Source organism: Anas platyrhynchos, chromosome 37, assembly GCF_047663525.1.
Source record: "Anas platyrhynchos isolate ZD024472 breed Pekin duck chromosome 37, IASCAAS_PekinDuck_T2T, whole genome shotgun sequence".
NCBI lineage: Eukaryota > Metazoa > Chordata > Aves > Anseriformes > Anatidae > Anas > Anas platyrhynchos.
The window spans coordinates 3,639,493-3,868,752 of NC_092625.1; the positions used below are offsets into that span (position 1 = coordinate 3,639,493).

Consider the following 229,260-nt stretch of genomic DNA (forward strand, 5'->3'; position numbering starts at 1 on the left):
TGTTATAGGTGTTACAGATGTTACAGGTGTTATAGGTGTTACAGATGTTATAGATGTTACAGGTGTTTACAGGTGTCACAGGTGCGCAGCCTAGAAATAAACGCGTTAAAAGGATTAAAGACTCTATAGAGATTTATAAGCAAATATTCAGATCTCAGCCAAAGGCGTCCCAATGGGGGGGGAAGAGAGGCTCAGCCCGTCGACTGATCCCAGGAGTCAGGAGGTCCTAAGGATGTTGTATGTCCTCGGGATGGTATCTCCCCTGACGGTGGTATCTTCCCTAACATCCCCTCTCTCTTGGGCCAATTTATATTATTTTCTATCTTCTAGGTGGAGCTTGAGTGGCTCTAGTCAAGCATATCTTAGTTATGATTGGTGTAAAGTTTTCCCGTCTCCGTTTAAAGTAATAGGCTCCGAGAAATTCAGGGCGCATGCTCAGTGGGGGGTGGTCGCACCTTGGAGGCGGGTAGCTTTTGGGATGGAGGTGTGTTTTGGTATTATAATGATATTATAATGAGCAAAAAGTACACTAGGGTACAGCATTTGTCAAAAGATGGCAGGTCTTTGGCTTAGGGTGGCAAAAAGTGCAGCTTTGTGCACAAGAACAATCGAGGCCCCACCTGATTACAGAGCCTAGCCGTGGTGTCTCCACTCCACTCCACGCTCCGTGGTGTTCCTTAGAGCTAGCACACCAAGTTTCCCCAGCGCGATAGCATCTAAGGTTGGGAGCCTAGGGAACGCTCAGGTAATGCAGTTATGCCCTACCCTGAAAGCCTCTTCAATGCTGTACCTTTTTCTTAAAAGCGTGAATGTTAATTTTATTTTCCTAGTTACTTCAGGCATTTACACCACAGAATCCACCCCGTGACTATAGTCACTCAAGCTTCACGACAGTTGGAATATGTCGGGGATATCACATACATTCTCGGAATGAGGTTTATCGAGTGTATGTACATTGTGTAGTGATGCTAAACGTTTCATCATAAACCAGAGTTTAGCATTCAAACTAATTGTCAGTATAAAACATAACACAGTATTAGCAGAACAATAACAGGGTGAAGCATCTTGTTGAAGATTCCCTTGGCAGCTGGCGATCATCCAAACAAAGTGTCCCACCAACGGTGTCTCTCATCTCTCTTCACTCTTTCCATCACTCGATGTATTTCTTGTGCATCATGATGGACAGTAATCAGAGTCTTTTGTCCATTTTCTCGGACTTGTGTCATCAGCTGCTTCAGGTCCTCATGTACCAGCAATTTCTTCACCAAGGTGAGGTTCATTCCAATAGGAGTAGGCAGCAGTTCATGAAGCAGAATATAATTAGATGCAATAAGTTGATAAGAAGTGACAGGAGCTGAGTATTTAAAATCACATCCTAGAATTTTGGTAAAATTGCAAACACAAACATTAGAGTGATTACTGGTATCTACCACTGTATCATCTACGACTATAGAATCACAATGAGTTCTCATACAAACACAACCTTTCCCAATATATACAAGTACAATTTTAAGGGTTTCATTAGGATGTATCTCAAAGTGGCAAATGTTTTGCTCAGTGTCAAGACAAATGTCTTGAGATTCCAGCGTGTTACTTTCACAGATGAAACCTTTTTGTTCACGCACAATGCATGCATTTACATCGTTTGCCACTTTCCTCCCTTTTGATGGGCCCATACTTTATGCTCTTTAGGATAAAGTATAGTTCCATTGTGATTGAGTCCTAATGCAATGATTGGATCTACATTGTATATGGTGGCATTACTTATAGTAAGTATAAAGGCAACAAAACCATCAGAGGAACTACAACATAATTGTTTGGAGGTAATCGAGACCCAGACTAAAGTAAGACCTGATTTGAGAGATACTGAATTAGAGAAGGGGGAGATACTATTCATAGATGGTTCCTCCAGAGTAGTGGAGGGAAAAAGAAAATCAGGGTATGCCATAATTAATAAACACCTGGAATCTGTGGAATCAGGCCCCCTGAGTCCATCATGGTCAGCTCAGGCTTGCGAGCTGTATGCCCTACACAGGGCCCTGGAACTATTGAAGGGAAAAAGTGGAACTATATATACAGATTCTAAATATGCATATGGAGTGGTTCACACCTTTGGAAAGATTTGGGAGGAAAGAGGTTTAATGAATACTCAAGGGAAGAATCTTATACATCAAGAATTAATAAGGAAAATTTTAAAAGCATTAAGGGAACCTAAAGAAATAGCAGTAGTACATGTAAGAGGGCACCAAAAAGGATTGGAATACCACACTAGGGGAAATAATCTAGCAGATAAAGAAGCTCAGGAAGCAGCTTTAAGAATTCAGGCTGCTAAAATTAATATAGAACAGGAAGAAGAAAGACAAGAAGAAGAAAAAGAAGAAGAAGAAAAGAGGTTCACTCCTGAAGAACGAACAAAACTGGAGAAAATAGGTGCTAAATTAGAGCGAGGAAAATGGACATTGCCAGACGGGCGAGAGATGTTACCGAAGGCTTATGCAAGACAAATATTGGAACGTTTGCATACACAAACACACTGGGGTACAAGAGCATTAAGTAATCATTTCCTTAAACAATTTGGTTGTATAGGGGTTTTTGAAATAGCAAAGCAAGTCACACAAGGTTGTTTAACTTGTCAGAAAATAAATAAGAAAATATTCCGACAGGCGGCAGCGGGAGGAAGAAAAACAGCATATCGGCCTTTTGAGAGAGTACAAGTTGATTTTACCGAATTGCCTAAAGTAGGGAGGATCAAGTATTTATTGGTAATTGTGGATCATTTAACACAATGGGTAGAAGCTTATCCTGTGGCACGAGCTACGGCACAAGTGGTGACAAAAATTTTATTGGAACACCTGATACCTAGATACGGGATAATCCAGTACATTGATTCTGACCAAGGCACACACTTTACTTCTAAAATAATAAAATTATTATGTCAATCATTAGGTATTCAGTGGGAATATCATACTCCGTGGCACCCACAAAGCTCAGGGAAAGTAGAGAGAATGAATCAAACCATAAAACAGCAATTGGCTAAATTGATGGTTGAGACACAAATGCCTTGGACTCGATGTTTACCATTGGCACTTTTAAACATAAGAACTAAATCACACAGTGAGACTGGATTATCACCATATGAAATGTTATATGGTATGCCTTATTCACAGGGAATGCCTCTGGGAGACAATGTAGTTGAGGATCGTAGTATCCAGAAATATATAATTACTATTGGGAAAAGGTTGCGAGAACTAAGAGAAATTGGAATACTGGTTCAAACACCACCTTTAGGATTTGCCATCCATAAAATACAACCAGGGGATGAGGTCTTCATAAAAACTTGGAAAGAAGAATCTTTACAGCCCCAGTGGGAGGGACCGTACCTTGTTTTACTTACCACTGAAACAGCTGTGAGAACAGCAGAAAGGGGTTGGACCCATGCATCCAGAGTAAAAGGACCAATAAATACCAAAACTTGGAGGGTTGAGTCCGCTCCTGGGGAACTGAAGTTAAAACTAAAAAGAACTAATGTTCCAGAAATAGGGCACACTCTACATGAAATACCAGAAGAAGGGGACAAGCAAGCCTGCAATGAAGAAAGGTGAGAAGGCAAGACCGGGGCAGGACTCTCCACTGCGGTGTGTATGGTCTACCGAGGGAGGCAACCCCTACGGGTATTGACTGCCAAGTGTGAGGGCCTCTACCGGACTTCTCCCGCACTGAAATCAAGCTGTCCCAGAGAAAGAAACAAATGAGCAAACGGAAAATGTATGTATATAGTAAGAATTTTGTTTTTTTTTTTAACCTATTGTAATTAGTTTTCCAGGAGCTGAACCACCCTCAAAGGCTGAACAGTGACACGACTTTAAATAGATTCTGGAGGTGGATCCAACCCCAAGGCATTTCTCACACCTTTACGATACTCTCTGGACGACGCGGAAGGATGTTATACTTCCTGGTACTATTCTTACAAGGGCAATTAAGCCATGGAAATAATTTTTTCATTTTGGGGGAGGAAGTGGCTAAGGCTTTTAATCTTAGCAATTGCTGGGTTTGTGGGGGACCAGGAGGAGCTGAAAGTTGGCCTTGGGTAGCTGGCCCAGTCGAACCTAAGTGGTGGGTTAGTAATTTGAGTGAAGTTCATAATGGAACACAGTTCTGGAAAGAGGAGGAGGACCCGTGGCAATTGCATTCATCAGAAAAAGGTATCTATTGTTTAAACCGAACAGGAACAGTAAAAGTAGGAGAAAGCATTTGTAAATGGACTCTGTCCCCTGGATATGAATGTACTGATCCTGAATGTGGACCTAGAAACTGTACAGCAAGTAAAGGGAAATGGAATACCACACATGTCCAGCTGAAAAATGGGACTTGGCTGAGATGCTCATCTAAGGAATTTTTTGGGCCTGGGTGTAAAGCCATGGCAAGAGCACAATCAAAAGGACAATTCGACGTTCAAATCTTGAGTTGTCAGCGTGATAACACCACTAGTGAACAGCATGTGGTAAAAGTCTACCGCTGGAGGTGGCAAAATGAGAACGGGACACAAGTTTTTTTTAAACATTTCTGGTCAGCTCGTAATATGACAAATCGTGAAGGAGAAATTAGTTGTAATTGTGAGTGGGAATCTAGTGTGGGGGCTTGGAAGTGTATATATACAAGTATTAATGAGGCAAACATTGTAACGGGGCCACTTGGTAATGAGAACACCTTGTATTTTCAGGCCCCAAGGAATAAAAAGGGTTGGGATGGTCCTTTTCCAAATGGGGTGTGGGCTTTAAGAGGACATTATTGGATATGTGGCAAACGGGCCTACAAAAGGCTACCAAAAGATTGGTCAGGAGTATGCTACGTGGGATACATAATGTTGGGAATTGGCATAATTGTTCGATCTAAGCTTAATTGGGCGATGTGGGAGTCATTGCCGTGGGAGCTTCTCACAGTTCCTCTGGCAGCTTGGTAAGCTAAGTTTTGGGGTCCGGGGGGGGGCTTTGGGGTCATTTTGGGGTCTGTGGGATTTGGGGGGAGCACGTGGGGGGGGGGGGGGGAGGTTTGGAGGTCCTGGGGAGCTGCAGGGGGTCCCTAAGGTGGTGGGGGGATGGAGGGCCTTAGGGGTGCCCCTGGCCCTGTTTTGGGGTCCCCAGGGTTTGGGGTGCCCCCGTGGGATGGCCCTGACCCCGTTTTGGGGTCCCTAAATTGTGGGGTGACCCCAGGGGCTGGGGACGGGGCTGGTCTGGGGTCCCTAAGGTGGGGGAGTGTCCATGGGGGAGCTCATTTTGGGGTCCCCAGGGTTTGGGGTGACCCCATAGGGTTGACCCCATCCCCATTTTGGGGTCCTTGGGGGTCTCCAGGGGGTCTCTTACGGGTGGGGTGTTGCGATGCACGGACGAAAGCACGACAGACACCAGCAGAGTCAGATCATGCTTCACCATTTTATTGCCCGAATAGCCCAACTTTTATAGTGAACTTTACAGGGGCGGACAGTGTTTCACACAAGATTATTGGTCAAAAGCACTCACAGTTATAAGAAAATAACACCACCTGCAAGAAAAGAACCCCCCTTTTGATTAGAAGTCAGGAAAACAACCCCCTTTGTGATTAGCGGTCACGTAGGCCTAGTCCTTGAGGCCAGCTGCTGCTAACAATATTTTCTGAGTTCCTTAATTGGGCGATGTGGGAGTCATTGCCGTGGGAGCTTCTCACAGTTCCTCTGGCAGCTTGGTTTGCTCAGCTACAGCAGGCCCTGAGATTTCTGAGGCCTACCCCTGGTTGCTGAAAGCAAGCTTAGATGGAACAATTGTTCCACGGGCACATGTTCAGATCCTGTATGCCAATTCCCAACAGTGGGGGGCACCTTAGGGTTGCCCCCGGTCCTGTTTTGGGGTCCCCAAATCCCCCCCAGGGTCCCTAGGGGGTCCTATAGGGTTGTCCTCGTCCCCTTTTGGGGTCCCCAATTTGCGGGGTGACCCCATAGGAATGGCTCTGGGGTGGTTTTGGGGTCCCAAGGGGTCCTCAGGGTGGGGGAGGGTCCTTAGGGTCGCCCCCAGCCCAATTTTGGGGTCCCCAAATCCCTCCCTGGGGTATAGGGGGACCCTGTAGGGTTCCCCTGGCCGCCTTTTTGGGGTCCCTAAATTGTGGGGTGACCCCATAGGATTGGGCCAGGTCCCTTTTGGGGTTCCTGGGCGTCCCTAAGGGGTGGGGGGGACTCTTAGGGTTGCCCCCAGCCCCATTTTGGGGTCCCTAGGATTTGGGGTGCCCCCTTGGGATGGCCCCGACCCCGTTTTGGGGTCCCTAAATTGTGGGGTGACCCTATAGGATTGGGCCAGGTCCCTTTTAGGGTCCCAGGTGGCCCTCAGGGGGTCCCTAAGGGGCTGGGGGGGGCTCCTTAGGGTTGCCCCCCCCCCCCATTTTGGGCTCGTGGGGGGGGTGTTTGGGGCATCCCCAAGCTGTGGAGTGACCCCATAGAGCCCCCCCATTTTGGGGTCGCAGGGGGTCCCTAAAATTCAGAGTGTCCCCACAAGGTTCTCCCCCTCCCCATTTTAGGGCCCTGGGGGGGGTCCCCAGGATATGGGGTGGCCCCATGGGGTTTCCCCCCCCATTTTGGGGTCCCTCACTGTTTTTTTCCCACCCCCCCCAAGGAGCCGCCGCCGCTCCCCCCCAGCTCAGCCGCCGTGGGGGGAGACACCCCGGCCAGCCCCCTCCCCCCCGAGCCCAAGGGCTCCGAGGCGCCGCCGACCACTCCAGAACTCCCCCCGCTGGAGGTGAGACCCCCCACTGACCCCCCCTCTCCCCACAGGTCTTGGCTGACTGAGCCCCCCCCGGTGCCTCTGCAACCCCTTCCATTGCTGTTTGCCCCGCTCCCAGTAAAGGCGTTTGCACCGCAGCGACCCCCCCGCCTCATCTGTGCCCCCCCCTCCCAAAAATTTGGGGGGGTTGGGGCTGTTTTCGGGGCCCCCCCACCCTAAAAAAAAAAAAAACAACTCACAAGGTTTCAGGGGGGGAGCATCGTTTATGTACAGCGGTGGGGGGGCAAATTGGGGGACCCCTGGGAGAAAACCCACTTGGGTGGGGGGGACCCCAAAACGCCACCCCAGAATTATTTAGGGTGGGGGGGACCCCAAAAAGCATCCCCCCCCAAGTCATTTAGGGTGGGGGGGGGTCCCAAAAAGCCCCCCCCAACACATTTGGGGTCCTGGGGGGGTCCCAAACAGCGGGATTTGGGGGATTTCTCCCCAAAATTTGGGGTTTGGGGGGGGCATAGGAATCAGAAATTACTTTTTTTAGGGGATTTTCCCCCGAATTTGAAAAGGGGGGGATGTGAAACTGTAGGTTTTGGGCGATTTCTCCCCCAAAATTAAGGTTTCTTGGGTTTGGAGGGGGGGGGGGTGTGTGTGTGTCCCAAAGTGAGGGTCATGAGCGGGTTTCTGGGGGATTTCCCCAAATTCTCCTGGGGGGGTTCATTTGAGGCCCCCCCCTCGAGTTTTTATGGGGGCAGGGGGGGTGTCAAGGTCTCAATGGGGGGGGCTCCTTTGGTCCCCCTTCGATAGTTTGGGGGGGTAGGGGTCACTTGTGGCCCCCTTGAAATATTTCATGGTGGGGGGGGTCTCATTTAAGGCCCCCCCCCAAAATATTTTCTTGGGGGGGCCTCATTTGGACCCCCCCTCCATTTCTTTTTTTTTGGTGGGGGCTCATTTGACGCCCCCCCCGAACATGTTTTTTGTGGGGGGGGGTCTCATTGGGGCCCCCCCTCAACTTTTTTATGATGGGGGATCCCAATTTCCAAAGTTCAAACCTTTGTACGTGGAGCGGGGCCCTTATCCTATTACGGCCAGACCGCCCAAGGAGCCCACCAACACCTCTGTGTCTGGGACCCGGACAGACCAAGGGGCCGGCTCTATCAATCGCCAAAAGCCAAAGCTCAAACCCAGGCTCCCGACACCGCGGCCCCGTCCACAGTGAGCCCAGCTTTGATTGCCCGGAGCTGCAAGAATGCCGTCAGAGGTGGCAAAACAGGTGCGTGATCCACATCCCTGTTCCTTTGGGGGCTCAAGCCTTGGAGGCAAGTAGTTCTGGGGACAGCGGGGCCTCTCCAACGAGATCTCAGTTTTGAGCCGGGGGTTGGCTCGATCCAAGCAGAACCTTGGGCTCCTCCATGGCTAGCCTCAAGTCCCTCCAGTTCCCTTCTGTTGCCACGCAGACACACCTCCACGTCACACCCACGTCCCATTTGGAAAAGGACCATGCCATCCTTCTTTATTTATAGGAGCGTGAAAATACAGTGTTCTCGTTACCGAGTGGTCCTGTTACAATGTCTGCCCCATTTGTACTCGTATCTGCACACCTCCAAGCTCCCGCATCGGATTCCCGCTTACAAGTACAATCAAGTTTTCCTTGGCGGCCTGTCATATTACGAGCTGACCAGGAATGTTTAAAGAACACTCACCTCCCGCTCTCATCCTGCCATCTCCAGCGGTAGACCCTTACCACGTGCTGTTCCTTAGTGGTGTTATCACGCTGACGGCTCAAGATCTGAGCGTCAGATTGTCCCCCTGCTTGTGCTCTTGCCACGGTTTCACAGCCAGATCCCAAAAATGGTGCGAATGGTGCTAAGCTGAGGCAGGGGAGGTTTGGGCTGGACATCAGGAAGAGGTTCTTCACCGAGAGGGTGGTCACACACTGGAACAGGCTCCCCAGGGACACAGTCACTGCACCGAGCCTGTCTGAATTCAAGAAGCCATTGCACTGTGCACTTAGTCACAGGGTCTACATTTTTGGGTAGACCTGTGCGGTGCCAGGTGCGGAGTTGGACTTGATGATCCTTATGGGTCCCTTCCAACTTGGGACATTCTGTGATTCCATTGCCATTATCCTTTTCTGATTTCTACAGTCCTATCATTCTAATTTCTACAATTCTACAATCCCAGTTTCTACAATTCTTACGATTCTACAATTACCTGTGATACGTTGATGTCCTCCCCCCAGCACAGAGGTGCTTGGGCAGGCAGCAGCCTGTTGGTGCCGGCGTCACCGTGGGCAACAGCCAGCACTGCCCGCGTCACTGTGATGTCACAATGCAATGACACATACGTCACAGTGGCAGGACCATATAAAAGGGGCTGCGCGACGGGTCCTGCACCAGAGGTACCGAGACGTTCGGGCAGGATGAGCTCAAAGATGGCTGATGCCAGCAAGGAGCAAGCTGCTCGCACGAGGCGTACCGCATTAGACTGTTGGGAGAGCAGTGCGATGGAGCACGTCCCCGCGATACGAGGCGTCACTGACCAAGGTGCGAGCACCCCCAGCACTACAGGAGCGCGGCTGACCCCCGTCTGGAGCTTTCTGTGGGGAGGACCTGGCTCCGTGGTCAACTCGGGGGGGGGTCTGCGTTTGGGGACGGAGATGTGACGGCTTTTTTCCTCTGCCACCAAAACGCGGGGGTGCAGGTGCTGGAAGGCTGGCAGCCACCAGAAGCAGCACGGGACCTGATTTTCTTTGCCTTCCAGAGCGATCATCTGTCTGGGATGCAGTGTCAGCCTACATCCGGGAGCACCTCCAGCAGCGCCAGGTGGGTTGGCCCCTACGTCGCCCTTGTTCCCCACCCCAAAAGCAGGAAACTCACCCCAAAAGGCCCCACCAAGAGACCAATAGGTATCGCACAAGTGCGGTGTTGCTTCTGGTAGGCGGTGTGGCATCTCAGGGCTGACCCCAGTCGCTGGAAGCCCCTGGGTCCCCTCAGCCTGGCTCCCAACAGCGGGAAGTGCACAGCAGGGCCCGAAGCACCGTTCCCGGATGGGACCGCCTCCAGCTGATCCTTAACCTTCGGCCCTTCCGTTCTCTGCCACTTGCAGGGCATCCGAATTCCCACTCTTGGCTGCTTTGACGTCGTTTCCAAACGGGTCGAGGATGGGAACAAGTCCCTGACGGTGCAGTGGCCCACGTTCCGCCTGGCCAGGAACCTCGTTGTCGCCCACAACCTCACAGCCGACAAGGAGTACCTGCCAGGTAAGAGGGTGCAGGAATCCCTTGCTGCATGGATCTCAGGTGCTTCTCAGAAGCAAAGCGTTGCCTGCACAGAGCAGGTCCCAAACCGAAGCCTTTCTGGGTGACGACTGCCATGAGCAGCACTGGGGAACGCGGGGAAGGGCCGCTGGTGACCGACTCCATCCCTCTCGTGTCGTTTTCCAGGCCATAAGGAGCTGAAGCCCCTCCAATACCCTGAGGTGGCTGCAGCTGCCTCCATGTCCTGGAAGAAGGTGGAGAGCTGCATCCGAAGCACCACGTCCCTCATCTCTCACAGCCTGGGGAGGGGGGAGAACATCGCCCTCGTCCTGAGGGATGTAGGGGTGCTCGTCATCGAAGGCACGAGAGTGGAAATCAAGTTCTATTATGACTTTTTGGAGAGCCTGTCAGAACAGGAGAGCCTTCAGAAGGCTCTTTTCAAGGTGAGGGTTTTGTTTTCCCCATGGCCTGGGCAGCCTCACATGGGGGCAGCAGCAATGCTTGCCCTTGGCCCACCAAGACCTCTTGGGTTGGAGCTCTTGGCCAGCCTCTTGGGGTGGCCAAGAGCTGCGGTCCTGCCGGCTCCCGCTGCCCTGGGCTCCTCCAGGACCTAGTGGAGGCCAGGCAGAGGACATTTGCCATCTCCTTGCTCCTCCCCTGCAGGTCCCCCAGCTGATGGACATGGTGGTGTCCCGGGTGTCAGCCGTGGCCTCCCTGACCTTCTCTGGCCGTGTCATCGTCTTCCCCAAGTGAGTATGTTTGCGGCTGTGGCCGCTGCTCGGGCTCGGCAGCGTTTGCTCCTTGCCAAATGTCTCCGCGAGCGGGTGAGCGTGGGGAGTGGTGGTGCCCTGGGTCACGCCGATCTCTTCTTTTGCCAGCTTTAAAATGGACAAAGCGCCCCACCTATCACCCAGGGAGCGTCTCAAGGCCCGCAGGGATGACAGGCAGGAGAAGGAACGGGCTGTGTTGTCGTCTTCCAGCCAAGGTGAGAGATACAACGCGGCTGCTGGCTCCTCGTGTGCCACAGCTTCATGCCAGCTCGGCACAGCCTCTTGTCTCCGGGCCTCCAAAATGGAGCCCCCGCGTGTGACGTGCCCAAGGTGCCCAGCCCTGGGTGCTGCAGGAGGTCGGGGATCCGAAACACCCCTAAATTGGCTGTACCCAGCTCCTCTCTCCCAGAACTTGGCCCCCAAACCACGTCACGGCCTAAGATTGAGCCGGCTGAGGCTGCTGCCAAGGAGGGCCGAGGCCCCTGGAGATGGAGGGGAGCACAGCGGCCCCTGGGACAGCGCAGGAGGAGGCCTCAGCACCCGGCGTGTCCCGGGTACAGCAGAGACATGGAAATGTGCTTCTGACATCTCTCCTTGCCAATTCCAGAGAAACAGCCTGAACTGCCACCCTTCCCGGGCACCTTGGACATCATTTATCAAGAAAAAGTGCAGCCCTGGAACAGGAAGGCCCAGCAGAAGAAGGAGCCTTCGTTGAGGTGAGGCTGGAGGCTCCGGGAGGGGGGAGGAGGCTGCCAGGAGCCCCCCACTTCTCAGGGCTGGCCCCTCTGTTTGGGGTCTGCAGCCACGGGCGCTGCATGGGGGGGTACAAGATGGGGCCCCAAAGATGTCGTGCAGGTGGATGAATTCTTTTGGCTTTGTCCTTTCAGCAGGCTGCCGGTGATGCCCAAGCTGCCTCCTGCCATAACGGAGCATTTGCGCAACCAGCTGCAGAAAGGAACTGCGCCCAAAACAGAGCCCAGGAGCAAATCCAAACAAGAGCCCAAAACAGCACCCAAAGAGCAGGTGCAAGACCAGGGCCGGGAAAAGGCTGAAAAATCTGAAAAACATCAGGAGAGCAAGGGCCAAAAAGCAGCAAAAGCCCCTCCTGAAGTCAGGACAGTACCCATCCTGGAAGCCCTGCCTGTGACGGAGCGAGTGAAGCGCCCCAAATCTCAGAAAGCCCCAGGCCCGCTAGAAACACCCATCGTGCCCATGCTGTCCCTGTCGAGATCGGAGGGCAGCATACTTCAGGAGCCCAGCGACGACAGCGGCAGATTCCAGCGAAGGAGCTCCAGCTTCCAAAGTCTGCCGAAGTTACGGGCTGGGAGGTTCTGGTCCGTGCTTCCAGACCGCCCAAAGATGGAGGCATCCAATTGCAAGCCCTCTACTTCTGGCACACAGAAGGACCAGGGGGCCAGACCTGCGCAATGTCAAAAACCAAAGCTCCTACCCAGGCCCTCTACGCCGTTGCCTGTAGGTAAGAAAGCCAGCCTGCTGAAGGAGCCCAGCGACCCCTCTACTTCTCAGACAGCGGCGGACAAGTGGGCCAGCTTCGAGATTCAGCCACGACCAAAGCTCCAATTCGGGCCCTCTCCGCGAATGCCTACACCTAGTAGAACAAGTCCGCCCAAGACGTACAAAATGCCAAAGTTCAAACCTCTGTATGTGGAGCTGTGCCCTTATCCTATTAGAGCCAGACCGCCCAGGGAGCCCAGCGACACCTGTATTTGTGGAACACCGACGGACCAGGGGGCCAGCTCAGAGCATATGCAACCACCAAAGCTCAAACCCAGCATCCCGACGCCGTTGCCTGTAGCTAAGAAAGCCAGCCTGCTGAAGGAGCCCAGCGAGCCCTCTACTACTGGGACAGAGACGGACCAGGAGGCCAGCTCTGTGCATCCTCAGCCGCCAGAGCTCAAACCCAGGCTCTCAGCGCCGCTGCCTGTAGGTAAGAAAGCCAGCCTGCTGAAGGAGCCCAGCGAGCCCTCTACTTCTCAGACAGCGGCGGACAAGTGGGCCAGCTTCGAGATTCAGCCACGACCAAAGCTCCAATTCGGGCCCTCTCCGCGAATGCCTACACCTAGTAGAACAAGTCCGCCCAAGACGTACAAAATGCCAAGGTTCAAACCTTTGTATGTGGAGCTGTGCCCTTATCCTATTAGAGCCAGACCGCCCAGGGGGCCCAGCGACACCTGTATTTGTGGAACACCGACGAACCAGGGGGCCAGCTCTGTGCAACTAGAACAACCAGAGCTCAAACCCAGGCTCTCAACACCGCTGCCTGTAGCTAGTAGAGCAAGCCTGCCCAAGGAGTCCAGCGACCCCTCTACTTCTCAGACACAGACAGACCAGGGGGCCGGCTCTGAGCATCTGCAACCACCAAATCTCCAACTCGGGTCCTCTACGCCGTTGCCTATTAGACCCAGTTTGCCCAAGAAGCGCAAAATGTCGCATGTCAAAGCTTTGTACGTGGAGCGGCGCCCTTATCCTATTACGGCCAGACCGCCCAAGGAGCCCACCAACACCTCTGTGTCTGGGACCCGGACAGACCAAGGGGCCGGCTCTATCAATTGCCAAAAGCCAAAGCTCAAACCCAGGCTCTCGACGCTGCGGCCCAGTCCACAGTGAGCCGAGCTTTGATTGCCCGGAGCTGCAAGAACGCCGTCAGAGGCGGCAAAACAGGTGCGTGATCCACATCCCTGTTCCTTTGGGGGCTCAAGCCTTGGAGGCAAGTAGTTCTGGGGACAGCGGGGCCTCTCCAACGAGATCTCAGTTTTGAGCCGGGGGTTGGCTCGATCCAAGCAGAACCTTGGGCTCCTCCATGGCTAGCCTCAAGTCCCTCCAGTTCCCTTCTGTTGCCACGCAGACACACCAGGCACACACATGCAGACACACGTTATTTGGCAGCATTTAGAAGGCCTAACAAAGCAGGAGGCTGCTCTTGGCCCGAGAGGACAGTGTGTGTTTGCAGCTGGGTGCTGGTTTCTAGGCCGGGTGGGAAGAGAGGGGCTTTGTGGGTGGGCCTGGCAGAGCTGAACCCTGCTGCTGGCCAGGTCTGGGGATGGGGTGAGCAGAGGGAGGGAAACGGCGGGACCTGAAGCCATCCACGGGGTCCGCGTGTGGGCAAAGAGCCCCAAAAACCTGTAGCAGTTTTTGCTCAGAGTCTCACTCCCTTCACAGAAATCCATCTGACAGCAGACTACGAGATACTGGAGGAAAACGCAACGACCTCTTGCCAGAGACGACCAACTCCTCGTCTGTCCACAACGTAGTCTAAACACCATGAGCATGAAGATTTTCCAGCCGTGGCACTGCAATCAGCCCAAACTTGCGCTGGGACAGGGACCATCACAGGGATGATTCCAGCTGAGGGACCTTCTCCACGGCCTCCATGGCCAGGAACCTCCCCTTGCTGGGACAAGAGCTGGGAAGCTGCCCTCAGAGCAACGTGGAAAAAACCTGCACATCCCTGGAGGGGAAAGGAGAGGATGCGACGGCAGCTGGGGAGAAAAAGAGAGCACCATTTCCATCCTGCTGGGCTGCGCTTTCACAACGGAACCTGCCAATTAAAATGATTTTTCAAAGTGCTTCTGCTTGTAAAGTAAAATTCCGTACTGCAGTTGCGGCACTTAAGACTCACTTGGGTTTGAGGGGGATTCTATTGCTCGAGAATTTCAACTTCTGATGGCTAGCCTTGTTTGGGTAAATGCTCATTGGTGGCTTTTGATGGCAAATTACAGGCTTTGATGGTCGGCTTAGTCCAAGTACTGAATGCTTCTGCCCCTGAGCCCCGCGTCTGAAACTCCCAGCACAGCAAAGAATCAGCTACCGTTTGCTGCTAACCCTCTAACCTTGCTTAGCTTTCCGTCTTCCCTTGACATTTCTCTCTGTCTTTTGTTCCCCGGACCTGCTCCTATTTCTTTTTGTTCTGTTTCCTGACTGTGTTTTTGCAGCCCTCTGCACCCTTTCTGATGAGTGCTTTTTACTCATCAGCCCCGAGGGAAGTGGCAGAGTTGAGGGCACAAATCTTTTCCTTCCCTATTTCACCAGCAGCTTTCTTAATGCTCCCCCTGAGGCCTACTGTCATCATTTTGCCTCGACTCCCCCCAAATCCTCATCCCAGTGGCAGAAGGCTCTCTCAAGCACCTCTGGGTGCAGGGGAGGAGCAGCTGGTGGAGGAGCTCTGTTTCTCCCCCCTCAGTTCTCCTGGAAAAGCTCTTCCTCTGTGCTGGCTTCTCCCCTTCTGCCATGGCAGTGCCCCCTCCCCTCCTGCCTCGTCCTGGTGCTTCCCTGCTCGGAGAGATGGAGCAAGGACGTTCTCGTCTTGACACCCTCTCAGACCTCCCTACCTCCTCTTCTCACTGCTGGCCACTTTGGGAGAGCAGAGCGGGAGCAATTTGCTCAGACACCAAGCGATGGGAGAGAAGAAAGGACGAAATAGGCTCTTTCCTCTAGGAAATAGGAAAGGGGTGTTTAGAGCTGGCTTACCTGAACCATCGCTGGAGGACCGGAGCCCAGTCCCTTGCTCTCCACGTGCTGCTGCCTCAGCACCACGGAGGAGATGGGCATCTCCTTTTGGGGGGGTGTGCGCGTGTCTACCTTCTGGGGACAACTTCCAGGCTGCAAAACATTTAAAAAGTCAACCTAAGATTTCCCCTGGGGGGCAGAGGGCGCAAAATGGCTCCGTATCAAGTTCGCCAGCGCTGGGGCTGTGGCTCCAGTGCCAGAATGCTTCCTTCTATGAGCTCACCCGTCACCTTTCGTTCTTAACTGTCCCAGGCCCTACCTTTCCTCAACCCTAACTGCTAACCCAAACTCAAAATAACAACCCCAAATCCAAACCACATGCCTAAACCCAAACCAGAAACCTTAACCACCAACAGGAAGCCCTATCCAGAATCTCAACCCAAAACCCAGTCCTACACCTTCTAACCCCTCCCCTCAGGATACCTGCCATCCCTCAATGCCAAAACAGAACTCGAGCCTTTCACCCGAACCCTTAACCCCATGCATAAACCCCAAACTTAACCCGTATTCTTGCACTCCAACTCTAAATCCTGAAGAAATAGTCACAAACCATAATCCCCAACCCAGAACTTTGCCCCTCAACCCCTTTCCCAAACCACTACCCCTAGCACTAACCTCTGCCCTAACCCTAAACCAGAACCCAAACGCAGGGACCTCTGGGCTGGGAGGTGTCTGGGAGCACAGCTGAGGGGGGACCAGCGCCTGGTGACGCTGGCGACGCTGTCACCCTGCCTGGCCACAGCAGAGCTGTGTCACCCACCCCAACGGCTCCATCGACCACAGCTTCCCCCAGCACCTCCCAGTTGGGGGACCCCAAACTGCTGACACACGAGGGCAGTGCAGCCCTCCAGGGACCCAGGTGGCCTGGGACACCGGGGACAGGGACCTCAGGACACTCACCGATGGTCTGGGGCAGACACCACGTCCTGCCACCACCACCCAGGGCTCCTGCTGTCCCCAGGGACCCCCAGGACCCAGAGAAGGTCCCCACTGCCCCCAGGGAGCCCATCAGCAGCACTGAGGGCAGACCCAGCCATGTGCTGGGCTTTCGGGAAGTTTTTCCCCTCAAAATCACACAACACAGCACACGCCTCTCACCTGCTGAACTTCTTCAACATCGCTTTTTAACCCCAGCGTCACTGCCAACCCAGGCGCAGAGACACCGACGCCACCAGCAGCACGTGGAAATCTCCCCCACCCCCCTATCCCTTCTAGGGAAAATGGTTGCACATCCTGAACGTTTCTCTACGTATTCCTACTGCCAAGCAAAGCCCTGTTCAGTGGAGGCAAAACGGGTCAAGAAAGGGCTTCTCCACTCATTGCTGACTGGGAAAAGCTACAGAAGAGCTGGTGCTGGGTATGGACACGGAGGGCTGGAAATGGCAGAGCCAGCTTTTGCTTTCTGTTTTCCGCCCCCAGAATCACAACTTTTGGCTCCCCAAGGCTGGGGCTGCCCTGCAGGAGCACACGGACGAGCAGCTGTGGCAGCCGGCAAACGCAGCCACAAATAACCCAGGACAAGCAAAAGCGAAGAAAACCACCCTAAGCACAAGGTGACCTCCTTTCGCACCCGCTCCCTCTCTGCCTTTCTCAGCTTTTCACTCCCCAAAACAACAAATGCGGCTTAGCCAGGCACCACAGCCTGCGGCTCAGGACCAAACCCAGCAGATTTGGGTTTTCAGAGGTTTGCAATTCCCCAAACGGTGCCTTCTGCACGCGTTCTAGCGCCCCCCCCCTCAGCCAGAGACCACCCCCGCGGTTATTTCTGGGGGAGGGTAACTGTAAAGGAGAATACAAATGCAAACCAGTGGCACCTCTCTGGCCTCAACATGGCGGCCGCGCGTGTGGGGAAAGCCCCCGTGAGGGGACGCCTCTGCTCACAGCGCTGCCCCCCAGGCCCCACAACCGAAGAGAAGAAGAAAACCGAGAGAAAAACGCGAAAAAGCGGTGAAAACGGGGTAGTGGGCGGGCCGGGGAGGCTGCAGCAGGGCTGCGACGCGTGCCCGAGGCGGCGGCGGGTCTCCAACGCCTCAGCCGCGGCCCGTGAGCGCCGCCATTGGGGAGAGGAGGGAAAGCGGCGGAGGGGGCAGTGGGCGGGAAAACCCTCGCCCCTGATTGGCTGGTGATGGCTGGAGGCGGGCAGTGGCAGCCACTCAGGAAGCGGGGCGGGCAGCAGCCGCACCTTGATTGGCTGAGAGCTGCCGCCTCAGCGAGGGCGGGAAGCCTGAGGCGCCTCCGGAGCCTGGGGACCCCAAAAAAATACCCCCCAAACACCCCCAGGGGCCCCCATCCAAAACCCCTCAGGGCTCCCCCCAAACACCCCCTGGACACCCATCCAAACACTTCCAGTGCGCCCCTAAACACCCCCAGGACCTCCCCAACTCCTTCTAGGGCCCCTTCAGGCACCCCCCCAAAAAACCCAGCCCCCCCCCAACCTCTCGGTGTCCCCAAACCATCCCCAGGACCCTCTCGAATCCCCCCGTGGCTCCTCCAACCCCCCCAAAGGCCCCTGGACTGCCCCACAAACGCCTCCAGACCCCCCCAGCCCTCCCCCACCCCCTCAGGTCCTCCCCCCAACACCCCTGGGGCCCCTTCAGACCCCCTCCAACCGTCCCCAAGACCTCCCCCCTCCCCCCAAGGGTCCCCAAACCTCACCGCTCTCCCAGGCTCCGTCACCAACATGGCCGCCCCCCCTTGGGAAAAGCCCCTTTATTGCCACCGAGCGCGGCCCCTCCCCTGCCTGGAAGCGCTGCGATTGGTGGGGAGAGGGGAGAAGGGGCGGGGCTTGTGCTTGGAGCGCGGAGCCAGAGCCCCGCGGCAGGGGGCGTGGCCCCCGAGGAGGGGCGGGGCTCATGCAGGATCGGACCAATCCGGTGGGAGGGGGGCGTGGGTTCACGTGGCAAGGGGTTGGTAGCAGGGGGCCAGAGGGGTGGTTGCTGTGAGCAGGGGCTGGGAGCTGCCCCGTGGTTGGGAAGGGCCCCGCTGTTTCGCGGAGCTGAGCCACTAAGCGATGTTGTTCTGCGCCTCTGTGAGAGCAGGTTTAAGACAGGGAAAAAACCGCTGCGCCACACAGCAGCTGCGAGAGTGAGAGGAGCGAGGAAGAGCCTTGCAGGCGCCAAGGGCAGTGAAGAGGGAGGGGGAGAGGTGCTCCAGGCATGGAGCAGAAGTCCCCTGCGGCCTGTGGTGAGGCCCGTGGTGAAGCAGGCTGTCCCCCTGCGGCCCATGGAGTAGCACGGGGGAGCAGGTGGCCCTGCAGCGACGGAGGCTGCGGCCTGTGGCAGACCCCTGCCCGAGCAGATTCCGGGCCGGACCTGTAGCCCGTGGAGAGGAGCCCACGCAGGAGCAGGGGGTCTGGCAGGAGCTGCTGCCCGTGGGGGAGCCAGGTTGGAGCAGTCTGCTCCTGAGGGATGGACCCCGTGGTACAGTTCTGGAAGAGCTGCTGCCTGTGGGAAGCCCACGCCGGATCACTTCATCAAGGACTGCATCCCGTGGGTGGCGTTGTAAGTTGCCCCCTTAATTAATTTTCAGAGAGCATTGCATTAATAACAGAAAGGAATTTACTGAGAAAGCAACAGCAAGCAAAACAGCGCTGGGCGGCCGGGGAGTCTCGGCTCCGCCAACGGCGCACACCTCACCCCCGCCAGGGTCCCTTTTTCTGTCTTGGTAATTCCAGGATTACGCAGCACATCCTGGTATGTTCTGCGACTGCGCGCACTGTTGCTAGGGGGTCGTCTCTGTCCCTCTGGTGGTCGTGAAGATGAAGGCCGTAGTCTTCCTCGGCGTTGTGGTTCAACTTCTTTTTTGTTTTTTTTTTGGTCATGTTGGCCCAGCATGAGACAGGAAGGCAGGATGTTGATATGCTACTTTAGTAACTTATCAGGAGATGGTTACATGAGCTTTGCAGCAGTGTCTTTGAACAAAAGAGGCAACTGAGATGCTGAAGGAGAGAAGGGGAGGGGGTGCTCTTTTTTTGTTACATTAAGCAATTTTCATAGTGTCTAGCCAAGTATTAGACAGCTCCTTACTTCAGCAGGAAGTTTTTGCAACTCCCGCTCCTCAAACAGAACTCCTTGTTTTTATGATACAAAAGACAATGAACAAACATTTATTGCGTATTACAGGTGGGACCCCACAACACCGGACGAGAGTGACCGAGAATCATTAGGATCTGGAAAACTGTAATTTTGTTGGTCCAATTGGAGTGGTGGTCCATATCCTCGCCGGGGCCTTCTTCACCCTTGAATGGTGGATCCAAGCTGCTTGCTCCTTAATCTTAATGGCGGTGTGTGTTGTCAGCAATACCTGGTATGGTCCCGTCCACTTTCCTTCCATTTTTCCTCTAGGGGTTGTCCTGAAAAAGTCTTTATATATATGTGTGTATATATATATATATATGTGTATATATATATATGTGTATATATATATATATATATATATATAAAATCCCCGAGCTTAAAGGCGTGGATTGGTTGATCCAACCCTCTAGCCCTGGTCCCTAAAACAAATGTATGTACTTTATATAATTGTTTCTGAAGTTCAGTTATATAAGCATATAAATATTCTGATCCCAACTGCATTAAGTCCTCTCCACTAAATAGAAATTGATACGGCCTTCCATATAAGATTTCAAAGGGGCTCATATTCCCTTTTATTCTAGGTTTAACTCTGATTCTAAGTAATGCTAAAGGGAGGGATTGAGGCCATGACAAATTAGCTTCTTGTCCGATTTTAGCTGTTTGTTGTTTACTTAAATGGTTCATTTTTTCTACCTGTCCACTTGCCTGCGGTCTATAAGGAGTATGCAGTTGCCAATCTATCTTTAGAATCTTACTTATCTGTTGTACCACTTGCGCACAAAACTGTGAAACTATCAGAAGACATTGCTACTAGAATCCCAAAGCACGGCATTATTTCATTTAACAAGACTTTAACCACTTCTCTTGCTTTGTTTGTTCGACAGGGAAAGGCTTCGGGCCTTCCTGAAAATGTGTCAGTCAGAACCAGTAAATAACGATACCCCCCTTTTCTAGGGAGTTCTGAAAAATCAATTTGCCACTGTTGCCCCGGATAATTTCCTTTACCGATTATTCCAAATTTTATTCTCTTCTTGGTATTGGGGTTATTGTGTAAACAAATGTTACAGTGCTGAGTTACTTCTTTTATTGTTGTATATAAATTTTGTCCCACTAATGTCTGACTCCGGCTCTTATGCAATGTGTCAGCTCCCCAATGTGTTTTATTGTGTTCTGTAAGAACTCTGGGCCATGTCAAATTAGAGGGTATTATTACGCGGTTATCTTCTACATATACCCATCCATCTGGTTTCACTTTACCTTTCAAATCTTCAATTAATTTTAAGTCTTCTTTGGTATAATTTGGATATAGTTTGGATTTTACCGTCTGGTATCAAAGACAATGCCTTCACCTCCGTTATTTCAGCTGCCCGCTTAGCCTCTGCCAATTGATTTCCAATTTCAAAATCAGTGTTCCCCTTTTGGTGTCCCCGACAATGCATGATAGCTACCTTTTCTGGTTGTTTTACTGCCTGTAACCATTTTAAAATTTCTTCAGCATGTCTTATCTGTTTTCCCTGAGCGGTCAGCAATCCACATTCTTTCCAAATCGCTCCATGAGCATGTACCACGCCGAATGCATATTTAGAATCTGTCCAACTATTTATTTTCCTTCCCGCTGCTAGTTCCAGTGCTCACGTAAGAGCAATTATCTGTGCTTTCTGGGTGGACGTCCCAGGGGGTAATGGTTTGGACTCGATTACCTGTTGAGTGGTTGTAACGGCGTACCCTGCCTTACGTTGTCCTTGTTTCGCAAAGCTGCTTCCTTCAGTATACCAAGATTCGTCAGCATCTTCTAAAGATTCTTCCTTAGGATCGGGTCGGTTAGAATACCCAGTCTCCATTGTTTCTCTACAGTCGTGGGTGATGGGTTCATCCAGAGTTCCGCTAAGGAAAGAAGCTGGATTTACGATGGTAGTGAGCACAATTTCCACATCATCTTGTTCTACTAATACTGCTTGATATTTTAAAATCATCAATTCTTGTTTAAGTTGTTCAAAGAATTTTTGTGCTTCTCCAGTCCAGACTAACTTTGACTGGTTAATCTTTATCAAATCATATAGAGGCTTTACCATTAGTCCATAATTATAAATCCAAAGGCGACACCAACCTGTCATTCCTAAAAAGGTTCATAGCTCCTTTACCGTTTGGGGTTCTGGAGTGCGGCAAGTGACTGTCTTACGTTCAGTTCAGTTCCTAGTTCTCGTCGTCCTCCCGAAATTTCAAATCCCAACTAGGTCACGCTTTATTGATCCAGCTGGACTTTCTGTCGAGAGACTCGATATCCATTTAAACCCAGAAAATTAAGAAGACTTAGAGTCCATTGAATACAACTCCCTTTAGTCTCAGTAGCTATTAAGAGATCATCTACCTATTGTAACAAAGCCCCTTCAGCGTTCGGAGGCATCCAAGTTTCGAGTTCCCTTGCTAATTGGTTTCCAAAAATAGTGGGGCTATTCTTGAATCCTTGAGGTAGCACTGTCCACGTAAGCTGCGTCTTTCTGCCTGAATCGGGGTTTTCCCATTCAAAGGCAAATAGGTTTTGTCTTTCTGTGGCTAAGGCTAGGCAGAAGAAGGCATCTTTTTAAATCCAGTACGGTAAACCAGACTTGACTATGCTTTAATTTAGTCGGCAAAGTATAAGGGTTTGCCACTACTGGATGTATATCCTCAGTGATTTTATTTATGGCCCTCAAATCCTGAACTAACCTATAGCTTTTTCCATCTGCCTCTTTAATTGGCAATATGGGTGTATTGTATTCTGATTCGCATTCAATCAATAATCCATACTGTATAAATCTATCAATTCTCTCTTTAATTCCTTTCCTATCTTCTGTCCTCAAAGGATATTGCTTAACCTTAACGGGTTTCTCTCCTGGCTTTAATTTAATAATTATTGGGGTCACATTATTAGCTCTTCCAGGGACTTGAGTGGCATCCCGTGGGTGGGATCCCACAGCACAGGGGATGAGAGTGACCGAGAAGGAGCGGCAGAGAAGAAGTGCTGTAGACTGACCATAGCCCCCATTCCCCCGTTCCCCTGCGCCGCTCAGGGGGAGGTGGAGGAAGAGGGTGGATGGGGGTGAAGGTGCTTTTGTTTTTTTTTTTCCTTTGTTTCTCACTTCTCTCGCTTGTTAGTAATCGGCAATAAATCTTACTATCTCCTTATGCTGAGTCTGTTTTGCCCGTTATAATAATTATGACATGATTTTCTTGTCCTTATCTCAACCCTTGAGCCCTTTTCACATATTTTCTCCCCATTCCTCTTTGAGGAGGGGGAGTGAGAGAGCGGCTGTGGTGGAGCTCGGCTGCCCACTCGAGCGGAACCATGACAGGTGTGTCCACACTTCCCCTAATTTTTGCCATTCTTATAATGTATATAAATGGTCACCATTTGTTCACCAAATAACCACAACTGCTAACTTTCCATTAATGCTCTTAGCCTCTGTTGTTATAGCTTCGGACCAAGGCCACTCACCATTCTCTATTATCGTAGAGGCACCTTCTTGAATCACAATTACAATTCATAAGCCATAGAAATAAAACAAGTCTATTAACTAAATTCCTGCTAACTATAGTACTAAATACTCCTGACCGTAATGTCCTCATTTTGTTCAACCGAGCTTTAGTTCAGTTCACCGTCACCTGGCGTTACTTCCCAGGGAGTTCTAGAACTTTCTTCACATGAGAATGGTGAATGCAGGCACTCTCTTGATCTTAATTGCGGTGAATTTTATAAGAAGCACCTGGTATAGTCCTTCCCACTGTGGTTTCAAAGTTTTCTCTAAGCTTGTTACCTCTCAAGCTTTGGCAGTCCTCGTGGGGAAAGCCTCTGGCCATCCTGGAAAGGTATCTGTTAACACCAGTAAATATTGAAATCCCCTTTTCTTGAAAGTTCAAAAAAGTCAATTTGCCACTGTTGCCCAGGCCCATGGCCTTTTCCAGTTTGGCCCAGTTTTGGTTTGGGGGCATTTTGGAGGTTAGGCTGGAAACAAAGATCACATTGTTAAGTCATGTTATATATGGAGTGGTAATTCGTGTTGAGAAAATGGTTGATATTAATAAAGAAGGTGGAGATTTGGGAGTGTGGCCATGGGGGTCAGAAAGCCCAGTGGATGAGATAACATTGGACTCTAAACGATAAGGCCATCAGGAATGTAAAAGAGTTTAGAGGGAACAAAGAAGGGTGATTCAGGAGACTCCACGCAGTCTCAGGTTGCTTGTTCTCCAGCTGTTAAGGCATGTATGTTTCTGGGTGTTTGCTGTTGCTGTTATATGCAAAGTTGTTTGACCAATGAAAAGTTGTTTTTGAAAAGGACAGCTGTGGGGAGAAGGGTATAAGAGAGGAGCCTGCCCTCAAGATAAAAGAAAAAGGCAACGCAATGTAATGAAGTTATGTCATCAATAAAGAAGAAGAAAGAAGGAGGGGCCATGGGCCCCTCTGCTGCCACAGCCATCGCAGGCCTTTGCTGTTGCTCCCCCTGGTGACCTGGACGTGCCTTTTGGCCCAGGACCTATTGGCCTTGAAAAGGAGATGGATGTGCTTTTCTTTGATCCGGGAAGAACGGGATCCATAAGGCCGAAAGAATGGAAAATGGAGACTAAGTTATGGAACTTAAAGGATTGTTTGTTACCTATCCTGATTGTATGTATGTATGTATGCACTGGGAGCACTGGTTGTGCTACTGGTTGCACTGAGGAGGTTACTGGGGAGTTACTGGGGCCACTGAGCAGGCTAATGGGAGCACTGGTTGTGCTACTGGTTGCACTGAGGCGGTTACTGGAGGGCTACTGAGGGCACTGGAGGGCTACTGGGGGCACTGGAGGGCTACTGGTTGCACTGAGGAGGTTACTGGGGAGTTACTGGGAGCACTGGGAGGCTACTGGGGCCACTGAACAGGCTACTGGGAGCACTGGTTGTGCTACTGGTTGCACTGAGGAGGTTACTGGGGAGTTCCTGGGGGCACTGGGAGGCTACTGGGGCCAATGAGCGGGCTACTGGGAGCACTGGTTGTGCTACTGGTTGCACTGAGGAGGTTACTAGGGAGTTACTGGGGGCACTGGGAGGCTACTGGGGCCACTGAGCAGGCTACTGGGAGCACTGGAGGGCTACAGGGAGCACTGGTTGTGCTACTGGTTGCACTGAGGAGGTTACTGGGGAGTTACTGGAGGCACTGGGAGGCTATTGGGGCCACAGAACAGGCTACAGGGAGCACTGGTTGTGCTACTGGTTGCACTGAGGTGGTTACTGGGGAGTTACTGGAGGCACTGGGATGATACTGGGGCCAGTGAGCAGGCTACTGGGAGCACTCTTTGTACTACTGGTTGCACTGAGGAGGTTCCTGGGGAGTTACTGTGAGCACTGGCAGGCTGCTGGGAGCACTGGAGGGCTACTGGGAGCACTGGTTGTGCTACTGGTTACAGTGAGGAGGTTACTGGGGAGTTCCTGGGGGCATTGGGAGGCTGCTAGGGCCACTGAGCAGGCTACTGGGAGCACTGGAGGGCTACTGGGATCACTGGTTGTGCTACTGGTTACAGTGAGGAGATTACTGGGGAGTTCCTGGGGGCACTGGGAGGCTACTGCGGCCACTGAGCAGGCTACTGGGAGCACTGGTTGTGCTACTGGTTGCACTGAGGAGGTTACTGGGGAGTTACTGGGAGCACTGGGAGGCTACTGGGAGCACTGGTTGTGCTACTGGTTGCACTGAGGAGGTTACTGGGGAGTTACTGGGAACACTGGGAGGCTACTGCGGCCACTGAACAGGCTACTGGGAGCACTGGAGGGCTACTGGGAGCACTGGTTGTGGTACTGGTTGCACTGAGGTTACTGGGGAGTTACTGGGGCCACTGAACAGTCTACTGAGAGCACTGGTTGTCCTACTGGTTGCACTGAGGAGGTTACTGGGGAGTTACTGGGGGCACTGGGAGGCTGCTGGGAGCACTTGCAGGCTACTGGGAGCACTGGTTGTGCTACTGGTTGCACTGAGGAGGTTACTGGGGAGTTACTGGGGGCACTGGGAGGCTACTGGGGCCACAGAGCGGGCTACTGGGAGCACTGGTTGTGCTACTGGTTGCACTGAGGCGGTTACTGGCGAATTAATGGGGGCACTGGGAGGCTACTGAGGCCACTGAGCAGGCTACTGGTTGCACTGAGGAGGTTACTGGGGAGTTACTGGAGGCACTGGGATGATACTGGGGCCACTGAGCAGGCTACTGGGAGCACTGGTTGTGCTACTGGTTGCACTGCGGAGGTTACTGGGGTGTTACTGGGAACACTGGGAGGCTACTGGGGCCACTGAACGGGCTACTGGGAGCACTGTTTGTGCTACTGGTTGCACTGAGGAGGTTACTGGGGGCACTGGGAGGCTACAGGGGCCACTGAGCGGGCTACTGGGAGCACTGGTTGTGCTACGGGTCGCACTGAGGAGGGTTCTGGGGAGTTATTGGGGGCACTGGGAGGCCACTGGGGGCACTGAACATGCTACTGGGAGCACTGGAGGGCTACTGGGAGCACTGGTTGTGCTCCTGGTTTCCCTTAGGAGGTTACTGGGGAGTTACTGGGAGCACTGGGAACCTACTGGGGCCACTGAGCAGGCTACTCGGAGCACTGGAGGGCTACTTCGAGCACTGGTTGTGCTACTGGTTGCACTGCAGAGGTTACTAGGGAGTTACTGGGAGCACTGGGAGGCCACTGGGGGCACTGAGCAGGCTACTGGGAGGACTGGAGGGCTACTGGGAGCACTGGTTGTGCTACTGGTTGCACTGAGGAGGTTACTGGGGAGTTACTGGGAGCATTGGGAGGCTACTGGGAGCACTGGAGGGCTACTGGGACCACTGGTTGTGCTACTGGTTGCACTGAGGAGGTTACTGGGGAGTTACTGGGAGCATTGGGAGGCTACTGGGAGCACTGGAGGGCTACTGGGACCACTGGTTGTGCTACTGGTTGCACTGAGGAGGTTTCTGGGGAGTTACTGGGGGCACTGGGAACCTACTGGGGCCACTGAGCAGGCTACTGGGAGCACTGGTTTTGCTACTTGTTGAACTGAGGAGGTTACTGGGGAGTTACTAGGAGCACTGGGAGGCTAGTGGGAGCACTGGAGGGCTACTAGGAGCACAGGTTGTGGTACTGGTTGCACTGCGGAGGTTACTGGGGAGTTACTGGGAGCACTGGGAGGCCACTGGGGGCACTGAGCAGGCTACTGTGAGCACTGGAGGGCTACTGGGAGCACTGATTGTGCTGCTGGTTGCACTGCGGAGGTTACTGGGGAGTTACTGGGAGCACTGGGAACCTACTGGGGCCACTGAGCAGGCTACTGGGAGCACTGGTTGTGCTACTTGTTGAACTGAGGAGGTTACTGGGGAGTTACTGGGAGCACTGGGAGGCTAGTGGGAGCACTGGAGGGCTATTAGGAGCACAGGTTGTGGTACTGGTTGCACTGCGGAGGTTACTGGGGAGTTACTGGGAGCACTGGGAGGCCACTGGGGGCACTGAGCAGGCTACTGGGAGGACTGGAGGGCTACTGGGAGCACTGGTTGTGCTCCTGGTTGCACTGAGGAGGTTACCTGGGAGTTACTGGGAGCACTGGGAGACCACTGGTGGCACTGAGCAGGCTACTGGGAGCACTGGAGGGCTACTGGGAGCACTGGTTGTGGTACTGGTTGCACTGAGGAGGTTACTGGGGAGTTACTGGGAGCATTTGGAGGCTACTGGGAGCACTGGTTGTGCTACTGGTTGCACTGAGGAGGTTACTCGGGACTTACTGTGAGCACTGGGAGGCTACTGGGGCCACTGGGCAGGCTACTAGGAGCACTGGTTGTGCTACTGGTTGAACTGACGAGGTTACTGGGGAGTTACTGGGGGCACTGGGAGGCTACTGGAGCCACTGAGCAGGCTACTGGTTGCACCGAGGTGGTTACTGGGGAGTTACTGGGGGCACTGGGAGGCTACTGGGGCCACAGAGCGGGCTACTGGGAGCACTGGTTGTGCTACTGGTTGCACTGAGGCGGTTACTGGCGAATTAATGGGGGCACTGGGAGGCTACTGAGGCCACTGAGCAGGCTACTGGTTGCACTGAGGAGGTTACTGGGGAGTTACTGGAGGCACTGGGATGATACTGGGGCCACTGAGCAGGCTACTGGGAGCACTGGTTGTGCTACTGGTTGCACTGCGGAGGTTACTGGGGTGTTACTGGGAACACTGGGAGGCTACTGGGGCCACTGAACGGGCTACTGGGAGCACTGTTTGTGCTACTGGTTGCACTGAGGAGGTTACTGGGGGCACTGGGAGGCTACTGGAGCCACTGAGCAGGCTACTGGTTGCACCGAGGTGGTTACTGGGGAGTTACTGGGGGCACTGGGAGGCTAATGGGGCCCCTGAGCGGTCTGCTGGGAGTACTGGTTGTGCTACTGTTTGCACTGTGAAGGTTACTGGGGAGTTACTGGGGGCACTGGGAGGCTATTGGGGCCACTGAGCAGGCTACTGGGAGCACTGGAGTGCTACTGGCAGCACTGGTTGTGCTACTGGTAGCACTGAGGAGGCTACTGGGGAGTTACTGGGGGCACTGGGATGCTACTGGGGCCACTGAGCAGGCTACTGGGAGCACTGGTTGTGCTACTGGTTGCACTGAGGAGGTTTCTGGGAGGCTACTGGGAGCACTGGTTGTGCTACTGGTTGCACTGAGGAGGTTACTGGGGAATTACTGGGGGCACTGGGAGTGCTAATCCCAGGGGGAGGCTAATATGGGGGCGGGGTTAATATGAGGGCGGGGCTAATACACTGGTGGAGCTAATTCAGGGGGTGGGGCTAATCTGGGGGGGTGACAATAACTCAGGGAGTGGCGCTAACCCTAGGGACAAGCTAATCTGGGGTTGCTAATCCAGGGGGCGGGACTAATCTGGGGTTGAGTTTGAGCTAGAGGGCGGGGCTAATCCAGGTCTGAGGTTGATGCGGGGGTGGGGCTAATCCAAGGGTGGGGCTAATGCAGGGGGAGGGGTAATCTAGGGTGGTCAGGGTAATCCAGGGGTAAAATTCAACCTGGGGATGGGATGGGTGGGTGTGGCTAATCCAGGGGGAGGGGCTAATCCAGGGCTGTGGCTAACCCAGGGGCTGGTGCTATTCCGTGGGTGGGGTTAATATGGTGGTGGGGCTAATCTGGGGGCAGGGTTAATCTGGGGAGGTTGGGCTAATCTGGGGGTGAGGTTAACCCAAGGGGCGGGGCTAATCTGAGGGTGAGTTTAATCTGGGGTTGCTAATCCAGGGGTGAGGCTAATCTGGGGGTGAGTTTGACCTAGGGGGTGGGGCTAATCCGGGTCAGAGGTTAACCCAGTGCGTGGGACTAATCCGAGGGTCGACAACAAATTGGCGCCCGAACAGGGACCGGTCTGAACGGGATTTGGACACTGCTGGCAGTGATCCAGGGCCATGGTTGGACGGAATAAGGGAAGCCGGTCCTGCAACGCAGCCCAGGAGGTGGAAGGGACAAGAATCCCCGCACCCGCGTCGGGAAGGTGAAAGGGACGTGGAGTCCCCGCACCCGGGAGAGGATCCCGCCGGTCACGCGTCGCCGAGGTCTGCAGCTCGGAAGGTGGAAGGGAGTCCCCGCAGCCGGGATGAGCCTATATAGGGTCCCGCCGGAAAAGCGCCGCCGAGGTCTTTGCAAAGGCTGCAACCGACGTATATAAAGGTATGAAGAGACAAGTGGCGTATTATTTGCTCAAATGCTTTTTAGAAAAGAGGAGCATTTCAGTTATAGATTGTAAACCGTCCTACTGACCGAGGGTCTTCACCGCGACCGCGTTGTTTTCGCTGTGGGATCCCGGGACATAGGAAACGAGAGTGCAAAACGAAATCAGTGTGGTGTCAGAACTGCCAATCCAATACGCACAACACAGCGACCTGTCGGCGTGGTGCGTCGGGAAACGGCCGGAGCAGCGGGAAGGACCTCCGACCGGCCACCGGAGGGAGCCTCGGCTTGGACTTGGCAACAGCAGTAGATGTAACGCTATTGGACTCTAAACCCACCAGGGTAAGGACAGGAGTTATGGGACCAGTTACTGTCAATGGTGAAACTGCAAATTGAGGCATTGTTGGACACTGGCGCAGATGTGACAATAATCAGCGCGCAAACTTGGCCACCGCATTGGCCTACATTCGAATCCAGTACCACTGTAGCAGGAGTAGGAGGTATGACTATTGCTCGTCGATCACCAGTACTGCAATGGACAATAGGTGACAAAGTTGTAAAATGCAGTGTATCTGTCTTACCGTTGCCAGATGGAGTACAAGCACTGATAGGGAGAGACATTCTTGCTCTTACGTCAGACCACCATTTATAGGTATGACCATTGCTTGGACTTTCCCAATCCCACTAAAATGGAAAACTGATGAACCTATGTGGGTTGAGCAGTGGCCGCTAAAACGGGAAAGTCTAATACATGCTCACGGACTAGTCCATGGGAGCACTGCAACCTGGTCTACCTAATCCTGCTATGATACCAGAGGGTTGGCATTTATTGATTGTGGATCTGAAAGACTGTTTTTTCGCCGCAACAGCTACTGAAGCACCACTGTCACCCTTTTGCAGAGCTCGGGAGGCTCATGCTATTTATTTTTCACCAGAACGCTAAGGGACTTGCGCGGGCTTACAAACTGTCTAGAGCTGATGCGCAGGCGATAGTAAAAGCTTGCCCAACGTGTAGTCATTACAGTTCGGGAGTGGTAATCGGAATCGGAACAAACCCGAGAGGGATTAAAACCAACGAAGTGTGGCAAATGGACGTCACTCATGTCACAGCATTTGGCAGATTGAGGTATCTGCACGTAACGATAGACACTTATAGTCACATGATTTGGGCTACACCGCAGCCTGGGGAAAAAGTTCGGGATGTACGACGTCATCTTGCCAGTTGTTTTGCAGTAATGGGAGTACCACAAACCATAAAGACAGATAACGGTCCAGCCTATGTTAGTGGGCCACTTAAGCGATTTATGGAACTGTGGGACATTAAGCATATAACTGGTATTCCACATTCACCAACCGGTCAAGCTATAGTAGAAAGGGCTAATGGAACAGTTAAGCAGTACTTGGAAAAGTTTAAAGACATTACAGATGTTAGTGAGAGGGTGGATAAAACCTTATTTGTTCTCAATCATTTGTGTGTATTTGGAGATGACGAGGAACCACCTGCGACACGTCATTACATTAAGTCTGAAAATGATAATAAATGTATTATGAGAGTACTGTACCGAGATAGGAAAACGGGACAATGGCTGGGGCCTGCTGACGTGATTTATATGGGGTGAGGTTATGTGTGTATCTCTTCCCCTACAGGGCCAACCTGGGTGCCTGGTCGATGTGTTAAACCAGCCATTGAAGAAAAGTCATCAAGTATGAATAACAGCAACCATGGCTGATCTAACAGCACAAGGGATTCTGGTTGCGTTATCTTTGACAATGACGGTTGGACGTAATAGTGCCATCCTAAGCAAAATCGATCCTCAAACCAATATGTGGGTCACTTGGGCAAATCAAACCGGACAAAGTTCATTTTGCCTATTCCTCGCTTCTGCGTCTGATCCTTTCGTTGAAATGGTTAAGGGATCATACGCAAAAAATTGTAGTACAAGATAGTTGGTTTGAAGGTTGGTTTAAATCTGGTTTTGGGAACATGGGTGGATGGTTTTTCTTAGCTAAAGAGGGACTTTGCTTTCTACTTATATTGATTATAGTTGCTGCACGTATAATCTTTAACTGCCTAACTAAGAAACTAGAGCAACTCACAGAGAGGGTATTTGTTGCGCAAAATAAAAACGGGGGAATTGTAGAGGAATGGTTAAGTGAAGTAGGACATGTGGATGCTGAGCAGTTGGGAGACAATGGGTTAACCCATGTTCCCTGCAGGTTAAGAAGCATGAGGTGACGCGGCGCACGCTGCACGACCCGCTGAGCTTCTCGGAGCGCTTCAGCGCGGCGGCGCGGGCGGCCTGCGAGGGGCTCATGGCCAAGGACCCCGGCGCCCGCCTGGGCTTCCAGGCCGGGAGCTGTGCCCAGCTCAAGGCGCACCCCGTCTTCGCCGCCGTCAGCTGGGGGCGCCTCGAGGCAGGTAACCCCCCACCCAGGGGTGCTGGGGGGGCTGGGGGTGGGGGTGGTGCAGGAGGGGTCTTTGTGGGTGCTGGAGGAGGGGTATGGGGGCGGTGGGTGCTCCAGGAGGGGTCTTTCTGGGTGCTCCAGAAGGGGTTCACCTGGGGGTTGGGTGCTCCAGAAGGGGTCTGGGGGCAGTGGGTGCCACAGGAGGGGTCCCAGTGGGTGCTGGGTGCTCCAGGAAGGGTCTGGGGGCAGTGGGTGCCACAGGAGGGGTCCCAGTGGGTGCTGGGTGCTCCAGAAAAGGTCTGGGGGCAGTGGGTGCTGCAGGAGGGGTTGGTTTGGGTGGTGGGTATTCTGGAAGGGCTCTTTCTGGGTGCTCCAGAAGGGGTTCACCTGGGCGTTGGGTGCTCTAGAAGGGGTCTGGAGGTGTTGGGTGCTGCAGGAGAGGTCTGGGGGCAGTGGGTGCTCCAGAAGGGGTCTTTCTGGGTGCTCCAGAAGGAGTTCACCTGGGGGTTGGGTGCTGCATAAGGGGTCCCAGTGGGTGCTGGGTGCTCCTGGAGGGGTCTGGGGAGTGGTGGGTGCTGCAGGAGGGGTTGTTTTGGGTGCTGGGTGCTCCAGAATAAGGCTTCATGGGTGCTCCAGCATGGGTTCGTCTGGGTGCTGGGTGCTTCAGAAGGGGTCTGGAGGCAGTGGGTGCTGCAGGAGGCGTCTGGGTGTGGTGGGTGCTCCAAGAGGGGTCTTTCTGGGTGCTCCAGAAGGGGTTCTTGTGGGGATTGGTTGCTCTTGAAGGGGTCTCAGTGGGTGCTGGGTGCTCCAGAAAAGGTTGTTTTGGGTGCTGGGTGCTCCAGAAGGGGTCTTTCTGGGTGCTCCAGAATGGGTTCACCTGGGGGTTGGGTGCTCCAGAAGGGGTCCCAGTGGGTGCTGGGTGCTCCAGGAAGGGTCTGGGGGCAGTGGGTGCCACAGGAGGGGTCCCAGTGGGTGCTGGGTGCTCCAGGAGGGGTCTGGGGGCAGTGGGTGCTGCAGGAGGGGTTGTTTTGGGTGGTGGGTGCTCCAGAATAAGGCTTTCTGGGTGTTCCAGCATGGGTTCACCTGGGTGCGGGGTGCCCCAAAATGGGGTTCCCAGTGGGTGCTGGGTGCTCCAAAACTACCCCTGGGTGGGCATTGGGTGCTGGGGGGCTACTGGGGGCATCACGGGGAGACGGGGGGAGTACTGGGGGTACTGGGGGGCTACTGGGAACACTGGGGGTGTACTGGGGGTAGCAGGGGAGTCCTGGGGGGCTATTGGGGGTACTGGGGTGTACTGGAGGGGTACCTGGGAATACTGGGGGGGTACTGGGGATATCTGGGATTATGGGGGGAGTACCTGGGGGTACTGGGGCGGTACTTGAGGATACTGGGGGGCATCTGGGGATACTGGGAAGTACTGGGGGGGGGGTCCTGGGAATACTGGGGGGTACCTGGGGATACTGGGGGTTATGGGGGGGGTACTTGGGGATACTGGGGGATAGTGGGGGGGTTCCTGGGAATACTGGGGGGTACCTGGGGATACTGGGGATTACTGGGGGGGTACTTGGGGCTACCGGGGGATACTGGGGGGGTTCCTGGGAATACTGGGGGTTACCGGGGGATGCTGTGGGGGTGCTTGGGGGTACTGGGGGTACCAGGGGAGGGGTAGCAGGTTGCCATTGGGGGGTGCCTGGGATGCTCGGGGGGCACCGCTGGAGACCCCCCAAGCCCAGGCTGGGGGTGTCCCCTTTTTCTTTCCCCCCCCAAAAAAAAAAAAAACTTTGCAGGCCTGGTGCCCCCCCCCTTTGTGCCGGACCCCCGTTGGGTGTACGCCAAGGACCTGGGGGATGTGGGGGCCTTCTCGACGGTGCGGGGCGTGGAGCTGGACGATAGGGACGTGGCGCTGTGCGACGCCTTCGCTTCGGGGACCGTCCCCGTGCCCTGGCAGGAGGAGCTGATCGAGACCGGCATCTTCCAGGAGCTCAACGTCTGGGGGGGCCCCGGGCAGCTGCCCCCCGACCTGGACCCCAACGCCGCCCCCCCCAGGAGGAAGCGCTCCTTGGAGAAATGTGGGTGTCTTTGTCCGTGGTAGATTTTTTTTTTAATTTTTTTTTGAATGATAGGAAATGAGGTCAGAAGCTCCTCCCAGGTGGACAGCATGGCTGCTTCTAGGTCACCCAGCCCACCATGCCCAATTGCTGACCCCATGAGCCATGGGGATGGGGAACGGGCCCCCTAAACACACTCCTCATGCCCCCGATGATGGGTTCTAGGTCACCCAATGCCACAACACGCCGCTGGCGTCATTTCCTGACCCAAAAGGATGAAAATCAAGCCAACAACCACTCCCGGCTTCCCCCCATGACCGGTTCTAGGTCTCCCAACCCCTCCCAGCACCCCCCAGCCCCACACCGAGCCCCCTTCCTAGCGGCCAAGGGAGCCCCCAGCAGCGACCCGACGCTCTCCAACATCTGCATGAGGCCGATGGCGTGGAGCAGCCGCCCGGCGCCCATCACCTCGGCCACGCCGGTGAACTGCAGGGGCACCACGGCGCCGCCGCAGAACCCGTAGACCAAAACCAAGGCCAGGAGACCCCCGAAGGACGTCCCCAAGGGCAGCAGCAGCAGCGCCAGCCCCGTCAGCGCCGCCCAAGCGAAGAGGTGGTGGAGCAAAGGGACGGCCAGGCGGGGGGCCAGCCAGCCGGCCAGCACCCGCCCGCCGCCATCGCCTGCCCGGCCTGGTGCTCGGTGCACCCCACCTCGTGGGCGCGGGCCGGCCCGTGGACGTGGGGCACGAAGTAGCCGGCGTCCACCAGCACGAAGGCCAAGGAGTAGCGGAGGAAGGGGCCGTGACGCAGCAGCCGCCACAACCCCCACCGGCCCCGCGCCGGCCCCGGCGACTCCTTGGGGGTCTTGAGAGGCCGCAGCAAGGCGCCGGCCACCAGTAGGTTGAAGGAGATGGCGGCCATCACCAGCAGGGTCCCCCGCCAGCCGTAGGCGTCCAGTAGAAGAGGGACCAGAGCTGCCAGGACCAGCCCCAAAACGCTGGCCCCCGACATGGCCGAGCCAGTGGCCAGCGCGCGCCGCGCCGGGAAGTAGCAATTGAGACCGGCATCTTCCAGGAGCTCAACGTCTGGGGGGACCCCGGGCAGCTGCCCCCCGACCTAGACCCCAACGCCGCCCCCCCCAGGAGGAAGCGCTCCTTGGAGAAATGCGGGTGTCTTTGTCCGTGGTAGATTTTTTTTTTTTTTTTTTTTTTTGGGGGGGGTCAGGCCCAAATTACCAGAATTGGGGGATCAGAAATGGAAGGGGGGGGGCACCCATTTGGGAATCCTAAATGTTGGGGAACCACCCCAGAACCCCCAAAATGTGGCGGGGACACTTTTAGTATCATACATGTGGGGGGGGCTCTTTGGGCAGCTCAAAATTGTCCCCCCACCCCCCACCCCGGGAACTTCAAATGTGGGGGGCTTTGAGAACGCCAAAATTGGGAGTTCGGCCCCAAATCGCAGCCCACCCCCCTCCCCCCCCCGGTCAGCTTGCATCAAAGACACCCCAAAATGGGGGGGGGGGACACAACCCAAAAAAACCTCCAAATCCCCCCCAAAAAACAAACGGAGGGACTCCATCTATTTGGGGGGGGGTTACCCCAAAACCCAAGCTCTGGGGTAGCCCCCCCCAAATGGGAACCCCCCTCTCAAATGTCGCCCCCCCCCCCCCCCCCCCCGACCCCAAGCAGATCTCAGGGATCCCCCAGCTCTGTGCCACCTCCGGGTCCCTCTATTTTACCCCCCCCCTTTACCTCAGGGGGCTTCGTGGCCCCCCCCAACTCAGGGAAACTTTGGGGGGGCCCCGAGCTCCCCCCCCCAACACAATAAAGGTGGTGGATGCTGCAGCGTCTGAGGGGCAGTGTTGGGGTGTCCCCCCCGTGTCCCCAATGTCCCCCCCACCCCCAAAAAATAAAAATCCCTCCCAACCTCACGGTGCCCCCCCGTGTCCTCAATGTCCGCCGTGTGTCCCCGTAACCCCCCCGCCGTCTCCCGACCCCCCCGTGTCCCCAATGTCCTCAGTGTCCCCCTGTCCCCAAAGGTCCCCACGTGTCCCTGTGACCCCCCCATGTCCCCCCCCAATGTCCCCTTGTCCCCTTGTCCCCCCGACGTCCCCCGTTGTCACCCAATGACCCCCGATGACCCCTTATTTCCCCGTGTCCCCCAATGTCCCCCCAGCCCCCCCCGCCCCCCGATGTCCCCGTGTCCCAACATCCCCCGTGTCCCCCCGTGTCCCCTTATGTCCCTTTGTCCCCCCCATGCCCCCGATGCCCCCCAATGTCCCCATGTCCCCCTGATGTCCCCGTGTCCCCTCGCCCCCCCCAGCCCCCCCGAGGCGCGGTGAGCTCTAGGTGTTTATTGGCGTCTAACACTCACTGATGCAGATAAATAGTGGACATTTCTCACCGCCGCCACCGACCGCCGCGCAGGGACCCCCCCGGGACCCCCCCTTGGGGACACCCCCCTTGGGGACACCCCGTTTGGGGACCCCCCTGCTTGGGGGGAGGAGGGAGGGGGGCGCGGGACACCCCGCTGGGACACCGGGGGGGGGGGGGGGGGCACCCATGGGTGGCGGCCCCCCCCCGAGCCCCCCCCGCCTTGTCCCCACGCCCCCCACTCCTTTCCCCTCCCCCCCCCCCCGCGTTATTTTTGCCTCTTTTTTATATTTTTTTACATTTTTTTGTCCGCTCTTCCCCTTTTTTGCTTTGTTTCGCCTTTTTTTTTTTCTTTTTCGGGCGGGTCCCCCCTAAAGTGCGGTCGGGTGCAGGGACGGGGACGGGGGGGGGGCGAAGTGGGGGGGGGGGGCAGGAGGAGGGAGGGGCGGGGGGAGGGGCAGTCAGTAGCAAACGCGGCCACGAAAAGTGCAAACGGGAGGGGGGGGCCGCGGCCGGGGGTGCACGGGGGGGGGCGGGGGGGGTGCTCACACGAGGAGGCGCCTTGCACGAGGGTGGGCTGTGCACGAGGAGGTGGTGCCTTGCACAAGGATGCACCTCGGGTGAGGATGCTCCTTGCACGAGGACGTGTCTGGCATGAGGATTCACCTGGCACAAGGATGAGCCTTGCACGAGGATGCTCCTTGCACGAGGATTCACCTTGCACGAGGATGCTCCTTGCACAAGGATGCTCCTTGCACGAGGATTCACCTTGCAGAAGGACGCATCTTGCACGAAGACGCTCACCGTGCACGAGGAATCACCTTGCACACGAGTGCACCATGCACAAGGATGCACCTTGCACAAGGGCTACCTTGCACGAGGACACACCTCACACAAGGACACACCACGCACGAGGGTTCACCTTGCACAAGGAATCACCTTGCACACGAGTGCACCATGCACAAGGATGCACCTTGCACGAGGACGCACCTCACACGAGGAATCACCTTGCACAAGGCCCACCTCTGCCCACGGCGCCTTGCACAAGCGCTGCCCTCGTGCACGGTCGCCCCTCGCGTGAGGCCGGGGGTGGTGTGAGAGGAGCCGGGCGTGGGCGTGCGCTGCACGAGCGGGGCCTTGCACAAGGGCGCATTGCATAAAGTGGGGCCGGGCGCGGGGCGTGGCGTGGCAGGAGGGTGGTGCTTGCACGGGCCTTGCACGAGGACGCCTCGCACGGGGGGGGGGAGGCTGGAGGGGTGGGGGGCACGGCCGTGCCTTGCACGAGGAAGCACTTTGCACGGCCACGCGTTGCACGAGGACACACCACCCGGCCGTGCCTTGCACGAGGATGTGCCTTGCACGAGGCCGCCCCTTGCACGCCCGCGTTTTGCACGAGGCCGCCCCCGGCCCCTGGAATGTGGCTGCGATGCCGTTAAGGTGCGAAGGGTTTGGGGGGGGGGCCGGGGGGGCCCTGAATTATTGGGGGGGCCCCGATCGTTGGGGGTTGGGGGGCTGTGGGGGGAGGGTGCAAAATCCTGCGGGGGAGGGGGGCTACAAACGAGGAGGGGTCCCTAAAATTCGGGGGGGGGGCGTATTGGGGGAGCCCCTTGTTGGGGGGGGAAGACTTGGTGGGGGGGGCATTACATTGGGGGGGGATCCCGGAATGGGGGCTGAGGGACTGGGGGGTTCCCAGTGCCCCCCCCCCATTCCCAAACTGGTCCCTGTGGCACCGATATTGGGGTCCCCCCTGGGGGGGGGGGGGCTTGTCCTGTGTCCTTGTGGGGGGGGGACCCCATTGTCAGCCCCATATCACCCTGCCCCCCCCATCTCCTATGGCCCCCCCCCCAATTTCCTAAGGGTCTGGAGCCCCCCCTCTTTGGGTGACCCCCCAAAACGCCCCCCTTGTCCTGCCCCCCCCCACTCTGTGCAGGGCAGGACCCCCCCATCCTCAGGGCCCCCCCCATCCTTGGGGCCCCCTCCTCTTCCTTGCCCCCCCCCCATTATCTACAGGACCCCCCCCAGCTTCTTGTCCCCCCCCCCTCCTACAGGGACCCCCCCAATATCTCCGGGGGGGCTCCCCCCCCACATGGGGCCAGCCCCCCCCCCCCATTCCACCCCCCTGCCCCCCCCCACCCCCTCAGGTCCCCCCCCCTTTACGGGGCCGCTCCCCGGCCCCCTCCCCACCGGGAAACCCAAAAGCCGGGGCGGGGGGTGGGGGTGGCGCCCCCCCGGCCCCCCCCCCGCCCCCAGCGCCCCCCCCGCCCCCCAAAAAGGCCTCGGCCTCGGGGAGCACCACGCTGAGCGCCAGGGGCAGGGGGAAGGGGTAGGGGTAGGCGGCCACCAGCCGGGGGGGGCAATAGGGCAGGGAGAAGGCAGCGGGGGGCCGGGGGGGGGCGGTGGTGGTGGTGGTGGCGGTGCCCCCCCCCCGCTTACCCCCCCCCAGCAGGGCCAGGGGGTGCTCCTGCGGCGGGACCCCCGGCTCCTGCCCCCCACTGGGGCCTGGCGGCGGTGGTGGCGGCGTGGGGGGCTTGGGGGCGGCGGTGGGGGGCGCGGGGGGCTCGGGGGGGGCCGGGGTGGGGGCGGCGGGGCTGGGGGGGGCGTGGGGCTCGGCCTCCTCCTTGATGGCGGCGGTGGCGGCGGTGCTGTAGGCGATGACGGTGGGCGGCGGTGGCGGTGGGGGCGGCGGGGGGGGCGGCGGGGGGGGCGACGGCGGTGCCGGGGGGGCCTGGTGGCGCTTGGCGTGCCGGCTGAGCGCCGCCGCCGTCTTGCACACCTTGGCGCAGTGCCCGCAGGCGAAGCGCAGCGAGGGGCGCCGGCCCACCCGGGGGGGCGCCGGGACCACCGCCGGCACCGCCGCCGCCGCCACCGCCGCGGCCTCGTGGCCCCGCTCGTGCTTGCGCAGCTTGCGCAGGGCGCTGAAGGGCTTCCCGCACACCCCGCAGCGGTGCTTCCACTCCCCGCCGCCCGCCCGCGCCCGCGTCCCCGCCGCGGTCCCGGCCTCGGCCTCGTCGGGCTCGCCGCGCGGTGCCCAGCGCAGGGCGCGCAGCTTGCGGCGCCACCGCGCCTTCTTGGCCTTGGGCACGGCGCCGCCCGCCCCGCCGGCCTTGCGCTTGGGCTTGTAGGTGTAGTAGGGCCGCCACAGCCGGTCCTCGGCGTCGCTCGCCTCCTCCTCGCCGCTGTCCCGCGGCCGGGCGGCGGGGCCGGGACGGGGCCGGGAGCTGGGGGTGGTTGTTGGTGGTGGTGGCGGTGGCGGCTGCGCGGTGGTGGCGGCGGTGCCGGCGGGGGGCTGCGGCCGCAGGTCGGTCTCGGAGATGCGGCGCTTGACGATGGCCTCCTCGCCGATGCGCACGGTGATCTGGCAGAGCGGCGCCGCGCGGCCCTCGCCCGCCGTGCCCACGTAGGCCGGCTTGGCCACGTACGTCATGGTGCGGCTGCCGCCGCCGCCAGTACCGCCGCCGGTAGAGCCGCCGGTAGCGCCGGCACCGCGCGTGGCGGGGTCGGTGCTGGGTGCCGCCCCCTCCCCGGCAGCCCGCTGGGCCTCGATGTAATCCCGCAGCACCTGCTTCTTCATCGGCTTGGCCGGCGGCACTACCGGCGGCGGCGTGGGGGCCGGCGGGGCGGTGGTGGCACTGCCGTTGTAGGCGATGACGGAGGCGGCGGTGGCAGCGGGGCCGCTGTGCACGATGACGGAGGCCGAGGGCCGGCCGTAGGCGATGACCGATGCCGGCTCCGGCCGCGGCACTGGGAAGTCGGCGGCGGCGGGGGGCGGCGGCGGGGGCTCGGCGGGCGCCGGGGCGGGCAGGAGGAGGCCGTCGGGCACCAGCCCCTGGCTGTAGGTCTTGTAGGGCCGCTTGTGCGAGCGCATGGGCAGCAGGCGGTAGAGCTTGAGGGCGTTGAGCTTGGGCTTGTAGCCGCCGTTGGGCGTCTTCTCGGAGGAGATGAGGCCGGGGCTGATGCCGTGGAAGGCCTTCTGGTGCGTCTTGAGGTTGTAGTAGGTGACGAAGGTCTCCCAGCAGAAGATGCACTGGTAGCGGCGCTCGCCGGTGTGCCACACCTCGTGCTTGGTGCGGTACTCGGCCAGCGCGAAGACCTTGTCGCAGTAGCGGCACGGGTACTTGCGGCGCCACGAGTGGACGTTGGCGTGCCGCTTGAGGCTGGACAGCGTCATGTAGGAGCGCTGGCACACGGCGCACAGGTACACCACGTGCCCGTCCACCACCTTCACCACGTGCTCCTGCTCCGGCGACAGCTCCAGCGCGCGGTGCCGCAGCAGCAGCGCCTTCTTGCCGGGCGGCCGCGGCGGCGGCGGCGGCGGTGGCGGTGCCACCGGTGGGGGTGGCGGTGGCGACGTGGTGGTGGCGGCGGCGGTGGCGGTGCCGTCGGTGCCGTCCTTGCAGAGCACCTCGTGGGTCTGCAGGCGCTTGATGTGGATGAAGCTCTTGCCGCAGTGGCGGCAGGCGAGGCCGCGGCGGCCGCGGTGCAGCTTGCTGTGCAGCCCCAGCGCCGCCGCCGTGCCGAAGGCCCGGCCGCACAGCCCGCAGCACAGCGCCGGCGATCGTGGCGGTGCCGGCGGGACCGGTGGTGGAGGAGGAGGAGGAGGAGGAGGAGGAGGAGGAGGAGGTGGAGGCGGCGCCACCAGCACCGCCGTGGGTTCGAGCGAGGCCGCTTCGGCCGCCGCCGCCTCTCCCGGCCTCCCGGGGCAGGTGAGATCCACGGGGGCCACCGGCGCCACCCGCGCCTCCGTGGCCTTGCCGGAGGCCGGGGGGCTCCAGGAGCCGTTCATGTCGCGGGGAGGGGGGCCCCCGGCCTCCAGGCCCTGCAGGCAGGGGATGCCGAGGCGGCGCCCCACGGCGCCCAGCTCGCGGGCGGCGGCGGGCGAGGGCACGGCCAGGCGGGCGTTGTAGATGAAGTTGAGGACGTCGGCCAGGACCCCCGCCTGCACCCCCGGCAGCTCCAGCACCTGGGAGGGCGCCCGGGGGGCCTCGGCCAGCGCCTGCCTGAAGAAGGGGCTGGAGGCGGCCAGGACGTTCTGGTGGGCGCGGAATTTGGCGTCGCCGGCGATGATGGTCACGTCACAGAACTGCCCCCGCAGCCGCTGCTCGTTCAGCTCCAGCAGCAGCGCCCGGCTGTGCCCCGCGTCCGACACCTCCACGACCGGAGCCATCCCCGCGGCGCGCACCTGGGGGGGGGGAAACGCGTCAGGGACCCCCACCGCTGGGGGACGGGGAAACCCCCCCAGAAGGGGCTCAGGGATTGGGGGATCCCCCAGAAGGGGATCATGGGTTGGGGAACCCCTAAAAGGGGCTCAGATATTGGGGGACCCCCAGAAGGGGATCAGATTTTGGGGAACCCCCCCCAGAAGGGGATCAGGAGTTCGGGGACCCCTAAAAGGGGCTTAGATGTGGGGGAACCCCTAAAAGGAGCTCAAAGGTTGGGGGACCCCTAAAAGGGGCTCAGATATTGGGGAACCCCCAGAAGGGGATCAGGAGTTGGGGGACCCCCAGAAGGGGCTCAGAGGTTGGGGAACCCCCCCAAAAGGGGCTTAGATGTGGGGGAACCCCTAAAAGGAGCTCAGAGGTTGGGGTTCCTTCTATTGGGGGGCTCAGAGATTGGGGAACCCCCTAAAAGGGGGGCTCAGCTGTCAGGGTCCCCCCTAGAATGGGCTCAGATGTTGGGGTCCCCTCTAGAAGGGGCTCAGAGATTGGGGAACCCCTAAAAGGGGGCTCAGATGTCGGGGTATCCCCTCCTGGGGGGGGGCTCAGATGTTGGGGTCCCTGCTTTGGGGACTCCCGGGGACCTCCATGGGGGTGAGCAGATACCGGGGACCCCCCCGTTTGGGGTGCCTGGATATCGGGGTCCCCTCTGGTGGGGTGCTCAGACGTTGGGGTCCCCGTTTTGGGGACACCCAGGGCCCCCCACGAAGCCCCACGGATCGACACTTGTTAGATTGGGACCCCATCAGCCCCCCAAAATGGGGGTCCCCAGCCCCATGGACTGAAGCCCCCAGCCCCACACCTTGGGGTCCCCCAGCCCCACATTTTGGGGTCCCCCAGCCCCACAGATCACCCCCCCTTGCCCCCACTCCCCCCCACCCTCTCCCCGCCCCCCCCCCCATGCCGTGGGTCAGGCTCTCCCCACACCACACGGCCGGGGGTCCCGTCCCCCCATCCCCCCCCCATCCCCCCCCCGCTGTGGGGCTGCCAGTCCCGGCCCCACAGCGTGTCCCGGCCCCCCCCCGTCCCCATCCCCGTCCCCGTCCCCCCCCCCCGCGGCTCCAAGGAGCATTTTGCGTCCGGGCCTCCCCGGCCGCCGGCTAAAATGGCTGCGGAGCCGCCGCGCCGCCGACCCACGGCACGACCCCACAGCGTGCCCCACAGCGTGCCCCACGGCGTGCCCCACAGCGCGACCCACGGCGCTGGGGCTGCCCCACGGCATCACCCGCGGCACGAGCGATGCTGCGACCCACGGCCTCGTTCACGGCACCGGGGCTGCCCCACGGCCTGCCCTATAGCCTGCCCCACAGCCTGCCCCTATATCCTACCCTATAACCTACCCTATAGCCTGCCCCTATAGCCTGCCCTATAGCCTGCCCCACAGCCTGCCCCACAGCTCACCCCCACGGCACCACCATCCCCAGGGCTGCCCCCCAGCGCCCCCCAGCCCCATGTGCCCCCCCCCCGTCCTGCCCCACACCCCACAGAGCCTCCCAGGCCCCCCAGCTCTGCCCCCCACCCCCCACACGACCCCCGTCCTGCCCCCCAACCCGCGGGGCCCCCATCCCACCCCCTGAGCCCCCCCTTCCTGCCCCACATCCACCCAGGACCCCCCCCAGGCTGCCCCCCCCCCCATCATCCCCTACTCTGCCCCACTGGGCCCTGGGATCCCCCCAAGATCCCCCCAAGATCCCCCGGGATCCCCCCAGGGTCAATGGGATCCCCAGCGCCCCCCCCAGCCCCATGATCCCCCCTCCCCCCAACTCCCAGACCCCAAAGCCATGGGGATCCTCCCCCCCCCGATCCCTGGATCCCAGTGGATCCCAAAGCACCAGCTGGGATCCGGCCCCGCTGCCCCCCCAGGATCCCGGCTGTGCTGCAGCCGGGGCAGCCCCGCAGATCCCCGCGGATCCCTGCAGATTCCCACTGATCCCAGCAGATCCCCAGAGATCCCAGCAGATCCCTGCAGATCCCAGCTCCCCTGAGCAGATCCCCAGCCCGAGGCAATCCCGGACACATCCCCAAGGACCCCCCCCAGCCCCGGGGATCCCAGGAGATCCAGGACCCGCTCCCACCAAGGTCCAGCCCCACGGAGCCCAGGAGATCCCCAGGAGATCCCAGATCCACACCGGCAGTGATCCAGCCCCACAGATCCCAGGGGATCCAGCATCCACCCCACGCCAAGGCCTGAGCCCCACTGATCCCAGAAGATCCCCTCCCTGCTGACATAAAGATCCAGCCCCACAGGTCCCAGCAGATCCCCAGACCTTGGATCCTGCCCTATAGATCCCAGGGGATCCAGCACCCGCCCCACGCCAACATCCAAGCCCTATAGATCCCGGGAGATCCCCTCTCTGCTGCCATGAGGATCCAGCCCCACAGATCCCAGCAGATCCCAGAGCTCAGATCCAGCCCCACAGATCCCAGGGGATCCAGCAGCTGCCCCACATCAACTCCTGAGCCCCACAGATCCTGGGAGATCCCCTCCCTGCTGCGGGGAGGATCTGGCCCCACAGATCCCAGCAGATCCCAGAGCTCGGATCCAGCCCCACAGATCCCAGGGGATCCAGCACCCTCCCCACGCCAAGGCCTGAGCCCCACAGATCCCAGGAGATCCCCTCTCCGCTGCCCCACGGGTCCCAGCAGATCCCGGAGGTGGGATCCAGCAGATCCCAGCGGATCCCAGCTCCATCCCAGCTCCCAAGATCCAACCCTGTGGATCCTGGGATCCGCGCCCCCATCCCACCCCCGCCGCGATCCGGCCCCCGCCCGAGGGATCCCGGGGGATCCGGTGGGGGGTGGGGGCAGGGGGTGGGGAGTGGGGTGCGGCCCTACCTGGTGCGGGGCACGGCCCCCCCCGATCCCAGGAGATCCCGGACGTGCGCAGCGGCCGGATCCCGGCCCCCCCCCCCCTGTGCCGACGGAGCCGGAGCCGCTTTGGCCGCTCGCCCGCCTGGGCCCGGGGCCAGCACCCGCCCGGGGCAGGATCCGGCCCCGCGGGATCCAGGTCCCTGCCCCATAGCGCTATGGGATCTGGTCCCCGTGCCCTGTACTGCTATGGGGATCCAGTTCTGTACCCTATGGTGCCATGGGATCCAGTTCTGTGCCCCATAGTGCTATGGGATCTGGTCCCCGTGCCCCACAGCGCTGTGGGATCTGGTCTCTATGCCCCATAGCACTGCGGGATCCAGCCCCATAGCGCCTATGGGATCTGGTCCCCGTGCCCTGTACTGCTATGGGATCCGGTTCTGTGCCCTGTGGTGCCACGGGATCCAGTTCCGTGCCCCATAGCGCTATGGGATCTGGTCCCCATGCCCCATGGCGCTGTAGGATCTTGTCCCCATGCCCCATAGCGCTATGGGATCTGGTTCTGTGCCCCATAGTTTTATAGGATCTGCTCCCCGTGCCCCATAGCACTGAGGGATCCGGCCCCATAGCGTTATGGGACCTGCTCCCCGTGCCCCATAGCGCCGTGGGTCCTGTCCCCGTACCCCACAGCCCCCCCAGGGCCTGGGCCCTGCACCCCACAGGTGACACCCCCATGCTGGGGGGGGTTGCCATGGTGACGGGGGGGGCCCTACCTGTGAGCGGAGGCCTCATGGACCGGGCGCTGCTGCTCCGGGGGGGTCACGGCCGGGGTCACGGCGTGCTGCGGGGACACCGCGTCAGGGGGGCACCGGGACGGGGGGGATGGGGGAGGGGTCACGGGGGGGTCACAGGGGGTCACGGGGGGTCACGGGGGGGTCATGGGGGGGTCACGGGGGGGTCACGGGGGCGGAGGGACGGAGCCCGTGGGATTTGGGGGCCACCAGTTGGGACCCAGTGGCCCCCAGTCCCCATCTGGTGGCGTGAGCGGGGGTGGCACAACGGGGTGACGTCACAACGGGGGTGACATCACTACCGGGGGTGACGTCATGACTGGGGTGACGTCACAACCATGGATGACGTCACAACCAACGGTGACGTCATGACTGGGGTGACGTCACGACCAGGGGGTGATGTCACGACAGCAGGTGACGTCACGACCAGAGGTGACGTCACAACTGGCGATGACGTCACAACTGAGCGTGACGTCACAACCACGGATGACGTCACAACCAGGGCTGGCACCACGGCTGGGGGTGACGTCACGACGGGGATGACGTCACAACCGTGGGCGATGTCACAAGCACGGTGACGTCACGCCCGGGGGTGACATCACTGCTGGTGATGACGTCACAACTGAGGATGACGTCATGACCGCGGGTGACATCACAACGGGGATGACGTCACCGCCCCGCGCTGACCGGAAGCCCCGGGGCAGGAGGGGGCGTGGCCGTGGCGGCGTGACGTCATCCCGGGGAGTGACGTCACACGGGGGGGAGGGGAGGGGCGGGGAGGGGAGGGGGGGGGTGAGGAGGACCCCGCGCCCCCCCCCCCCGGAACCGGAAGAGCCGCGCGGAGCCCACGGGGGGGGGGGGAGGGGGAGCAGCGGGGTTGCCATGGAGACCGCCCCCCCCTCCCCCCCTCCCTCCCCCCCCCCGCTCCCCCCCCCCCCCCCCCACCTCCATCCGCGGCCGGGGGTCCCCGCGCGTCAACCGCGGCAACGGCGCCTCCGGGGGGGGGGGGGGGGGGAGGGGGCGGGGCGGCTCCGTTCCCATGGCAACGGCCCGCCGCCAATCAGCGAGCGCGCGGCGGGCCCGGCCCCGCCCCCCCCGCCCCGCCCCGCCGCCCAATCAGGGAGCGCGGAGCGGGGCGCGGCGGGGCTCACCTGGCTGCTCATTGGCCGGGCTGGGCGTGACGTCACGGGGCCCCCTTCCGAAGCGCCGCCCCCCTCGGGCAGGGTGGGGGGGGTCTTAAAGGGGCAGGCGGCGACCTAAAGGGGGGGGGAAGGGGAGGGGGCGTCACGGGGGGGGGGGGGCGCGCGCGGGCACGAGGAGGCGCGGGGGCGCGCGCGGGGGCGCGCAGGGGGGGGCGGGGGCGCGCGGAGAGCTCCCGGCCCCGCCCCCGCCCCTTAGGCCCCGGTGACGCAGCAGCCGCCGGGGGCACGCGCGTGTGCAAGGGGGGGGGGGGGAGCGGGGGGGGGCGGGGGGGCGTGCAAGGGGGGGAGGGGCACGGCCACACCGTGCACGCGCGTGTGCAAGAGCTGCTGGGGGGGGGGTTGCACACCCACCGTGCACACCCACGCAGCCCCCGGCGTTGTGTTGCACACGCGGCGTTTGCACACTCCACACCCCGAGTGCACCCGCGTGCTGTGCACACCCGTTGCACACCCACAGTGTGCGCACAGCACCCCGAGCGTGCACGCACACGGCACCTGCAGCGGATGCACGCAGGGTGGGCGTGCAAACAGCACGAGCGTGGACAACACGCGCAGTGCACGCCTGCGGTTTGCACACCCGCACTGTGCACACTCACAGTGCACACTCACAGTGCACACCCACAGCACGCACACACACACACACACGGCGCACACTCACGTGCAATGCACGCCCACAGCACACAGGGGGTTGCACAGGATGCACCCCCCCCCCCCCCAGCCGTTGCACGCCCAAACACGCTGCACACACACACACACACAACGTGCACAAGCCATGCACACGCAGTGCTCACACGCAGGTGCACAACCCCCACACGCTCGTGCACACTCACGCCCCTCCGACCAGCGTGCACGGCCCTGACCTTGAGCACCCACGGGTGCCCGTGAGGCCACAGCGGGGGGTGGGCGTGCAAGCACGTCACACTCAGGCACAAGCGCGTGCACACGGGCCTACAGCCTCGTGCAGAATCACACGGGGCACAACCACACACCAACGTGTGCGCTGCCACACGCGTGTGCAGCAGATGCACACGCGGACACGGTGCACACAACCACACGCGGACGCACACCCACACACAAGCACAACCGCGAGACACACTTGCACGTGGTTGTGCAAATGTCCGTGGGTGCACAACCGCACCCAGGCGTGGACGCGTGACGATTGCACGTGGGTGCACACCCACACGGGGATGCACGACCACGCACGACGCGTGCACGCGGGATCACGCGCAGCAGCTCTTTTGCACGCACACCTGCACGTGCAACCGCACACGAGTGCCACACGCGGATGCACAACTGCACACCGATGCATGACACAAGCACAGGAGGGATTGCACGTGGGCGTGCAACAACCGCACGGAGGTGCACAGCCACACACAGCCGTGCAACACGAGCACGCGGGTGCACAACCGCACGGAGACGTGCACACTCAGCACAGCTGCGCGTGAACGCACAAGCACGTGCGGATGCACCATCAGATACAGGCGTGTGACACACCCACTTGTAGATGCACACCCGCACGCACCCCCCGCACAACCACACCGACACGGGACACAGCCGCACGTGAGCACGGGGCACGGTTGCACGCGGACACACGCACGAGGGTGCACACCCCTTGCACGCCCACCCGCACGGACACACAACCACGGGGACGCACGACACAACCGCGCACGGACACACAACTACACCCGGACTCACACCCGCACACGCCCCCGCACCCAGATACACAACCACGGGCACGCTACAAGCGTGCACAGACACTCGCACGCCCCCCTTGCACACTCAGCCACGGAGATGCCCAACCGCACGGATCGGTGACACAACCACACGCGGACACACACCTGCACGCACACCCCCACGGCCAGACACGCTCACCCCTTGCACGCGCACCCCCCACGGACACACCCCCCCACGCCCCTTGCACGCACACCCCCAGACGGACGCACACCTGCACGCACACCCGCACGGGCGCACACCCACCCCTTGCACACCCCCACACCTGCACGCACCCCCAGCCCTTGCACACCCGCACACCTCTTGCACACCGCACGGTCCCCCTCGCACACCCAAACACCCCCCCTGCACAACCACACCCCCCTTGCACGCACAACCAGAGGCGGGCGCACACCTGCACGCACACCCCCACGGATGCACGCCCACCCCTTGCACACCCCCGCACTTGCACACCCCCCCCTTGCACACCCCCGTGCACACCCCTTGCACCCCCGCACCCCCCTTGCACACTCAACTCCAGCCGGACACACACCTGCACGTGCCCCCCCCTTGCACGCCCCCCCTTGCACACTCACCCACCCTTTGCACGCCCACCCCGTGCACGCCCCCCCCCCAAACCCCCCCTACGCACCCCCCGCCCCCCTCCCGCCCCGCCCCCTTCCCCCCCCACACCGGGGGGGTCCCGGGGGTCGCAGGGGGGGGGGTCCCGGTGTGGGGGGGTCCCGGCTCCCGCTGGTGGCGTTGTGGGGGGGGGGGGGGGGGGGGGGGGGCGCCGGGGCCGCGAGTCCCGGGAGCGGGGGGCGCGGAGGGGGGGGGGGTCCCGGGGTCGGGGGCGGCGGTGCCGTTACCGGGGGCGGCGGCGGGGGGGTCCCGGAGGCCGGGGGGGCGCGGGGGGGGGGCCCGGGGCCGGTCCCCGTGGCGGCGGCGGCGGCGGCGGCGCAAGATGGAGGCGGCGGCGCTGGGCCCGGCGGGCGCCAGGACCCCCCCGCCCCGCTACGGGGGGGGCACGGGGGGACGGGGCCGGGGGCGGGAGCGAGAGGGGAGGGGGCGCCCGGCGGGGGGGGGCACGGGGAGGAGGGGGTGGGGGGGATTTGGGGGGGGGTGGGGGGAGATGGGGGGGGCTGGGGGGGAGATGGGGGGGGACTGGGAGAACTGGGGGGGGAGATGGGGAGAACTGGGGGGGGAACTGGGCAGAACTGGGGGGGACAACTGGGATAACTTGGGGGGGGAACTGGGCAGAACTGGGGGGGAGATGGGGAGAACTGGGGGGGGAACTGGGAGAACTGGGAGCATAACTGGGGGGGACAACTGGGGTAACTGGGGGGAACTGGGCAGAACTGGGAGGGACAACTGGGATAACTGGGGGGGAACTGGGCACAACTGGGGGGGACAACTGGGATAACTGGGGGGGGAACTGGGCACAACTGGGGTAACTGGGAGCATGACTGGGGGGGCAACACTGGGAATAACTGGGGGGACAACTGGGAGTAACTGGGGGGGAACTGGGGAGAACTGGGGGACTGGGGGGGGAACTGGGAATAACTGGGACAACTGGGGGGAGAACGGGGGATAACTGGGGGGGACAACTGGGGTAACTGGGAGCATAACTGGGGGGGACAGCTGGGGACAGCTGGGGTAACTGGGGGGAGAACTGGGAAGAACTGGGGTAACTGGGAGCGTGACTGGGGGGGCAAAATTGGTAATAATTGGGGGGACAACTGGGGGTAACTGGGGATAACTGGGAGTATAACTGGGGGAGCAACTGGGGTAACTGGGGGGAGAACTGGGAATAACCGGGGGGACAACTGGGGCTAACTGGGGACAACTGGGAGCATAACTGGGGGGGACAACTGGGGATAACTGGGGGGGACAACCAGGGGAACTGGGGGGAACTGGGGAGTACGGTGGGGGACAGCTGGGGGTAACTGGCATAACTGGGAGCTTAACTGGGAGGGACAACTGGGAACAACTGGGGGTAACTGGGAATAAACGGGAGGGGACGACTGGGGATAACTGGGGGGAAGGGGCACAACTGGGAGGGGATAACGGGGGGGGAACTGGGAACAACTGGGGACAAGGGGGGTAACTGGCAAGGCACAACTGGGAATAATTGGGGGGACAACTGGGAATAACTGGGAGGGGGAGGGACACCACTGGAGTCAACTGGGGATAACTGGGAGCATAACTGGGAGGGGACAACTGGGGATAAGTGGGGGGCAGAATGGATTTTAACTGGGAACAACTGGGAGGGAGAGACACAGCTGGGGGCACAACTGGAGGGGGCAACTGGAGGTAACTGGGGGCGTAACTGGGGGGGGACAACTGGGGGGCGAGGGCCTAACTGGGCACGCCTGAGGTCACCAGTTTGTGGGGGGGGGACACGACTGGGGGGCAGCGGGGTGCCAGGGGACGGCACCGGGGGACAGGGGGCATGGGGGGGAACTGGGGGGGAACTGGGGACACTGGGGGGGGGGAACTGGGGACAACTGGGGCCCCGTGGGGCCATGGCAGGGCGCTGTCCCCCTGCTCGTCCCCGTGTCCCACTGGGGATGGGGGGGGGGGGCTCGGATCCCCCCCATGGGACGCCCCTAAAGCCCCCCCAGCCCTCCCTCATCTCCCCCTAAATGCCCCCACTCTTCCCCTAAACACCCATTTCTCCCCAAATCCCCCCATTTCTCCCCAAATCCCCCCATTTCTCCCCAAATCCCCTCCATTTCTCCCCAAATCCCCCCCGCTCTTCCCCTAAATCCCCATTTCTCCCCCGTTTCTCCTCAAATCCTCCCCCCCTCTGCCCCCCCAAACCCCTCTTCCTGCCTCAAACCCTTCCTGCTCCCCCCAACCGCCCCCAAATCCCTCCTGACCCCCTGAGTCCCCCCTTTCCCTGACCCTACCCCCCCCTCCTGTCCCTAAATCCCCCTCCTGTCCCTAAAACCCCCCTCCCTGCCCCCAGCCCCCCCTCTTCCCCTCCTGACCCTACAATTACTCCTTGTTCCCCTGAACTGCCCCACTGTTCCCCTACATCCCCCCTCCTGACCCCAAATCCCCCCTCCTGACCCCAAATCCCCCCTCCTGCCCCTAAAATCCCCCTCTCCCTGCCCCTAAAACCCCTCCTCCCACCCCAACCCCCCCTCCTGTCCCTCCCCCCCAGCCCTAAAACCCCCTTCCTGCCCCTAAATCTCCCTTTCTGACCCCAAAACCCTCCTTCTGACCCCAAATCCCCCTTTCTGGACCCAAAACCCCTCCTCCTGCCCCTAAATCCCCCTTTCTGACCCCAAATCCCCCTTTCTGACCCCCTCCCCTCCAGCCCCTCGCCGCCCCCGAGCTCCCCGTGCCCCCCCCCCGGTCTCCCCCCGGACCCCCCCCCCCCCGGCCTAGGCCCGAAGCCGGGGCCTTTCCTGGCGGCGGGGCCGGGCGGGAGGGGCCGGGGCCGGGCGGCGGCGCCAGGCGAGGCCGGGGCCGCGCAGGCCCGGGCGCGGAGCGCGGCTTCGGCAATTTCCGGCAACTTCCGGCCGCCTTCGGCAGCGGGGGGCGGGGCCGAGCCGCTTCGGGCGCCTCATGAATAATTCATCAGCCGCCCCCACCGCCGGGGGGAGGGGGGCCGCGCGCCTTCCCTCCGCCTTCCCCGCGCTCCTTCCGCCGCTCCCCCCCCCCGCGCCGCGCCGCCGAGTGGAACGCGCCGGCCACGCCCCCTTCCCCTGGAGCCCCGCCCCTCGCGCGGGGCGAGGCTATATAAGGCCGCGCCGCCGCCGCCGCCGCTCAGTCGCGCCGGGGAGCGCGCAGCGGCCGGACTCAAAGCGGGGGGGCCCCGCTGGGGGGCTCGGGGCCGTGCGGGGGCGCCGCGGGGTCGGTGCCCTCCCCCCCCCCGCCTTTAAACCCCGTGTCGGGGGTCTCGGTGCGTAGCGGGGGCGGCTCGGGGCCGCGGCCCCCCCCGGAGGCCGGCGCCATGCACGGGGGGCCGCCGTCGGGCGACAGCGCCTGCCCGCTGCGCACCATCAAACGCGTCCAGTTCGGGATCCTCAGCCCCGACGAGATGGTACCGGGGGGCGGGGGGGCCCCCGGGGGGTAGGGGGGGGGGTCCCGGGGGCACCGGGCCGGGAGCGGGGCAGGCCCCGGGGCACCGAGGTGGGGGGGGGCGGGGGGGGGGTAGAGCGGCCCCGCCGCGCGCAGGCAGCGCCCCCAGGGGGCTGAGGGGGGAGCTGCAGGGGGGAAGGGGCTGGGGGGGGGATTTAGGGGGTCTGGGGGGGGTCCTGGATCCGTTCCGGGGTCCTTGGGGGGTCTTTGGGGGGCCTTAAAGGGTCGTTGGGGGGGCCCCAAGGGGCCCCAGGTGCTGTGCAGGGGGGTCCTGGAGGGGTCTTGGGGGGTCCTGGAGGGGTCTTGGGGTGCACAAAGGGGGGTCCTGGACCCCCTCCGGGGTCCCTGGGGGTCTTTGGGGGACCTTGAAGGATCGCTGGGGGGGTCCCTGGGGGCCCGTTGGGGTCAGCAGAGGGGGACGGGGGGGTCCTGGGGGTCTTTGGGGCCACCTGTGGGGCGCTTTGGAGTCGTGGGAGCACCCTGGGGGGTGCTCCTGAGGGGCTTGGGGTGTTATGGGGGGGGGGCAGATCTGTTCTGGGGGTCTTTGGGGGCCCCTAAAGGGTCACTGAGGTGTCCCAGGGGGTCTGCGGAGGGGTCCTGGGGGTGTCCAGGGGGGCTTGGGGTCCCTGGGGGGGTCCCCAGCGGTGCTTTAGGGGCACATTGCATTGCCCCGGCTGGTTTTGGGGTGCCGTGGGGTGGGGGGTCCTTGGGGTGCTGTTGGGGTCCCTGGGGGCCTTTTGGGGGGGGTCCCGGAGCTGTGCCAGGGTTCTGGGGGGGTCTTAGGGGGCTGGGGGGTGGTTGGGGGGTCCACTTGGGGGCATTTTGGGTGCCTGGGGAGGTCCCACAGGGTTTGGGGGGCACTCGGGGGGGGTCCCACAGAGTTTTGGGGGAGTTGTGGGGGTCCTGGGGGGAGATTTGTGGTTTTTGGGGTGTTTTGGGGTCTCTGACGCTGTTTTTTCCCCCCCCCCAGAAGCGGATGTCAGTGACCGAGGGGGGCATCCGGTACCCCGAGACCACCGAGGGGGGGCGGCCCAAGCTGGGGGGGCTGATGGACCCCCGGCAGGGCGTCATCGAGCGCACCGGGCGCTGCCAGACCTGCGCCGGTGAGGGGGGGGCTATGGGGGGGGCAACCCTATTTTTGGGGCGGAATCTTGTTTTTTTTGGTCCAGGGAACCCTGTTTTTTTTTTGGTGGGGAGGGAACCCTGTTTTTTGGGGCTGGGCAGCCCCATTTCTGCAGGGGGGGCATTTTGGGGGAGGGATGCTTCTTTAGAGTGAGTGTTTTTGGCTGGAAAAGCTGCGAATCCTCGGTTTTCCACCCAAAGTTGCCCAATCCCCCACGGACCTACCCTGCCTCCAGTTTTAGGTTGGGAACCTAAAAGGGCGGGGGAGCAACCCCATTTTTTGGGGGAACCCTATTATTTTGGAGGAGGGAGCTCCATTTTCAGGGGGAAGCCTATTTTTGGGGGGGGCAGGAACAACAACACATCTCTGGAGTGAACGTTTTTGGCTGCACAAGCTACAAATCCTCAGTTTTTCCCCCAAAATTGCCAAATCCCCCATGGAACTGTCCTGCCTCCGCTTCTAGATTAGGAACCTAAAAGGGTCCCTGCCCCCCCCCCCCCCCCGACCCCCCAAATCTAATTTGTTTGGGAGTGGCACCTCTCATTTTCAGCTGGAAAAGCTGCAAATCCCCAGTTTTTCCCCCAAAGTTGCCTAATCCCCCCCCAGAACTGCCCTGTCTCCAATTTTAGGTCAGAAACCTAAAAAGGAGGGGACCTCCCTGCCCCCCTAACCCTATTTTGAGGGGGGAAGAACCCCATTTTTTTTTGGTGGGGGACACATTTTTGGAGTGAACATTTTCATCTATAACAGCTGAAAATCCGCAGTTTTCCCCCCAAAGTTGTCTGATCTCCCCCAGAACTGCCCTGCCTCCAATTTTAGGTTGGGAACCTAAAAAGGAGGGGAGCTCCCTGCCCCCCTAAACCCATTTTTTTGGGGGAAGAGCCCCATTTTTGGGGGAGGACACATCTTTGGAGTGAATATTTTTGGCTGGAAAAGCTGAAAATCCCCAGTTTTCTCCCCAAAGTTGCCTGAACTCCCCCAGAACTGCCCTGCCTCCAATTCTAGGTTGGGAACCTAAAAGGGGGGCTCCCCCCAACCCCATTTTGTCCCCCCAACCCAATATTTTATTTTATTTTTTTGGGGGGGCGGGGGGGGACACACACGACACCTTTCCGGAGTTAATATTTGTGGCTGGGAAAGCTGCGAATCCCCATTTTTTCCCCCAAAGTTGCCTGATCCCACGTGGACCTTCCCTGTCCCCGATTTTAGGTTGGGAACCTAAAAGGGGGGCTCCCCCCAACCCCATTTCGTCCCCCCAACCCAATATTTTTTTTTTTTTTTTTTGGGGGGGGGACCTTTCCGGAGTTAATATTTCTGGCTGGGAAAGCTGCGAATCCCCATTTTTTCCCCCAAAGTTGCCTGATCCCCCCATGGACCTTCCCTGCCTCCGATTTTAGGTCGGGAACCTAAAAGGGTCCCCCCCCCCCCAAGCCCCCTGACCCCGTTGTGCCCCCCCCCCCCAGGTAACATGACGGAGTGCCCGGGGCATTTTGGGCACATCGAGCTGGCCAAGCCCGTGTTCCACGTGGGCTTCCTGGGCAAGACGATGAAAATCCTGCGCTGCGTCTGCTTCTTCTGCTCCAAGCTGCTGGTCGACGCGGTGAGAGGGGTTTTGGGGGCAAATCCGGGAGTTTTGGGGAGAAATCCCGGGGTTTGGGGGCGATTCCTGGGGGTTTGGGGGGGGGAAATCGTGGGATTTGGGGGAGATTCTAGAGGTTTCGGGGGTGAATCCGAGGGGTTTGGGGGCAAATCCTGGAACTGGGAGCGATATTCTGGGGTTTTGGGGGCCCGGGTTTGGGGTTTTGGGGGCCCGGGTTTGGGGTTTTGGGGGCCCGGGTTTGGGGTTTTGATATCCGGGGATGTTAGGAGCAAAATCTTGGAGTGTTGGGAGCAGTTTCTGGAGTTTTGGGGTGGATCCTGGAATATTGGGGGTAAATTCCTGGATTTGGGGGGTGATCTCCTGAAGTTTTGGGAGGGGAATCCTGGGATTTTGGGGGTGGTATTGTGAATTTTAGGGGTTAATCCTGGAATTTTGATCATCTGGGATTTTAGGGCCAAAATCTTGGAGTTTTTGGGCCTAAAATCTTGGAGGCAAATCCTGGAGTTTTTTGGGGGATGAACCCTGGAATTTTGGGGGCAAATCCTGGAGGTTTGGAGGGATATCTTTTAGATTTGGGGGGGCAAATCCTGGAACTGGGAGGGGAATCCTGGATTTTGAGGGTGAGATTCTGGAGTTTGGGGGGGAAATCCATGAATTTTTGGTATCCTGGGATTTTGGGGACGAAACCCTGGAGTTTCGGGGGAGAGATCCTGGAGTTTTGGGGGCAAAATCCTGGATTTGGGGGATGATATTCTGGAATTTTGATATCCTGGGATTTTGGGTGGGATCCTGGAATTATTGGGGGCAAAATCCTGGAGTTTTGGGGAGGAAATCATGGGATTTTTGAGGGGGATCCTGGGATTTTGAGGGTGATGTTTTGTAATTTGGAGATGAAATCCTAGAATTAGGGGGGGCAAACCCTGGAGTTTTGGGGGGAGATCCTGGGATTTTGGGTGGAATCCTGGAACTGTCAGGGCAAAATCCTGGGTTTTGGGGATGATATCCCAGAGTTTTGGGGGAAGATATGGAATTTTGGGGGTGATATCTTGGAGTTTTGGGGGTAAATCCTGGAATCTTAAGGGCAATCCTGGAGTTTTGTGGATGAAATCCTGGGCTTTTGGGGGCAAATCGTAGAGTTTTGGGGAGAATATCTTGGGATTCGGGGAGACAAATCCTGGAACTGGGAGAGGAATCCTGGGGTTTTGGTGGCGAATCCTGGGGTTTTGGGGGGAATCGTGGAATTATCAGGTCAAAATCCTGGATTTTGGGGGTGATCTGGAATTTGGGGGCAAATCCTGGAGTTTTGGGGGCAAAATCCTGGGATTTTTGAGGGGAATCCTGGGATTTTGAGGGTGATACCTTGGTGTTTTGGGGGGATCCTGGAACTCTGGGAGGGCAGATACTGGAGTTTTGGGGAGATAACTTGGATTTTTGGGACAAAATCCTGGGATTTTGGGGGGTGAACCTTGGGATTTTTTGTGGGGGCAGATCCTGAGATTTTGAGGGTGATATCATGGAAGTTGGGGGCAGATCTGGGGATTTTGGGGGGCAAATCCTGGAATTTGAGGGGCAAATTGTGGAGTTGTGGGGGCAAAATACTTTGACTTTAGGGCTTAGGAGCAAACTGGAGTTTGGGGAGGGAATCCTGAAATTTGGGGGTGGTATCCTGCAATTTGGGGGCAAATCCTGAAATTTTAGGGGTGAAATCCTGAGGTTCTTGGGGAGGAATCCTAGAATATTGAGGAAGATATCCTGGAATTTTTTTTGGGGGGGGGTAAAATCCTGGAGTTTTTTTGATTTTTTTTTGGAGCAGAAATCCTGGAATTTCCGAAATCCTGGAGCCGTCACCTGGGCTCCATCTCCTCGTCCCCAAACCGAAGGGAGGCAGTGGGGGGGGGGGGGCGGGGGTTCATTCTGTTTCCCCCCCAGCCCCCCTCGATGACCCCGGTGCCGTTTTCTGGCAGAATAACCCCAAAATCAAAGACATCCTGGGCAAGTCGAAGGGGCAGCCCAAAAAGCGGCTGACGCACGTCTACGACCTGTGCAAGGGGAAGAACATCTGCGAGGGCGGCGAGGAGATGGACCACAAATTTGGGGTCGAGCAGCCCGAGGGCGACGAGGACCTGACCAAGGAGAAGGTGGGGACCCCCCCAGGACCCCCCCCATAACGTCCCCCTGCCCCTGGGGGGGGCTGTTAACACCCCCGTTAATGTCCATATTAACGCCCGTATTCGCATTACTTAATGTTTTGGGGCCAAAAATGGTGTTAGTGCAATGATGCCCCAGTTTCCCCATTAAGACCTCGTTAAGGTTCCCCGTTAAGGTCTTAATGGGACCCCGCTGCCCCTCTGTCACCCCGTTAATGTCCCCGTCCCCTGTCACCGCTCTCATCTCCCCGTTATCACCCCATTAATGCTCCCCTGTCCCCGTTAGTGCTCTCTTTTCCCTATTACTGCCCCCGTTACTGCCCTCACCTCCCTGTTACCCCCCCGTTAATGCCCCGTACCCCATAACTGCTCCCTTTACCCCCATTTCCCCATTAACCCTTCCCTTCCCCCCATTACCCCCCCGTTACTCCCCATTTCCCCCATTATCTCTCTTTGTGTCCCCATTTTCCCGTTTCCTCCCTTTATCCCCGTTTCCCTCCATTTCCTGTTACCCCCTTTCTACCCCAATTTCCCCATTATTCCCCCATTATTCCCCCATTATTCCCCCATTATGCCCCCATTAACGCCTTACTTTCTCCCATTACCCCCATTACCTCCCATTTCCCCATTAACACTTTACTCCGACTTTACTCCGACTTTACTCCGACTTTACTCCGACTTTACTCCGACTTTACTCCGACTTTACTCCGACTTTACTCCGACTTTACTCCGACTTTACTCCGACTTTACTCCGACTTTACTCCGACTTTACTCCGACTTTACTCCGACTTTACTCCGACTTTACTCCGACTTTACTCCGACTTTACTCCGACTTTACTCCGACTTTACTCCGACTTTACTCCGACTTTACTCCGACTTTACTCCGACTTTACTCCGACTTTACTCCGACTTTACTCCCCCTTTACTCCCCCTTTACTCCCCCTTTACTCCCCCTTTACTCCCCCTTTACTCCCCCTTTACTCCCCCTTTACTCCCCCTTTAACCCCTTACTTTCTCCCATTTACCCCATTAACCCCTCCATTATCTTCTTTTCTCCCCCATTTACCCCATTAACCCCTCCATTCCCCCTCCATTCCTCCCCATTAACCCCCCCGTTCCCCCTTTCTCCCCCCGTTACTCCCCATTTCCCCCTTCCTTCTCGCCCCTTCCTTCTCGCCCCTTCCTTCTCGCCCCTTCCTTCTCGCCCCTTCCTTCTCGCCCCTTCCTTCTCGCCCCTTCCTTCTCGCCCCTTCCTTCTCGCCCCTTCCTTCTCGCCCCTTCCTTCTCGCCCCTTCCTTCTCGCCCCTTCCTTCTCGCCCCTTCCTTCTCGCCCCTTCCTTCTCGCCCCTTCCTTCTCGCCCCTTCCTTCTCCCCCCTTCCTTCTCCCCCCTTCCTTCTCCCCGTTAACCCCCTCCCCTCCCCGCAGGGCCACGGGGGCTGCGGGCGGTACCAGCCGCGGATCCGGCGCTCGGGGCTGGAGCTGTACGCGGAGTGGAAGCACGTCAACGAGGACTCCCAGGAGAAGAAGATCCTGCTGAGCCCCGAGCGCGTGCACGAGGTGCTGAAGCGCGTGTCGGACGAGGAGTGCTTCGTGCTGGGCATGGACCCCAAATTCGCCCGGCCCGAGTGGATGGTCTGCACTGTGCTGCCCGTGCCCCCCCTCGCCGTGCGCCCCGCCGTCGTCATGCAGGGCTCGGCGCGCAACCAGGTGGGCGTCGGGGTTTTGGGGTCAGGGGGGCTTCAGGGTCGGGGTTTGGGGTCAGGGGTGAGGCTTTTGGGGTTGGGGTGCTTTGGGGTTCAGTATGTTCAGGGCCAGTTTGGGGTTGGGGGAGAGCTTCCACGTGCCCCGCCGTTGTCATGCAGGGCTCGGCGTGCAACCAGGTGGGTTTGGGGGCAGGCTTTGGGGTCAGGGGTCAGGGTTTGGGGTCAGGGGTGAGGCTTTTGGGGTTGGGGTGCTTTGGGGTTCAATATGTTCAGGGCCAGTTTGGGGTTAGGGTCACATTTTGGGATTGGGTTCTGGGGTTCTGTGCCCCCCCTCGCCAATCACCCAACAGTCGTCATGCAGGGCTCAGCCCGCAACCAGGTGGGGGTTTGGAGGTGGGGTTTTGGGGTCAGGGGGCTTTGGGGTGAGGTTTTTGGGGTCGGGGATGCTTTGGGGTTCAATACATTCGGGGCCGGTTTGGGGTTAGTGTTGCAGTTTGGGGTTGGGTTCTGGGGTTCTGTGCTGCCCCTCACTGTGCACCCCACTGTCGTCATGCAGGGCTCAGCACACAACCGGGTGGGCTTGGGGTTTGGGGTGGAGGTTTTGGGGTTAGAGGGCTTAGGTTGGGAGTTTTGGGGTGAGGCTTTTGGGGTCAGGGGCGTTTTGGGGTTTGGGATGTTTAGGGCCAGTTTGGGGTTGGGGGAAGGCTTCTGTGCCACCCTGCTGTCACGCAGGGCTTGGCCCACAACCAGGTGGGCTGGGGGTTGGGGGTTCTTTGGGATTTGGGAGCTTTGAGGTTTGGGGCTTAGAGTTGGGGGTTTTGGGGTCAAGGGCAACGGGGAGCGTTTTGGGGTTTGGGATGTTCAGGGCTGGTTTGTGGCTCAGGATGTTCAGGGCCGTGTTGGGGTTAAGGGGTGTTGGGGTCAGGGACTGTGGGGTGGATGGCTTGGTTTGAGGGTTTTGGGGTTGAGGGTTTTGGGGTTTGGGGCTTGGGTTGAGGGATTTGGGGTTATGGTGCGTTTGGGGCTGGGGGAATACCACTGTTTTGGGGTTGGCGGATGCCAGCATTGGGGCATTTTGGGGGTGAGGGGCTTGGCGTGGAGGCTTTGGGGTCGGGGGTTGGGGACTTTGGGGTTTGGGGCTTGGGTTGAGGGATTTGGGGTTAAGGTGTGTTTGGGGCTGGGGGAATACCAGTGTTCTGGGGGTTGGGGGCTGTTTTGGGGGTGAGGAGCTTGGTGTGGAGGCTTTGGGGTCGGGGCTTTGGGGCTGGGGTCTTTGGGGTTGGGGACACCCGGTTTGGGCTGGGGCTGGCGGAACGCGCGTTGGGGGTTAATTTGCGGTCCCCCTGGGTTTTGGGGCTTTGGGGGACGCAGCCCGGTTTTGGGGTCGGGGGGTGATGCTGACCCCACACCCCGCAGGACGACCTGACGCACAAGCTGGCCGACATCGTGAAGATCAACAACCAGCTGCGGCGCAACGAGCAGAACGGGGCGGCCGCGCACGTCATCGCCGAGGACGTCAAACTGCTGCAGTTCCACGTGGCCACCATGGTGGACAACGAGTTGCCCGGGCTGCCCCGCGTGAGTAGGGGGGGGGGGCAGCTCCTCGAGCCCCCCACGTGGCTACTGAGCCCCCCGTGTGGCCACCGTGGTGGGCGATGAGCTGTATGGGCTGCCCCGTGTGAGCATGGGGGGGGGGGTTCTGGGGTGGGGGCAGGTCCTTGAGCCCATTGTGGGGCTGTGGGACAGGCTACCAGCCCCCCCCCCCATGTGGCCACTGATCCCCTCCAAGTGGCCACCATGGTGGGCAAGGAGATGGTGGGAGGGTCCTGGGGGTTTGGGGTGGGGCCCTGACCCCCCCCCAGATGGCCACCAACCCCCCTGTGTGGCCACTGTCTCCCCCCACATGGCCACCACCCCCCTGATGTGGCCACCAGGACCACCCCGCCTGACCCCTGGAGGTCCCCTGGGGGGCTCTGGGACCCCCATCAGCCCTGTGACCCCCCCCCCCCCCCAGGTGGCCACCAACCCTTCAATTTGGCCACCATGGCAGCAAAGGAGCCACCAGGGCCACCTTGTGTGACCACTGGGGGTCCCTGGGGGTGTCCAGGACCCCCCCTCAGATGGCCACCAATGCCCCCCATGTGGCCATTGAGCCCCCCACATGGCCACAGACCCCCCCCCAAGGTGGCCACCAATGCTCCCCATGTGGCCACTGTTTCCCTGATGTGGCCACTGACCTTCCCCAGGTGGCCACCACCCCCCTGATGCGACCACTGTGGCTGCCCCACCTGACCCCTGGGGGTCCCTTGGGGGGCTCTGGGACCCTCATCAGCCCTGTGACCCCCCCTATCTGGCCACTGACCTACCCCAGGTGGCCACCAACCCCTCCATGTGGCCCCCATGGCAGCCAAGGAGCCCCCGGGACCACCCCGCCTGACCCCTGCTGGTCCCTGCTGGGCACCCAGCCCCCCCCGCAGCCCCCTGACCCCCCTCCTCGTTGCCCCCCCAGGCGATGCAGAAGTCGGGGCGGCCGCTGAAGTCGCTGAAGCAGCGGCTGAAGGGCAAGGAGGGCCGCGTGCGGGGCAACCTGATGGGCAAGCGCGTGGACTTCTCGGCCCGCACCGTCATCACCCCCGACCCCAACCTGGCCATCGACCAGGTGGGCGTCCCCCGCTCCATCGCCGCCAACATGACCTTCGCCGAGATCGTCACCCCCTTCAACATCGACCGGTACGGGGGGGGAAAATGGGGGGGGCGCGGGGGGACATGGGACACTGGGGGGGGACGTATGGGGCAGGTTTATGGGATGGGAGTATTTGTGGGGGAGAGGGATAAGGGGTGGGACAGGGACACGAGGGGATATGGGGGGGGCAGAGAGTGACACGGGAGGGATGTGGGGGGGCAGGGGGGCGCGTATGGGGGATGTGGGGGGCATGGGGGGGACCTGGGGGGCACGGGAGGGTGTTGGGAGGTGTATGGGGTGGGAGCGTTTGTGGGGGAGAGGGATAAGGGGGGGGACAGGGACACGGGGGGGATGGGGGGGGGATGGGGGACGAGGAGGGACATGGGATGGGGACATGGGGGGCATATGGGGTGGGGGGAGGACATATGGGGTGTGGGGGGCATATGGGGGACATGGGGGGGACATAAAGGGTATGAGGGACATGGGGGGGGACAGGGCGTGGGGATACAGGGATGTGGGGGGGTGAAGACGTAGGGACATGGGGGGACATCTGGGGGACAAGGGGGGGCGTATGGGGTATGGGGGGACATGGGAGGGACATATGGGGGACTTATGGGGTGTGGGGGACGTGTAGGGGGGATGGAGATGGGGACACGTGGGGGCCGGGGGTCATGGGAGGGACATGTGGGGGCATGGGGGGACAGGGACACGTGGGGGGGATGGGGGTGGCACAGGGACAGCAGGGGGGACATTGGGGGGACGCGTATGGGGGCAGGGATTCTTCTGGGGGATGGGGGGGCGCAGGACATATGGGGGAAGAGGGGGTTGGGGGAAAAGGGGACACGGGGTGACACGTGGGGACACTGGGGGGCACAAATGGGACATAGGAGTATGGGGGGGACACAGGGACATCTGTGGGGTGTGCGGGGACAGGGATGGAGGGGGGGGACGGGGGGGTCGTTTATGGGACGGGGGGGGTGTAGGGGGGATCCGGGGGGATGTGTGGGGATATGGGGCTGTGTGGGGACACCTGGGGACCCCCCAGTGTCCCCCCCCCCCCCAGGCTGCAGGAGCTGGTGCGGCGGGGGAACAGCCAGTACCCGGGGGCCAAGTACATCATTAGGGACAACGGGGACCGCATCGACCTGCGCTTCCACCCCAAACCCAGCGACCTGCACCTGCAGACCGGCTACAAGGTGCCACGGCCCCAAAACCCGCTGCGGGGTCCGGGGGAGCCCCAGGGGGATTTGGGGGGGGGGGTCAGGAGGCGGTTTAGGGGGTGCTAAAGGTGGTGGGGTTTGGAGGGGAGCGGGGGGTTTGGGGTCGGTCTTTGTGTTGTAGGGCCAGTTCCCTCGTTTTGGGGTTTTTAAAGGAATGAGGGGATTTGGGGAGAAATGTTGGGTTTCAGGGGTCCCACAGAGGTCTGAAATTTAGGGCTTGATCTTTGGGTTCAGGGGGGGAGCTCTGGGTTTGGGGAGTCCTGCTTTGGGGTTTCCTGAGAAGTGGGTGAGCATTTGGGGTGGTGTAATGGGGCTTGGGGTGTTGAAAAACAGCAATTTTAGGGGGGAGCTCCTGGTTTTTAGGGGCAAACCCCTCCAGTTTGGGGTTTGCAGAGAGGTCCAGGAGGCAATTTTGGGGGTTTTAAAGGTGGTGGGGTTTGAAGGGGAGCATTGGGTTTGGGGTGTGGGGGGAGCTTCGTGTGGTTGGGGTCAGTCCTTTTGCTGTAGGGCCGGTTCCTTCATTTTGGGGTTTTTGAAGGATGGCGGGAATTTGGGGAAAAACATTGGGGTTTAGGGGTTCCAGAGAGCTCTGAGTTTTAGGGATCAATTTTCGGGTTTGAGCTCTGAGTTCGGGGGATCCCTGGTTTTGGGGTTTCCTGAGGAGCGGTGAGCGTTTGGGGTGTAGCGGTGGGATTTTGGGTGTCAAAAAGCAGCGGTTTTAGGGAGAAACCCGAGGTTTTAGGGGGAACCCTCCCGGTTTGGGGTTTTTGGGGTGACGCGGGCTGTGTCCCCAGGTGGAGCGGCACATGTGTGACGGGGACATCGTCATCTTCAACCGGCAGCCCACGCTGCACAAGATGTCCATGATGGGGCACCGCGTGCGCATCCTGCCCTGGTCCACCTTCCGCCTCAACCTCAGGTACCCAAACGGCCCCAAAACCCCAAAATGGCCCCGCAGCGACCCCAAAAATGGCTCCAAAATCCCTGAAATGGCCCTGCAGGCCCCAAACGGCTCCATGACGCTAAAACCACACCAAAACCCTAAAATCACCCCACAACTCCCCCAGAATGGCCCCGTGACCCCAAAATGACCCTGCAACTCCCCCCAAAAATGGCTCCATGACCCCAAAACAGCGCCAAAACCCCCAAATGACCACACAACGCCCCCAAAAATGGCCCCAAAATCCCCCAAAATGGCCCTGCAGGCCCCAAACAGCTCCATGACCCTAAAACCACACCAAAACCCTAAAATCACCCCACAACTCCCCCCAAAATGGCCCCGTGACCCCAAATGGCCCCACAACTCCCCCCAAAATGGCCCCATGACCCCAAAACCCCAGAATGACCCCACAACTTTCCCAAAAGTGGCCCTGTGACGCCAAAACAGTTCCAAAACCCCCAAATGACAGCACAACTCCCCCCCAAAATGGCTCCGTGACCCAAAAACCTCCCCAAAACCCTAAAATGACACCACAACTCCCCCCAAAATGGCCCTGCAGCCCCCAAAATGGCTCCCACAAGTCCCCCAAAAATGGCCCTATGGCCCAAAACCCATAAATGACCCCACAACTCCCCCCAAAGTGGCTCTGCAACCCCAAAACGGCCCTGTGACCCCAAACCAGTGCCAAAATACCCAAATGACCACACATCTCCCCCCAAAATGGCCCCAAAATCCCAAAACGGCTCTGCAGCCCCAAAATGGCCCTGTGACCCAAAAACCACCCCAAAATGACCCCACAACTCCCCCAAAAATGTCTCTGGAGACCCAAATGGCTCCTACAACTCCCCCAAAAACGGCCCTATGACCCCAAAACCCCAATATGACCCCACAACTCCCCCAAAAACGGCCCCATGATCCCAAAACAGCCCCAAAACTCCCCCCAAACAGCCCCAAAACTCCCCCAAAAATGGCTCTGAAGCCCCAAAATGGCCCTGTGACCCCAAACCTGCCCCGGTGTCCCCAAACCTGCTGCACGGTAGGTATGCAGTGTCCCTAAATTGTCACCATGTCCCCAGCCCTGCCCCCTGACGGGTTCCTGATGTCCCCAAACCTGCTATATGGCCGATGTCCTATCCCATGTCCCCAAACCTGCTCCTTGACCGGTTGTAATGTCCCCAGACCTGTCCCAGTGTCCCCAGACCAGCCCCACAACAGGTTCCTGGTGTCCCCAAACTTGTCCCAGTGACCCCAAAAGTGCCCCGTGATGGGTACCCAGTGTCCCCAGACCTGCCCTGTGACAGGTCTCCAGCGGCCCTAAACCTCTTTGAAAGTCCTAAACTTGTCCTGCTGTCCCCAAATGTGCCATGTGACGGGTCTTCAGTGTCCCTGAACCTCTTCGAATGTCCCAAATTTGTCCCAGTGCCACCAAACCTGTCCTGCAACGTGTCCCAAACCTTGTCCCCATGCCCCCAAACTCACCCTGTGACATATCCCCAGTGTCCTCAAAGCGGTCCCAATGTCCCCACACCTGTCCCTATGCCCCAAACCCACCCCGTGACGTGTCCCCAAAGCTGCCCCAACGTCCCCAAACTTGTCCCAGAGAACCCAAACCCTAGTGCATCTCCAGTGTCCCCAAACTCATCCCTATGCCCCAAAACCCACGCTGTGACAGGTCCCCAGTGTCCCTAAAACTACTTTAACGTCCCCAAACCCACCCTGTGATGTATCCCCAGTGTCCCCATGTCCCCAGAGCTGCCCCAATGTCCCCAGATTTGTCCCAGAGCCCCAAACCCACCCTGTGACAGGTCCCCAGTGTCCCTAAAACTACTTTAACATCCCCACACCTGTCCCTATGCCCCAAACCCCCCCGTGACGTGTCCCCAGCGTCCCTAAAACCACTTTAACGCCCCCAAACCCCCCCGCGACGCGTCCCCAAGCCCCCCCCCCCAGCTCACCCCCTTTCCCCCGCAGCGTCACCACCCCGTACAACGCGGACTTTGACGGGGACGAGATGAACCTGCACCTGCCGCAGTCGCTGGAGACGCGGGCGGAGATCCAGGAGCTGGCCATGGTGCCGCGCATGATCGTCACCCCGCAGTCCAACCGCCCCGTCATGGGCATCGTGCAGGACACACTCACCGCCGTCCGCAAGTTCACCAAGCGCGACGTCTTCCTCGAGCGCGTGAGCACCCCCGGGATTTGGGGTGGTCCTCGGGGCATTTGGGGTGGACATCGCAGGATTTGGGGTGTCCCTAAATACCTCCTGAGGCTTTAGGGTGGCTTCCGAGGGCTTTAGGGTATCCCCCAGGGGTTTTGTGGTGGCCTCTGAAGGATTTCAGGTGGCCCTCGGTACCCCCTGAGGCTTTAGGGTAGCTTCTGAGGGCTTTGAGGTAGCCCTCAGGGGTTTTGGGGTGGCCCCTGGTGGATTTCAGATGGTCCTCGGTACCTCCTGAGGCTTTAGGGTAGCTTCTAAGGGTTTTGGGGTGGCCTCTGGAGGATTTCAGATGGCTCTCGGTACATGCTGAGACTTTAGGGTAGTTTCTAAGGGTTTTGGGGTGGCCCCTGGAGGGTTTTGGGTAGCTCTTGGTACCCCCTGAGGCTTTAGGGTAGCTTCCAAGGGTTTTGGGGTGGCTCTTGGGGGTTTTGGGGTGGCCCTCCGTACCCCCTGAGGCTTTAGGGTAGCTTCCAAGGGCTTCGAGGTAGCCCTCAGGGGTTTTGGGGTGGCCCCTGGGGGCTTTGGGGTGGTCCTCAGTACCCGCTGAGGCTTTAGGGTAGCTTCCAAGGAATTTGGGATGGGCCCTGAGGCTTTAGGGTAGCTTCCAAGGAATTTGGGGTATCCCTCAGGGGTTTTGGGGTGGTCCCTGGAGGATTTCAGGTGTCTCTCAGTACCCCCTGAGGCTTTAGGGTAGCTTCTGAGGGCTTTGGGGTGGTCCTCAGAGGGTTTGGGGTGGCCACTGAGGCTATAGGGTGGCCCTGTGATGTTTTGGGGTGGCCCCTGGAGGCTTTAGGGTGGACCCAGGGGCTTTAGGGAGCATCTCTGTGTTGTGGCAGGTAGGAATTGGGGATGTGGAGGGACATTCCTGAACTGTAGGGTGTTTTTAGGGCATTTTTGGGAGCACGTTTGGTTATGGCAGAAAGGATTTAGGTTGCTCTGGGGGGCATTCATGATCTCCAGGGTGAATTTAAGGCGTTTTGGGAGCACCTTCATGTTGTGGTATGTAGGATTTGGGGTGCTTTTGGGGCATCCCTGGTCTGTAGGATGTATTTATGGCATTTTGTGAGCACCTTTGTGTTGTAGCAGGTAGGATTTGGGGTTGTTGGAGAGCATCCCAGATCTGTAGGATGTATTTAGGTCATTTTGGGAACACGTTTAGCTATATTAGGTAGGATTTGGGGTGCTTTTGGGGCATCCCAGATCTGTAGGATATATTTAGGGCTTTTTGGGACTGGGTTTGGCTGTGGCAAAAAGGATTTGGCGTGCTTTTGGGGCATCCCTGACCTCTAGGATGCGTTTATGGCATTTTGGGAGCACCTTTGCATTGCGGCAGGTAGGATTTGGGGTGCTTTTGGGCCATCCCAGATCTGTAGGATGTATTTAGGGCTTTTTGGGACTGCGTTTGGCTGTGGCAGGTCGGATTTGGGGTGCTTTGGGGGCGTTCATGACCTACAGGGTGAATTTAGGGCATTTTGGGAGCACCTTTGCATTGCGGCAGGTAGGATTTGGGGTGCTTTTGGGACATTCTAGATCTGTAAGATGCATTTAGGGCATTTTGGGAGCACCTTTGTGTTGTGGCAGGTAGGAATTGGGGTTGTTGGGGGACATCCCTGACCTATAGGATTTATTTAGGGCATTTTGGGGCTACGTTTGGTTATGGCAGGTAAGATTTGGGGTGCTTTGGGGGCATCCCTGACCTCTAGGATGCGTTTATGGCATTTTGGGAGCACCTTTGCATTGCGGCAGGTAGGATTTGTGGTGCTTTTGGGACATCCTAGATCTGTAGGATGTATTTAGGGCATTTTGGGGGCACGTTTGGCTATGTCAGGTAGGATTCAGGGTGCTTTTGGGGCATCCCTGACCTCTAGGATGCATTTAGGGTATTTTGGGGCCACGTTTGGTTATGGCAGGTAAGATTTGGGGTGCTTTGGGGGCATCCTAGATCTGTAGGATGTATTTAGGGCATTTTAGGAGCACCTTTGTGTTGTGGCAGGTAGGATTTGGGGTTGTTGGGGAGCATCCCAGGTCTATAGGATGTATTTAGGTCATTTTGGGGACATGTTTAGCTATAGCAGGTAGGATTTGGAGTGGTTTTGGGGCATCCCTGACCTCTAGGATGTATTTAGGGCTTTTTGGGACTGCGTTTAGCTGTGGCAGAAAGGATTTGGGGTGCTTTGGGGGTATTCATGACCTACAGGGTGAATTTAGGGCATTTTGGGAGCACCTTTGTGTTGTGGCTTGTAGGATTTGGGGTACATTTGGGACATCCCATCCCCTTACAAACACTTGAGGCCGCCACGGCACCACCCCACCAGGCTCCTACCGGGGCGGTGCCGCCCCATGGGGGTATCGGGGTGCCTTTTGGGGCCGCTATAGGGTTTTTCCCCCGCAGGGCGAGGTGATGAACCTGCTGATGTTCCTGTCGACGTGGGACGGGAAGGTGCCGCAGCCCGCCATCCTAAAACCCCGGCCGCTGTGGACGGGGAAACAAATCTTCTCCCTCATCATCCCCGGGCACATCAACTGCATCCGCACACACAGCACCCACCCCGACGACGAGGACAGCGGGCCCTACAAGCACATCTCCCCCGGGGACACCAAGGTGTGGGGCTGGGGGCACCCTGGGGTGCTCGGGGAGGGGGTTGGGGGGGAGCTGAGGGGGGTTGGAGAGGCTTTGGGGGGGTTTTGGGGTGGTTTTGGGGTGGGTGGAAGGAGCAGGGGTTTTGGGGACACCAAGGTGTGGGGCTGGAGGCACCCTTGGGTGCTCGGGAAGGGGTTAGGGGGGAGCTGAGGGGGGTTTGGAGAGGCCCTGGGGGGAGTTTGGGGTGGTTTTGGGGTGGGTGGAAGGAGCAGGGGGCTTCTGTGGGGTTGTGGGTACGAGACTGGGGTGGGTGGTGGGTGCTGTAGGGGGACTGGGTGGGAGGTGGGGACGGTCTGGGGGGATTTGGGGTGGTTGGGGGAATATGAGGGTGGTCTGGGGGGTTCGGGGTGGCTCTAGGGGTTGTTGGGGGGATGCAGGAATGGTCTCGGGGGAGTCTGGGGGAATGTAGGGACGGATTGGGGTGGCTCTGGGGTGGTTGTGGGGCATGGGAATGGTCTTGGGGGGCTTTGGGGGCTTTTGGGGTAGCTCTGGGGTGGCTGTGGGGACAGTCTGTGGGGTTTGGAGCGGCTCTGGGGCTGTTGTGGGGACATAGGGCTGGTTCTGGGGGTGGTTTTGGGGACATGGGGACAGCCTGGGGGGTTTTGGGGTGGTTGGGGGAACATGGGGAAGGTCTGGGGGGCTTTTGGGGTGGCTTTTGGGGGGGATTTAGGGTGGCTCTGGGGAGCTGCAGGGTTTCGGTTTGGAAGCGCCGAGCGGATGAAGGGATCCCGAGGGCTTTGGGAGGAAACCCAGGGGCACCCTTGGGTGGGTGCCAGGTGCTGGGGGGGTGCGGATCCCCCCCCCTGAAGCCCCCCGCCCTATTTGCAGGTGATCGTGGAGAACGGGGAGCTGATCATGGGCATCCTGTGCAAGAAGTCCCTGGGCACGTCGGCCGGCTCGCTGGTGCACATCTCCTACCTGGAGATGGGCCACGACACCACGCGCCTCTTCTACAGCAACATCCAGACCGTCATCAACAACTGGCTGCTCATCGAGGGTCCGTGGGGCACGGGGCGGGGGGGCGCGGGGGGGTCCCGGCCCCGTTTTGGGGTCAAAACGGGGTCCTGGGGGTGTGGGGAACCCCTCAGAGCTGCGTTTCCTGGTGAAATTGGGGAGCTTGGGGGGGCTTGGGGGGCTGCTGGGCTCGTTTCTTGGCATCGGGGTCTTGGTTTTTGGGCCCTTATAGGGTCGGGAGTTAAGGGGGGGATGCCCCGGGGTGGGGAGCGCCCCCCCTGACCCCTTCCCCATCCCGCCCCCAGGGCACACCATCGGCATCGGGGACTCGATCGCGGACGCGAAGACGTACCAGGACATCCAGAACACCATCAAGAAGGCCAAGCAGGATGTCATCGAGGTGGGGGGGGGGATTTGGGGGGCTCCTGGGGCTTTGGGGTTGCCTCTGAGGCTATAGGGTGGCCCTCAAAGGTTTTGGGGTGGCCCCTGAGGCTTTAGGATGGCCAGAGGGGGGGCTCTGGGGCCACCCCTGAGACTATAGGGTGGCCTTTTGGGGGGCTCCCGGGGCATTTAGGGGGGCCCCAGGGCTTCTGGGGAGTTCTTTGGAAGGCTCCCCAGGCCTTTAGGGGCTTTTGGGGTTGCTCTTGGGATTTGGGGGGGGGCTCCTGGGACATACGAGGGATTCCCAGGGCGTTTGGGGTCCCCTTCAGGATGTCTGGGTGATGCTGGAGCATCCCCTGGGTGGGATTTGAGGTTCCTGGGGGGGGACCCCCCGAATTCTGAGGCTTTAGCAGCAGTTTTTAGGGTTTGGCGTCTTTTTCTGTGCCTCTTGCGGCTCCTGGGTGATTTTGGGGTCCCCTACTGATGCTATAGGGACATTTTGGGGCACTCACTGACCCTGGCACACTTTGGGGTGCTCCTGGGCGTTTTGGACCATCTCCAGTGGCTCTGGGATGCTTTTGGGGTTTCAAGAGCACCCCTGGTGATGCCAGGAGAGTTTTGGGGCGTCCCCAAGGCATTTGGGGTGTTCCCTGTTCCCTTAGGCCCCTTTGAGGATCCCTGGTGCTGTTTTGGGGTGCTCGGTGCTTCCTCTGGGCTGATTTGGGGCTGTTACCTGGGCTTTTGGGGGCGTTTTTGGGGTCCAGTTCCTGGGGTTTTGGGAGTGTTTTGGGGGGCTGATCCCCAGGATTTTGGGGACCACAACCTGGGGTCTTGGGGGCATTTTTGGGGGCTGCTCCCTGGGGTGTTGGGGTGTTTCTGGGGGCTGCTCCCCAGGAATTTTGGGGACCAGTTCCTAGGGTTTTAGGGGTGTTTTCGGGGGCTGCTCCCTGGGGTTTTGAGGGAGTTTTGGGGGCTGCTCCCCAGGGTTTTGGGGACCACTCCCTGGGGTGTTGGAGGCATTTTTGGGGACCAGTTCCTAGGGTTTTAGGGGTGTTTTGGGGGGCTGCTCCTCGGGCTTTTTGGGAGCTGCTCCCCAGGGTTTTGGGGGCGTTTTGGGGGCCGTTCCCTGGGCATTTTGGGGACCAGTTCCTAGGGTTTTAGGGGTGTTTTGGGGGGCTGCTCCCCAGCGTTTTTGGGAGCTGCTCCCTGGGGTTTTGGGGACCACTCCCTGGGTTTTGGAGACATTTTTGGGGCTGCTCCCTGGGCATTTTGGGGACCAGTTCCTAGGGTTTTAGGTGTGTTTTCGGGGGCTGCTCCCTGGGGTTTTGGGAACCACTCCTTGGGGTTTTGGAGTCATTTTTGGGGCTGCTCCCTGGGCATTTTGGGGACTAGTTCCTAGGGTTTTAGGGGTGTTTTGGGGGGCTGCTCCTCGGGCTTTTTGGGGTCTGCTCCCCGGGGTTTGGGGGATGTTTTTGGGGGCCGCTCCCTGGGCATTTTGAGGACCAGTTCCTAGGGTTTTAGGGGTGTTTTGGGGGGCTGCTCCTTGGGGTTTTGGGGCAGTTTTGGGGGGTTGCTCCCCAGGGTTTTGGGGACCACTCCCTGGGGTTTTGGAGGCATTTTGGGGGACCATTTCCTAGGGTTTTAGGGGTATTTTGGGGGGCTGTTCTCTAGGGTTTTTGGGAGCTGCTCCCTGGGATTTGGGGGGGCGTTTTGGGGACCGCTCCCTGGGGTTTTGGGGTGCCCTGCTGACCTTTTGGGGTCACAGGTGATCGAGAAGGCTCACAACAACGAGCTGGAGCCCACGCCAGGGAACACGCTGCGGCAGACCTTCGAGAACCAGGTGAACCGCATCCTCAACGACGCCCGCGACAAGACGGGGTCCTCCGCCCAAAAATCCCTCTCCGAGTACAACAACTTCAAGTCCATGGTGGTGTCGGGCGCCAAGGGCTCCAAGATCAACATCTCCCAGGTACGGGGGGGCTTCTGGGGGCTTTTATGGGGTCTGGAGGTGGGCAGGAGGATCTCAGTGGGGTTTGTTGAGGGTTCCTCGGGGGTTTTGGGAACCTTTGTGGGGTCTTTTTGGGATGCTGTGGTTCTGGTGGGCACCAAGAGCTCCAAGGTCAACGTTTTCCAGGTAGGTGGGGGCTCTGTGAGGTCTTGGGGGGCTTCTGTGGGGTCTGGAGGTGGGCAGGAGGATCTCAGTGGGGTTTTGTGGACCTCTGTGGGGTTTTATGAACCTCTTTATGGGGTCTTTATGGGAGGCTGCAGTGGTGGTGGGCTCCGAGATCATTGTTCTCCAAGGTATGCTGGGGTTTTATGGGGTCTTGGGGGGCTTCTTGGGGGTCTGGAGGTGGGCAGCAGGCTCTCAGTGGGGTTTGTTGAGGGTTCCTGGGGGGTTTTGGGAACCTTTGTGGGGTCTTTATGGGATGCTGTGGTGATGGTGGGCACCAAGAGCTTCAAAATCAATGTTTTCCAAGGTACGTGGGGGTCTTGGGGGGGCTTCTGTGGGGTCTGGATGTGGTCAGGAGGTTCTCAGTGGGATTTTGTGAACCTCTATGGGGGTTTATAGACCTTTATGGGGTCTTTATGGGAGGTTGTGGTGCTGGTGTGCACCAAGATGAAGATTTCCAAGGTACGTGGGGGCTCTGTGGGTTCTCAGGGGGCTTTTGGGGGCTCTGGAGGTGAGCAGGAGGATCTCAGTGGGGGTTGGGATGGTTCCTGGGGGGTTTTGTGTGCCTCTTTGGGGTCTTTTGGGGATCTGGTGGTGTTGGTGGGCTCCAAGATGAATGCTTCCCAGGTAAGTGGGGGCTCTGTGGGGTCTCGGGGGGCTTCTGTGGGGTCTGGAGGAGGTCAAGAGGATGTCAGTGGGGTTTTGTGGACCTCGGGGGGGGGGTTATGGACCTCTGTGGGGTCTTTATGGGAAGCTTTATGGTGCTGGGCACCAGGAGAACGCCCCCCAGGTACCTTTGGGACCCCTCCAGGCGCCTCAGGGGTCTGGGGGCTCTTGTTTTGGCCCCCCAATGACCGATCCCACCCTCCCCGCAGGTCATCGCGGTGGTGGGGCAGCAGAACGTGGAGGGCAAGCGCATCCCCTTCGGCTTCAAGCACCGCACGCTGCCCCACTTCATCAAGGACGACTACGGCCCCGAGAGCCGCGGCTTCGTGGAGAACTCCTACCTGGCCGGCCTCACGCCCACCGAGTTCTTCTTCCATGCCATGGGCGGCCGCGAGGGGCTCATCGACACCGCCGTCAAGACGGCCGAGACCGGTCAGCATCCCCCCCCCAGGGGACCCCAAAATCCTTTGGGGCCGCCCAGCTATCCCCAGATGTCCCCCAGGACCCTCAAATAATCCCCAGATGTCCCCCAGCTGATCCCAAAGTCCTGCAGGACTCCCAAACTATCCCCGGATGTCCTCCAAGGACACCCAAACAATCCCCAGATGCCCTTCAGGGGACCCCAGCATCTTTCAGGACCACCCAAATAATCCCCATATGTCGCCAGGGGACCCCAAAATCCTTCAGAACCACCCAAACTATCCCCAGATGTCCCCCAGGATCCCCAAACAATCCTCAGATGTCCTCCAGGGGACCCCAGAGTCTTTAAGGGCCACCCAAAGTATCCTCAGATGTCCCCCAGATGATCCCAAAGTCCTGCAGGACTCCCAAACTATCCCCACATGTCCTCCAAGGACCCTCAAATAATCCCCAGATGCCCTTCAGGGGACCCCAGCATCTTTCAGGACCACCCAAATAATCCCCATATATCCTTCAGGGCCCCCCAGACTACCCCCAGGGGACCCCAAAGTCCTTCAGAATCACACAAACTATCCCCAGATGTCCCCCAGGGGACCCCAGAGTCCTTCAGGACCACCCAGACTGTCCCCAGATGTCCACCAGGGGGAACCCCAAATCCTTAAGGACCACCCAAACTATCCCCAGATGTCCCCCAGGATCCCCAAACAATCCTCAGATGTCCTCCAGGGGACCCCAGAGTCCTTCAGGGCCACCCAAACTATCCCCATATATCCCCCAGGGCACCCCAGAATCCTTCAGGGCCACCCAAAGGATCCTCAGATGTCCCCCAGATGATCCCAAAGTCCTTCAGGACTCCCAAACTATTCCCAGATGTCCTCCAAGGACCCTCAAATAATCCCCCAGATGTCCCCCAGGGCACCCCAGAGTCCTTCGGGGCCCCCCAAACTGGAGATATCCTGGGGGATATCTCCAGATATCCCCCAGGACCCCCAAACAATCCCTATGTATCCTTCAGGACCCCCAGAAAGTCTTTCGGGACCCCCCAAACCATCTCCAGATGCTCCCTGGGACACCCAAACAATCCCCACATGTCTTCCAGGGGACCCCCAGAGTCTTTGAGGACCACCCATATTGTCCCCAGATGTTCTCTGGGACCCCCAAACCATCCCCAGATGTTCCCCAGTGAATCCCAGAGTCCTTCAGGGCCCCCTAAGCTATCCCCAGATGTCCCCCAGGACCCTCAAGCCATCCCCAGGTGTCCTCCAGGGACCCCCAAAGTCCCCAGGAATCCCTCAAACCCTCCCCAGACGCCCCTCAGGGACCCCCAAGCCCTCCACAGATGTTCTTAGGGACCCCTGGAGTCCCTCAGGGAACCCCAATCCCTCCCCAGATGTCCTTCAGGGACCTGCAAACTCCCCAAATCCCCCCAAACCCTCCCCAGATGCCCCTCAAGGACCCCCAAGCCCTCTACAAATGTTCTTAGGGACCCCTAGAGTCCATCAGGGACCCCCAAACTCTCTTCAGATGTCCTCCAGGGACTCCCAAAGTCCCCAGGACTCCCCCAGACCCTCCCCAGATGCCTCTCAGGGACCCCCAAACTCCTCAGGACTCCCCCAAACCCTCCCCAGATGCCTCTTAGGGACCCCCAGACTCTCCCCAGATGTCCTTCAGGAACCCCCAAACTCCTCAGGATGCCCCCAAACCGTCTCCAGACGCCCTTCAGGGACCCCCAAGCCCTTCCCCTGGCCCCCCCATGCCTGACGGTGCCCCCGGCCCCCCCCCAGGGTACATCCAGCGGCGGCTGATCAAGTCGATGGAGTCGGTGATGGTGAAGTACGACGCCACCGTGCGCAACTCCATCAACCAGGTGGTGCAGCTGCGCTACGGTGAGGACGGGCTGGCCGGGGAGAGCGTCGAGTTCCAAAACCTCGCCACCCTCAAACCCTCCAACAAGGCCTTCGAGAAAAAGTGAGCCCCCCACACACACCCCGCCCCACCTTCTGGGGTCCTAAATCCCCTCCTCGCTGCAGTTTTGGGTCTGTTTTGGGGTCCCCAAGATGCTCCTCTGCAGAAATCCTGCTGCTTTGGGCACCTTTTGGGGTCCCAAATTTGCTCTTCCATAGAGCTGGGTCCACCTTGAGGTTCCCAGGCTGCCCCTCCTCAGAGAAGGGCATGTTTTGGGGTCCAAAATCTCTTCTTCCCCACAGTTGGGTCCGTTTTGGGGTCCCCAAGATGCTCTTCCCTGGAACTGGGCACGTTTTGGGGTCCCAAAGCTACTCTTCCATTGAGCTGGGCCCATTTTTGGGTTTCCAAGCTGCTCTTCCCCTGAGAAGGGCACATTTTGGGGTCTCAAATATCCTCTTCCCTGAAGTTGGGCCCATTTTGGGGTTCCCAAGCTGTTCATTCTCAGAGCAGGGCGTGTTTTGGGGGCCCCAAATCTCCTGTTCCCTGCAGTTGGGTCTGTTTTGGGGTCCCCAAGATGATCCTCCCTGGAATGGGGCACATTTTGGGTTCCCAAAGCTGCTGCTCCTCCCCTGAGATGGACCACGTTGGGGTCTCACCCCCTTGAGCACATCTCGGGGTCCTACATCTGCCCTTCCCTGGAGTTGGGCCCATTTTAAGGTTCCCAAGTTCTTCTTCTCAGAGCAGGGCATGTTTTGGGGCCCCAAATCTCTTCTTCCCTGCAGTTGGATCCGTTCCTCCCTGGATCAGGGCACATCTTGGGGTCCCAAATCTGCCCTTCCCTGGAGTTGGGACCATATTGGGGTTCCCAAGCTGCCCCTCCTCAGAGCAGGGCACGTTTTGGGGTCCCCAAGCCGTTCCTTCTTGGAACTGGACACATTTTGGGGTCTCAAATCTCCTCCTCCCTGGAACTGGGAGCGTTTTGGGGTCCCTAAGCTGCCCCTCCCCAGAGCAGGGCACGTTTTGGGGTCTCAAATCTTCTCCACCCTGGAGTTGGGTCCATTTTGGGGTCCCCAAGCTGCTCCTTCTTGGAACTGGACACATTTTGGGGTCCAAAAGATGCTTCTCCCTGGGACTGGGCCTATATTGGGGTTCCCAAGCCATTCTTCCTCAGAGCAGGGCACATTTTGGGGTCCCCAAGATGTCCCTTCTTGGAACTGGGCACATTTTGGGGTCTCAAATCTCCTCCTCCCTGGAACTGGGCGCATTTTGGGGTCCCCAAGCCTCTCCTTCCCCGGCTCAGGGCCCCGTGGCGGGGGTGACCCCACACACCGAGGGCTCCCCCGTCCCCGCACAGGTTCAAGTTCGACTACACCAACGAGCGGGCGCTGCGGCGCACGCTGCAGGAGGAGCTGGTCAAGGAGGTGCTGAGCAACGCCCACATCCAGAACGAGCTCGAGCGCGAGTTCGAGAAGATGCGGGAGGACCGCGAGGTGCTGCGCGTCATCTTCCCCACGGGGGACAGCAAGGTCGGCACCCCACAGCACCCCACATGGCCCCCCAGCCCTGCCACTGCCCCTTTTTGGGGGTTTTGGGGTGCTGCCCCTGCTCCTCGTCCCCTTTTTGGGGTGCAGCCACAGGCCATGAACTTTTCAGTGCACTGTAAGCACCCGTTTTAGGGTGCTCGCCCCTTTTTGGGCACAATCTGTGCGTTTTAGGGGCACAGAGGAGCCAGCACCCTCTTAGTTTTGGGATAAGGGGGAACCTGACCCTCTCCGTGCCCCCCTGATTTGGGGTTACTGTTCCACCCCCTGCTCCTCGTCCTCTTTTTGGGGTGCAGCCACAGCCTACAGACCCTTTGTGCAGTTTAAGCACCTGTTTTAGGGTGCTCGTCCATATTTGGGCACAATCTGTGCATTTTAAGGGCAGGGGGGAGCCAGCACCTCTTATTTTGGGGTAAGGAGAAGCCCCTGGTGGTGCTGACTCTCTCCATGCCCCCTAGATTTGGGGTTACTGTTCCAAAATCCCCCCCAAACTGGGGGCATTGAGCTGCCAGCACCCAGATTTTGGGGTGCTCCTGCAGGGGGGAGCTTCGATGGAGCTGTCCCCTCTAATTGGGCTCCCCATTTCAGGGGGCTGGCCCCCACTTTTTGGGGTTCAGGCATCCCTGTGGCCCTGTTTTTTTCGGAGGGGGAGCTGATACCTGGTTTGGGGGGACACTGAGCTGGTTTTTGGGGTGCTGATGTCTGTTTTTGGGGTGCCGCCCCCCGTTCCAGGTGGTGCTCCCCTGTAACCTGCTGCGCATGATCTGGAACGCCCAGAAGATTTTCCACATCAACTCGCGCCTGCCCTCGGACCTGCACCCCGTCAAGGTGGTGGAGGGTGAGTGGGGGGGTCCTGAGCCCCCACGGGTGCGCTGGGGGGGTCTCGGGACACCCATGGACCCCACAGAGGGGCTGGGGGATTTGGGGACCCTCGCAAGGAGCTGGTGTACGCCCAGGAGGAGGGCTTGGGGGTGTGTGGGGACTTGGAGACTGCTAGGAAGCAGCTTGGAGCCCTCTCAGTAAGGTTTTGGGGCACTTGGGGGACCCCCAGGAAGGTTTTGGGGTACTTGGAGACCCTCAGGAATCAGCCTGGGGACGCTCAGGAAAGTTTTGGGGGAATTTTGGGACACACAGAAGGAGTTTGTGGGACCCCCAGGAAGGTTTTGGGGCACTGTGAGACACACAGAAGGACTTTGAGGACACTCAGGAAGGTTTTTGGGGTACTTGGGGGACACCTAGGAAGGTTTTTGGGTACTCAGACTGTTAGGAAGCAGCTTGGAGACACCCCAGGAAGGTTTTGGGGCATTTGGGGACCCCCAGGGAGGTTTGGGGGCAATTGGGGACCTCCAGGAAGTTGTTGGGGGCATTTAGGGACACAGAAAAGGAGCTTGAGGACCCCCAGGAAGGTTTTGGGGTACCTGGGGACCCCCAGGAAGGTTTGGGGTCTTTTGGAGACCCTCAGGAGTCAGCTTGGGGACGCTCAGGAAGGTTTGGGAGGAATTTTGGGACACACAGAAGGAGCTTGTGGGACACTCGAGAAGGTTTTGGGGCACTGTGGGACACACAGAAGGACCTTGAGGACCCCCAGGAAGATTTTGGGACACTTGGGGACCCCCAGGAATGCCTTGGGGGGCCTCAGGACCCCCCCCAAAAACACAACCTGGGACCCCCCAGCCCAGAAACGGGGCACTCAAAGCCCCCCAACCCCCAGGAAGCTGCCGAGGGGGAGCCCCCAGCAGCTCTCCGGGCACCTGGGGACCCCCAGAAGGGTGCCGGGGACCTCCTGGGGGGGCGTCCTGGGCGCTCCCTCACCCCCCCCTCGATGTCAGGGGTGAAGGAGCTGAGCCGCAAGCTGGTGATCGTCAACGGGGAGGACCCCCTGAGCCGGCAGGCGCAGGAGAACGCCACGCTGCTCTTCAACATCCACCTGCGCGCCACCCTCTGCAGCCGCCGCATGGCCGAGGAGTTCCACCTCAGCGGGGAGGCCTTCGACTGGCTCCTGGGGGAGATCGAGTCCAAGTTCAACCAGGCCATCGTGAGTGGGGGCTCTGGGGGGGATTTGGGGGGGATTTGGGGTGAGGACAGGAGAGTTTGAGGGTCTTTGGGGTGATTTTGCGGGGTCTTCGGGGAGTTCTGGCTCAGTGGGGAGGCCTCAGACTGTCTGCTGGGGGAGATCAAGTCCAAGTTCAACCAGGCCATCGTAATTGGGGAGGGCTGGGGGGCTTTTGGGGGTCTTTAGGGTGAGGACAGGAGGGTTTGGGGGTCTTTGGGGTGATTTTAGGGGGTCTTAGTGGTGATTTTGGGGCGGCTTCGGGGAGTTGTGGCTCAGCAGGGAGGCTTTTGGCTGGCTGCTGGGGGAGATCGGGTCCAAGTTCAACCAGGCCATCGTGAGTGGGGGCTCTGGGGGGGATTTGGGGGGGATTTGGGGTGAGGACAGGGGGGTTTGGGGGTGTTGGGGGTGATTTTGGAGGGGCTTCGGGGAGTTCAGCCTCAGTGGGGAGGCCTCAGACTGGCTGCTGGGCGAGATCGAGTCCAAGTTCAACCAGGCCATTGTGAGTGGGGGCACTGGGGGGGATTTGGGGGGATTTGGGGTGAGGACAGGAGAGTTTGAGGGTCTTTGGGGTGATTTTGCGGGGTCTTCGGGGAGTTCTGGCTCAGTGGGGAGGCCTCAGACTGTCTGCTGGGGGAGATCAAGTCCAAGTTCAACCAGGCCATCGTAATTGGGGAGGGCTGGGGGGCTTTTGGGGGTCTTTAGGGTGAGGACAGGGGGGTTTGGGGGTCTTTGGGGTGATTTCAGGGGGTGTTTGTGGTGATTTTGGGGCGGCTTCGGGGAGTTGTGGCTCAGCAGGGAGGCTTTTGGCTGGCTGCTGGGGGTGATCGGGTCCAAGTTCAACCAGGGCATCGTGAGTGGGGGGGCTTTGGGGAGGTTTTGGGGGGGCTTTGGGGTGAGGACAGGGGGGTTTGAGGGTCTTTGGGGTGATTTTGGGGCGGCTTCGGGGAGTTCAGCCTCAGTGGGGAGGCCTCGGACTGGCTGCTGGGGGAGATCAAGACCAAGTTCAACCAGGTTGGGGACCAGATTGGGGACAGCCAGGGTGGTTTTGGGGTCCCGTGGTCCCCCACGTGTCCCCAGGTACACCCCAGGGAGATGCTGGGGTTAGATCATGGGATTTGGGGCCAGACTGGGGACAATCAGAGTGGTTTTGGAGTCCTGTGGTCCCCCGGATCTCCCCAGGTGCACCTCAGGGAGATGCTGGGGTTGGATCTCAGGGTTTTGGGACCAGATCAGGGATCATGGGGGTGATTTTGGGGTCTCTTTTGGGGGCCATACCCCCACAGGTGCACCGTGGGGAGAAGTTGGGGTCAGACTGTGGGGTTTGGGGACCAGACTGGGGACGGGATCAGGGACCACGGGGGCCTTAGGGTCTCTTTCGGGGGCCATATCCCCATGGGTGCACCCTGGGGAGATGCTGGGGTTGGATCTCAGGGTTTTGGGACCAGACAGGGGATGGGATAAGGGACCATGGGGACAGTTTCGGGGTCCCCTAATGTGTCCCCCCCTCCGCAGGCACACCGCAGCGAGGTGCTGGGGATGGATCTCAGGGTTTTGGGACCAGATCAGGGACCATTGGGGTGATTTTGGGGTCTCTTTTTGGGGCCATATCTGCACAGGTGGACCCCGGGGACGTGTTGGGGTCAGACTGTGGGGTTTTGGGACCAAACTGGGGACAGGATCAGGGACCACGGGGGCAGCTTTGGGGTCCCCTGACGCATCTCCCCCCGGGGAGATGCTGGGATTGGATCTCAGGGTTTCGGGACCAGACTGGGGACAGGATCAGGGACCATGGGGGTGTCTTTGGGGTCCCCTAACGCGTCCCCCCCCCCACAGGCACACCCCGGGGAGATGGTGGGGGCGCTGGCGGCGCAGTCGCTGGGCGAGCCGGCCACGCAGATGACCCTCAACACCTTCCACTACGCCGGCGTCTCGGCCAAAAACGTGACGCTGGGCGTGCCGCGCCTCAAGGAGCTCATCAACATCTCCAAAAAGCCCAAAACGCCCTCGCTCACCGTCTTCCTGCTGGGACAGAGCGCCCGCGACGCCGAGCGCGCCAAGGTGGGGTCCTGGGGGGATCCTGGGGGGGTCCTGGGGGGCTGGGGGAGACCCCGGGGCCGCGTGGTCCCGTGGGGTTTTGTGTCCCCGCTGTGTCCCCACAGTCCCCCAACCTCCTCTCCTTGTACCAACCCGTGTCCCCTCGTCATCCCCCTGTCCCCACCCTGTCCCCATATCCCCCCCCCGTCCCCGTGCCCCCCACACTAACCCCGTGTCCCCCCCCCAGGACATCCTGTGCCGCCTGGAGCACACGACGCTGCGCAAGGTGACGGCCAACACGGCCATCTACTACGACCCCATCCCGCAGAGCACGGTGGTGGCCGAGGACCAGGAGTGGGTCAACGTCTACTACGAGATGCCCGACTTCGACGTCAGCCGCATCTCGCCCTGGCTGCTGCGCGTCGAGCTCGACCGCAAGCACATGACGGACCGCAAGCTCACCATGGAGCAGATCGCCGAGAAGATCAACGCCGGTGGGGCCATCGGGGGGGGCGTTTCGGGGTGCTGGGGGGCGTTGGGGGGCGATTGGGGGAGGTTGGGGGGCGATTTGGGGGCTTTAGGGGAGAATTAGGGGGAACACGGGGGGATTTGGGAGCTTTGGGGGGAGCATTAAGGGGGCATTGGGGGGCGATTTGGGGCTTTAGGGGAGCACTATGGGGGGCGTTGGGGGAATTAGGGGAGATTGGGGGGCGTTGGGAGGCGATTTGGGGCTTTGGGGGAGCATTATGGGGGGTGTTGGGGGGGATTAGGGGAGATTGGGGGGTGATTAGGGGCAATTGGGGGACGTTGGGGGGCGATTAGGGGAGATTAGAGGGCGTTGGGGGGTGATTAGGGGAGATTGGGGGGTGTTGGGAGGCAATTAGGGGAGATTGCGGGGTGTTGGGGGGCGACTTGGGGGCTTTAGGGGAGCATTAGGGGGAACATGGGGGGATTTGGGGGCATTGGGGGGCAATTTGGGGCTTTAGAGGAGCATTAGGGAGAACGTGGGGGGATTTGGGGCCGTTGGGGGAGTTTGGGGGAGCATTAGGGGGAACACGGGGATTTGGGGGTTTTGGGGGGTGATTTGGGGCTTTGAGGGAGCATTAGGGGAGCACTGGGGGAGATTTGGGGAGATCTGGGAATGTTGGGGCTTTGGGGGAGCATTAGGGGAAACACTGGGGGAGATTTGGGGGCATTGGGGGGAGATTTAGGGGGGATTTGGGGGTGTTGGGGCTTTGGGGGAAATTTGGAGACAATTTGGAGGGGATTTGGCAACTTTGGGGGGGGTGTTGGGGACTTGGGGTAGCGTTTTGGGGGGCATTGGGGGGAGATTTGGGGGTGTTGGGGCTTTGGGGGGAGCATTAGGGGGAACACGAGATTTGGGGGCATTGGGGGAGCATTAGAGGGAACACTGGGGGAGATTTGGGGATGTTGGTGGTACTGGGGGGGATTTGGGGTCGATTTGGGGGAGATTTGGAGGCGTTGTGAGGGCTTTGGAGAAAAATTGGGGACAATTTGGAGGGGATTTGGGGACTTGGAGGGGGGCGTTAGGGATTTGGGGTGGCATTATGGGGGGTGTTGGGGTTTTGGGGAAGCATTGAGGGGAACACTGGGGGAGATTGGGGGTCATACGGGGGGATTTGGGGTGCTGGGGGGGTCCTGCAGTGACTGAGGGGGGGACACCGGGGGGTCCCAGGGGACACGGAGAGCACCGCGGGGACCTTGGGGGTACCCCGGGGGTCCTGGGTGGGTGCTGGGGGGCAGCGTGGTGACCCCCCCCCCCCCCCCCCCAAATTTTTTTTAGGTTTTGGGGATGACCTGAACTGCATCTTCAACGACGACAACGCCGAGAAGCTGGTGCTGCGCATCCGCATCATGAACAGCGACGAGAACAAGATGCAGGAGGTCAGGGCGGGGGGGTGCTGGGGCGGCACCCTTGGGTGCTCGGGGCGGGGGGCGGGCAGGGTGTCACCCCCCCGGCTGCCCCCAGGAGGAGGAGGTGGTGGATAAGATGGACGACGACGTCTTCCTGCGCTGCATCGAGTCCAACATGCTGACCGACATGACGCTGCAGGGCATCGAGCAGATCAGCAAGGTGCGGGGCCGTGCAGCACCCATGGGTGCTCCCCGGGTGCCCCTCGTGTCCCTTAAGGGTGTCCCCAGGTGCCCCTTGTGTCACTAGGGGTGCGCGGAGGACTCCACGGGGTGGGTTTGGGAGGTTTGGGACACGCACCCAAAGGGGTGTGGGGGCGCAGGGTGCTGCTGTGGGTGGCTGGGGAGCACCCATGGGTGCCCAAAGCCTCCATGGGTGGCTGGGGGTGGGTAGGGGGTCTCGAATGGGACTTCTAGGAGGTCGAGGGTGCTCATGGGGGTGTCTGTAGGAACCCCGTGAGGTGCTTGGGTGCTTAGGATGTTCCTCCAGGTACCAGGGAGCACCCATGGGTGCTCGTGGTGGTGCCTGTAGGAATCCCAGAAGGTGCTTGGGTGCCTGGGGTGTTCCTCCAGGTACCTGGGAGCACCCATGGGTGCTCGTGGGGTGCCTGCAGGAACCCCATGAGGTGTTTGGATGCCTGAGGCATTCCTCTGGGTGCCTGGGACGTTCCTCTGGGTACTCAGCAGCACCCATGGGTGCTTGTGGTGGTTCCTTTAGGAACCCTACAAAGTTATTGGGCACCTGGGGTGTTCCCTGGGTACCCATGAGCACCCATGGGTGCTTGTGGTGGTGCTTATGGGAACCTCATGAGGTGCTTGGGCACCTTGGGTGTTCCCTGGGTCTCCAGCAGCACCCATGGGTGCTCATGGTGGTTCCTTTAGAAACCCTACAAGGTTTTTGGGCACCTGGGATGCTCCCCGCATCCCCAGCAGCACCCATGGGTGCTCATGGTGGTTCCTATAGGAACCCTACAAGGTTCTTGGGTACCTGGGTGTTCCCCCGGCCCCCAGCAGCACCCATGGGTGCTCAGTGCACCCCGCTGCCCTTCCTGCACCCCAGCAGCACCCGAAGTTCTCCGCACAGCAGCCCCGGCTCATCCCTTTCCATACCCATCCGCGAGGCCCCCAGGGTGCCCCCCAGCCCCCCGGAGGGCACCCATGGGTGCCGCTGACCCCCTCCCCCCGCAGGTGTACATGCACCTGCCGCAGACGGACAACAAGAAGCGCATCATCATCACGGAGGACGGCGAGTTCAAGGCGCTGCAGGAGTGGATCCTGGAGACCGACGGCGTCAGCCTCATGCGGGTGCTGAGCGAGAAGGACGTGGACCCCGTGCGCACCACCTCCAACGACATCGTGGAGATCTTCACCGTGAGTGGGGCGGCCTGGCACCCGTGGGTGCTCCGCTGGCTCCGGGAGTGGGGGTGGTTCCCCTTTGGGGTGATTTGAGGCACCTGTGGGTGCCCCCATGGGCTGTGGGAGTGGGGCTGATTCCCCTTTGGGCCTTTGGGGGTGATTTGAGGCACCCATGGGTGCCCCCATGGGCTCTGGGAGTGGGGCTGATTCCTCTTTGGGGTGATTTGAGGCACCCATGGGTGCCCCCCTGGCTCCGGGAGTGGGGGAGGTTCCCCTTTGGGGTGATTCAGGGCACCCGTGGGTGCTCCGTTGGCTCCGGGAGCGGGGCTGATTCCCCTTTGGGGTGATTCGGGGCACCCATGGGTGCCCCCCTTTGGGCCTTTTGGGGTGATTCGGGGCACCCATGGGTGCCCCAGTGGGCTCCTGGAGCGTGGGTGCCCCACAAGTGCTGGGCAGGGAGCTGTGAGCAAGGGGGGGGGCTTTGGGGGTGATTCAGGGCACCCATGGGTGCACCCCTGGCTCTGGGAACGGGGGTGGTTCCCCTTTGGGGTGACTTGGGGCACCCATGGGTGCCCAGGGAGCTATGAGCAGGGGGATTTGGAGCCTTGGGGTGACTTGGAGCACCCATGGGTGCCAGAGGTGGTGCCCAGGGAGCTGTGAGCAGGGGGCTGTGGTGCCGTGGGGTGGCTGAGCACCTATGGGTGCCCTCAAGTGCTGGGTTGGGAGCTGTGAGCAGGGGGATGCAGAGCCTCAGGGTGACTCAGAGCACCCATGGGTGCCCAAGGCGGTGCCCAGGGAGCTGCGAGCAGGGGGTGCCGAGCCCTTTGGGTGGCTGAGCACCCTTGGGTGCCTTCAAGTGCTGGGTGAGAGCTGTGAGCAAGGGGGATAGAGAGACTCAGGGTGACTTGGGGCACCCATGGGTGCCCGAGGCAGTACCCAGTGAGCTGTGAGCAGGGGGCTGTGGAGCCGCGGGGTGGCTGAGCACCCTTGGGTGCCCTCAAGTGCTGGGTGGGAGCTGTGAGCAAGGGGGATGGAGAGCCTCGGGGTGACTTGGGGCACCCATGGCTGTCCAGGAAGCTGTGAGCAGGGGTGCTTTGAGCCTTTGGGGTGACTCAGAGCACCCATGGGTGCCCAAGGCGGTGCCCAGGGAGCTGCGAGCAGGGGTGCCATGAGCCCTTTGGGTGGCTGAGCACCCTTGGGTGCCCTCAAGTGCTGGGTGGGAGCTGTGAGCAGGGGGATGCAGAGCCTCAGGGTGACTCAGAGCACCCATGGGTGCCCAAGGCGGTGCCCAGGGAGCTGCGAGCAGGGGGTGCCGAGCCCTTTGGGTGGCTGAGCACCCTTGGGTGCCCTCAAGTGCTGGGTGAGAGCTGTGAGCAAGGGGGATAGAGAGACTCAGGGTGACTTGGGGCACCCATGGGTGCCCGAGGCAGTACCCAGTGAGCTGCGAGCAGGGGGCTGTGGAGCCGCGGGGTGGCTGAGCACCCTTGGGTGCCCTCAAGTGCTGAGTGGGAGCTGCGAGCAGTGGGATGCGGAGCCTTGGGGTGACTTGGAGCACCCATGGGTGCCCAGGGAGCTGCGAGCAGGGGTGCCCTGAGCCCTTTGGGTGGCTGAGCACCCTTGGGTGCCCCCGCAGGTGCTGGGCATCGAGGCGGTGCGCAAGGCGCTGGAGCGGGAGCTGTACCACGTCATCTCCTTCGACGGCTCCTACGTCAACTACCGGCACCTGGCGCTGCTGTGTGACACCATGACCTCCCGCGGCCACCTCATGGCCATCACCCGCCACGGCGTCAACCGCCAGGACACCGGGCCCCTCATGAAGTGCTCCTTCGAGGAGACGGTGCGAGGAGGGGGGATTTGGGGGTCCCGGGGGGGGGATGCAGGGGTCCTACGGGGTGGGAAGGGGGGGATGGGGGGGGGATTTGGGGGTCCTATGGGGTGGGAATAGGAATGGGGGGGGGTTCAGGGGTCCTATGGGGTGGGATGGGGATGCAGGGGGGGATTTGGGGTCCTACGGGGTGGGAAGGGGGGTGGGGGGGGTTCAGGGGTCCTACGGGGTGGGAATGGGACTGGGGGCTGTGTTGGGAGGGCTGTGGGGTGGGAGTGGGGCTGGGGGTGGAATTTGGGGGCCTACAGGGGGGGAGGGGAGTTGGGGGTCCCACAGGATGGGGATTGGGATGGGGGTGCTGGATTTGGGGGTTCTATGGGGTGGGGATGGGACAGGGAATGGGAATGGGGAGGGTTTCAGGGGTGGGACGGGGATGCAGGGGGGATTTAGGGGCCCTACGGGATGGGAATGCGGGGGGTCCAGGGGTCCTATGGGGGGAAGGATTTGGGGATCTTACAGGGTGGGGATTGGGCTGGGGGGGGATGCAGGGGTCCTACAGGGTGGGGATGGGGAATGGGGGTGGTGGATTTGGGGGTCCTATGGGGGGAGGATGGGGCTGGAGGGGGGCGGATTTGGGGGTCCTATGGGGTGGGGATGGGACAGGGAATGGGAATGGGGGGGTTCGGGGGCCCTATGGGGTGGGAATGAGGCTGGGGGGTGCTGCTGGGCCACTTCGGGGGCTGCTGGGCTCAGGTTTGGGGTGCTGGGCTTGCAGCGGGGGGGGATCTTGGGGTGCCTGGGCAAGTTTGGGGACACCCCACTTGAACTTTGGGGGTGTCCCGGGCTGTGGGTTTGGGGGCGCTGGGCTCGTTTCGGGGTCTCACCTTTACCCAGAGGTCTTCCAAGCACCGCGGTGCTTTTGGGGCCACCCCGCTGGGAGCACCCCGACCCCTTTAGGGCCGGATTTGAGCACCCCACCCCCAAACGCTCCCCGTATGGGGACACCCCCCGGGGTGTCTGACTTTTTTTTGGGGTCTTTCAGGTGGACGTGCTGATGGAGGCGGCGGCGCACGGGGAGAGCGACCCCATGAAGGGGGTGTCGGAGAACATCATGCTGGGGCAGCTGGCCCCCGCCGGCACCGGCTGCTTCGACCTCCTGCTGGACGCCGAAAAATGCAAGCACGGCATGGAGATCCCCAGCGCCATCCCCGGGCTCGGCGTCGGAGGCTGTGAGTGCCCCAAAAAGGGGGGGCAGGGGGACCCCAAAAGGGCCCCAGGAGGTCTCAGGGGGATGGGGAGGAGGTGGAGGGGGGATTGGAGGTGGTTTGGGTGGGATCCAGGGGGTTGGGGGGACTTTGGGGCTGGGGGTGCCGTGGTGGGGTGGGGGGGGCTCAGACATTGGGGTCCCAAAGGGAGCTGGATGTTGGGGTCCCCTTGGTTAGGATTGGGGTCACCCGGACATCAGGGTCCCCTGGGTTGGGGAGGGGGCCAGACATTGGGGTCCCCAAGGAACCTGGACATTGGGGTCCCCACGTTTGGGACTGGGGGGGCCCAGACATGGGGGGTCCCCAAGGGAACTGGATGTTGGGGTCCCCTTGGTTGGGATTGGGGTGACCTGGACATCGGGGTGCCCATGTTTGGGACTGGGGGAGCCCGGACATTGGGGTCCCAAGGGACCTGGATTTTGGGGTTCCCTTGTTTGGGATTGGGGGGCCCTTGGTATTGGGGTCCCCAAGGGAGCTGGATTTTGGGGTCCCCTCGGTTGGGGTGGGGGTGTCCCAGACACCTGGGTCCTTGCAGTGGGGTTGGGGTGACCCGGACGCTGGGGTCTCCCCAAACCCCGGGGTCTGCGGGGTGTCCCCGTGCCCCGAGGGGGGCGACCCCCCCGTGCTTAACCCCTTCCCCCCCCCCCCCCCCCCCACAGCCACCGGGATGTTCTTCGGCTCGGCGCCCAGCCCCATGGGGGCCATGTCCCCCGCCATGACCCCCTGGAACCAGGGAGCCACCCCCGCCTACGGGGCCTGGTCCCCCAGTGTCGGTGGGTGCCGGGGGGCTGGGGGGGGGGTAATGGGGTGTTGGGGGGGGGGCTGGGGGGTGTTGGGGGGCTTGGGCACAGCCCTTGGTGGCCGCTGGGGTGGATTTGGGGGGCTCTTGGGGTCTCTGGGGGGCTGTAGGGGGCCATGGGGTGGGTTTGGGGTCTGGGGGGGGGTTGATGGGGGTCTCCAGGCCCTGCTGGGGGGCACTGGGGGTTGGGGGGGGGGAATTAACGGGTGGGGGGGCTCCATGGGCAGATGGGGCACTTCGGGAACCCATTGTGAGTCCCTGGGGTGCCTCGGGAGGGGGGGGCACGGGGCTCTGCGCCCCCCCGGGGTGCTCCCCCCACCCCCCTCTCACCCCTTTCTGTGCCCCCCCCCCAGGAAGCGGCATGACCCCCGGGGGGGCCGGCTTCTCCCCCAGCGCCGCCTCGGACGCCAGCGGCTTCAGCCCCGGCTACTCGCCCGCCTGGTCGCCCACCCCCGGCTCCCCGGGCTCCCCCGGCCCCTCCAGCCCCTACATCCCCTCCCCAGGTGAGTGCCCCCCGCCCCGGGGGGGGCCGTGGGACCCCCCCACCCCTCCCCCCGGGGCTCCTCTTCTTCATCCTCTTCCTCCTCCTCCTCCCCCGCAGGCGGGGCCATGTCCCCCAGCTACAGCCCCACGTCGCCCGCCTACGAGCCCCGCTCGCCCGGGGGCTACACCCCGCAGAGCCCCAGTTACAGCCCCACCTCGCCCAGTTACAGCCCGACTTCTCCCAGTTACAGCCCCACCAGCCCCAACTACAGTCCGACATCTCCCAGTTACAGCCCCACTTCTCCCAGCTACAGCCCAACCTCGCCCAGCTACAGCCCCACCTCGCCCAGCTACAGCCCCACCTCGCCCAGTTACAGCCCCACTTCTCCCAGTTACAGCCCGACCTCGCCCAGCTACAGCCCCACCTCCCCCAGTTACAGCCCGACTTCTCCCAGTTACAGCCCGACATCCCCCAGCTACAGCCCCACGTCTCCCAGTTACAGCCCGACATCCCCCAGCTACAGCCCCACTTCTCCCAGCTACAGCCCGACTTCTCCCAGTTACAGCCCCACCTCGCCCAGTTACAGCCCAACCAGCCCCAACTACAGCCCCACCTCGCCCAACTACACCCCGACCAGCCCCAGTTACAGCCCGACTTCTCCCAGTTACAGCCCCACCAGCCCCAACTACACCCCGACTTCGCCCAACTACAGCCCCACGTCCCCCAGCTACAGCCCCACCTCTCCCAGTTACAGCCCCACCAGCCCCAGTTACTCCCCATCCAGCCCCCGCTACACCCCGCAGTCTCCCACCTACACCCCCAGCAGCCCCAGCTACAGCCCCAGCAGCCCCAGTTACAGCCCCACCAGCCCCAAGTACACCCCGACCAGCCCCAGCTACAGCCCCAGCTCCCCCGAGTACACCCCGACCAGCCCCAAGTACAGCCCCACATCCCCCAAATACAGCCCCACCAGCCCCAAATACAGCCCCACGTCCCCCACCTACAGCCCCACCACCCCCAAGTACAGCCCCACGTCCCCCACCTACAGCCCCACCTCGCCCGTCTACACCCCCACCAGCCCCAAGTACAGCCCCACATCCCCCACCTACAGCCCCACCAGCCCCAAGTACAGCCCCACCTCGCCCACCTACAGCCCCACCAGCCCCAAGGGCTCCACCTACAGCCCCACGTCCCCCGGCTACAGCCCCACGTCGCCCACCTACAGCCTCACCAGCCCCGCCATCAGCCCCGACGACAGCGACGAGGACAACTGAGCCGGGGGGTGCAGGCTGGGGGGCTGCCCCCCAAGTGTGGGGCGCGGGCAGGGGAGGCTTCCCCTGTCCTTGGGGGCCGGGGCTGTGGCCCCCCGTCCCCGTGGGGCCGCTGGTTCTTGGCGAGGTGTAATTTATGGGTGTCGGTAGTTAATTAGGGGGAATTAAGGGAGGGGGGAGGGACGTGGGGAACCCCACGGTGGTGGCATTTGGGGGCGGGGGGGGTCCTTTACCCCCCCCCCACCTTCACTTCGGTTCTTTGATGTTCTTGGGGAAAACGATTGTAACTTCACTTTTGGGAATAATAAAGGTTTTAGTAATTTTCAGCTTGGTCTGTGCCTGTTTTGGGGTGGGGGCAGTGTGCTGGGCCCCCCCCCAGACCCCATTTTTCCTTAAGGTCCCCTGACCCCAATCCTCCCTGGGCACCCCCACCCCCTTTCCTCCCCGGGCTCCCCCCCCCCTTTACACCACCCTCGTAACCCCCCCCCCCCTCCCCGCACAGACCATTTTGGGGGGCCCAAAATGGGGGCGTCGCCCCGCTGGCAGCGGTGGGATTCGAACCCACGTCCCCGCGGGGACTGGAGCCTAAATCCAGCGCCTTGGACCGCTCGGCCACGCTACCGCGCGCCCGCCCAGCCCCGCCCGCGGGGGTCGCCTCTGGGGGGGCGGGGCCAGGTCCCAAAGGGGGCGGGGCCGGGGGGGTGAGGGGGGGTGGGAGCCGGGGGCCGCGGGTTCGAGTCCCGCCGCGGCTTTGCACCCTCGGGTTGGTTTTGCCTGGGAAAAATCGCAAATAATTGTCTTCAGACAAGGTTTTCTGTGAAGCTGTTTTATTTGGGATCGCACAAATAAAACAGCTTCAAATAAAAAACACAAATTAAAAAAAAAACACAAAAAAAATGTGATTTATTTGTGTTTTATTTGTGAGCGCGTTACAGAAAATATATCATAAAAAATATATCGTAAATATCCCGTAAATATCCCGTAAATATCCCGTAAATATAGTAAATATCCCATAAATATACCATAAATATAGTAAATATACCATAAATGTACCGTAAATATACCATAAATATAGTAAATATACCATAAATGTACCGTAAATATACCGTAAATATACCATAAATATAGTAAATATACCATAAATGTACCATAAATATAGTAAATACACCACAGCCTTTTATTCCCTATTCCCCAACACCCGATCCCCTCCCGTTTCCTCCTGAGTACTGCAGCTTCACAACCCACTCGATGCTCCTCTGTACCATCTACGTACAATTTTTCCTTTCTTCAACCCTTTAATTTCTCCCTTTTCCCCCTTTTTTTCTCCTTTCTTATGCTTTGAATTAATTATAGAGCTCCCCAGAGGCAGGTACTCAGTGATCTTTGCACAAAGCCAGCACCCCTCTGACCCAAATCCCCATCGTTTACACCCAGAAAAATGGTAGAAAAGCACTCTTTGGGTGTTTTTGGTCGGCTGTTCCAACTCACCTAACTCATGGCTGCTGAGCTGGGGGGCAGCACCCCCAGCAGCGTTTTAATGGGTGTGATTTTTAATACCTCGATGACCCTTCATGAGCAAAAGGCTCAGCCCGGAGCTGTTTTTCTCCTTGTTTTGTCCCTTTTATCCCTTATTTTCCTTGCTTCCACCAGCTCGAGGCTGCCCATCTCTTTCTTTCAGCTAAAACCCTTCCAAATTCTGTGCCATCAGTGAATTTGCTCAAAACCCCTTCTCATCCTGTGTCCAAATTGCTTATTGAGGAGAACTGGCCCCAAAATGGGGCCCTGGGGGGGACCCCACTGGTGACGGGCTCTGGTGCAGCCCCATTTACCACGACTCTTCGAGCCCTGTCCCCCAGCCAGTTTTTCACACAACAAATTATATTTTTTTAGCTCTATAATGGACATTTTTTCCCTTAGTATCCCTGTTGAAAGCTTTACTGAAATCCCCCCAAATCCCTTGACTCAAGGGTGCATCCTCTCCCCAACATGCTTGGGGGTGGGGATGGTTTTGGGGTGATTTTGTGTTTGTGTTTTTTTTTTGCTGTTTGTGGGGTGTTTTTGCGTGGTTTGGGGGTGTCAGAGTACAATTTTGGTTTTGTGCGTGTGTTTTTGGGATGGTTGTGTGTGATTTGGGATATGTTTTTTTGGGGGGTATTTCTCTGGGTGTGTTGGGGGTGTGTTGTGTAGTTTGGGGGTATTTTTTTGAGTGCTGTTTTGGGGGTGTTAGGCTACGTTTCAGAGTTTTTGGTGTGTGTGTAGATTGGGGGTGTCAGGGTACTCTTCTGGGGTGTTTTTGTGCATTTTGGGGATGTTAGTGTGTGACTTCAGGTATGGTTTCAGGATTTGTGCTTTGTGGGTGTTTTGTGTGTTTTTGGGGTGTGGTTTGGGGGTGTTGGGCTATGCTTTAGAGGTGGTTTTCGGGTATTTTGGCTGTGCTGGGGTACTTTTTTGTTGTTGTTTGTTTGTTTGTTTTGCATTTTTGGGGGATGTTTGTAATTGCTATGGTTTAGGGGGATCTGTGTGTGGATTTGGAGTGTTTTGGGGGTGTTTTAGGTGGTTTTGGGGTGCTGAGTTGTAGTTTGGGGGCGTTGGGCTGTTTTGGGGGTATTTTGGGGTGTTTCTGTGTGCTTTTGGGGTGTTAGTGCTTTGGGGGGCTGGTTTTGAGGTATTTTTGTGGGGTTTGGGGGTGTTTTTGGCACTGCTCCCGGCCGGTTCCGCTGTGTTTATGCTGTGGGGGTGTAATTAATTACTAATTAAACACCGGTAACGAGCTGGGGGGGGGGGGGGGGGAGGGGCGGTGCTGGCACTGCCGCGGCGCCCAGACCTAAAATGGCGGCCGGGCTTCGTCAGAGCCAAGTCTCGCGAGAGTAGCGCGGAACTCTCGCGAGAGGTTTGGGCCGGGGGAGGGCGAGCTGCCGAAATCTCGCGCGAGTTTGGGCGCCGCGGCGGAGCTCTCGCGAGATCTTCGCGGCGGTGTCATGGCGGCGCCCATGGGGGAAGGTGCTGGGGGGGCCCCGCCGGGACCCCCGGGGGCGGGGGGGGGCGCGGGGGGGGGCCCGGTGCTGACCCCGCCCCCCCCGTGCCCACCCCAGGGCTCGGCCTCCCCCCGGCGGGCCCGGATCCCCCCCAGGAGGAGGGGGGGGAGCAGGAGGGGCCCCCCCAGGAGATGGAGGAGCTCTGGTGAGGGGGGGGCGGGGCGGGGGGGGGGCACCGGGACCTTGAGGGGGGGGCACGGGGACCCCCTGGGGGGGGGCATCTGGGGCCGGGGGGGGCACCAGGATCCTGGGGGGGGGGGACACAGTGATGAGGGGGGGGTCTTGGACACATGGGGGGGGCACCAGGACACGGGGGGGACCCCGGGGGGGCTCCTGGGTCCTGGGGGGGGGCACCTGGATCCCCTGGGGGGACATCTTGGGCTGGGGGGGGGCTTGGACACACGGGGGGGGACACCGGGACCCCCTGGGGAGGCACCTGGGTCCTGTGGGGGGGCACCAGGATGGGTGGGGGGCCGGGGGGACCCCAAGGGGGGGCACTTGGAGGTGGGGGAGGGGGCACAAGGAAAGTTTTGGGGGGGCACCAGGGCCTGGGGGGGGGGGCACTGGGACCCCCAGGGGGGTTCCAGGCAGCTGGGTCCCCTTTTTTGTTTTTTTTTGGGGGGGGGGTTGGCACCCGGTTCCTGATTTTTTCTCCCCCCCCCCCCCAGGTTCCCCCCCTACGACCTGCAGCGCCCCCCCCTCCTGGTGGGGGGGGGCCCGGGAGGAGTTCAGCCGCCGGCCCGAAAACTTCCTCAAGGGCTGCAAGTGGTGAGCGGGGGGGGGGGGGGGCACCGGGTTGGGGGGGGGGTCTCTGGGTGTCCTTGACCCCCCCCCCCCAAATAAATTTTGGGTTTTTTCCCCCCCCCCAGGGCCCCCGACGGGTCGTGCGTGCTGACGTGCAGCGACGACAACACCCTGCGCATCTTCGACCTGCCCGCCTCCCTCTGCGGCCCCCCCGCGGGACCCTGCCCGAAATGGTGGGGGGGGGACGGGGGGGTCTGGGGTGGGATCTGGGGGGACTAGAGGTGGTTGGGGAGGTGTTAGGGTGGGATTTAGGGGGGCTGGGGGGAGTCTGGGGGGGCTGCGGGGTGTTAGGATGGGGTTTGGGGGGAGTTGGGGGGGATTAGGGTGGGGTTTGGGGGGGCTGGGAGGGTTTAAGGGGGTATTTGGGGGGGGGTTGAGAGGGTTTTGGGGGGATCTGGGGGGGTTGGGGAGGGGTTGGGGGGGATTCCAGGAGATTGGGGGGTGTTAGGGGGGATTTGGGGGGTTTGGGAGGGTTTCAGGGGGCTAGGGGAGTTTGGGGGGATTTGAGGGGTCCCAGCCTCTGCCTGAAAGGGTGAGGGGGGGTTTTGGGGGGGATTTGGGGTCCCAGCACATTTATTGGTACCCTGTGGGGGCATTTTGGGGTCCCAGGGGGGCATTTGGAGTCCTGGGGAACATTTTGGGGTGCTGGGGTTCGTTATGGGGGCTCTGGGGAGCTTTTGGGGCTGCTGGGGGCGTTTATTGGGGTCCTGGGGGGCATTGATAAGGGTCCCAGGGGAGTATTTGGGGTCCCAGAGGGGTATTTGGGGGCACTAAAGGTGGTTCTGGGGGTTCCCGGGTGAGATTTTGGGGTCCTCAGGGGTGTTTTTGGGGTCCAGGGGGACATTTTGGGATCCCTGGGGGGAGGGGTTGGGGTCTGTAGGGGCTCTTTTGGGGTCCCTGTGGTCAGTTTGGGGTCCCGGGGGGTTTGGGGGTCAGTTCTGGGGTCCCTGGGGGTCAGTTTTAGTGTCCCATGGGGTTTTAGGGTTGTTTGGGGATCAGTTTTGGGGTCCCCGAAGGTTTTGGGGTCAGTTTTGGGGTCCCTGGGGGCAGTTTCGGGTCCCCAGGGGTTTTGGGGTCATTTTTCAGGGTTTTTCGGGGGGGGGGGGGTGGGGTCAATTTTGGGGTCCCTGGGGGGGTTTTGGGGTTCCCGGGGGGCGGTTTTGGGGTCTTTAGGGGCCGTTTTGGGGTTCTGGGGGTGGTTTGGGGGTCCTGGGGGTGGTTTTGGGGTTCCCTGGGGGGGTTTTGGGGTGCCGGGTCCCTCCAGCCCTGCGGTGTGCAGGTGCCGGCGCTGCGCGTGCCCGAGGGGGACACGGTGTACGACTGCGCCTGGTTCCCACTGCTGGACTCCAGCCTGCCCCACACCTGCCTGTGAGCCAACTGGGGCAACTGGGAGGCACTGGGAGGGGCTGGGAACGTAACAGGGGTTACTGGGAGGCGCTGGGGGGATACTGGGAGGGGCTGGGAACGTAACAGGGGTTACTGGGAGGCGCTGGGGGGATACTGGGAGGCGCTGGGGGGATACTGGGAGGCACTGGGAGGGGCTGGGAACGTAACAGGGGTTACTGGGAGGCACTGGGGGGATACTGGGAGGCACTGGGAGGGGCTGGGAATGTAACAGGGGTTACTGGGAGGCACTGGGGGGATACTGGGAGGCACTGGGAGGGGCTGGGAATGTAACGGGTTACTGGGAGGCACTGGGGGGGATACTGGGAGGCACTGGGAGGGGCTGGGAACGTAACAGGTTACTGGGAGGCGCTGGGGGGATACTGGGAGGTGCTGGGGGGATACTGGGAGGCACTGGGAGGGGCTGGGAACATAACAGGGGTTACTGGGAGGCACTGGGGGATAACTGGAAGGGGCTGGGGGAGGCTGGGAGGGACTGGGGGGATACTGGGAGGTGCTGGGGGTTACTGGGAGGGGGCCAGAGGGTTACTACGGGAGGCTGGGGGAACACTGGGAGGCACTGGGGGGTTACTGGGAGAGGTTGAGGGATACTGGGAGGCACTGGGAACATAACAGAGGTAACTGGGAGGCACTGGAGGGGGCTGGGGGAGTACTGGGGTTGGCTGGGGGATACTGGGAGGCACTGGGAACATAACAGAGGTCACTGGGAGGCGCTGGTGGGTCACTGGGAGGCGCTGGTGGGTTACTGGGAGTCACTGGGCGTTACTGGGCGTGCAGGGTGGCCAGCAGCAGCCGGGACAACCCCGTGCACCTCTGGGACGCCTTCGACGGGAGCCTGCGGGGCTCCTTCCGCGCCCACAACCACCTGGTGGGCACTGGGGCAACTGGGAGCACTGGGAGGGGCACTGGGAGGGACTGGGGATCAGTGGGAGGCACTGGGAGTGGCACTGGGAGGGACTGGGAGGCACTGGGAGGAGCACTGGGAGGGACTGGGGGCAGTGGGAGGCATGGGGGGGGACTGGGAGGCACTGGGAGGGACTGGGGAGCAGTGGGAGGCATGGGGGGGCACTGGGAGGGACACTGGGTGGTTGGTGACCAGGGGTGACTGGGGGTTACTGGTCAGTGACTGGGGGTTACTGGGAGTTACTGGCTGGGGAACTGGGTTGGTTGGGGGTTACCAGTCAGTGACTGGGGGTGACTGGGGCTTACCAGTCGGTGACTGGGAGTTGCTGGTCAGTTACTGGGGGTTACTGGTTGGTGACCGGAGGTCACTGGGAATGACTGATTGGTGACTGGGAGTTACTGGTTGGTGACTGGGGGTTACTGGTTGGTGACTGGGTGGTGACTGGGGGTTACCGGTTGGTGACTGGGGGTTAGTGGGAGTCATTGGAAGTTACTGGTTGGTGACCAGTGGTCACTGGGAGTTACTGGTTGTTACTGGTGGGTGACTGGGAGTTACTGGTGGGTGACTGGGACTTACTGGTTGTTACTGGTGGGTGACTGGTTGTTACTGGCTGGTGAGTGGGGGTTACTGGTTGGTGACCGGGGGTGACTGGTTGTTACTGGTGTGTGACTGGTTCTTACTGGGCGCCGTCAGGATGAGCTGGTGGCCCCGCACTCGCTGTGCTTCTCCCCTGATGGCTCGCGGCTGCTGGGCGGCTTCGAGGGCTGCGTGCGGCTCTTCCACACCGCGCGGCCCGGCCGCGGCCACGAGCACCGCGCCCTGCGCTGTGAGAGGGGGGCGGGGCTAAAGGGGGGGGGCATATGAGAAGGGGGCGTGGCTTGGGGAAGGGGCGGGCATATGGAAGGGGGCGGGGCCTAGGGGGTGTGGCTGTGTGGGAGGAGTCCTGGGGGGGTGTGGCCTAAAAGGGGGCGGGGCCTGGGGGTGGGGCTATCAGCAGGGGGCGTGGCCTGGGCAAGGGGCAGGGGCGGGGCTTGTGGAAGGGGGCGGGGGCCTAGGGGATGTGGCCTAAAAGGGGGCGGGGCCTGGAGGGGGCGATGGGAGGGGCACTGGGAGGGGTGTAAGGGGTGGGGGCGGGGCTTGTGGGAAGGGGGCGGGGCCTGGGCAGGAGGGGCGGGGCTTGAGGGGAAAGGGGAGGGGCTGGGTGGAGGAAGGGGGCGGGGCTACCAGCAGGGGGCGTGGCCTGTGGCTCCCGGGGGCGGGGCCATAGCCCTGTGAGGGGGCGGGGCTCTGGGTGCAGGTGGGCGGGGCTAAGGCAGAGGGGGCGGGGCCTGAGCTCTGTCCCCGCCCACAGACGGGGGGCGTGTCCAGGGGGGGCTGATTGGCTGCCTGGCCTGGAGCCCCGCCCAGCCGCTGGTGGCCTGCGGCTCCTACGGGCGGAGCCTGGGGCTCTACGCCATGGAGGGGGGCGGGGCCCTGGCGCTGTGGCCCCGCCTCCCGGCCGCCCCCACCCACCTGCGCTTCAGCCCCGACGGGACCCGGCTCTTCGCGGGGGGGCGCAAGGTGGGCGGGGCCTTCGGGGGGCGGGGCCAGGGGGTGGGGGCGGGGCCAGGGCACCCCCACACCCAGGGTCCTCCCCCGGGGGTGGGCACCCCCCTCCCAGCTCCCGGTGCCCCCCCTCTTTCAGCACGGGGCGCTTCCTGGTGAGTGGTGACACCGCCGGCTTGGTCAGCGTCTGGGACACGCTGCAGCCCAGCCGAGAACCCCCCCTGCTGCCCCCCCAGCTGCGCTTCCAGGCCCTGCACGACTGCATCAACGGCACCAGGTGCGGCCCCCACCCATCGCATGTCCCCCCCCATCCCCATCTCATCCCTTGTGCCCCCCCCATCTCCTATCACCCCCATCCTGTGCCCCCCACCCCCTGACCCCCCCCCCACAACCTTCTCCCCCCATCCTGTGCCCCCCCCTGTCCCTTTCTCATCCTGTGTCCCCCCCTATGACCCCCCAATCCCCTGCACCCCCCATCCCTCCCCCATCCCCTGTCCCCCCCATTCTTTATGACCCCCCCATCCTTTGTGTCCCCCCCAATCCCCTACATCCCCCAACCCCACCCCCCATTCTTTGTCTCCCATCCTGTATCTCCCCCCCCCCCAAATCCCCTCACCCCCTCAATTCCTTGCAACCCCCCTGTGTCCCCCCCCATTCTCTGTGCCCCCCAATCACGCTTCCCCCCCCTCTGTGCCCCCCCAGCCTGCACCCCTCCCTCCCGCTGCTGGCCACCTCCTCGGGGCAGCGGGTGTCCCCACGCCGTGGGACAGCGACGAGGGAGGGGGCGGCCGACGGCGACCCCCCCACGCGGGGAGTCAACCGCCTGCAGGCCAGATCTGGTGGTGGGGGGGCATGAGCCCCCCATGGACACTGACCCCCTTGGACACCCCCAGCCCTGCGACCCCCCCACGGACCCCGACCCCTTTGTGGACCCCAACGCTGACCCCCCCACAGACCCCCACCCCCCTGGGGACCCCAAGGCCGACCCCCCTGGGGCTCCAGACACCCCCGGTGCCCCCCAGCCCCTGGGGGAGGTGAGACCGTGATGGGGGGGGGGGCATTTTGGGGTTGGGGGGATTTTTTATGGTGGATGGGGGTATTTTTTTGGGGGGGGGCTGGATTTTGGGGCTCCCCTCATGCTGCTCTTTGTAAGAAGCGTTCTGATTGGCTGCTGCCTCCTGCCCCTCTGTGCCTGCACTGATTTTTGGGGGGGGGCTGGGGGGGGGCTTCGTGCCCCTGGTGCCCCCCCCGGTGCCGTGGTGGCGGCGTTGCCCCTTTAAGAGCTGGCTCCGGGGGGGCGGGGCCTGATTCCAGCAGCTTCGTCTGTTGCCATGGCAACGGGGGCGGTGACGTCATCGAGGGGAGGGGCCTGGGAGGGGGGAGGAACAGAAGGGGGGCGCTGGCCACGCCCCTTTGCTTGGTGGCCCCGCCCACCTCCCCACAAGCCCCGCCCCTCTCCCCGTCTCACCCAATCCCTGCTCTCCCTTCCCCTGAAGCCCCGCCCCCTCCTCCCTGAAGCCCCGCCCCCTCCAACAAGCCACGCCCCTCGCGCCGATCTTAGCCCCGCCCCCGAGCCCCCTGACCACGCCCATCCATTGACCCCGCCCCTTTTTGGCCCCGCCCACCCCGTTTGGCCCCGCCCCCCGCCGTTCCCGGTCGCGGTCGGGGCCGGAGCCGCCGCCACCGCCCACTCCCCCCCCCGGGACCCCCCCCCCGGGACCCCCCCCTTCCCCCGCCATGGCCCCCCCGGGGCTGCTGCTGCTGCTGGGAGCGGGGGCGGCGGCGCTGAGCCTGGAGCCCGTCGTGTGGCACACGCGGAACCGGCGGTGAGGGGGGGGAGTGTGAGTGGGGGGGGTGAGTGTGAGGGAGGGGGGGTGAGTGGGGGGGGGGGAGTGAGTGGAGGGGGGGGGTGAGTGGGGGGGGGACCGGCAGGGCTGGGGGGGGTGGGGGGGGTGAGTGTGACACCGGCTGTGACACTGAGGATGAGTGTGTGAGTGTGACACTGAGTGTGACCCTGGGGGGTTTGGGGGGGTGAGTGTGAGTGTGAGTGGGTGTGAGACTGGGAACAGCAGGGGGCTGGGGGGGGCAGGGGGGAGAGAGTGTGAGACGGAGTGTGAGTGTGTGAGTGTGAGACGGTGGGAGTGTGAGAGTGAGTGTGAGACTGTGAGTATGGGAGTGTGAGTGTGAGTGCGTATGGAGTGTGAGGCTGAGTGTGAGTGTGTGAGACTGAGTATGCGTGTGAGTGTGAGACGGTGCGTGTGGGAGTGGGAGTGTGAGAGTGAGTGTGAGTGTGACTGAATGTGAGACTGTGAGTGTGACTGTGCATGTGGGAGTGTGAGTGTGAGAGTGTGTGGCTGCGAGTGTCACCGAGTGTGAGCCTGTGAGTGTGTGTGTGTGTGAGACTGTATGGGAGTGTGAGTGTGTGTGTGTGTGACTGAGTGTGAGACTCTGAGTGTGAGACTGTTTGGGAGTGTGAGACTGAGTGTGAGACTGTGAGTGTGAGACTGAGTGTGAGTGTGGCACCGTGTGTGAGAATGTGTGTGTGTGACAGTGTGACACTGTGAGAATGAGTGTGACACGGTGTGAGTGTGACACTGGGGTGTTGGGAGGGGGCTGGAGGGGGTGAGTGGGAGACTGGGACCGGCAGGGGGGCTGGGGAGCGCGGGGGGGGAGAGTGAGTGTGAGAGTGTGAGTGTGTGTGTGAGTGTGACACTGGGGTGTTGGGGGGGGTGTTGGGGGGGCTGGAGGGGGTGAGTGTGAGTGTGAGACTGGGACTGGCAGGGGGGAGAGTGACACTGAGTGTGAGTGTGTGACACTGAGAGTGAGTGTGTGTGAGTGTGACACTGGGGTGTTGGAGGGGAGGAGGGGGAGATGTTGGGAGGGGGGCTGGAGGGGGTGAGTGTGAGTGAGTGTGAGTGAGTGTGAGTGAGACTGGGACCGGGAGGGGGCTGGGGGGGTGGGCAGGGGTGAGAGTGAGTGTGAGAGTGTGTGTGTGTGAGTGTGTGTGTGACACCGTGTGAGTGTGACACTGAGTCTGAGTGTGAGACTGAGTGTGCAAGACTGAGTGCGTGAGGCTGTGTGACACTGTGACCATGCACGGGTGAGTGTGAGACTGAGTGTGAGTGTGAGTGTGTGTGCGTGGAGCTGTGTGTGACAGTGTGACCCTGAGTGTGAGTGTGACCTCCAGCGTGTGACCATCGCTGTGTGAGCGTGCAACGCCGGGAGCTGGCAGCGAGCCACGGGCTGGGGGGGGGGCTTGGGTGGGTGAGTGTGAGTGTGACACGGTGCCGGGGGGGGGGGTGTGTGTGCACGGGGAGGGGAAGGTGCGTGGGACTGAGTGTGACCGTGTGTGTGTGACACATGTGCATGAGTGTGACGTGTGTGTGCATGCGACACGCTGTGTGCGTGTGACACAAGGTGCGTGTGCGTGTGACACGTGTGTGACACGCGGTGTGTGTGTGCCCGTTGCCCTTGCACACTTGTGCTGCCGTGCGTCACGTCCTGGGGGTGAGTGTGGCTGGGTGTGCCACGGGGGTGTGGTGGGTGCGTGTGACACTGCACACGTGTGTGCGTGATGTGAGTGTGAGACGGGGGGGGCATTGTGTGTTTGTGCAAGTGTGTGTGTGTGCACAAGGTGTGGAGGTACACGTGTGTGTGCATGTGCAGGTGCACACCCGTGTCCACGTACATGTGTGCATGTCTTTGTGTATACCCCTGTATGTGTGCACATGTTCCTGTGTGTGTGCAATGTGCGGATGTACACACGTGTGTGCACGTATGTGTGTGCAATGTGCACTTGTACACGTGTGTGTACACACCTACAGATGTGCACTGTGTGTGTGTGTACACCCGTGTATGTGTGTGTGTGCACATGTACGTGTGTGATGTTCATGTGTGTGATGTACATGTACATATGTGCACACGTACCCCATGTACGTGTGTGTGTGCAAGGTGCACATGTACACTCGTGTGTGTATATGCATGCATGTGCACATGTACACGTGTGTGTGTACACATGTATGTGTGCAAGGTGTCCATGTACGCCCATGTATGTGTGTGTACATGGATGTTTTATGTGCAAGGTGCACGTGTACACCCGTGTGTGTGTGTGCACATATGTATGTGCACATGTATGCCTGTGTGTGTGTGTGTGCACCCATGTAAATGTGCAAGGTGCGTGTGTGCCTGTGTGTGCGTGCACATGGACATACATGCACCATGCGTGCATGTAACCCCGTGTATGCGTGTGTACACATCTGTGTGTGCAAGATGTGCACGTGTACACTCATGTATGTGTGTGTACACATATGTGTGTGTGCAACGTGCATGTGTATGCCCATGGATGTGGATGTGTGTGCACGTGTGTCCTCATCTATGTGTGTACAATCCATATGTGCACCATGTGTGTGTGTACATGTGTGTGTACATGTACATATCTGTGCAAACTGCTTGTGTACGTGTGTAGGTGTGCAAGGTGTGTGTGTACAGCCATGTGTGTGTGTACATGTACGTATGTGGGTGTGTGTGCACATGTGTGCACATATATTTGTGTACACACACGTGTGCACTGTGTGCATGTCCACGTGTGTACACGTACATATGTGTGCAAGCTGAGTGTGTACATGTGTGCACATGTATGTAAGTGTGCAAGGTGTGTGTGTACACCCATGCATGTGTGTGTGTACATGTATGTATGTGGGTATGCACACACATGCATGCCCGTGTGTGTGTGTACGTGTACATGTGTTCAAGCTGTGTGTGTACATGTACACATACATATGTGTGCAAGCTGCACGTGTACACCTGTGCACACATATGTAAGTGTGCAAGATGTGTGTACAATTGTGTATCTGTGTATACACGTAAGTGTGCAAGGTGCACATGTATGTCCGTGTGTGTGTACACGTACATACGTGTGCAAGCTGTGTGTGTACATACGTGCACACTTATGTAAGTGTGCAAGCTGTGTGTGTACACCTGTGTATGTGTGTGTACACATGTGTAAGCGTGCAAGGTGCACATGTATGCCCATGTGTGTGTACATGTACATATGTGTGCAAGCTGAGTGTGTATATGTGTGTAAGTGTGCAAGCTGTGTGTGTACACCTGTGCACATGTGAGCAAGGTGTGTGTGTACACTGATGCATGTGTGTGTACATGTATGTATGTGGGTGTGTGTGCACATGTATGCCCGTGTGTGTGTGTACGTGTACATGTGTGTGCAAACTGCATGTGTACACATGTGTACATGTGTGTAAGTGTGCAAGGTGTGTGTGTACACCTGTGTACGTGTGTGTACACGTGAGTAAGTGTGCAAGGTGCACATGTATGCCCATGTGTGTGTGTACATGTACATACGTGTGCAAGCTGTGTGTGCACACCTTTGTACGTGTGTGTACACGTGAGTAAGTGTGCAAGGTGCACGTGCATGCCCATGTAGCTGTGTACATGTACATACGTGTGCAAGCTGAGTGTGTACACGTGTACATGTGTGTAAGTGTGCAAGCTGTGTGTGTACATGTGTACGTGTGTGTACACGTAAGTGTGCAAGGTGCACATGCATGCCCATGTGTGCGTGTACATGTACATACGTGTGCAAGCTGTGTGTGTACATACGTGCACACTTATGTAAGTGTGCAAGCTGTGTGTGTACACCTGTGTATGTGTGTGTACACGTGTGTAAGCGTGCAAGGTGCACACGCAATGCCCACGTAGGTGTGTGTGTGTGCCCGTAGCTCTGCACACACACACGTGCACACGCGTGCCCGCGGGTCTGCGGCTCTTGCACACGCGTGTGACCCCCCCGTGCCCCCCCAGGTTCCTGGCGGCGGGGGGCTACGTGCTGTACCCGCAGATCGGGGACCGGCTGGACGTGGTGTGCCCGGGGGCGGCGGGGGGGGGGGGGCTACGAGTACTACAAGCTGTACCTGGTGGGGGGGGCGCAGGGGGGGCTGTGCCGCGCCCCCCCCGCCCCCGCCCCCGCCCCGCTGCTCACCTGCGACCGCCCCCAGCGCGAGCTGCGCGCAACCATCAAGTTCCAGGAGTTCAGCCCCAGCCTCTGGGGGCACGAGTTCCGCCGCCTGCGCGACTATTACATCATCAGTGAGCCCGTGACGTCACCGGGGGGGGCGGTGGGGGGTGGGGGGGGAGGGGGTGATGATGTCACTGGGGTGTGATGTCATCGTGAGGGGGTGTGACGTCATCAGTGGGCACGTGATGTCACGGGAGGGGGTGGGAGATGAGGGGGGAGGGGGGAGAAGGGGGTGTGACGTCATCGGGAGGGGGTGTGACGTCATTAGGAGGGGGTGTGACGTCATTAGGAGGGGGTGTGACGTCATCAGGAGGGGGTGTGACGTCATCAGTGGGCGCGTGATGTCATGGGGAGGGGGTGGGAGAAGAGGGGGGAGGGGGGAGGGGGAGGAGGGGGTGTGACGTCATCAGGAGGGGGTGTGACGTCATCAGGAGGGGGTGTGACATCATCGGGGTGTGACGTCATTAGGAGAGGGTGTGACGTCATCAGGAGGGGGGTGTGACGTCATCGGGGTGTGACGTCATTAGGAGAGGGTGTGACGTCATCAGGAGGGGGTGTGATGTCATCAGGGGGCGCGTGATGTCACGGGAGGGGGTGGGAGAAGAGGGGGAGGGGGGAGGGGGAGGAGGGGGTGTGACGTCATCAGGAGGGGGTGTGATGTCACCAGGAGGGGAGGAGGAGGGGAAGGGAGCTGGGGAGGAGGGGGTGTGACGTCATCCGGAGCGGCGTGTGACGTCATCGGGAGGGGGTTGTGACGTCATCAGGAGAGGGTGCGGTCGTTGCCGTGGTGATGACGTCATCACAAGGGCGGTGACCTCATCACGGGGGCGGTGACGTCACGATAGGGGAGGTGCTGGGGGGGCAGCACAGTGCCGGGGGGGCGGGGGGAGCTGTGAGGTCAGGCGGCCGCCCCCCCACCCTGTGACGTCATCACGGCGGCGGTGACGTCATCGGGTGCCGTCACACCCCGCAGCCACCTCGGACGGGACCCCGGAGGGGCTGGAGAACCGCCAGGGGGGGGCCTGCGAGACGCGGGCCATGCGCGTCACCCTGCGCGTCGGGCAGCGTGAGGGAGGGGCCGGGGGGGGGGGGGGGACACGGGGGGGGGGGGACACGGGGGGGGGCGGGGTCAAAGGGGGAGGGGTCAAAGGGGCGGGGCCACGGGGGAGTGGGGTTATGTGGGGGAGGGGGCAGGGAATGGGGGCAGGTGGGGACAGGACACGGGGGGGGGGGGGGGGGGGAGGACAGGGGGGGTGGGCACGTGGGGGGAGGGGCACGTGGGGGGGGCTCTGGGGGGCGGGGTCAGAGGGGGGCGGGGTCAGAGGGGTGGGGTCAGGGGGGGTCACACGGGGGGGGTCACCGGGGGTCATGGGGGTGGGGTCACGTGGAGGGAGGGGCCACGTGGGGGCGGGGTCACGTGGAGGGAGGGGGGCAGCACCTGGGGGGGGGCCTGGGGCCCATGGGGGGGGTTGGGCCCGTGGGGAGGGTTTGGGGGGGTGATGGCCGTGCCCCTCCCCCCCCCCACCCCCCTCACCCCCCCCCTTTTTTCCTTCCTCCCCAGGACCGGGGGCGGGGCCGGCACCAGAGGAGGGGGGAGGGGCAGCGCCCGGCCAGGAGGCGGGCACAGGTACGGGGGGGGGGGGTGGGAGGGGGGAATTGGGGGAGGGAGAATGGGGGGGGGGAGAGGGGGCTTGGGGGGGGGGGGCGGGATGCTTGGGGGGCAGGAAGGGGGATGGGGGGGTCCTGGGGGGGGGCATTGGGTGGAATGGGGGGGGCCTGGGGGGGGATGGGGGGGGGGGCTGGTCCATGGGGGAGGGGCACTGGGGGGGGGGGCTGGGACCAGGGGGGGTCCCTCTGGAGCCCTCCAGGGGGGATCCCGGCCCCCCCCCCCCCCCATTAACCCCTCCCCCCCCCCCTTTTGCCCCCCCAGGGCCATCGAACGGCACCGCCCCCCCCCCACCCCCCCGCCCCTCCCCCCTTTTGGCCGGGGGGGCCGCGGGGGGGGCGGCGCTGGCGGCGCTGCTGGGGGCGGGGGGGGCCGCGCTCTGCTGGTGGCGGCGCCGGGGACCCCCCAAGGGCCCCCCCCCCCCGGCCCCCCCCCAGGCCGCCCCCCCCGGCCCCCGCCGCCGCCGCCCCCCCCCCCCCCGGCTGCCCCCTGCGGGAGCTGCCTCTCCCCCCCCCCGCCCCGCCCCCGCCCCCCGCCCCCTACTACAAGGTGTGAGGGGGGAGGGGCCCCAAACCGGCCCCAAAATTGGGGGAAATGAACCCAAAATGAGCCCCTCCCCCCCCCAGGGGGCTGGGCGGGGAGGAAAGGGTTAACCCCGGGGGGCGGGGCCTGGTCAGGGGGCGGGGCTTAGCCGAGGGGGCGGGGCCTGGGGAACGGCGCCTCCTGATTGGCTGTGGGCTCGCCCACGTGACGGGAGCCGTGCGCCCCGCCCCCCCATCCTGGACGTGACGTCACGCCGCGGATTGGCCCTTCCGGTCGGGGACTTCCTGCCGCAGGGCCGGGACTTCCTGGTTGAGGCCCGGTGAGGCGGGACTTCCGGCGGGCGGAGGAAGCGGCGCCCAGGACTTCCGGCGCAGGCCGGCGAAGAGGCGGGACTTCCGGTGCGAGCCCAGAGGAGGCCGAGGGACACTTCCGCCACCGCGCCCCGCTGTGGGGGCGGGACTTCCGGCGGAGAGGGCGGGGGCTCCGCGGCGCTTCCGGTGCGCGCGCGCGCTGATTACAGAGCAAATCCGCAACCGGCCCCGCCCCCGAGGTGTCAATCAGCCGGGAGGGGCGGGGCTCGGAGGGGGCGGGGCTCGGAGGGGGCGGGGCCTGTTCCCCCGGAGCCGCCAGGCCCCGTTGCCATGGTGACCGCCGCCGCGCCGCCGTTGCCATGGCGACCGCCAGCCGGGCCACGCCCACCGCGCCCCAGGCGGCCAATCGGCGGAGCCCGCCGCGCTCCCCGCGCCCTGATTGGCCGAGGCGGCGTTGCCGGGGAGACGCGCGGAGGGGGCGTGGCCGCAGGGCAGCGACGGGGGCCGGGGGGGGACAAAATGGCGGCGGGCGGCGGAACGGCACGAAAAGCCCCAAAACCGAGGGGTTTTCACCCAGAACATTCGGCCCGGCCCGAGTGGGCGTTGTTCCACCACAGCCGGGTTAGACCCAAGCCTTCCTTGCTGGCCCCGATTCTTTTTTCCCCCAAATTCCCTTTTTTCACTCAAATTAACCCAAATCTTCCCTTTTCCCCCCAATATTTCCGCTCGGTTTTTCACCCTTTGTCCCCACCTCGGAGCCTTTTCCGGTGATTTTCAACCCAAAGCGTTTTCCAGCCACGTTTTTCTTTCCCATGAGAATCGAAAAATGCTTTTGTCACCAAAACCTGACTTTTTCCACCCAAAGCGACATTTTTCACCAAAACAGCTCTTTTTCACCCCAAAGTTCCTCTGACCCAAGCATTTTCCTTTCCGTAAAGCAGCTTTCCTTAACAAAACGTAGGTTTTCCTTATAAAAATTAACCAGATTTGATGTTTTTTCACCCAGACCGATGCTTTTCACCAAAGCTGGCTTTTTTCCACCCAAAGCGCTGCTTTTCACCAAAATGCTTGTTTCTCACACCAATCTCCTTTCCCCCCGAACTCCATTTTTCCTTCCCCAGAATTTTATTTTATTTTTTCACCAAGTGTTTTTATAACCAAAACCTTTTTTATTATTTTTTTTTCACCCAAATCGACATTTTTCACCCAAACCTCATTTTTACCAAAACGTGGGTTTTTTTCACCAAAAAAGCACCACGGGGGCTGCTCAGGGGGCAGGAGGGGGGGGGGGGCAAAGGGGGAGGCAGAGGGGGGGAGGGGCAGAATGGGGGTGGGGGGGGTCAAAATCGGGGGGGCTCAAAATGGGAGCCCCAAAAGGGGGGAGGGGGGGGGCAAAAAATGGGGGAGGGGGCTAAAAATTGGGAGGGGCTCAAAACGGGGGGGGGGTGGAGCTCAAAAGGGGGGGGGGTCCCCAAAACTGGGGGGTCCCCCAAAAGTGGGGGCGTCACCTAAAAATCGGGGGCATCCCCCCACATTGGGGGAGCTCCCCACGAACCCTCCCCCCCTCCCATTCTCCCCCCCGCCCCCCCCCCGGGTGCACGTAGGGGGCGGAGCCTCGATGAGGCCCCGCCCACCCTGGCCCCGCCCCCCGGCCAAGCCCCGCCCCTCCCCTCCCCCCCAGCAGCACCCGCAGGCCTCGCGTGTCCTCGCGTGACCCCCCCGTGTCCCCGCGTGCCCCCACGTCCCCCCCGTCCCCAGGGACCCCCCCGACCCCCCCCCCAACCCCAGGGGCCCCCCCAGGACCCGCAGGGCCCCCCCTGACCCCCGGGACCCCCCCATCTCCCTCCGTGTCCCCACCTGACCCCTGTGTCCCCTCGTGTCCCTTGTCCCCCGGTGTCCCCCAGTGCCCCCCCCATGTCCCCGTGTACCCCCCCCGTGTCCATTCCCCCTCCGGTGTCCCCCAGGTGACCCCCATGACCCCCCCCCCCCCCATCCCCCCGTTGCCCCCCCAAGGTCCCCCCAGGTCCCCCTGTCCCCAACTGCCCCCCCCCCTCATGTGCCTGGGGGGGACACAGGGACATGGGGACACAGAGGGACACGGGGTCACGTGGGGACACGGGGGGGGGACACGGGGACATGTGGGGACACAGGGAGGTGGGACAGGGCCATGGGGACACCCGGAGCTGGGGTCACCTGGGGACACCGGGACATGGGGACGGGGGACACGGGGTCACCTGGGGACACGGGGGGGGGGGGGACAGGGGGGGACACAGGGACCTGGGGGTCACACGGGGACACAGGGATGGGGGTCAGGGGGTCACGGGGTCACCTGGGGCCATGGGGACACAGGGACAGAGCCGTGGGGACACCCGGAGCTGGGGTCACCTGGGGACAGCCGGGGTCACCTGGGGTCACCTGGGGTCACCTGGGGTCAGGTCCCCGTGGGGCCGGGTCCCCAGGGGGTGGGGGCGGGGCCTGCGCTGGGGGCGTGGTCTGAGGGGGGTGAGGCCCCCCCGGTGGGCGGGGCTATGCAAATGAACCCGCGCCCAGCTCCATGCAAATGAGCTGGCAGTATGCAAATCAGCATATGCAAATCAGGTCACCGCGTCACGTGACCCCCCCTTCATCCCCCCCCCCACCAAGGAGGGGGCGTGGCCTGGAGGGGGGCGGAGCCTCCCCCCGCTTCCCCGTCGCCATGGCAACAGCCTCCCCGGGCCCCTTGTGACGTCACGGCGGCGGCAGCCAATCAGGGCGCGCCTCGCCGCTGTTGTCAGGGCCGGGAGGGGCGGAGGGGGGAGCCGCGGGAGGGGGGCGGTCACGTGGGGCGGGGTCACGTGAGGCCACGCGCGGGGCGGCCCCGCCCCCTCCTCCCCCCCCTCCCCTGCCGGGGCCGCTCCCGCGCACGTGCGGCCCCCGGGCTCCGCCCCCTGGGGGCGGGTCCAGGCGGGGCCACGCCCCCCGGCGCCAGCCGCGCGCTCCCATTGGCCGGCTCCCCGGCGGGGCGCTGCCATTGGCCGCTGCCCGGGGCGGCCATTGCGGACGTGCGGGGAGGCAGGGGGCGGCCGCGCCCCTCCCCCACCCGGCGCCACCCGGGCCCGGCCCCGCCCCCACCTGGCCCGGGTCACGTGGGGGCACCCAGGGGCCCCCCTCCCCCTCGTGTCCCCCCCGTCCTGTCCCAGGGTCACCCCGGGGTCACCATGGCCTGGCCTGGTGGCACCCTGGGGACACCCTGGGGACACCCTGGGGACACCCTGGTGGCACCCAAGGGCACCCAGGGGCTCCCAGTCCTGTCCCGCTGTCCCCCCAGTGTCACCCCGGTGCCACCCCACCCCGTCCCAGTGCCATACTGGTGTCCCAGTGCCACCCCGCTGTCGCCCTGTCCCAGCCCGTGGCACCCGGTGTCACCCTGCGGTGTCCTGGTGTCCCTGTGGTGCCCCCCCCGCTGTCACCCCATCCCGGTGTCCTCCCGGTGCCACCCCCCTTGTCCTGCTGTCACCCCAGTGTCCCCCAGTCCTGTCCCAGTCTCACCCCAGTGCCACCCCCCCTTGTCCCAGTGCCACCCCAGTGTCCCCTCAGTGTCACCCTATCCTGTCCCGGTGTCACCCCAGTGTCCCCCCGTCCTGTCCCAGTGTCACCCAGTGCCTCCCAGTTCCAGCGTCCCCCTATCCCAGTGCCCCCCTGGTGCCACCCCCCCCCATGTCCCAGTGTCCCCCAGTATCACCCCTCCCCTCCCAGTGCCCCCCCAGTGCTCCCCAGTCCTGTCCCAGTGCCCCCAGTGCCCCCCCATGTCACCCACTGTCCCCCCTCCCCCCCTCCCCCCCCACCGGGGGCGGGGCCAACTCACAGGGGGCGGGGCCACAGCGGGAGGGGGCGTGTCCTGCGGGCAGTGGGCGTGGCCTGGGGCAAGTGGGCGTGGCCTGGGGGCCGCGGGCGTGCCTTATATGGCGGTGGGCGTGGCCTGGAGCTCAGTGGGCGTGGCCTGGAGCTCAGTGGGCGTGGCTTAGGGCCCCGGGGGGCGTGTCCCGGGGGCGGGGCGGGGCCGGGGGCGTGTCCCGGGCCCGGTGGGCGGGGCCGGGGCGGGCGGGGCGGGGCGCGGCGCTGGGTCCTTTGTTCGAGCGCAGCCCGGAGCCGATCGCAGCCAGCGGCGGGGCCGAGGCCGAGACCCTGCGGGGGCGCCCCCCCCCCCCCCCGCCGCCCCCCCCCCCGCCCCCCGCCGCTTCCCCCCCCCCCCCACCCGGCACCGCCCCCGGCACCGGCACCGCCCGCAGGTACCGGAGGGGGGGGGGGGGGGGAGGGGAAGCGTTGGGGGGGGGGGGGACACGCGAGAAGAGGGGGGGGGGGGTGACAGGAGGGGGGGGCGGCGGACACGTGGGGGGGGGCACGGAGGGGGGGTGGGGGGGGAGGGGGGGTCAGGACACGCGTGTGGGGGGCGTGGGGGGGTGTTTGGGGGGGGGAAGGGGGAGGTTGGGGGGGGTAGGGGGGTGTTTGAAGGGGGGAGGGGGCAAAGTGGGGCCCGGGACACGCGTGGGGGGGGCATGGGGGGGAACATGGGGGGGGCACGGGAGAGACAGGGGCACAGGACGTGGGGGAGGGGGGCACAGGGGGCATTGGGGGGGGCGTAGGGGGGAGTTTGGGGGGGAGCAGAGGGGAAAGGGGGGCTCGGGACACGCGTGGGGGGGCGATAGAGGGGAGTGAGGGGGGTGCGGGGCAGAGCAGGGCCCGAGACACGCGTGGGGGGGGGGGGCCAGGAGGCATCTGGGGGGGCCAGGAGGCGAGTGGGGGGCTCAGGACGTGCAGGGGGGGCAGAGGGGGGAGTGAGGGGGGGTGCGGGGGAGAGCAGGGCCCCAGACACGCGTGGGGGGGGGGCCGCAGGGGGGATTTGGGGGGGGGCACAGGGAGAGCGGGGGGCTCGGGACACGCGGGGGGGGGCTAAAAGGGGAATTGAGGGGGTCCTGAGGAGGAGTGTGGGGTCCGGGACACGCGTGGGGGGGGGAACGGGGCAGTGCGGGGGGCTCCGGACACGCGTGGGGGGGCCCCGAGAGGAAGGGGGGGGCCCCGGGACAGGCGTGGGGGAGGCCCCGTGACGCGCGGGGGGGGTTTCCCCGGGGGTGGGGGAGGGGGGATTCCCCCGGCACGCGTGGGGGGGGGGGCGGGGGGGGGCCGGAAGCCCCGTGACACGCGTGGGGCTTCCCCGTGACGTGTGCGGGGGGGGTCCCGTGACGTGGGGGGGCCCCGAGACACGCGGGGGGGGCCCAACGGGGGGGGAGGCCGAGGGCTTTGTCCCCCCGCGCCCCCCCCCCCCTCAATTTTCCCGTTTCTGACCCAAATTGGGGCTGGGGGGGGGGGAATGGGGACCCCCCCCCTTAAAGGGGCCGCACGGGGGGGGAGGGGCCTGGAGCCCCCCCCCCGGTTCCGTGCGTGGGGGGGGGCGGCCCCGGGGGCACTTCCGGTGGGGGAGGGGAGCAGCCAATCAGCGGCCGCCGTCCGGGCCCCCCCCAACCGGAAGTGAGCCCCCCCCCAGCACCCTGTGGAGGCTGCGGGGGGGCACTGGGAGCACTGGGAGGGGACTGGGAGCACTGGGAGAGGCACTGGGAAGGGCACTGGGAGCACTGGGACTGGCACTGGGAGCACTGGGAAAGGAACTGGAGGCACTGGGAGGGGACTGGGAGCACTGGGAAGGGAACTGGGAGCACTGGGAGTGCCCTGCCAGGACCTTACTGGGAGGACTGGGAGGTGGCATTGCTATGTCCGGGTTGCACTGGGAGCACTGGGAGTGCCCTCTCAGGGTCATACTGGGAGCACTGGGAGTGCCCTGTGAGGGTCATACTGGGAGTACTGGGAGCAGGAGAGGCAGGTACTGGTCGTACTGGGGGATACTGGGAGCACTGGGAGCTGGCAGTGCCGGTCACTGGGGCCGGGGGGCAATTGTACTGGTCTTACTGGGAGCTGGAGGTGGCAGCTGCTGGGGGCGCCCTGTTGGGGCTGTACTGGGAATACTGGGAGCACTGGGAGCACCCTGTCAGGGCTATACTGGGAGCACTGGGATGTGGGGGCAGCGTGTGGGGGCTGTGAGGGGGCACTGGTGGTGGTACTGGTGTTAGTGGTGGTGTTAATGGTGGTGGTACTGGTGTTACTGGTGGCGTTACTGGTGGTACTGTTGTCACCAGTGGTGCTACTGGTGGTACTGGTGGTGTTACTGGTGTCACTGGTGCCACTGGTGGTGTTTTACTGGTGCTACTGGTGTTACTGGAGGTGTTACTGGTGGTGTCACTGGTGCCACTGGTGGTGTGTTACCAGTGTTACTGGTGCAGTGTTACTGGCGCTACTGGTGTCACTGGTGACATTACTGGTGTCACTGGTGGTGTGTTACTGGTGTCACTGGTGATGTCACTGGTGTTACTGGTGTCACTGGTAACGTGTTACTGGCATTACTGGTGGTTACTGGTGTTACTGGTGGTGTTACTGGTGGCGTGTTACTGGTGTCACTGGTGTTACTGGTGCTGCAGGCACAGAAGCGCCCCCCTGGCCCCGTGACCCGCTGACCCCGTGACCCCCCGTGACCCCCAGCCCCCTTGCACACACGCGTGTCACACGTGGGCACCCTCAGAGGCGTGTGCAAGGTGCCCGGGGACACGCGTGGCACGCACACGCCTTGCACACGCCTTGCACACGCCTTGCACACGTGTCCCGTGTGCTCACACGTGCCTTACACGTTACACACGCACCCCACACGCTTGCACACGCACCCCACACGCCCGTGTGTACCCCACACATGTCCGTGTGCACCCCGTGTGCTCACATGTGCCTTGCACGCTTTTGCACGTGTGCCCCACGTGCTCGTAGTGCCCTACACGTGGTTGCACGCACTTTACACGCGTTGCACACCCCCCATATGCTCACATGTGCCCGCCACGTGTTGCACGCGTGCTCGTATGTGCCCTACGTGTGTCCTTGTGCACCCCGTGTGCTCCTATGTGCCCTACATGTGTTGCACACGCACCCCGCACACTCACATGTGCCTTACACGTGTGCTCCGTGTGCTTGTACGTGCCCTACACCTGGTTGCACGCACACACGAGGTGTTACACACGCACCCCATGTGCTCCTGTGTGCCTTACACACGGTTACACGCGTGCCCTAGACACGTTGCATGCACCCTACACGTGTTGCACACGCATCCCATGTGCTTGTGCGTGTATGTGCCTTACACGTGGTTACACACGCACCCTACACACATTGCACACGCAGCCCATGTGCTCCTGTGCGCCCTACACACGTTGCACACACCTTACACGCATGGCACACGTGCCCCCGTGCGCCCTACATGCGTTGCACGTGTTGCACACGCCCTACACGCATTGTACACAAGCCCATGTGCATCCTACACGTGTTACACGTGCCCTACACACTTTGCACACGTACCCATGTGTGCCCTACACGTGTTGCACGCTCCCTACATGTGTTACACATGCGTTACACACGCCTTACATGTGTTGCAAATGTGCCCACGTGCACCCTAAGCGTGTTGCACACCCCCTACATGTGTTACATGTGTTGCACACGCCCCACACGTGTTGCACATGCACCCATGAGTGCCCTACACGTGTAACACGCATTGCACATGCTTTGCACACTCCCTACACACATTGTACATGTGCTCATGCGCACCCTACATGCGTTGCACACGCGTTGCACACGCCCTGCACACCTTACAGTTGCTACACGCTCTCTACACGCGTTGCACACGCTTTGCACATTGCCCTGCACGCGTTGCACATGTGCCCACGTGTCCTACACACGTTGCACGCTCCCTGCACACGTTGCACACGTGCCCCTGTGTGCCCTACTCGTGCTGTACACACGTTACACACACCCCACACACTGTCTACATGCATTGCATGTTACACATATGTTACACACAGGTTGCACACACATTACATGCACCTTACTAACGCATTACACACACATTGCACACATTCTACTCACACACACCCGACACACGTTACACATGTTGCACTCACCCTACGCACATGTTGTGCAAACATTACACACATGTTACACACATCCTACACAAAGATTGCACACACCCTACGCACACATTACACACAGGTTATGCACACTCTACACATGTAACGCCCGTTACACACGTTACACGTACCCTACACACTACACATGCTACACACATTATGCACCCTTTACACACGCATTGCGCACACCCTTACACGCATGTTACACAGACATCGCATGCCCATTACACACCTGTTACAAAACCCTACACATATGTTACACACAGGATACGCATATCTTTCACACACATTACACATAAGATACACCCATGTTACACACACGTTACACAGGCATTGCACACAGGTTTCACACAGGCTACACTCCTGTTACACTCATTTTACACACATTGTTACACACACATTACACACAGGTTACACTTAGGTTGCACACACTTTATACAGGCATTACACACAGGTTACACACCTGTTACACACTCATTACACGCACATCACACACACGTTACACAGGCATTACACACAGGTTACACTCCTGATACTCACAGGTTACACACACCTAACATGGGCATTGCACACAGGTTACACACCCATTACACACAGGTTACACACATTATATACACATTACACAGCCTTTACACACCCTTTACACATACATTACATGGGCATTGGGCACAGGTTACACACAGGTTACACACCTGTTACACACCCTTTACACACACATTACACAGGCATTGCACACAGGTTACACACGCATTGCACACAGGTTACACACACATTACACACCCTGTACACACCCTTTACACAGGCATTACACCCAGGTTACACACCCCTTACACACCCCTTACACACTCCCCCCGCCGTGCCCTCCCCCTTTGCACGCTCCCCCTCCGCCCTCTCCCACGTGACCCCCCCCACGCAGCCCCACGTGACCCCGCCCCACGTGACCCCGCCCACGTGACCCACTCCTTCTCCTCCCCTCCCCCCCACTCGTGCTCCTTCCCCCCCGTGGGCGGTTCCGGGGGGCGGGGCCTCGCCGCTGACGTCAGCGCCCCCCCGGCCGGCGGGGGGAGGGGCGGGGGGGACCCACGCGGGACCGGGGGGGGGGGGGGGCGAGGACACGGGGGGGGGGCGAGAACGGAGCCGGGACACGAGGAGGGAGCGGGACGGTGAGGGGGGGGCTGGGGGGCCCGGGGGGGGTCTGGGGGTGGGGGGGGGGCGGGGGGACCGTGCCCACGCGTGGCCGTGGGGCTGTGTCCGTGTGTCCCCGTGTCCCCATGGCCGTGTGGCCGTGCACACGTGTGACACGTGTGGGTGTGCGGCGTGCACTAGTGAGCAGGGCTGGCGTGGAAAAGACGTGTAACAGGGGTGTAAGAGGCGTGTAAGAGGGTGTAAGAGGCGTGTAAGAGGCGTGTAACAGGGTGTAAGAGGGGTGTAAGAGGGGTGTAAGAGGTGTGTAAGAGGTGTGTAAGAGGGGTGTAAGAAGGGTGTAAGAGGGGTGTAAGAGGGGTGTAAGAGGCGTGTAAGAGGGGTGTAAGAGGGGTGTAAGAGGCATGTAAGAGGGGTGTAAGAGGCGTGTAAGAGGCGTGTAAGAGGGGTGTAAGAGGGGTGTAAGAGGCGTGTAAGAGGGATGTAAGAGGCGTGTAAGAGGCGTGTAAGAGGCGTGTAAGAGGGGTGTAAGAGGGGTGTAAGAGGCGTGTAAGAGGGGTGTAAGAGGCGTGTAACAGGGGTGTAAGAGGCGTCTAAGAGGCGTGTAAGAGGGGTGTAAGAGGCATGTAAGAGGGGTGTAAGAGGCATGTAAGAGGGGTGTAAGAGGGGTGTAAGAGGCGTGTAAGAGGCATGTAAGAGGGGTGTAAGAGGCGTGTAAGAGGGTGTAAGAGGGTGTAAGAGGCGTGTAAGAGGCGTGTAAGAGGCGTGTAACGGGTGTAAGAGGCGTCTAAGAGGCGTGTAAGAGGGGTGTAAGAGGCATGTAAGAGGGGTGTAAGAGGGGTGTAAGAGGCGTGTAAGAGGCATGTAAGAGGGGTGTAAGAGGCGTGTAAGAGGGGTGTAAGAGGGGTGTAAGAGGCGTGTAAGAGGGGTGTAAGAGGGGTGTAAGAGGCGTGTAAGAGGCGTGTAAGAGGCGTGTAACGGGTGTAAGAGGCGTCTAAGAGGCGTGTAAGAGGGGTGTAAGAGGCATGTAAGAGGGGTGTAAGAGGGGTGTAAGAGGCGGGCTGTAAGAGGCATGTAAGAGGGGTGTAAGAGGCGTGTAAGAGGGGTGTAAGAGGGGTGTAAGAGGCGTGTAAGAGGGGTGTAAAGGCGTGTAAGAGGCATGTAGCAGGCGTGTCGTTGGTGTGTAAGAGGCGTGTAAGGGGTGTAAGAGGGGTGTAAGAGGTGTGTAAGAGGCGTGTAGCAGGCGTGTCATTGGTGTGTACGAGGGGTGTAAGAGGTGTGCACACACTTGTGCCCCCATGGGCAGTGCACACGCGTGTGCGAGGGGGGGCCGGGCAGCTGGGCGTGCTCACACGCGTGTGCTTGGCGTGTGGGGCCGTGTAGGGCCGGCGGCGGCACGGCAACCGAATGGGGGGGCTGGGGGGCAGTTATGGGGCGGCTATGGGGTGGCTGTGGGGTTTGTGTGGGGCAGTTGTGGGGTGTTTATGGGGTGCCTGGGGGGTGTCAGTGGGGCAGATCTGGGGTGTCTATGGGGCAGCCCTGGGGTATCTGGGGGGTGTCTATGGGGCAGCCCTGGGGTACTTGTGGGGCAGCTGTGGGACAGCTCTGGGGGTTGTATGGGGCAGCTGGGGGGTGTCTGTGGGGTGTCCATGGGGCAGCCGTGGGGTTTGTGTGGGGCAGTTGTGGGGTGTTTATGGGGTGTCCGTGGGGTATCTATGGGGCAGCCATAGGGTAGCCCTGGGGTATTTGTGGGGCAGCTGTGGGGGTTGTATGGGGCAGCTATGGGGTGCCTGTGGGGCAGCTGTGGGGTGTCCATGGGGTGTCCATGGGGTGTCCGTGGGGTGTCTGTGGGGCAGCCGTGGGGCAGGCTCCCGTCACTTCCCGCCCGCCGCCGCCTTTCCGCTCGCCGTGGGCTTTGTGGGGTTTCCCTCGGGGCCGCCCCCGCCCCACGGCTGCCCCACGGCTGCCGTCACCCCCCCCATTCGCCCCCCCCCCCCCCCGGATTTCCTCCGCCCCCCACTTCCTCCCTGCCCCACGTCACCCAAATTTCCACGCGGGGGCGGCCGGGACCAGCACGGGGGGGGGAGCGGGGGGGGGCTGCCCCATAGCGGGGCCTTGGCTGCCCCTAATTGCCCCATAGCTGCCCCATATTGCCCCATAGCTGCCCCACAGCGCCCCATATCTGCCCCCCATTGCCCCCCTTCTGCCCCACAGTGCCCCATATTGCCCCATAACTGCCCCACATTGCCCCAAATCTGCCCTACATTGCCCCAAATTGCCCCATAGCTGCCCCATATTGCCCCATATTACCCCAAATTGCCCCATATTGCCCCACAGCTGCCCCACATTGCCCCATAGCTGCCCCACATTGCCCCATAGCTGCCCCACATTGCCCCAAATTGCCCCATATTGCCCCACAGTGCCCCACATTGCCCCATAGCTGCCCCACAATTGCCCCCCATCTGCCCCACGGCTGCCCCACAAGTGCCCCCCCCCCCCCCCAGCCTCTGCCCCATAGGGGGCGGGACCCTGCCCTCATTGGCCGCCACCGGCCTGAGCCCCGCACTCCCATTGGTTCCCCGCAGGCTGTGAGCTAGGAGGACGGCAACGATGATTGGCTGCCAGCCCAGGGGCGCCCTGTGATTGGCCGGATTCCTGGAGAGCAGCGCCGGATAGGTGAGGGGGCGGGGCCTCAGGGGGAGGGGGCGGGGCCACCCACAAGCCCCACCCACCCCACGTGACCCCCCCCCGAGGCACCGCCCACCTCCCCCAGTGCCCCCCCAGTACCCCCCCAATCCCCCCCAGTGCCCCCCAGTGCCCCCCAATTCCCCCCCTGTGCTCCCCAGTGCCCCCCAGTGCCCCCCCCAATACCCCCCCAATTCCCCCCCAGTGACCCCCAGTGCCCCCCCCAGTGCTCCCAGTGCCCCCCCAGTGCCCCCCCAATGATCCCCAGTGCCCCCCAATTCCCCCCTGTGCTCCCCAGTGACCCCCAGTGCCCCCCCAGTGCTCCCAGTGCCCCCCCAGTGACCCCCAGTGCCCCCCCCAATGACCCCCAGTGCCCCCCAATTCCCCCCCTGTGCTCCCCAGTGGCCCCCAGTGCCCCCCCAGTGCTCCCCAGTGCCCCCCAGTGACCCCCAGTGCCCCCCAATGTCCCCCAGTGCCCCCCACAACTCCCTCTGTGCTCCCCAGTGCCCCCCAGTGCCCCCCAATTCCCCCCAATCATCCGCAGTGCCCCCCAATTCCCCCCTGTGCTCCCCAGTGCTCCCCAGTGCCCCCCCAGTACCTCCCGAATTCCCCCAGTGACCCCCAGTGCCCCCCAGTGCCCCCCAGTGCCCCCCCAGTGCTCCCAGTGCCCCCCCAGTGCCCCCCAATTCCCCCCCTGTGCTCCCCAGTGACCCCCTGTGCCCCCCCAGTACCCCCACAGTGCCCCCCCAGTGCCCCCAGTGCCCCCCAAATGACCCCCCCGTGCCCCCTAATTCCCCCCCAGTGCCCTCCCAGTGCCCCCCCAGTGCCCCCCAATTCCCCCCCAGTGCCCCCAGTGCCCCCCAGTGCCCCCTGCCCCCGAGTGACCCCCCCGCCCCCCCCCCCGTGCCCCCAGGTGTATGCGGCACTGAGGGAGGGGCCGCGCCAGCCCCGCACCCGCCCCCCGCCTCGCACCCCAAGGGGGGGCCCGGGGGACCGAGGCCTCCAGCACCGCAGAAGTGGTGAGTGGGGGGCTCGGGGGGGGGTTATGGGGGGGTTACGGGGGGGTTATAGGGCTATTGGGGGCTGGGGGGGGCTATGGGGCTATTGGGGGTTATGGGGCTGGGGGGGGGCTATGGGATGGCTGGGGGGGTTATGGGGTTTTGGGGACTATGGGGGGGCTACTGGGGGCTATGGGGTTATGGGATTACGGGGGGCTGGGGGGTTATCGGGGGGCTGTGGGGATACGGGGGACCGTGGGGGTTATAGGGCTGGGGGGGGGCTGTGGGGTGATGGGGGGCTATGGGGTGATGGGGGACTATGGGGTGATGGGGGGCTATGGGGTGATGGGGGGCTATGGGGTTATGGGGGGCTATGGGATGTTATGGGGTTACTGGGGGGCTTTGGGGTTATGGGGTTATGGGGTTGCGGGGCTCTCTGGGGTCAATGGCTTCCGGGGAGCTGTAGGGGGTTATAGGGAAGGTTCTGGGGGGCTGTGGGGCGGGGGGGGTGTCTGTGGGGCTGAGCGCGCTGTGGGGCAGGCTGGATGCATCGCGCCGTGGAGCCGCTGGGGGGCCGGGCCGGACGGGACCCCTTCGCCGTGGGGAGCCTGGGCTGCGGCGGGGCCTGGGCCCCCTGCCCCCCCCGCCCCTGGCTGCCGGGAACCAGGTAACGCGCCCCACAGGGACCCCATAGGGACCCCATAGGGACCCCCAGGGACCCCACAGTGACCCACAGGGACCCCATAGGGACCCACAGGGACCCCACAGTGACCCACAGGACCCACAGGGACCCACAGGGACCCCATAGGGACCCCATAGGGACCCACAGGGACCCCCAGGGACCCACACAGCCCCACGGGACCCCATAGGGACCCACAGGACCCACGGGACCCACACAGCCCCACAGGGACCCCACAGGGACCCACAGGACCCACAGGGACCCACAGGACCCCATAGGGACCCCACAGGGACCCACACAGCCCCACGGGACCCACAGGGACCCCACAGGGACCCCACAGGGACCCACGGGACCCACAGGGACCCCATAGGGACCCACAGGACCCACAGGGACCCACACAGCCCCACGGGACCCCATAGGGACCCACAGGACCCACGGGACCCACACAGCCCCACAGGGACCCCATAGGGACCCACAGGGACCCACAGGGACCCCACAGGGACCCCATAGGGACCCCAGAGGGACCCACACAGCCCCACAGGACCCACAGGGACCCCACAGGGACCCACAGGGACCCACGGGAACCCCACAGGGACCCCACAGGGACCCACAGGGACCCCACAGGGACCCCATAGGGACCCCAGAGGGACCCACACAGCCCCACAGGACCCACAGGGACCCCACAGGGACCCACAGGGACCCACGGGACCCACAGGGACCCCACAGGGACCCACAGGGACCCCCAGGGACCCACACAGCCCCACGGGACCCACGGGACCCCTTATGGCCCCCCGTGGCCCCACATCGCCCCATAGGGCCCCACACTGACCTATGGGGATCCTATAGGGACCCCTCATGGCCCCACGCGGCCCCACACTGACCCATGGGGACCCCACAAGGACCCCTCCACCCCCCCCCAGCCCCACAACCCCCTTGGGTGCCCCACACCGGGGGTCCCCCGCCCCCAAACCTACCCCAGGGCGGGGGGGGGGTCCCCAATTCCAAACGGGACCCCATATGCGGTGTGGGGCGGGGGGGGGGGGGGGGCAGGCAAATCTGGGGATGTCCCAATTCTGGGGGGGGGTCCCCAAATCTGGGGGGGGGAGGGGGGCTCCCCAATTCCAAGGGGCTCCCACATTTTGGGGGGGGGTCCCCCAGATGCGGGGGGTCCCGGGGCCCTGACCCCCCCCCCCCCCCCAGGTGTTCCTCCAAGCGTGGGCCAGGCGCAGCTGCCCCCCCACCTCGTGCCGCCCCCCGGCAGCAATGGGGCCCACGCTCCCAAACCCTACTACACCCCGGGGTGAGTGTGGGGACCCCCCCGGACCCCCCGGACCCCCCCGGACCCCCCGTGCTCCCCCCATGTCCCCCTGTGTCCCCCCCCTGCAGTTCGGGGGGGCTCCGGGTGGTTTTGGGGCTCTCCCTGCCCCACTGGGGTCCCCCCACCCCATATATAGGGTCCCCCCACCCCATAGGTCTCCCCCTGTCCCATAGCTCTCCCCCACCCCATACATTGCCCCCCACTCCAACATCAACCCCGTCCCCCCAATCCCCCTAAACCTCCTTAACCCCCCCCCCAACCCCTTACCCCATAGATCCTCCCACCCCCTAGACCACCCCATAGCCCCCTCCATCCCCCAGGATCCTAATGACCCCATACACCTCATATACCCCATGCACCCCAATGACCCCAAATACCCCAATGACCCCAAATACCCCAGTGACCCCAAATACCCCAATGACCCCATGCACCACAATGACCCCAAATACCCCAATGACGCCATACACCCCAATAACCTCAAATATCCTAATGACCCTGTACAACCCAATGATCTCATATGCCCCAATGACCCCATATCCCCCAGTGACCCCAAATAACCCCAATGACCCCATATCCCCCAGTGACCCCAAATAACCCAATGACCCAATAAACCCCAATGACCCCAGACACCCCAATAACACCAAATACCCCAAATGCCCCAATAACCCTTATAACCCCAAATACCCCAACGACCCCATATACCCCATATCCCCCATACACCCCATATCCCCCATACACCCCATATCTCCCAAATACCCCAATGACCCCAATGACTCCATACACCCCAATACCCCATATCTCCCAATGACCCCAAAGACCCTAATGACCCCATATCCCCCATACACCCCATATCCCCCAATGACCCCAATGATCCCATATCCCCCATACACCCCAGTGACCCCATACACCCCATATCCCCCATACACACCCCCATACTCCCCCATATGACCCCATATGCACCCCATGTACCCCATACCACCCCATATCTCCCATATGCACCCCCATATGACCCCAATAACCCCCAATCCCCCATACTACCCCAATACCCCATATCCCCCATATCACCCCGATGATTCCATTCCAATCCATTCGAGTCCATTCCATTCCATTCAATGACCCCAATCCATTCGAATAATTCCATTCGATATTAAATTAATCCATTCAATTCCATTCCATTCCATACATCCCAATTCCACCCTAGACACCCCATATGACCTCATACACCCATATCTCCCAATGACCCCAATGACCCAAATGACCCAATGACCTCATATGGACCCATATCTCCCAATGACCCCAAGCCACCCCGTATACCCCCAACTACCCCCAATGACCCCACACACCCCCACATATCCCCAAATACACCCCCATATCTCCCATCATCCACCCATATCCCCCATATACTCCCAATCACCCATATACCCCATATATCCCCCAGATACCCCCATCACCACCATCCTATCCATCCCATATACCCCATATACTCCAATCACCCATCCATCTACCCATATCCCCCATATACACCCCCAAATGACCCATACACCCCATATCCCCCAATGACCCCAACCACCCATATCACCCATATCCACCCCAACCCACTACCCCATTCCCCCATATACCCCCCATATGACCCCATACTACCCCCATATCCCCCATATACCCCACATCCCCCCATATTGACCCCCAATCACCCAAATGACCCCCAGTGACCCCGCATCCCCCACACACCCCAATCACCCCATACACCCCACATCCCCCATCATCCCTATCTCTATCCCATATACCCCATACTCCACACTGTCCTGCACCCCGTACCCCCATATCCCCCATACACCCCAAATCCCCCCACCTCATATACACCCCCATATCCCCCACATATACACCCCACACCCTCCCACATACCTCCACCCCACACCCCATATCCCCCATATACACCCCCAACTACCCCATACACCCACATGTCCCCACACAGACCCCATACCTCCCAATCACCCCAATCATCCACAGACCCCATACAACTCAACCACCCCAATCCATGACCCCATACCTCCTATATACTCCAATGACCCCATACACCCCACATCCCCCAAATATCCCACATCCTCCATATGCACCCAAACCCCACACCCAAATATCTCATATCCCCCATCAACACCCACATCCCCCAATGACCCCATGTCTCATATCCCCCATCAATCACCCAGATCCCATCTAACTATCCACACATCCAACTACCCAAATCCCACCCATGCACCCATATCCCACACAATCCCAATGACCCAATACTCCAATCATCCTATACACCCAATACCCCAATCGACTCATCCATCCATAACTCCATGCACCCCAATGACCCCATATCCCCCATACACCCCAATCCCATACCCCCCCCACACCCCACACCTCCTACCCCTTCCCCCACCCATCCCCCCTCCGTCACCCCAACCCCCGCAGACCCCTCCTTCCCGCTCCACCCCCCCCCCAGCCCCCCCGCGCTCCGGCCGTGCCCGGCAGGGCCGGGCGGGGCGGGCGGCTGGAGCGGGCTGAGGCGGGGCCCTGGAGCAGCTGGGGGAGCTCCACGAGGCGAGCACGACCCCGAGGTGCCCTCTGCCCAGCATGGCGGTCCTCCCGGCGAGCCGACCTTCAGCCGGGCACCATCGGCAGGCTGAGCAGGCCGCCAAGGCTGTAGAGGGCGAAGGTCCTCGGGCTCAGGCGATCCAGGCTGGCCATCCGGGTCGAGGCCGACGGGGTTGGCGAGGATCACTGCTGCTTCGACCGCCAGCCGCAGCGCCGAGCTGGGGACCATCGCGCAGCTCAGAGCAGGGAGACGGTGTGTGAAGGGCCACTCAGGGGCCCTGAGGGAAGACCGGGGCCGCGGAGGGCATAGGGGTGGCAGGAGGGGCACCGGGGACCCTTGGGAATGGGTCATTGTGCTGAGCTGATTGTGGGAAGTGGTAGGAATGGGCATTATGGGGATGGGGTCATTGTGCTGAATGGGTCCGTGTGGCAGTGGGGCTGGGGCAGGAACAGGGGGACTGCAGCAAGAGGGACAAGGTGACATTGTGGAGGGGACAGCCTGGGGCCACTGGGGTGATGGGGTCATGGGCCACAGTGGCGAGGGCAGGGAGCTGGGGAACATGAGGATGGGAGGGAGGGGTTATGGATGGGAGGGCCACGGGCGTTGGCATTGGGGTGCAGATGGGATGAGAGGCAGGGGCATGGGGTACTGGGGATGGGGGCACTGACCAGGAGGCTGCAGGAGTCCAGGAGGAGATGGGGCATTGGGGTCTATGTTGATTGTTGGGGATATGTGAGGTGTATGGGGTTGTGTCTACGGGCACAGGGTCATGGGGTGAGCATTTGGGGCTACTGGGGTGTGGGGTCAGTGGGGGTGGAGTGGGGCACACAGGAGGCTGCAGCTGGGGTGCAGTGGGGGGCTGTGGGGCAGGGTGGGCTGGGAGTGGAGGGGCACGGGGATATGTGATGGGATGGGGATGAGTGGGGGATGGGAGGTCATGGGGTTATGTGGGGGTCATGAGCAGTATGGGAGTGGGGGCATGAAGCAGTGGAGTATGTGGGGTTATGGAGAGGTTGTGGGGCATGTGGGGTCACTGGGTGAGGGGCTGAGGGCAGAGGGCTGAGTGCAGGGCCCTGGGGTCATGGGGGATGTGGGGTCTGGGGTTAGGGAGGCTTAGGGTCAGGGTATGGGGCTTGGGGTTGGGGGAGTGCAGTGGGGTCACGGGTGCCCAGGGTTATGGGGTCACAGGGTCCAGGGTATGGGGGTCGTGGGGTCATGGGGCAATGGGGTCACGGGGTCATGGGGTTAGGTCAGTGGGGTCAGGCATAGGGTCAGGGTATGGGGTCCTGGGGTCATGGGGTATGGGGTCATGGGGTCATGGGGTTAGGGGGATAGGGGGTCAGGCAGATGGGGTTATGGGGTCATGGGATATGGGGTCACGGGGTATGGGGTCAGGCAGGGGTCAGTGGTATGGGGTCCGGGGGTTGGGGGATGGGGTCATGGGGTTATGGGGTCAGGGTTATGGGGTCAGGACAGGGTGAGGGTATGGGGTTGTGGGGCATGGGGTATATGGGGTCACGGGGATGGGGTTATGGGGTATGGGGTTATAGATAGGGTGAGGGTATGGGGTTGTGGGTCATGGGGATATGGGGTACGGGGTTATGGGGTCATGGGGATAGGGGGTGATGTATGGGTCATGGGGATATGGGGTCACGGGGTCATGAGGTTATGGCATAGGGTGAGGCAGTGGGGTCATAGGGTCATGGGGATATGTGATGGGGTCATGGGGATGGGATGGGGTTATGGGGTCATGGGGTGATGGGGTCATGGGGTCATGGTGATGGGAACCATGGGACATGGGATCAGGGGGTAGGCTTCTACCCCGTCTCACCCTTTCTCCCACCAGCTCTGGACCGACGGCTGCTCTCCCGGGCCAAGACCGAGCTGCTCCCCTCCTGCAGAAGGCTGGAAACCCTGGCCCCATCTTGAGGGGGTGGTGGATATGGGGATGGGGGGGTATGGGGGATGTGGGGGGATGGGGGGATGGGGATATGGGGATGAGGGATGGGGAGGATGGGGGAAGCATTGGGGACATGGGGGCATGGGGGGCATGGGGAATGGGGATGGGGCATAAAGGGGATGGGGATGGGGATTGGGCATAGGGGGCATAAGGGGATGGGGATGGGGCATAAAGGGGATGGGATGGGGCATAAGGGATGGGGATTGGGATGGGATGTGGGGTCATGGGGTGTCATCGGCTGGCCACCCATCCCCGCCCTCCCCCCAGACGTGTCCCTGCCCAGACTCGGGCCCAGTTGGACAACCGTCGGCCTCCTCCACCTCCCGCCTGTGCAGCCAGCTCTGGCTCTGCTCCCTGATGAGCTGCTCATAGGCCAAGAGGAGGAGGACACTCAGGCAGTGGGGCATGATGGGGCAGGATGGGGGGGCATCAAGGGGGAATGGGGGAGATTGAATGGAGGGGGATGAAGGGGCATGAAGGCATGAAAGGGCATTAAGGCAGGCAGGGGAATGGATTCCATGGGGGCATTAAGGGGGCATTGAATGGGGACATCATGGAAACTATTATGGGGTGGGAGGGGGCATTAAGGGGGCATGAGTGGGGTCTAATGGGAGTCTTTAAGGGGGGTCTAAGGGGTATATGGGGTCTAGGGGGATGAAGGGGGTGTCAACATGGTGGGCTGGGGCACCAATGGGGTGGGGGCATTAGGGGGCATGAAGGGGGCTGAGGGGGTTGGGGGCATGAAGGGGTTGGGGGCAGTAAGGGGGCCAGGGGCACCAGAGGGCTGGTGTGTTAAGGGGGCACTGAGCTGGCCAGGGGGGTGGGGGCATGAGGTGTGGGGGTGGGCTCCTGAGCTGCCTCCTCCGCTCCCCAGCTCTCTGGGCCCCCATCCCTCCCGCCAGTCGGTGGGTTCTCCGGTGCCCCCTGGCCGAGCGCAGGTTGGCCGCCCGACCGGGGACAGGTACGCTCTCTCTCCATGACCTCGGCTCACCCTCCCCAACCCCCCGCCATACCCTCCCCATGGCCCCCCTATGGCCCCAACCCCCACCACCACAACCTCCTCCGCTCCCTCTATGTCCCATGTCTCCGTCCCCATACACCCCCATCTCCCTACCCCTCCCACAACCCTCCCCAGCTCCCCACACACCCATGCACCCCATTGTCCCCATGCCCCCCCCCCACTCCCCCTACCCCCCCACTGTCCCCCCATAACCCCCCCATGTCCCCCACTACTCCCCCACGCCCCCCCCACGCCCCCCCACTACCCCCTATGTCCCCCATACCCCCCGTGGCCCCCACTACCCCCATTGCCCCCCCAATGCCCCCCTCCCACCCCCTCATGTCCCCGATACTCCCTCCCGCCCCCCACCCCCCATTACCCCCCACACCCCCCCACCCCCTCATGCCCCCCCCCCCATTCTCATCCCACCCCCTCCATTGCCCCCCCCCCCCAGATCTCCTTTTTGCCCCCCCGGAGCAGAATCCCAGCCCTGTGGCCCCTCCTCCGTGTCCCCACCCCCGGTCCCTTTGGGGGAAGGCCGCCTGCCCCGCGCCCCCGCCGCCTCCGGCTCCCCCAGCCTGGCCGCCCAGGAGCTGCCCGGGCCCTGCTCTGAGCCTGTCACCAGCAGCCACCGCCTGCGGCGCCCACGGCGCCCCCGCCCCCCCGCCGCCACCACCACCAACACTGGCCGGGGGGCACGGCCGGCGGCGAGGGAGGATGGGGGGGTTGGGGGGTTATGGGGGCTAGGGGGGGTTGGGGGGGGGGTTATGGGGGTCGGGGTTAGGGGGGGTTATGGGGGGGTTATGGGGGTTGGGGGTTGGGGGGGTTATGGGGGTATTGGGGTTGGGGGGTTGGGGGGTGGTGTTATGGGGTTGGGGGGTTAGGGGGGATTATAGGAGGAGTGATAGGGGGTTATGGGGTTGGGGGGTTAGGGGGGGTTATGGGGTGATGGGGGGTTATGGGGTTAGGGGGGTTGGGGGGGTTATGGGGTTGTGGGGTTAGGGGGGGTTATGGGGGGAGTAGTTGTGGGGTTGGGGTTGGGGGGTTAGGGGGTTGGGGGGTTGGGGGGTTATGGGAGGGTTATGGGGTTGGGGGGGTTAAGGGGGGGTTATTGGGGGGTTATGGGGTTGGGGGGGTTAAGGGGGGGTTATGGGGGGGTTATGGGGTCGGGGGGGTGGGGGGGGGTTATGGGGTTGGGGGGGTTAAGGGGGGCTTATGGGGTTGGGGTTAAGGGGGGGTTATGGGGGGGTAATTGGGTCGGGGGGGTTGGGGGGGGTTATGGGGTTGGGGTTATGGGGGGGTTATGGGGTTGGGGGGGTTGAGGGGGGGTTATTGGGGGGTTATGGGGTTGGGGGGGGTTAAGGGGGGGTTATGGGGGGGTTATGGGGTTGGGGGGGGTTATTGGGGGGTTATGGGTTTGTGGAGGTTGGGGGGGCGTTAAGGGAGGTTATAGGGGGGTTTGCAGTTGAGGGGCTGTGGGGGGGTTATGGGGGGGTTATGGGTTTGGGACGGTCATGGGGGGGGGGGTATGGGGTTAGTGGGGTTACGGGGGGGTTATGGGGGGATTATGGGGGTGGGAGGGTTGTGGGGGGGCAGGGGGGTTATGGGAGGGTTATTGGGGGAGTTATGGGGTTGGAGGGGTTATGGGGGGGTTATGGGGTTGGGGGGGTTATGGGGGGGTTATGGGGGGCTGTGGGGGGGTTATTGCGGGGTTATGGGGAGGTTAAGGGGGTTGGGGAGGTTATGGGGGGCTGGGGGGCTATGGGGTGGGTGGGGTGTTGTGGGGGGGTTAAGGGGGGTTATGGGGGGAATTATGGGGGGTGGGGAGGTTGTGGGGGGGTATGCGGGGCGTTATGGGGGTATGGGGGGGGCTTGAGGGGATTATGGGGGGATTGGGGGGGTTATGGGGCTATGGGGGGGCACTTACGGGGGTTATGGGGGGCAGTTTTGGGGCTGTGGAGTTACGGGGGGGTTCTGGGGGGATTTTAGGGGGGGTGTTAATGGGGGTGGGGGAGCAGTTATGGGGGGGTATGGGGGGATTATGGGGTGCATGGGGACAAGGTGGGGGGGCACAAGGCCGGGGGGGCCGTGCCAGACCCTCACCTCCCTGCCCCCCCCCCCCGCCCCCCCCCCAATAATTCTCCCGCAGGTTCCCGACCGTCACCAACCCCCGGAGCCACCGGGGCCGGGGGCGTTCCAGCGTGCCCCCCCCCGCCCCCCCCCGTCCTCCCCTGCTGCCCCCCGGCCCCGAGCCCCGGCCCCCCTGCCCTGGCTGAAGGACGCCGGGGGGGCCGGGCCCCCCCCCCAGCCCCTCTGGACCCCCTCCTTTTTGGGGGGGGCCGCCGCCGACCCCCCCCCCTTTCCCCCAGCCCACCACCAGCAGGGGGGGCCCGGAGCCCCCGGCCGCCCCCCCCACCCCCCCTCCCCCCCCCAGTTCCTCCTCCTCGCCCCCCCCCCAGCCTTCTGGCTGGGGACCCCCCCCCCACCTCCCCCCCCGCCCCCCCTCCGCCAGGGCCTCCCCGAAACCTCAGGAACTCCCCCCCCCGGCACCCCCCCCGCCCCCCCCGGCCCCCACCCAGCCCCCCCCTGCCCCCCCCCTCATTGGGCCGCCCAGCCAAAGACCGAGCCCCCCCCCGCGCCCCCCCCACAACCTCCCCGGGCCACCGCCGCCAGCCCGGCCCCCGGCCCCCCCCCTCCTCAACCTCCTCCTGCCCCCCCCCGGCGCCTGTTCGATTTCGGGGCCCCCCCCCTGGACGACCAATTCGAGGAGCCCCCCGAATTCGCCAAAATCCTCCCGGACGGGCTGGCCACCATCATGCGCATGCTGGACGAGTCCATCCGCCAGGAGGAGGACGAGCGGGGGGGCCCCTGCGACGCCCCCCCCCTCCCCCGGCCCCCCCCCGCCTCCCCCCCCCCGCCCCCCGCCGCCTCCCCCCCCCCTCCCCCTCCCCTTCCCCCTCCTCTTCCCCCCCCTCAGGTCGCTGCCCCCCTCCCTCCCCCTCTCCCCGGCCCCCCCCGCCCGCCCCAAGGTGCCCGTTTTCGGGGCCCCCCCCGGGCCGGACCCCCCGGAACCCCCCCGCCTTTACCCTTTTGGCAAGCGGGACGAGCCCCCCCCCGCGCCCCCCCCTCCATCCTCCTCCAGCCTCCTCCACTCGCTGGCCTCCGCCCTGGGGGGGGCAGCAGCCGAGCCGGGGGGGCTCAAAGCGGTCGGCGCCCCCCCCCCCCTTCCCTTGGCCCCCCCGGCCCCCCAAGTCGCTACCTCACCGCCGGGCTGGGGCCGGGGAAAGGTGGGGCGGCACGAGGGACCCCCCCCCCACCACCACCACCACCCCCCCCCCAATATCGGAGTCGGAGGCGCTGGAGGAGATCAGCCGCGCCTGCGAGACGCTGGCGGAGCAAGCGGGGCGCTCGGCGGCTCGGCCTTCTCCCTCCCCGTCCTCGTCCTCTTCCTCCCCTCTCCGCCATCATCATCATCATCATCATCGCCCCCTCCCCAGCCCCGGCCCCCTCCCCGGCCTCGGCGGCCCCCCCGCGAGCGGGAGGCTCGCCCCCGCCGCCGCCACCACCACCACCACCACCACCACCACCAGCACCACCAGCAGCAGCAGCGGCCTCCGCGCAAGACCCCCCCGGCCTCCCTCGACCCCCAGACCCCCGCTGAGGACCCTCCCGAGGCGGCCTCCACCTCGGCCTCGCCTCCGCCGCCTCCGCCGCCGCCTCCGCCGCCGCCACCACCGAGCGCGGCCGAGCTGCTGAAGCTGCGGGCGCTGAGCGAGGGCCCCCCCCGGGAGCTGAAGATCCGCCTGGTGAAGGTGGAGAGCGGCGGCGGAGGAGGAGGAGGAGGAGGAGGAGGAGGAGGCGCCCGCGACACCTTCGTGGCCTCCGAGGTGGAGGAGCCCCCGCGCCTCCCCCTGGCCCAGCTCACCATCAGCCACAGCGCCGCCGAGGTCGGTGCGCGCCAGCAAGTCAGTGCGGGGCGGGCTGGGGGGGATTTGGGGGGCTGGGGAGGCTCTAGGGGGCTCTAGGGGCATTTATGGAGACTATGGAGGCCCTATAGAGGCTCTAGGGGGGCTCTGGGGGGCTGGGAAGATCTAGGGAGGCTCTGGGGGTCTCTGTGAAGGCTCTTTGGGGTCTGGGGAGGCTCTAGGGGAGATTTATTGGGGCTGGGGAGGCTCTAGGGGGTTCTAGAGGCTCAGGGGAGGCTCTAGAGAGGCTCTAGGGGGCTCTAGAGGCATTTAGGGAGGCTCTAGGGGGCTGGGGAGGCTCTAGAGAGGCTCTAGGGCACTCTGTGAAGGCTCTTTGGGGTCCGGGGAGGCTCTAGGGAGGCTCTAGGAGCCTTTATAGAGTCTCTTTGGAGGCTGGGAAGGCTCTATGGGGGCTCTAGGGGCATTTATGGAGGCTCTGTGGAGGCTCTTTAGGGGCTGGGGAGGCCCTAGGGAGGCTCTGAGGGTCTCTGTGAAGGCTATTTGGGATCTCAGGAGGCTCTAGGGGGGATTTATTGGGGCTGGGGAGGCTCTAGGGGCCTTTATGGAGGCTATTTGGGGGGCTGGGGACGCTCTAGGGGGCATTAGGGGCATTTATGGAGGCTCTAGGAGGCTGGGGAGGCTCTAGGGAGGATTTAAGGGGGCTGGGGAGGCTCTAGGGGGCTCCAGAGGCATTTAGGAAGGCTCTGTGGAGGCTCTAGGGGGCTGGGGAGGCTCTAGAGAGGCTCTAGGGGGGTTTATGGGGCCTCTAGGAGGCCGGGGAGGCCCTACAGAGGCTTGATGGAGGCTCTGGGGGGCTTTGTGGAGGTTCTGGGGGGCTGGGGAGGCTCTGGGGAGGCTTTATGGGGGCTCTGGGGGGCTTTGTGGGGGCTCTGAAGGCCCTGGAGGCCCTAGGGAGGTTCTGTGGAGGCTCTTTTTGGGGCGGGGAGGTTTTAGGGAGGCTCCACAGAGGCTCCACGGGCCTTTATGGGGCTGGGGGCCTCTGCAGGGGCTCTGTGGGGTCTCTGGAGGCTGTTTGGGGTCTCTGTGGGGTCTCTGTGGGGACGTGGCCTCGCACATGTTGCGGGCCCCCCCCCACCCCTGGGCCGTTGGGTGACCCTGTCCTTGTGTCCTTGTGTCCCCCTGTCCCCATCTTTCTGTCCCCATCCCCCTGTCCCCATGTGCCCCTGTCCCCATCCCCCTGTCCCTGTCCACCTCCCCCTGTCCCCATGTCCCCATCCTTCTGTCCCCATCCCTTTGTCCCTACCCATGTTGCCATGTCCCTATATCCTGTGTCCCCATGTCCCCGTGTCCCCATATCCCTGTATCCCCATCCTTCTGTCCCTATCCCCGTGTCCCTATCCACATCCCTGTGTCTCCACGTCCCCATGTCCCTATCCATGTCCCTTGTCCCCATGTCCCTTGTCCCCATGTCCCTATCTGTGTCCCCATGTCCCCATTCCCATGTCCCTATCCATGTCCCCATGTCCCTATGTCCCCATCCCCATGTCCCTGTCCCCATATCCCTGTGTCCCCATATCTTCATATCCCCATGTCCCATGTCCCCATGTCCCCATATCCCCCATATCCCTGTGTCCCCATGTCCCTATCCCTGTCCCCATGTCCACGTGTCCCCATGTCCCTGTCCCTATATCCTGTGTCCCCATGTCCCCATATCCCCGTGTCCCATGTCCCTTGTCCCCATTGTCCCTATATCCCCATATCCCTATCCCCGTGTCCCTATCCCTGTCCCCATGTCCCTATATCCCCATGTCCCCATCCCCATGTCCCCATGTCCCTATCCATGCCCCGTGACCCCACCCATGACCCCGTGACCCCACCCATGACCCCGTGACCCCACCCATGACCCCGCCCCCTGCCCCGCCCCCAGGCAGGCGCGCCTGCCGGGCCCGTTCCGGGAGTCCTACCTGTCCCCGGCGCAGTCAGTGAAGCCGCGCATCGACTCGCAGGAGAAGCTGCCCCGCGACAAGCTCAGCCCGCCCACCCCCAGCATCTACGTGAGTCATTGGCCGGCCCCGGGGGCGCCCCGCCCTCATTGGTCAGCGGGCGGGCGTGTCCCAGGGCATCCTTGCCCTGATTGGTCCATGATTGGGCGTTTCCCAGGGTATCCCTGCCCTGATTGGTCCATCGTTGGGCATTTCCCAGGCATCCCCGTGCTGATTGGTCCACAGCTGGGTGTTTCTCAGGGTATCCCCATCCTGATTGGCCCATGGCCAGGTGTTTACTAGGTACCCCTGCCCTGATTGGTTCACAGGCAGGTGTTTCCTAGGGCATCTCCACCCTGATTGGTCCACAACTGGGTGTTCCCAGGGCATCCCTGTCCTGATTGGTCTATGATTGGGCGTTTCCCAGGGCATCCCCATCCTGATTGGTCCATAGCTGGGTATTTCCCAGGCATCCCCGTCCTGATTGGCCCATGGCCAGGTGTTTCCCAGGGCATCTCTGCCCTGGTTGGTCAATGGGCGGGCGTTTCCCAGGGAATCCCCACTCTGATTGGTCCATGACTGGGCGTTTCCCAGGGAATCTCTGCCCTGATTGGCCGACAGCTGGGTGTTTCCCAGGGTATCCCCATGCTGATTGGCCCACGGGCGGGCGTTTCCCAGGGAATCCCCGCTCTGATTGGCTCCCGGCCAGATCCTCCCAGCCACCCCCGTGCCGATTGGCCAGCGGCCGGGCGTCTCCCCGGGGTCCCCCATCTGATTGGCCGCCGGGCGGGCGGGGGTATCGCGGAGCCCCGCCCCGGGGCTTCCCCATTGGTTGAGGGTGTGGGCGTGGCAGCGTTGTCGGGCCGTGATTGGCTGCCCGGCGCTGACTGGCCCCGCCCACAGCTGGAGAGCAAGCGCGACGCCTTCTCGCCCGTCCTGCTGCAGTTCTGCACCGACCCCAAGAACCCCATCACCGTCATCCGCGGGCTGGCCGGGTCCCTGCGCCTCAGTGAGTGACATGGGGACACCGGGACGGGGACACCGGGACGGGGACACTGGGACGGGGACACCGGGATGGGGACACCGGGACGGGGACACCGGGATGGGGACAGGGACACCGGGATGGGGACACTGGGACGGGGACACCGGGACGGGGACGGGGACACCGGGACGGGGACAATGACACAGGGACAGTGGCATGGGGACACGTTGCACGGGGACAATTCCATGGGGACAATTAGACAAGGACAGTGACATGGGGACACTTTGCATGGGGACGGGGACACAGGGACAGGGACAATTACACAGGGACAGTGGCACGGGGACGTGTTGCACGGGGACAATTCCATGGGGACAATTAGACGAGGACAGTGACACAGGGACACTTTGCATGGGGGCGGTGGCATGGGGACAGGGACAATGACATGGGGACAGTGACACAGGGACACGTTGCATGGGGACACGTTGCATGGGGACAGTGGCGCGGGGATACTGGAACGGGGACAATGGCATGGGGACCGTTGCATGGGGACAATTACCCAAGGACAGTGACACAGGGGCACTTTGCATGGGGACAGTGGCACGGGGACAGGGACAATTACGTGGGGACAGTGACACAGGGACAATGGCACAGGGACACTCTGCATGGGGACAGTGGCACAGGGATGCCAGCACAGGGACACTTTGCATGGGGACGCTTTGCACAGGGACAGTGGCACGGGGACAATCACATGGGGACACTTTGCACAGGGATGCTTTGCACGGGGACACTTTGTCCCCATGTCCCCATCCTGTCCCTGTCCTGTCCCCGTGTCCCCTCCATGCATGTACGAGCTGCCGTGTCCCCATGTCCCCATGTCCCCATGTCCCTGTCCCATGCGCACGCGCACTCCTTTGCCCCCTGTCCCTTGCACACTTGTGTCCCTTGTCCCCATCCCCTGCACGTACCTGCTTCCGTGTCTCTTGTCCCCGTGTCCCCATCCTGTCCCTGTGTCCCTTGTCCCTGCATCCCAATGTTCTCATGCCCCTCATCCCTGTGTCCCCATATCTCCATGTCCCTCGTCCCCATGTCCCTTGTGTCCATTTCCCTCATCCCAATGTCCCCACATCTCTTGTCCCCATGTTCTCATGTCCTGTGTCCCCATGTCCCTGTGTCCCCACATCCCTTGTGTCCATGCCCGTCATCCCAATGCCCCCATGTTTCTGTGTCCCCATGTCCCCACATCCCCATGTCCCTTGTCCCCATATCCCAATGTTCTTATGTTCTCATCCCAATGTCCCCACATCTCCTGTCCCTATGTCTCCATGTCCCTGTGTCCCCATGTCCCCATGTCCCACATACCCACGTCCCTTGTCCCCATATCCGTATGTTCTCACGTCCCTCATCCCCATGTCCCCACATCTCCTGTCCCCATGTCCCCCTGTCCCTTGTGTCCATGCCCCTCATCCCAATGCCCCCGTGTCCCTGTGTCCCCATGTCCCTTGTCTCCATGTCCCCACGTCCCCATGTCCCCGTGTCCCCATGTCCATATGTCCCATGTCCCATGTCCCCACATCCCTCATCCCCATATCCCAATGTCCTCACGTCCCTCATCCCCATGTCCCCACATCTCCTGTCCCCATGTCCCCCTGTCCCTTGTGTCCATGCCCCTCATCCCAATGCCCTCGTGTCCCTGTGTCCCCATGTCCCAATGTCCCCATGTCCCTTGTCCCCATATCCCAGTGTTCTCTTGCCCCTCATCCCAATGTCCCCATATCCCAATGTTCTCATGTCCCTCATCCCCATGTCCCCATGTCCCCGTATCCCCCTGCCCTCCCCGCGCCCCCCACCCCCCTGCGCCCCCCTCCCGCGGTGCGGGGTCCGAGCGGCCGCTGCCGTCCCCGCAGACCTGGGGCTGTTCAGCACCAAGACGCTGGTGGAGGCGAGCGGGGAGCACGCGGTGGAGGTGCGCACGCAGGTGCAGCAGCCCTCGGACGAGAACTGGGACCTGTCGGGGACGCGCCAGGTGTGGCCCTGCGAGAGCAGCCGCTCGCACACCACCATCGCCAAGTACGCCCAGTACCAGGCCTCCTCCTTCCAGGAGTCCCTGCAGGTCGGCGGGCGCAGGGGGGGCACGGGGGGGGGTGTGGGGGGGTGGGGGATGTGGGGACATTGGGGGCATGGGGGGACATGGGGGACGTGGGGGGATGGTGAGGGTATAGGGGGACATGGGGGTATGGGGGGATGTGGGGACGTGGGGGGTACAGGGGGACATGGGGACATAGGGGGTTACAGGGGGACATGGGAGGTATGGGGGGACATGGGGGGTATGGGGGTGCAGGGGACATGGGGGGTACAGGGGGACGTGGGGGGACATTGGGGGTATGGGGGGATGTGGGGACGTGGGGGGTACAGGGGGACGTGGGGGGTATGGGGGAGCAGGGGGACGTGGGAGGACGTGGGGACACAGGGTTTGGGGGGGACATGGGGTGCAGGGGGATGTGGGGACACTCAGGGTGAGGGGGACATGGGGACACGGGGGGATGTGGAGGGCAGGGGTGATGTGGGGGACATCTGGAGGGGGACTTGGGGACGTGGGGTCCCCCCTGTACCCCCTTCCCGTGTTCCCCGCTAACGAGACGTTCCCCGCCAGGAGGACAAGGACAGCGAGGACGAGGAGGCGGAGGAGCCCGACAGCACCACGGAGACCCCCCCCAGGTGGGGCCACCCGGGGGTCCCCCGACACCGAGGGCGGGCGCTGGCCCCGAGGCGTCCCCGGGGTGTCCCCAGGGCGTCCCCGGGGCGTCAGTGGGGGGACCCCGGCTCGGGGACGTGCCGCGTCCCCCCCGTAACCCCTGCGCCCCGCAGCAACCCCGACCAGAAGTCCCACCAGATCATCAAGTTCGGGACCAACATCGACCTCTCGGATGCTAAGAGGTGAGGGGGGCACCCATGGGTGAGGGGGGGACCGCGCTGGGGGTGACGGGCACCTGTGGGTGACCTGTGGAGGAGCATCCAATGGTCGAGCATCCCAAGGGTGGCCATCCCAAGAGTGACTCTCATAGGTGATTGTCCAATGGGTGACCATCCCATGGTTGACCATCCAGTAGGTGACCATCCCGTGGGTGACCATCCAGTAGGTGACCATCCAGTAGTTGACCATCCCAAGGGTGACCATCCCGTGGGTGACCATCCAGTGGGTGACCATCCCATCCAATAGCCGATCATACAATGGTTGACCACCCAATGGTTGACCGTCCCACGGCTGATCATCCCATGGTTGACCATCCAATGGCTGGCTGTCCAGTGGGTCACCTTCCCACGGGTGACCATCCCAATGTCTGACCAACCTGTGGGCTGACCATCCAGTAGTTGACAACCCAATGGTTGACCACCTAAGAGTTGACCCTCCAACATTTGACTGTCCCATGGTTGACCATCCCATGGGTGACCATCCCATGGGTGACCACCTCATGGCTGATCATCCAGTAGTTGTCCATCCAATGGTTGACTGCCTGCTGGCGACCATCCCATGGTTGACCATCCCATGGTTGATCATCCAATAGTTGACCATCCAGTAGTTGACCATCCAATGATTGACCATCCCACGGCTGATCAGCCCATAGTTGACTGTCCAGTGGTTGACAGGCCCATGGGTGACCACCTCATGGCTGACCATCCAATGGCTGACCATCCAGTGGTTGACCATCCAATGATTGACCATCCAATGGTTGACCATCCCATGGGTGACCACCTCATGGCTGATCATCCAGTAGTTGTCCATCCAATGGTTGACTGCCTGCTGGCGACCATCCCATGGCTGACCATCCCATGGTTGATCATCCCATGGACAGCCATCTCATGGGTAACTGTCCCATGGTTGATCATCCAATAGTTGACCATCCAATGGTTGACCATCCAATGGTTGACCATCCAGTGGTTGACCATCCGATGATTGACCACCCCATGGTTGACCATCCAAGGGTTGACCATCCAGTGGTTGACCATCCGATGATTGACCACCCCATGGCTGACCATCCAATGGTTGACTATCCCAGGACTGACCATGCAATGGTTGACTAACCCATGGGTGACCATCCCATGGGTGACCGTCCCATGTGTCCCCGTCCAGGTGGAAGCCGCAGCTGCAGGAGCTGCTGAAGCTGCCGGCCTTCATGCGGGTCTCCTCCACGGGCAACATGCTGAGCCACGTGGGCCACACCATCCTGGGCATGAACACCGTCCAGCTCTACATGAAGGTGCCAGGCAGCCGCACACCCGGTGAGCGGGGCCGCGGGGCGGGGGGCACGGGGGGCCGTGCGGGCTGCGGGGGGGTGACACCGCCGCTGGTCCCGTGTCCCCCCCAGGCCACCAGGAGAACAACAACTTCTGCTCCGTCAACATCAACATCGGGCCCGGGGACTGCGAGTGGTTCGCGGTGCACGAGCACTACTGGGAGACCATCTCCGCCTTCTGCGACAAGTGAGGGCAGGGCTTGGGGGAGAGCGGTGACAGCAGTGACAGCAGTGGCACCGTGTGACCCCGTCTGTGTCGCAGGCACGGCGTGGACTACCTGACGGGCTCGTGGTGGCCCATCCTGGAGGACCTGTACCGCTCCAACATCCCCGTGTACCGCTTCATCCAGCGCCCCGGCGACCTGGTGTGGATCAACGCCGGCACCGTGCACTGGGTGCAGGCCACCGGCTGGTGCAACAACATCGCCTGGAACGTCGGGCCCCTCACCGGTACGGGGCGCGGGGACCGGGGCGCTTTGCTGGTGGGGTGATGGTGGGGATGCAATGGGGACAGAGTGGGGACAGAACGGGGACACAACGGGGGAACAATGGGGGAACAATGGGGGAACAATGGGGATGCAATAGAGAAACAGCGACAACACAACGTGGAAACAATGGGAACACAATGGGGTTGCAGTGAGGATAGAAGGGGGGTGTAACAGGGAAATGTTGGGGACACAACGGGGGTACAATGGGGACACAACGGGGACAAAATGGGGGAACAGTGGGGATGCAATAGAGAAATAACAGCAGGGACAGAATGGGGACACAACGGGGATACAATGAGGATGCAATAGGGGTACAATGGGGACACAATGGGGTAACAATGGGGGTGCAATGAGGATGGAAGGGGGATGCAACAGAGAAATGATGGAGACAAAACAGGGACACAGTGGGGGTGCAGTGGAGGACAACGGGGGTGCGATGGGGACACAAAAGGAACACGATGGGGATACTATGGGGACACAACGGGGATGCAACGGGAACACAGTGAGGGTGCAGTGGGGACACGAGTGCCACACCATGGGGGTGGGACATGGCTGGGGACACAGCCCTAAGGGTGACACGGTGTGGCCGGGGGACACCCGTGACGTCCCTGCTGTCCCCATAGCCTACCAGTACCAGCTGGCGCTGGAGCGCTATGAGTGGAACGAGGTGAAGAACGTCAAGTCCATCGTGCCCATGATCCACGTCTCCTGGAACGTCGCCCGCACTGTCAAGATCAGCGACCCCGACCTCTACAAGATGATCAAGTGAGCGCAGGGGCGCGGTGGGGCTGGGGCCACCCTGGGGACAAGGACGGGGCCACGCCAGGGCTGACACCGCCGCAGGACGGGGGGACGGGGACGTCCCCGTCGCCACGGGGTGGTGGCTGACGCATGTGGCCATGCGGTGCTGGCCGTTGCAGGTACTGCCTGATGCAGTCCATCAAGCACTGCCAGGTGCAGCGCGAGAGCTTGGTCCGCGCCGGCAAGAAGATCGCCTACCAGGGACGGGTGAAGGACGAGCCGGCGTACTACTGCAACGAGTGCGACGTGAGTGCTGGTGGGGGCCGGGGGGACTGGGGCTGGGCGTGGTCTTGGCATGGCCTTGGAGTGGTCTTGGCCGTGGTCTTGGTCACAGTCAGGCTGTGGACTTGGCTATAGTTTTGATGTGGTCATGCCCATGGAGTTGGCTTGCACTTGGCCATGGTTTTGACGTGGTCATGGCCATGGCTTTGGCTTGGTCTTGGTCATGGTTTTGACATGGATATGCCCATGGCATTGGCTTGGGCTTGACTGTGATCTTGGCATGGTCATGGCCATGGCTTTGGCTTAGCCTTGGCCACAGTCTCTGTATGGTCTTGGCGTGGTGATGGCTATGGTTTTGGTTTAGTCATGACCATCATCTTTGTCATCACGGCCATGGCATTGGCTTGGTATTAGCCACGGTCTTTATGTGGTCTTGGCATGGTGATGGCCACGGCAATGGCTTGGGCTTGGTCCTGGTGTTGGCCATGGATTTTACATGGTCTTGGCATGCTGTGGCCACGGCGTTCTCTTGGTGTTGAGCGTGGTCTTGGCCGTGACACTGACTTAGACTTGACCATGGTCTCTGAGTGGTCTTGGCATGGTCATAGCCACGGTTTTGGTTTGGTCTTGACCACGGTCTTGACGTGGTCATGGCCATGGCATTGGCTTGTGCTTCGCTGTGATCTTTACATGGTCTCGGTGTGGTCATGGCCACAGCAACAGCTTGGTCTTGGTCCTGGTCCTGGTCTTGGCCATTGTCTTGGTTCTGGTTTTGGCCACTGTCTTGGCCATTGCTTGGTCATGGTCTTGCCGTTGTCTTGGTTCTGGTCTTGGTGATGGTCTTGACCACGGTCTTGACCCAGTCACAGCCGTGGCATTGCCTTGGCCATGGCTTTTGCATGGCCTCATCGTGGGTGACCGGGACCGGCCCCGGGTGCAAACCGAAAGGCGACGGCGGGTGGGGGGGCCGCACCCGGGAGCACCACCGCTGAGCCGTGTGCCGCAGGTGGAGGTGTTCAACATCCTCTTCGTGACGAGCGAGACCGGCGGGCGCAACACCTACCTGGTGCACTGCGAGGGCTGCGCCCGGCGCCGCAGCGGGGCCCTGCACGGCGTCGTCGTCCTCGAGCAGTACAAGACCGAGGAGCTGATGCAGATCTACGACGGCTTCACCCTGGTGAGCGCGCGGGGACGGCCCCGGGGGTAGGGGCACCCACAGGCCCAACGCGGGGACACCCCCGGGATCATGGGATCACCAGCATGGGGACGCCCAACATCGGGGTGACCAACTTGGGGTTACCCATGGGGACACACAACAAGGGCATGACCAACCTGGGGACACCCAACATGGGGATGACCAACCTGGGGTCACCCATGGGACCACCAGCATGGAGACACCCAGAATGGGGACACCCATGGGATCACCTACACGGGGATGCCCAAAATGGGGACACCCAACCTGGGGACACACAGCATGGGGGTGACCAACCTGGGACCACCCATGGGGGTCACCCAACATGGGGTCACCCACCTTGGGGTCACCCATAGGATCGCCAGCATGGGGACACCCAACATCGGGGTGACCAACCTGGGGTCACCCATGGGGACACCCAACGTGGGGTCACTCAACTTGGGGTCACCCAACAAGGGGATGACCAACTTGGGGTCACCCATGGGACCACCAGCATGGGGACACCACGACTGGGGGGGGGTCACCCATTATTGGGACACCCAAGGGACCACCAGCATGGGGTCACTCAACTTGGGGTCACCCATAGGGATGCCCAACATGGGGTCACCCAGCATGGGGACACCACCCATGGGACCCCCAGCATGGGGACACCCAACCTAGGGCCACCCAACAGGGATGAGGACACCCAACTTGGGGTCACCCAACTTGGGGCCACCCATGGGACCACCACTATGGGACCACCACTATGGGGCCACCCAAGGGACCTCCATTACGGGACCCCCACTATGGGGTCACCAACACGGGGACACCCTTGGGACCCCCGCCCCCCGGGGCCGCCCCTTCCCGTGTGTCCCCCCCTTTCCCCGTGTCCCCAGGGGTAGTGGCGGTGGTGGTGGGGGGGGGGTCCCTATGGGGGTGCCCCCCCCTGACGCCGGGTCCCTTGCAGGTGGCGTCGCCCAGCTCCAGATGAGCCCTGCCCGGCCCAGGGGGTTCCTGGGCGCCCGTGACAGGGATGGGGACACGGGGACGCCCCCCCCGGCCCCCACCCCGAACACTTTTTATTTATTCATGGGGAAATCGCCCCAAAATTGGCCTCCCCCCCTCCCACATCTTCTCGCCCCCCCCTCTCCGCACTCTGAAGAGCAGCACCGGGCCGGGGGGGGCCCGGACAGACGGACGGACGGACGGACGCAGCGGGGACTCGGGGTGCTGGGGGGGGGATTTTTTTTGAGGGGGGGGGGGCAGACGCGAAACTTAATGTTTTTTACAGAAATATCGATTTATAAAAATGAACAATTCCCCCTCAAAACCTGGGGGGGGATGGGGGGGCTCTTCCTGCACCCCCCCCTCCTGATTTGGGGGTCCCTGTGTGGTCCCCACCGCCCCCCCCACACATTGGGGGGGGTCTCCATGGCCCCCCCCCATCTCTTGGAAGGGGGGGTCTCAGTGCCCCCCCCCTCCCGTATCTCTGGGGGGGTCCCGCTGCCCCCCATGACTCAGGGGGGGCCCTGGGAGGGGGGGCCCGCGCCCCCCCCACAGCATTAAGGGGGTGCTGGGGGTGGGCGCTTGGGGGGGGGCTTTGCTGGACCCTTCCCCAAATTTCAACCAAAAACTCGCCCCGGGGGGGCCCCCCCCAAACCAGCCACCCCCTCACTACGGGTCCGGGCCGGGGGGGGCCCCGAGGGGGGTGGAGGCATTTTGGGGTCCCCCCCCGCCCCCTGGGGGGGGCTCAGGTCCACAAGGGGGGTGTCCCCCTCCCCAGGGCTCCCCCAAACCATGGTGCAAAGGGGAGGGGGGCCGCCTGTGCAACCCCTCCCCAAAAGGTGGGGGGGGGCAGCGGGACCCCCCCCCAGCGGGGGGGGACAACTTGGGGTGCGCCCCCCCCCCCCTTCCCGAAGCCTCTTTTTTTTCCCCTTTTTTTGTAAATGACCTTTTTCTGCCTCTTTTTTAATTTATACGCGAAGTGTGTGTGTGGGGGGGGCGCTTTATTTATTGGGGGGGGGTCGGGCCGGGGGTCCCCGGGGGGGGGGGGGGGAGGTGTGTGAGTGTGGGGGAGGGGCTGTGTCTTTTTTGGGGGGGGGAAGAGGGGGGGGCTGCAGCGACCCAGTGTCCTGACCTGGGGGGGGGGGTCCCAAAACCCGCGCCCCCCCCTCCTCCCCCCCCATGACCTGGGTGCCCCCCCCACCCCCCCACCATGGTGCTGGGCCCTGCGGCCACCCCGGACCCCCCCACCCCGTGTCCCCCCCCCCCTCCTCCCATCTCCCCCCCTTCCCTCCCCTGTCCCCCCTCCCCCCCCCACGGCCCTGGTGTTTTATTGAGGGTCGGGGGAGGGGGGGGGGCTGGGGGTGCCCCCCCCGCCTTGCCCCCCCCCCCTTGCGGCCACAGAAGCTATTTTGTACCTGAGATTAAATTAACTCGCACAGCCCGGACGGCTCCGATTTTGGGGGGGGGGGGGGATTTGGGGAGGGGTCAGGGGCTGGGGGGGGGCATTATGGGATGGGGGGAGATGGGGGGGGGGTCAGGAATTTGGGGGGGGGGCACAAGGACTTGGGGGTGCAATGTCGGGGCTTCAATGGGGCCATGAGACCCTCCCCCCCATGGTAAATTGGGGGGGGGGGCTCTGAGATTGGGGGGGGGGCTGTTTCTTCGTGGGGGGGTCCATCAGATGTTGGCTGTTAGGTGATGGGGGGGGTCCCTCACACATGGGGGGGGTCACTCACATGTGGGGGGGTCCATCAGACGTTCGGGGTCTCCATCATGGTCTGGGGGTGTCCATTATATTTGGGGGGGGTTTGTCATTTGGGGGGGGGCCATGAAGTGCGGGGGGGGTCCGTCACTCCTGGGGGGGCCATCACTTTTGGGGGGGGGGGGGTCCGTCACACTCCGGGGGGGTCTTTCAATCCGGAGTGGGTCTGTCACTTGCTGGGGGGGTCCATCACTCCAGGGGGGGTCCATCACTCCTGGGGGGGGTCGGTCGCTCCTGGGGGGGGTCGGTCGCTCCGGGGGGGGGTCCGTCACACCGGGGGGGGCCGCTAGGGGTAGAGGGCGGCGGCGGCCCCCTCGCGCTCCACCTCGATGGACACGATGTGGTGCCCGGGGACCATGGCCAGGCCCAGCACCCGGGGCTCGCTGCCGGGGAATGAGTCTGGGGGGGGACACACAGAGAGGGGGGGGGGGTCAGGGGGGAGCGGTAACAGCCCCCCAACCCCTCCCCCCCCCAAAAAAAAAAAAAAAGAATTAAAATTACAAATTAAAGATGGGAGCACAGCAGCAAGAAGACGGGGACTCCATGGTGCACATGGGGACCCCCCCATATAAAAACCCCAATTTTCTTTTTTTTGGGGGGGGGGGTCAGGGAACAAGGTGACAACACTACCATGACCCCCCCCAATTAAAAAAATAATTAAAAATTAAAACTTAAATGGAAGGGAGCGCAGATGCAAGGGGAAAGGGACCCTGTGGTGCTCATGGGGATCCCCCCCCCGGTTTAAAAAAAAAAACATTTTTTTTTTTGTGGGGGTCATGGGACAAAGTGCCAATAGTACAACAACCCCCCCCAATTAAAGAGTTAATTAATAATTAAAAATTAAAGGATGGGAGCACAGCAGCAAGGAGAAGGGGACCCCATGCCATGTGTGTGGACCCCCCCATACAAAAACCCCAATTTTCTTTTTGGGGGGGGTCAGGGGATGAGGTGCCAACGCTACCACACCCCCCCCAATTAAAAATTAATTAAATTAATTCAAATTTAAAAAAAAAATAAAGGGCAGGGAGCTAAGCAACAAGGAGAAGGGGACCCCATGGCACATGTGTGGACCCCCCCATATAAAAATCCCATTATTTTTTTTTTTTGGGAGGGGGGGGGTCAGGGTTCGAGGTGCCAACACTACCACACCCCCCCCAATTAAAAAAATTAATTAAATTAATTCAAATTAAAAAAACAAATAAAGGGCAGGGAGCTCAGCAGCAAGGAGCCGGGCACCCCGTAGCACACACGGGACCCCCCCCCCTCTGTTACAACCCCCCCCCAATATTTATTTTTGGCGGTGCCCCCCCCCTCACCCGAGGCCTTGAGGAACTCCTGCGCGGAGCCGAGGATGACGTTGGCGTCGCGGTCGGTGCAGAGGAAGGCCCCCACCAGCGTGCGCCCGTCCGACATGCGGATGCGCAGGCTGCGGTTCAGCAGCGCCTCCAGGCGCCGCCGCGCGCGGGGGTGGCCCCCCCCGGGGGTCTGCTGGGGTTGGGGAGGGGGGGGTGAGGGCCCTATGGGCACCTATAGGCGCCTATGGGTCCCCTATGGGGCCCTATAGATCCCCCATGGGTACCCTATGGGCACCTATAGTCACCTATGGGACCCTATGGGGCCCTTATGGATCCCTCTACGTCACCTAGGGGTGCCCTATGGGTCCCCTATGGGGCCCTATAGATCCCCCATGGGTACCCTATGGGCACCTATAGGCACCTATGGGACCCTATGGGGCCCTTATGGATCCCTCTGCGTCACCTAGGGGTGCCCTATGGGCATCTATGGGTCCCCTACAGGTTCCTATGGGGCCCTACAGATCCCCCATGGGTACCCTATGGGCACCTATAGGCGCCTATGGGGCCCTTATGGATCCCTATGCGTTGCCTAGGGGTGCCCTATGGGCATCTATGGGTCCCCTACAGGTTCCTATGGGGCCCTATAGATCCCCCATGGGTACCCTATGGGCACCTATAGGCACCTATGGGGCCCTTATGGATCCCTATGGGGCCCTTATGGATCCCTCTGCGTCACCTAGGGGTGCCCTATGGGTCCCCTATGGGTGCCTATGGGGCCCTATAGATCCCCCATGGGTACCCTATGGGCACCTATAGGCGCCTATGGGGCCCTTATGGATCCCTCTGCGTCACCTAGGGGTGCCCTATGGGCATCTATGGGTGCCTATGGGGCCCTATAGATCCCCCATGGGTACCCTATGGGCACCTATAGGCGCCTATGGGGCTCTTATGGATCCCTCTGCGTCACCTAGGGGTGCCCTATGGGCATCTATGGGTGCCTATGGGGCCCTATAGATCCTCCATGGGTACCCTACGGGCACCTATAGGCGCCTATGGGGCCCTTATGGATCCCTATGGGGCCCTTATGGATCCCTCTGCATCACCTATGGGTCCCCTATGGGGCCCTATAGATCCCCCATGGGTACCCTATGGGCACCTATGGGGCCCTTATGGATCCCTATGGGGCCCTTATGGATCCCTCTGCGTCACCTATGGGTGCCCTATGGGCATCTATGGGTCCGCTATGGGGCCCTATAGATCCCCCATGGGTACCCTATGGGCACCTATAGGCACCTATGGGACCCTATGGGGCCCTTATGGATCCCTCTGCGTCACCTAGGGGTGCCCCATGGGCATCTATGGGTGCCTATGGGGCCCTATAGATCCCCCATGGGTACCCTATGGGCACCTATAGGGCCCTTATGGATCCCTCTGCGTCACCTAGGGGTGCCCTATGGGTCCCCTATGGGTGCCTATGGGGCCCTATAGATCCCCCACGGGTACCCTATGGGCACCTATAGGCGCCTATGGGGCCCTTATGGATTCCTATGCGTCGCCTAGGGGTTCCCTATGGGTCCCTGTGGGTGCTTACGGGTCCCCTACGGGTGCCCTATGGGTGCCCTATAGGTCCCCGTGGGTGCCCTATAGATGCGCTATAGGCGCCTATGGGACCCTCTGGGGCCCTTATGGATCTCCATGGGGCCCTTATGGATCCCCCATGGGTACCCTATGGGCACCTATAGGCGCCTATGGGGCCCTTATGGATCCCTATGGGGCCCTATAGATCCCCCATGGGTACCCTATGGGCACCTGTAGGCACTTATGGGTCCCTATGGGGCCCTTATGGATCCCTATGCGTCGCCTAGGGGTGCCCTATGGGTCCCTGTGGGTGCCTATGGGTGCTTACGGGTCCCCTATGGGTGCCCTATAGGTCCCTGTGGGTCCCTATGGGCCCGTATGGATCCCTGTGCGTCACCTATGGGTGCCCTATGGGCATCTACGGGTACCTGGGGGTGCCTAAGGGTGCCCTGTGGGTCCCTATAGATCCCCTATGGGTGTCTTATGGGCACCTATAGGTCCCTGGGGGTGCCTATGGGTGCCCTATGGGCACCTATGGGTTCCCTATGGGTGCCTAAGGGTGCCTATGGGGGCTCAATAGGTCCCTGTGGGTTCCTATGGGTACCCGGTGGGTTCCCATGGGTGCCCTATAGATGCCCTATAGGTCCCTGTGGGTGCCTATGGGTCCCCTATGGGTGCTCTATGGGTCTCTATGAGCACCCTACAGGCACCTATGGGTCCCTATAGGTGCCTATGCGTCCCCTATGGATCCCATATTGGTCCCCTATAGGTGCCTATGGGTCTCTATGGGTCCCTAAGGGTGTCAGGATGGCCTGCAGCCCCCCCCAGGATCACCCATAGACCCCCTATAGATCCCACAGACCCCCCCCAGAATCCCAGGACCACCTATAGCCCCCCCCCATGGATCCCACAGCCCCCCACAGCCCCCCTTATTGATCCCAGGACTGCCTATAGCGCCCCCATACCCCCCAGGACCACCTATAGCCCCCATACCACCCCTCACCCCAGCCCCCACAGCTCCTAGGGGCCCTATAGCCCTCCTGTGCCCCCCCCCCCGCACTGCCCCGATCCCCCCGCAGCCCCCCTATAGCCCCCCCGGTCCCTTATGGTCCCCTGAGCCCCTTAAGGTCCTCAGTCCCCTATAGCTCCCTGTGCCCTATAACTCCTGGCCCCTTATAGCCCCCTCCTCCCCTATGGCCCCTCATCCCCTATAGCTCCTCAGTTCCCTATACCTCCCCGCTCCCCTACAGCCCCCCAGTCCCATATAGACCCCATGTCCCCTATAGCCCCCCAAGCCCTGATAGATCCCCCTTCCCCTATAGATCCCCTGGCCCCCTATAGCCCCCCTGGCCCTCTATAGACCCCATGTCCCCTATAGTCCCCCAGTCCCTTATTCTAGCCCCAGTCCCCTATAGCCCCCTTGGTCCCTATACCGCCCCAGTCCCCTATAGATCCCTATAGCCCCCATGTCCCCTGTAGACCCCCTCCAGTCCCCTATACCCCCCCCCATACCCCCTATAGACCCCCTATAGTCCCCTATAACCCCCCCGGTCCCCTATAGATCCCTACAGCCCTCATGTCCCCTATAGCCCCCCCCCAGACCCCCCGCCAGTCCCTATACCGACCCGGTCCCCTACAGCCCCCCGGTCCCCTATAGGTCCCTATAGACCCCCGATATCCCCTATAGCCCCCCAGTCCTCTATAGACCCCCCCCACCCCCTATAGACCTCCCCGGTCCCCTATAGGTCCCTATAGCCCCCCCATGTCCCCTATAGACCACCTATAGACCCCTATAGCCCCCCGGTCTCCTACAGAGCACAAGTCCCCTATAGCCCCCCCATGTCCCCTATAGATCCCCGGTCCCCTATAGCCCCCCCCCCCGGACCCCTATAGGTCCCTATAGCCCCCCCCATATCCCCTATAGCCCCCCAGTCCTCTATAGCCCCCCCCCACACCCCCTATAGACCCCCTATAAACCCTCCCAGTCCCTTATAGGTCCCTATAGCCCCCCCATGTCCCCTATAGCCCCCCTCCAGACCCCTATAGCCCCCCCCCCGGTCCCTACAGCCCCCCCGGTCCCTTATAGCCCCCCCATGTCCCCTATAGCCCCCCTATAGACCCCCTTTCCCCTATAGCCCCCCCATGCCCCCTATAGACCCCTATAGCCCCCATGTCCCCTATAGCCCCCCCATACCCCCTATAGACCCCTATAGCCCCCCCATACCCCCTATGGACCCCCTATAGCCCCCCCGGTCTCCTATAGACCCCCAGTCCCCTATAGCCCCCCCATACCCCCCATAGACCCCTATAAACCCCTCGGTCCCCTATATCCCCCATGTCCCCTATAGAGCCCTAGTCCCCTACAGACCCCCCAGACCCCCTATAGACCCCCTATACACCCCCCCGGTCCCCTATAGACCCCCATTCCCCTATACCCCCCCATACCCCCCCTCCCCCCCCCCTCTCACCGCCGGGCCCCGCCCCCTCCCTCCGCAGCCGTTCTCCCCCGCCGCTTCCGCCATGGCGCCGACGCTTCCCGGCAGCCCCCGCGCGGCGGGGAGGGGAGGGGAGGGGGGGCGGGGACTACAACTCCCAGCACACCCCGCGCGGGGCGGCTTCCGGCTCTCCCGCCCCCCCCCCCGCAGCCGTCGCCATGGCAGCGAGGCGCGCTGGGGGCGGGGCTTGGCTCAACGGCAGCGGGGAGGCGTTGCCGTGGAGACGGCGCTTTACGGCAGCGTTGCCGTGGAGACGGCGCTTTTGCGGCGGCGTTGCCTCGGCGACGGCGCTTTGCGGCGGCGTTGCCATGGCGGCGCAGCAGCGGCCCCGGTACTTCACGCCGCGGGAGGTGGCGGCCGCGGCCCGCAGGGGGCGGCCCTGGCTCAGCGCCCTCGGCCGCGTCTTCGACCTGGAGCCGGTGCTGAGGGAGCGCCGAGGTGGGGGGGCACCGGGACGCCCCCTCCTCATTTTGGGGGGGGGGGGCACCGGGACCCCCCCCCCCCCCCAGCCGTTATGGGGGTTCCCGGAGGGCCCGGGGGGGGGGGGAGGGGAGGGGGGGGGAGGGCCGGAGGTGATCGCCCCCCCCCCTCTGCTCACCCCCCCCCCAGGTGATCCCAGCTTGCGGCCCCTACTGGAGGCTCTGGGGACTGACATCAGCCACTGGTTTGACCCCCAGACCGGCGAAGTGAGTGGGGGGGGGGAGGGGGGGGTCCCAGTGCGTGGAGGGGGAGTCCCAGTATGGGGGAGGGGTCGCCAGTATGAAGGGGGGGGGGGTGTCCCAGTATGAGATGGGGGGTCCCCAGTATGGGGGAGGGGGGGGGGGCCAGTATGGGATGGGGGGGGCCCAGTATGGGGGAGGGGGTCGCCAGTATGAAGGGGGGGTGTCCCAGTATGGAATTGGGGGGGTCCCAGTATGGGATGGGGGGGTGTCCCAGTGTGTGGAGGGGGAGTCCCAGTATGGGGGAGGGGGTCCCAGTATGGAGGGGGGGGTCCCAGTATGTAGGGGGGGGTCCCAGTATGGAGGGGGGGTGTCCCAGTGTGTGGAGGGGGGTCCCAGTATGGAGGGGGGGTGTCCCAGTGTGTGGAGGGGGGTCCCAGTATGGAGGGGGGGTGTCCCAGTGTGTGGAGGGGGAGTCCCAGTATGGGGGAGGGGGTCCCAGTGTGTGGAGGGGGGTCCCAGTATGGAGGGGGGGTGTCCCAGTGTGTGTGGGGGAGTCCCAGTATGGGGGAGGGGGTCGCCAGTATGGAGGGGGGGGGGCCAGTATGGGATGGGGGGGGTCCCAGTATGGGGGAGGGGGTGTCCCAGTGTGCGGAGGGGGGTCCCAGTATGGGATGGGGGGGTCCCAGTGTGTGTGGGGGAGTCCCAGTATGGAGGGGAGGGGGGTCCCAGTATGGGGGAGAGGGTCGCCAGTATGGAGGGGGGGGGCCAGTATGGGATGGGGGGGCCAGTATGGGGGAGGGGGGTCCCAGTGTGTGGGGGAATCCCAGTATGGGGGGAGGGGGTTGCCAGTATGAAGGGGGGGGGGTCCCAGTATGGGGGAGGGGGGTCCCAGTGTGGGATGGGGGAGTCCTGGGGTTGGGGGGGGAATCGTCTCTCTGGGGGAGGGGTCCCAGACGCGGGGGGGGGGGGGGGTCCCAGTATGGGGGGAGGGGGTCGGCAGTATGGAGCGGGGGGGGGGCCCAGTATGGGATGGGGAGGTCTCGGGGGAGGGGATCCCAGTTGGGGGGGGGGTCCCAGTGCCCCTTTGGGGGGCCCAGATTGGAAGGGGGGGGGGCACTGGGTTTTGGGGGGTCCCAGTATGAGGGGGGGGGGGTCCCAATGTGGGACGGGGGCATCCTGGGGGGGGTCCCAGACCCGGGGGGGGGGGGGGGGGGGTCCCATTCACTGCCGTTCACCCCCCCCGCCCCCCCCCACAGCCCAGGACCCGCGTGGACCCCCGGACCGGCTGCGTCTCCTTCCGCTCCCCGGGGGCGGCCCTGCTCGGGGACCCCCCCCCGACGCCGAGCTCGGACTGGGTCCCCCCCCCGCCGTGGTGGCGGGACCCCCGGCGGGAGGTGGGGCTCCTCTCCGCAGCCCCCCGCCTGCTGCGGCTCCTCAACACCCTCACCGGGCAGCAGCACCTCCTGGAGGTGAGGGGGGGGCGCGGGGGGGGGGCGCGGGGGGGACCCTTTTGGGGTGGGGGCACCCCAAGGCTTGGCCCCAGATGGGTTTTGGGGGGCTGCGGGTTTTTTTTTTTGGGGGGGGCGTGGGCAAAGTTTGGCCCCAACCCTTTTTTTTTTTTTTTTTTTTTTTTTTGGGGGGGGGGGTGCTGGTGTCATTTTGGGGGGGTGGGGGACCCCAAGGTTTGGCCCCGTCCCCTTTTTGGGGGTCCCTGGTGCCCCTTTGTGCGGGGGGCTGGGGTTTAGGGGCCCCCCAGGTTTGGCCCCAGCCCCTTTTTGGGGTCCCCAGTGTCCCTTTGGGGGGGGTTGAGGCTTTAGGGGCTCCCCAGGTTTGGCCCCCTCCCCTTTTTGGGGGTCCCTGGTGTCACCCTGGGTGGGGTTGGGGGCTCAGGGGACCCCCAGATTTGTCCCCACACCCTTTGGGGGGGTCCATGGTGCCCCTTTGGGGGGGGGTTGGGGGTTTAGGGGACCCCAAAGTTTGGCCCCATCCTCTTTTTGGGGGTCCCTGGTGTCACTTTGGGGGGGTTGGGGGACTCAGGGGATCCCCAGGTTTGGCCCCATCCCCTTTTTGGGGGTCTCCAGGGTTGGGGATTGGGGTCAGGGGACCCCAACGTTTGGTCCCAGCCCCTTTTTGGGGTCCCTGGAGTCACTTTAGGGGGGGTCAGGCGTTAGGGGACCCCCAGACTTGACCCTGTCCCCTCTTTGGGGTCCCCACTTTTAACCCGGGGGGGGGGGTTGGGGGTCTCAGTGGACCCCCCAGACTTGTCCCCAGACCCTTTTTGGGGGTCCCTGGTGTCACTGGGGGAGGGGTTGGGGGACCCCCAGGTTTGACCCTGTCCCATTTTGGGGTCCCTGCTGTCACTTTAGGGGGCCCCAAAGTTTGGCCCCGTCCCCTTTTTGGAGGGTCCTGGAGTCACTTTAGGGGAGTTTTAGGGGCCCCCAGGTTTGACCCCAACCGCTTTTTGGGGTCCCTGCTGTCATCTTTGGGGGGGGTTGGGGGACCCCCAGGTTTGACCCTGTCCCATTTTGGGGTCCCCGCTGTCACTTTAGGGGGGTTTTGGGTTTTAGGGGCCCCCAGGCTTGACCCCAGCCCCTTTTTGGGGTCCCTGGAGTCACTTTAGGGGGGTTTGGGCTTTAGGGCACCCCCAGACTTGTCCCCAGACCGTTTTTGGGGGTCCCTGGTATCACTTTGGGGAGGGGTTAGGGGACCCCCAGGTTTGGCCCCAGCCCCTTTTTGGGGTGTCCCTGGAGTCACTTTATTGGGGTTTTGGGTTTTAGGGCCCCCCAGGCTTGACCCCAGCCCCTTTTTGGGGTCCCCGCTGTCATCTTGGGGGGGGGAGGGGGGCGGGTTGGGCCTTTAGGACCCCCCCACGCTTGCCCCTTCCCCTTTTTAGGTCCCCACTGCCCCCCCATGCTTGCCCTTTGGCCCTTTAGTGACCCCCCATACATACAACCGGGGGGGGGTTCCTTTTACCTTTGGGGTCCCCCCTTTAATTTTGGGGGGGGGGTCCCTCACCCCCCGTGCCCCCCCCCCCCCCCCAGTGTGCGGAGAGGAGACGGTGGAGGACATCCAGAGGCGGGCGCTGCCCTGGAACGCCAACGCCAGGAACTACACCTGGCGCAGCGGGGGGGTCACCCTGCACCCCACCCTGACGCTGGAGGAGAACGGGGTCCCCGACGACACCCCCGAACTGCTCCGCCTCGCCATGGACCCCGTCGAGTTCGCCACCACCGTGCTGCTCTACTTCAGGGACAACTTCAGCGAGCTGTAGGGCCGCGCCGCCCCCCCCCCCCGCCCCCCCGGTACGGCACCCCCACACGGGGGGATTTGGAGCCCCCAGCCCCAAATCCTGTCCCAAAAGGGCCCCTGGGAAACGCCCAACCCCAAAAGGGCCCCAGGGAGCCCCCAGCCCCAAATCCAACCCTAAAAGTGCCCCTGGGAAACGCCCAACCCCAAAACTGCCCCTAGGAGCCCCCAGCCCCAAATCCAACCCTAAAAGTGCCCCTGGGAAACGCCCAACCCCAAAAGGGCCCCAGGGAGCCCCCAGCCCCAAATCCTGCCCCAAAAGGGCCCCAGGAGCCCCCAACCCAAATCCAACCCCAAAAGGGCCCCGGGAGCCCCCCCAACCCCAAATCCTGCCCCAAAAGGGCCCCTGGGAACCGCCCAACCCCAAACTGCCCCTAGGAGCCCCAGCCCCAAATCCAACCCTAAAGTGCCACTGGGAAACGCCCAACCCCAAAAGGGCCCCAGGGAGCCCCCAGCCCCAAATCCTGCCCCAAAAGGGCCCCAGGAGCCCCCCAACCCCAAATCCAACCCCAAAAGGGTCCCAGGGAGCCCCCAGCCCCAAATCCTGCCCCAAAAGGGCCCCGGGAGCCAGCCCCCTAACCCCAAAAGGGCCCCAGGGAGCCCCCAGCCCCAAAACTGACACTGGGAGCCCCCAGCCCCAAATCCCACCTCAAAACTGTCCCAGGGAGACCCCCCAACCCCAAAAGTGCTCCGGGGAGTCCCCAGCCCCAAATCCCACCCCAAAAGTGCCCCTCGGAACCCCCCAATCCCTGAACTGCCCCAGGAACACCCAACCCCAAATCCCACCCCAAAACTGCCCCAGGAGCCCCCGGCCCCAAATCCTGCCCCAAAAGGGCCCCAGGGAGCCCCCCAACTCCAAAAGGGCACCAGGGAGCCCCCATCCCCAAATCCAACCCCAAAACTGTCCCAGGAGCCCCCAGCCCCAAATCAACCCCAAAACTGCCCCAGGAGCCCCCAGCCCCAAAACTGACACTGGGAGCCCCCAGTCCCAAAACTGCCCCCAAACTGCCCCTAGGAGCCCCCAGCCCCAAATCCTGCCCCAAAAGTGCCCCGGGGAGCTCCCCCAACCCCAAAAAGGTCTCAGGGAGCCCCCAGCCCCAAATCCTGCCCCAAAAGGGCCCCGGGAGCCCCCTAACCCCAAAAGGGCCCCAGGGAGCCCCCAGCCCCAAAACTGACACTGGGACACCCCAGCCCCAAATCCCACCTCAAAACTGTCCCAGGGAGACCCCCCAACCCCAAAAGTGCTCCGGGGAGTCCCCAGCCCCAAATCCCACCCCAAAAGTGCCCCTCGGAACCCCCCAATCCCTGAACTGCCCCAGGAACACCCAACCCCAAATCCCACCCCAAAACTGCCCCTGGGAGTCCCCCAACTCCAAAACTGCCCCTGGGAGCCCCCAGCCCCAAATCCCACCCCAAAACTGCCCCTGGGACCCCCCAACCCCAAATCTCACCCCAAAACTGCCCCTGGGACCCCCCAGCCCCAAATCCCACCCCAAAACTGCCCCTGGGACCCCCCCAGCCCCAAATCCCACCCCAAAACTGCCCCTGGGACCCCCCCCAACCCCAAATCTCACCCCAAAACTGCTGGGACCCCCCCAGTCCCAAAACTGCCCCTGGGAGCCCCCCCCCAACCCCAAATCTGCCACTGGGACCCCCCTAACCCCAAAACCACCGCTTGGACCCCCCCCATACCCGGCCCCCACCCCAAAATTGCCCTTTTTGACCCCCCCCGCCCTAAAACCCCCGATCCCACACCATAACCCCACCCCAAATCCCCCCCCACCCCAAAAGCTCCCCCCTTCCTTCTTTTCCAGCCCCCCAGGACAATGGACCCCCCCTTGACTCCCCCCCCAAGTATTGCCACGGAGCTGGGTGTGTTTTGAGGCCAATAAAGGCATTTTTGGTGAAAACATCTGCCGCCGAGTCTGGGGGGGTTTGGGGGAGCCCCCCCCTAAAATCCAGCCCTAAAACTGGGGGTGGGGGGGCAGCGAGGGGGGGGCCGCCAGCCTCCGTGCCATCCATCCCACAGAGCAGGGTTGGGAACGCAAAAAATGGTCAAAAAGGGCAAAAACTCCCCAAAACAGGGATGAAGGTGGTGGGAAGGGGGGCGAGCAGCCACGCTGGGCATTGTTTTGGGGGAAAAAGCAGCAAAAAGCCCCCAAAATGGAGCAGCGCTGCCCACAACCATGAGGTCAGGGCAGGGTGGACGGGGAGGTTTGGGGCTTTTTGGGGAGTTTTAGGCGGTTTGGGAATCGTTATTTTGTTACCCCCTCCCCGCAGGGCAGCGGGGCTGGTTCCTGCACCAAAACTCGCCGATTTTGGTGGTTTTGGAGGATTTGGGTGTGAGGGCCGAGGGAGATGGACACTGAGTGCTCTCAGGGCACAGGGAAATGGATCGTTGCTAACGAGATTTGGGAGAAAAAAGGAGGAAAAAAGGCAAAAGCGATGCCAGACGCTGCTCAGCCCTGCGCGGCCCCGGTGCTTTGTCAAGTCTTTGGGGGAAAAAACAGCGAAAAGAGGAAAATTCAAAGCCGGGGCCAGGCTGCGGTGCAGCGCCTGCAGACGGGGTCGCGGCACTGCACGGTTTTGGGGCTTTTTCTCCATTTTTCACCATTTTTAGTGGCGTTTCTGGCAGTGCCACTTGTGGCCTGACCCTGCCACCCCGGCTGGCTCCCAGGGTGGCCTTTTGGGGCAAAAAGGCCAAAAAAAAAGACTCCTGGGAGAACCAAAGTGCTGCCAACACCGCGGGCAGCTCAGGCCGGGCCATGATCCCGCTCACGGCCCTGTTTTGGGTGGATTTGCTGCTTTTTAGTGCATTTGTGGAGCCGGGGAGCGTTTTGGGCCCTGGGGGCAGATTTTTGTCCCCTGCTGTGACACCAAACTTGCCATTTTTCACCCCAATTTCCACACGGGTCTTCACGGGGTCGGGAGCATTGCAGAAGCGATTTTGAGGCCGTTTTTTTCCTTTTTTTTTAAGATTTTTTTTAATTTCTTCCGAGGCCGTTTCTTTCCTTTTTTCTTTTTTCTTTTTTTAATTTTTTTTCCTTTCCGTGCATTTTTTTCCTCATTTTTTTTTTTTTTTTGTTCTCCTGCCCTGCAGCCTAAAGAAAGTAAGAAAAAAAAAAAAACACAAAAAACCCACCCTAAAACCACTCCCTGCCCAAGTATTTAAAAGTAGGGAAGGGAGGGGTGAAAAAAAAAAAAACTATTTTTTTTTTTTTGATTTTTTTTGAGCGTTTTCAGCTCCCCCCCCCTCCCCGTTTTGGGTAGTCGAAACGGGGGGAAAACGGGCAAAAAAAAGGCGGCTCGACTAGTATGGAACTAGTTAACCTTTAACAATTTATGCTGATGTCACACTGAGCATGAGTACTGATTAATCCGCGCCCCCCCCGCCGAAATATTTTTTTTATTGGGGGGGGGGGGGGAAGTATAGGAGAAAGGAGGGAAAAAAAAAAAAAAAAAAAGGCAATAATTTCCCGCAGCCATCTTTGTTTTCGGCTGAAATCTTCCTCTTTCGGGGCCCCCCCCGAAGCGCCGGGAATCCACAAATATTGCGCGCCGAAAGCCGGGGGAGCCGCGGGGCTGCGGGGCACCAAAACCCGCAAAGCGGCCCCAAAAAAAATAGCGATTTCTTGAGCCCGGGGAGGGGGGAGGGGGGGGAGCGGCGGGGGAGCGACCCCGAAAAAAAAAAAAAAAAAAAAAAAAGAGAGAGAAAGAGAAAAAAAAAAAAGCAAGAAAAGGAAAAGGGGGGGATTTTTTTTTTTTTTCTTGCCTCGTTTTTTTTTTTCCTCGAGGCTTTTTTTAAATTTTTTTATTATTTTTTTTTTGTGTTTTTTTTTTTTTTTTCTGAAATTTCTTTTTTTAAGCCTTCAGGAAGGTGTGTGGGGGAGTGTGCGGGGGGGTTGGGGGGGGGGGGGGGGGGACAAAAAAACCCACCGAAAAGCCCCAAAACGGAGGCAGTTTTGGGGGGGTTTGGCGTTTTTCCCCGTGGGGAGGGAGGCGGGGGGCGGTTTTTTTGAGGGGGGGGCTCGTTTTTTTCCTCAATTTCGCTCTTTTTTCCTCGCTTTCTCCTGGAGGTGGTGGTGGGGGGGGGGGGGTTGTGTTTGGGGGGGGGCCGCTTTTCAAAATAAATTTCGGGGCCGCCATTTTCGCTCCGCGCTCCCGTGGAAAATCCTCGCGGGTGGCGCTTTATTTTTATAAATATATAGAGATTTTTTTTTTTTTTTTAATTATTTTTTTGGGCCGCTTTTCACCTTTTTCCAGCCTTTTCGCCTCTTTTATCCCCACACCCCCCCCCCACCACACACACCCTCCTTCTGAGGAGAGGCAGAGGGGGGGGGGGGCGCTCCGGGCGCGGGGGGGCGCCACTTTTGGGGCAGTTTTCTCTCAGTTTTCACCTTTTTTTTTTTTCTTTTTTTTTTTTTTTTGCCTGTCGGGGGGGGGGAGGTTTCACCTCAGCGCGGGGCGGGGGGGAGAGCGCGGAGGGTCCCCCCCCCCCCCCCCCACACACACCCCCTCCTCACCCTCACCCCCCCCCCCCCCCTCCTCCTCCTCCTCCCGCCTCCCGCCTCCCTCCTCACAGCCTCCCGCTCCCTCCCTGCCCCCCCCCCCCCCAGCACCGCCATGGCTTCCCCTCTGAGGGAGGACGAGGAGGAGGAGGAGGAGATGGCGGTGTCCGAGGCGGACGGCGACGAGGACGACGACGACGAAGACGACGACGACGACGACGCCGCCGCCGTTGCCGCTGCCGCCGCCGCCGCCGCCGCCGCCCGCGGCCCCTCCGACATCTTCCTGCCGCCCCCCGCGCCCGCCTCGCCCGCGCCCGCCGCCGCTGAGGCGACTGCGGCGCCGCCAGGTAAGGGCCCCCCCCCCCCGTGCCCCCCCTCTCTCCGCCATCGCCGTTCCCGCCTCAGCCGCTTCCCGCCGAGCCCTTCCCGCCAACGGGGCCGGGGAGGGAGGGGGGGGGTGAAGGGGGGGGGGGTGGTGAGGGGGGGGCTGTTTGTAAACAAGCGGGCCCGGCGCGGGGGGGGGCGGTCACTGAGAGCCCCCCCCCCCTCCTCGTTAAGGTGTCCCCCCCCCTCTAATTAAACACACACACACACACACCCCTCCCCTTTCCGGGAGGGGGGGCGGGCACCGGGCCGCCCCCGCTGGTGTCACCCCCCCCCCCCCCCCCTCTGGTGTCACCCCCCCCTCTGGTGTCACCCCCCCCTCAGTGCCCCCCCTCAGCACCCCCCCTTTTCAATGTCCCCCCCCCTTTCAATGTTCCCCCCCCCCCCACTGGAAATCAAGGGGGGAGGCCACCTCCCGAGCCCCCTCCCCATCCATTTCGCCCCCCCCCCCACATCCATCCCTGAAGGGGGGGCGGTCACCACCTCCCCCCGTTTATATTTACCCCCCCCCAACTTGTTTGTGAGGGGGGGGGGCTTTATACGCCCCCCCCCCCCCCCGAATTGTGTGTGTGGGGGGCACTTTGCAGCCCCCTCCCCATCCATTGCCCTGAAGCATGGGGGGGGGGGGGCAGTTTCCAGCCCCCCTCCCCATCCATTTTTACCCCCCACACACACCAAATTGTGAGGGGGGGCACTCTGCAGCCCCCTCCCCATCCATTTTTACACTCTGGTCCATGACGGGGGGGGGGTGCTCTTTGCAGCCCCCCTCCTTCAATTCCCCCCCCTCCAGCCCTAAATCCTGGGGGGGGGGGACACACAATTTGCAGCCCCCCCCCATCACCGCCTCCTGTCTGTGGGGGGGGGGCACTCACAGATGCTTGGCCTTCATCCCTTCACCCCCCCCCCATCATCCTCAGCTTGAGGTCCGTGACGCCCCCTCCTGCTCTGTGTGTGTGAGGGGGGGGGTTATAACGCCCCCCCCCCCCCAATTTACCCCCCCCCATGGTGGGCTCTGTGTGAGGGGGGGGCTTGGCCTTCATCCCCCCCTCACCCTCCTCCTCCTCCTCCTCCTCCTCAGCATCCCCAGGCTCTGTCCCATGCCCCCCCCCCCAAGCGGTGCCCCCAGCCATGTGCCCCCCCCATTTGGCCTTCATCCCCCCCCCCTCCTCCTCCTCCTCGTGCCCCTTTTTTTGGGGAGGGAGCGATGAGGGGGGGGGGGGGGTCACGCCCCCCCCCCCCAGAGGTGGCCACAGGGCCGGGCAGTGCCGCCGGGTGCGCGCCGCTTTGCCCCGTTTTCTCTCGTTTTTACCTCAGTTTTTCCCGTTTTGCCTCAGTTCCTCTCACTTTACCCCCCCCCCCCCCGCCCTGCCTCGCCGCTTTTCGCGTTTTGCCTCATTTTCGCCCCGTTTCACCTCATTTTCGCCCCCGCCGCCTCGGCTCCTTTCGCTCCTTCCACGCCACTTCCCGGCCTCCGCGTGGGCATCCGAAAACGGGCAAAAAAAAACACGGCAAAAAGCCCATTTTGGGTGGAAAACGCCCCGCTTTGGGCCGCCCCGCGGCTCCCTCGGGGCCCGGCTCTGCCGCCCGGGGTCATTTTGGGGCTGGCGGCGCCGTTTCCGACAGTTTGCCCCGGGCCGCTGACCTAAAATCGGGCCATTTCTGTGCAAACCGCTCACTTTTCTCCCTCCCGTTTTGTTGCTTTTTTTTGTGCTTCGCTTTTTCTCCAGTTTCACCTCAAACCGAGTGTGTGTGGGGGGGGAAGGCATCTTTTAGCCCAAAGTGGCCCAAATGGGTTGGATTAAAAAAAAAGCCCACTTTGGGGCTCTTTTTCCTCATTTTGCAATAAATTCCCTCGTTTCAGAGCTGGGGGTCAGTACCTCATCTTCTCCAGAAATGCTAAAAATGGGCAAATTACCGATTAAAAGCCCCTTTATTTTTTCCAGGAACACCCCAAAATGGGTGACCCTGGTGTTTAGAAGCCCTCCGTTTCCCAAAACACTCGGAAACGGGCAAATTTTCTCGGCCTCCCCGGGAAGGCGCCGCTTCTCCTCCGCGGCCTCCTTTGGGCTCATTTCTCTGCTTTTTGGGCAAATCCCATCATTATTCTTTTCTCAGCCCACGTGCAGCTGCTCGGCTGCCCCCGGAGCAGCCCCCCGGTCGCCCGTTTTTTAACTTTTCTCTCCCCAGAGGACCGTAAAACGCATTTTTCTTCATTTTTTGAACTTTTGCTGCCCCGGGGCGGCGGTAACACGTCGTTTTTGTCACCTTTCTCTCCCCAGAGCAGCAGAAATTGCACTTTTTTAACATTTCTCCCCAGAGCGGCGGGAGGCCAGCGTCCGGCTGTACGGCCCCGAGGCTCCCCGGATTTGAGGTGAAACGGGCGCTTTTCACAACTTTCCCGGCAGCCTCGCGGGGATGTCCCAGAGGCTGTTGTTTTTTTTTTTTTTTCCTGTTTTTCTCTCATTTTTGCCATTTCCAACCCGTTTCAGCCGAGAACAATGCCTGAGGGGGGGCGGACCGAGCACCGAAAACGGCTGGGGTGGGGGTGGGGGGGTGGGGGGCGTGCTTTAAACGGCTTCAAAAAAAGCAAAAGCGACGTTTTTTAAAAAAAAAAATCAAAAATTTGGGCAAAAAGAGGCAAGTTGGCTCTCCCACGAAGTCAGAGGGTCAGTCCGAGGGAGGAAACGGGTGAAATACCCCCAAAAAACCTGAGCTTTTCCGCTACGGGAAAACCACGCTTCGCTCGTCTCCCCTTCCGGGCCATTGTTCGCCCCTCGCTTTGGGTGGTTTTCTCCCGTTTTGGAGAACCGGCGGCCTCCTCCTTTGTTCACCCCCCCCCACCCCCCCCCCGCCTCTTTTGGGCAGCGCCTTCCCTTTTCCCCCAGCCCCGTTTTCAGCCCTTTTTGGGGCTCTTTCACCTCGTTTTTTTTTCTTTTTTTTTTTTTTTTGGCTAAAATCTCCCTTTTTCGCCCCGTTTCCTCCTTTTGGGGGGGGCTTTGTGTCTCAAGGTGCCGGGGGGGGGGGGGAAGCGTCACGTGTGTGGAAAATTCTCGTTGATCGCCTGCCAACGCGCCCGGCGGGCTGCGCATGCCCGCCCCTATCGCGACCGACGTCTGGGGGGGGGGGGGGGGGCCACAAAAATTACAAAAAAAAAAAAAATAACACCAAAAAAAAAAAAAACCTCGAAAATGCATTAAAAAATAAAAATATGGCAGGAGGCGGCCCCGGCTGCGCCCCGGGGGCAGCACCCAAAGGTGACGGCGGGGGGGCAGATGGATGGGGGGGGGGCACAGAATTTGGGGGGGGGTGGGCAGTGGAAAATGGGGAGAAAAAAGGGGAAGCCGGGGCGTGGATCCCCCAACCGCGTGGCGAGGGGAAAAAAAAAAAACAAAAAAACAAAAAAACAGAAATAAGACGTTTTTTGGGTGGTTTTGGGTTGGTGTTTTTGGCAGGCGGGCGGCGCGGGGGGGGATTGTTTTGGTTCCCCCCCCCCCGGCGCAGTGCCAGGGGATTAGGCGGGAGCGTGACCCCGGCGGCGGCACCGCGCCACCACCCCCCCCCCGACCCCCCCACGGCCTCACCGGCCTCACATCTACCCGGGGGGGTCCCCAATTGACCCCCCCCGCCCGGCCTCACTGGCCTCTGGCCTCTGATTTACCCAGGGGGGGTCCCAAATTAACTCCCCCCCCCCCCCCCGGCACAGACTCACTGGCCTCTGGCCTCCAATTTACCCGGGGGGGGGTCCCAAACTGACCCCCCCTGACCCAGCCTCACTGGCCTCTGATTTACCCGGGGGGGTCCCCAATTGACCCCCCCCCGGCCTCTTTTGGGGTACCCAGAGCCTCGGGGGGGGGGGGGTTGAGCTCGGCCGCTGTTTTGGGGTCAAAAAGGGGAAAACGCGCTGTGGGACGGAGCGGTTGGGAAACCCATCGCGGGCTGGAGGGGTTGTGCAAAGCGCTCGTTGCTTTTTGGGGTGAAAGCCGGGGGAAACGGGGCCCGCTGCGGTTGGAAACCGCGGGGTTGGTTTCGCGCCCGTTTTTTTGGGGCTAAAACCCAGCATTGGGGCGTTTCCGGGAGGATTTTGGGGTGCGGCCCTCCCCGAGGCCACGTCCCCCCGTTCCATCCCTTTTTGGGGCTGCCGACGATGCTGGATTCGGGCAAAAATCCCCCAAATCCTCACCCAAACAGGGGGGGTGCTGCATTTCCCTCTGACCTCCCCCAAAATCGCTCCAGATAACCCCAAATCCTGCATTTTTCACCCCAGAACCAGCCGGGCTCCAGCAAAGCCCTAAAATCCCCCATAAATTGTGTTTTTTTGTTGTTGCCTGGGACTTGGTGCCCTCTGATGCCATAAATAAAAGTGAAAACCCCTCAAAAAGCTGTTTTCCAGGCTTTCTGCAAGCACATGGCTGCACCGTTCACCAAAAGCCGCTTTTTTGCCCCAATTTACACAGGGCTGGGATGGAAGCGGGTGACCGGTGTTTGCCGGGCGAAACCTGCAGAGTCTTTTTGGGATAAAAAAGCCAAAAAGCCTTCCAGGCTTCCAAGAATGGGGGAAATGCCCCAAAAATGACATTTCTGGTGCTTTTTTTTTTTTTTTTTTTTATTCTTTTTCGGGTGCTGTGGGTGCCAGCGGCAGAGGAGACCCCGGCTGCGGCTGCTTGGTTTTATTCTTGCGAGTTTTGCCCCCAAAAAGTTGGGGTTTGATGCTTTTTACACCCCTCATCTTCCCTGCCCCAAAGGCACCATGTGAGGTGGTTGGTTTTGGGTTAAGAACTGCCATAAAAAGGAAAAAGGGTGCATTTGAGCCATCCTGCATGGGTCTACAGCCCATTTTTCACGCAAAAAGGGACAAATTGGGGAAAAAAGCCCCAAAGCTCATTCCTGATGGCGGGTGCTGGCGCGTTCCCGTTCCTGGGGCTTTTTGGGGTGTAATGGGGGCAACTGAAGGCGCCTCGGGGCGCTGTGGAGTCCTATGGGGTGCTGTGGGGCACCCCAGGGTGCTGTGGGGGCTGTTGTGGGCACCTTGGGGTGCTCTGGGGCACCTTAGGGTGCCGTGGGGTCAGTTGAAGGCCCCTTGGGGTGCTGTGGGACTTCCCAGGGACCCCTTGGGGTGCTTTGGGGCTTCTTGGGGTGATCTGGGGGCACATCAGGGTGCTGCGGGGGCAATTGAAAGCCCCTTGGGGTGCTTTGGGACTTCCCAGGGACCACTTGGGGTGATTTGGGGCACCTCAGGATGCTTCAGGGCCCCATAGGGTGCTTTGGGGCCGCTTGGGGTGCTTTGGGGGCACCTTGGGGTGCTGCGGGGGCACCTTTGGGTGCCGTCCCCACCCCTCAGGCGGCCGTGTCCCTGCAGACGGAGACGAGGAGCTGCTGCGGGGCCTCGAGGGGGCCCTGGGGGTGAAGAAGAAGAAGCGGGGCCCCCGCAAGCAGAAGGAGAACAAACCCGGCAAGCCGCGGAAACGGAAAAAATTGGTGAGGGGGGGGGGTCCCGGGATTTTCGGGGGGGGTTCTGGGATTTGGGAGGGGGTGTCCTGGGATTTGGGGGGGGTCTCAGTGTGACCATCTCTCCGGGGGGGGTCTCGGGGTGCAGGTGAGCGAGGATGAGTTCGAGTCGGAGCGCGACGAGTACCGGGAGAAGTCGGAGAGCGGCGGCAGCGACTACGGCGGCGTGGCCAAGAAGAAGCGGCGGAAGCACCGCGAGAAGAAGGAGAAGAAGACGAAGCGGCGGAAAAAGATGGACGAGGAGGGGGGGCAGAAGGTGAAGGTATGGCCTGGGGGGGGGCGCGCTGGGGGCCCTGGGGAGCCCCACAACCCCTTTGGATCCCCTTGGGGTCCTGGTGACTGTTTTGGGGCCCATGGGGTCCCTGCATCCATGGTGGATCCCGTTGGGGTCCCGATGGGCCATGGGTTTCCCCCCACTCATTTGGATCCCACTGGGGTCCCGGTGCCCATTTTGGGACCCATCAGGTCCCCCAACCCCTTTGGATCCCATTGGGGTCCCCATGACCATTTTGGGGCCCATAGGGTCCCTGTACCCATGGTGGATCCCGTTGGGGTCCCGATGGGCCATGGGTTTCCCCCCACCCATTTGGATCCCACTGGGGTCCCGGTGCCCATTTTGGGACCCATCAGGTCCCCCAACCCCTTTGGATCCCATTGGGGTCCCCATGACCATTTTGGGGCCCATAGGGTCTCTGTACCCATGGTGGATCCCTTTGGGGTCCCGATGGGCCATGGGTTTACCCCACCTGTTTAGATCCCATTGGGATCCCAGTGCCCATTTTGGGACCCATGGGGTCCTCTCATCCCGTTTGGATCCTGTTGGGGTCCCCATGACCGTTTTGGGGCCCTGGGGTCTCCCCCCCTTTGGATTCCATTGGGGTCCCAGTGCCCATTTTGGGACCCATAAGGTTTCCCCCAACCTGTTTGGATCCCATTGGGGTCCCGGTGACCATTTCATGGCCCATGGCTTTCCCCCCACCCGTTTGGATCCCGTTGGGGTCCCCATGACCATTTTGGGGCCCATGGGGGTCCCGGTGCCTGTGTTTTGGCCTTTGGGGTCCCTACACCCATGGTGGATCCCATTGGAATTCCAGCACCTATGGTGGGTCTCATGGGGTTCCTGGTGCCCCTTTCAGACCCCATGGGATCCCTGCACCCATTTGGATCCCATTGGGGTCCCCGTTCCCATTTCAGACCCCACGGGGTCCCCCCACCCTCATTTACACCCCATGGGGTCCTGCTGCCCTTGCCCTTTCTGTCCCCACCCCCGTCCTTGTCCCCGTGCCCGTTTCTGACTCGCTCCCCTTCTCTCGCTCTCGCCGCCGCTGGTGCCACCCCCTGTCCCCATCCCTGTCCCCATCCCTGTCCCCGTCCCCGTCGGGCGCAGCCGGTGGAGCAGAAGTCGTCGGCGCAGCTGCTGGGCGCCTGGGGGCTGGAGGACGTGGACCACATCTTCACCGAGGAGGACTACCACACGCTCACCAACTACAAGGCCTTCAGCCAGTTCATGAGGTGGGTGCTGGGGCTGGGGGCGCCTCGGGGTGCTGGGGGGGGGCAGGGGAAGGCTCCTCGGGGAGGTTTGGGGTACCTCGGGGTGCTGCGGGGGGACCTCGGGGGGGTTTGGGGGCAATTGGAGGCACCTCGGGGTGTTTTGGGGCACCTTGGGGTTCTCTGGGGGGCAACTGAAGGCACCTTGGGGTGCCGCTGGGCCACCTTGGGGTGCTGGGGGGCACCTTGGGGTGCTTTGGGGCACTTTGGGGTGCTGTGGGGCCCCTTGGGGTGGCTTTGGGAGCTCTCAGGTGCCCCTTTGTGGTGCTTTGGGGTCAGGTGAAGTTACCTGGGGTGATTTGGGGCACCTCGGGGTGGTGTAGGGGCAGTTGAAGGCTTCATGGGGTGCTGCTGGGACGCCTTGGGGTGCTTTGGGGGCCATTGAAGGCACCTCAGGGTGTGTTGGGGTACCTTGGGGTGCTGTGGGACTTCTCAGTGACGCCTTGGGGTGTTTTGGGGCACCTCAGGGTGTTTTGGGAGCTCCCACAGGTCCTTCGGGGTGCTTTGGGGGCAGTTGAAGGCACCTTGGGGTGCTTTGGGGTTTCCTAAGGACCCCTCGGGGTGTTTTAGGGCACCTCGGGGTGCTATGGGACTTCTCGATGACCCCTCGGGGTGCTTTGGGGCCCCTCGGGGTGCTGTGGGACTCCTTGAGGACCCCTCGGGGCGTTTTGAGGCACTTTGGGATGCTTTGTGTGCCACCACGGTCCCTTTGGGGCGCCCCGGGGTAGCTCTTTTCGGGGTGGGGTCTCCACGGGCAGCCCCCGGTGGGGTTCCCAGCCCCGCTGCCGCTCGCTCGCAGGCCCCTGATCGCCAAGAAGAACCCCAAAATCCCCATGTCCAAGATGATGACCATCCTGGGGGCCAAGTGGAGGGAGTTCAGCGCCAACAACCCCTTCAAGGGCTCCGCCGCCGCCGTGGCCGCCGCCGCCGCCGCCGCTGCCGCCGCCGTGGCCGAGCAGGTGTCGGCCGCCGTCGCCGCCGTCGCCCCCGAGGCGCCGCCACCGCCCCTGCGCAAGGCCAAGACCAAGGAGGGGAAAGGTGAGCGGCACCCCGGGGACCCTCCGTGGTGGGGACAAGGCACTGGGACCCCCGGGGACCATCCGTGTTGGGGACAAGGTGACGGGACCCCCAGGTCATCTCCATGTTAGGGACGAGACCCCAGGACCCCCAGGTCTCCTCCCTGTTGGGGACAAGGCACAAGGACCTTTGGGGACCCTCTGTGGTGGGGACAAGGTGAAGGGACCCTTAGGTCACCTCCATGTTGGGGACAAGGCGCTGGGACCCTTGGGTTCCCTTCTTCTTGGGGACAAGGCGCCAGGACCCCCAGGTCACCTTTCTGTTGGGGACAAGGTGCCAGGACCCCCGGGGACCCTGCATGTTGGGGACAAGGCGCCAGGACCCCCAGGTCACCTCCCTGTTGGGGACAAGGTGCCAGTACCTTTGGGGACCCGTCCTGTTGGGGACAAGGTGCTGGGACCCATTGGTCCCATCCATGTTGGGGACAAGGCACTAGGACCCCTGGGTCACCTCCCAGTTGGGGACGAAGATGCCAGGACCCCCAGGGTCTCCTCTGTGTTGGGGACAGGGTGAAGGGACCCCTGGGTCACCTCCACCCTGGGGACAAGGTGCCAGGATCCCTGGGGACCCTTCATGTTGGGGACAAGGATGCCAGGACCACAGGGTCACCTGGTTGGGGACAAGGTGTCAGGACCACAGGGTCTCCTTCCTACTGGGGACAAGGTGCTGGGACCCTTTGGTCCCCTTCTGGTTGGGGACAAAGTGCCAGGACCCCCGGGTCCCCTCCCCATCGGGGACAACATACCGAGACCCCAGGGTCCCCTCCCAGTTGGGGACATGGTTCCAGGACCTGTTGGTCCCCTCCCTTTTGGGGACAAGGCTCCAGAACCCCGGGTCCCCTCCCAATTGGGGACACAGTTCTAGGGCCCTGGGTCCCCTCCCCGTTGGGGACAATGTTCCAAGACCCCAATGTCCCCTCCCTGTTGGGGACAAAGTTCCAGGACCCGTTGGTCCCCTCCTGTTTGGGTACGAGATGCCAGGACCCCGGATCCCCTCCCCCTTGGGTACAACCTTCCGACACCTCAAGGTCCCCTCCCCGTTGGGGACAAGGCTCCAGGTCCCCCCCCCCCGGTTGGGGACAGGAGCCTTGGGGACAGCGCTGTCCCCTGGCAGGGCCCGGGCACAAGAAGCGCAGCAAGAGCCCGCGGGTGCCGGAGCTGAAGCGGAAGCTGAAGGGCAAGAAGATGGCACCGCTCAAGATCAAGCTGGGCGTCCTCGGCGGCAAGCGCAAGAAGAGCAGCTCGGTACGGCCCCACTGTCCCCTGCTGTCCCCTGCTGTCCCCTGCTGTCCCCACTGGTGGCACCCGGCCCCGTGGGTGGCACCCAGAGGTGTCCCCACGTCCCCTTCTCGCCCTCTGGTGTCCCCACGTGGTGGAATCTAACCCCTCGGGTGGCACCCAGAGGTGTCCCCCAGCCCCTCCTCACCCTCAGGTGGCACTCAGAGGTGTCCCCGTGTCCCCTTCTAACCCTTGGGTGGCACCCAGAGGTGTCCCCACGTCCCCTCCTCGCCCTCAGGTGGCACCTAGAGGTGTCCCCCTGTCCCCTTCTAACCCTTGGGTGGCACCCAGAGGTGTCCCTGCATTCCCTCCTCGCCCTCGGGTGTCCCCAGGTGGCGGCACCTGACCCCTCCTCACCCTGTGGTGTCACCCAGAGGTGTCCCCATGTCCCCTCCTCATCCTCTGGTGTCCCCACGTGGTGGAATCTAACCCCTCGGGTGTCACCCAGAGGTGTCCCCGAGCCCCTCCTCACCCTCTTGGTGTCCCCAGGTGGTGGCATCTGACCCTACATCCCCTCCTCACCCTCTTGGTATCACCCAGAGGTGTCCCCGTGTCCCCTCCTCACCCTCAGGTGTCCCCACATGGTGGCACCCAGCCCCTCAGGTGTCACCCAGAGGTGTCCCCACATCCCCTTCTCACCCTTGAGTGTCACCCAGAGGTGTCCCCGAGCCCCTCCTCAACCTCTTGGTGTCCTCAGGTGGTGGCACCCGACCCCATGTCCCCTCCTTACCCTCGGGTGTCACCCAGAGGTGTCCCCACGTCCCCTCCTCACCCTCAGGTGTCACCCAGAGGTGTCCTCCACCCCCTGCCATCCCCCCGCAGCGTCCCCCAACCCCATCTCCCCTCACCACCCCCCACAGCCCCGTGCCCCCCATTCCCCCCAGTGCCCCCCACTCCCCCCAGTGCCTCCCAGTGTCCCCAGTGTCCCCGTGTCCCCGTCCCGTTGCAGAGCGAGGACGCGGGGGAGGCGGAGGAGGAGTCGGACGCGGAGAGCTCGAGCGTGCACAGCGCCTCGGCGCGCTCCGACCCCGCCGCCCGCATCAAGAAGCTGAAGCGGGGCCGCCCCGGCCGCAAGAAGAAGAAGGGTGAGTGGCCCCCGGCCCCGAGCGCCACCTCCCCGTCCTCCCCCCCCTGTCCCCTCGTCCCTCCCCGTGCCCTCCTCCCCCACCCCCTCCCCGTGTCCCCTCCCTGGGTGACGCCGCCGCCGTCTCTCCTTGCAGCCCCCTGCACCGTCCTCAACCGGGAGCGCGGCCCCGCGGGGACGGGCGCTGTGCCCGCACACGGTGAGAGCCCCCTCGCTGTCCCCACGTTGTCCCCACGGCGTCCCCAAAGCCGAGGGGCCACCCTGGAGCAAGGGGCGCCCCCCCCATCTCCTGGGTTTGGGGCTGGGGGTCCCCCGGGTCCCCCTCCACACCGTCCGGCCGGGGGCTCTCCCTTGTCCGTGTCCCCATTGTCCCCATGTCCCTGTGTCCTGATGTCCGTGTGTCCCCAGGTGTCCCCACCATCTGTCCCCACTGTCCCCATCCCCGCTGCCCCTCGTGTCCTGATGTCCCCATCCCCATTGTCCCCATGTCCCTGCCTCCATGTCCCCACCAACTCTCCCTGGTGCCCCCCTGTCCCTTGTGTCCCAAAATCTGACCTTACCCCTAGGTGCTCCTGTCCCCAGGTGTCCCCCAGTGCCCATGGTGGCCCCATTGACCGCGGTGTCCCCACCCGTGTCCCTGTCCCCTCTCCCAATCCCAGTCCCTGTCCCCATCCATGTCCCTATCCCCATCCTGCCTCCGTCCCCATCCTGTCCCTGTCCCCATCCTGTCCTTTCCATGTCCCTGTCCCCATCCTGTCCCTGTCCCCTTCCTCTCCCCATCCCTTTCCCCATCCCCTGTCCCCATCCTTGTCCCCATCCCAGTCCTAATCCTGTCCCAATCCTGTCCCCATCCATGTCCTCTTCCCCATCTTGTCCCCATCCCCATCCTGTCCCTGTCCCCATCCCTGTCCCCATCCTCTCCCCATCCTGTCCCCATCCCCATCCCAACCCCATTCCCCATCCCCAATGTTCCCAGTGCCCCGTCCCCCCACTGTCCCCAGCGTCCCCATCCCCCTGTCCCCACACCCCCATCCCAGTGTCCCCATCCCCCCACCCCCATCCCAATGTCCCCATCCCCCTGCCCCCATCCCCCTGCTCCCATTCCTCTGCCCCCATCCCCCTCCCCCCTTCCCCCCACCCCCATCCCCCCACCCCCCACCCTCTCTGTCCCCACGCCCCCCCCCCCGCCCCGTGTCCCCTGGGGCTCGGTGGCAGCGGGCGGTGCTGTCCCCGCAGGCCCGGGGCCGGAGGAGGACGGGGACGGCTACGAGACCGACCACCAGGACTACTGCGAGGTGTGCCAGCAGGGGGGGGAGATCATCCTGTGCGACACCTGCCCCCGAGCCTACCACCTCGTCTGCCTCGACCCCGAGCTCGACCGCGCGCCCGAGGGGCGCTGGAGCTGCCCCCACTGCGTGAGTGGCGACGGGAGGGGGGCTTGGGGGGGCCCTGCGGTGGGTTGGGGGTGGTCTAGGGGCATCCGGGGGGTCCCTGAGGGAGTCTGGGGGGCCCTGGGGGTGGTTTAGGGGTCCCTGGGGGAGTCTCTGTGTTGGGTTGGGGGCTTTGGGGGTGGTCTGGGGGTGTCCAGGGGGTCCCCGAGGCAGTCTGGGGGTCCCTGAGGGAGTTTGGGGGACCCTGGGGGTGGTTTAGGGGACCCTGGAGGGTCTCTGTGTTGGGTTGGGGGTTTTGGGGGTGGTCTGGGAGCATCCAGGGGGTCACTGAAGGAGTTTGGGGGGCTCTGGGGGGGTCTCTCTGTTGGGTTGGGGGTGTCCAGGGGGGCCCTGAGGGAGTCTGGGGGGGCCTGGGGGTGGTTTAGGGGACCCTGGGGGGGTCTCTGTGTTGAGTTGGGGGTGGTTTAGGGGTCCCTGAGACAGTTTGGAGGACCCTGGGGGCAGTTTAGGGGTCCCTGGGGGGGTCTTTGTGTTGGGTTGGGGGTAGTTTAGGGGTCCCCGAGGCAGTTTGGGGTGCCCTGAGGGAGTCTGAGGGACACTGGGAGTGGTTTAGGGGTCCCTGGGGGGGTTTCTATGTTGGGTTGAGGGCTTTGGGGGTGGTCTGGGGGCATCCGGGGGTCCCTGAGGGAGTTTGGGGGTCCCTGGGGGGGGTCTCTGCATGGGGTTGGGGATGCTGGGGGTCTCTGGGGTGTCCAGGTGACCCTTGGGGGCGTTTGGGGGTACCTGGGGGGGGGGTCTCATGGGAAGTTTGAGGATCCTGGGGGGGGGTCTCTGCATCATCCCATGGGGACTGAGAGACCCTGGGGGAGCTCAGGGGTCCCTGGGGGGCGGGAGGTTCCTTCGGGGGGGTCACTGGAGGTCCCTGGGGGGGGTCACCGGGGGTCCCTGGGGGGTCCCTGGGGAGCTCAGAGGGTCTGGGGGGTCCCCCGGAGGCCCCTCAGGACACCCCCAGCCGGTTCGGGGTCCCTGGGAGGAGTGGTCTGGGGGGCTCGGGGAGGGGGGGGGGGTTTCCCTGACTCCCCCCCTCGGTGCCCCCCCCCCCCCAGGAGAAGGAGGGGGTGCAGTGGGAGGCGAAGGAGGAGGAGGAGGAGTACGAGGAGGAGCTGGAGGAGGAAGGCGAGAAGGAGGAGGAGGACGACCACATGGAGTACTGCCGCGTCTGCAAGGACGGCGGCGAGCTGCTGTGCTGCGACGCCTGCATCTCCTCCTACCACATCCACTGCCTCAACCCCCCCCTGCCCGAGGTCCCCAACGGGGAGTGGCTCTGCCCCCGCTGCACGGTACGGGGGGGGGGGACACGGGTGGGGGCACAGGGGGGGCAGGGGGACGGGGACGGGGAGCGGGTGGGGACGGGATGGGGATGGGATGGGAATAGGGACAGGGATGGGACCGGGATGGGGACAGGGATGGGACAAGGATGGGGATGGGATGGGGACGGGATGGGGATGGGATGGGGACGGGATGGGGACAGGGACGGGGAAGGGATGGGACAAGGATGGGGATGGGATGGGGACAGGATGGGGATGGGAATAGGGACAGGGATGGGGATGGGATGGGGACGGGATGGGGACAGGGACGGGGAGGGGATGGGACAAGGACAGGACGGGGATGGGGATGGGGACAGGGATGGGACAGGGATGGGGATGGGGACAGGGATGGGGACAGGGATGGGGATAGGGACAGGGACGGGGATGGGGATGGGATGGGGACGGGGATAAGGAGCAGATGGAGCTGGGGACAGGATGGGGATGGGGACATGGGGATGGGGACGGGGACAGGATGGGGACAGGACAGGGATGGGATGGGGATGGGACAGGATGGGGACAGGGATGGGGATGGGGACGGGACAGGGAGTGGATGGGGATGGGATGGGAATAGGGACAGGGATGGGACAGGGATGGGGACAGGGATGGGGATGGGATGAGAATGGGGACAAGGAGAGGGAGCGGATTGGGATGGGGGCAGGATGGGGATGGGGTGGTGACGGGATGGGGACAGGGACAGGGAGGGGATGGGGATGGGATTGGGACAGGGATAAGGAGCAGATGGAGCTGGGGACAGGATGGGGATGGGGACATGGGGATGGGGACAGGGACAGGATGGGGACAGGACAGGGATGGGATGGGGACAGGGATGGGATGGGGACAGGGACAGTGACAGGGTGGGGACAGGGCAGGATGAGAACGGGGACAGGGATGGGATGGGGACAGGCAAGGGGCATGCTGGGGACAGACACAGCGATGGTTTGGGGTTGGGGACAGGGACAGGGACCTGCTGGGGACAGGGACAGGACGGGGACAGGGCCGGGGCCAGGATGGGGACGCAGTGGGGACAGGGTGGGGCTGGGGGGTGACGTCCCCTGTGCCCCAACGCCGCTGTCCCCGCAGTGCCCGGTGCTGAAGGGGCGGGTGCAGAAGATCCTGTACTGGCGGTGGGGGGAGCCGCCCCCCCCCGTGGCCGTGCCCCCCCCCGAGGGGCCCCCCGAGGGCCCCCCCAAGGTGCTGCAGGGCCGCTCGGAGCGAGAGTTCTTCGTCAAGTGGGTGGGGCTGTCCTACTGGCACTGCTCCTGGATCAAGGAGCTGCAGGTACCGGGTGACGGGTGTCCCGGGGGGGTGGGGACACCCCTGAGGGGGGGCTGGGTGGCATGGGGACACCCCCAGGGGGACCTGGGGGACAGGGACACCCCTGAGGGTATTCTGGGGGGCATGGGGACACCCTGGGGGGGATCTGGGGAGCGTGGGAACACCCCCAGGGGGACCTGGGGGGTGTGGGGAAAGCCCCACGGGGGCCTGGGGGACAGGGACAGCCCCCAAGTGGCCTGGGGGACATAGGGACACTCCTAGGGGTGGCCTGGGGGACATGGGGACATCCCTGGGGGTGGCCTGGAATATGGGGGCACCTCCCTGAGTGGCCTTGGGGACATGGGGACACTTCTGGGGGTGTCCTGGGGGACATGGGGACATCACCCAAGTGGCCTGGGAGACATAGGGACACTCCAGGGCATGGCCTGGGGGACATGGGGACACCCTTAGGGGTGCCCTGGGGGACACAGGGACACCCCCCAAGTGGCTGGAGTGGGACACTGGGACTGGGGCTGTCCCCCTGTGACCAGCCGGGGATAATGGGGACACCCCGAGGGCAGAGGGGACAGGGCCACCCCTGTGACCACCGTGAGGAGCAACACGGGACAGGGCCCCCCACGGGGGGGACATGGGGCCACCCGTGGGGACAGTGAGAGCACCCTGGGGGCACCCCGGGGACGCGCTGTGACCGAGGACACCCCCAGCACCCACCCCAGCACCCCCTCGGGGGCCATCAGGGTGTCCCCCGCGCCCCCCAGACACTAACCTTGTGTGTCCCCCGTCCCCCCCCCCAGCTGGAGATCTTCCACCTGGTGATGTACCGCAACTACCAGCGCAAGAACGACATGGACGAGCCCCCCCCCCTGGACTACGGCTCCGGGGACGACGACGCCAAGAGCGAGAAGCGGGGCCGCAGCCAGGACCCCCTCTACGGCGGCATGGAGGAGCGCTTCTACCGCTACGGCATCAAGCCCGAGTGGATGACGGTGCACCGCATCATCAACCACAGGTGGGGGGGGGATTTGGGGGGGTTTGGGGGGGTTTTGGGGGAGTTTGGGGGGTTTTAGGGGGATTTAGGGGGATTTAGGGGGATTTAGGGGGTTTTAGGGGGTTTTAGGGGGGTTGGGGATAAGGGGACGCTCTGGGGGCTGCTGGATGCTGATGGTTTTGGAGGTTTTGGGGATAACTTCAGGGGCTGCTGGACAGCCCTAGTGCCTGGGGGTGACCTCCAACACCCTTGGGTGCCCCCCTACACCTGTGGGTGCCCCCCTACACCTGTGGGGGCCCCAGATTGGAGGGTTGGGGTGACATCAGGTGACACAGGGGATTTGGGGACACATCTGGAGGCTTTGGGGACAAGGGGAAACTTCAGGGGCTGCTGGACACCCTCAGTGCCTGGGGGTGACCCCCAGCACCCATGGGTGCTCCCCTACACCTGTGGGTGCTCCCCATCACCCGTGGGTGCTCCCACCCCAAAGGGGGGGCTTGGGGTGACATCAGCACAGGACTTCTGGGGGGTTTGGGGACACTGCTGGTGCCTTTGGGGACAATTGGCAACTTTGGGGGCTCCTGGACACCCCCAGCACCCATGGGTGACCCCCAGTGCCTGGGGGTGCCCCCTCCCCAAATCTGAGCAGGGTTTGGGGACACCCCTGGGGATGCCCCTCGCACCCTTGGGTGCCCCCCAGCTGCCCCTGGGCAGCCCCAAAATCCTGAGTGTCCCTGTCCCTGGTGTCCCGGACCCCAGTGTCCCCTCAGGGTGTCCCCATGTCCCCGCCAGGTGTTCCCTGGTGTCCCCATGTCCCCCCCCCCGTCTCCCAGCCCTCTGGCCGCGTGTCCTCAGGTGACCCCGTGTCCCCACATGCCCTCTTCTGCCTGCCCGTGGCCTTGTCCCCGTGGCCTTGTCCCCGTGTGACCCCTCTGTCACCGCCTGTCCCCGGGCGACCCCAGTGCTGGCTGTCACCCGGCTGTCACCCGGCGTGTCCCCGCTGGCGGCGGTGGCAGTGGGTGACCCCTGGTGGCCCTGTGGCGCCCGCCACCCGACCCCGGGGCCTGGCTGCCACCCGTGGCACGGGGGGATCCCCGCTGTCCCCCATGGGTGCCTCGTGTCCCCTGTGGGTGCCTCATGTCACCCGTGGGTGCCCACTGTCCCCATGGGTGCCTGCTGCCACCTGTGGTACCTTGTTGTCCCCACGGGTGCCCCACTGTCCCCATGGGTGCCGCATTGTCCCCATAATTGTCCCACTGCCCCCACAGGTGCCTATTGTCCCCATGGGTGCTTGCTGTCACCCATGGGTGCTCATTGTCCCCTGGGATACCTGCTGTCACCTGTGGTATCTTCTTGTCCCCATGGGTGTCCTGTTGTCCCCACAGTTGTCCCATTGTCCCCACGGGTGCTCAGTTGTCCCTGCAGGTGCCCATTGTCCCCATGGGTGCTCACTGTCACCCAGGGGTGCTCACCATCCCCCTGGCTACCTGCTGTCCCCATGGGTGCCCGTTGTCCCCCGGGGTCCCTGCTGTCACCTGCGATGCCTGATGCCACCCCACTGCCCTGTGGGTGCCCTGTGCCTGATCCCCCTGGCTGCCTGGTGCCCCCTGGGTGCCCGCGGCCCCCCATGGGTTCCCGGTGCCCCCCCCCCTGTGCCCGCTGCCCCCCCGGGTGCCCGGTGTCCCCCGGGTGCCCGGTGTGACGGCGTGCCACGCAGCGTGGACCGCAAGGGGCAGTACCACTACCTGGTGAAGTGGCGCGACCTGCCCTACGACCAGGCCACCTGGGAGGAGGACGAGATGCCCATCCCCGACTACGACCTCCACAAACTGGCCTACTGGAAGCACCGGTGAGCCCGGGGACACCGGGGGGGGGGGACACCGGGAGGGGGGGACACCAGGGGACGTGCCACGGGGGGACACGCGGCAGGGGGATGCGACACGGCGTGGGGAATGGGGGACGCGGGCGAGCCCCCGGGGGGACCAGAGCCACCAGGCTGTGGTCTCACCATGTCCCCCCCCCCCCAACGTGTCCCCTGTTGGCCCCCCCTCCCCGTTGTCCCCTCCCCGATGTCCCCAGGGAGGTGTTCATGGGGGAGGACCCGGCGCAGCCCCGGCGCTACAAGAAGAAGAAGAAGGAGACGCCGGGGGAGGGCCCCCCTGACTCCCCCACCAACGACGTGAGTGTGGGGCACCGCATGTGTCCCCCCCCGTTGTCACCTGCGTGTCCCCCCCCAGTCACCTGCATGTCTCCCCCTATCACCTGGACATCCCCTGTCACCTGGGTCCCCCTCAGCTTATCTGGGTTCCCCCACTCCTTGGGTTCCTTCCCTGTCCCCCGTGTCCCCCTCCAAGTCCCCTGTGTCCCCCCCAAGTGCTCTGTGCCCTCCCAGAGTCCCCCATGTCCCCTCCAGCCCTGTGTCCCCCCATCTCTCACTCCCCCCAACCCCTCCCACCCCCTCCCCAGTGGCGGTGTCACCCCATGGTGACGTCCCCACAGTGACATGCCACCAGGGTGACGTGTCCCCATGGTGAGGTGCCCCACTGTGATGTGCCCCATGGGGACATGTCCCCCGTGTTGAGGTATCCCCGCGGTGACACCTCCCCCTGTTGAGGTGCCCCACGTTGACGTGTCCCCACAGAGACATTCCCCATGTTGAGTTGCCCCACAGTGACCCATCCCCACAGTGACGTGCCCCATGGTGACATTCCCCATGGTGACCCATCTCCATGGTGACATTCCCTATGGTGACCCATCCCCACGTTGATGTTCCCCGTGTTGACCCTTCCCCACGTTGACCCATCCCCTCGTTGATGTTCTCCATGTTGACCCAACCCCTCATTGACCTATCCCCATGTTGACCCATCCCCACGTTGATGTTCCCCGTGTTGACCCTTCCCCACGTTGACCCATCCCCTCGTTGATGTTCTCCATGTTGACCCAACCCCTCATTGACCTATCCCCATGTTGACCCATCCCCACGTTGATGTTCCCCATGGTGACCCATCCCCACGTTGATGTTCCTCATGTTGACCCACCCCCACGTTGACCATCCCCCCGTTGACGTTCCCCGTGGTGACGTGTCCCCATGCTGATGTTCTCCATGCTGACCCAACCCCACATTGACCCATCCCCACATTGACGTTCTCCACGTTGATGTTCCTCACGTTGACCCATCCCCACGTTGACCATCCCCCCGTTGACCCATCCCCGTGGTGACGTGTCCCCATCCCGTCCCCAGCCGACGGTGAAGTACGAGTCGCAGCCGCGCTTCATCTCGGCCACCGGCGGCACGCTGCACCTCTACCAGCTGGAGGGCCTCAACTGGCTGCGCTTCTCCTGGGCGCAGAGCACCGACACCATCCTGGCCGACGAGATGGGGCTGGGCAAGACCATCCAGACCATCGTCTTCCTCTACTCGCTCTACAAGGAGGTGGGTGGGCGCCACGGGGTGTCCTCGCGCTCCCCTCTGCGGTCCTTGTGCCCTGCCTTTGGCCATACGGCCCCCATAGGGTGGCCCCGTGGCCCTACTGGTGGTCCCGTGGTCCTACTGGTGGTCCCATGGTCCTGCTGGTGGCCCCGTAGTCCTACCAGTGGCCCCGTGGCCACCATGGGGTGTCCTCGCAGTCCCGTCTGCATCCTCATGGCCCTGCCTGTGGCCATACGGCCCCCATAGGGTGGTCCCATGGTCCTACTGGTGGGTCCAAGGTCCTACTGGTGGTCCCATGGTCCTGCTGGTAGTTCCATGATCCTAATGGTGACCCCATAGTCCTGCCTATGGTCCCATGGCCACCACGGGGTGTCCTCATGGCCCTATTTGTGTCCCCGTGGTCCTGCCTGTGCCCATATGGACTCCATAGGGTGACACCAGAGTCCTACTGGTGGTCCCAGGGTCCTGATGGTGTCCCCATGTCCCTGCCAGTGTCCCCATGGCCACCCTGGGGTGTCCTCACGGCCCTATTTGTGTCCCTGTGGCCCTCCTTGTGTCTCCACAGCCACCTTCAGGTGGCCACAGGGTCCTGCTGGTGGCCCCACGGCCACCCTGGGGTGTCCCCGTGGCCATCCCAGTGCTCTCACAGCCACCCCACGGCGTCCCCACGTCCCTGTGGTGTCCCCACGGCCACCCTGGGGTGTCCCCATGTCCTCCCGTGATCCCGTTGCCGCTCTGGGCTGTCCCCAGGGCCCTTGGCTGTGTCCCTGCTGCCACCCTGTGGTGACACTTGCCAACGTCCCCAAGATGTCCCCGCGTCACTTCAGTCGCTCTTCCTGTCCCCTTGTGCCTCCCTGTGGCCACCCTGGGGTGTCACCAGGATCCTTCCCGTGTCCCCATGCTGTGCCAGTGGCCCTGTGGGTGCCCCACGGCCACCCTGGGGTGTCCCCATGGCCACAACGGGATGTCACAGTGTCCCCATAGCCACTCTGGGATGTCCCCATGGCCACTCTGGGGTGTCACAGTGTCCCCGCCTGCGTCCCCTTGGGGACATTTCCGTGTCCCTGCGGCCACACCAAGCCACCCCCTGCCCCATGCGTCACGCTGTCCCCGTGTCCCCACGGCCCCGTCCCGCCGCCCGCCGCCCCCTGTGTCACACTGTCCCCACGTCCCCAAGGGCCCGTCCCGCGCCGCCGCCCCGTCCCCGTGTCCCCGTGTGACGCGCTGTCCCCCAGGGCCACACCAAGGGCCCGTTCCTCGTCAGCGCCCCGCTCTCCACCATCATCAACTGGGAGCGCGAGTTCCAGATGTGGGCGCCCGCCTTCTACGTTGTCACCTACACCGGGGACAAGGACAGCCGCGCCATCATCCGCGAGAACGAGTTCTCCTTCGACGACAACGCCATGAAGGGCGGCAAGAAGGCCTTCAAGATGAAGGTGAGGGGGTGCAGGGGGCACAGGGGACGGGTCCTTGGGGTGCTGGGGGTCCCTGGGGTGCTGGGTGACCTGGTGGCCAGGTCCTTGGGGTGATGGGGGTCTTTGGGGTGCTGGGGTGACCTGGGGGCTAGGCCCTTGGGGTGCTGGGGTGACCTGTGGCCAGGCTCTTGGGGTGCTGGGGGTCCTCAGGGTGAGGGGTTCACCTGTGGATGGGTCAGAGGTCATTTGGGGTGCTGGGTGACCTGGTGGCCAGATCCTTCGGGTGCTGGGTGACCTGGTGGCCATGTCCTTGGGGTGCTGGGTGTCCCCAGGGTGCTGGGTGACCTGGTGGCAGGGTCCCCGGGGTGCTGGGTGACCTGGTGTTGGGGTCCCTAGGGTGCTGGGTGAGCTGGTGGCCATGTCCTTGGGGTGCTGGGGGTCCTTGGGGTTCTGGGGTGACCTGGTGGCAGGGTCCCCGGGGTGCTGGGTGTCCCTGGGGTGCTGGGTGACCTGGTGTTGGGGTCCCTAGGGTGCTGGGTGACCTGGTGGCCATGTCCTTGGGGTGCTGGGGGTCCTTGGGGTTCTGGGGTGACCTGGTGGCCAGGTCCTCGTGGTGCTGGGTGACCTGGTGGCAGGGTCCCCAGGGTGCTGGGTGTCCCCGGGGTGCTGGGTGACCTGGTGGCAGGGTCTTCGGGGCGATGGGGTCCCCGGGGGGGCTCTGGGGGTCCCCGGGGTGCCGGGTTGTCCCGGCGGCTGGGTGCTGACGGCCGCGGCAGCGGGAGGCGCAGGTGAAGTTCCACGTGCTGCTCACCTCCTACGAGCTGATCACCATCGACCAGGCGGCGCTGGGCTCCATCCGCTGGGCCTGCCTGGTGGTGGACGAGGCCCACCGCCTCAAGAACAACCAGAGCAAGGTGGGCACGGCCGGGGGGGGCAGACGGGACCCCCGGGGGGGCGCCCGGATCCTTGGGGGGAGCACCCGGACCCCCGGGGAGCTCCCCGGGGTGCCTCGGGGGGACGTTTGGGTGCCTCAGTCCCTTGAGTTGGGGACGCCCCCGGGGTCTGCGCCCCTTAGGGAGGGGACACGGGGGTCCCGTGGGGAGGGGGTGTCCCCTTACGTGGGGTGACACGGGTGATGTGACCCCCCCCTGTTGTGTGTGTCCCCCCCCCGCAGTTCTTTCGGGTGCTCAACGGGTACAAGATCGAGCACAAGCTGCTGCTGACGGGGACCCCGCTGCAGAACAACCTGGAGGAGCTCTTCCACCTCCTCAACTTCCTCACGCCCGAGCGCTTCAAGTACGGCCCCACCGTCCCCTCCTGGCCCCCAGTGTCCCCTCCTGGTCCCCACTGTCCCCTCCTGGCCCCCATTGTCCCCTCCTGGTCCCCACTGTCCCCTCCTGGTCCCCACTGTCCCCTCCTGGCCCCATTGTCCCCACCAGACCCCCACCATCCCCTCCTGGCCCCCCACATCCCCAGTCCACCCTCCCGTCCCCCCGCATCCTCCCGCATCGCCCTGTGTCACCACTGTCCCTACGTCCCCGTGTGCTGGCTGTCCCCATATCCTGGCTGTCCCCATGTCCTGGTTGTCACCGTGTCCCTATGTCCTTGCTGTCCCTATGTCCTCATGTCCTGCCTGTCTCCGTGTCCCCTCGTCCTGGCTGTCCCCACATCCTGGCTGTGTCCCTGTGTCCCCACGTGTCCCCATGTCCCCATGTCCTGTCCATCCCCTTGTCCCCACGTCCTGGCTGTCCCCATGTCCTCGCCATCCTGGTGTCCCCACACCTTGGCCCTCCCCACATCCCCCCCACCTCCCCCAACCCCTCGTATCCCCACATCCCCTCGCGTCCCCCCCCTTGTCACCGCCATCCCCGCGCCCCCCTCCTCACCCCAACCACACCCCCCAGCCCCCTCCTCACGCCCCCCACACCCCCCTCCCCGCAGCAACCTGGAGGGCTTCCTGGAGGAGTTCGCCGACATCTCCAAGGAGGACCAGATCAAGAAGCTCCACGACCTGCTGGGCCCCCACATGCTGCGGCGCCTCAAGGCCGACGTCTTCAAGAACATGCCGGCCAAGACCGAGCTCATCGTGCGCGTCGAGCTCAGCCCCATGCAGAAGTACGGGCGCCGCGGGCAGGGAGGGGGTGGTCCAGGCACGTGGGGGGGGGGGCCCAGCGCCCCAGAAACAGCTCCTGGGAGCCCCGGGGGTCCCAGCACCACAATAGCTGATCCCGCTGGGCTTGGGGAGGGTCTCAGCACCCCAATTCCAGGTCTCAGTACCCCAATACCAGGTCCTATCCACTTTGTGGGGGGGGTCCTCAGCACCCCAACACCCAGAGCCCACCGGCTTTGGGGGTCTCAGCACCCCAATTCCAGCTTCCAGCACGCCAATTTCAGGTCCCATCCACCTTGGGAGGGGTCTCAGCACCCCAATTTCCAGATCACACCCATCTTGGGGGTCCCAACACCACAATATCTGATCCCGCTGGGCTTGGAGAGGGTCTCAGCACCCCAATTCTAGGTCTTGGTACCCCAAATTAAGGTCCCATCCACCTTGGGAGGGGTCTCAGCACCCCAATTCCCAGATCACACCAACTTTGGGGATCCCAGAACCCCAATACCTGATCCAACTGGCCTTGGGGAGGGTCTCAGCACCCCAGTACCAGGTCCCACCCATTTTAGAGGGGGTCTCAGCACCCCAACACCCAGAGCCCACCGGCTTTGGGGGTCTCAGCACCCCAATTCCAGGTCCCAGCACCCCAATACCAGGTCTCATCCACCTTGGGTGGGGTCTCAGCACCCCAATTCCCACATCACACCAGCTTTGGGGATCCCAGCACCCCAATACCTGATCCCGCTGGGCTTGGGGAGGGTCTCAGCACCCTAATTCCCAGATCCCACCCACCTTGGGCTTGGGGAGGGTCTCAGCACCCTGACACGAGCTCCTACCCACCTGGGGGGTCTCAGCACCCCAATACCTGATCCCACCAGCATTGGGGGGGGGGTCTCAGCACCCCAACTCCCAGATCCCACCAACGCTGGGGGTCTCAGAACCCCAATACCAGGTCCCAACCAGCTTAGAGGGGGTCTCAACACCCAGAGCCATCCACCTTGGGGGTCTTGGCACCCCAATACCTGATCCCACTAGCTTTGGGGGAGGGTCTCAGCACCCCAATACCAGGTCCAATCCACCTTGGGGGTCCCAGAACCCAAATACCAGACCCCAGCAGTCTTGTAGGGGGGGGTCAGCACCCTAATTCCCAGATCCCACCGACCTTGGGGGTCTTGGCACCCTAATACCAGCTCCCATCCACCTTGGGGGGGGGTCTCAGCACCCCAGTGCAAGATTGCACCAGCCTTGGGGGGGTCTCAGCACCCAGATCCCACCACCTTTAGGGGTCCCAGCACCCCAACACCAGATCCCACCCACCCTGGGGGGGGTGGTCCCAGCTCCCCAAACACCCAGACCCCAAAGCCCTTGGGGTGCGTAGGGGGGTCCCAGCGCCCCGATCCCTTGGCTCCCACCAACATGGGGAGATCCCAGCCCCCAAACCTGGGCTCCTGCAGGGTGAGGGGGGATCCCACCAGCTGGGGGAGGGGGGCTGCCCCCCCCTCCGAGCCGGGTGCCAGCCCCCCGCCCCGCAGGAAGTACTACAAGTACATCCTGACGCGCAACTTCGAGGCGCTGAACTCGCGGGGCGGAGGGAACCAGGTGTCGCTGCTCAACATCATGATGGACCTGAAGAAGTGCTGCAACCACCCCTACCTCTTCCCCGTGGCCGCCATGGTGAGGGGGGGGCCGGGGGGGGTGTGGCACCGGGGGGCACGGGGGGGGGTGGGGGGAAACACGGTGGGGTGGGGGAGATGGGGGGGGTACGGGGGGATGTGGGGATGTGGGTGGGCAGGGGCATGGCGGGGGAGATGGGGGGATATGGGGGGGACATGGGGACATGGGGGGGGGACAGGGACATGGGGTGGGGGGAGATGGGGAGATATGGGGGGATGTGGGGGAGATGGGGGGGGATGGAGGGATGTGGGGACATGGGTTGGGAGATGGAGGGATACGGGGGGACGTGGGGACATGGGGTGGGGGGAGATGGGGAGATATGGGGGGATGTGGGGGGGACACGGAGGGCATGGAAGGGGACAAGAGGGAGGTGGGGTGGTGGGACATGAGCTTCAGAGGGACATGGGGACATGGGGGGGACATGGGAACAGAGGGACATGGATATGGGGCAGAACTGGGGGGGGCAGTGGGACAGTGGGAGCTACAGGGGGACGTGGGGACAGGGGGGACAGGGGGTGATGTCCCTGTCCCCAACCTGTCCCCAATTCCCCCCCCCAGGAGTCCCCGAAGCTGCCGAGCGGCGCCTACGAGGGGGGGGCCCTGATCAAGGCCTCGGGGAAGCTGCTGCTGCTGCAGAAGATGCTGCGCAAGCTGAAGGAGCAGAACCACCGCGTGCTCATCTTCTCCCAGGTCGGTGGGGAGGGGGCTGCCCCCCCCCAGACACCCCCAGGGCCCCCCGCACCCCTGCCAGCACCCATGGGTGCCCCCAGAGCCCCCCAGCACCCAGGCCAGCAGCCATGGGTGCCTCCAGTGTAGCCAGTGCCTGTCCCAGCACCCCTGGGTGCTCCCAGTGCCTTTGGGTGTCCCCAGTCTAACCAGTGCCCATCCCAGCACCCTTGGGTGCTCCCAGTGCCTTTGGGTGTCCCCAGTCTAACCAGTGCCCATCCCAGCACCCTTGGGTGCTCCCAGTGCCTTTGGGTGTCCCCAGTCTAACCAGTGCCCATCCCAGCCCCCCCCCCAGGCACTCCCAGTCTAACCAGCACCAGGTGCCCCCATGCCCCCCGGGTGCCCCCATTGTAACCAGTGACTCCCCCAGCCCCCCCAGTGCTCCCAGTCTAACCAGTGCCCCGCAGATGACGAAGATGCTGGACCTGCTGGAGGACTTCCTGGACTACGAAGGCTACAAGTACGAGCGCATCGACGGGGGCATCACGGGGGCGCTGCGCCAGGAGGCCATCGACCGCTTCAACGGTAGGCCCGGGGGGGGCTGGGGGGGTCACAGGGGACTGGGGGGGACACCAAGGAACCAAGCAGGAGGGCACCAAGGGACCAAGGGGACACAGGCATTTGGGGTGACACCCAGGCAGGATGGGCCCCCCAGGCAGGATGGGGCCCTCCAGGTAGTTTGGAGAGGGGGTGACAGGGACTTTTAGGAACTTCTTTTTGGGGTGGGGGGGTCCTAACCCCATCTGTGATGGGTTCTTGTGAGGGTTCAGGGTGCCTGTGCGCCCACTGCTGGGTGCTGGAGGGGGGAGAGGGTTTTTTTGGGGGGGGTTCTGGCAGCCCTGGGGTCCCTGATGATGCCGGGGGAGGCATGGGGGGGCCGTGGGCTTTGTCAGGGGGCTGTCACCCCCCGTGCTGACGCCGGGGGGGCAGCGCCGGGGGCACAGCAGTTCTGCTTCCTGCTGTCGACGCGGGCCGGGGGCCTCGGCATCAACCTGGCGACCGCCGACACCGTCGTCATCTTCGACTCCGACTGGAACCCCCACAACGACATCCAGGTGTGCCCCCCCCCCACGTCCTCCGCGGCCCCCTCCCCACCTCCTCTGCCCTGTCCCCTTGGCCTTGTCACCTTCCTGTCCCCGGTTGTCACCTCGTGCCACCACGGCCCCCTCCCCGGCCGCTGCTACACCGCACCGGGTCCCACCATGGCTCTGGCCACACTCAGGTTCCTCAACACGTCCCCATCACCACGTCCCCACCACCACATCCTCCAAGACCATATCCCCACCACCACATCCCTGCTCCAACGCTCCCCTCACCTCCCCCCTCTCCACAATGTCCTTTCTGACGTCCCCCAACCTGTCCCCTTCCCCCGTGGCGCTGCTCGACGCGTCCTCCACCTCGGTGTCCCCGCTCTGACACGTCCCCTGCTGCCTCCCCGTCCCCGCAGGCCTTCAGCCGGGCGCACCGCATCGGCCAGGCCAACAAGGTGATGATCTACCGGTTCGTCACGCGCGCGTCGGTGGAGGAACGCATCACGCAGGTGGCCAAGCGCAAGATGATGCTGACGCACCTGGTGGTGCGCCCGGGGCTGGGCTCCAAGGCCGGCTCCATGTCCAAGCAGGAGCTTGATGACATCCTCAAGTTTGGCACTGAGGAGCTCTTCAAGGACGAGAACGAGGGTCAGCGCCCGCCGGGGCTGGGGTGTGGTGGGCTGTGGGGGGGATACGGGGGGATGTGGTGGGACGTGGGAGGCTGAGGTTGGATGTAGGAGGCCGTGGTGGGACATAGGAGGCCGTGGTGGGACACAACAGCTCATGCAAAGCTGCAGTGGGATGTACAAGGCCTGGGTGGGACGTTTGAGGCAAGGCAGTGAGAGGACATGTAAGGCCATGCTAGGGCCATGGTGGGACATGCAAAGCTGTGGTGGGACGTGTGAGGCCGTGGTGGGACGTGTGAGGCCGTGGTGGGACGTGTGAGGCCGTGATGAGATGTGCGAGGCCGTGATGGGTCATGCAAAGCAAAAACAGAACATGCAAAGCCACGATAAGGCCGTGGTGGGATGTGCAGATCCATGGTGGGGTGCATGAAGCCATAGTGGGGCGGTGACAGGACACACGAGGATGTGATGGGGCCATGATGGGACCCATGAGGCCATGATGGGACGTGGCAGGCTGTGAACTGGGTCACAGCAGGTCGTGCAAGGCCATGGCGGGATGTCGTGTTGGGTTGTTCAAGGCTGTGTGGAGGCATTCCAGGCTGTGTTGGACCATACTGGGCTGTACTGGGCCATGTTGGTCTGTATTGGACTGTATTGGGCTATGCTGGGCTGTGTTGGACCATATTGGACCATCATGAGCTGTGTTGGACCATAATGGGCCATGTTGGGCTGTGTCAGGCCACGTTGGGCTATATTGGGCCATGCCTGGATATGCTGAGCTATGATGGACCATCCTGGGCCATACTGGGCTGCATTGGACCATATTGGGTCATGCTGAGCTGTATCAGGCTACATTGGGCTGTATTGGACCATACTGGGCCATACTGGGCCATGCTGAGCTATGTTGGACCATCCTGGGCCATACTGGGCTGTGTCGGCCTATATTGGGTCACGTTGAGTTGTGTTGGGCCATGTTGGGCCGTATCAGGCCATGTTGGGCCATGTTGAGCTGTAACAGGCCGTGTCGGGTCATGCTGGGCTGTGTCAGGCCATTTTGGGCTGTATCAGGAGACAGTGGGATGTGTCAGGCCATGTCAGGCCATGTTGGACTGTGTTGGGCCATGTTGAGCTATGTCAGGCCATGATGGGCTGTGTTGGAACATACTGGTCCATATTGGGCCGTGTCAGGCCATGTTGGACTGTGTCAGGCCATGTTGGGCCATACCTGGACGTGCTGAGCTATGTTGGACCATATTGGGTCATACTGGGCTGTAATGGACCTTACTGGGTTGTGTTGGGTTGTGTTGGGCCACATTGGGCCATGTAGACCTGTATTGGGCTATGTTGGGCTGTGTCAGGCCGTGTCAGGCCATGCTGAGTTGTATCAGGTTGTGTTGGGTCATGTTGGGCCATGTTGGGCCTCGTTGAGCTGTGACAGGCCATATTGGGCTGTGCTGGAGCATACTGGGTCATGTTAAGTTGTGTTGGGCTGTGTCAGGCCATGCTGGGTCATGTTGGACCATACCTGGACATGCTGTTGGACCATATTGGGTCATACTGGGCTGTGTTGGACCTTACTGGGTCATATTGAGTTGTGTCAGATCATACTGGGCCATACTGGGCCACACTGAGCTGTGTTGGAGCACATGGGGTCATGTTGAGGTGCATTGGGCTGCGTTGACCCATGTTGAGCTGTATTGGGCCATATTGTGCTATGTCAAGCCGTGTCAGGCCATATTGAGCTGTATCGGGCCATGTTGGGCTGTGTCAGGTTATTTTGGGCCATGTTGAGTGGTGTCAGGCCACGTTGGTCTGTGTTGGGCTGTATTGGGCCATGTTGGGCTGTGTTGGGCTGTATTGGGCCGTGTTGGGCTGTACTGGGCCATGTTGGGCCATGTTGGGCTGTATTGGGCTGTGTTGGGCCATGTTGGGCTGTATTGGGCTGTGTTGGGCTGTGTTGGGCTGTGTTGGGCTGTATTGGGCTGTGTTGGGCTGTATTGGGCCATGTTGGGCCGTGTTGGGCTGTATTGGGCCATGTTGGGCCATGTTGGGCCGTGTTGGGCTGTGTTGGGCCATGTTGGGCTGTATTGGGCCATGTTGGGCTGTATTGGGCCATGTTGGGCTGTATTGGGCCATGTTGGGCTGTATTGGGCTATGTTGGGCTATATTGGGCCACGTTGGGCCATGTTGGGCTGTATTGGGCTGTATTGGGCCATGTTGGGCCATGTTGGGCCATGTTGGGCTGTATTGGGCTGTACTGGGCCATGTTTGGCTGTGTTGGGCTGTGTTGGGCCATGTTGGGCTGTATTGGTCCATGTTGGGCTGTATTGGGCCATGTTGAGCTGTATTGGGCTGTATTGGGCTGTACTGGGCCATGTTGGGCTGTGTTGGGCCATGTTGGGCTGTATTGGTCCATGTTGGGCTGTATTGGGCCATGTTGGGCTGTATTGGGCCACGTTGGACCATGTTGGGCTGTATCAGAGCATGCTGGGCTGTGTTCAACCATGCTGGGCCATGCTGGACCGTGTTGGGCCACGTCAGGCCACGCTGGGCCGCGCTGGGCCGTGCTGGGCCGTCCTGGACCAAGTCAGGCCATGCCAGGCCGTGTCAGCGGCGTGTCACCGGCGCAGGGGAGAACAAGGAGGAGGACAGCAGCGTCATCCACTACGACAACGAGGCCATCGCCCGGCTGCTCGATCGCAACCAGGACGCCACCGACGACGCCGACGTGCAGAACATGAACGAGTACCTCAGCTCCTTCAAGGTGGCGCAGTACGTCGTGCGCGAGGAGGACAAGGTGCGTCCGGGGACAGGGGGGCATGAGGGGGGGACAGCGGCTTGGTGGGGACGAGGGAGGTGATGGGGATGATGGGGACAATAGAGATGGTGGGGTGAGATGGGGTGGGGGTGATGGAGGTGGGAATGGTGGAGATGATGGAGATAAAGATGATGGGGATGGGGGGATGGTGGAGATGGTGGGGACAACGGGAGTGGGAGCGATGGAGATGATGGGGTGGAGATGATGGAGGCAGGGATGATGACAATGGGGATGGAGACAATGGAGATGGGGACAATGGAAATGGGGATGATGGAGATGGAGATGATGAAGACGCTGGGATGTGAATGGGGGAGATGGGGACGATGAAGATGCAGATGATGGAGGTGATGGAATGGGAATGGAAATGGGAACGAGTGAAATGATGGAGATGATGGGGGTGATGGAGACGTGGAGATGGGGACGGGGGATGAAGGAGATGGAGGTGGTGAGGATGGGGATGATGGAGGAGGAAAAAACGGGGACAATGGGGATGGGAACCATGGAAACGGTGGAGATGGGGACAGTGGGGGTGATGGAGGTGGGGACAACGGGGATGGAGATGATGGAGGTGATGGGGACTGTGGAGGTGGAGGTGGTGGAGATCATGGGAATGCAGAGGACGGGGACAGTGGGGATGAAGAGGTTGGAGATCATGGGGATGAAGATGATGAGGACAGTGGAGGTGATGGGGACAATGGAGATGGAGAAGATGGGGATCATGGGGGGGTGGAGATCTTTGGGGCGATGGGGACAATGCAGATGAAGGTAATGGAGATGAGACAATAGGGGTGTTGGAGTTGAAAAGGATGATGGGGATGGTGGAGATGATGGAGGTGAGGACAACGGGGATGGGGGTGATGGAGGTGATGGGGACAGTGGAGATGAAGGTGGTGGAAATGATGGGGATGGAGATGATGGGGATGAGGACAGTGGAGGTGGAGGTGATAGGGACAGTGGAGGTGATGGAGATGATGGAGATGATAAGGATGAAGATGGTGAAGGTGATGGGGACAATGGAGGTGGAGATGATGAAAATGATGGAGATGATGGGGATGGGGATGATGGAGATGATGGGGGCAGCGGAGGTGGAGATGTTGGGATGATGGGGACAGGGATGATGGAGTTAAGGAGGATGGAGATGATGGAGATGAGACAGTGGGGATGGAGATGATGGGGACCATGGGGGTGGAGATGATGGGGACCATTTGGGTGGAGATGATGGGGACCATGGGGACGATCCAACCCACGGCGCCTCCTCCTGCAGATCGAGGAGATCGAGCGGGAGATCATCAAGCAGGAGGAGAACGTCGACCCCGACTACTGGGAGAAGCTGCTGCGGCACCACTACGAGCAGCAGCAGGAGGACCTGGCGCGCAACCTGGGCAAGGGCAAGCGGGTGCGCAAGCAGGTCAACTACAACGACGCTGCCCAGGAGGACCAAGGTGGGCACTGGGAGGGACTGGGAGGCACTGGGAGGGACTGGGAAGGAGCTGGGAAGGACTGAGAGGGAACTGGGAGGGACTGGGAAGCAGCAGGAGAACCTGGCGCGCAACCCAGGCAAGGGCAAGCAGGTACACAAGCAGGTCAACTATGATGGTGGTGCCCAGGAGGACCACGGTGGGCACTGGGAGGAAACTGGGAGGCACTGGGAGGGACTGGAAGGCACTGAGAGGGAACTGGGAGGCACTGGGAAGCACTGGGGAGGAGCTGATGCACAAGCTGTCAAGAGCAAGCAGGTCAGCTACAACGATGGTGCCCAGGTGGGCACTGGGAGGCACTGGGAGGATGCTGGAACGTACTGGGAGTTAGTGGGAGGGGTCTAGGTGTACTGGGCACCCAAGCTTAGGGAATCGAGGTGGGTGCAGGGCGGTTGAGAGCACTGGGAGGCAGTGGTGAGGTACTGGGGCACATGGAGGAGGCACTGGGATGTACTGGGAAGGTACTGGGATACACTGGGAGGGTGTTGGGAGGTGCTGGGGGAATTGCTGATGCTCACACCTGTGAGGACCAAGGTGCTGCAGGGCAACTGGGAGCGCTGGGAGGCACTGGTGCGTGCGTTAGGAGGCACCAGAAAGGGTAACGGGAGGATACTGGGAGGCACTGGGACAGACTGGGAGGGACCCGGGTGGAGTGCCGATACAATGGGCACCCACACCCTGGAGGACTGGGGTGCCCCCGAGGCAACTGGGATCACTGGGAGGTTATTGGGATGCTCCTCTGAGGCACTGGGAGGCACTGGGACAGACTGGGAGGCACTGGGAGGGCTCTGGGCCGGACTGCGGAACACGCGGGGGGCATTTGGGGCAGGGGGGCATTTAGGGGGCATTTGGGTGGGCATCTGGGGGTCCCGGGGGGGCACCTGGGTATTAGGGGTCTGAGGGGTGATTTGGGGTCTGGGGGGGGCAATATCGGGGTGCCCGGGGGGGGCCTGGGGGTGCTGATCCCCGCCCCCCCCCCCCGCCCCCCAGACAACCAGTCCGAGTACTCGGTGGGCTCCGAGGAGGAGGACGAAGACTTCGATGAGAGGCCGGAGGGTGAGCGCCCCCCCGTGCCCCCCCCCGTGACCCCCCCGTGTCCCCACACGTCCCTCTGACCCCCCCATGTCCCTCTGCCCCCCCCCACATCCCTCTGCCCCCCCCCCTCCTCATAATGTCCCCAGCTGTCCTCGGTGTCCTCCCCATGCCCCCCCCCTTCTGGGATGGGCTCCTGCCTGCCCCTTTTGGGGGGGGGGGGGTGGGGGACACCTTGGGGAGCCCTGGGGGGCACAGGAGGGTTCGGGGGGGCCTCCTGGGTGCCCTGGGGGGGTCACGGGGGGGGGTGACAGCGATGTCCCCGTCCAGGCCGGCGCCAGTCCAAGCGGCAGCTCCGGAACGAGAAGGACAAACCGCTGCCCCCGCTGCTGGCCCGGGTGGGGGGCAACATCGAGGTGAGGACCCCCGGGGGGGCACCTCGGGGTGGGGGGGTCCCCTGGGTGTCCCCTGGGTCCCCCCTGGGTCCCCTTGTGTCACCTGGGGGGGCCATCGGGTCCCTTTTTGTCCCTTATCCCACTCTGGGTTCCCCCCCCAAGACCTGGGGGGTCCCTCTGACCCCTGGGGGTCACCTGGGTGTCCCCCCCCCCCCCCCTCAGCCACCAGTGTCCCCCCTCCTCCTGTCACCTTCCTGGTCCCCTGGGTCCCCCCCCAGTGTCCCCAAACACCAGTGTCCCAGCAGCCCCCCCCCACCTCGTATCTGCCCTTCCTGAGCAAGCCTTGGGGTGTCCCCGTCCCCTCGGGGTGTCCTCATCCCTTGGGGTATCCCCGTCCCCTCGGGGTGTCCCCATCCTCCTGGGGTGTCCTTGTCCCCATGGGTGTCCCTCAGGGTGTCCCCATCTCCTTGGGGTGTCCCTGCCCCCCCCCAGGTGTCCCCCTGGGTGTCCCTATCCTTGTGGTGCCCCCATCCTTGGGGTGTCCCCCTCCCCTAGATGTCCCTGTCCCCCCGGAGTGTCCCCTTCCCCTGGGGTGTCCCCGTCCCCCCTGGGTGTCCCTGTCCCCCCGGGGTGTCCCCATCCCCTTGTGGTGTCCCTGTCCCCATGGGTGTCCCCTTGGGGTGTCCCCATCCCCCATGGGTGTCCCCCCAGGTGTCCCCCTGGGTGTCCCCATCCCTTGGGGTGTCCCCATCCCCTGGATGTCCCCGTCCCTCAGGGTGTCCCTGTCCCCCCGGGGTGTCCCCATCCCCTTGTGGTGTCCCTGTCCCCATGGGTGTCCCCTTGGGGTGTCCCCATCCCCCATGGGTGTCCCCGTCCCCCCAGGGTGTCCCCATCCCCTTGTGGTGTCCCTGTCCCCATGGGTGTCCCCTTGGGGTGTCCCCATCCCCCCGGGATATCCCCATCCCCTGGGTGTCCCCGTACCCCCTGGGTGTCCCCATCCCTCGGGGTGTGTCCCCATCCCTCGGGGTGTCCCCCCGCCCCCCGGTGTCCCCGTGACCCCCCCCTCCCGTGCCGCAGGTGCTGGGCTTCAACACGCGGCAGCGCAAGGCGTTCCTCAACGCCGTCATGCGCTGGGGGATGCCCCCCCAGGACGCCTTCACCTCCCAGTGGCTCGTGCGCGACCTCCGCGGCAAGAGCGAGAAGGAGTTCAAGTAGGTGGCACCGCGGGGACACCCTGGGGACACCGTGGGGACACCAAGGGGGCAATGAAGACAGCGGGCGGTGGCCACGGGTGTCCCCAAAGCTGTCCCTGGGGTGTGGGGGGGGGCTGAGGTGGGGTTGTGTGTCCCTGTCTCTCTGTCCCTGTGGGGTTTCGTGTGTCCCCATGGTGTCCCCACGGTGTCCCCACAGACCTCACTGTGACCCCATAGGTGTCCCCGTGTCCCCATGAGTCCCCGTGTTCCTGCGTGTCCCCGTGTGTGTCCCCATGTCCCCACTGGGTCCCCATGTGTGTCCCCACATCCATGTGTGTCCCCATTCGTGTCCCCATGTCCCTGTGTGTCCCCATGTCCCCACTGTGTCCCCATGTCCCCATGGGTGTCTCCATTGTCCCATGTCCCTGTCCCCATGTCTGTGTCCCCTCCATGTCCCCCCATGTCCCCGCCACGTCCCTGTACTCCTCCATTGTCCCATGTCCCTTTGTCCCTCATGTCCCTGCATGTCCCCACCTTCCCGTGCCCATGTCCCCATGTGTCTCCATGTCCCCACATGTCCCCAAGTCTTCCCACATGCCCCATGTCCCCGCGTGTCCCCGCGTGTCCCCGCGTGTCCCCGTGCCGCGTGATGAGCCCTTACTCAGCCGAGCGCCGCCGTCGGCTTTCCTGGGGAGCGGGCGAGCGCCGTGTCCCCCTCACGCCGACGCACAGCCACCCCCAGGGGGGGACGGGGTGTCCCCCGTGTCCCCGTGTCCCCAAGGGGGGCCGGGCAGGGCCCAGGGGACGCCAGAGAGGTGGCAGGACCCGGCCACAGCCGGCACAGGCCTGGGATGGGCGCTGTGACGAGGGGACGGCTGATGGCGCGGGGACTTTGGGGACATCGGGACACTGGGGATGTTGTTGGGGACACTGGGGACATCGGGGACATTGGGGACAACAGGGACATTGGGGTGGGGATCCCAGGAATGGGGACAAGGACCCTGGGGACAAGGACAGCGGGATGTGGGGGGACACTGGTGGCAGGGACCTTGGGGACAGGCATGGGGACAGAGCCCTGGGGACCCTGGGCACAGGGACCCTGGGGATGGGGACAACGGGGACGGGGTCTGTAGGGACAAAGCACCTCAGGGACAGGGACAGCAGGGACAGGAGCCTCTTGGGACCGGGGTGGGGACGCAGGGGACGGTGACGCTGGGGCCGAGGGGCCGCCGGGGGTGGCGGTGTCCCCAAGGGCAGTTGTGTCCCCAGGGCCTACGTGTCCCTCTTCATGCGCCACCTCTGCGAGCCGGGCGCCGACGGCTCCGAGACCTTCGCCGACGGGGTCCCGCGGGAGGGGCTCTCGCGGCAGCAGGTGCTGACCCGCATCGGTGTCATGTCCCTCGTCAAGAAGAAGGTACGCGGGTCCCCGTCACCTCTGTCCCCTCCCTGTCCCCTCCCTGTCCCTTCCCTGTCCCCTCCATCCCCTCCCTGTCCCCTCCATCCCTTCCCTGTCCCCTGGACCCCCACCTGGGGTCTCCTCAGTTCCCTGCCTCCCCGCCGTCCCCTGGGTGTCCCCCCCATCCCCTAGGTCCCCCCCGTGTCCCACCCCCCCCCCCTTCCTGTCCCCAGTGTCCCCCGGTGTCCCCACTGTCCCCGCCGCCCCCCAGGTGCAGGAATTCGAGCACATCAACGGGCGCTGGAGCCTCCCCGAGCTGGTCCCGGAGCCCAGCGCCGACTCCAAGCGCTCGTCGCGCGCCTCGTCCCCCGCCAAGACCTGCAGCACCGACCCCGAGCAGAGCCGCACGCCCACCCCATGCACCTCCAAACCCGGTACGGCCACGGGCACGGGGACACGGGGACCTGGGGACACGGGGACGGGACACGGGGATGTGGGAACATGCGTATAGGGACAGGAACATGGGAATGTGGGGACACGGGAATGGGGACACAGGGACAGGGACAAAGGGACAGGGACACGCGGATGTGAGGGACAGGGATGCAGGGACATTGGGACAAGGGGATGTGGGGACAGGGACATGGGGGTGGGGACACGGGGGTGTGGGGACATGGGGATGAGGATGGGGACATTGAGACGTGAAGGACAGGGAGCGGGGACATGGGGATGTGGGGACAGGATGGGGACAGGGACACCACGGACATTGGGGATGGGGATGAGGACATGGGGACACGGGGACAGGGGGTGGGAACTGGGACGTGGGGAGCAGGGGGGACAGGGGGTGGGGACAGGGCCACCAGGGACGTGGAGGACACAGGGCTGGGGACACAGGGACATGGGGACAGGGGATGGGGACAGGGACACGGGACAGAGGACACAGGGGACAAGGGATGGGGACATGGGGGGCGCAGAAGCATCACTGGGGTGCTTGGGGCCCCCGCGTCCCCGTGTCCCCCTCTCAATGTCCCCTGTCCCCAGCCACGCCAGCGCCCAGCGAGCGTGGGGACGGGATGGGGCCACCCCCGGACAGGGACGACGGTGACACCCGGGACGAGAAGGAGCCCAAAGGTCCCGAGAAGATGGAGACAGAGGTGGGTGACGGTGCTGTCCCTGTCCCCGTCCCCAACACTGTCCCCATGTGTCCCCATCCCTGCCCTCCTCCCCATCTCTGTCCCCTTCGTCCTCATCCTCATCCTCATCCCCTCTGTTCCCTCCCTGCTGTTGTCCCCACGTCCCCCGTTCCCCTCTGGGCTGTGTGGGGACACTCAGGGGTGACGCCAGCTCCGTGTCCCCGTTGTCCCCGCAGGCTCCCGTCCCCGAGGCGCCGCCGTCCCCGGGCGATGGCAGCGAGGCCGAGGGCCCGAGGAAGGGCGAGGAGGAGGAGGGCCCCGGCGGCGAGCGGGAGCCCGAGGCCGAAGGCCCCCTGGCTCGCGACGAGCGCGGTGAGCACCTGGTGTCCCTGTGTCCCCCCCCCGATGTCCCCAAGGACCCGGTCCCTGAGCCCCCCCTGTCCCCTTCCAGCAGGTGCCGAGGTCGAGAAGCCCCCCGGGGGGGAAAAAGGCGACGAGAAACCCCCCGAGGAGGAGCCCAAGGAGCGGCCGGGAGACCCCGACCCCAAACGAGGTACCTGGGGGGGGGGCCTGATAGGGTGGGGACCTGCTGGGGGCGTGGCCAAGCTGATTGGGGGGGGGGGGGTTAACCAAGAAGCCCCCCCTGCAGCGTCCCGTTGGTATTTGCGCTGCGTTCACTCTGAAGCCTACTGATGGCCGGGAGCCGCTCCCTGCCTGCTGGGGGGGCCGCGGGTGGTTTGGGGATGCTGGGGAGGGGGGCACGATGCGGTGCTGAGCCCCTCCCCCTCCCCGCGCCCCCCCTCGCAGAGGAGGTGAAGGCCGAGAAGGAGCCGAAGCTGGAGCCGCGCGCCAACGGCCGGCGGGAAGACAAAGCCGAGAAGCCGCGGTTCATGTTCAACATCGCCGACGGCGGCTTCACGGGTGAGCCACGGGGGGGCCCCCAGGGGTTTTGGGGTGCGGGTGGGGGCCACGCGGCGGGGTCCCTGCGCTCCTGACGCCCCCCCCCCCCCCGGCCCCGCAGAGCTGCACACGCTGTGGCAGAACGAGGAGCGCGCCGCCGTCTCCTCGGGGAAGCTCAACGAGATCTGGCACCGGCGCCACGACTACTGGCTGCTGGCCGGCATCGTCCTGTATCCTTCCAGCGCCCGCAGCACCCTGGGGTGCCCCCAGAGCCCCCAGGTCCCTCCAGCAGCACCCTTGGGTGCTCCTGATACTACCCCCAGCATGCCTAGGTCCCCACCCCCCGGCACCCTGGGGTGCCCCCAGCACTTCCAGGTCCCTCCTGCTGCACACTGGGGTGCCCCCAGCAAGGCCAGGTGCACCCTTGGGTGCCCCCAATACTCCCCAGCACTCCCAAGTCCCCCCAGCAGCACCCTGGGGTGCCCCTGATACCCCCCAGCATGCCCAGGTCCCACCCCCCCCCTACCCCCATCACTCCTTAAACTCTCCCAGCACCCTTGGGTGCTCCCCAGTACCTCCCGGGTCTCCCCAGCACCCACAGGTGCTCCCCGGTACTTTGCGGGTGCCCCCCGCACCCCCGGGTGCCCTCCAGGTGCCACCATTCTCCACAGGGATGGTGGCAGTGGGGCAGTGACAGCAGGGTGACACCTGGGGGGGACAGGGGACAGCAGTGGCAGTGATGGTGACACTGGGGGCAGTCCTTAGGGCACAACTAGGGTGGGTGATGTGGGAACAGACGGGGGTGTTGGGGACAGAGTGGTGTGGTGACACAGTGACACGGTGACTTGGTGACCCGGCGACACAGTGACTTGGTGACATAGTGACTTGGTGACATGGTGACACCATGACAGTGACCTGGGGGCACAGTGACATGATGACACGGTGACTTGGTGACATGGTGACACAGTGACTTGGTGACATAGTGAAATGGTGACACCGTGACATGGTGACTTGGTGCCACAGTGACTAAGTGACATGGTGACACCATGACATGGTGACACCGTGACACAGGGACTTGGTGACATGGTGACGTGGTGACACCGTGGCCGTCCTTATCGCACAGCTCTGGCTCCACGTGCTGGACATGGGATGGTCTGGGGGGTATGAGGGGGCTGTTGGGGACACGGTGACACAGTGACAGTGACAGGGTTGTGACGCAGTGGTAGTGATGCAGTGACAGTGACACGGTGATGTGGTGATGTGGTGACATGGTGACACAGTGACACGGTGACATGGTAACACAGTGACACAGTGATGTGGTGGCACTGTGATTTGGCGACATGGTGACACAGTGACATGGTGACGCTGTGACAAAGTGACATGGTAGCACCTTGACATGCTGACACAGTGATGCAGTGACATGGTGATGTGGTGACATTGATCTGGTGCCGTGATCTGGTGATCATGGTGACACAGTGACACAGTGACACAGTGATGTGACAGCGATGTGGTGGTGCAGTGATTGGGTGACATGGTGACACAGTGACATGGTGAAGCAGTGACACGGTGTCTCAGTGACATGGTGACAAAGTGACAAGGTGACAGTGACAGTCCCTAGCATGCGGCCACAGCTCTGTGCGCCAGATGGGGAATGACCAAGGGGGAAGAGGTTGACATGGTGACACGGTGATGCAGTGACACGGTGACGCGGTGACACGGTGACGCGATGACATGTTGATGCGGTGACAGTGACACAGTGATGCAGTGACATAGTGACATGGTGACGCGGTGACATGGTGATGCGGTGACATAGTGACACAGTGACGTGGTGATGTGGTGACATGGTGACATATGACATGGTGATGCAGTGACACGGTGACATAGCGACACGGTGACACGGTGACATAGTGACGTGGTGACATAGTGACACGGTGATGTGGTGACATGGTGACGCGGTGACATGGTGACGCGGTGACACGGTGACGTGGTGACATGGTGACGCGGTGACATGGTGACGCGGTGACACGGTGACGCGGTGACAGTCCTTAGCGCGCAGCCACGGCTACGCGCGCTGGACGGACATCCAGAACGACGGCGCCTTCGGGGTCATCAACGAGCCCTTCAAGGGCGAAGCCTCGAAGGGAAACTTCCTGGAGATGAAGAACAAGTTCCTCGCACGCCGCTTCAAGGTGAGCGCACGGGGGCCTTGCACGAGGGCTTTGCACGAGGGCCTTGCACCCGCACGGGGGTCTTGCACGAAGGTTGGCCTTGCGCAGGGGCTGCTCTGGGGACACGGCTTGTGGGGCTGGCACGCAGGGGCTGTGTTTGCACACTTGTGCGAGCTTTTTGCACGAGGGTCTCCATGCACAAGTGCCAGGCTCGCACGAGGGGCCGGGCACAGCGAGCGTGCACCCAGGCAGTGCTCACAACGTGGGCCACGCATGAGGGCAGAGAGGGTTGCACGGGGACAGGGCACAAGAGGCAGAGCCCCCATGGGGGGACGTGGAGGTCACCAGGGGGGCACGGAGGCCACCAGGGGGGCGCAGAGGACACCGGGGTGGCGCGGAGGCCACTGGGGGTGCCTGGAGGCCACCAGGAATGCGCGGAGGCCACGGGGGTGGCGAGGCTGGTGGCGAGGCCGCCTCCCCCCTCCCCCTTTTTTTCCCCTTTTCCCCCTCTTTTCTCCTCCCCCCACCCCCCCGTCCCCCCCCCCGTCCCTCCCGCAGCTCCTGGAGCAGGCGCTGGTGATCGAGGAGCAGCTGCGCCGCGCCGCCTACCTGAACATGACGCAGGACCCCAGCCACCCCGCCATGGCCCTCAACACCCGCTTCGCCGAGGTCGAGTGCCTGGCCGAGAGCCACCAGCACTTGTCCAAGGAGTCGCTGGCGGGCAACAAGCCCGCGAACGCCGTCCTGCACAAGGGTAAGAGGCGGGCGGGCCGGCGCGCCCGGCGCGGACGCCCCGTGTAGCGCCTCGCACCTCTCTGTACCCGCGCTCTCAATCATTAAAGTGGGGTTCTCCTCCCAACCGGCTCCCGGTGTATCCTTGCTCTGCGCGTGCTTTCTGGCGGCCGGGGAGGGCGCGGGGGGGCGGCGGGGCAGCTGCTGGAAGGCCCCCGAGGGGTTTCCGGGGTGTGAGTAAACCTTGAGTAAGCTCGGAGTAAGGCGGGGCGCGGACGCAGGGCGGCCCGAGGGGCTCCGGGGTGCGCGAGGAGGAGCAGCCGGGAGCTTCTGTTGCATACCGCGGGGCTTTGCGCTAAGATGTATCTGCTTAGTAACTGTAGTGGAAGTCTGGAGGATGCAAGTAGTATGTGCCGTGTGCTTCGGGAGTATGTAATGCATTTACCCAGTGTATCTCTCGTGGGGGTATGGAATGAGTATATTCTGAGTAACCCTTGCAGTGGCCAGAGTATCCCTGGTGCATGTAATGAGTAAACCTGGAGTAATTCTGGTGTACAGAGTGGGAGTACCCAGACGGTTCCTGCTTGCATGTAATGCATAAGCCCAGAGTACCCCTGCAGCATGTACAGGCTTTGTCCAGAGTGCCCCTGGTGCATTTAATGAGTAAGCCTGGAGTACTTTCGGGGCATGTGCTGAGTATGCCCAGAGCATCTCTGGTGTATTTAAGGTCTTTGCCAGCAGTATCACTGGAGTAAGCCATGAGTATCATTGCTGTAGGCTGCTGTAGCTATGGAGAGGTTCTCAGGGGGATCTGATGAGTATTCCCTGAGTATTCCCTCCCTAAGGGTCTGTTAGCAATGTGCCCTGAGGATCTCGTGGCTGAGTAATGAGTATCGGTGATGTAGCTGCAGGCCGTCCCATAAGCCCCTTGGCCTTAGGAGTATGCAAGAAGGATGCCCGGAGTATCTCTGGTAGAAGTAGAATGTATCTGGAGTATCTCTGGTCTATCTGAGGAGTATCTTTGGTGTGCCTAAGGCATAAATCTAGAGTATCTCCAGAGCATTTAAAGAGAATATCCAGAGTGGCTAATGAGTATCTGTGGTGTATCTAAGGAATATGCCCAGAGTGACAAGTAGCATACACTACCTCAGGTGTCGCTAAAGATTATACCTGGAGTAGCTCTGGGGTGTCTAGGGAGGATACCTGGAGTGTCTAAGGAGTATTTCTGGAGTATCTCCAGTGTAGCTAAAGCATGTGCCCCTAGGTGCCCAAGCAGTGTGCCTGGAGTATCTCTGGTGTCTCTAAAAAGTATACATGGAGCATCTCCAGTGTGTCTAAGGTGTATGCCTGGAGTGTGCAAGGAGTACAGACAGAGCAACTCTGGTGTGTGTAGAGTAAACCCAGAGTGGCTAAAGAGTAAACCTGGAGTGTCCCAGTGTGTCTAGAGAGTATACCCAGAGTAAGTAGCATAATCAGAGCATCTCCAGTGTGACTAAGGAGCATACCTGGAGTATGTACACACAGAGTACCTCTGGCGTACCCATACCCAGTGTACCTCTGAGTCCTCCCACCCTGGAGCATGCCCCCACTTCCCGCTGGTGCATCCCCCGAGTATCCCTTGAGTAGCTCCCCGCCTTCCCCTCCCTCCCCCCACCCCCCTCCTTGCTCTCACGTGAGTATCTCCACCCCCGCTCCCCAAATAACCCGTGACTATGCTGTGATTAACCTACGAGTAACCTGCGAGTAACCTACGAGTAAGCTGCGAGTAGGCGTGGGGCGGCCCCCCGGCGCTGACGGGCCGCCCCCCGCCCCTCTTTCTCTCTCTCTCCCCCCCCTTTCGCCCCCCCGGCGCCAGTGCTGAACCAGCTGGAGGAGCTGCTGAGTGACATGAAGGCGGACGTCACCCGCCTCCCCGCCACCCTGTCCCGCATCCCCCCCATCGCCGCCCGCCTGCAGATGTCGGAGCGCAGCATCCTCAGCCGCCTCGCCAGCAAGGGCACCGAGAGCCACCCCCCGCCCGTAAGTCACCGCGCGGTCCCCCCCCCGGGGATGTCACCCCCCCCCCCTCCCCCCCCCACAATGGGGATGGCCTCCCTTCCTCGGGGTCGTGCCCCCCTCCCTGGGGTCGTTGCCCTACACGCGCCCTGACCTCAAGGCCCTGGGGGCATCGCTCGGGTGCTGATGCCCCCTGCCTTGGGGGGCACCCTGGGGACACCCCCTCGCCTTGGGGGGCACCAAGAAGCTTGGGGAGGGTGCACACCCTACGGACACCCAGCCTTGGGGACACCCTCTTGGGGACACCCTGATCCTTGGGGACACCCTCACCCCTTGGATCCCTTGGGGACACCCTGACCCCCCCCCCCCCCCCCCCCGGGACACCCTCACCCCCTGGGGACACCCTGACCCCTGGGGACACCCTGGGGTGCCCATCCCCTGGGGACACCCCCCTGGGGGATCCCCAGAGGCAGCAGGGTGGGGGGTGACAGCCTTGTCCCCGTGTCCCCAGACCTTCCCGCCGGGGCCCTACGCCACCCCCCAGAGCTATGGGGGCACCTTTGGGACCCCCCCGGCCGGAGCTCTCCCCCCTGGGGGGGCCAACTACAGTCAGATGCCGCCCGGCTCCTTCATCACTGGTGAGCATCCGGACCCCTGGGTCCTTCTTTTTTTTTTGGGGGGTGGGGGGGGCAGGGGACCTACATACATGGGGGGGGCACCCACGTACATGGGGTGGGCACCCACGTACTTTGAGGGGGGGCATCCACATAGCTGGGTCCTTGGTGGGGGGCACCCAGACCCCTGGGTCCTTCTTTTTTTTTGGGGGGGGGGGCACCCACATACTTTGTGGGGGGGCACCCACGTACCTGGGTCCTTCTGGGTGGGGGGGACACAGACCCCTGGGATCGGGGCTGGGACCCCTGGGTCCCTTTGGGGGGGGCACCCAGATGCTTGGGTCTGGGGGAGCGGGGAGGGAAGGGGGTGTTATTGGGGGGGGGGGGGGCAGTGTGTGGGGCCCCCCCTTGAGTAATGTCCCCCCCCCCAACTCCTTGCAGCCGCTGCCAACGGCCCCCCGGTGCTGGTGAAACGGGAGCGCGAGGCCGAAGGGCCGGAGAAGAAGGAGCCGCGCGGGGGCGAAGTCATCTGCATCGACGACTGAGGGGGGGGCTGGCGGGGCCCCCCCTCCCCCCCCAGCCCTCCCCCCACCACACCCGGGCCGCCCCCTCCCCCCCCTTGGCGACGGCGGGGGCGGGAGGGGGAGGATGGGGGGGGGGGGAGAGACACTGCCGGAATTGCCTCGTTTCACCCCAAAATCCGGGGCGGGGCAGTCATCGGCGTTGGGGGGCGTTTTGGGGGGGGGGTGACGAGGACCACTGCAACTATAAATATGAATATATATATATATCCCCGGTGGCGGGGGGGGCCCCGGCGTCCGGGTTGGCCCCAGTGTCCCCCCCGAGGTCCCCCGGTGTCCCCAGGCCCCCCCCCCCCCCCCCCCGGGGCTTGGGCACTTGTTTAACCGCAGCAGAATAAAACCCGGTTCCTTGGCTACGGCACCCGGCTCCGCTCGCTGCTGGACGGCACCGCGGGGCCACCGGCGGGGGCGTGGGGGTGGCCACGGGCACGGGCATGGCCATGGGGACGGCCACCAGCGTGGTCGTGGGGCTGGTCACCAGTATGATCACGGGTATGGGCCACCAGCGTGGTCATGGGGATGGCCATGGGGATGGCCACCAGTACAGTCATGGGGATGGCCACCAGTATGGTACTGGTCATGGCCACCAATGTGGTCATGGGGATGGCCACTAGTATGGTACTGGCCGTGGCCACCAACGTGGTCATGGGGATGGCCACCAGTATGGTACTGGTCGTGGCCACCAGCACGGTCATGGGGATGGCCATGGGGATGGCCACCAGTATGGTACTGGTCGTGGCCACCAGCGCGGTCATGGGGATGGCCATGGGGATGGCCACCAGTATGGTACTGGTCATGGCCACCAATGTGGTCATGGGGATGGCCACCAGTATGGTACTGGTCATGGCCACCAGCGCAGTCATGGGGATGGCCACCAGTATGGTACTGGTCGTGGCCACCAGCGCGGTCATGGGGATGGCCACCAGTATGGTACTGGTCGTGGTCACCAACATGGTCATGGGGATGGCCATGAGGATGGCCACCAGTACAGTCATGGGGATGGCCACCAGTATGGTACTGGTTGTGGCCACCAACGTGGTCATGGGGATGGCCACCAGTATGGTACTGGTCATGGCCACCAGCGCGGTCATGGGGATGGCCATGGGGATGGCCACCAGCGTGGTCATGGGGATGGCCACCAGTATGGTACTGGTCGTGGTCACCAACATGGTCATGGGGATGGCCATGGGGATGGCCACCAGTACAGTCATGGGGATGGCCACCAGTATGGTACTGGTCGTGGCCACCAACGTGGTCATGGGGATGGCCAAGGTCATGGTCATGGGGACGGCCACCAGTACAGTCATGGGGACAACTACCAACGTGGGCATGAGGATGGCCACCAGCATGGTCAGGGCCACTGGCCATGGCCATCAACATGGTCCTGGGGACGGCCACCAGTGCCAGCAGGGGGCTGGCCACCAGCCACTCCCACCCGTGCTGCCACGGAGGCGCCGCGTGGTGGCCACAGCCACCGGTGTCACCCTGGGGGCCCAATGCCCTCTGTCGGGGAGGGGGGGTGGCCACCGAAGTGACCGGGCCATGGCCACGGTGGCCTCGCGTGGCCCCAGCCCCGTGGTGGCCGCAGTGACACAAAACAAGACACGGGGGTGGCAGGGGACACGTTTTTACTGGGGGGGGGGGACCAAAGCTTTGCAGGGAGCTTCTGGGGGGGGTCTCCATCCTTGGAGGGAGTGAAGGCCACCGGGACGTGGCTGTGGTGGCCCCCCGGGGACCCTCCTCAGCCCCCCCTGGACCCCAGGAAGGTCCCTGCAGCCCCCAGAGACCCTCCTGAGCCTTCCCAGACCCTCCAGAGCCCCCCCAAGACCCTCCAAATCCCCCTCCCCCCCCAGGACCCTCCTGAGACCCCCAGGACCCCACCCAGGTCCCCAGTACCCCCCAGGTCCCCTCCCAATATTTCCTGCTGGGACAAGCGGGTGACACCGAGGACCCATTTTTTTTGGGGGGGGGGGTCAGGGGGGTTCAGGCCCCCCCCCAGGCCAACTCGTGGAGGCGTCGGGCGGCGGCGCTCAGGCGCCCGCGGTACTCGAGGCCGCGGTGCAGCCCGGGGGGCACGGCCGCCAGCCCCCCCAGCAGCCCCCAGCAGCCGGCGGCGATGGTGCCGGTGGAGTCGTTGTCCCCCCCGTGCAGCACCCCGCGGTGACACAGGGTGGCCCAGCACCCCCCCGCCGCCAGCAGCGCCTCCAGGGCCACCATGGGGGCGTCGTGGCCGCTGCGCCCCGGCCACCCCCCCAGCGCCCAGCCCAGGTACTCGGCGTCCCGCTCGGCCGGGGACGGCAGCGCCGGCAGCCGCGGGGGGCCCGAGCCCTCCAGAAGCCCCCGGGACTCCAGGTAGCTGCGGGGACAGGGGGGACACTGGGGTCAGTGGGGACACTGGGGGCACTGGGGGCACAGAGGACATTGGGGTCACAGGGACACCGGGGTCAGTGGGGATATTGGGGTCAGTGGGGTCACAGAGACACTGGGGTCAATGGGGTCATGGGGACAGGAGGGTCAGTGGGGACGCTGGGGTCACTGGGGTCACAGGGACACTGGGGTCAGTGGGGCCATTGGGGTCAGTGGGGTCACAGGGACACTGGGGTCAGTGGGGACATTGGGGTCAGTGGGGCCATTGGGGTCACTGGGGTCACAGGGACACTGGGGTCACTGGGGACACCGGGGACATCAGGGTCACCAGGCCATGGATGTCCCTAAACACTCCCAGTATCCCCAGTAACCCCTCCCAGTGCTCCCAGTGCCCCCTTACAGGTGCCACTTGTCCCTGAATAAGGACCAGTCCGCACCATTGTCCCCTATGGCCACCCCAGTGCCCTCCCAGTGCTCCCAGTACCCCCTCCCAGTGCTCCCAGTGCCCTCTCCCAGTGCTCCCAATGCTCCCAGTGCCCCCTCCCAGTGCTCCCAGTGCTCCCAGTGCCTCCTTACCAGTGCCAGGTGTCCCCAAAGAAGGGCCAGGTGATGGCGTTGTCTCCAACAGCCACCCCAGTGCCCCCTCCCAGTGCTCCCAGTGCCCCCTCCCAGTGCTCCCAGTGCTCCCAGTGCTCCCAGCACCCCCTCACCGGCGCCAGGCGTCCCCGAAGAAGGGCCAGGCGGCGGCGTTGTCCCCGACGGCCACCCCGGTGCTCTCCACGTAGTCCCACGCCTGGGGCAGGACCCGCAGCAGCTCGGCCCCCCACTTCTCGGGGGGCTCCCCCCGCGCCCCCAGCGCCCCGAAAAGGGCCACGGCCAGCGCCCCCAGGTACCCTGCGGGGACAGAGGGGGGGGGGGTCAGGGGATTTGGGGGGAGGGGTCCCTGGGGGGGTCCCCGCGCCCCGGGGTGGCACCCACCGGTGGGGTGGTGGTGGGTCATGCGCCCGCTCTCCACGCTCACCCGGATCAGCGTCGGCAGCTCCCGGGCGTGGGGGTACCTGCGGTGGCCCCGGCCCTGTCACCCCCCCGCCCCATGTCCCTGTCACCCCCCCCCCCCCCCCAAATCCCACATCCTCATCCCCATCCCTGTCCCCCTATGACCCTGTCCCTCACCCCGCCACGTTCCCATCCCCCCATGTCCCATGTCCTCATCCCCCTCACCCCCATGTCCCTGTCCCTGCACCCCCAAGTCCCTGTCCCATGTCCCCACCCCTGTCCCCACCATGTCCCAACCCCTGACCCCCCCCCCCCATGTCCCTGTTATCCAGTCCCCTCCATGTCCCCCATCCCTAATGTCCCATATCCCCATCCCTGACCCCCCTCATGTCCCATGTCCCTGACCCCCCCCCATGTCCCCACCCCTGTCCCCATGCCCCCCTGCCATGCCCCCAATGTCCCCATCCCTGTCCTCCCACGTCCCAGACCCCCCCCATGTCCCCCCCATGCCCCCCCCTATGTCCCATGTCCCCTTATACCCCCCCCATGCCCCCCCGGTCCCCATCCCTGTCACCCCATGTCCCAGACCCCCCCCCATGTCCCTGCCCCCCCCCGTGCCCCCCACCTGAGGCCGATGGCCAGGCTGCGCATGGCGGCCCCGCAGCCGGTGCCGGTGGGGTTGAAGGGGATGCGATACCCCTGGGGCTCCCCGGGCCGCAGCTGCGAGGTGCCTGGGGGGGGGGGGGGGGGGGATTTGGGGTGAGCCCCCACCCTCCCACAACACCCCCCCCTACCCCCAACCCCCCCCCCCCCCCCCCCACGCACCCAGGATGCTGGTGGGCCCCGGTTTGCGCCCCTCCATGTCCCCCATGGCGGCCACGTAGCGGCGAGCCAGCTCCTGCAGGAGGGGCTCCCCCTCCAGGCCTGGGGGGGGGGGACACACAGTGGGGACCCCCCCCCCAAAATGGGGGAAGGGAGATCATCCCCAAACCCCCCCCCCAAAAAAAAAAAAAAAAAAAAAAAAATTGGAGGGGAAGGTGGATCCCCCCCCCCAGTATCCCCACAATGAGAGGGGACCCACCTGGGCACCCCAAATTGGGGGGGGGGAAATTGGGGATCCCCCTAAAATAAAGGGAAAAGGACCCCCCCCCCATGAGTATATCAGGGACCCCCCCCCCCAAATACCCCCCAGGGACCCTGCAAAGTGGAACTGGGGCACAAAGGGGACCCTCCCCTTACACCCCCCCTCCAAGGACCTCCCCCCCCATATGGGTCTGGGGTACACAGGGGACCCCCCCCCTCAGGAACCCCCCCGATGAGGCTCTGGGGTACAAAAGGGACCATCCTTACCCCCCCCTTACCCCCCCCCCCCAAAATGGGTCTGGGGGTACAAAGGGACCTCCCTCCCCACTTACCCCCATCACCCCCCCCCCAAATAGGTCTGGGGGACCCCCCCCACTCCCATATACCCCCCAAATGTGGCTTCGGGATACAAAAGGGACCCCCAGAACCCTTCCAAAATGGGTCTGGGGTACACAATGACCCCCTCTACCCCCCCAGCCCCCCCCAAATAGGTCTGGTGCACAAAAGGTACCCCCTTACCCCCCCCCCCCCCAAATGGCTCTGGGTTACGAAGGGACACCCTTTACCCCCCCCTCAATGGGTCTGGGGTACAAAGGGACCCCCCCCCCCCCAAATGGCTCTGAGGGACACAGCAACCCCCATTACCCTCCAGACCCCTCCCCCACAATGGGTCTGGGAGTACACAGCGACCCCCCCTTTACCCCCCCAGCCCCCCCCAGATGGGTCTGGGGTACAACAGGGACCCCCCCACCCCACAAATACCCCCCCCTGAAAAAAAAAACATGGCTATGGTGCACGAAAGGGACCCCCTTACCCCCCAGCCCCCCCCCCCCCCAATGGCTCTGGGTTACGAAGGGCCCCCCTTTACCCCCCCCCCCCCCCCCCCAAAAAAAAATGGCTCTGGGGGGTTCCCCCCCCCCGTTACCGGTGGCCAGCCCCTCGGCCGTGGCGAGGTGCAGCACGGTGTCGTCGCTGACGGGCCACTCGGGGGGCTCGAGGGCGATGGCTCCAAGCCCCCCCAGCTGGGCCAGCTCGGCGTGGATCTGGGGCCCCGAGGTGCAGTACTCCCAGCGGGACCCCCGGTACCCCAGGGCGTCCCCCACCCCACTCAGCACCAGGGCGGCCTCGTACGCCTCCACTGAGGGCACCCTAAGGGGTATTTTTATTTATTTTTTTTGGGGGGGGGGCATGGGTGTTGTCACAAAGGGACTTTGGGACCCCTCCCCACACCCCAATATCCCTGGGGGACACTCACGTCTCCGCCATGGTGGTGGCAGCTGGGGACGCCCGTCATGGGGGGGGGGGGGAATGGGGACAGAGCTGGCTGGGGGCCCTTAAAGGGGACGGGGATTTGGGGGGGGTCTGGAGGGGGGGGGGCGTAATGTGGGGGTGACTGAATGGGGAAACTGAATGGGGAAATGAGACTCCTGAAAGGCGTGGGGGTACGGGGGGGGCACTCAGAGGGGCCCGAAAATGGGATGGGGGGGTTAATGGGGGCTGCGGGGGGGGGGGGGGGGCAGCTGGGAGGGGGGTAGAGAGGGAAATGGGGGTGGGGGTCCAGAGGGGACTGGGGCACCAAAGGGATATTAAGGGATTGTGGGGGGGGGGGGGGGGGGCAAAGGGACATGGGGCTCCCCAAAGGGATTTGGGGGGGGGCCCCAAAGGGACCCAGGGAGCACCCAAAGGTATATGGGAGGGCGGGGGGGGGGGGCACCAAAGGGACATGGGGGCCTCCAAAGGGATTGGGGGGCCCAAAGGAATTTGGGGGACACCCAAAGGGATTTGGGGGGGGGGAGCACTCAAAGGGACATAAAGGCAGAAACACAGAGGGGGGGAAAAAAAAGGCATTTCCAAGAAAAAAACAAAACAAAACAAAACAAACAAAAACACAACTATTTCTACCATTTTTTTTTTTTCCCACTGGGATGGGGCAAAAAACAATAAAGATTTTCCTCCCACCTCCCCCCCACTCCACAGACCTCCAAGCCATATTTTGGGGGCAAGACCCTTCAAAATCATCATTTCTCACCCAGGTGCGTCCCACCAGGACAGGGCTGATAACCAGGGTCTGAGCCGACCTAAAAATGTTCTTTTTTGAGTTAAAAAAATTAATAATAATAAATGCAATTAGTGGTTGGTGCCAGGCAGCAAGGAGTTAAAAGCTCATCCCTAAATTTCAGCAACTTGATTAAAAGTCCGCTGGTGAAACCCTGGTGCTGGACCCTTGCCAAGCTCTGGGTTTTTGTCTTTTTCTTATTTTCTTTTTGGCAAAAATTGCACCAAATAGCCATTATTTATTTATTTATTTATTTATATGTATTCAGTGTAAACTGGACCCAGCCCCCCCCCCACCCCAAAAGCACCCAGGTGCCCAAGGCCCCCCCAGAACCCCCCAGGTTGGGGGGGGGGACATTGGGGACACAGGGGGGGACACCCCGACACTGCCCCTCAGACGCTGCAGCATCCACCACCTTTATTGTGTTGGGGGGGGGGGAGCTCGGGGCCCCCCCAAAGTTTCCCTGAGTTGGGGGGGGGGGCCACGAAGCCCCCTGAGGTAAAGGGGGGGGGTAAAATAGAGGGACCCGGAGGTGGCACAGAGCTGGGGGATCCCTGAGATCTGCTTGGGGTCGGGGGGGGGTCGGGGGGCACATTTGAGGGGGGGGTTCCCATTTGGGGGGGGCTACCCCAGAGCTTGGGTTTTGGGGTGACCCCTCCCAAACAGATGGAGCCCCCCTGTTTGTTTTTTGGGGGGGTTATGGAGGTTTTTTGGGTTGTGTCCCCCCCCCATTTTGGGGTGTCTTTGGTGCAAGCTGACTGGGGAGGGGGGGGGGGGGGGGGGGGGCTGCGATCTGGGGCCTAACTCCCAATTTTGGCGTTCTCAAAGCCCCCCACATTTGAAGTTCCCGGGGGGGGACAATTTTGAGCTGCCCAAAGAGCCCCCCCCATATTTATGATCCTAAAAGTGTCCCCCCCCATTTTGGGGGTTCTGGGGGGTTCCCCAACATTTAGGATTCCCAAATGGGTGTCATGGCCGCCCTGGAGGTGTCATGGCCACCCTGGAGGTATCATGGCTGCCCTGGAGGTATCATGGCCGCCCCTGGAGGTGTCATGGCTGCCCTGGAGGTGTCATGGCTGCCATTGGCGGTATCATGGGCACCCTGGAGGTAACATGGCCACCCCTTGAGGTATCATGGCCGCCATCGGCGGTATCTTGGCTGCCCTGGGAAGTGTCATGGCCACCATTGGCAGTGTCATGGCCACCCTGGAGGTATCATGGCCACCCCTGGAGGTGCAACGGCTGCTATTGGAGGTATCATGGCTGCCATTGGCGGTATCATGGCTGCCCTGGAGGTGTCATGGCCGCCAAGTAGGTGTCATGGCCACCATTGGCGGTATCATGGCCGCCCTGGAGGTATCATGGCCCCAACATTTGGGATTCCCAAAGACCCCCCCCCCCTTTTGCTCTGCCATTCCCACCCCCCAACACCCCCCCCCACTTTTAGGGCTTCTCAAGGGGGGGGGGGCAACATTTCGTCTCCTCCCAAATCATCCTCCCCACAACCAGATGAGGCCCTGACACCCCCCCACCCCCCCTAATTTGGGAGTGCCCCCCCCAGAATCTATCACAGCAGCCTGCAGGTGGCCGAGCGTGCCCCCCCGGCGGGGGCGGCGTTGGGGTCCAGGTCGGGGGGCAGCTGCCCGGGGTCCCCCCAGACGTTGAGCTCCTGGAAGATGCCGGTCTCGATCAGCTCCTCCTGCCAGGGCACGGGGACGGTCCCCGAGGCGAAGGCGTCGCACAGCGCCGTGTCCCTATCGTCCAGCTCCACGCCCCGCACCGATGAGAAGGCCCCCACATCCCCCAGGTCCTTGGCGTACACCCGACGGGGGTCCGGCACGAAGGGGGGGGGCACCAGGCCTGCAAAGTAGTCCCAGGAACCTCCCCAGTACCCCCCAGTATCCCCAAGTACCACCTCAGTAACCCCCAGTATCCCCAGGTACCCCCAAGTATTGCCAGGTAATCCCCCAGTAACCCCCAGTATCCCCAGGTACCTCCCAGTATTCCCAGGACCCCCCCCAGTACTCCCCAGTATCCCCAGGTGCCCCCCATTATCCTCAAGTACCCCCCCAGTACCCTCAGGTACTCCCCCCATAATCCCAGATATCCCCAATACCCCCCCCAGTATTCCCAGGTACCCCTCCAGTAGCCCCCACTACCCCCAATAGCCCCCCAGTACTCCCCTGCTATCCCCAGTACACCCCCAGTGTTCCCAGTAGCCCCCCAGTACCCCCAGTACTCCCCCAGTCTCCCCGTGATGCCCCCAGTAGCCCCCCAGCACCCAATGCCCACCTAGGGGTAGTTTTGGAGCACCCAGCACCCACTGGGAACCCCATTTTGGGGCACCCAGCACCCACTGGGACCGCTCCAGGAGCACCCAACCCCCCCAGACCCCTTCTAGAGCACCCAACCCCCAGGTGAACCCCTTCTGGAGCACCCAGAAAGACCCCTTCTGGAGCACCCACTGCCCCCAGACCCCTCCTGGAGCACCCAGCACCCACTGGGACCCCTTCTAGAGCACCCAACCCCCAGGTGAACCCCTCCTGGAGCACCCACAAAGACCCCTTCTGGAGCACTCAAGTCCCCCAGACCTCTCCTGCAGCACCCAACACCTCCAGACCCCTTCTAGAGCACCCAACCCCCAGGTGAACCCCTTCTGGAGCACCCATAAAGAGCCCTTCCAGAATACCCACCACCCAAACCAACCCCTCCTGCAGCACCCACTGCCCCCAGACCTTTTCTGGAACACCCAGCACCCACTGGGACCCCTTCAAGAGCACCCAACCCCCAGATGAACCCCTTCTGGAGCACCCAGAAAGACCCCTCTTGGAGCACCCAGCACCCACTGGGACCCCTCCTGTGGCACCCACTGCCCCCAAACCCTTCCTGGAGCACCCAGCACCCACTGGGACCCCTTCTAGAGCACCCAACCCCCAGGTGAACCCCTTCTGGAGCACCCAGAAAGACCCCTCCTGGAGCACCCACCACCCCCAGACCCCTCCTCCAGCACCGACAAAGACCCCTCCTGCACCACCCCCACCCCCAGCCCCCCCAGCACCCCTGGGTGGGGGGTTACCTGCCTCGAGGCGCCCCCAGCTGACGGCGGCGAAGACGGGGTGCGCCTTGAGCTGGGCGCAGCTCCCGGCCTGGAAGCCCAGGCGGGCGCCGGGGTCCTTGGCCATGAGCCCCTCGCAGGCCGCCCGCGCCGCCGCGCTGAAGCGCTCCGAGAAGCTCAGCGGGTCGTGCAGCGTGCGCCGCGTCACCTCCTGGTTCTCCACCTGGGGGGGTGACCCTGGGGATGGGGGGGGACCCTGGGGACAGGGTGGGGGACCCTGGGGACAGGGGAGGGATGTGGGTGACACGGGGGGATGGAGGGTGGGGAGTGGGGAGGGTGCCTGGAGGCTTGGGGAGATGCTTGGGGACATGGGGGTGGCACTTGGGGACATGGGGGTGACCCTTGGGGACATCAGAGTGACAACTGGGGACATGGGGGTGATATGTGGGGACATGAGGTGACACTTGGGGACATGGGGGTGACACCTGGAGACATGGGGGTGGCACTTGGGGACATGGGGGTGATGCTTGGGGACATGGGGGTGACTTGGGGAAATGTGGTTGACACCTGGGGACATGGAGATGGCATTTGGAGACACAGGGATGACGCTTGGGGACATGGGGGTAAGTGAATGGGGACATGGGGATGACGCTTGGGTCCCCAGTACTTTCCAGTACCTCCCAGTCCTCCCAGTACCTCCCAGTCTACCCCACCTTCTCCCCGCGGCACCGGAAGGGCCCCCTGGCCTCCACCATCTCAAAGAGCGTCACCCCCAGCGTGAAGTAGTCGACGGCCCAGTCGTACTCCTCGTCCCGCAGCACCTCAGGTGCCATGAACCCTGGGGGGGGGGACAGGGGGGACACCCCGGTGACGGGGGGGGCAGGGGGACACCCCCCGTGTCCCCTCTCCTGGCTCTGGTTCTGGCACTGGGGGCCACGGCCCCGCGGTGTCCCCCCTGTGTCCCCATGTCCTCAGTGTCCCCCCCCGTGTCCCCTCCCCGTGTCCCCCATGTCTCTGGGTCCCCCCACATCCCCTAATGTCCCCCCCATGTCCCCCCGTGTCCCCACCACCTCCCCATGGCCCCCCAAGTCCCTCTGATGTCCCCCCCATGTCCCCATGTCCTGCCCACACCCCCTGTGTCCTCAATGCCCCCCATGACCCTCCCATGTCCCTGTGCCCCCCCCATGTCCCCCCCATGTCCCCCTCCTACCCGGGGTCCCGGCGTAGCCTCGGGTCTTGCTCTGCCCCTCGCGGAGCTCCACGGCCAGCCCCATATCAGACAGACGGACGTGGCCTGTCCCGACCAGCACCACCAGTAACCACCAGCGACCCTCCCAGCACCTCCCAGTAACACTCCCCAGTGTCCACCCCCCAGCCCCTTGGTGTCCCCACAAGTCCTGGATGTTCCCCCGTGTCCCCCAGGTCCTGCGCAATGTCCCCAAATCTCCCACGTCCCCCCAGTGTCCCCATATCCCCCCAATGTCCCCAATGTCCCCCACATCCCCCTCTTGTCCCCCACAGCCCCCCCAGTGGCCCCACATTCCCCCACGTCCCCCCAATGTCCCCATGTCCCCAGTGTCCCCATGTCCCCTACATCCCCGATGTCCCCCCGTTGTCCCCACATCCCTGATGTCCTCCCGTTGTCCCCACGTCCCCGACGTCCCCCCCATGTCCCCACATCACCGGCGTCATCGAGCAGGACGTTCTCGGGCTTGAGGTCGCGGTAGACGATGCGGTGCTGGTGGAGGTGCTCCAGCCCCAGCAGGATCTGGGCGGTGTAAAACACGGCCCGCGGCTCGGGGAAGCCGGGGTTGTCCTCGTCCACGTTGTACACGTGGTACCTGCATGCCAGGGACACGCCACGCACACGCTAAGGACACGCCAGGGACGTGCCCGCGCTAAGAACACGTGGACGTGCCCCAGGAGCTGGGACAGCCCGTTGCAAACGTGATGTGCATGCCATGTATGTGCCAAATAACACACCAGGAACATGCCAAGCACACGCCAAGCACACGCCAAGCACACGCTTACCGCAGGTCGCCGCCGTTCATGAGCGTCATGACGAGGCAGAGGTCGGTCTTGGTCTGGAAGGCGCAGGCCAGCGAGACGATGAAGCGGCTGTGCACCCGCGCCAGGATGCGCTTCTCCACCATCGCCGCCTGCACACGCCAAGCACACGCCAAGCACACGCAGAGATCATGGGGAAAACATAGAGGAAGATGAGAAGGAAAATGGAGGAAGAAAATGGGGGGAAAGAGAGAGGAGGAGAGGAAAGAGGGATGGACGAGGGGACAGGGGGACAGGGAGGGGGCAGGGAGTGGGTTGGGGACAGGGAAGGGGACAGGGGGACAGGTAAGGGGACAGGGGGACAGATGAGGGGACAGAAGGATGGACAAGGGGCCAGAGGGATGGACAAGGGGACAAATGGGCAGGTGAGGGGACAGAGGGACAGACGATGGGCCAGAGGGATGGACAGGAGGACAGAGGAATGGAAGAGGGGACAGGGGGACAGATGAAGGGACAGAGAGATGGACAGAGCTGGAGAGTGGGACAGAAGGATGGACAAAGGGACAGAAGGACAAGGAAGGGGACAGGAAGACATGATGGGACAGGGTAGGCAGAGGGACAAAGGGACAGGGGGACAAACAAGCAGACGGGGGACCCGAAGGATGGCGGCGGGGACGGGGGCGGCCACCTCATAGCCATGGCGCTTCTTGAGCCGCTTCTTGTTGAGGCGCTTGTTGGCGTACATCTTGCCGGTGGCGCGGCGCTGGCAGGCGCAGACCTCGCCAAAGCCGCCCTTGCCCAGCACGCGGAAGTCGGCGAAGGCCTCGGCGCCCACCGGCTGCGCCTCCAGCCACTTGAACTGCGTGAAGCGCCCGAAGTAGGGTGAGGCGCGGTACGGCGCCCACGCCGTCGCCTCCAGGTGTGCCAGCAGCTCCTTCCGCGCCAGCCCAAAGTCCTCCGGGGTGCTGGGACCTGGGAGGAACAGGGAGAGAGGTGGGGACAGTGTGAGGGGTGTCGTGGCGACCGTGGGTGTCATGGCTGCCATTGGCGGTGTCATGGCCACCATCTTCATGGCTCCATCCGGGGGGTCATGGCTACCACTGGGGTTATCATGGCTGCCATCTTCATGGCCATCCAGGAGGTATCATGGCCACCATTGGCGGTGTCATGGCCACCCTGGAGGTATCATGGACACTATTGGAGGTATCATGGCTGCCATTGGAGGTATCATGGCTGCCCTGGGAGGTATCATGGCCACCATTGGCGGTGTCATGGCCACCCTGGAGGTATCATGGCCTCTATTGGAGGTATCAGGGCCCCCCTGGAGGTATCATGGCTGCCATTGGCAGTATCATGGCCACCCTGGAGGTATCATGGCCACCCCTTGAGGTATCATGGCCGCCATTGGTGGTATCTTGGCTGACATTGGAGGTATCATGGCCGCCATTGGCGGTATCATGGCCACCATTGGAGGAATCATGGCTGCCACTGGAGGAATCATGGCTGCCATTGGCAGTATCTTGGCTGCCCTGGGAAGTATCATGGCCACCATTGGCAGTGTCATGGCCACCCTGGAGGTATCATGGCCGCCCAGGGACGTGTCATGGCTGCCATTGGCGGTGTCATGGCCGCCCTAGAGGCATCATGCCCACCATTGGCGGTATCTTGGCTGACATTGGCGGTATCATGGCCACCCTGGAGGTATCATGGCCGCCCCTGGAGGTATCGTGGCCGCCATTGGTGGTGTCATGCCCGCCTGGGAGGTATCATGGCTGCCATTGGCGGTATCATTGCCACCCTGGAGGTATCATGGCTGCCATTGGCGGTGTCATGGCTGCCCTGGAGGTATCATGGCCACCCTGGAGGTTACATGGCCACCCCTGGGGGTATCATGGCTGCCTGGGAGGTATCATGGCCACCATTGGCAGTATCATGGCCGCCATTGGAGGTATCATGGCCGCCCTGGAGGTATCATGGCCGCCATTGGAGGTATCATGGCCGCCCTGGAGGTATCATGGCCGCCATTGGCGGTATCATGGCCGCTCCTGCAGGTGCCACGGCCACACCTCTCACCTGCGGGCGGCGCCATGGCGGCGGCGCTGAGGAAGCCGCAGTGCTCGGCCCCTCCCGGGGTGAAGAAGCGCCCCCTCAGGGCTGTGGCCGCCGCGCCGCGCTCCGCCTCCTCGCAGCACTCGAAGGCCTCGAGCTCTGCCCACAGCGCCCCGGCCGCGGCCAGTCCCGGCGTGGCCTCCAGGAACTGGCGGAAGAGCCGCTTCCCGATGGGCTGCTCCACGCACTGCCAGCGGAAGGACGTCTCCTCCTCCCCGGCCTGGGCGCCGCCATCTTGCCCCGCGGCCCCCTGGGTGCCGCCATCGCTGGGGCCGCCGCCGGCCAGGCGGGCGCGCAGGGCCTCGCACTGGGAGATGTGGGGCAGGCGCAGGCGGGCGCGGTGCCGCCGGTCCCGGCTCGAGGCCCCGGAGGTGCCGGCGCCGCCGCCGCGGGCGGACACGTAGGCCGAGTTGGCCACCACCGTCTCCAGGCCACCGATGTCCATGGCTGCGGGAAGAGGGGAAGGGGCTCAGGCTGGGAGCGATTCTGGGATTAACCCCGCCCCCCCGGATTAGCCCCACCCTGGGATTAGCCCCATACAGGATTAGCCCTGCACCGGATTAGCCCCACCCCCGGATTAGCCCCACCCCCGGATTAGCCCCACCCCATGATTATCCCCACCTTGGGATTAGCCCCGCATCAGGATTATGCCCACCCCCTGGATCAATCCCACCCTCAGATTAGCCCCACCCCCCAGATTAGGACCCCAGGATTAGCCTCGCCCTCAGATTAGCTCCACCCCCTGGGTTAACCTCGCCCTCAGATTAGCCCCACTGCCCCGGATTAGCCCCACCCCAGATTAGCCCCGCCCCAGATTACCTCCAACCTTGGATTAGCTCCACTCCCAGATTAACCATGGCCCAGATTATCCCCACCGCAGATTACCCCCACCCCCGGATTAGCCTCACACCCCGGGTCAAACCCACCCCCAGATTAGCCCCACCCCCCAGATTAGCCTTGCCCTCGGATTAGCTCCACCCCCTGGGTTAACAACACCCCCAGATTAGCCATACCCCAGATTATCTCCGCCCTTGGATTAGCCCCACACCCTGTGTTAACCTCCCCCATGGATTACCCCCCACATCCTGGATTACCCCACCTGTGTATTAGCCCCACCATCATACTAGCCCCACACCCACATTAAACCTTGCCCCCAGATTAGCCCCACCCCCTCAGATTAGCTTTGCCCTGCATTACCCCCACCTTCTGACCCGGATTATCCCCACCCCCTAGGTCAAACTCACCCCCAGATTAGCCTCACCCCTGGACTAGCAACCCCAGATTAAACTCACCCTCAGATTAGCCCCGCCCCTTGGGTTAACCTCACCCCCAGATTAGCCCCACCTCCCCAGATTAACCCTGCCCCCAGATTAGCCCCACCACCATATTAACCCCACCCACGGAATAGCACCAGCCCCTGGGTTAGCCACAGCCCTGGATTAGCCCCTCCCCCTGGATTAGCCACACCCACCCATCCCATCCCCAGGTTGAATTTTACCCCTGGATTATCTTGACCACCCTAGATTACCCCTCCCCCTGCATTAGCCCCACCCTTGGATTAGCCCCACCCCCAGGTCAACCTCAGACCTGGATTAGCCGTGCCCTCTAGCTCAAACTCAACCCCAGATTAGTCCCACCCCCTGGATTAGCAACCCCAGATTAGTTTGTCCCTAGGGTTAGCGCCACTCCCTGAGTTATTGTCACCCCCCCAGATTAGCCCCACCCCCTGAATTAGCTCCACCAGTGTATTAGCCCCACCCTCATATTAACCCCGTCCCCATATTAGCCCCACCCCCGGATTAGCACTGCCCCCTGGGATTACATCAAAACTGGATTAGCCCCACCCTCTCATATTAGCCCCGCCCTTGGATTATCCCCACCCCCTGGGGTAACTTTACCCTCAGATTAGCCCCACCCCCTGGATTAGCCCCATCTGTTTATTAGCCCCGCCCCCATAATAGCCCCACCCCAAAGCTGAGCCTCACCCTGGGATTAGCCCCTCCCCCGGATTAACCCTGCCCCCACCAGCCCCATCCTCGGATTAGCCCCGCCCCCTGGATTAACCCCGCCCCCCTGACCGGGATTAGCCCCGCCCCCAGCCCAGGCCTGAGCCCTTAAAGGGCCGGCGCGCTATAATTAGCCCCAAAGCCGCTCAGCTCTAAGCCGCTTCCACCCCCCCTGCGGACCCCCCCCCTCAATCCCACAGTGCCCCTGGGCCGCACGGCATGCTGGGAATGCTGCCCCCCCTCAGCACCCCCCCATGGCCCAAAGGATGCTGGGAGCCCCCCCCGACCCCCCCCCCAAAGATGTTGGGCTGGGGAGGGGCTGGGGGAGGGGCAGGACCCAGGGCCCCCCCCAAAAGGACCCAGCCCCCACCCCCCCCAAAAGGACCCAGGTGCCCAGGGCCCCCCCAACCTTTTGGGGGGTCCGCAGAGGGCCCAGCCGCCTCAGAACCCCCCCCACGTGTCACCCTAAAAGGGACCCAGCCCCCCCCGATCCCCCCCTCAGGTGTCCCCCAACCCCCCCATGTGCCCCCCCCCCACCCATAAAGGGACCCTGACACCCCCCCAGGTGTCCCCCACCCCCAGGACCCCCCCAGGTGCCCCCCCCAGATGCTCCCCCCAGGGGACCCAGGCCCCCCCCAGACCCCCCAGGAACCCCCCAGGACCCCCAGCACCCCCCCACCCCCTCAGGACCCCTCAGGTGCCCCCACTCCCGGAATCCCCCCACCCCCAGAGGACCCAACCCCCCCGGGACCCCCCCCAACTGACCGCTGTCCCCCCCGGGACCCCCCCCGGTGCCCCCCAGCCCCTCTCACCCGCGCAGCTCCCGGTGCCCGCGGCGCCTCCCGGGGACCTTGGCCCCGCCCGGGGATTAAGGGGGATGTGCGGGGGCCCCCCCCCCCTTTTACAGCCCCCCCCCGAGGGCTCCCGGACACCGTGGGGGGGGGCACACGGGGGGGTCACACACACGCCATCCCCCCCCCCGTTGTCCCCAGGGGACCCGTCCGGGACGCGCCGTTACCGGGGAGCCCGGAGCCGCTCGGCACGGCACGACCGGGGGGGGGGGCCGGGGTCCCCCCCCTCTTTTTTTTTTTGGGGGGGGCTGGGGGGGTTGTGCCCCCCCCCCCCCGGCATCTCCCGCCCACGCCCCGCCCCCTCTCCAGCCCCGCCCCCCCCCGCTCGGCAGCCCCCAAGGGCACCCAGAGCCCCTCCTCCAGTGCTCCCAGTTCACTCCCAGTAAGCTTCCAGGGGTCCTCCTCATCGCCCCCTCGCCGTGGCCCCAGTAACCCCCCAGTAGCCCCCAGTAAGCCCCCAGTAGTCCCCAGTAAGCCCCCAGTAACCTGCTCAGCGCCCCCAGTAACGCCCCAGTAACATGCTCGATGCTCCCACTAGCCCCCCAGTGCTTCCAGTAAGCCCCCAGAGCTCCCAGGAGCCCTCCCCAGTATCTTCTCTGCGTGCTCCCAGTAGTCCCCCAGTGCTCCCAGTAATTTTCTCAATGCTCCCAGTACCCGCTCAGTGGCCCCAGTAGCTTCCCAGTAGCCCCCCAGTGCTCCCAGTAGCCCCTCAGAACCCCCAGGATCCCCCCAGTGCTCCCAGTAACCTGCTCAGTGCTCCCAGTAGACCCCCAGTGCCCTCCTCAGTGTCCCCAGTAGCCCCCCAGCACTCCCAGTAACCTTCTCAATGCCCCCAGTACCCCCCTAGTTCTCCCAGTTAGTACCCCCAGTGCTCCCCCATCCCTCTCCCAAGGCTCCCAGCGCCCCCCCCAGTGCTCCCAGTATCCCCCAGCGGCCTCCCAGCGCCCCTCTCCCCGCGCGGCCCCTTTAAGCCCCCCCCTCCCCATTAAATCTCTCAATGGGGGGCGGTGGGAAACGGCCGCGGGGCTCCCCGCCCCCTTCATTAGCATAAGGGGCGGGGCCCGGGCGGCTTTAGACGGTTCATTAGCATAAGGGGGCGTGGCTAGGGGCGAGGGGGCGTGGCCCCGAGGCTATATAAGGCGGCGCGGCGGCGGCGCTGGGGAGTCGCGGGTTCGAATCCCGGCGCGGGCGGAGCGGAGCGGGACCCCCGGAGCGCCCCCCCCCGCCTCCCTCCTTCCCGGGACCCCCCCCCCCCGCCAAAAAAAAATATTAAAGAAAATAAAAAATGGCTCGGGACAAGGAGAAGCGGAGCTGCGGGCAGGTGCTGGCTGAGTGGCGAGCCTTTGTGTGGGACCCCCGGAGCCGCCAGGTCCTGGGCAGGACCGGCACCAGCTGGGGTAGGTCCGGCATTTTGGGGAGGGGGGGGGGTCGGGGGAGCGCGGGGGTTTTGGGGGTGCGATGGGGGGAGCAGCCCTGGGGGGGTTGTGTGGGGATCCCACCCCCTTGGGTTGCAGTGGGGAGGCGCTGAGGGACCCCCCCCCCCCCGTAGGGATGCACATGGGGGGGGCTTCTAAAAGTTGTGCCCCCCCCGCACCCCGGTGTGGGTTTAGGGTATGGGGACCCCCCCCCCAATTTGGGTTCCCCATGGGGACCTTATTTGCCCCCCCCTCCCCCATTTGGATTTCCCATAGGGACCCTATTTGCCCCCCCCCCGTTTGAGTGCAGTGGGAGGGGGGCGTATGAGACCCCCCAATATAGCTATGGGGGGGGGTCGCATAGGGCCCCCCCAAATGGGGGGGTGCACGTAGGGGTCTCCTATAGGGCTGCATCAGGGTGGGTTGTGTAGGGATTCCCCTATGGGTGCAAATGGGGGCACAGCGGGGACCCCCCCCGCTTGGGTCCGATGGGGGGGGGGTGCGCAGGGACCCCCCCGTGTGGGTGCAGCGGGAGGGGGCCATATAGGGACCCCCCCCCCAGGAGTGCAACAGGAGGGGAGTTTTATGGGGTCCTCCATCCCTGTATGGGTTTAAATGTGGGGGGGGCTGCGTAGGGACCCCCCCCAAAATGCAGCCCCCCCATTTAAACCTGTAAAGCCCCCCCCATGGAAGGACATCTCTTAAAGTCCCCCCCCCACCATGGGTGTAATTTGGGGGGGCTGCAGGCTCCCCCCACGAGGCTGCATTGGAAGGGGGGGGGCACTTTGGGGGATTTGGGGGGGGGGTCAATTTGAGGGGGGGGGCAGGATTGTGCCCCCCCCCCGCCCCCCCGTCTGTCGCGCTGTGGCTGCAAAAGTAGGTCACGGACAGGGCTGGGGGATGGGAGCGACAGGGACCCCCCCCCCGGGGGGGGGCAGCCAGATGGACATTGCCCCCCCCCATTTACAGACAGACGAGGACCCCCCCCGGGCTGGGACCCCCCCCATTTGTAGGGACAGATGGCTCAGGGGGGGGGCTGGGGGGTTTGGGGGGGGGGCAGAAGGGGGATTGTTTTTTTGGGGGGGGATTTTGGGGGTGTTCAGACGGGATCGGGGGGGGCCTCCAGGAGTGGGTTTGAGTTTTGGGGTGAATTTAGGAGGATTTGGGGACTGCGGTGGGTTTGGGGAGGATTTGGGGTTGTTTTGGGGGTATTTGGGGCTCCGGGAGTGATTTTTGGGGGGGATTGGGGCTTTGGGGGGGTATTTGGGGTGAGATTTGATGTCGTTGGGGTGGTTTCATGGATTTTAGGGGCAAATGGGGACAGTTTTGGGGTGTTTGGGGTGGTTTGGGGGTGTTTGGGGCAGTTTTAGGGTAGATTTGATGTCATGGGGCAGTTTTTTTGGGGGGTGTTTAGGGCTTGGGGGGCATTTGGGGGGTATCTGCTGCCATGGGGGTAGTGGGGGGGTATCATGGGGCAGTTTGGGGGAGGATGGGGCAATTTTGGGGGGGTGTTTGGGGGTGTCAGGTCAGTTGAGGGATCTTGGGGCAGTTTTGGGGGTCATTTGGGGGCCTCGGGGCAGATTGGGGAGGCATTTGGGGCTCTTGGGGCAAATTTTGAGGCACATTTGGGGTCATTTGGGGGTCTTGGGTGAGGTTGGGGGGGCATTTGGGGATCTCAGGGCAGTTTTTGGGGCACATTTGAGGGCATTTGGGGCTCTTGGGTCAGATGGGGGGGGAGTGTTCAGGGGTCTTGGGGCAGTTTGGGGACCTTGGGGCAGTTTGGGGAGTACATTTGGGGGTCTCGGGGCAGTTTTTGGGGGGGGTGTTTGTTACTGGGGCATTTTAGGGGGGGCAGTTTGGGGGGGTCTTGGGGCAGGTTTGGGGTCATTTGGGGGTTTTGGGGCAGCTTTGGGGGGGTGCTTGGGGTCATTTGGGGGTCTTGGGGCAGTTTGGGGGACACATTTGTGGTCATTTAGGGGTCTTGGGACAATTTGGGAGCCTTGGGGCAGTTTGAGGGGGGGGCTTTTTGGGTGCTGGGGGGGCGACATTTGGTGGGTTTGGGGGACACTTGGTGTCCTTGGGGCAGCTTTGGGGGCATTTTGGGGCAAACGGGCTGCTTTGGGGTGGCGTTTCAGGACCTTTTTTTTTTTTGGGGGGGGGGATTCCCCCACCCCCACACCCCCGGGGGGGGTCATTGGGGGGGTGCTGACCCCGTGCCCCCCCCCCCCAGGCCTGATCCTGCTCTTCTACCTGCTCTTCTACGGGTTCCTGGCCGGGCTCTTCGCCCTCACCATGTGGGTGCTGCTGCAGAGCGTCGACCCCCACGTGCCCAAGTACCAGGACCGCCTCGCCACCCCCGGTGTGCACCAGGGGCCCCTTGCACGAGGGTTTGCACGAGGGGCCCCTCGCACGGGGACTCGGAGCCAGACCTCGTGGCTGGGGTTGTTGGGGGGGGGGGGGGGGGCGCTGGGGGTGTGTAGTGGGTGGGCTTGAGAGCCCCCGGTGGGACTCTTTGCACGAGGGACCCTTTGCACGAGGGTTTGCACGAGGATTTGCACGAGGGGCCCTTTGCACGAGGACCTGGAGTGAGACCTTGTGGCCAGGGGCATTGGGGGGGGCATTAGTGGTGTGCAATGGGTGGCCTTGAACCCCCCCTAGTGTGACTCTTTGCACAAGGGACCCTTTGCACGAGGGTTTGCACAAGAGACCCTTTACACGAGGACTTGGAGTGAGACCTTGTGGCCAGGGGCATTGGGGGAGGCACTGGGGGTGTGCAATGGGTGGCCTCGAACCCCCCCCCCCCCCCCCAGTGTGACCCTTTGCACGAGGATTTGCACGAGGGTTTGCATGAGGGGCACTTTGCACGAGGATTTGCACGAGGGGCCCTTTGCACGAGGGCTTGGAGTGAGACCTCATGGCTGAGGGTGCCGGGGGGGGGGGCATTGGGAGCGTGCAATGGGCGGCCTTGAACCCCCCCCCGGTGGAACCTTTTGCACGAGGATTTTCACAAGGGGCCCTTTGCACAAGGATTTGCACAAGGGTTTGCACGAGGGCTGCCTCAACATTGCCCGGGGGGAGTGGGTGTGCAATGGGGGGGGTGGCTCAGCCCCTGGCTCCCCCCTCCCCTTGCATGAGGCCCCCCCCCCCCCCCCCCCCCCCCGTGCACGTTGCACGGCCGTCGTGCAAGGCCGTGGTGCGAGGCCGGTGTCCCCGTGCGCAGGGATGATGATCCGCCCGCGCGCCGAGGGGCTTGATGTCACCTTCAACGTCACCCAGAGCCAGACCTGGCTCCACTATGTCCGCGCCCTGCACCAGTTCCTCGAGCGTGAGTGAACTGGGAGGCACTGGGAGGCACTGGGAGGGGGCTGGAGGGCACTGGGAAGGGGCTGGGAGGGAACTGGGGGGCACTGGGAGGGAACTGGGGGCTCTGGGAAGGACTTAGGGAGACCCACAATGCGCTGGGAGGGTCCTAGTCTGTACTGGAAGGCACTGGGAGGTCTTCCAGTCTGTACTGGGATGGTCCTAGGATGTACTGGGATCCCCTTGGAGGCACTGGGAGGGCCGCATTCTGTGCTAGAAGAGCCTCAGTCCATACTGGGAAGCACTGGGAGGTCCCTAGTCCATACTGGGAGGCACTGGGGGGCCCCTAATCCATATTGGGAGGTCCTTAGTCCATACTGGGAGGCACTAGGAAGTCTCTAGTCCAAACTGGGAGGGCTCTGATCCATATTGGGAGGCACTGGGAGCTCCCTTGCCCATACTGGGTGGGCCCCAATCCACCCTGGGGGTCCCTACTCCATACTGTGTGGGCCCTAATGCATACTGGGAGGCACTGGGAGGCCCCTAGCCCATAGTGGGAGGCACTGGGAGGACTCTAGCCCATACTGGGAGGCACTGGGGAGTCCCTAGCCCATATTGGGAGGCACTGGGGAGCCCCTACTCCATACTGGGTGAGCCCTAATGCATACTGGGAGGCACTGGGAGGTCCCTAGCCCACAGTGGGAAGCACTGGGGGGTCCCTAGCCCATACTGGGAGGCACTGGGAGGTCCCTAGCCCACAGTGGGAAGCACTGGGGGGTCCCTAGCCCATAGTGGGAGGCACTGGGAGGTCCCTAGCCCATAGTGGGAGGCACTGGGGGGTCCCTAGCCCATACTGGGAGGCACTGGGAGGTCCCTAGCCCATGGTGGGAGGCACTGGGAGGTCCATAGCCCATAGTGGGAGGCACTGGGAGGTCCCTAGCCCATGGTGGGAGGCACTGGGAGGTCCATAGCCCATAGTGGGAGGCACTGGGAGGTCCCTAGTCCATACTGGGAGGCCCCTACTCCATACTGGGAGGTCCCTAGCCCATAGTGGGAGGCAGTGGGAGGTCCCTAGTCCATACTGGGAGGCACTGGGGAGTCCCTAGACCATACTTGGGGGTCCCTAGCCCATACTGGGAGGCACTAGGGGGTCCCTAGCCCATACTGGGAGGCACTGGGGAGTCCCTAGTCCATACTGAGAGGCCCCTACTCCATACCGGGTGGTCCCCGACCCATCCTGGGAAGCCCCTAGTCCCTTCTGGGAGGCAGCGGGAGCTCCCTGGCCCGTACTGGGCGGCACTGGTGCGAGCGGGTGCTGGCCGCAGCGTACAACGACAGCGTGCAGGCCGCCCGCAACGCCGCCTGCACCCCGGGGCGCTACAACGAGCAGCCGGACGACGGCGTCCCCAATTACCCCAAGCGCGCCTGCCGCTTCAACCGCTCGCTGCTGGGACCCTGCGCCGGGCTGGGAGCCGACGACGACTACGGCTACGGCGCCGGGCGGCCCTGCGTGCTGCTCAAGGTCAACCGGGTGAGGCGCTGGGGGCACTGGGAGCACTGGGAGGGGAGGATGGGGAGGGTTGGGATGCGCCGAGAGGGGCTGGGAGCGCTGGGGAGGTGCAAAATGCAATGGTTGGGGAGGTTGCAGTGCACTGGGAGGGACTGGGAGCACTGGGAAAGTGCAAAACCCCATGGTTGGGGAGGTTCAGAGTGCACTGGGAGGGACTGGGAGCACTGGGAAGGTGCACAGGGTAATGCTTTGGAGGTTTGCAATGCACTGGGAGGGACTGGGAGCACTGGGAAGGGAGAAAGGGAAAGGTTGGGGAGTGTTGGGATGCCCTGAGAGGGACTGGGAGCGCTGGGGAGGTGCAAAATGCAATGGTTGGGGAGGTTTGGAGTGCACTGGGAGGGACTGGGAGCACTGGGAAGGTGCAAAACACAATGGTTGGGGAGGTTGCAGTGCACTGGGAGGGACTGGGAGCACTGGGAAGGTGCAAAACACAATGGTTGGGGAGGTTTGGAGTGTATTGAGTGGGACTGGGAGGGACTGGGAGCACTGGGAAAGTGCAAAACGCAATGGTTGGGGAAGTTTGGAGTGCGTTGAATGGGACTGGGAGCACTGGGAATGTGCATGGGGCAATGCTTTGGCGCTTTGCAGTGCAATGGATGGGACTGGGAGGGACTGGGAGCTCTGGGAAAGTGCAAAACGCAATGGTTGGGGAGGTTCAGAGTGCACTGAATGCAACTGGGAGCACTGGGAGGGGAGGAAGGGGAGGGTTGGGATGCACCAAGAGGGACTGGAAGCACTGGGAAGGTGCAAAACACAATAGTTGGGGAGGTTTGGAGTGCACTGGGAGGGACTGGGAGCACTGGGAAGGTGCAAAACACAATGGTTGGGGAGGTTTGGAGTGCATTGAGTGGGACTGGGAGGGACTGGGAGCACTGGGAAAGTGCAAAACGCAATGGTTGGGGAAGTTTGGAGTGCGTTGAATGGGACTGGGAGCACTGGGAATGTGCATGGGGCAATGCTTTGGCGCTTTGCAGTGCAATGGATGGGACTGGGAGGGACTGGGAGCTCTGGGAAAGTGCAAAACGCAATGGTTGGGGAGGTTCAGAGTGCACTGAATGCAACTGGGAGCACTGGGAGGGGAGGAAGGGGAGGGTTGGGATGCACCAAGAGGGACTGGAAGCACTGGGAAGGTGCAAAACACAATAGTTGGGGAGGTTTGGAGTGCACTGGGAGGGACTGGGAGCACGGGGAAGGTGCAAAATGCAATGGTTGGGGAGGTTTGGAGTGCACTGGGAGGGACTGGGAGCACTGTGAAGGTGCATGGTGCAATGGTTGGGGAGGTTTGGAGTGCGTTGAGTGCAACTGGGAGCACTGGGAGGGGAGAAAGGGAAAAGTTAGGGAGGGTTGCTATGCATTGCATTGGACTGGGAGGCACTGGGAGCACTGGGATGTGTCTGTTGCAATGCATTGCCGTGCACTGGGATGCCTTGCATTGCACTGGGAGGCACTGGGATAGACTGGGGGCACTGGGATTCCCTGGCATTAGAGGCTGCGTGGCACTGGGCGGCACTGGGTCATACTGGGCGGCACTGGGCCCCCGTTAACCCTTCGCCTCCCGCAGGTCATCAACTTCTTCCCGGGGAGGAATAAGAGCATCAACGTGGTGTGCGCCGCCAAGGTGACCCCGGTGTCCCCCCCCTCAATGTCCCCAATGTCACCCCCCCACCCTGTGTCACCCCCCCGTGTCCCCAGTGTCACCCCCAACCCCCCCCCCATGTCCCCAACATCACCTCACTCTCTCATCTCTCCCCAGCGGCCGCGGGCAAAGGGCGACCTGGTAAGGGGGTGCCCCCAAAAAATGGGGTAGGGACCCCAAATAGGCTAGATTCACCCCAAAAGCCTGCTGGGTGTCCCCAAATCTGCTAGTTTCAACCCCAATCCTGCTGGGTACTCCTGAAATAGGCTAGATTCACCCCAAAATCCTTCTAGGTGTCCCAAAATCTGCTAGTTCAAACCTAAATCCTGCTGGGTACCCCCCAAAATAGGGTAGATTGACCCCCAAATCCTGCTGGGTGTCCCCAGATCTGCTAGTTTCAACCCCAATCCTGCTGGGTACTCCTGAAATAGGCTAGATTCACCCCAAAATCCTTCTAGGTGTCCCAAAATCTGCTAGTTCAAACCTAAATCCTGCTGGGTACCCCCCAAAATAGGCTAGATTGACCCCCAAATCGTGCTGTGTGTCCCCAAATCTGCTAGTTTCAACCCCAATCCTGCTGGGTGATCCCAAGTCTGCTAGATTAACCCCAAATCTCGCTGCTGCCCCAAAATAGTCTAGATTGACCCCCAAATCCTGCTGCGTGTCCCGGCGTAGGCTAGTTTAATCCCCAAATCCTTCTGGCTGTCACGAAAGCTGCTCATTTCACCTCAAAATTGTGTTTCACCCAAAATCTTCTGGTTTCACCCCATAATCCTGCTGAGTGTCCCCAAACAGGCTAGATTCACCCCAAAGCCCTGCTGAGTTTCTCTGAAGCTTGTTGAATTTACCCCAAATCCTGCTGGGTGCCCCCAAATGTGCTGAATTCACCCCAAAGCCTGCTGAGTGTCCCCAGATAGGCTAGATTCACCCCAATCCTGCTGGGTGCCCCCAAATGTGCTGAATTCACCCCAAAGCCTGCTGAGTGTCCCCAGATAGGCTAGATTCACCCCAATCCTGCTGGGTGCCCCCAAATGTGCTGGATTCACCCCAAAGCCTGCTGAGCATCCCTGAACCGCTGAATCCCCTTGCTGTCCCCCAAATCCTCGCTGGCTGTCCCCAAATCCAGTGTCCCTAGGGGGTGTCCCCTGATGTCCCCATGCAATGTCCGCCCATGCCATGTCCTTGGTGTCCCCCAACGTGTCCTCACTGTCCCCGTGCCACATCCCCACTGTGTCCCCAGTGTCCCTGTGCCATTCCTGTGCTGTGTCCCCAATGTCCCCATTGTCCCATTGTGTCCCCAATGTCCCCGCTGTCCCCATTATCCCTGTGCTGTGCCCACGAAGTCTCTGCTGTCCCCAATGTCCCCGTGCCATGTCCCCCTGTCCCCGTGCAGTTGATTTTCTCTTTCTTTCCGGCCGCGGGGCGCAGGGACAGACGGCCAGCAGTGTAAGGGGACTGGGGGGCACTGGGACAAACTGGGTGGTGGTGGTGGGGTGTCACTGGGAGAGCACTGGGACAAACTGATGGGCACAGGGGCAGATGGGGTATAGGGGAAGGGAACAAGAGGGGGGCAAAATGAGGGGGATTTGGGGCCATTGGGATATTTGGGAGGATCGGGGGGGTATTTGGGGGAACCAAGGGAATGTTGGGGCTGGGGGGGGGGGAGTCAGAATCTAATTGGGGGGATCCCTGAGTTGTACTGGGAAGACGTGATGGGGAGGGTCCTTTTTGGGAGGAGGGGGTGTATATGGGGGTTCCTTTGGGGTATGGGGCAGGGGGAGTCCATGGGAGGGGAAGAGGGATCCTTGGAGGGGGGATGCTGCCTTGGGGGTATTTGGGAGGGGGGAAAACTTGGGGAGAGGGACACTGGGGGGTCCCCTCCCAATGTGGGGCAGGTGGGGACGTGCCTGTTGTCCCCCCCCCCCCACAGCAGGAGGAGGACGCCGCCCTCCTGGGGCCCCTCCAGCTCTTCCCCCCGAATGGCACCATTGACCTCATGTACTTCCCCTACTACGGCAAGAGAGTGCACGTGAGTGGGGGCACGGGATGGGGGGACTGGGGCTTGGGGGGGGGGTCCTGGATATATGGCAGGGGGTGTCCCTGATCCCCTGGAGGTGGCCCCAAACGCTGGTGTCCCCTGATCCCCTTGTGATGCTGATGCCCCCTTGTAGGGTGATGCCCCCTCGTTGGGCTTGGTGATGCTCTGGACCCTTGGCTCACCCTTGGGGTGGGTTTTGGGTGTTAGGGGCGTATTGGGGGGGGGGTACCACTCCCACGTCCCCCACCCCCGGGGTGACGCCGTCCCCGCGCTGCAGGTGAACTACACGCAGCCGGTGGTGGCGGTGCAGTTCGCCAACGCCACGGCCAACGTGGAGCACCACGTCGAGTGCCGCCTCAACGCCGCCGGCCTCCGCGCCGACGACGAGCGCGACAAATTCGCCGGCCGCGTCGCCTTCCGCCTGCGCATCAACCGGGATTGAGCCCCCCCCCCCCCCCACCAACCTCCCTGCGCCGCCCCCCCACCCCTCGAGCCAGGTCTAACCTCCCCCCCCCCTTCTGCCCCTCCAGATGCTCCTAATATAAGAATAATAAATGTACATAGATATTTTTTATATTATATATAAATTAAACGGTGTGGTAGGGCCCCGGCTTCTCTCCTCACCCCCAAATGCCCGGGTTTTGCCCCCAGATTTGCCTGTCTTTTGCTTAGGAGCGCCGATGCGGGGCTCGCTTTGGTGGCGGCTGGGTGGTTTTTAGTTTTTTTGGGGGGCTTTGTAGGTAGGTTGGGTGATGTAGGGTGAGGCCAAGATGGCCGCCAGGCTGCCGGCCAAGATGGTCGGCGTTGGTTGTGTGAGCGAGGAGCAAGATGGCACCAGGGTGGCTGCTGTTGAGCTTCGGATGGGATCAGGATAGCGCCAGGCTACCAAGATGGCCAACGTTTGGTTGTGTGGCCAAGATGGCTGTTGTTGGGTCAGTTGAGGCCAAGGTGGCCACCAGGCTGCCGAGGTGGCTGCTGTTGGTTGCTTCAATAAAGGGCAAGATGGCAAACTGTGCTACGGGGCCATCGGTTGGGCTGAAGATGGCTGTTGTGGTACCGAGGTGATCAGCAGTGGTTGTACGAGTAGAGGGCAAGATGGCTGCCGTGGTGGACAGGGATGGAAGATGGCTGCCGTAGGCTGCGTAGGCTGAGGTGGAAGCGTCCTGGGCTTTGTGGACACTGTGGTTGAGCGTTGGTCGGGATCAAGGTGGTGGCCAACGTGGCCAGGTGGCTACCGCCAGCAGTGCAGATAAGCGGCAAGATGGCTGCCACACTAGCCAACATGGCCGCCATGCTAGCCAACATGGCCACCATAGTTGAGTGTCCTTTGATGAAGGGCATGGAGGAAGGCCACGATGACTGCCGTGGTAGAACACAGCCGCTGAGATGGCCGCCGTTGCCCCATGGACGTCCACCCTAGATCCCCATTGCTCATGGCCACCAGGCCCTGGTGGCCATCTTGAACCTGTAGATGTTGGTGGCTATCTTGGCCACCATCTTGAGTTGCACCCAGCCCTGTTGGGCACCCTGGGTCATATGGTGGCCATTTTGGCCAGTGACCCATCTTGGCTACCATCTTGAGTCCCACCTAGCTCTCTTGGGTGGCCATTTTGCCTGGTGTCCACCTTGGCCACCATCTTGTAGCCCCTTCCTCCCTCCACTAACACCCCCTCTGCGCTGAGCCCTCCCCCTCCCACCCCAGCAGGGCGCGCCCCTTCATTCTGGGGGGAATCGAACGGATTTTGGGTCCACGGGAGGTGAAAGTTTGGGGGGCGTGGATGGGGAGGAACCCCCCCTCCGTATTAAACCTGTGGTTTTTGGTGGAAATAGCTGCTTTTTTTGGTGGTTTTGTTTGGGCCCGGTCTGCCTGGGGCTGCTCAGGGGGTGGTAATTAGGCCACAGTGGGGGTGGGGCCGCTAATGAGCCTGACGAGCTCGTTAGGGAGACGCTGCCAGGGCCGGGTGCCCAGGCACTTGGGTCCCCGTCCCCCCCCCCCCGTGTCCCCAGCCTCGGTGGCCTCATTCATGATGAGGCTGGGGGGGGCGGGGCCATGGTGTTGACGTCATTGGGGGGCAAGAAAGGGGGGAGACACCAAAATCGCCCGATTTGCCCCCAAAATACTTCTGCTCCCCCGCACCCCCCCCCAATTGGCAGAGTACAATAAAGACCCCCATAATTAACACCCTGTCACCCCCCTTAATTAGACCCCTAATTAAGAGCCCCCCCATTAATGTCTTAATTAAAGAGATTTAATTAACAAATTGAATTAATTGAAATTTAATTTCCATTAATTAATGCTCAATATTCCGTAGTTAACAGCCCCCCCAATTAACGACCCACCACCTATGGACACCCCCTACAATTGACAGCCATCAAAGATGACGCCCAATTAATGGCTCCTAATTAACACCCATTAACTCCTCCCTATGAAGACCCTCCAATTACCCCAATTAAATGCCTCCAAAATGACCCCCAAATTAATCACCCCCAATTAACAACCAATTAACAGGCTCCCGATGATATCTGAAATGAGAGCCCCCCATTACCAGCTTCTAATCAATACCCCCAATTAACACTCGCCATTAGCACCCCTAATTGTTGGCTGTTAATTACGGCCCCATTAACGGTCCTTCACTTAAATACCCCAAATGAGTGTCCCCCCCCATTAGCAGTCACAAATCAAGGCATTAATTAGCACCCCTAATTAACTCCCAATATTCAGAGCCCCCAATAACCCCCCCCCATTTAAATCCCCCGAAGCTGCCCCCCCCCCACTGACCTCCCCCAAGGCACCTCCAATTCACAGCCTCTAATTAACCACCCAATTAACTCCCCCCCAATAATTACCCCCAAATAAATATCCTTAATTAACACTCCCCATAGTTACCCCACTTTATAGCCTTCTGAATTAGCAGCCCCCCCTAATTATCAGTTCCCCATAGATATTGACAATTACCCCCCCCATTACCCCCCCGGTGATCACCCCCCCATTGATACCCTCTAATTAAGTTGACACCCCCCAATTAACCCCAATTATCCCCCCCAAACCCTCAATTAACAACCCAACATTACCCCCCCCGTTATCACCTCCCTCTCATACCCCCCCCAATTTAACAACTCCCCCATTAATTCCGATGGAGCCCCCCCAAATTACTCCCCCCATAGCCCCCCCCAAATGAGGCCCCCCCAATTAACACCCCCAGTTGCCAGCCCCTCCCCCCCGTGACCCACATCGCGCTGGGGGGGGGGGGGGCCGCAAATCCCCCCTGATCCCCCCCTAATCCCGGCGGCAGCCAGATGGTG

At 62.5% G+C, this 229,260-nt stretch overlaps 13 protein-coding genes, 1 long non-coding RNA gene and 1 other non-coding gene across 28 annotated transcripts; 9 read left to right on the plus strand and 6 right to left on the minus strand.

The window, feature by feature from the left end:
- Window positions 1-28,534: 28,534 nt before the first annotated feature.
- On the plus strand, window positions 28,535-33,894 carry LOC119714870 (rhodopsin kinase GRK1-like). Its single transcript, XM_072032232.1, has 2 exons — window positions 28,535-31,468; window positions 33,243-33,894. The coding sequence occupies exons 1-2, from the start codon at window positions 31,363-31,365 to the stop codon at window positions 33,545-33,547; spliced, it is 411 nt and encodes a 136-aa protein (XP_071888333.1). The 5' UTR covers window positions 28,535-31,362; the 3' UTR covers window positions 33,548-33,894.
- Window positions 33,786-35,083, minus strand: LOC113840468 (monocarboxylate transporter 13-like). The gene is given in 3 exon segments (XM_072032216.1): window positions 33,786-34,186; window positions 34,189-34,587; window positions 35,071-35,083. Coding segments are annotated over 3 exon segments (813 nt in total).
- A 760-nt stretch (window positions 35,084-35,843) lies between these two features.
- ZBTB4 (zinc finger and BTB domain containing 4) lies at window positions 35,844-48,596 on the minus strand. Of its 5 annotated transcripts, XR_011806235.1 has the most exons (6): window positions 48,471-48,596; window positions 45,841-45,945; window positions 44,672-44,739; window positions 36,817-41,056; window positions 36,646-36,698; window positions 35,844-36,594 (listed from the first exon to the last, which is right to left on the minus strand). XR_011806235.1 is itself a non-coding variant. In XM_072032230.1 (4 exons), the coding sequence occupies exon 4, from the start codon at window positions 41,039-41,041 to the stop codon at window positions 38,015-38,017; it is 3,027 nt and encodes a 1,008-aa protein (XP_071888331.1). In that variant the 5' UTR covers window positions 41,042-41,056; window positions 44,672-44,739; window positions 45,841-45,945; window positions 48,471-48,596; the 3' UTR covers window positions 35,844-38,014. The 5 variants fall into 5 exon arrangements, 2 of the variants coding, with proteins under 2 accessions (XP_071888331.1, XP_071888332.1); XR_011806234.1 differs by having other exon boundaries at window positions 35,844-36,698; XR_011806233.1 differs by having other exon boundaries at window positions 36,646-41,056.
- A 2,767-nt stretch (window positions 48,597-51,363) lies between these two features.
- Window positions 51,364-89,348, plus strand: POLR2A (RNA polymerase II subunit A). Its single transcript, XM_072032187.1, has 29 exons — window positions 51,364-51,655; window positions 52,664-52,796; window positions 54,280-54,416; window positions 56,381-56,554; window positions 57,990-58,271; window positions 59,684-59,845; window positions 60,777-60,997; window positions 62,014-62,146; window positions 62,965-63,089; window positions 65,082-65,292; window positions 67,718-67,927; window positions 68,795-68,963; window positions 69,226-69,320; window positions 71,067-71,270; window positions 72,347-72,569; window positions 74,342-74,525; window positions 75,817-75,988; window positions 76,736-76,841; window positions 77,833-78,038; window positions 79,890-80,114; window positions 80,338-80,584; window positions 81,895-81,995; window positions 82,081-82,185; window positions 83,211-83,393; window positions 85,012-85,215; window positions 86,246-86,432; window positions 87,128-87,241; window positions 87,621-87,770; window positions 87,869-89,348. Exons 1-29 carry the CDS (start codon window positions 51,566-51,568, stop codon window positions 89,023-89,025), a joined length of 5,910 nt encoding a protein of 1,969 aa, XP_071888288.1. The 5' UTR covers window positions 51,364-51,565; the 3' UTR covers window positions 89,026-89,348.
- Window positions 89,349-89,562: 214 nt separating this feature from the next.
- TRNAL-UAG (transfer RNA leucine (anticodon UAG)) lies at window positions 89,563-89,644 on the minus strand. The gene has a single exon. It is a non-coding gene; the product is annotated as a tRNA-Leu (tRNA).
- Window positions 89,645-91,942: 2,298 nt separating this feature from the next.
- WRAP53 (WD repeat containing antisense to TP53) lies at window positions 91,943-96,873 on the plus strand. Its single transcript, XM_072032217.1, has 8 exons — window positions 91,943-92,022; window positions 92,115-92,202; window positions 92,726-92,825; window positions 92,927-93,034; window positions 94,141-94,229; window positions 95,043-95,133; window positions 95,863-95,995; window positions 96,521-96,873. The coding sequence occupies exons 1-8, from the start codon at window positions 92,001-92,003 to the stop codon at window positions 96,871-96,873; spliced, it is 984 nt and encodes a 327-aa protein (XP_071888318.1). The 5' UTR covers window positions 91,943-92,000.
- Window positions 96,874-97,551: 678 nt separating this feature from the next.
- Window positions 97,552-105,491, plus strand: EFNB3 (ephrin B3). Of its 3 annotated transcripts, XM_072032263.1 has the most exons (6): window positions 97,552-98,540; window positions 102,532-102,589; window positions 102,726-102,816; window positions 103,719-103,811; window positions 104,307-104,372; window positions 104,676-105,491. In XM_072032263.1, the coding sequence occupies exons 1-6, from the start codon at window positions 98,452-98,454 to the stop codon at window positions 105,062-105,064; spliced, it is 786 nt and encodes a 261-aa protein (XP_071888364.1). In that variant the 5' UTR covers window positions 97,552-98,451; the 3' UTR covers window positions 105,065-105,491. The 3 variants fall into 3 exon arrangements, 2 of the variants coding, with proteins under 2 accessions (XP_071888364.1, XP_071888363.1); XM_072032262.1 differs by having other exon boundaries at window positions 102,532-102,816; XR_011806253.1 differs by lacking the exon at window positions 97,552-98,540 and adding an exon at window positions 99,581-102,132 and having other exon boundaries at window positions 102,356-102,816.
- Window positions 105,492-109,466: 3,975 nt separating this feature from the next.
- On the plus strand, window positions 109,467-120,131 carry LOC140001088 (uncharacterized). Of its 2 annotated transcripts, none has more exons than XR_011806231.1 (5): window positions 109,467-109,533; window positions 117,021-117,111; window positions 118,034-118,139; window positions 118,659-118,785; window positions 119,998-120,131. It is a non-coding gene; the product is annotated as an uncharacterized lncRNA (long non-coding RNA). The 2 variants fall into 2 exon arrangements; XR_011806232.1 differs by lacking the exon at window positions 109,467-109,533 and adding an exon at window positions 114,412-114,455.
- Window positions 120,132-120,468: 337 nt separating this feature from the next.
- On the plus strand, window positions 120,469-141,963 carry KDM6B (lysine demethylase 6B). The gene is made up of 15 exons (XM_072032218.1): window positions 120,469-120,612; window positions 128,421-128,509; window positions 129,466-129,618; window positions 131,507-131,633; window positions 132,465-132,570; window positions 134,448-134,653; window positions 135,194-135,258; window positions 135,409-135,477; window positions 136,673-136,821; window positions 136,908-137,022; window positions 137,098-137,285; window positions 137,947-138,088; window positions 138,244-138,370; window positions 139,353-139,523; window positions 140,485-141,963. The coding sequence occupies exons 1-15, from the start codon at window positions 120,469-120,471 to the stop codon at window positions 140,506-140,508; spliced, it is 1,875 nt and encodes a 624-aa protein (XP_071888319.1). The 3' UTR covers window positions 140,509-141,963.
- A 330-nt stretch (window positions 141,964-142,293) lies between these two features.
- NAA38 (N-alpha-acetyltransferase 38, NatC auxiliary subunit) lies at window positions 142,294-147,771 on the minus strand. Of its 2 annotated transcripts, none has more exons than XM_072032228.1 (3): window positions 147,626-147,771; window positions 143,601-143,772; window positions 142,294-142,683 (listed from the first exon to the last, which is right to left on the minus strand). In XM_072032228.1, exons 1-3 carry the CDS (start codon window positions 147,677-147,679, stop codon window positions 142,571-142,573), a joined length of 339 nt encoding a protein of 112 aa, XP_071888329.1. In that variant the 5' UTR covers window positions 147,680-147,771; the 3' UTR covers window positions 142,294-142,570. The 2 variants fall into 2 exon arrangements, with proteins under 2 accessions (XP_071888329.1, XP_071888330.1); XM_072032229.1 differs by having other exon boundaries at window positions 143,601-143,769; window positions 147,626-147,758.
- Window positions 147,772-147,783: 12 nt separating this feature from the next.
- Window positions 147,784-151,648, plus strand: CYB5D1 (cytochrome b5 domain containing 1). Its single transcript, XM_072032227.1, has 4 exons — window positions 147,784-148,090; window positions 148,262-148,338; window positions 149,571-149,783; window positions 151,355-151,648. The coding sequence occupies exons 1-4, from the start codon at window positions 147,811-147,813 to the stop codon at window positions 151,583-151,585; spliced, it is 801 nt and encodes a 266-aa protein (XP_071888328.1). The 5' UTR covers window positions 147,784-147,810; the 3' UTR covers window positions 151,586-151,648.
- A 4,574-nt stretch (window positions 151,649-156,222) lies between these two features.
- CHD3 (chromodomain helicase DNA binding protein 3) lies at window positions 156,223-199,671 on the plus strand. Of its 3 annotated transcripts, none has more exons than XM_072032184.1 (41): window positions 156,223-156,475; window positions 161,869-161,987; window positions 162,106-162,279; window positions 163,405-163,529; window positions 164,365-164,603; window positions 165,756-165,886; window positions 166,869-167,004; window positions 167,140-167,202; window positions 168,240-168,418; window positions 169,501-169,734; window positions 170,842-171,039; window positions 171,831-172,045; window positions 173,742-173,873; window positions 174,104-174,203; window positions 175,266-175,457; window positions 176,690-176,890; window positions 177,646-177,783; window positions 178,044-178,165; window positions 178,811-178,984; window positions 180,512-180,653; window positions 181,212-181,343; window positions 181,787-181,904; window positions 182,310-182,434; window positions 182,827-183,058; window positions 185,667-185,833; window positions 187,119-187,296; window positions 188,323-188,388; window positions 188,695-188,780; window positions 189,837-189,970; window positions 191,222-191,366; window positions 191,620-191,782; window positions 192,387-192,499; window positions 192,715-192,850; window positions 192,930-193,031; window positions 193,286-193,399; window positions 193,500-193,608; window positions 195,435-195,567; window positions 196,105-196,300; window positions 198,134-198,297; window positions 198,785-198,911; window positions 199,329-199,671. In XM_072032184.1, exons 1-41 carry the CDS (start codon window positions 156,244-156,246, stop codon window positions 199,430-199,432), a joined length of 6,090 nt encoding a protein of 2,029 aa, XP_071888285.1. In that variant the 5' UTR covers window positions 156,223-156,243; the 3' UTR covers window positions 199,433-199,671. The 3 variants fall into 3 exon arrangements, with proteins under 3 accessions (XP_071888285.1, XP_071888286.1, XP_071888287.1); XM_072032185.1 differs by having other exon boundaries at window positions 156,237-156,475; window positions 192,933-193,031; XM_072032186.1 differs by lacking the exon at window positions 167,140-167,202 and having other exon boundaries at window positions 156,237-156,475.
- A 1,408-nt stretch (window positions 199,672-201,079) lies between these two features.
- Window positions 201,080-205,270, minus strand: LOC119714812 (ADP-ribosylhydrolase ARH1-like). Of its 2 annotated transcripts, XM_038171830.2 has the most exons (7): window positions 205,170-205,270; window positions 204,840-205,063; window positions 203,657-203,755; window positions 203,457-203,562; window positions 202,814-202,893; window positions 202,546-202,729; window positions 201,080-201,824 (listed from the first exon to the last, which is right to left on the minus strand). In XM_038171830.2, exons 1-7 carry the CDS (start codon window positions 205,178-205,180, stop codon window positions 201,452-201,454), a joined length of 1,077 nt encoding a protein of 358 aa, XP_038027758.1. In that variant the 5' UTR covers window positions 205,181-205,270; the 3' UTR covers window positions 201,080-201,451. The 2 variants fall into 2 exon arrangements, with proteins under 2 accessions (XP_038027758.1, XP_038027759.1); XM_038171831.2 differs by lacking the exon at window positions 203,657-203,755.
- Window positions 205,271-206,202: 932 nt separating this feature from the next.
- On the minus strand, window positions 206,203-216,206 carry GRK1 (G protein-coupled receptor kinase 1). Of its 2 annotated transcripts, none has more exons than XM_038171827.2 (9): window positions 215,960-216,206; window positions 213,106-213,588; window positions 211,721-212,004; window positions 211,057-211,184; window positions 210,709-210,866; window positions 210,236-210,319; window positions 209,739-209,863; window positions 209,047-209,248; window positions 206,203-207,830 (listed from the first exon to the last, which is right to left on the minus strand). In XM_038171827.2, exons 2-9 carry the CDS (start codon window positions 213,584-213,586, stop codon window positions 207,538-207,540), a joined length of 1,755 nt encoding a protein of 584 aa, XP_038027755.2. In that variant the 5' UTR covers window positions 213,587-213,588; window positions 215,960-216,206; the 3' UTR covers window positions 206,203-207,537. The 2 variants fall into 2 exon arrangements, with proteins under 2 accessions (XP_038027755.2, XP_038027756.2); XM_038171828.2 differs by lacking the exon at window positions 215,960-216,206 and adding an exon at window positions 213,961-214,106.
- A 956-nt stretch (window positions 216,207-217,162) lies between these two features.
- ATP1B2 (ATPase Na+/K+ transporting subunit beta 2) lies at window positions 217,163-226,592 on the plus strand. 2 transcript variants are annotated; one of them, XM_038171825.2, is made up of 7 exons: window positions 217,163-217,395; window positions 219,644-219,772; window positions 220,634-220,738; window positions 222,039-222,244; window positions 223,845-223,901; window positions 225,850-225,948; window positions 226,235-226,592. In XM_038171825.2, the coding sequence occupies exons 1-7, from the start codon at window positions 217,284-217,286 to the stop codon at window positions 226,397-226,399; spliced, it is 873 nt and encodes a 290-aa protein (XP_038027753.1). In that variant the 5' UTR covers window positions 217,163-217,283; the 3' UTR covers window positions 226,400-226,592. The 2 variants fall into 2 exon arrangements, with proteins under 2 accessions (XP_038027753.1, XP_038027754.1); XM_038171826.2 differs by having other exon boundaries at window positions 217,235-217,395; window positions 225,853-225,948.
- Window positions 226,593-229,260: the final 2,668 nt, after the last annotated feature.

Excerpts from the sequence above, each read along its gene's own strand:
- ZBTB4 (XM_072032230.1), bottom strand. The coding sequence starts at position 41,041 with ATGGCTCCGGTCGTGGAGGTGTCGGACGCGGGGCACAGCCGGGCGCTG.
- LOC119714812 (XM_038171830.2), bottom strand. Across the intron at positions 203,756-204,839 it reads GGCCGAGGGGCTGGCCACCG|GCCTGGAGGGGGAGCCCCTC; the intron begins GTAACGGGGGGG and ends CCCCCCCCCCAG. Across the intron at positions 203,563-203,656 it reads GGGGCCCACCAGCATCCTGG|GCACCTCGCAGCTGCGGCCC; the intron begins GTGCGTGGGGGG and ends CCCCCCCCCCAG.
- KDM6B (XM_072032218.1), top strand. The coding sequence starts at position 120,469 with ATGCACCCCAATGACCCCAAATACCCCAATGACCCCAAATACCCCAGT. Across the intron at positions 128,510-129,465 it reads ATCCGCCAGGAGGAGGACGA|GTGGAGAGCGGCGGCGGAGG; the intron begins GCGGGGGGGCCC and ends CGCCTGGTGAAG. Across the intron at positions 135,259-135,408 it reads ACCACGGAGACCCCCCCCAG|CAACCCCGACCAGAAGTCCC; the intron begins GTGGGGCCACCC and ends TGCGCCCCGCAG.
- NAA38 (XM_072032228.1), bottom strand. The coding sequence starts at position 147,679 with ATGGCGGAAGCGGCGGGGGAGAACGGCTGCGGAGGGAGGGGGCGGGGC. Across the intron at positions 143,773-147,625 it reads GGAGGGGGCGGGGCCCGGCG|CAGACCCCCGGGGGGGGCCA; the intron begins GTGAGAGGGGGG and ends CCCCAACCCCAG. Across the intron at positions 142,684-143,600 it reads GGAGTTCCTCAAGGCCTCGG|ACTCATTCCCCGGCAGCGAG; the intron begins GTGAGGGGGGGG and ends GTCCCCCCCCAG.
- ATP1B2 (XM_038171825.2), top strand. The coding sequence starts at position 217,284 with ATGGCTCGGGACAAGGAGAAGCGGAGCTGCGGGCAGGTGCTGGCTGAG. Across the intron at positions 220,739-222,038 it reads CCTGCACCAGTTCCTCGAGC|CGTACAACGACAGCGTGCAG; the intron begins GTGAGTGAACTG and ends TGCTGGCCGCAG. Across the intron at positions 225,949-226,234 it reads ACTACGGCAAGAGAGTGCAC|GTGAACTACACGCAGCCGGT; the intron begins GTGAGTGGGGGC and ends CCCGCGCTGCAG.
- GRK1 (XM_038171827.2), bottom strand. The coding sequence starts at position 213,586 with ATGGACATCGGTGGCCTGGAGACGGTGGTGGCCAACTCGGCCTACGTG. Across the intron at positions 211,185-211,720 it reads AGAAGCGCCATGGCTATGAG|GCGGCGATGGTGGAGAAGCG; the intron begins GTGGCCGCCCCC and ends TGGCGTGTGCAG. Across the intron at positions 207,831-209,046 it reads CTGGGGGCGCCTCGAGGCAG|GCCTGGTGCCCCCCCCCTTC; the intron begins GTAACCCCCCAC and ends ACTACTTTGCAG.
- WRAP53 (XM_072032217.1), top strand. The coding sequence starts at position 92,001 with ATGGCGGCGCCCATGGGGGAAG. Across the intron at positions 92,203-92,725 it reads CAGGAGATGGAGGAGCTCTG|GTTCCCCCCCTACGACCTGC; the intron begins GTGAGGGGGGGG and ends CCCCCCCCCCAG. Across the intron at positions 95,134-95,862 it reads TCCGCGCCCACAACCACCTG|GATGAGCTGGTGGCCCCGCA; the intron begins GTGGGCACTGGG and ends GGGCGCCGTCAG.
- CHD3 (XM_072032184.1), top strand. The coding sequence starts at position 156,244 with ATGGCTTCCCCTCTGAGGGAGGACGAGGAGGAGGAGGAGGAGATGGCG. Across the intron at positions 177,784-178,043 it reads TCAAGAACAACCAGAGCAAG|TTCTTTCGGGTGCTCAACGG; the intron begins GTGGGCACGGCC and ends CCCCCCCCGCAG. Across the intron at positions 185,834-187,118 it reads TCGTGCGCGAGGAGGACAAG|ATCGAGGAGATCGAGCGGGA; the intron begins GTGCGTCCGGGG and ends CTCCTCCTGCAG.
- POLR2A (XM_072032187.1), top strand. The coding sequence starts at position 51,566 with ATGCACGGGGGGCCGCCGTCGGGCGACAGCGCCTGCCCGCTGCGCACC. Across the intron at positions 68,964-69,225 it reads CAACTGGCTGCTCATCGAGG|GGCACACCATCGGCATCGGG; the intron begins GTCCGTGGGGCA and ends TCCCGCCCCCAG. Across the intron at positions 83,394-85,011 it reads ACATCGTGGAGATCTTCACC|GTGCTGGGCATCGAGGCGGT; the intron begins GTGAGTGGGGCG and ends GTGCCCCCGCAG.
- LOC119714870 (XM_072032232.1), top strand. The coding sequence starts at position 31,363 with ATGGCCAAGGACCCCGGCGCCCGCCTGGGCTTCCAGGCCGGGAGCTGT. Across the intron at positions 31,469-33,242 it reads CTGGGGGCGCCTCGAGGCAG|GCCTGGTGCCCCCCCCCTTT; the intron begins GTAACCCCCCAC and ends AAAACTTTGCAG.
- EFNB3 (XM_072032262.1), top strand. The coding sequence starts at position 98,046 with ATGGCAACGGGGGCGGTGACGTCATCGAGGGGAGGGGCCTGGGAGGGG. Across the intron at positions 103,812-104,306 it reads CACCCTGCGCGTCGGGCAGC|GACCGGGGGCGGGGCCGGCA; the intron begins GTGAGGGAGGGG and ends CTTCCTCCCCAG. Across the intron at positions 104,373-104,675 it reads CGGCCAGGAGGCGGGCACAG|GGCCATCGAACGGCACCGCC; the intron begins GTACGGGGGGGG and ends TTGCCCCCCCAG.
- CYB5D1 (XM_072032227.1), top strand. The coding sequence starts at position 147,811 with ATGGCAGCGAGGCGCGCTGGGGGCGGGGCTTGGCTCAACGGCAGCGGG. Across the intron at positions 148,339-149,570 it reads TTGACCCCCAGACCGGCGAA|CCCAGGACCCGCGTGGACCC; the intron begins GTGAGTGGGGGG and ends CCCCCCCCACAG. Across the intron at positions 149,784-151,354 it reads GGCAGCAGCACCTCCTGGAG|GTGTGCGGAGAGGAGACGGT; the intron begins GTGAGGGGGGGG and ends CCCCCCCCCCCA.